Genomic DNA, 288,358 nt, shown 5'->3' on the forward strand with positions numbered 1-288,358 from the left:
CCTCTTACTTGCCGTTCTTTTCAACACAGTTCTTTTGCCGCACAGTCACCCGGGTTCTTCACACTTCTTGTGTGTCGTTCTATGATCCGCTTGCAGGTGTCGAATGGGGGCCTAGTGTGATGACGAAGTCGAGCAGCCTGCTTACTGAACTCGATGGCGACTGGTTGGCGTGCGCCGCATGAGGCCGGTTTTTCTCGCGTGCGTCACGCGCGTCTTGAGAGAAGGAGGAGGGGAAGGAGGCGTGGGAGAGGGTGACTGCCGGACTCGATCGACAACCCCTGGTGGCGTGCGTGCGTGCCGCGACACCGCGTTGTCGCGCAGAATCATGGCCGCTCTAATCGCGGTCCATTCGATGGCAGTAGTTGCGTTGGTTCTTCTGGTTACCTTGTGCTGCGTCCACGGAGCGGAATACCCTGCCCTCAGGTCAGTACCGAAAACTTCCAACCAAGACTCTGGCATGTCAATGCGCGCATGAAAACCACGAATTTTTACTCTCTTGGCATCAGGCAATCACAAAGCTATTCTGATTGTAAATCGTAACGCATTTCCAAGCCGCCCGCAGTTACACGGACTGTACAGTCAATCAACAAGATCGTGTCCTCCGGCTCAGCGTGTCCTAAGACACTCGTGGCTTGTTCGCGCGTCGAGATGTCCTCCTACTTAAATTTGTCCGGAATAGCACATTGTTAACGCGCACATTACCTGGGCGGTTCAACGCGCTGGGAAGGATGTTTTCAAACCGCTGCGTTGCTGCCTAACCTGTCGTACTTCCGCAGTGTGAACAGATGACTATAAAACACGTTGCTTGGCTTCGGACGCAGTGCCAACTACCTTGACTCTTACACAGAATATTAATGGTGCTCTCCAGGAATGTCTGTTGAACCTTATTTCAGTCAGCCTTGTTTTTCTGTACCCTTAGTGACCGCACAATGCAGCCCTTGGTGTTCCTTGACATTTACCAGCACGCGTCAAACTGCACATCGATTTAAAATTTCGATTTTCTGCAATCTCCCTTAGCTGCACTGCCTTCATATGCGCTGTCTTCAAAGGGTGCAAGGTCACCTGAACTGGCTTTTCTTTTAGTCATAACATGGCGTCAGTAAGTTGCAACCGATCGAAACGTACTTATGCGGGCTCGCGCGATTTCAACTTTAATGCTAAATACAAAACGCATGATCTGTCACTATCAGGGTTATAGCCCTAGGCCAATCGTTTCAGTAGCGAGAATCATAGCCACTGCTGCCCGCCTTCTTTTCGTCCTCTACCTATGATTACGGAGTTTTATATCCACGTTTTATAGGTTGCGGAAGTTCAGGATATGAATACATTCTCTAGTGTGTTAGAATTTTTCTGGCCGGAAAGCGGCTATTTTTGTTCATTACCGGGCCAACAATGATCTGCAGTGTTCATCGGGTGACAACTAAAGAAAACTACTCCAGCGTTTGATCAACTGGAAATGGGACATATCGGCATAGGGGATTGACAAAGTGTAGATAGCGCCTGCGCACGTGTTAGGAATTGCCGTTGCCCAGTAAACTCCATGGCGGCCCAGCGTCAGCGTTGCCATAGCGGCGGACCGAGTTGAGCGCCGTCACGTGTGGCCCAGACTTGTTGCTCTTCCCGGCTGTCGCATTGATTTTGTTGCGGCGACGTCGTTCACCTAATTTTCGGCGTTGCGATTGCTTGCTGGTGGCTTGCTACCTCTGCGCCGTAAATTGGTGGACCCGCACATCACCAGCGCCTTTCTCGCTAGATGGCTGAGATACATGTCTGTTCTTGGGTTAACGTAGTCGTCGCTCTGAATGCACCTGTAGAATATATTTGCAACCAACCCCGCTAAACCGCCGGCCTCGTGCTTGTCATGCCCACGGGGTTTTCATAATAGCACTCTTTCTACGAAATTGTTCGGGAGGTTCTAGAAGACGTGTGCGTGCGCCGTTTGGTCCCATGCAAAAGGTTGATACGGCGCAATGCCACGTTAATTCTACAAAATAATCCTCCGATTGAACGATCTCTCTTCGCGGGTTGTACACTCTGGTCGGTTGTAGTCCCAGCAGGTCCTTGGTGCAGCTCTGGCTTATGACATTTACGGAATAATTAGTCTTTGAATAGATTTACATCCACCTATGGTTACACGGCAATCCTAAAATGTCAAATGTGCCAGAACAGTAGTACGAACGAACTAATAAATTCATATCCCATACTGTTTCTGGCGTCCTCGAGGCTGAACTATCCTAATGCGCTGTTTTTTTCTTCTTTTTTTTAATTCACGCAGTTTAGAGGCAGTCGTTTTTCCGCGTAAGAAACCGCTTCAGGTGAACACACTAGCTACCCTTCGTGCCCCACCTATACCTTAATCGGAGCGTTAAAGACAGAAACGTTTCAATGAAACACAAGTACAAGAACGCCCACTCGACAACGTGGGAACACCAAATAAGGTCTCCGAACAATCAGCACATAACTCTGTAGACACACACAAAGCCGGACCTCCAACTAGTCTTCGCACCTTGCTTCCCTATATATCGGTATGCCTAAAGAAAAACACACAAGAGACCCTACTCAGAACGTGGGCCGGTTGAAGGCGATTGCGTCGGCTCGAACGACAGAATCTGCAATGCCTTGGTAGACGAGGGGCAGGAATGCGAATGCCGCAATGACGCCAGAAGCGACCAATCGCCAAAGCTGAGGAAATCCCGGCAGTTGAATTCATTGAATCCATTCCAGATTAGGCCTCCCGCGCGCACGAAGCAAAACGAAAGCCGTGCGATTGTGTGCCTTCAGAGGGAGGTACACCAGGGAATGCGGCCTAGGCAGTAAGCCTTAAGATATTTTCTGTCTTTCTTGTGCCTTATTCGGAATGTAAATTGTTACATCACTAAACTTCATCTCTTTGAGCTCCCTTTTTGTGTTTGACATCAGGTTGAGCCACACTATAGAGGTGAGTGACGTGCATCGAAAAAAATTGCAGCCCTTTTTTGAATTCTGAAGGAGGCCAAAAGAGTAAAATTATCAGTGGGGAATGAAGTGGGTGATAGTGAAACGCGTGCGTTCCCTATAAGCACGCTGACTTACCCTATTTGCACCCGAAGCCGTTTAATAGCGATCAAAGGGCGTACAGTTCATCCAACGTATGCCTGACCGGCTCCAGTCTTGGCGGTCGTTCTTCCTTTCTAGCCGTTGCTTTGGCCTCCCGCGTTGGTTTCTCGGCCTTGCATTTGACGCTTGTGAAACCCTAACGAGCTTGCTCCTGAGCACGATTTACATTTTCTGCGGCCTTCAAGTCGCCTGGCTTACCGTTTGCGCCCCAGGTTATGTGGTACACGCACATAACCTGGGGAGCAACAAACAAACAAACAAGTGCGGCGGACACGTGAGCTCACGCGTTACACAATGGCAGATACGTGGCTTCGAATGAACTTTTCATTTGGTCTTGCACTCGAAGAAAGGCAGAACAATTGCGCGCAGGGAGAACTCTAGTCTTTCGCAGGTTCGCTCGAAGGCACCGTAATCAGAGCAAGCGCCACTAAAATTTTCAAGACAACCGTCTTTCTTGGGCTACTTAAACTCGAAAATTATGGTCTGCTTAGTGTCCGTACCTCCCTTCAGGCGCTCGGCCAAAGGTTCAAAGGATCCTATAGAACGAGACGTTTATACGGGAAAATCAGTTCCAAATTACTAAATCTCGTAGCAAAATACTTCTAAAAATTCTTAAGCAGAAAGGAAGCATTAAGCACGCATTTGCAGCAGAACATAAACGCACGACCAATATTAACACTGTCCTTTTAATAAAAGAATACACACTGACGTAATTTTTTTGCGATAGGAACACGGAAAACGTGTTAGAAACAATATTTTAATAAAAAACAAAACAAAAAGGGTTCGTAATCGAGGCTAGACCTAGTGTCGGCATTCTAAGTCCAACAGTAACGCAAGGTTGCAAGAGATGGCGTGCGAGGCGTACCAACTCGGGAAAATTGAATTCAGCAAACCTCGACCGTGTTTATCGTTGGATGAGCGAGTGGAGAGGGGGAGAGTGTGAGAGGTGGGCAGGGATAGAGGAGAGGCATTTACGTAGCAGAGATGGCAAGTACTATCTCCTTTCAACGACATTTCCAGCGAAGAGAGCAGATATACCCGGCCATTTTTTTCTTTCCATGTAACTAAACATCGATCGAGCGATGTTGACCGGAGATGTGCGGTTTATACCACTGAAACGTGCCTCTTGGCGTCGTTCCAGCCGACAGCGAGAAGCAGCGTCTGTTTCTTTTTTCTTGTTTTGTTTTAGTGCTATTATCTCGCCTCTCCGCGACACCGTTTTCTGTTTTGTATTCATTTTCTCGAAGGGAATGAAATGTCTATTTCTAGCTAAACCAACATTTGTTTTCTATGTTTTGTACTCATAGTTCAACCGTTGTACTGTGCCATGGTGGAGACGCTGTGGTAGCAAAGCTTGCATAGTTATTCTCGCACTTTATGAAGACTCCATCGGGGCCACAGGCTATATGCCTGTGATCGCGAACCTGATTGCAGCACACAAAAAACGCAATGTCACAGTCATTAAAATCACAGGCCCGTAATATTCCTCTCTGTAACCTTCAAGTATTTTCTTACGGGTATTTTTCGTATTTACTCATAGTTTCCATAAAATATGCTGAAGGGTTGCTTTGTGCTAAACAACATTGACATTTACGCGTCCCATGACAAGTTATTCTATTTAATAACGGTCTTGTCAGGATATACTTCGCTTTCATGCACTGTGTTCTGGCACAATGCTGTTTAAAATGGTAAATGGTTGTCCGGAATGTAGAAACGGTTTTTGAAAAGCGATGCCAAATGTGCAACGTCTAAAAGAAGCAAAAAAAAAAACGCACAGGATTCGCCAATACACGTTTGGCACATAAATAAATAAGTTGTTTTTTAACCTGTAGAAGTGTATGGCTGGAGAAGTTGTGAATTGCCAAGCAGCTCGTTCTACAGCCTCCGGGTCCCGTTTCTTCCTCTTGCCGCACTTGTTGCATTGTGCCGACCGACGGTACCCGTGTGATGGGCGGCTGATTGTTCACGATACACCCAACCTCGAGTTGGGCAGGCCCATCACCAAAGCATAAGTGTATGAGGCCATCTCTCACCTCAACACGCGACCTCCACCAGACCCTGACGGTATTACCAATCGCGTAACCACCAACCTTGATGGCTCGTCCGTACAGGTTCTTACCGCCTACATGAACTAGGTGTGGGCCGCGGTAAACCATCTACCCCCGAAGAAAAAACACTAATTAAGCTCATTCCCAAACCTGGGAAGGGTCTAAAGTAAGACAACTTGAGGCATTTTTCAGTGCCCCCTGACCTCGGGAAGCTGATGGAACGCGTGGCTTTGACCCGTCTCAACCGCCACGTGGACACATAAGCTTTTCCCACACATTATGGTGTGTTTCCGGCCCTCATTATCGACGCACGACGTGATGTTACAACTTCAACATCAAGTAATCGACTAGCCGGGCGTGTCCCCACTTGATTCTCAAGTCATAATGGGGCTTGGCTTAACGAAAGCTTTTCACTGTGTGGCACACAGCGAAATCCTCCACAATCTCAGTGACTTAAGTGTGGACAACAAGGCGTATAACTACATCGCTGACTTTCTGTCCCAGAGAACCTCCCGAATATTGGCACAGGGAATCATCTCGCCTTGTCTATCTGGGTAGCCGTGGCACCCCGCAGGGCCCGTCTTATCAGCATGCTATTTACTGCTGTCATGTCATGATTAAATTACGTCTCCTACTCGAACAAATCCCTGGCGATTATCACAACCTCTATGCTGATGATATAACAGTATCGACCACCGGAGGCAGCGACGGAGATACTCAAGACAGTCTGCAAGGGGCTGCCACAATTCAATCGTGGAAAACTACGTCTCCTCACGCGAACTCCCATGTTCACCTCATCAGTCATAGATGCCCTTCAGGCCCCCCACTGTCGGTCGGAGGACGAGAAATGATCCGGATATAAAGGCTCAGCTACACTGCAAACTCATACCTCGAACAGAGTGTAGACAAATTCTCCGTCTGAGCATACAGGCTACGGGGACCAATACGGCCATAATACAGGCCCTGAAAAACACGGCTTCTCCGATTGGCAGGTTAATAGCAAGAATAGCCAACAGGCACCATAGGCTAAAAGAGGGCAACATCCTACGCCTCGCGCGTGCTTTCATTATAAGCAGAATTACCTACGTCACTCTGTGCCTCAATCTCATTACAACAGAGAAAGAAAAGGTAGAGCGTATTATACGCAATCCCATACGGTTGGCAGTGGGCATCCCATGATGATATCTGGATTTTAATGGCGCAAGGCCAGCTAAGGGCAAAGAGCGCCAAACAAAAGTGATTTCATGACAGCGATGTGAAAGTAAAAGTAGAGGGTTTCAGTAAACATACACAAACTAAAACAAGCTAATGAAGATAACTGGTGTAAAGGGCCAGGTTGTCATGATGCATGATAAGAGATGAGATGTAAAAAATTGACATCGGTGAGAAACTTAAAAACAAGCTTGGTGGAAAACATGGGCTCGTCTCCTAGAAAGTACAATGGGTGAAACGGAACGTGTTGTCTGTATAGTTGTGGGAAGTGTTTGCGTCGTGTTGTGTCAAGTGCCTTGCATTGGATGAGTACGTGGATTACGGATAGGCCCTCTCCACACCTGCTGCACATGGGTCTTGGAGATCCAGTGAGCAAGTGCGAGTGTGTTGCATGTGTGTGGCCTATCCGTAACCTTACTAGGGTCACTTCAGTGTGTCTGTTGTGTGAGTCAGTTGTGTATCGTCCCAAGTGTGGCTTTATTACATGTAGCTTGTTGTCTGACTGTTCACTCCAGTGTGTTTGCCATGTTTTACGTAGGTGTTGTCTGATGACTGGCTTCATGTCAGTGTACGGTACTGTTGCTATGTCTAGAGTGTTTCTCAGTGCAGCAGCAGCGGCCATTTCATCAGCAGACTCATTGCCCGCGATGCCAGCGTGGCCTGGAACCCAGCAGATGGTAACATTCAGACCTGACGCATACGCCGACATCAAAGATTTAAAAACCATATTGACAATGTAATTTTTGGAAGACCTTTGGGATGATAATGTACGCACGACGCTTAGTGAATCCGTGAAAATGATGGAGTTAGCGATATTATGTTCATTGATGTGATTTAAAACAAGGAGTATACCATATGCCTCCGCTGTAAAAATGCTAGAATTCACATGCATGGTTTTACAAGAACTAAAATTGGGTCCGTGTGCAGCACAAGACACCGAAATGGATGTTTTTGAAGCATCAGTAAAAAATTCTGTTGCCCCATATTTCGCCTGAAGATACATGAAATGCTGCAAAACGGCAGTTGTGGGCACCGTGTTTTTCTTAAATTGCCTAAACGACAAATCACACAATACAGGACGAAGATGCCATGGGGCTATAGAATCAATGAGAGATGTTGTAAAAGTGTCTAAAAACGACACAGAAAGTTCAGAGGCTTTCTCCCTCGCCCTGAGCGAGAAAGGCACAGAAATAGATGGACGATTTAAAAACAGTTGGGATGTAGATGTATCGTTCATTATAGACTTAATGGGATGGTGAGACATTGATGAAACTTAAAAGCATATAGCAAATCGACATATTCGCGCTGGTACCCCAGACACCATCTGTCACACTCGACGTACAGACTTTGCACGGGGCTAGTCCGGAAAGCACCAGACGCAAGTCGAAAACCCAAGTGCTGCACTGGGTCGAGCATTTTCAAAGCAGTTTCCCTTCCTGAACCATACAAAACACTACCATAGTCTAACCTCGAGCCTACCAGGCTGGTAAACACTCGCAGCAGAAGTTGTTTGTCAGCACCGTACGAGTGATGCGACAAGACCTTTAAACATTCAGTGTTTCAATACATTTTTGTTTTAGCTGTTTGATATGAGGGATAAAGGAAAGTTTTTCATCAAGGACTATACCTAGGAACTTGTGTTCTTTTTTGACCGGTATCGAGACACCATTCAGTTTGATGTCTGGATCTGGCCTGATCTCACGCCTTTTGGAGAACACAACACAAGTGCTCTTGACTGGGATTAGCTTAAAACCGTTCTGATCAGCCCAGCCAGCTAGCTTATTAACACCAAGCTGGACTTGCCGTTCGCAAATTGACATATTACACGACTTAAAAGATATTTGGACATCATCTACATATATTGTACAGGAAATCGTTCGTGGCAACGCCTTTAGAAGTGAGTTCATCTTGACTATGAACAACGTACAACTCAAAACGCCACCTTGAGGTACACCATTTTCCTGCACAAAAACATTTGAAAGGGCAGTACCAACTCTTACACGAAAGGTTCATTCTGCCAGGTAGCTATAAAGAGTGTTAAACATATTGCCCGAAACACCAAATGATTTCAGGTCGCTAAGTATCCCGTATCGCCAAGCGGTGTCGTAGGCTTTCTCAAGATCAAAAAAGACCGTAGCACAAAACTGTTTGTGGACAAAGGCATCCTTTATATACGACTCAAGGGCGACGAGTTGGTCGTTTGTGGATCGCCCCACCCTGAAGCCGGCCTGGCAGCTCTCGAGAAGACCATTGTATTCTAAGAAGTACACGAGTCTCCTGTTAATCATCTTCTCGAGAAGCTTGTACAGGCAGCTGGTGAGGGCGATGGGTCGGTAACTGGCGGGAGAAGACGGGTCCTTACCCTCCTTCAGGAACGCCACTACAATAGCCTCCCTCCAAGATTTCGGAATGTGCCCCGAAAGCCATATGTTGTTGTATAAGTGTAGGAGTGTTTCATGAGTATCTGGGTGTAGGTGTTGTATCATTGTGTATGTAATCTGGTCTGCGCCTGGAGCTGAAGGTTTACATGTGCTCAGGGCAGCCTTCAGCTCATAGAGAGTAAATTTAGAGTTGTAACCAGAATTTGACCTGTTATTATCACGTAAGGACTTCTTTTCACAGGCGGTTTTATGTCTCAGGAAAGTGCTAGTGTAGTGTGCTGAACTGGACACGTGTTGGAAGTGTTGTGCGAGTGTGTTAGCCTGGTCTTCCAGTGTGTCCCCTGTTGTACTAACCAGGGGCAGGCTGTGTGTCTGTTGTCCTTTTAGTTTTCGTATTCGTGTCCAGACTTTGTGTGTATCAGTGTATGAATTGATGGAAGTGAGGAAAGTGCGCCAACTCTCCCTTTTCGCCTCACGACGCACTCGCTTCCCAAAAGCCTTTGCCCGTTTAAAAGAAATGAGGTTATCTGACGTGGGGTACCGGTGAAGGACACCCCACGCCTTGTTCTGGGCCTCCCGCGCCCGCCTGCAGTCCTCGTTCCACCAGGGCCTCCTTGGGCTGCGGGACCCACTGGAGGCCTGGGGAATGGACTTTTCGGCGGCGTCGAGGATGTGCGCCGTGACGAGTTGGGCGGCTTCCTCCACGTGTAGGTGTTTTATGGATGTGTGGTGTAGTTGAGATGTTTGTGTGAATGTGCTCCAGTTTGCTTGTGATTCATTAAACCTTTTATGGGAAGATGGACTGCTCGGGCCTATACCTATATACGTTAATGAAGTGGGGAAATGGTCACTACCATATGGGTCTGTGCCCACACCCCACTCAAGACATGGAAAGAGAACTGCGGAACCAATCGCCAAGTCAAGATGAGAGTATGTATTGTGTCCTAAGTTATGGTATGTAGGCTGTTTTTTGTTGAAGAGGCATGCTCCGGAGGATGTAAGAAACTTCTCTATCAGGCGACCTCGGGCATCCGTTCTGGAGGAGCCCCAAAGAGAGTTGTGCGCATTAAGGTCGCCTGTTAGTATGTATGGTTCGGGCAGCTGGTCGACCAGCGCCTCGAAATCAGAGCTCAGAAGTGCATGATCAGGAGGAATGTAGATGGAGCATACCGTTATCAACCTATTAAATATTATGGTACGGATCGCTACAGCCTCGAGGACAGTGTTTAAAGAGAGAGGGTGGTATGCTAATGATTTCCGGGTCATAATGGCCACACCTCCTGAAGAGTGGGTGCAGCCAACCCTGTCCTTTCTGAATACCATGTACCTATTTGAGAAATTTGTTTGTTTAGAATTGAGGTGGGTTTCCTGCAGACACATGATACTTGGCTGACTGGCATGCAGAATCTCATACACATCGTCAAGATTTTTAAGGAGGCCTCTGCAGTTCCATTGAATGATGTTTTCTGTTCCCATTATTTAAATTTAAGAATGACTGGAGTGTGTGTGTTCGTGTGTGTTCATGTGTCGTCTTTCGGGGCTGTTACTCTTGGATTGGGCTTTTTAGGCCTTTCTACTGGCTTGGCCGTCGGAGGCCGCTCCTTGCGCTGCGTTGCAGGCAGGAACGGCCCGACATCCATTTCGTCGTCGGATGTCCGAGGGTTGCCCGACGGACCGGGCCCCCCGGATTTGGCCCCCCTTCGGGAGCCCTTCGTTTGAGCCGCCACCGCCGCGGGCGTTGGGGACGCCAAAAGTGGCACAGGTGGTGCGGTGGCGGTGGGAGCCGATGCGGGGCCCGTGGTGTCCATCACCTCGGTACCCTCCAACGCATTGGAGGACGGGGAGACAGAGGCGGGAGCGGCACCGGTCCCGACAGAAGTGGTTTGCGCCACAACCGCTGCTGCCTCAGCAAGCGGTGTGGTGCCGGGTTGGGCTGCGTGAGGCAACCCAGGGAGGGGGGGGGCGGGGGCGGGACCAGGTCAGACTCGCTGAACTGGGTCCCTGTGGACACCAGACGCCGCTCCGCCCCCCGGCGAGCCGCGTCGGCGTACCTCCCCAGAGGGAAAGAGGCGAACCTCTTTCTCGCCTCCGGGAAGGTGATGTTCTCAGTTACCTTGATGTTGATTATCTTTTTCTAAAGTTGGAACTTCTCACACTTGCGGGAGTACGCTGCATGCGGCCCGCCGCAGTTCACACAAGACAGGGTATCGGATGGACAATTATCGCTTGGATGATCGTGCGCCGCGCATTTCCCACACGTCGTTCGGCCACGGCAAGAGTTGGTACCATGCCCGAACCGCTGGCACTTAAAACAGCGGCGCGGGTTCGGGATGTACGGACGGATGGAGCAACGGATAAAACCTGCATATATAAGTTGTGGGAGAACGGCGCGGTCAAAGGTCAAGATGATGTGCTTGGTGGGAATCTCCTTGTCGTCTCTACGGATGGTGATGCGTCTCACGGCAGTGACGCCCTGATCCTTCAAGCCGGCAAGGAGATCCGCATCGGTTTCGTTCAGGAGATCTGGCTCTGATATCACACCCTGCGAGCTGTTGAGGCTACGGTGGGGTGTGACCCTGATGTCAAGATCAGCCAGTCTAGTCTGAGCTAGAAGCTTTGTGGACTGCTGCTTGTCATTTACCTCGATGAGGAGTTCACCAGTTCTTGTTTTTTTGGCCTGATATAATTTTCCTATTATGGCTTCAAGATACTTGGCGATCAAGAAGACTGACTGAGATGCAAGAGAGTGGGTTGGATTCAGGGACTCCATGACAAGAAATCCAGAGTAATGATCTGGTTCAGGAAATGTCAAAGATGGCAAGGGGGGAAACGATACTTCGGTGCGGCCCCTTTTAGGGGGCCGATCACGGTTGGGGGGGGGGGGGGGGGGGTTTAGACAATACCATAAAGCATAGTATAAAAGCAGGGAGACGGGGGTACTTTCTCCTTTGACCTTACCCTGGTAGTCAAAGAGGTCCCGGAGCTCCCTGCCTGGTAGACAGGCAGGGAGCCCGTCGGCCGGAGCTTGACCAAGGCTCCGACGGCCACCGTTTACGGCTTCTACCCTTCACCTATAAACACCTCGCCACGGTTGGACACGGCTTATGTTGGGAGCTCGGGGTCCGCGGTGTCGCTGCTCACCGTCACCATGAATACTCAAGGTGCCCCGTGCGGGGAGTGGGCATCCCAGCCTCGACCTCTACCAAACGACTGATAAAGATGGGCATCCACAATGCACTAGATGAACTCTTCGAAGCTGAGCGCACAGCACAGTACAATAGACTAGCCGGAAGCTCCACCCGAAGAGCCATCTTAGATCTTCTGTACATCTACTACGCAGACCAACACGGAACCAAAATTTTGCTCTGCCGCGAGTTACGCGCGCACCTAAGTTTGAAATTTAAAGTTTGAAGTTTATTTATTCAAACAAAAAAGATACATATACAACCTACACAAGAACCCACCAATCTTGTCAAAGAGTCGCAAATAAATAATACTACATTTTTATAACCATCTGGCAGTGTTGTCCCTTTACCAAAAAAAAATCTGCGCCCGGAGCAACATCAAGACAGAAGGCTGGTCCATGGCACTTCAGAAGCAGTACCCCTCCAACTCGGAGGTGCGCCACGTTGACGTGGCGGACTACCCCAGACGACGAGCGGCAATGGCTATTGCAGTAAACCAGGAGGGCAGAATTTCTAGGAAGAATTTCTATAAGTGCAGCCAAGATAATACAAAAGACACCAGTCGTACCCTCACGACACATACGTTTGATATGGACACCAGCGCACTCGTCTCTCCCGGTAAACGAGATGGCACACGAGAGCCCGGGGATGGAGACAGCAGGACGATATGGTAGACAACATGCCTTTATCGATGAGGGTGATGGACTGGCTGGCTTCATATCGAGAAATCACCCAGAATTACAGATTGGGCCGACGCAAAATTCCAGCCGCTCATCGTGCACTTAACAGAAGGCGATCGGTTGGATGGCGTAAAATACAATTGAGCACCTTCCCAGACCCCGCCCTGTGCCGCCGCAACCCTCCAAATACATACACAGATCAGTGCAAGTGGTGCGGCGCCGCAGTCGCCACGCTCTAACACATGGCTTGGTCGTGTCTCAGTAAACCAGAGACACTCCCATCAGGTGTGCGCATTACAAGACGCGAGCAACGGGAAGCAGCGATGCTTAGCTACCGAACCGAAGTCCAAAAAGCAGTCGTCCAGCTGGCGAAAGACGCCGCCTGGGTTCATACGTTCCTGACCGTCCTCTAAAAGAACGAGGACACTGCCGCTCCCAAGCAGTGACTCCGGCTAAGCAGAGACGACAATAAACTTTTTCATCATCAGCAGCAGCAGCTGCACGTGCTCGTGGCGTCGCCTTGACGCTTTCATGTTTCAAATGTTCACGTGGTATTCTTCGGGGAGACCAATGGGGAGGCTTCCACGTTTATGTTGAGCGGCATAAAAATGGGTGTGTCGCGTTCATTCTCTTGGCATGTACGTACTGGTAATGCGCAAGCATTCTTTGCCGAATACACCAAACAGGAAGAGTGTAACGCCTTGTACGTGCCGAAAATTTTATAATTGTAGCGTTAGCAGTTTTAATGGTTTTATTACTGTATGTAGGCATTATTTGTCAAAAAATTGAGTAAATCAAAAGCAACGAAGAAAACACTAGAGATTCACAAAACCGCAGCTGAAACAAACCCGAAAAAATTTGTGAAAACGCACCAACTGTTTATCTGTCCTTGTCGGTCCATTTCGCAAATGCGTAATTAGCAAACTTAACACATTTAATTGTTATAATACGGTATGTATAGTTTTGCTAGAATAAAAAAAATAGGGAGACGCGGCGTAGCAACGTTTACGCATTAGTAGACGATTGTCTGCATTTGTACACTTTTATTTATTTATTTTTTATTCTGGGTCTTGGTGTTTCGACGGGTTCGACCATCTTTGCACTCCCACTTCATCTCTGCACACGGGCACCACAAAAAAATAAAACCGACCAATAAGAGGCAAACAGCATTGCTGCAAAAACAACAACGCGCAGAAAATCACTGCAGAAAAGAGTGATTGCGTCTACTCGCCTGTTCTTTTCTATTTTTTTGCGTTGAGTTGAAGGCACGGATAACAAAATACCCAGTACCTTCAGATTCGATGGCGAAATTCCGTTCCCCTGGGGGTACAAGCGCAGCACTTCCTGTAGGAACCGAGCGCCGCCTACTAATACGTGTGGAACACTCCCTCTACACTTTTGAGCCTTAGTAGCGCAGGGGTAGAATCAGGGGGTTCGAGGCAAACGACCTAGGTTCGACTCGAGCAGTGGGAGATTTTAAATGCAGAGCATTTCTTTAACTCCCGATCTCACCCGGCGTTGTCGGCGTGCCTCGGCGTCCGCAACAGCCGTTCCAGGTGCGCCCTCTCCCCCACTCCTCCTCGCCTGCTCTCCGCTGCTCCTCGCGTGTTCTCTGCATGCTCGGATCGCGTTCAGCAACAGGTGGGGCGAGCATGCGTCGTAGTTTGGCGCGGCAGCAACAACAGTTGTGGCGTGATCGTGACGTAGTCGTGACGTGGTCGTGGCGCGGTCGTGCCGTGATGGGGCGGTTCTCGGCGTTCGCTCTCGCTGTCGATTTCTTTCGAACCAGATAAAATCGGGTATGTTCGGGGCTCCAATCCAGTCATCGCCTGCGCTCTCTTCAGATGCTATCGTCGGAGTCAGCGTTGTACGGGATGGAAAACAACAACCCTACCACCACCATTACAACACCCATCGCCACCGCCACGCGCGTAACGCCGCTAATGCTCTGCATTTACTCGTGCCCCTCTCGCGGGGGCATGTCGGGGTCTTTTTTTTCGTTTGTATAGTGCCGTGATTTTTTTATGTAAAACGTTTTGTTAGCTTAATTCTAAGCATCCTTTTCGTAAATGAGGATCTTTTGTTATCTTTTAAGTTGGTATAGAGGCGTTGGGCGCAGGGACAGACAACCGATCATTGTGAAGTGCATGTCCTCTAGCTCATATGAAAGCGAGCGTATTGCCGCGAACCATACATTGGGTTTGTTTATTTCTGTTTTTCTTTTACCGCCCGGCTGCGCCGGTCTGTGTTATCTCTGCGCCAAGGGAAGCGCGTGTTCCATTCTTTCTTTCTGTGCCGCATGTGTTATCTGTTGTGATAGGGAGAGCATTCCGATCTAACGTGAACAGCCCAGAATAATCTTCTTGGATCTACTATGTTCTCGATGCGAATCGACGTTTCGAGAACCACGCGCGCCAAAAGATAAACAGCCTGCAGTGCGGACGCCGGGGCGCTACCGCAAGAACAACGGAAAAAATTATTGGCTTCGCTGCGTCGCTATAGCGAATGTTTTTCGTCGAGCGCAAAACTACGTCAGACCCCTCTAGCGAAGCACCGAATAATAACCGAAGATGGAGCCCGACCTACCCGACAGTCACCGTACCGCGTCTCTTCACACGAACGGGAAGCCATCCGGACTCAAGTCGACGACATGCTGAGCGATGACATTATACAGCCATCGAAAAGCCCCTGGGCTGCGCCCGTCGTACTCGTAAAGAAAAAAGACGGCACATTAAGGTTTTGCGTTGACTACCGGCGCCTGAACAAAATCACGAAAAAGGACGTGTACCCCCTCCCCCGAATCGACGACGCCCTCGACCACCTCTGCCACGCGAAGTACTTCTCATCGATGGACCTGAAGACCGGCTACTGGCAAATTGAAGTGGACGAGAGAGACCGAGAGAAGACTGCATTTATAACCCCAGACGGCCTATACGAGTTCAAGGTGATGCCGTTTGGGCTGTGCACAGCACCAGCGACGTTTCAAAGAGTCATGGACACTGTGCTAGCTGGCCTTAAGTGGCACACCTGCCTCGTATACCTCGACGACGTAGTGGTATTCGCCCGGACTTTCGACGAACACCTTGCAAGGTTGGAGTCTGTACTCGAGGCCATTCGTACGTCGGGGTTGACGCTGAAGCCTGAAAAGTGCCGTTTCGCATACGGGGAACTCAAGTTCTTGGGCCACGTCGTCAACGCCGCGGGAGTCCTACCTGACCCGGCAAAAACTTCAGCTATCGCGAACTTCCCTAGGCCGAAAGACAAAAAGGGCGTGCGGAGATTTCTCGGGCTGTGCGCATACTACCGGCGCTTCGTCGCAAACTTCGCACGCATTGCAGAGCCACTCACGCGCTTGACGAAAGATAGCACCCCTTTCAGCTGGGAAAACGACCAAGAAAAAGCATTCGGCGAGCTGCAAAAACGCCTGCAAAGCCCGCCCGTGCTCGCTCATTTCGACGGAAATGCCGAAACGGAAATGCATACGGACGCCAGTGATATAGGCTTGGGTGCCGTCCTTGTCCAAAAGCAAAGCGGCTGCGAAAGGGTAATCGCCTATGCTAGCCGTGGTCTGTCGAAGGAGGAGAAAAACTATTCTGCCTCTGAGAAAGAGTGCCTGGCTATTATATGGGCGATTTCAAAATTTCGCCCATACGTGTATGGAAGGCCATTCAAGGTTGTAACAGACCACCATGCGCTGTGTTGGCTCGCCAATTTGAAGGACCCCTCTGGCCGTCTTGGGCGGTGGAGCTTGCGCCTGCAGGAGTTCGACGTTACAGTCGTTTATAAATCCGGCAGGAAACACTCCGACGCCGACTGCCTGTCCCGCGCCCCCGTCGACCCACCACCACAAGACTCTGATGAAGACAGCGCGTTCTTCGGGATCGTGACGGAGAGCGACCTAGCCGCCCAGCAGCGTGCCGACCTCGACTTACGCGTCATAATCGAGTACCTCGAGGGATGCGACGTTGCCGTTCCTAGGACCTTCAAACGCAGCTTACCAGCATTCAGCCTGAGAAACTCCGTCCTTGTGAAGAAGAATTTCAGCCCCGGAACAAGAGCGAATTACCTTCTCGTCATCCCCGCGGACCTTCGTGACGAAATTTTGGAAGCGTGCCACGACGACCCGTCTTCCGGACATCTGGGCACAGCCCGCACTATCGGAAAAATCAAGGCGAGGTACTACTGGCCCGGCCTTACCTCTGACGTCACCCACTACGTCCGGAGCTGCCGTGACTGCCAGCGACGAAAAACGCCGCCGACAAGACCCGCCGGACTTCTGCAACCGATCGCCGTCCCATCGAGACCATTTCAACAGATTGGAATGGACCTTTTAGGCCCGTTCCCTACGTCACGATCACAGAACAAGTGGATTGTCGTAGCGACAGACTACATGACGCGCTACGCAGAGACCGCCGCTCTTCCGAGGGGGACTGCACAAGAAGTGGCGAAGTTCTTTATAAGCCAGGTTGTGCTGCGACATGGAGCCCCGGAAGTCCTAATCACAGACCGCGGAACGGCATTTACTGCGGAGCTGATGCAAGGAGTATTACGCTACAGCAACACGGATCACCGAAGAACGACGGCGTACCACCCCCAAACGAACGGACTAACAGAACGTCTGAACAAGACAATCGCAGATATGCTGTCAATGTACGTTGACGTTGAACATAAGACTTGGGACGAAGTGCTCCCGTATGTCACGTTTGCGTACAACACGGCTATCCAGGAGACGACACAGCTGACGCCGTTCGAGCTTGTCTACGGTAGAAGGCCGACTACGATGCTCGACGCCATGCTTCCGCACGTAGAAGACGACGACCTCAACGCCGACGTCCACGGATATCTTCAACGTGCGGAGGAGGCCCGCCAGCTCGCTCGAGTTCGTATAACGGACCAGCAGCTGGTGGATGCGGGCCGCTACAACCTCCGACGCCGAGACGCCGAGTACCAACCAGGGGATCGTGTGTGGGTTTGGACTCCCATCCGACGACGCGGACTCAGTGAGAAGCTCCTGCGAAGGTATTTCGGACCCTACCAGATTCTACGACGTGTTGGCCAACTTACCTACGAAGTGATCCCCGATGGTGACTCCGGCACATCACGACGACGCACGCGGCCTGAAGTCGTCCACGTGGTTCGCTTAAAACCTTTCTACGGACGATGACGAACTTTTATTTTCATTTGTTCGGACTGTCGCTTATGTTAGCATCGGGTCGATGCACTCTTAGAGGGGGGGGGTAATGCCGCGAACCATACATTGGGTTTGTTTATTTCTGTTTTTCTTTTACCGCCCGGCTGCGCCGGTCTGTGTTATCTCTGCGCCAAGGGAAGCGCGTGTTCCATTCTTTCTTTCTGTGCCGCATGTGTTATCTGTTGTGATAGGGAGAGCATTCCGATCTAACGTGAACAGCCCAGAATAATCTTCTTGGATCTACTATGTTCTCGATGCGAATCGACGTTTCGAGAACCACGCGCGCCAAAAGATAAAAAGCCTGCAGTGCGGACGCCGGGGCATTCGATTCGACGTCACTCGCCTGTGCAAGTCACTTTGTTGACCGCTGCTTCGCCGCCTCTGTATTCTTTTGAGTTGTTAGGGGAGCACAAGTTCGCTCCAATAAACGTGTTTCTCATTCAACACCACTGCATCGTCCTTGTCTTCGTGACAGTATTATATAGTGGGATGACCGTAAGGAATTTCAAATAAACACGCAAAAGCAATTTTAATTTGGCAGTAAACTTTCTGAACTCTGAAAGGTGGCACGATGTAGTGTCCAAACGGGACACTACCATACAAGCCAAAATAACTTCGTTGGCTTGAATGCGTAATTCAAAATCCGCATAAAGGAATAGAAAAGGTTGAACATTATTGTAGGTTTAGCCGGGAATAAGGTTTTAGATACTTCTTTTCATCTCACCAACAGTTAATTGCCAGCGTTTCTGCCAGCATACCAGGCCACGTATGGCTGGTAGATCTGAAAATTCCGATTGCAAAAGTTTTAGGGCATTATTAGAAAAACCGTTTCGGGTTAAAGTGTTCTGGAAAACAAAAATATAAAAAAATAGTCGGTTATCTGTCACTTTACCTGAATTTACGCTCCGTATCACACCGGAAGCGCCGGACTTGTAGCTATCCCGGAACGGTGTATCGCGATTGCGTACAGTGCTCTACAAATCTGTATTGCACAAGGTGCATACTCATTTACGCGACACAGGCTTGTGTAAGGTCCACTAATGCTAAAGGCTCCACGCACCATGCTAGGCATGCGGTGCTCCTCTAGTATGACCCACAAAGAGCAGCGTAAACTGGCCATTCCTTTAGGTTGCAATGTCCAGTGCATTCTAGTGACGCTATGGGGAATTTCATGTAAAATAGGACTTCCGAGGAGCACCACGCCCACGAGGACGGACGAATGGAACAGAAAAGGCTATGTGATCTACGTAATACTCCGCGAAAAGTAACCCGAGAGCAGAGCAGTAGCGTCCACCCACTCTGGATACAGTCGTCGTTGGCTAAGACGTGTATGACCCCAACCAGAAGAGAAGTCGTTCATCCCGCCTATGTTTAAAGTGTTGGGGCTACAGTAATGTAATTTATACCGTCTGGCCACTATCCACAAGTTATAAATAGACGTAACTTTTGCAAAAAATATAAGTTGTAACCGAACCAAGAGAATTCCACACAACGCTGTGAGTTGTCTTTTCTTTCCCCGTTTGTTAGTGCTGTTTGGAATTCCCCGGAATGTGAACCAACCAGCCCAAATAACCTTACAAACTCAGTTTGTGACCGACCCACGCAGTCCATTGTATACCGCACTTACAACAAAACTTTTATCACACGCATTTCAAAATCAACTTGTGGGTTAAATCAGTGCATTTCTGCTTCTCCTTGATCAATCATTTCTGCTGTATGTACAGCCTCAACAGCAGGGATGGTAATATCGCAATGGCAGCTGTGGCTTTAAGGGTCAGTATAAGGTGTTTGGTGCAGCAATGAAAGTAGCTATAACGAGGGCTCACACAAATTTACCTGCCCAAGCCTAGCTTCAAAAAAACAAAAACTGCCGCCATCATTGCCCCACAAATACCACACTCAGGCGCACTTGGAGTGCTGACTTCGATCCATTTGCCTCCCCGGCGTAATCGTGGGATGACGTTTGACAGTGGTGGAACAGAGCCAATCTGCGACTACTCTTGGCCGTGCGCCGACGTCACAGCCACGCAATGAATAGTGCCGATAATGACACCCTTTGTGTAACTCCAATATTTCAGCGCAGCCTCTACAAGAATGTGTTAGGTGCAGAATCGTAAACAATGAAAATTGAGCAATAGAGCTAGAAGGTTACACATTGAGTCTTCGCGTCCATTTCACATACAAAATGTAATACAGTAGAATCTCAATAAACGGAAATCGCTTAAACGGAATGGCCACTTAAACGGAACAGTAGACTGTAAGTTGGTTGTTTTTGTGTTCAGATGACGAAAAAAAAACTCTCGGTAATCGAAACGAAAATTTCCGCGTCACCATGTAAACGGAACCAGAAATGGAACTTTTTGTGAAGCCCATTGGCATAAGAATCAGCTTTTTAGGGTTCGGGCTGTTTTGTTGTTGTTGTTGTTTTTTTCATCGTGTTTTTTTTAGTCTCGTTGGCCTCGTAAACCTCGTATGGTTAGTGGTCAGCCGTGTTAGCGCAACGAATGCAACATTGCAGTTCTTGTTCCAGTCATTCGGTCTCGATTGAAGACGCCGAGGTCACCGGGCTTAGCTCCTGCCACCTCGTTGGTGCCGTCGTGGTGCTATTCGCGCTTCATTACCCCGTTGTCATCTGATAAATTCGGTGGCTCGTAAGTACACGAGAAGTTGAGGCCTCTAGTCTCTGTGAATATGCAGTTGCAAGGACTCAAACAAAAAACTATCTGCTACTTACCTTCTAGTGCTTAGAGCTCCATGAAATGGTATTAAGTGTGAGTACGCACATAAATATGTACTTTCAGTCATCTATCTCAGCAAACGGAACTCCTGTTAAACGGAACTAATTTTTTCGGTCCCTTGAAGTTCCGTTTATCGAGAGTCTCCTGTACTTGTAAAAAGTTCGAGCCTGAGGCTACTTGCTGTATAAGGATGTCGCTTTAACAGCTGGGCTAGTCAGGACGGCTGTCATTCGCGGTGTGAAAGCGAATTTACATATTGAACGGAATAGTTGTTAGTAAAGTATTCCAGCGCAATTTCCACAGTAAGCGCATGTAAGACCTGACATATCATACACTGAAATGCAGGTAGACAGTACCAGAAAATGCGGTGCAGCGGTTTCACTGAAGAAATGATTAGTTTTGCAGAGGATTTAAATCGGGACGACAATATTCCTCTTAATCCAGATGGTCCAGTGACTTTTTTTTCTTTTTCTTTTTCTTCAGTGCATCCTGCTATTTATACGTTTGTGCTTTTCAAAATAAACGCAGTTGTTAGTAGCGCCTGTCACGTTTGCCACCGTCCTCGTCTTTTTTGCGCTAAACCTTCCATTTAAGTATGTACCAACTCGCCCAACAGCACGTTCTGTTAAACTTAACTAAGAGGCTAGGTACTTTTACGGCTAGAAGTGTAGTAAGTTGGGGACCCATTCAACTACGTTAAGGTGTATGGCAAGCGAAGCTAACAGAAACATCCGGGATGATTGATCAAAGAGACACTCGGATACGCTGTACCAATGCAGTCATTCATTTTGAAATGCGGGTGACGACAGGTTTGTGAGTATAGTGGTGTACCCTGAGTGGTTCGGATACAGCTTCAGAAAAACTCTTTGCAAGAGTTAAGACTATACAGGAACTGCGTACGATTGTTGGTTCATGTGAATTATTAGAACTGCAATTCAACGTCTTGTTGCGGGGTTTGGAGGCATATATGTCCTACTCTATTCTCTGGTCGTTTATCCCTCTGCCTTCTGTGTTGTCTTCGTATCGCTTCTAAGGAAGGCTGCTCTTCGGGACTAGAACACAAATGAAGCGCCCCATGCGAGCTGCCTTTCGGTAGTGTTTGTTCTCTTCGTCGCTCTTTATTGGCACGCTGCCCTTCGGGAGTCTTGCCTCTACGCGGCCTTCCAACAGCGTCAGTAATGATCCGCAAAAGGAATGCTCCGTTTGCGTTGCTTTTCGGGGTCATTCAAGCAGAGGGCGGCATCCCTAGCGTGTGTTTCGAGTTTTTAATGATTGTAAGCTAATCTCCCACAAGCGTATGTTGCACCAGGAAGCATATGTGCAGTGCTGTCTTTTATTCTTGGACACAAAAAAATTCAGGGAAGCTTGCTCTAACGTGAAACACTTGAATGGCGAAGCTGTTGTAGGTGAAAATTACCGGGCACATAGTTAAGTTTCAGTATCATTGCTTATTCTAATAGTTGCGGTGCTATTAGTCGTCGTCATATGCATCAAAAGGGTCGTTGTCTTCTTCGCGGCGAGCGTTGGATGCAAAGTCATCCTCACCATTGTAGACTTCCACCAGCTCTTCGTCATCGACTTTAGGCAGCGGGGCGGGATCTTTAAGTCATCACGGGACGAATTGGCACGTTCATAGCCATGTCTGACATTGTCCATAATGGCCTGTAGAGAATGCGGCGGTCGTGGTGACTTTTCCCAAGTAGGGTGTCTTTGCTGTTTTAGGATTTGCGCTGGATTTTTGTTTTGCATGCGCGCTGGTTCTTTTTTTTTTTTTTTGCTACAGCCACTGCGCGAGCCAGAGACTCGGCGGTCGCCGCGAGGCACGCGCTCACGAGCGCTGCGAATTTTATTAGTATTTGTTTCTGCAACACCTAACTTGTGGCTTGTGTAACAGCTCCTCTGCTCAGATGCTGCCATCCTCGCCGTGTACCTTGTCTCTACAAATGTTAAAATAAGAGGAACAAAACGCACTGAAGGTTTGAAATTTTTTTGCAAATGAACATTTAACACTGGTTGACCCTAGTGTAGCCCTAAACCCCGAACTTCGCAGTTTTTGCAAATGAACAATAACGCCGGTTGACCCTAGTGTAGCACTAAACCTCGAACTGCGCAATAAAGATATTCTACCCGGTTCCTTATTCAAACGCTATATAGCAGCTCATGGTGGCGATCGATTGAGTAATTGTTTTCACCATTCAGGCAAAGTGCATCAAATTGCCGCCAATCTGTCCCGATTCTAATTCTACGAAGTCACTAAAATTGAGGGATTTCAGTGCAACATGCTTCAGTGGATTTTTGTTTCGAATGGGAAGAATCCGGCCGTAACAATTTTTCTTTGTTCAGGAAGTTAGGAGGAAGGAAGGCCTAGATCGTGTCAATCGCAGTTTCCTGCACCAAACAGTGAAAACTTGGCCCCTGAATGCGAAGCTTCTGAGTAAGGGATATAACTTTATTGTGTGCACATTGCTTTCTTGGAACATAGCTGTTCTTCACATAGAGTTTCTTCTTAATAAGTCATTCAACTGAATCAGTTGTTATTTTTCGCCTATGTTTTCCTTCGATATGTACAAAAATTAGAATTTTAGCGCCTATTGATAGGTAAAGTGCAATGGTTTTACTTTTTTAGCGTTAGCTACACTGGCCGAGGTTGAGCAGTTTTGCGTTGGCCTTGAACGGCCGTGCTGCGCAAGCGCGAGAAGCATTGGATTGGATTGGATTGAATTGGATTAGATTGGTTTAAATTGGATTGTATTGATTGGATTGAGAATCCAATCCAGTTAGAGTACGGGTGTGTAGAGAACTGGGTCTGCACATTCGCCGGTCTGCGTATTCCAGAGGAGTGACGTCATTACCGCGGCAGACGCACTGGCGCGTGCGCGTGCCCAGCTGTGCGCCTCCGTTGCGCAGTGGCCAAGACTGACGCTGCGGTGGAGCCGCTTGATACCCGCTTCGCGTGGCTCCTGGAGAGCTGTACTGGGCATGCGCGAGGAGTGTGACTGGACTGGGCCGGGATGGACTGGATTGGATTGGATTGGATTGGATTGGTGTGGACTGGACTGGACTGAACTAAACTAGATTGTATTAAGTTGGGTTAGATTGGATTGGACTGGAAATCGTTTTAGCAGCAGTAAGCATGATAATCAGGTAATCCTAGACAACCAGGAAACCTAAGAATAACCAGCTGAACCTTAGCTCACGCTGCGTATATCCTGGCATAGCCGAGCTAAGCCACTGCTAATCTTTTTCTAAGCTTCAATAAATTAGTGAAAAATGTGATGTTTATTGAAAAGGCTGAGTTCAGGGCTACCGCTATGCGAGAACAGGCATCTGTATATTTTGTGCCTTTCCTTCGGTTAGAATTTGAAACCTCTGAGGAAGCGTCGTTGTTGTGGATAGAAAGTGGAAGCACATTTCCAGACCCGCTGTGTGGGTAGTTTCTCCCCGCGTTGGTGCACTATCCGCCTGTCAGCGCGTCAGCGGAAAAAATTCTAATTATCAGAAAGCAAGTCCACACTCCAGTAGAACACTACTCTGCAAATTCGTTTTTGCCAATGAACTAAACTCCGCTTGCTGTGATGCAACATACTTTCTGGGGCTAAAACCAGCTATATCTTTCGAGCGGCTACAAATTGCGGCTGAAGCCTAAAGTTGAGTTCTACGACACTGCGGCAAGAATTATTTTGTCTCAAAATGGCGCGTCAAGGAATTCAGAACAAAGCTTGGTTATTACAGTTTCCATGTGACGTTTAATGTTTTTTTGGAAGTAGAAAGAACATACACGGCTTTTGGAGACGTTTGAAATGAAAAGATAGTGATGATGATGAATAAACTTTGTTGGTCGGATTCGAGGCGTTAATATTAGGGCACCCGCCCGGTGCGAGACATCTTTAGCGCGGGAGGAAAAAATGCAAAACGGAAACATGCAGTCAAAATTGCGCAGCAAGGCCACATCTTCATGGCTGGAGGTAACCCGCCTGCGTTCAGCGATGCACTCATGCATGTACATCTGTTCCCACGAAGAAAATGGCGTTTCTGCTCTCAAAAAGCTAAAAGAATGGCGCAAAGCTTTCAATAAATATAAAGGAAGGCCCTTATATTGCGCATCATTGGACGCTACAGTTGTCGTTTATGCCGATTTATGCCGATCACCTTAGGAACTAGCCATTGTGCGGCTTGAAGTCCTCGTTAGTACGTGTGAGAGGAACTGTTTCTGGAAACGTTTTTGTCAGGTGGAAGCCTAAACTGACGTAACGATTTATTACATTTAGGTCCTTCGTAAGCATACGCCGTAAGCAAAGGCATAAACTCTTCGATAATATGTCACGTAAATTGCAGTCCCGAAAAATTATGGTGAATGCGATGTACAGAGCAAGCGCTACTCGCAGCGCTCTCATGCGCTGTGCTCCTAAGCCCAACGTGACTGGAAAGCAATCACAACCATGGATCTACCGTCTGATCTTGTTTTCGATCCAGCCCATGATGAACCCAATCCAGCAAAAGTGCGTCGTCATTCCCAACAGTCACTTTTCCCTTGCGTGGCCGCTCATGTTGCTACGGGAGACATTTTGGTCCTCTTCAATTATCAGTCCCGGATCGTCTTCGGTCTGTCCAGGACGCAATTCACTGCTCAAATTTCGCATGTATTCCTACAGGACCTCCGGTCCGAAGGCAGGCCTCGTACTGCTCGCCAAGCGTCCGGGACTGGCAAATCGAGGATGCCCACTGTTAGCGCTGCAAGACAGGACACAGGGCAGAATTACACGATCGAGGAAAGCTAGTCCGTTGGAAGAGCTGCGGCTGGCTTTCGCTGAGGTAACAGCAGTCCGCGGCAAGACGGAATATTAGGGGCGAAGCACCTTAAAGACTCGGGCGGTCGGCGTCTCATGTCGTCGTCGTCGTAACCGTCGTCTGATGTCGTCACGGTACAAAAACGCCGTGGCAAGCGTTTACGCCTCAGGCTAAAAGGTAACGCCTACTAAAAAACACCGGGACACTCGTTTAAGCCTCGACTGGAACGCTCCCTAACGCGTACTAAAAAAACACCGGGACACTCGTTTATGCCTCGCGCTAGAACGCTTCGTGCTTTAAAGGCACGAGACTTTGACAGCACAGCTGTATACCTATACTGCTTAACGGTTTCATCACCAGTGGCAAAAATGCCAAGGCGCCAAGAATAAACTTATACACTGCATTTTTCGCCTCTCACGAGGTTTCACGTTAGTGGAGATGGCCCGGGTTTTTTTATTCCACTGTAACTTGCGTGCAAAGAAGAAATGCATTAATAAATACTCGATAGGTATGAATAGGTCTCCGGAACTCGGCGAACATGGTGACCGCAAATTTTTTCTGGATGGCGCCAATATTAAGAACAGACTAGGCCCGTATAACGCTAAAATTGAACACATCAGATTGAAGACATCTGAAGACACCTGGGCTCATGGTCGTGGAAGTCTCTGGCACCGCGTGAAGAAAATATCGCCATTTACTACAACCATTTACACGCCGAAAAAATCGTCATTTACACGGGATTCTATTAACACTCGTCATTAGAGAACAGTATTAAAGTCAATTGTTATGTTCACAAGTACAGACTTCGATACTCTCGGGGTCATTCCCTTAGGAAAAAAAGACACTGAATATACTCACATTTTGGTTGTCGTACGCGCTCTAAACATGTTCGACCACAAAACACTAAAGCATACCCAATAAAATTAGTATAGAAAACAGAATTTCCCATTTCCATCTTCTTTTACAAATCTAATCTTTTTTGTAAGAATCAAGATACCCTGTCAAGGAGTACCATCTTCCCATATGGCGTTCCCGGAGAGTTGGTCATCCATCGTCATTTGTAACATCGTCGTGGCTGAGATACCAGAAATGTTTGCTCTAAATCATCTACTTGTGCATAATATTGTGCATGCTGATGATGTCATAAGGGGTAACAGACTGTGGAGGCCAACAGTAGTTTGCAAATACCGCCGCGCTTGTATGCAGTCGCAGCATTCCAGTGAAGTCCTCATCCCGTCCTCATTCAAAACGCCGTACAATGCCTTGTTCGTACTTTAGTCGACGTGGGAGTTTAAAAGTTCATCCAAGCTCTACTTTTGGGGGGATCGACGAGTGGTGTATTTGGGACTGGCCTGGAGTATATTATCTTAGAATCAACAGTTCTTACTCTGAATGACAAGAATGATTAGAGTTACGAGACAACGTCGGACCTTAGAACTTCCTCACGGCGCATTGATTTCGCACTGCCTGTAAAAATAAAAGTAGCTTCCACGGGGATTTGGTGCTTCACTTATTATACATAACCTTCCATTCGCGCAAATGTATACGGGGAGCACGGCGAACGTTTTTACAATCTGCTAGGTTTTCTAGGAAAGGCTTACAGGTGACCTTTGTAACCGTATGGCTGCATTTCTGATGTATGCCAACGTTTCCGTTCCACACATGTCATGTTGCTTCCCCTAATCTTACACTTGTCCCTCACTTCAATTTGCTTTGTGTGCTAGAATGTACAGCTTGACGATTCGTGTGACGGGTGTACGTCGTGTGTGTATGACGTTCGCCTAAAGGCGGCTGTGGTTGGCGATAAAAGCCAAGAAAAAGTGTTGCTACGGTTCTTAGATTTGTCAAGCCTCTCTATCAAGGTCATGAAGGTAAAGAATGGCGGCCAAGTAAGAAAACGCATCGGCAACACAAAGGATAGTTAATTTGTGGCTTTGGAGTGGAAATCGTTCGAAGCGTGTCATCTGCTACTGCGCACAACGGAGCGACATTTCAACCTACCGAACGCTCTTACTCTCCGTCGCCTTCGTGAAGCGAAATAAGATAAATAATTTGAAAAGCAATGAAATAAACATTTATATATATAAAAAAGTGAATAATGAGACAAACATTGACTGTATGAACGAGCAAAGGGAGCTCATACAAAAAACGGACTCGCGTTGACGAACGATCCTCAATTTTTTTATTTATTGTGTCCTCTATTACTTCGTCTTGTGTTATAAACGGCCAGCCTATCTCGGTTAAATTGGCAGGTAGATCAACTGCTCTAGACCGGCGATGGCACTAGGTTGAATTCAAGACCAACGCAAATTCTGTTTTCAAGTGCGAAACTTTCTGAGAAAGCGGTACAGCTGCCCTTGACGAATGACTTTATTTCAGGTAGACGACAGTTTTCCTCTTTACAGAAACTTACTCCATCTTTTAGCTTCTGTACGTGTCGGCTAACGCTTGTCCGTCGCTTTGAGATGCCGAATAATTCTCTCTCCAACTACAAACGGCCAGCTGCCTCAAAAGCTGAGCATTCAGAGCGACTGCCCTGAACGCGCGGTAGCACCTTGTTGAAACTCCGGACCGGGCCAAATTTTGATAATTTCTCAATTTTTATGACAGCTGCGGAGCTTTCTGCTGTAGCCATATTGCTGCATCTATTTCGTATGATAGCTTTACTTTTGCTTAAAAAAATTCGCAGGTTCAGTAAGCTCGAGCACACGCACACAGAAAGAGATGGGGGAAGAGGGAGCGAGAGAGAGAGAATGAACGTGTGTTGGAGCAAACGGTGGTTCGAACACGAGGAGTATCATAATTCGTTAATAAAAACAGAGCAAAGGACGGGACCCGAGTGAAAACAGACAGAGATGGGCGCTGTCGATGTCTGTTTTCAATCGTGTCCCGTCCTTTGCGCTGTTTTTATTAATGGATTCCTACCGACTCGCCCAGCTTCGCACTCTCGATCATATTTCAATCAAAAGCGTAAACAAATTACGGGTTCACCTGAGCTTCCTCTTACGATGTCGGAATGAGCGAGCACCACTTCTCGTTGAGTCGTGAAAGCATATGTGTGGGCGCACATGTTGAGGTCACCGGCAGTGGGGGTCGGGGAATCGGTCATGAGCCTCTGACGGCTGCTGCCAACACCCTGAATGGTTATGGAGCAGCTTGTCATGTGGACGTCGCAGCCACATCGAGGCTGTGAATCGGCGAGAAATAGGTGAATCGGAAGGACGTGACCTTTCGACGGTTATTGTCTTCGTCAGAGGCCAATCCACCTGAGGGGTACTGTTGGCTTGAAAGGGAATGGATTAAGGATACGGGGCCAACGCTAAGGATGACCGCCGGCACTACCACGAATCTATGCTACACGGTAATGCTGGTCATGCTCATCAGCGCTTGCAGACAACGACAAGGAAGTGAGGTGAACACGGTCGAGAGAGACGAAGGGATCGTATCGCGGTAACGACCGCCGCAATAGACTACTCCTACAATCGACTACTGCTTCATGAACCCACGTTCGTGGGCGCATGTGAATTGTTAAATTGGCCGTAAGTGAACTTCTACCGACGGCTCTCATCGTCAATGGCCAATCTACCTAATTGGGTATAGAGAGGGAGAGGGAGAGAGAGAGAGAGAGAGAGAGAGAGAGAGAGAGAGAGAGAGAGAGAGAGAGAGAGAGAGAGAGAGAGAGAGAAGGAGAGAGAGAAAGAGAGAGAGAGAGCAAAAATTAAAGCCATTTTACTCAATATTAAAGCTCAGGGAAGTTCGGGGCAGTGATTCGCCATAATGGGCTGTAGCGCCGCTATCCGCTCACTGCTACCACCCCATTGCCATTCAAATTTCCCGCCTTCGCAAGTGCTCGCGCGCCCCCTGCCTGAAACTGCGCCAGCGGGAGTTCGGTTTTTTTGTACTTGTTTTTCCTCCCGCACGTGCCAGCGTTGCACTTCCACTTTTTGTCGCTTAGTAAAAACCGACCGAACCAGCGTTCCTAACTACATGAACGCGGGGGCTGCCGGTTAATTACGCATATTTTGCCTCAACTGTACCAGCAGTTTTCTTTGCGCTAAACAACGGGAAGATGTATGACAAGCGCCAGCGGTTCACGCGTTTAGAGTGCTTATGACTATATAAACTACTTGGTTTTCGAAGCCTCTCGGTTACGCCGCGACGACGGAGCGCCGTGTGGCTGGCTCTATTTGGATCAAGTGAACGAGCTCCGACGACAAGGCGAGCGTCTGAAGTGCTCTGCACTTAAAAGACTTTATTTTCGGTTACACTAAAACCTATTTGTATTCTTCCGCCACAAGACCCATAGCCAGCTGGTCAGCGAGGGACGCAGGCGCCAACCTATCTCTTTATCACCCCCTTTCTTCTTTCTCTCTAATCTTATATCCCCCTCCTCCCCCTCCCCACCGCACTGGGTTGTATGCAGGTGGGCCCCCAGTTGGGCTTAATAATATCCTCAGTGCACTTCCTTTCCTTTTCACCCGAACCACCTAGTAGTAGTAGTAGGGAGGAGCAGAGTTAGGGTAATGAGGAGACTGTTGGACGGCGGGACAGGAGAAAAGGCCGTGCTGAGTAGGTTACTAGGCCGTCGCAGCGAATAGAAATTCAGGGAAGGGGTTTCGAGTGGCGTGTTTCCAAGCGGGTTTTTATTATTTTTTATTCTGTTTCTAGTTTTTCACAGAGCATGAACTAAGGGTAACGCAACACAGTGTCCCCCCCCCCCCCCCCTCCCACAGTGACATGTGTGTTGACCATTGCACTGTGCTCCTGCTAAAAAGAGCTCGCCGTTCGAACTCTGTGCCCTTTATGTAGAGTTCTAGATGCTCTAAATGACGGCGTGGCTGTGAGGCCCACTGGGCCCAATTGATTTTCTTTCTTTTCATTTTTTGTTGCAAAACAATTGTGTAAAGATCAATTGTAGGCGTTGTTTTGTTAATAGTGGTGATTTGGTATCCTTTGAGTCGGCTTAGGGTGGAGGTGTAGCCTATAACCACGTTTAATTGATTTTCTGCATCGCCGGAAGTGACATATGTCACGGGGGGAGGGGGGGCTGTGCACCGAAGCGTATAAAAAACATTTCAAGCAACATGCAGCCCGAACGTGATGATTACGCATTGAATGCAGTTATAGTAACCACTTAGGACCACTGCACAACGGCAATGCAACGTCGTTGTTCATGCTGGTACAGCTTGCCGACTGCAGCAAATGTGGAAGCTAGTTCTCTCAGAATGTTCTATGTATACCTGCGCATTCGACAATGCAGTTCTATGTTTATATGTTTTAACAGTGCAAGCAAGCTGCAAGAGTAATTAAAATTACTAAAATTGCGTTTTGTTGCTCAAAATGCTTCTGTGGCCAATCGCAACATAGAATCCAAAGAAATAATTTATGCAAACAGAATAAGTACCCCATAGCGATACTCATAACTGTTGACAAAAAAAAAAAAACACCTCGGAGTAGGCGCTTTTGAATGGTAAAACGTCTCAACATGCATTGCCGGTGCAGGAAATTTTTTGCATACCGAAAGGGATCCAAAAGTATGCCTAGGTTAGGCAAACAAGTAAGGAAGCTCACACTAACACGTAAGAATTGAAGGTAGTGAAGCAGTGCGCAACCTTCATGACCCTCACTATAGTGTAAGACCGCTATTGAAGCCGATCGGCTTGTTTGTTGCGGCGACGGCCTTTGCTTCATCTTTGTTGGTATAAGTGTCAGCTTCCTTTATTTTTGTAAGTTATAATCATTGATCATTAAACGTGTGTGTATTAGCATGTTTCACCACTCACGGTTGAACCGATCGTCGACTTACGTTACCGACGGACGTTCCCGCTGCTGACGAGCGGTATCGGCTGGACGTTGCCGTTACCGCTCACGCGCATTCCCGCGGTTGCGCTGAACGCATTTCGTGTTTTAAGCCCACCGAGGTCTCTTGGTAGCATTCTCTGTGGTCATGTGGTCAGTGTTGGCTCTCTCTACCCGTTTCCGTGCTCGATCCCCAGCGCGAGGAGCCTCAAGGCGAGCGGCATCCTCATCGGCCGCGCGAACGACCCGTAGGCGACCAATTCCTGTGCCTCAGGCAGCGAACTTCTAAGACGCATGCCAATGACGAACGCACAGCCGTGTATCTTGAGCGGAGCCATCGAGTGGCGCGAGCAGGGTGATTGCGACAGTGAAAGTGTTGCTACGATTATGCTGGAGTTTCTTCTTTCTTTTTTTTTTTCTTTTGTTGGGGGGGGGGGAAATTTTGCCCAATCTCTAGCTGGGTATGTCTCGCGCGACACACGTGCGCCGAGGTTTTAACTTTTCGGCGGTCGCCGCGAGGCACGAGCTCACGGACGCGTTTATTGGATTTGTTAGCTGCCGGGCGGTCGCTGCAAGTCCCGCGGTCACGTGCGCGCGCTCGGCAATTTCGTAGTAGTATTTTTAACTGCGTACACAAAAAAAAATTACGATTTCCTTAAGCTTCGCTCCTAAAAAGAAAGGAATGCACATACACGTTCTGAAAACGTATTCGGTAATGTTTTATTGGTTTGTGTTTTATTGCAGGCTTTTGACCTTGTAACCAGCTCCTTTGCATTGAAGCGAGCAACCTTTTAAAGCTTGATTTATTAACTACTTCACATCTGAATATAAACATGACACAAATTCAACGACCAAGTTATTGAACATGTCGTCCCCGGCGTTTCGGCTAGTACTTTGCGCAGACCACTGCGCGAAGTCATTCTGCCATCCCTGTATCCCTGCGTCGTATCCCATGGTTTCGTTCGCCTGTCACTGGAAACTCTTCATGCGTTTGACTATACTTCAAGATCACTCCTTTCGTTCACGGTTCCTCTCCCCGTAGAGCCAGCAAGCCCATGGAAGCAAAAAATGCTGTTATCCGGGCGCGCCTGCATCAGACTAGGCTCATGAAAAAATCTGATGAATTTCTGAAAGGCACATACGAGCGAGCTCTTGACCTTACGGCACGGAAAGAAACGTGTTCTACACAGCAAGCGAACCCGAGTATATAGAACGTGTGCAAGGAGCGGGCTGGCTCTAATGAGGCGAATAGAACATGCGCAAGAAGGCACGAATGAGATTTGTGGCTTGTTAACCTCATTCCTGTTGTGCTTCCGGCTCAGAAAAGCCTACAGCTTGCTTGTAAGAGCCAGGAGTAGACATTGGGCGAGACTGCCAGTCCAATGTGTGCAAGCTGATCTGTTCTGTGAGTTCGATAGAATTTCTCAGGGGATCTTTTAAGGCGGAATGATGTACGCGTTCAAAAAAAAGAAAAAGCACCCGCGTTTCTCTTGCTCGAGGCTCCAGTCGAACTTGGCGTCTTACGCAGTTATCAGCTTGTAAGTATGCCGCCCCAATAGCCCGCCAAAGCACTCTTATAATTGCGAGTACACAAGTTCCGTGAAAAAAGATTCCTTGCCAGAAGCGGCAGCAACGTCCATTAGAAAATGGCAGATTATTCGACCCCTTTTACAGCGCCACATCTCATGTTCATGTCAAGGGACACATCGTGTAGCGGTCCAATGTATTTATGTTTGTGCGTTTTTGGAAATAAGCGCCCATGATCAAAAAGCGCGAAAACTGTGTTAACGATACAAACCCGGAACACCCTTTTCTTAACATCATTTAAGTAAAATACCGTGTTATCGCGCATATAACCCACCCCTGCATTTAATCCGTACCCGAACTTTCAGCCTGCCGGAAAAGAACAAAAAAAAACGTCTCGTATTGCCCGCACATTTGATACGGGAAAGGCTGCACTGAAGCTACTGCTCAAACAACATATCACATACCATGTAGGCAGAAAAAGCGAAAATTTAGCAAGTAGCATACACTGACTTCAAGGCGAAAGTCAGAATTCACTAATAAAATTTAGTTGTAAGAGTGCGCTCGACCTTGTTTTTTCTTCCTTGCCCTTGTATGTTTTGCCCAATCGTTGCCATGGAAGGCATAGTCAGTGTTACTGCGTAGAAGCATCACGCTGCAACACCCTTAGCCGTGAAGCTGCACTAAAGGGAAAGAACACCGTGTATTATCCTCACCCCTTCTTTGCCACTGAACTTTTCGCACTTTTGGTGCGGGTTATACGCGCGAAAACACGGTATGCATCTTGATCCAGCGAATGAACACCCATATGACCACAGCACTGCATCCCATCCTTTCATCTTAAAAGAAAACATGCGCGTTTTCTTTTGAGTAGCTATAGTTATTTCACCGTCTAGTTGCATGCATATAGAGTTTGCGACCGCAGGGTAGCATCCTCCTCTTAATTTTCACGACACGATCGCGTTGCCGCCAGCACCGAATCTCAGACACTTCCCGTAGCACTTGCGGCTCTCCGCCGACCGATCTGCCGGAAATCCCCTCCGTGGCCATCAGTATGCGAAACACGGCGAAGTTCGGCTGACCTGGTCTTGTCGACCGCCCTGCTTACGGAGCTGTTTGTCTGACGTCACCGAAGCGTTCGCGAAACGGCCGTGGCAGGAGGAAAAAACATTCCGGCCTTTCTTATTTTCAATAGCGATGCAAGGAGTTAGAAGATCGGTATAAACAGGGTTTCTTAACTTTCGCGCGGCGCACGCACGCGCTGTTTTCCTTTTATTGTTTCTCGAGCAATAAGGAAAACATAAACAGCTTGCTAGAAGGCCGTCGGGGCTTTGGTAAAGCGAGGACTTGAACGATCAGAAATGTATGCCTGAAGCTACGGATGCCTGTACTCTCTCATTATGGCTGTATCGCCTTGGGCTATGATGACTTTACGTGTATCAACACCTGAAATTACCAAAAAGCTTTCATATTACCACCAAAAGTTTCAAAAAAGCAGCCCAAAATTTGTTTTCTTACTGCTATTGGTATACCCCGATGCGTTCTTTCAAGATGACACTTTATCATCAAATGTTATAAGTGAAAAACCGCTTTAAATCTTGTCTTTTTGTTATCACTGTGGCATTTCATGAATACTGAAGATCATGATTATACGTAATATGAATATTTAGCGTGTTATTAGAAATTCCACTGTCTGAGTCGTGTAGCAGTGTAGCTCTCTCCCTTACATTCCCTCACATGACCCGTATTTTAAAGCCTTGATGGCGTTATGAGACCTACAACCTGACAGCGTATTTAGGACTAAAATGTATTCCTAGCGAAGCGAAAAATAAACGGTGACTTGATCGAATACATCTGGTGTTTTCGAGACGCCTTTGGCGAATGTTATCATTACTCCGAGCTGTTGATCCCAATAATTTTTCGGGGTAAATAGAAACTCCTAAATTTAGAAAAGGGGCATTTGTTTGATTTGACTGCGTGTGCAAAAACTCAGCCCCAAAATTTGATGGAAGATGGTTCGGTTCCACTCAAATGTTTATAAGTATCATCACTTGGACATGCATTTTGAGTGAACTCGTCATCAATAGACGCGCTGTCACGACCAGTAGGCTTTCAGGTAGATGACCAAGGTTTCTCATAAAGTTTCCGCGGTGCGATCCTCGTCCGCCTCGTCTACGTTTGCCCCGCCCTCTTTTTGTATGCGTTTCAAGCGCTGGCCTGTCAAGTTTCCTCCAGATCCTTGGGACGGCATTCCCGTCGTCACAGCCGGGGCGGCATTCCCGTCGTCACAGCTTGCCTTTCTCCCTTATCAATGTCACTTGGCTTCTTCAACGTCTCGTCCTAGCCGGCTTTCAGAAAGGTCCGGTAACGATTCGTCCTGTTAAAGTCTGGAAGGAATATGTACTCGCAAACACACCGTAGAGGCTTGGGGTGACGCTGAATCGCTCTTTTCTGCGACAGGCTTAGAGTTTCATACAATAACAACTAGAGAGGAATCTGGCGCTGCGGTCGTCCGCCGCGGTGGGCGTGATAAGTAGTTCTGGATTCGGATTGGCACTCGATGGCTTGCGCAGGTTATTATGGATTGAGTCGTGCAGCCAGTTTTGTTTTCGTTTTGGACTTGAATGAACGCATTCGCCTTTGTTGCAAGAAGAGTTCAAAAATACATTTCTCCTTGAACTGAATGCCGCACGCGCACTGAATGCCGCACGCGCACCCGCAGTACCGGCGGCTGATAGGAACGCAGCTTGATGAATGTCACTAATTCAGGCTAGAATAGTTTCTCAAAAGATAATCGGTTTCTTTTTTAGGAGCAAAAAACTTTTAATAATATTAAAAACTACAAGCGCTGAAACTTTTACAAGTGATTTTTAAAGAAGTACGCGTCCCGCTGTAGTTGTCGCCAAATGGCAAACCTGCTCTGCAAAGCTCCTCGATTCCGCATCTGCGTTTTATTTAAACGCACCGTTTCATTTCGTACAGAACGCGTTTTTTTTGCCATTTGCTTTTCTTGTTGGCTGTGTAATTTGTAAATAGCGAACGGGGCAATAAGAGTTGTTTTACCAAAAGACACAATTTGCGCAGCCTGCTTCGATCCTACGCAATCCGGTTCCAGAACTACCCACCATTCCCATCGAAGCGTAAGCGCCACTTCGGAGTTCGCATTGACACTAGCGCCAGTTTCCTCTCTAGTTATTTTTGTATGAAACTCTATGGCGACAGGTATATCCTGGTGTTCTTTAAACTTCTCGTCCTTGGTTTGGATTTTCGGTTCTATCTTGTTGCTGGCGTGGTTCGTGTCCCACGTCGCGGTGGACCGAACGGGGTCATGCACCAGCACCCTGGCACAGTTTTACTTTTGGTGGACCTCCTGGTCTCACTTCAATGCTGAGTGGAGGTTGCGGACGTCGTGATACGCATGTGGAAGGCGGTCGAATGCATCTTCACTTCGTTTTGTAGGCTTGACAGACGTGATCGTCAACGTATCTGGCTTCTGCATAGGCGGACTATTGGTTAACAGCCGAGAGAGCTCCGCATGCTTATATATTGCGCCTTGCGTTGGTGGTATAGGAAGGATAAGGTATTTTTCGGCACTGGCGATCCATTCCGGAAGGGCAACTTGCGAGGTTGATGCGCTCGAGCCGACGAGGGGTAGTCTGGATGTGCTATAAGTGCCGTTGGCGGTAACTCGCATGCTGGATGATCGCAGATTTTTCAAGGTCGCGCGCAGCCGACTAGGGCCCCTCGAGAGAGAGAGACAGAGAGAGAGATAGAGAGAGAGAGAGAGAGAGAGAGAGAGAGAGAGAGAGAGAGAGAGAGAGAGAGAGAGAGAGAGAGAGAGAGAGAGAGAGAGAGAGAGAGAGAGAACTATATTCTGGGACCGTTGGGTCAACGACGAGTGGTGACCAGCGCTTGGAGGGCGCCGGTGACCTAGGCTGCTCGTTCAGCGAGTCCTTGCTGGACCCGCGGATCCGAGCTGCCTAGCGCCGCCTCCCAGTGCTCCACACAAGAGATGAGAGGGCATGAGTTTTGAGGGCATTACCAAATAATATGAGCAACTGTCTCGTGGGCTCCACAGTCGGGGCATTGGGGAGAGGGGAATCATTTTCTGGTATTGCAAGGCATCGTAGTAATCGTGTTCCAAATCGCCTTCTTCGAGTACCTCATATCGTTTCGTTCAGGTCGTTGCGTTTCGCTTCCTCCCGTTTGAGCTTGTTGATTTCCACAAGCATGTCGGATGGAGACGGTGAGGGTGCCTGCCGGATCTCCTTCACTGCCTTTAGCAGCCTCGCAACGGCACAGCGGAGAACTTTCAGCAACGAACGCAGAGCGCCCAGCTTTTCGCCAGCTTGGTACTCTTGAGACGTACGTTTGATCCGATGTGCGTGGTGCTCTGGACGTGACGTTGCTTCTTTGGGGTCAGGCTGAAGGTTCGGGCCGGTCGTATGTGTGCGTTCAGGGCCAGCCATGGCGGTATCCGGCTGAGGGGTGGGCTAGTCAGTCGGAACAGCGCTATGAACATGGGGGTTCTGTCAACTTCACGCTGAAGGTGGCGTGGGGGGGTCTGTCTTGTCGCATACGGTCATCTTCCCTGGTTTCACGGCACCGAAATATACCTTCGCAAAAACCGCTCAAGGGAGACCGGATCTTAGGCTGCCCGAAAACGGGGGGACAAATTTAATGACGCGGGTGATGATGATGATATCCGGCGCGTACTTAACGGAAGATTCAACACCCCTACCTCCTATGCCCATTTTCCACTTCGTTTTTCTGGTGTCATCCTTCCCAAACTAAAATTATTTCTCTCTCTTGCTCTCCCTTCCTCTCTCCCTCTCTATCTCTCTCTCTTTTTATCTAATGGGGCGAATTAATTTTTATTCGAAACAGTCAATCCAACGTGCATTGTAATATAACAAACATAAAACCTAACTTATGTACTTTGTCGTGCCTCAAACGGTCTCAAGGTGTCTTCCGCCGTGCCAAGCAATAATGCCATGAATCTACCGTGAAACCAGCCCTTGCAGTTGGGAAAATCTTGTGTCTCACTCGAATGTGATAATCTGATACATCGGTTTTGTGGTAAAAAAAAGCGCGTATAAACACATTCTTTGGTAAAATTTCCGAATAACCGATAGGTCGCTAAATGCGAAAATAGGTTCCCTGATTCAAAAGTGTCCACATGATCATAGAAGGAAAGCTGCGATTCCAACTGCAGGTTGAAGAGCGACATCTCTCAGCCCTTGTAGCAGTAGTCGGCCGACACACGTTCAGTGTTGCGAGGCAGCGTATACTGGCCAACGTTCTGCGTCAATGAAAAGGACGATGATTGTTACGGCCCTTGCATATAATTCTTAGGAATTAGATGCATAAACCGAAACAATCATCGTCCTACACAAGGCCGACGACACGCTTCTGTCGCCTACCTATGCTCCGAATACTAATCCTGCTCTGATGCAGATACACCGACGCTTCATCTTAACCTACGAGCACAGTTCATGTACTGACGGTGGTGGTTGACTGAAAGGGCAGCCTTCTCTCTTCGCTCATTTTCAAGACAGCTAACATCCACGCCGCCAAGAAGACTGCCATTCCCCTGGCCTCCCACACTGACCTCGAATACATCACGATCCTAGATGATTCGCAATCAAAATGTCGCCGCAACCAAATGGGCCGTGTCGCTCTGTTGCCCTCAATTTCCTTACGCAACGACCCATCATGCCCGAAATTCGCGTTGTGTGGACTCCGGGTCACCCATGCCCCCAGGGGATGAGGTAGCTCACGCCTCTGCCCGCGCACTCATATTCCAGGCATATTCCAACAGGGAGGGGCAAAGACGAACTTTGCCCCTCCCTCGTCTCAAGCTATAGGCAAGAATCACAAAACAGTGCTTCGAAAAATTTAGGCAGATACCTTTTTCCCCATGCCATGCGATTTACATATTCCTGTTCTCCTCAACATAGATGTTTTGCCCATCTACCTGCAACTCTTTTCCTTTCCTTTCCCATGTACCCCATCAACAGCAATGATATAAAATAAATTAGGGAAAAACACCCCCTCCAGCGAAGCTATGGCAGGTTTCAAGTCAATAAAAATAAACAGGGGTAATCACCCAAAACGTAGTGTACAGATTTTGATTTAGATTGATTAAAGCCAATTATTTGATGACTTCACCAAATACCGTATACAGTGTACAGTACAGTTTACACCATACCATACCATATGCTGTAGGAGTACTCCCACACCAAATTTGCCTCTAACCAGCTCACTCCCTTCGTCTCCCCCCTCCCCCCCCCCCCCCCCCCGCCACCCCTACCAGGAGGATCAGCTTCCGCTGATCTCCCGGACGTAGCTGGGTGCACGTTCCCAGGACGTCCTAAAGTGAGGACGGCCCCCGCGCGAGTGAATGGGTTCAACATCTTCCATTTTGCTAAAGATAAACGTTCATTTCTCTTTCTTGCTGTTCACGCGTCGGCAAAGACGACGACTGCGACAACGGCGTCGACGATGACGACGACGGCAATGCAATGAACGTTTTGTCTACTGAGTGCCAGGTCGTCGACGAAGAAGCCAATAATGATTATTATTTCGTTTGTAAGCGTTGAGAGAGACAGGCAGCTACACCGTGATCTCACGAAGACTTTGCCTAAAACACCCGCTCTGAGAAAATATTAAAAATACTCTGTAAGGTATGCGAATTTCTGACAGCGTGATGCACAACGGCAGGTTCAGGGCCCAACATGCTGACAAGTGCATGAGGCTAAATCCTCGGTTCGACAACTCCGAAAATTTCTTTTCAGACGCTTAGTAAGGAACCGTCGGGTACCTAAGTAGAAACGATACTTGTTTGACCGCTGGGTCAAGGCCGACTCGGGGAATCCCAGAACGGGTATCTCTTCGAACTACCTTATTCAAGTACAGTCGCAGAGCTTGTGTGGTGTCCTCCCACGTACGGGCTGCCCGCTTGCCGTACTACTTATCCCTTTCTCAATCTTTCACGTCGAACGAACTCTTCGTCCCACACTCCGCCTCTCTCTCATTCGCTGTGCTCTGCTCTCTCTTGTCTGAAGACCACGCTGAATGGTTTCAGTGGAAAGCGCTGCTGGCCCAACGATGTGGATTTCGCTTCTGTCTGTCTGAACCCTCATTTCATTGGGAAAAAAAAAAGAACAGATGGTTTGGCTGCGTCAACCACAAAATACTGCAACAAAGAAGCGTCTACTCTTGCTTATAAATATAAGCATTGTCCTATAAACCGCCACCGATATTTCCAATGTTGTCGATTTCTGCAAATAAACGTTTATACTACTACTACTACTACAATTGTCGGTATGTAACTTTGCTGAGATTCACAGTACGCACACAGGATTTTGAGTACGTGGACAGATTTCTTGTGGTCAGCGTTCCTAGGCCGGTTTATTTAGACAATTGATTGATTGATTGATTGATTGATTGATTGATTGACTGACTGACTGATTGATTGATTGATTGATTGATTGATTGATTGATTGATTGATTGATTGATTGATTGATTGATTGATTGATTGATTGATTGATTGAGTGAGTGAGTGAGTGAGTGAGTGAGTGAGTGAGTGAGTGAGTGAGTGAGTGAGTGAGTGAGTGAACTGGCTATGTTTACTAAGCGTTTTGCAAGCCTCTGAGGGTGTATGCCACGGTCGGCAATCCCATTGCAGAGTACATGAAAGCTTGTGTGGCGTATCTTGTCACCCTTCCCTCTTTGTTTGTTTTCGTTCTCTCCGTTACTTCGACTTGCGAGTCGCCCTTGCGGGCCTTGGTTTGGGGTTAATGTTTGTCAGGCCTACCGTCAAAAGGACCATGACGCCAAAATAATAGTTTGGTTCATTACAGAGGACGCTTGGTCCCTATGAGAGCAGCAGCAATTTTATCGCGAACTTCAAATAGCCTGTATTCAATAGCGAGACACGCATGCAGGCAACCATGTGAGTGCGCCGTCACTGGTTACGTCGGGCTCCGCGGTATGGCGGTACTTGTCCGTACTAAGCACATGATGTGAGTTGGAGTTCCAAACTGTAGCCCGCTGAACGCAAAGTAATGCCTCGACTGCAATGTGAGTGCGATTAACAACAACTCTGTTGACACCACCGTTGAGAATCGGGTTGGAATGGAGCTGACGACGCACGCCGGTGTTATTTTCTTCTTCGGCGTGCGGACGCAGTGGCCCAAGCCGCGCCATGTCTGTAGCGCTTCGGCCATGTCCGTGGCCATTTCAGTGTTGCCAAGCGACCAAATTGACAGCTAAACATTTCAATGAATACCCCCTATAGATATTAGAGATATCAAAGAAAACATGAGAGGCTGTGGCGACTTTTCACCCACTTCCCAGCAAGTTTTCTCTAACGTCAACGAATTCTGTTCGGTCAAAACCACCGTCAAAAAACATCACTGGGAGATTGCCGTGGAGTCGTGTCGGTGTAGTTAACACGCGGCAGTTAACGTGCAGCTAACACACTGATAACTATCTTTTAGTTCTTGCTTATATCACGTCATTCTTGCCCATAGTACACAATTGAGCGCGCCAAATATTAGCATTTTCCAACATTTACTGCGTTTTTAACAGCACACTCTTCAAGCGGGTATTATTTACTGTAACATGATGTGAATGGAGGAAAAATGGTTTTCACCCTCCTGCTACTATGGCAGACTTCTTAGGTTTCATGCTGACGGTGTGACTGCATATAGTTGCGGCCGTTTCGCGTATAATTACAGGCTTGCAGCAACTGGCCTATCTGAAACATTTGAAGGACCAATATCTCACTGTCAATATTTCAAAAAGAACTTACGCGGTGTACTTTTGAGCTTTGGAGGCACAGTCGTCATTGGCTGGCTTTTTTGGGAGCCACCTTAAACTTGCGTTTATTATAGTTTGTGCAACCTACTACGCACAAAATATTATACTACACGGCCCCGGTGTTTTCATTATAGAGTAACAACGTTTCTCATATTATGGCATCACGCTTTCCTGCAGGCGAAGCCGGCAATTCGGAGGGGCGCAAAACCATGGCTCCTCCCGCTCGGCTACCGGAAGGAAGTACGAGCTCGATGATGGACGAAGAAATTGTAAGTACGCTGAAGTAAGCTCGAACGAATGCCCGAGCGCTGAAGTTTACTGCTTCTGACACGAAATTTTGCATCTCATTAGTATTGCTGCGGCCTTTCGAGCATTGTCCTCCATCATAAAGTAGAAGTAGCCATTCGCAAATATCACACCAGAGGCAGTATTCCCGTGTTTTGTCCCTTTTGTGTCCATTTCAAAAGTGTCTCTTTTGAGCGAGCCTTGATTGGCTAAAAGCAAACAACCGGGTGTGACGTAACGCAAGCGCGGCGGGCCTACTGCGTTTGACCGCGGCTTCTTCGAACAGGCGATTTGAATTTCAAACAGACGGTTTCTGGAAGCAGTCATGAATGCGCCGATTATCGCCTTGTTGTTGGCTCGCCGGTGGAACAAGCGGTCGAGAAGCAATGCAGACGCGTTAGATATGCCCCGAAAAGCATTCCGCCACCATTTCCGCCTCTCAAAGAGGACCGTGCGGTGGCTGTGCGACGAGCTCCGGACGAACTTGGTCGGCGGGCACACGGGCTCAGCGCCGAGGAGAAAGTGTTATGCGCCGTTCCTTTCTTCGGTGCCGTTGGCTCTCAATCAGCGAACGGTAACGAAGAAAAATTCCCTCGCACTTCCCCGAGGGGGAGAGTGTGTAAGTGCGAATGCACGAGTTGAATTTGCGCGGGTCGGTAATGTTCGCGAAAGAGAGATCACACACGCACACACAACTACAAAGAAAGAAAGATGCATTTATTCACAGACACCTATTTGTGTTGTCCTTGTACTTGATTGCTAGAGCGGATCTCAGCTTTGAAATTTCGTGTCAGTACTCCTTTAGGCGGGTGCATTAGCCCTTCTCACGCCCGATTCCTGGCCAATCCCCCACGTGGGTATGTGCTGCAAGCACAGACACCTATTTGTGTTGTCGTTGTACTTGATTGCTAGAGCGGATCTGAGCTTTGAAATTTCGTGTCAGTACTCCTTTAAGCGGGTGCATTAGCCCTTCTCACGCCCGATTCCTGGCCAATCCCCCACGTGGGTATGTGCCAAGTAAGTGGTAATGCACGGGTGATGCGAAAGAATTCTTCTTGGCCAATCGCCCTAAGTGGGTATGTGCTAAAGAAATTAGGAACTCTTCTTGGCCAATCGCCCTAAGTGGGTATGTGGTGCGGATGGACGGACGGCGTTTGACGCGTGATTCAGGGTCGCTTAAGAAGTGCATTCGCACTTAAAATGATATCGCAGTCGCAGCCCTCCGTGGGCCTGTTCATCTACGCCACCGCCATCACGCAGTGAAATAAACGATCATCTGGGATCTAGCTAATGGTCAGCAGGTGCAGTGGAATAAACGATCGTCTCCGAGCTTGATATCTATTGAGTAGACGACCAAAATAACACGAGCACTCGGCCTGACATTTATAACCTTTTTATTGGTACTTTACGCGCACACATACCAGCTTAACGTTCGTAGACTTCACGCGCATCAGGTACGTCATTAAGAAACTAAAATCACCCTCCCCTCTACCACAATTTTCACTTGTAGAGCACCACGAAAATGTCAACGACGTAACTCACCATTGAAGCCAGCGTCAGCATGCCGAAAGTGCGGTAATGCCATAATATGTAGCGAGAGGGTTATCTTGATGCATGGGCATTGTCACTGACCTCAAAACGGAGTCCAACCGCGAAAAAATGAGTAGCCGCAGTATTGTTTACACTTCACTGTAACAAGGAAACAGCTGACTGCAGCTGCCATCTTTGGACTTTCCTCCCCTTGCGGTGAAAACTTTCAACGTCGTAACAGAAAAATTTCTTAGTGTTTAGTTTTTCAAAATACGTTCAAATAAACACATAAACGATAGCCTGATATGGTTTTAGTTTTTTTAAATGCGTTGGCGAGAACAGTTACGGTATTTAAATCGCATTTTTGAAGGTGGAATGTTCCCGCAAATTTTAAAAAAGGCAAAAATTATTCCTGTGTTCAAGGTTACTAATTTCCAACTACAGGCCGATCTCTATTCTATCAAGTATCAGTAAGATTATTGAGTGGTTATTTGTGCAGCGTTTGAATGATTTCCTCGCGAAATTTGTCCTCCTTAAGCCCAATCAATTTGGTTTTCGCGCTGGTAGCTCGACTAATCTCGCACTCCTATCCCTAACAGATTATATTAAAAAATCAATAGACTCCGGCATGCTAGTAGGCTCAGTGTTCATAGATTTCACGAAGACTTTCGACACAATTATTCGTAATATTTTATTCCATAAACTTGATATGTACGACATAAGGGGCCCTGCACTTTCTTTTTTGAGGAGCTATTTAATTAATAGGAAGGGCAAGGTTTACAATGGCGAACATTCTTCTGATACCAAAATTATAAATCAAGGGGTCCCTCAAGGGTAAATTATTAGCCCCTTATTGTTTATAATTTATATTAATGATATCGTGGATCATCTTCAATCAGATCATTGCGTTCTTTACGCCGACGACACCACATTATCATGTGCCCACAATTCACTACCGCCCATTGTTTCATTGCTAAATGGTGTTTTAACCAAAGCCATGGATTGGTGTCACAAGAATCACCTAATTATAAACGCCTCAAAAACTAAATTTGTTATTTAGATCGGAACAGAAGCGCGTACCCTTTAAACCGGCGATTATTCTGTGTACCGACACTATCAGTGTGTCTGACCATGCCATTTTTCTTGGCGTTCAAAATTTCGCAATCACTTCAATTACTTAAGACGAAAAACTGCATATGGCCTTAAAGCCCTTATTAAGGCTCGTCAGTTTTTTCCACGTCACGCGCTTCTATCTTTGTATTTTGCCTTTATTCACAGTCATTTGACATATGGAATTGTTGGGTGGGGTAATACGTATAATTCTCACATTTCATAAGTCCAACATGTCCAGAACCTAGCCATCCTCATAATCACAAATAGCTATTCTCTTCCCGCGCTAGCGCACTTCTTGGTCAAAATAACGTGTTGTCAGTTCGCAAACTATTCCAATATAACATTATTACTTTATTGTTCAAACGCTGACTAATCAACTTCTTTTCCACTTTATTCAGTTAAGTTGTCTCACTAATACCAACCCAACCAGATTCGCTGCAAACTACAATTACTTGCTTCCTTCAGTTTCAACAAATTATGGCAAAATGACTTCGAATTTTTCCGCTATTTCGGCTGGAATAGTCTGACGGATGAAATTAAGTCACTTTCTTCTTTATCGCCATTTAAAAAGCATCTTAAAGAGTTTCTTTTGCAGTTTTGATTCGTTCATAGTAGTTGTACGAATGTGTAATTCAGCGGTGTTTTTTTTTGTTATTGTTGCATGGTTGTTTGTTGTCGGTTTTATTGAATATGTGTGTGTTCGTGGTTTTGTACGGCTAGTGGGATACATTTTTTTTCTTCGGTGTCCGCTACATTCCAATTCACTTTGCTCGTTTTATTTTCCAATTTTTTTTCAACGTGCGCAATACGTGCCCCTTGAACTGGGTTCATAAATTCTTTAGAGATTTTGCTAAATGCACTGTTCTGTCTATTCGTTTTTCCTCCACATTCTGAATTGTTGTTTTGCTTAAGATTCTGATTTGACATACAATACAGTGTAGTGTGTCCAGTTTTTCTTATTTTCCTTTCTTCTTTCTTTTTTTTTCTGTCTTTTTTCATTTTTCTTCGTTCCATCCTTCTTTCTTTTTTCTTTTCTTCTCGTTCTTTTCTTTTAATTTAGCCTGTCGGGTAATGTTACGACATGAGTTCTTGGTTTGCATTGCTCTGTTGTTACTTTGGCTCTGTAAGTGTAACTCTGAGACTTGTGACTGTTTAACTTGCCTTTAGCTGCTTCCGTTGTGTTTTTTCTATGTAACTATATATCGAGGGTCCCGGTGCAGTGTGAACTATGGGACCCTCGTCTGGATATATCTTTTACATGTAACCTTCCTTTTTTACAAGAGTCAAAAACTTCTTAAACTTCTTCTTAAGGCCCACTGCTTAACCGGAAGTACGTCACAATGAAAGAGACTGAAAAGGCACGTTTTCAAACGGGGCAGTTACGAGGATACCGCCCCAGTTTTCAATGCATTTCTGCCAAGTCATCAGCGAATTTGTCTTTTTAGGTGCGCAAGCTCGCCTACTTTGGTTTATTTCCGTTACTGAGCCGGCCGAAATGAATATTTAACGTTCGTACATGGCTGTTTTATTACTGCGCCTACTGCATTTCTCTCTATCATCCCGGCGCCTCTTCCATCGCTCGCCCCGTTGCTGATCGCGAAGGCCGTGGTCACACGTACGCACAAACGCCGGCGCACCGAGTCACACACGGGATCGCAGCCGCGCACTCCACTGCGCAGTCGCTGTGTGTGCTGACATCACGAGTCATCTTTCTTCTTAACTCTACTTTCGTTCGTTTTTTCGCGTTCGTTCGCGTTTTGTATGGCTTCTGAGTATATTGAGGCTTCGTAGAACACGCGCAATTCCTTGTTTTCGACTCCTCTAGCGTTTGCGCATTCAAACAATTGATAAAATACATAATCCTATCAACAAGGCGAGCTCTTTTTGTTTCGCTGTCCTTCTTTGGTACCATAAACACGACAAAAAAAAACGTGACCCTCTTGCAGTAAAGGGATTGCTTTGAAATTTAAGTAAAGATTGGTGCCGGGCTAGTTGGTATAGCATCATTCGAGTGTTCCGCTGTAACGTATTACGGAGACAGACGACACAAAAAGAAACGTACACTTTGACCCGAACACGGTGCACCTATAGCTGGTTTTATTTCAAATGAGGCGAACCATATAGTGGAGGAACAAAAATAACAATTAGAGCGAAAAAGGCGAAAAGAAAGAGACAAGGTTACAAGGAATGGTACCGTAAGTCTTGGCAGGGTTGCATGCTGCTGTTACAAAGATTCTTTAAAAAGTTGCACCTCACGCGTAGTGGGAGCATTAGAAGGGGAGCTCCCGCACTCTTCTTCAAGACCCGACGTCATACCAAACGCTTTGGAAATCTCTCGTGAAATTTGTACTCGCGCTTCACGATGAGTTTTTTGACAGTGGTACAAGTTTCCAAACGCTTTCTTTACATGCATTTGACTTCTTGGAGTGCGTGCCACAAATCAGTAACAGTGATTTTGTAGCTGCAGATATTCTTAAACTGTTAAGAGCTGCCCACCTTGGTTTACAGTTTACAATTGAACTGCCTGTCGACGATTGCCTGAAGCTCCTAGACCTCAGCCTAATGAAACGCCATGTGCACACACGTTGTTGTTACGGCGCAAGGTCAGAGAAAGGCTTTTTCCTGTACTATTCCAAGCTAATCAAGCGTATCATTGCGCGTTCATGTATTTCGCAAGTTGTCACGACTTCATGCCCTTATCGCATCTAGGAAAGTCTGCGGAAAGAATGGGAAGGGCTTGAGTAAAGTCGGCACGGTGATGCGTTGCTGGACTCCGTGGCGGCAAAAGCTGCAAAGCTTTCGTCGAAGGAACATATGTCGTGAAATGAAGAAAAAAAGAGGAACGAACCGAAGTGCGCATAGCGGTTCACGGCGTTCCACAGGGATTTATAAAAGTCCACGGCAGGCTTAAAGTGCTGTTGGTTTTAGAGCTCCTTTAAAACTCGGTGGGCTTTGCAAAGCTGTAGAAACGAGGGGGCAAAATGGCGCTCACGAGCCACCATGAAAGGTCAGACACATGCGTAATTTTGTGATTTGCGCACAGCGTATCGTCTACCAGATACCTTTATCCTGCGCTCGTTACTACATCGACCTGTCAGGTCAACGCATCAACGGCAGGCTCAGCTAGACGCGTGCAAACAAGTTACGGCGCCAGGGAATCCCACCGCACACCAAGCACGGTGCTAATGTGAACCTGCCTCTGATAAAACAACAATGTTGTTTCGTTCAGGAGACCTAATTTCACGGGAGAGATTTTGAAAGCGTTGCTATGACGTCGGGGCTTCAAACAGAGTGCGTGAGCTCCCCCTCTATATCCCCGGCTGCGCGGGAGATGCACGTTTTGGAGAAATCTTTTTAGCAGCAGCATGTGTGCCAGCCTAGACATACGCTAGATTTTCTTGTGACCTTGTATCTTTTCCTTTCTGACCTATAGCATTAGAGAAAGAGAGATAGAAAGCTCTTTATTATTGAAGAAAGCCGAGATGTTTGCCAGAGTCTCAACACCGGCATGCTACTCGACGGGGTTAGGGTTTTAGTGCGGATAGAAAAGGCCCTATAGAAAGCAGGGAAGAAGAAAAACGAGAAAAGAAATTTAAAAAGTCATTAGTTGTTGTTTTGATTCCTCCGTTTATATGTTTCGCATCATTTCGAACAAAATCAGTTGTAGTTGCACCGTCTTCACGTCAAAGTGTACGTTTTTTATGTGTATTTTCTGTCTCCGCAAAATGTTCCAGCGCAACCCCCAAACGAAGCAGTGTCCAGAGTGCTGTCCGATGACAGTCCAGTTCAGCGCGACAACCATAGCTGAAGTGTCGTCCGACCACAGTTGAATTTTTCGGTCGCTCGGCTGGCATGTAATATAATGTGACATGATTACACTTGCGCGGAGCAAACAGGGGCGCGGGAAGAAACACACGGATCAGAGCACTCTAACAATTGGTGTTATTGGTTCGGAGAAAGACTTAAAGCGCCCACAGAACTGCGCAACGTGATCACAGATGAACGTTTACGGCGCACACAGCAACCACGTGAAGTACTCTGGAAACTACAGACATGATGAAAATAGCCACGGATGGGTAAGTGACACACTCGTCTTTGTACCCGAATGCATAGAACGCTTTTGCGACATCCCTCGAAGTTGTTTAGATGTGTAAACAAAACAACTGTGTTTTATAATATAGCTGTGCCCCACACGCGTTACAAAGCGTGACTAAATGTATGAAAGGCCGTCTTTTCAAAGTCCGTACACGTTCCCTTAATGTTACATTACATCTTTCGGTATTGTCCAATATACACGTGGTCGCACGGTAAAGGTGTCTGGTACATACCAGATTTTTCTTACATTCAACAAAGTGAAGCTTGTGTCTAACAGCGTAGTCACTGTTAACTTTGTCTTTGCCCTAAAATCTCAATTTAGCCTTAGAACCCACTTCACCTATTTCGCTTTTCTCCGAGAACACCACTTTTACTTCATAGTTCGCTGTCGTCTTTTTTAGTCGGTGGGAGAGACCATGTGGATACTATCCAGGGCGACGACGCCTCATAGCTGCCACTGAGGTAGACGCTTCAGTGTCAATCGCAGTAGAGAAAGAAAATACATGCAGAAACCTGTTCAGCGGTGCCATTGTCCTCTCGTTACAGCCGTAATTATCCTTTTTCCGCCGGTGTCGTGTTCTCTCTAATACTACACCTGAGAAGCTTGGCAAATTGCTTCCTTAGCAAGACGTCTACGATATTAGAGTACAAATGATTTGCTAGGTTCATATTAGCATACTCAAGCCGCTCCTGTACTCCTTCAGTGGTGGGATTTTGTCCTTGTGTTATCAGCCTCATTATCCTTTTCGCATTACGGCGTTTTCTTGTTTCCTCTGTTACAATGGCTTACCCAATCGTCCTGGCTAGCCCTATAACGCTCGTACGCAAGCACGCTTTGCTACTCCCGTAATTGGCATGCTCGAAATACTCTTGTAGGGCTCCAGTGGTGCGACTGTGTCTTCGACTTACTGTCGTCATGGTACTTTCCCCTTTGCATCGTTTTTTTCTCTCTTATGGTCTCCCGGTGGGTAGTGGTCTTGTACATAGTCTAGAGCGGCGAGTGAGCTCCCCAAGCCGGCAAATGTCCTGTGTCGAGCGCCACTCCATTTGAACAACGTCTAAATTAGATTAGTAGGCGTATGTCATACGTCCTCGGAGACATATCTAGTTTGTTGTCTTCAACCACCACAAAGGCCCACTCCCACACCACCATCCCTGTCTCCAAACGAGCCAATAGCCCTCGCTCCTAATAAAAGCATTCGTTCTACTCCTCCATTGGTTCTCTTCTTTCTCTCCTCTTTTGGGGTATGGGGCGTACCGTCAGAAAGCGGCTGGTTCCTTTTTCTCTTCCCCTTGTACGTCGTACGTATTCCCCACTAGATTAACATGCTTTGATAATTCTTCAACTAAGATGCTCAAATCACTTCTGTAGGCTTCAATACATGTTTCTACAACATGTGTCTAAGTCGAAGGCCACAACGCCTTTACTGGGTTTACATTCTTTTTTGCTAAAGTGAGGGCTTGGTGATGAGTGCTGGACTAGCATCCATTTGCTTTTCTTTGTTTTTGTTTGGTTTGCGCAATCGGCCATATTTAGGGCTACGTCGACGCTGGACACTTCATTTTCGCTTAATGAGGCCTTTAGTGCTTTCGCATTTATTGAACCCACGAAATGCCCCGTTCATTACCAACTAAATTGTACTGACGGCAAAGCCTCGCGCCGAAATATTAGCACTACCATCTACTTCAGGCACGTTTCCACACAATAATGAGATGAAGTGAATTAATGAATGGTAAGAAGGCCCTAGCCAGGAAGGCCGATGGGTAGAAAAAAATTTTTTTTTTTAAATGTATAAGAATTAGGTTGAACGTTGTCTTATCAGAATCCCAACGTCCGTCTTTAGCGCTTCAGGCGCTCTTGCGATTTCACCACGGTAGCCGCCTTAGGCCGGGTTCAGACTGTTGCCGCAACTGTCGTAATAACTTTGAAGAACGACGTCATTTAAAACGTCTCGGCCAACCGAACTGCGTGACACGCCGTTTTTTTATGTCCATAGATGACGATATGGCTTTTGCGTCGGTAGTCCAAACATAGCCTTGGCCTTCAGCATTTGTCTCGTTCGTTACGTCCGTCTAATACATCCCGGATGTCAGCGCCGCCGATGTAACCTAGTAAAAGGACCTTTCTTCTCATTCAGCACTATTAGCTCGAAGCAGATTTCGACAGGCGGAAAACCCTCTTAAGCAGCCTTTGGGAAACCAGGAATGTCGAAACCGAAGCTCTTGCTAGGCTTAAGCGAATCCCAAGATAGACGAAGCTGCGTAATCAATTTCAACAAATCCTTCTTCCTGGGAGCATAGCATGACGTGCAACCCCAAATAACGAAATATAATTTCATCTTGGGGTCATGGCTCGAAAACTACAGTACAATGCTTGGGCCCCAGCCTGCAGGCTGGGGCGCAATGCTGTGGCATTTACATGGCGTTACGACTGCCAGATGCGAACGGCTTTGTCGCATTATGGCATACTTTTGCTCGCGTCGTAGCGCTACCTACGACGTCTGTTGGCCTCTGCTCTCTCTACCCGACAACTCGGCGCCTTATTGCTGTTAATACAATCTGATGGCTGATCTCAACCTGCACCGTACAAGAATATGTCCTATACGAAAAGTGATGACAGACTCGCACTTCTACTGAGACTCAGACTCATTCATCCACTGAGATTACGGGAAATTCTTATTGTACTTTAAGGCCTCATTTGCATTTGTTTCTGACATTGGCTAACAAAGATGGCACATTCCTGATGTTAATTGCACACACTTAAAGAGTAAAATTTTACACTGTTGATCATGGATTTGTTCATTTGATTAACAATTTCTGCTAACTCACAGTGTTGTACAAGACGACAGTGGTATACCTAAAAAAAAGCCCACTCCTGTTTGTCTCGTTAATTTCGATCCCCGCAACAAGCTTGTTTGATACGCGGTCTTGATTCCTCTCGGGATAAAAAAAGTCCTTGCGAAATCCCAGGACACGTTAGCATTCCTGGTGAGTTGAGATTTAGAAAGCATTGTCCAATCGAGCGTCGCTGAGGGCTGCAACCAGTTTTGCTTTGCAAGTAACTGTGGCGGTTGCGCCTCTGTACCAGCCCTGCGAGGAAAATTCCTTGATCAGTCAACAGCGGGCTAGGTCAGCAGCTCTGCCCCGTGTCTTACCGGAATAGGATGGCCGCCCTTTCTCGGTTTCTTTAACTTCTTCCCCTCCCCCAAAATTTCAAATATATTTTTTTTGTTTTCTATCTCTCATCGCACTCACGGCCACAGCTGCAACTTCCACTGGGCTCTCCATTTCCAGCAGCGGTGTCTTTAAATTGTGTTTTATAATAATTCGAAGCTCACGCTGTAAAACGCGGTTCGCCTCGTACTTCAAGACAAATAGGAAAAATTAAACAATCAGAAATTTGCAACAGTGAACACAGAAATATGCCCTCCAAATTTCCTCCAAAAACGGAGATTATACAAAAAAGCACGCAAAATAGCGTTGGAAATGCGAACAAAAAAGCGAAAACGGACCAATACTTTATATGCTTTGCATCTGCAAAAAAATGCAGATGCAAATCTTCATCTTGGATAACTATCGTCATTCAGCTAGCGTAACTCTCATGGAAATCACGCTACATCTCCCGTTACTTGCGGCCAGTCGGAAACAACCTCGAATTTGTCGTTTCCATAAAATTCCTTCTTTGCGTTCTCTTAAGGCTTGGTCCTGCACGATTATCATCCCGTCGCCATCATTTAAAAAAGGTCGATGCTTCCCTCTGTAACCAGCAATAACTGGAATGCTCTACCAGCCACCCAAACAAGCAAGCCGACCCTATCATGTTCAAAAATGAATTGTCAAACGTGGTTTAGTTGTTCGTGTGTCATGTACTTTTTTTTTCATCTTACGCTGTCGAGAATTTTTTTCTTTGGATATCTGCTTCCTTGTGTATACTTTTTGCTTTAGCTTTATGGTTTCTTGCCCTTCTTTTTAATGCAGTTCAATGTACCCTGAGGATTATATAAATAAATAAATAAATAAATAAATAAATAAATAAATACCATGCTCACAGATTCCGGACATTTGCCTTGGCGAAAAGTCACGGAATCATTATGTATATGCGATATTGGCCCGCGGCGTATATGCTTTCACGTGGAATAGTGCCAATGTGTTGTTACTGTTATTGATAAACTCTATTAGTATACATTTGCGGTTAGTCTCTGAGTCAATGAAAAGAAGCTTTGCGTGGTTAATTTCCCCATTGTTCCTGCCCATACCGTTAAGTTTGATGGCTTCTATCTTCCTGAAGCATTCACGTGATATTCAACGCAGAACGAGTTATCACCTCCAACGTTAACCGAGTGAGTGACCGCTAACTCTCATGTGCAGTTTACAGAACACTAAAACTGTAGAGCAAGTAACAGATAACTACGACTTATTATGGTAATTCCCATGTTTAAGAAATAGTGCACAGTGTCCTTGCTATGAAGTAGATATTCTTGCAATCCCAGCTATTTACCGTTTCCGCCCTTACCCGTTGCTTCTAGCAAGGTTCTTGAACACATTCTATCATACCCTGATGGTCTATCTAAAATAAATACGGTTTTTAGGTTCATCAACATGTTTTTCATGAGTAATTCCCATGTGGGACTTCTCTAGCGAGTTTTACTTTGACAAACTTCATCGCACGGGCTGTAGGCTATCGCACGGGCGATAGCCTACAACTAGACGGCATGTTATTGTTATCAATGTTGCCATATTATCATTATTGTCATCCTTTACTCAAATAGAATGGCTTCTAATCAACGTCTAATTCTTACACTAATCTAAGTTTAATTTGCATTCAAATATTAGCTGCATGAATTCCTACCCCAGTTTCTAATTGTCTGCTCTCTTTTACTCTCTATCCTATGATGGGCTTGTAAAGTATCCTGAATGAAAAAACATGTTTTATTATATTGTCTTCGTCATATTCTTCTTTTTTTAATTTGAAAGCATGGATGAAATAGCCACGTGAGTCAATAAATCCCCCGTTGACAAAGCGTACTTAAAAACATTTAAACATAAAAAGGGCATGGCCGGGAGAATAATTCAATCAAGAGCGGCGCGATGGAAGGCAAGTGGCATAACCCGTACCTTACGCCGACGCTTTGGGGGACATGGCATTTGCGGCAATTTGAATATAAACGAATCAGTGCGAAAAGAGAAATAATACAGAACTAGCATGCGCCCCTTGTGGCTCCATAGGACGTGCTACAAAAAAAATAACAATCGGGACACTCAAGTCTGGGTACGTGCCTGCTATGTGAATGCATTATGACTTCCCGTGACGATACGTATCAAAGACTTTTTTACTTGCACATCGCTGTGGGCAATGCTGGTTCTATGAAGCTACTTTAACAAACATTCGTAGCTCCTTAGTACGCTGGACCGAATGCGCTGCGGTCTGACAAGCAACGCACACAAAGAAAGGAAAGCGAACAGAGAAGCACACACGATCCAGCAATAAAGCAGCCTTGGATAAGTGCCGCCGCATGAAGCTATTATGCGTTTGCATTCAAAACAGACGTAAGGGTCGAATGAATTTTTTATTGAACTTTCTTGTCTCGGTTTCTTTTTTTCAAGTGTTATCTGAGCTTATGATAGCATCTTTTAACTGGCACGTGCAATTTTCTATGGACGGTAGCAAACACTCCCCAATAGCCAAGGAAGCGTCGGGTTTTCATCACTAGGCGAGATTGTCACCGCTGTCACTTCTCATCGGAATGAAATACTAACGTGCTTATATTAAAAGTCGCCATGTAAAAGACCTGCAGGAGGACCTATATCTCAGTTACGCATCCACTGAAAAATTAATATGCGACTCAGTGTTTCCAAGCGCAAAGCCTTGTAATTCTCGCGTCAATACACTACCACGTCTTGCCCATTTGATGAATAAGATTCAGAATATGAAGTTTTACGTGACGAAGCGACCTGGAGTACAAGGCGTGCCGTATCGGGAGTCATTTAATCCCCCCAAGATCTTTACGAACGCAAAAATCTCAGTACAGGTGCGTTTCATGATTCACAGATGAGTTTCTTTGTTTCTTGCCCCCAATAAAAAAGACCGTCCTGGCCGGTATCGAACCCCCGCCCTCGTACTAAACAGCCCAACGTCTTAGGCACCGAAACCCCAGGGCGGGTCAATGGTATGCGTCACTACGAATGCATATAAATATCTTCGCGTGCCCCTTCGCCATCTTTTGTTATGGGAAGCACGTATTGACCGCATCCATCCCACACAATTGGCTTTTCGCCAAATCGTAAATCTGATTCTAACAAAGCAAACTGCAGCTGAGATTTGCAGACCAGATTATCGAGCACGCTTTCTCCATTTTTAATGCATCTCTCGCAATCAGATCTTTCAGGTCACTTAAAATATGCACAAAGCAGTTAAACCCACTCCGTAACGCTGCATGACCCACAGCACACCAATGATCTCGCTGCCGCTTCACTCCAGCGTTTTTTCAGCTTTTCTAACAGAATACCGCGGAATAATTTTCTTTCCTGTGCTTCCATACCGCATTATTTTATTAACCACATTCCATTCATGAGTTAACTTCATCGTGCCTGAGCCACAGTTGCCGGAGATAACTTCCTCACTTCACTGAACAACTTTCCTTTTTTCTCGCGCCATTTCAACGCGCACCACCCGATAATATAGTCTCATGCATAGACCGAAAGCCACGTAGCGAAACTTTAAGCGGTATTGATGCACTCCACATAGCGCCCCCGTGAAAAAAGAAGTCACTTAAATTCTACGGTAGGTCTTCAACCGTTTAAAGGACGGAAATCGCTAGTTTTACGTATGTTACCATTCTGAAATCGGCTTCTTTATTTGTACTTAATATTTTAGCTTTCCTCCTTAGTTTGTTATTGATGTTTCATTTTTGCATTCCTGTGAGATTATACTATACGTATAGATTGAATACGGTGCATGTAAAAGATAAATTCTGTGGAATGAAATATGATATTTGCGAACTAAAGAGTCGGTGACTGTTTATTTCAAATGAACGCCCGACGTTTCCCATTCATTGCTTTTTTTTTGCTGTCAGGAACGCTATATTGAATTCGCCGTGCCAGGCGCTCAATGTTGTTGTCGGTATGATAATCATTTTTACCGCAATTAATTAAAGCTCACCGTTCCCCACGGTATCGCAGTGAAGTGAGCTGCCACTGGGAATTGCTGATGTTTTGAAGTTAACGCGAACAAAAATTCGCAACAAAATTTGTGGTGTAGTCCAGCCGACCCTGCAACTTAAGTGGAAAAGAATCTGCTTTAGCAATGTGGGGTTCAGGCTCAGAATGTGCCGTATTAAATTAGTTTATCACTCGCCGATACTTTCGTGACTTATCGAAAATTACCCTTTCTCACGAGCGACTTTTGTCCGCATATATGGCTTTCTCTTGACGCTTATATCCATTCGCTGAGTGAGCCCCCAATTCTCTTTATGACAGTATAAAAAATCATTCCCACCAGTTTGCTTTTCCTTGCCATTCAAGAAGTCTGCGTCAATGCAGAAGGATAAAGCAAGGTCTCAATTCCACACTCTACTATAAATTTTAAACTACCTCTCTACCTTTAGGTTGCACCTGGGGATACGGTGCAATACCGCAGGTTCCCGGTTCGAGGAGTCCTGAGAAAACCGAACCTCGACGTTTAATTTTCGTTTACTATCTAGAATTTGTAATCCAGATTTTACTAGCTTAAACGCGTATTGTTTCTCCAACGCTACATACGGCGTTCTTGACAGTTCTATTGCTTTCAACCAGCCCAGCTTTCATTTTCGTGATAGCTGAAGAAAAAAGGGACCAATGAGTTCACAGGTGGCCTCTTTATGAGTGTGGCGCCCATGTCCATCCATTCTAGCGCCCACCCGCTAATTCGAACTCCAATTAATTCAAACAATTTTATGGTCCCCTTCGAGTTCGAATTAAAGAGCTTTTACTGTATATGTTTATGTATTTGAAGTAATGCGGTATATAATAGCGCGCGCATTCCTTTACCTATTCCTCCTCAAGAGGAATCAACCTTACCAGAGAGGCAGAGAATCGGTTTTAGCTAAGAATGCGGAATACTAACCCTCGTGAGAACTACGTCGTACTTCTATAGCACGCGTTGTGTTCGAGCACGCAATGGTTGCCGACCGCGGTAGACATTAACACAGCCGCCTTACTCGAAGCCATCGTCTGGTGGGCGGGCCGGCTTCACGGACAATTTCCCAATCCCACTTTTCCCGAATTCTTCCAACGTCGATGCGACCGCGCTTCACCGCTCGCAGTAACACGCTTCCGGTCGCCGTCCAAGACATTCGGGCGTCCTCAGTCCGGCCGCCCTTGAATGGGGCAATCTTCTCTAAATCGATTTCCAGGGGCCGAACATTGCCCGTTTCCCGGGTCCCTCTTCGGGTCTTCGTCGATTACATTGTGCGCTGGCTGCCGATTGCCGCCAATGAACTCGGTGCAAAGCGCTAGTGGCTTTGTTTTTTCTTAGCCTCGTTAAATGTCGGCGAGTACCGCACTTTCGGTATTCTCGAACCTCATGATGGTTTTCGGCTAGCTTTATCATTGTGAGCCTGGTGTTCCACGGACGTGGCTTTACGGCTCAGCAGCTATAGCTGCTTCCACGGCAAACTATGCTTCTTCTTTTCTGGTTATGGTCGCACCTTTCTTTGTCTGCAGTAAAGTTCCTTTTGCACTGACGTGACTCCGTCTTTCAATTGAGGACGGGGTGCCGGTTTCATCGCGGAAATGGGGACAAAGTTTGTGGGAGTGCGCATCTGAACACCGTCACCCTGGCTAATAAGGGGAGCTGAACTAGCCCTTAGTATCATTCGAGGGAGCCTATAACTGTATTAGAAGAAAATGTCTTGCACAGCATATAGGAAAAATGCGGCGGCCAGGCCGGGCGCTGAACAAAACTCGCGTAAAATACAACTCGCTCCTCCTGAGCTTGCGCGGGGATTTCGCTGTCAAGCGACATATTCGTCAAGATCGAATGGCTTAAGTAATGTACACAGTTGCGGAAACGTGCTGTGGTAATTAAGGCATTGTGGCATCTGTAGGGCAGGGCTTTGCGACCAACTGCAACCTTCTCTATATTGGGGGGGACCCGCTGCTTCGTCTTTCTTCTAACTACGCAGCTTCGCGTTGGCCTCTGCATTGATTTGCGGAGCGTGTGGGTTTCCGTTTAATGCACCGATTACCCTCGGGGATTCTTTTGTAGACCACTGTGTTATCCCTCAGTGCTCCGTCGTGAGTCCATTGGAGCCGATGTTAGAAGTTGCGGATCATAAATAAGGGCAGCCCTGCTGACCTCGCCGCAAAGCCAGCACGCTGGGAAGCGGACATGCTCGCACTGCAGGCTCGTGCATACACCCTCTTTGAAGGAATAACTCCTCCCCAGCAACCGTCAAGTGTAAGTTAGAGCGACAATTTTTATAGAAGTTCTGAATTTCTCTAGAGAAAAATATGAAAATTTTGTCGGCTCATACGCGCGCTACAGCCGAGCGAAGTACAAGCGACTCCTTCTCGGCAGAAAGGACGTCCCAGCGCCTTTCTAATGATATCAGCCTGAGTGACAGGTAGCGCCGTTTTTTTTTTTTTGTGTGTGGTCAGGGTTTGAAGCCTGCTTTATATAATTTTCCGGGAAACGACTGACCGACCGACTAACCCTGCTAGCATCCCAGTTGGCTACTTGCTCCTCCACAATGATGAGCTTACTTTCATCCGAAAAACAAATTTCCAAGTCATGCCGCTTGCCTGCCCCTTCTGTCACGGTGTGCTTTATTAAAGCAAAATTTTTGTGCACTGCTGGCCCTCCCTATACGCATTGTTCGAACTCAACGAACGTACTCACGTCATTCCTGACTTTCATTTCCTTCTTGCCGAGATAAATGTTTTCCCATTACCCTCCTTCCCGTTTTTTTTCTTCTCAAGTATGTCACATCCGTTTTTTACAGCAAGGCTGTATACCTCCACCCCCACGGTTTCGTCACTGCGGGCAAAAACAATCTCCGTGGGCAAAAACACCAAGGCGCGAAGGCCTGAGACACCGAGCGCACGCTTCAGGCTAATCAGGCATAATCAGACAGCATAGAGCTCAGAATTCTTTTAAGGAAAACACAAAACAAGCATCAAACCGCATTATGAAGAATGGTAAGGCGACTGTGAACAACGCCCCCTCCCCCACCACCATGTGTTACTGGTAAAGATTATGTTTGCAGATTATCTTTGAAGGAGGAGCAGGACTAGTGCCACTAAATAGAGCAGTTCTTGTGCAAGACGCCGAGCGCATGCGCCATAGGCAGAACCCGGCCTTTGCCACCAGAGAAGCCGAGCGTGGTGTCAGTAGAAAAGGCATTAGAGTGCCGCCACTGGGGCACGCAAGCAAGCAACAGCGTCCATTTTGTCGTTCATCAGTGTTGAGAGATTGCCGCATCTACGGCGTGGCCGTTAACTTCAACCGGGTCGTTTGTTAACAACACTACCAAAAATGCAGCAAAACGGCATCTTTGGGCCCGTTTCTGCTGCTGAAATGCTGTTACACGCGTTATCTTTGATTCGCATTCGGAACGACGTCAGTCGCGCGCAGCCGCAGAGCAGGCAGGACAAGCTAAGTCTGCCCGTCTAGTTGACCATCTAAAACTGATAAACAACAAAATGGCGGCGCCCATGAACCACCGCAGTGTAAACAAATGCCACGTAATGCGAACTGACCAATGATAATGGCGACGGCACGGAAAAAAAGTTCCCATGCTCTGTACCCTTATCTAGTGACACTAGCCGAGCGCAGGGGACAAGCCCGTTGGGACGACTAGAAGCATTTCATAACCCCTTCCATCACCATTTGTGGTGGTTCACAACAGCTTTGCTGGACATCCACTTTCGCAAACGGGATGGCGACCTTTTTTTGTCACACTACGTGCAAACGCTTGTTTTTTGCCCTGCCGAGCACTTTCGCGATACATGGGACTGACGTTGAACAAACATTACGAAGGACGTTGCCATCGGTGCCTTTAATTATTACGTTTCTAGTTACGTTTTGCGCCTTCGTAAGGTTTCCCTGTGTGCTCTCCAGCACGCTTTCGTTTTGTCGTTATAACTATAAAAATCAGCGCCCCTTTCTTAAGAGAAAGATGGTTAAAATGCGATGATTTCTCCCATCCCTAACTGCTTCGACTGTGGCGGAGTGGTGAGATCGGCTTCATAACGCGAGCAACCCAGTTGTGACTCCGACCACGAGAAGCGTTCTTTTTTTATTTGGGGCGCTTGACGTGCGTTCGCTTATCATTGTCATCGTTTTGTAAAACCCATTGCGTTAAGTTTCTTTTCCAGCAGGTGCTTTACTCAGACCAGGGTGTCGAACCGGAACCGGAACCGAACCGAAAACCGGAACCGAACCCGAATTTTTGCCCGGAACCGGAACTGAACCGGAACCGTATTTTTTCCGCCATTTTGGAACTGAACCCGAACCGGAACGAATTGAAGGAACCGTTCCGAACCGGTTCCGGGGCCTCAAAACTGTGATTTCTAGTTTTCCATCCCGGTACCCTACCTTGCATCCGAAGATATTTTTGCCATTCTCCAGACGGCACCACGCAATATTTTGCATAGTCTGCAGTTCCCAAGGCCCATAAGGTTCTCATTTTATTATTACCCTAAATTTAATGTAGAGTCCGTATACACTACTAGTTTGCTTTAGGTATTTCCCATCTCCCCAAATTATCTTCTTGCATTCACAATAACTTAAGTTAGAACGCATATTCCGTGGCAACATATCATGGGGTGTTCTTTATGGTTTCTATCTGCAGTGTGTTTAAAATCGTGTGAAGTTTTCATGTTGTTAATTCGAATGCATTCGTGACCGCTTGCGAAGGCCTTCAGGGACGCCATCAACAATAAATCCGTATCTTCCACTTATTTTAGTTTGAGTGGGCACTTATATAAAAACAGCACTAAGACACAAACACTCACAGTTCTCTACGTCACCATCACTTTTTCTTGTACAGTGCCGTTGTGTCCTTTGGTTACTGCCCCAGGAGAACATGACAATTGAAAAAAAAAAAAATGGGGCCTTCTCAATTTCACTTTTAAAGTAAATGCGATAGCATTTCGACGCATGGATTTAAGCCGATTAATGCGGATTAGCGGGTAGACTAGGGTGGTTTAGTGAGATGAGTGAATGAACTAATGTAAAGCAGTGGGACTGCGGTGTTGATTAATATGGATTAGAGGAATTAGCGGGTCAGTTAAGGCGGATTAGACGGTTGGACCAAACATGATAGATTTGGGGTCCTTGGCATTTGCAAATTTTGCAGCGTTCTCTTTCTCGACCAATCAGGAAATTTAGTTACTCACAAAATAGCCGGAAAGTTATGTGTCGACCACCTGAATGCTATAAAAGGCCTTTTTTATGCACGTATTACGCTCTTATGTTATTTCTCGCGTAAGATTTACATCTCGCACTGAAGTTAAAAAATAATTGCCTAATGCATGTCTTATATTAACCAAAAGGTTCTGAAAATGTGTATATATATGAGGTAAGACTAGGAAGCAACTAAACTGAAAGAAAACAAAAAGGAACGATCAACAGGTTTGATGCGAAAAACACCTGATAGCATTCTCCGATACCTTCTCTTTCTTCAAAAGTGTCGCGAACTGGGCCAGTTGGTACAGATTCATAGTGGTGAAACAGCGCGCAAAAAACCAGGACAGAAAGAAGAGGACAACAACACAGCGCTCGTGTTGTTGTCCTCTTCTTTCTGTCCTGGTTTTTTTGCGCGCTGTTTCACCACTATGAATTCTCTTTCTTCGTGCTACCGTTCTGCAGCCTTCCACAGGTGTAGCATCTCAACCCCCGAACACAGCCCCTTCCAAGCTGAGGAAGAGGCGATAGCACGTGCGCTTAGCCAAAGGGCCGCCAAAAGTCTCATAACAGACTCTTATCAGGCGTGGCGCAACTTTGCCAACAGTCTATTGCATGTTACAACACTTCGAATGAACACGCAGAGACCACCAACGAGACCAGCCCGGATTGTATGGGCACCAGCTCATACTGGCATCGCCGGCAGACAAGATAACCAACCTCGTGGCTGGACATTTGACCCGCTTAGCCAGCGCTGATGAAGCCGAGCCCGAGCGCATGCATCCTGTATACATACCAGGAAATTAATTAGCACTATAGGCTCTCCCGTAGAACGTATTCCTTCCCGCACAAATCGCTAGCGAATAACCAGGAAAGATTATTCTGTGCACTGCAGATTAACACCTTCCCACACATCACCAGTCTTCACCTCTTTGACGGGACACAATTCTCTCCATTTCGTCGCTTCTGTGGGGAGCCTGGGAATATCATACACACAGTAGGTGGCTGCGACAAGTCCACCCTAGATCCACCCAACCTACACGTTTCCATAGAGATTTGGGAGAAAGCCTTGGCCAGCTCCGGCCTGGAAGGTCAGTTTCTCTTGATGGAAACGACTGTCGACTCTACCCCTTGAATGAGGACGCCTCTCTGAAACTTCTCCTCGATTTATTTAAAGTTCATTTTCTCTCTCGGATTATTACTGCTGCTTGTGACTTCACTCAGCTATTATCTTTCGTAGAGACCAACCGCTCTCAGCTGTCGCTGAAGTGCCATTTAGCAAGTTCCTATCTCCGGTGGTTCCCTATCCAATGCCGTCCTGCACACGGCGTCCAATGAGTCATTAAAGCCGTTTTTTCTTTCTAACTGGTACGTTAGCTTGACAGTCGGAGGTTGACGCCGACGCGGGACTGTTTTCGACTTCTAGCAGTGCTAATGATTTCGTGTAAAAGCTAAAGCGCCGTTGAAACAAGGGTACATGAAAAGCGTAGCAGACCAATCAATTTATTTAAATGCAAAATTATTTGCCTCATTGTGCGAAAACATGGGTGCATGCGCGCGTGCGTGCCTAGACATTTGGTGGAACCAAAAAAGATGTTGGGCGCTCAGGCTCTCCTGCCCTCCAAAAAGACTGCCCGCTCGCCAGTAAACTACCTGCCTGCCTGGTTGCCTGCCAGGCAGGCGATTCTTGCGAGGATGCGTGATTTCGGGACAAGGGGCGGCCCTCCACGAGACGCGCGGGCGGAGGGGGGAGGCAGCGGAGACGCAAAATGCTGTCCATGGCGACACTCCAGGGTACTAAAAAATTTCTGTAGAAATTCAAACAATTATCTACTTATGCGTAGCATTCCTATGCCGCTTGTCCTCAGTGTGAGTTTCTACAGCCAATTTTTTTTGTTTTTATAAATACTGTCCGACCAATTATCCCAATTGACGCTGCTATAATTACAATAGTAATATTCGCGAAATCTCCATTATTGTGGAAATGCAGGCAGTTATACGGTTTCCCATTTTCCTTAATTGCTTAATATTTTTCTTATTTTATAGTTTTTTTAAATTTTGTTCAACCAATTATTTTCATTGACGCTATCATAACGATTACATTTGTAACTCGCGAAATCTGCCTTATTGTAGAAATGCAGGGTGTTACACGGTTCGCCAGTTTCCGCAATTATTTTACTATATTTTTATTTTTTACATTTATAGATTTTGTTCGACTAATTATCTCCATCTACCCTACATAACAATTACAGGTGGAAATTTTCCGAAATCCTCATTATTGTGGAAATGCAGGGTGTCACACGGTTTGCCAGTTTCGGTGGTTACTTTTTGTATTTTTTAGTTTTTCAGAAATTTTGTGCGACCAGTTATCTCCATTTACGCTATTATAGCGATTGCAGGTGGAACTCCCGCGAGATTGGTATTTTTGTGGAAATGAAGGGGGTTGCACGGTCCTTGCTGTGGGCGTACGCATTAAAACTATTGTGGACGGACGGGTCGTCTGCTTAGTAGGACGGGGCAATAGGCAGTCTGCTGGGAGGCTGCCCATTACCAGAAGATTCTGGTGAAGATGCACCGAGGGGGAGGCGTCGGAGGCACCCGTGTGCTGCCCACTGGTCAGGAGGCTACCTGTTTGCCTTCCAGAAGGCAGTGGCGAGAACGCATTATTTGGAGACGATGTGCGGCCCGTCACTTGTCGGCGAAGGGAGTGGATCACATGGCTGCACAGCGGCTACGTAGAGCCATGCGTTAGAACGCAGCCCTTAAGCACCCGCTCCTGTGGTTTCGCGTAGTCCCTCAGCGTTGGACTCATTGTAACCGAGAGAACGAAGACGCCACCGAAGATAGAGCTAGCAGGAAAACGGAGGTTGCAAGTATGGCGAAAGTCTAAGGGGGAGGGCGTAATTCCGTGACCGTGCGAGACGTGCTTCACAGGGGCGGCCCCTTACGAGATAACGACAGGGTATGCCGCACGCCGCCGTGCATTAACTGATGAAGCGATCACTTCCTGAGGCACAGCATCTATGCGCCGTCGCCGAGAAGACTAGAGTTCACGCTGCACTCAAATTTCGCATTAGCGAGTGTCGTAATCGTCCGTCATTTTCTTCCTCAAGAAAACAACTGCGGGGTATAAAACTGCAGTGTTATGAAGCAAGAATAAATTAAATTAAATTATAAAAATGAAAGAAACGAAATCAATAAAAATAAACTTGCGGCCATAAAAAGCAGGGCTTTCAAATTCATACAAATACGGAGTCTTATGTGTACGAGCGAATTTTTCATTTCGCTTCAGTTAATGTTGTAATCGTGGACCTACCTTAGAAAACATTTTGCGGTACATTTTACAGTTAAAGGAACTCTTCAACACTTTAGATCAACGCTTTCACTCTTATCTTCGCATCTGGGAGCACTGCAAAAATTATAGCTATTGCCAGCACAGAGGAGCAGTGCGGGATTTGCTCGTCCCAGCAGATACGCCTTCCGTTTCTGCTTCGCTTTTGTGGTTTCATTTTAATGTCGCAACTTAAGGAAAGCCGGCAAATAGCCGCTACATCGCTGTAATGACGTCATTCCAGCAGTAGAAGAACGCCATGACTGGGGAAGAGAGAAAAATATTTCAAGCAAGTTTGTAAGTTATCTGATGGGGACAGAGCAGCACTTTTTGTCTGAGGTACTTTCCGACTCCCTGATCTAAGTACTGGATGTGTTGGTTGACTACTTTCTGCAAGCATTCAAGATTTAGAACAAAATTGAAAAAAGGGTTGCAGGGTTGCTTATTTTTGGCCAGAACAAAACATTTTCACAAAAAAATTACGCCCACCTCCTCTCGCGGGAACCCTGGTGTGATGCGACGCTGAGGGGGGTTCAAGCGCATTCGGAGACCAACCGTCGACCGAAAGGCCGCCGGAGAGCGGCACACCGGTTATATGCGCAGCGCGCCCGAACGAGAGGAGACCGCGGAGAGAGTGCCGCGGCTATGACGCAACACAATCCAACACAATCCACTTTAATTCAATCCAATCCAAATTCAATCCAATCCAATCCAATGCCCCTCGCGAGAGAGTGTTCGCTATCGGAGAGGAGAGGGGGAGAGTGGCTGCGGACAACAACGGACGCACGCGGACAACAACGGACGCACGCAGGAAGGACAGGGCCGCCGACAAGAGATGCTCTGAGCGTCGCATCTAAAAAACCTACATTATGGCTTCGTTTTTGACAAAGAAACCTGACAAGGAAACGAAAATCGAACACAAAAAAATTAACAGGAAAAAACACGTCTCCTCTTTTTTCTCCGAACCCGTTCGAACCCGTTTGAACCCGTTCGAACCGGTTCGAACCGGAACGGAATGGTGCGCCGTAACTGAACCCGAACCGAACCCGAAAGCCTTGAACCCGAACCCGAACCGAACCCGAAAAAATTTCGGTTCGACACCCTGACTCAGACCAACATCGCCTTTGGTTAGGCATAGAAAGCGTCGCTTTAAAATACCAAAATTTATTGTTTCCGTGGAAGTGCATGCTAATCATCGCGACAGTGTGCCGTAGTGCCTGCTATGAATGGGAGAGAAATCTTCCCAGTGTACATGAAGCCCTCGCTATTGCGAAAGCGATTTATTCAAAGTTTCGCTTTATTCGAAATTTTTCGTGCACCTCACTGCAAAGCATAAAAAGTTATCTTCCCCTTTTAACGAAGCATCGCTTGCGTATAACGACGATATACTGTGCCTTGAAAGTTTACCTTGGTTGCCAAACTTAATATGACAGCCGTTTTCACTTTAACATGGTGCTCTATTGCTGGAGAACAGGTGTCGGCAACCTTTGTGGTGGAAGGCCGAGTTTCCTGGAGCCGACACGGCGGAGAGCAGGATGGAAAATCGGGTGGGGGGAGAGGGTCTTTGCAGGCAAAGACAAAAAAAGCGAATTGGCAATAATATTTCACCATAATTGACAATACCCTGGCTAAGGTTGACGGTGGGGGACAATAATAACTGAAAGCGATCAATTTTGTGTTATTGTTCCCGTCTAACCCCATTTGAGGTCAAAACTGGGGTGTCGGTCTTCAGATGGGAAGCGACAGGGGGAACGGGGGGTTCTGACCAAGTGCTGGGGGCCGAAGGTTGCCGACCCCTGCTGTAGAGAATTCTTTGATATACTTGTAATATCACACATTGCTGTGCTTTGCTTCACTGGACGCCACCGCTGGATCAAAGTCCAGAGGATGCGTTTTTCACGCGGATGCTTTTGAGGGACTTGCAGCTCACTGAGAATTTTCGGTTTCTGTTAGCTTTGATATCAGCTGCTCTGGAGTTTCATCATTCAATATGTGCTAAATTGTCAGAACACCACTGACATTTATACCGAAACAGTGCCTCCTAAACGACTTCATTTTGGTTTAACTGATTCAGTCGTTCTCATGCAGTCATATCAGTATGACGTAAATATGACTAAAAGAATTAGTATCGCCATCCAGCTATCATCTAGGGCAAACACACAGTTTGTAACAAACACAGGGTTATAAAGTCAAACCTCGTTAATTTGAACTCGGCTAACACGAACTTACAAAAATAAAGCGAACACTGACCATGCACAAAAATAAAAATGGTCAGTGTTCGCTTTTCTTATTTATGTTCTCATGCTTGACCAGACGACATTTCGTCGAACCCTTTATTATGTTAACACGAACTTACACTTTGTGCCCATGGACGCCCGGATCCCGGTACAACACTGTGTATTTCAATGGAGGAAAACTGTCGATAGTTTGAACGCGTCGGTATTTACAACAATTAATTCGATTTCACGGGCACCCGTATATACCACGACTGACTGCGGTGACGAGTCCGACAAAGGCAAGGAGCCGTATCGCGCCAAAATGCCTAGAAAGCAGCGTCGGCGCTCGACACTGCAGCGCGTTACCTCGCTGACCGGTGTGCATGCGCTGCGCTGAGTTGCAGCTGCGCTGACACTCTTGCACAAACTTCAGACAATACTCGTGGAATCGCGGCACAAGAAACGCAAGCAAACCAACAGCACCGATCACTTTTCATTTCGATATGCATTAACCTTCCCCTGTAAATAAACGTGTTTTGGAGCATAAATATCGTTTTATCTTTGTGCAATTAAGTCTCGGTCCTCATGTGAATACATTTAGGCAATTGTTTCTGATGTATAAGTTCTTTATCGATTATTATCATTGGCTGTTCGTGCTCCATTATCTTTATTTTCGAGAACGCCCGCCACGTCGCGCGTAATTCGCGGTAACAAGTCAAGATGTTGGTCATCTGTGTTCTGTCTGCGCAGCACGGCGCGATGGCCGCTCAGTCAAGCGCCCGCCCGCCAATTCGAACTTCACTTAATTCGAAGTAATTGATGGTCCCCTTCGAGTTCGAATTATTGAGCTTTTGCTGCACCCTAAGGAATTGTGATGTTTTACTCGACGAGCCGGTGAGGCAAGCCTGGCCAGGAAAGCGTGCCATAGCTGATGACTACAGAATAATCTCGATCACCTGGGAATCTATGTGGCTACCCTGTTCGTTGTTACTATGGCCAGGCTTTCGAACATTTGTCAGTTTTACTACATTTTTCGTGTTCAGTAGTTGCATTCACGTGATGAGATGGACAGAAAGGGGGCGCATCCTAAAACCTCCAGCAAATTCTCTCTTGCCTTTTTTTTTTGCCTGTTAAGAGTAGTCCTGAGCAGTTCCTGGGCAGTGCAAAACTGCTCCCGCCATTGACATTCTACGGACAAAGAAAATACGCAGCTGTTCTGGGGCAGTTCCGGGTAGTCCAAAGGGAAAATAAAGAAGGGTTTTAAACATGGAACGGCTGTCTGCCAAGCAAATATATTTTCAATACAAATATCCCTGTAACTTTATTCTATTCACCAAATATTTTATTCACCAAAGAAAGGCACTAGGCCTGAGATAGCTGGTCGGTAGGTAAGGAGGGGAGAGAAGTTTGGGGTTCTTCACTACTGAGCACCGTGAAGAGAGTCTTAGTTTTTTCGAACGCCCAACAAATACCAGTCCCAACAAATGGCAGGCGTACTGGTTGGGGGCGCGAGCTGAAGCTGCCCATCACTCGCTGAACTCGTTTCCCGCAACAGCAAACAGGCTCCGTGGGCCTCGAGACTACGTCGCCCAGAGGGACGAAGAGGCCTGTTGTGTTGTGTGCTTCCTCGCAGGCGTGTCCCGATGCGAGTCGTCCGTTTCTGAGCTCGGCGTGCATGAGCAGCGCAGCGCCGGGCGCCAGCGGGCGGCGCAGCGGCAGCAGCCGCCGCGGCAGCGCGGTCACGCTCCTTCCTTTCTGGGCGCAGTCGGTACGGCTGCTTCCACAATGCAGCCCTGTCCCGTGGACGCCCGGGACAACGAGGGCACCGTCGAGAGCCCCAACTTCCCGGACACGTACCCGCCCAACACGGACTGCTTCTCCGTGCTGCGCGTGCGACCGGGGGACGTCGTGGCCCTGAGCTTCGAGACGCTCTTCATGGAGAGGAACCCGCGCTGCTCCTCCGACTACGTAGAGGTCCTCGACGGAGCCACACTGGGTGAGACATAGGCCTTGCCGATGTACGTGGCCATAGACTCTTGCCGCAGATTGTTTGAAGCGATAGCCTTATCCGGCATGTAGAAAATGCGCATAGAATATTCCTGCGCCTACGGTCATGCACCGGGAAACGCTGTAATCAAAATCACAGCACTACACATCCGGGTCAAGACCTCTCACAGAGTTCCCCTGCTCGAGTAATTCGTTGGAAAAGATAATTGCGTGATAAAGTTCTTCTCACCAACGTACTCGTCACCGGTTAGGAGAATCGGCAGGGCTCTCCGAAAGGTCAGTTTTCCCGTACTCCTTTAAGTACCACATTTTTCGGTACTCTGCCTAATGCACATAGCAGTGTATGGCGGGCGAGGCAGAAACATTAAGGGCGCTCCTAACATTATGTGTCAACAGACTCGTGCCCTAACTAAAACATATTTTCTTTAATTCAACGCTGGCTCTGCAGCATGATATGGTGGAGTCAAGTGGGGTTCGGTATTTAGGAACAGGGCGCGCACAGCAACAAATTCTACGAAGCTATGGGGATGCGCCCAAAGAGCCAGCGTTTGTAGTGAGGTGGTCGGCTTGGAAAGAGACCCACACTGGTTAGCAGTAGCCTTTCAGAGCGCTGCACACCAGGGCAAGTCCACTGAACATTGAGAATGTCTGTGGACGATGCCGATCTAGAGCAACGCGGGCAAATAGGTTGCAAACGTGGCTGTTGACCCCGTGGCCAGGTGTGAATGATGGCTGCTAAGAGTGCCCCACAGGCACGAATCCTCTATGACGCACCACCCCGAGGCAGGTGAAGCCCGCAGGGAGATTTGATCCACGCGATGTTATAGGCGCACGTGAGAAGAAAATGAGGAAATAAATGTAATGGCTGATCAGGTGTTGACGTCCTTGGGGCCCAAATTATCTGCACGCGGAAGCTGAGTGTTTCGGCGTTCAAGAGGGTAGCCTGTGATCAAGCCGCTTGATGTGGTCACGGGGCGAAGGCAAGGAACGTTTCAGTTACTGTTCATTGCGTTCTCCTAGCTGCTTACCTGTTTCCGCATTTTAAATCTTGCAAATATATCATACCCGCTTCGCTCCACCACGCGACTACGTCATTCATTACGAAAAATTCAGACGGCCTCCATTGATTTCCTGACAATGACAGCTTGTTCTGGCGCGTGTAGTTTTATAGTCGTCAAGGCGATGGAAATCGGCGTCTCTATTGATGGTCGTCAAACGCGTATATCTCAAAAAAGAGTGAGTTAGGGCACAAAGAAACACCATACTTCGGTGAGGCAGGCGTTTGGACGACACGACCTAATACCGACATCCTGGTTGTGTTACAATTTTGCAACGCGCTGGTATATGTTCTGAGCACCTTTGGAGGCGCTCGTGTTCAAAGGGGAGTAAAACATTTTGCATTACGTTTTCATACCTGAGAACATGAACGTGAATCTAAAATCCAGAGACTATGTGGGCTCTTAAAGAACCTGTAAAAAACCAATGGGACGCACTACTTTTACGGTGTAATGGACACGATGGCAGTAGTCTACCCAACCAGGAGGCCTTTGTTAAACTTTTCTTCAAGTAACCGCATGTTTATGTGCGACGGTATGGCCATTCACGAACTCAAGTAAGGATTACACACGGTGAAAAACATGCCTGACGATTACTGTACTCCCTAACGCAAAATTTTCGCGCAGCGCGAGCTGCAGTCTTCTCGGTCACAGGCGCATAGCTGCTGCGTCTCAGAAGTGATCGCGTGATGCGCGAATTCACGGCGGCGCGCAGTACTCCGTCGTTATCTCGCAGCGCGTCGCCGCCGCCGAGCATGTTGCTGCAAATCGTGTTTGAATCTCCCGCGCAAATTCTACGTGGTTCGGATGAGCCACGCAACGAGGAGGACGCCGAAGGACCGATTACTGTTATGAGCAATATGAGATGGAGCACAGGAACGCGTGGCAAACAGCCTCAAAAGAGATTCGGAGCGATACGCGCATGACGCTTTGAAAAACAAAGGGGAAAGGAGGGCGCTCTTCCAATAACTGTTAGCACTCCCACCCCACTGGCATTTCTACAAACCTGCAACTTACGTCATTTAGCCGAAAATACGGTATCGTCCGACAGCCGATAAGACGCACGGCTGGAATGGGAACAGTTGTTAGAACCGCGTTCCCCTTTCCACTTTGTTTCCGACGGCAGCCGCTGCGATCACTCATAGCGGGGTCTGAGCGTGTTTTGTACGCGTTCCTGTGTTCCCTTTCATATTTCTCATAATAGTACGTGCAGCATGCAGCGCGTGGCGCGGCCTCGGCATACCGCCATCCCCCTCACACTTTTCCCACACTATTTTCTCCCCCGTTTTCCTTCTGTTTTTAGATGCAGAGCATCTGATTCACTCGCCTTATTCCTCCGGCGTCGTCGTCGTTGTCGTCGGCGTTGTCCACCCCTTCCCCATTCTCCTCGCCGCACCAGCTGCGCTCTCCGCCGCTCACCCCCACTCCTCTCCGATAGCGAACACTCTCTCGCGAGGGGCATTGGATTTGATTCGATTGGATTGGATTGGATTGGATTGGCTTGACTTGGCTTGGCTTGGCTTGGATTGGATTTAAGTGGATTGTGTTGGATTGTTTTGCGTCATAGCCGCGGCAGACGCGCTGGGGCCGGCGCATGTGCAGTACTCTCTCTTCCGCGGTTTCCTCTCCTTCGGGCGCGCTGCGCATATAACCAGTGTGCCGTTCTCCGGCGAAGCAACATCCACGCTTGGCTCAAACACCTAGAGTCCACGCCGCTTTACAAGTACGCCAACGTCGTCATCGACTGCGACCGGCTTACGCAGTCCCCTCAACGTTATGCGCGCTATAAAACGCGGTCCCATCGCCGCTCCGCCTATGCGTCGCATCTACACAGGGGTTCCCGCGAGGGGAGGTGGGAGTTTTTTGGTGTCGCCTTCGATCGCTCGGTTACAAGGCCGGCGATGCGGTCAAACACAGTTCCGGACGCTTGCACTAACGATTACTATACTCTGTAATACGAAATTTGTGCGCAGCACGAATTAAAGGCTTGTCGGTCACGACGCATACCTGCTGCGTCGCAGGAAGTGACCGCGTGATAAGCGAACGCACGGCGGCCGCGCTACTCTGCCGTTATCTCGCAGCGCCTCGCCGCCGCCAGCGACGATGTTGTTGCAAATCGTGTTTGAATCTCCCGCGCAAATGTCGCGTGGTTTCGAGTCACGCACGGAGTAGTAGCGTCTGCCGAAACCAAAAGTGTGGGGAGGGGATGGGGGAGAGAGATGGCACCATAGCAGCGCGTGTCGCTCTTCCTCTTGCAACTTCGCCAGGCACTCCGACTAGCGGCTGATGTGGTCAGCATACTGCACACTTTCACCGCATTCACCAAAATTTTCGCTAAATTTTTCTACGCCGTTTTCCTCCTGCCTTTGCTAGCTCGGTTTCGACGCCGTCGTCGCCGCCGCCGCCGCCGCCACATTTCAGGTGCGGCCGCCAAAGTGCTTGCGCACAAAAAAAAAAAAATCAGGGAAGCTTGCACTCATACACAAGACTTCAATGACGACGCTGTTGTACGAGAGCATTGCCGTACGATAGCTAAGTTGCAGTATCATTGTTTACCTGCATAGTTGCGGTGCTAGCAATCGTCGTCATGTGGATCGAACAGGTCGTCGTCTTCTTCGCGGCGAGTGGTCAATGCAAAGTCATCCTCAGCATTGCAGACTTCCACCAGCTTTTCGTCATGTACTCGAGGCAGTGGTGGCGAAATCTACAAGTCGCCTCGGGAAGGATTGACACCCTGGTAGCCTTGTCTTCAATTATCCATAATGGTTTCTAGAGAATTCCGTGCCCGCGGTGACCTCTCCCAAGCCGGGTGTTTTTGCATCTCTACCATTGGCGCTGGAGCTTCTTTTAAATGCGGGGCAGCGCCTCGCTAAAGTGTGGGAATTTTTTTTTGCTAAGCCATTGCGTGTGCCGGGGATTCGGCGGTCGCCCCGCGGCACGCGCTCATGAGCGCTCGTCATTTTCTCGCTCCTTGGGGTATTTGCCAGGTTTTTTTTTTTTTTTGCTAGAACTACTGCGCGTACCGGGGACGCTTCGTGGTTGCGGGGGGGGGGGGGGGGCGCTGTCCTGAGCGTTCGCATTTTCTTGGTATTTTTTTTTTCTGCAACGGCGAACTTACGGCCTATACAACAGTTCCGCTGTTAAAAGACACTTTGAGGAAATGTTTGAACGTTGTTCACGCCCATGTCTTCACTCTAAAGTACTTCTCATGTTAATGTCTGTCACATTGGAGGCAAACTCTTACAAAGCGACGCGCCTTGGAAATATTTGAAGAAGATACACCCATGCCTCCTTGCTTATGAATGCCAACGTGTTAGTTAACTCGGAGGACTGAAACTTTGGCGTCGCGTCGGAAAGGTGGTCCACAAAATAAGCGGTGGCTCAAAGAGTAAAAACATTGCCTTATATCTGCTCGCCTCGTTGCAAATGTCGTCGCAAGAAGAGTCTTCGGCCTTCCCTGCCACATGACTCCCTTTCCGCTCACCGCACTGGCACCTCCGCTATACTCCTCCTTTTTCGCTCTTCGCATGAGGAATACAACGGAGGTTCTTCCAATTCAATGGACCTTTTTCCAGTAGCGTAGCCCTCTTGCGGCGGCCACCCGAACCACACTTGGGGGATTATAGAAGAACACGCCCCTTTTTTTTCCGCCTGCCCTGCGCGGTTGTGGCAGCCATCCCAGGCACCATGCATGGTTTTGGTGGCTGAGAAATTTTACGACGGCAGCCGTAGCGCCCATCGTCCGCCGCTTTCAAGGGCTCAAAAGACGGAGCAGCACTTAGCTGGGTTGGCGTTCGCAACTAGATAATCCAATATGACGTCGTTTTGTTTACATTTTGCCCCCCATGAATGGCGGATCGGTCGCTGGGAGCGAGGGCAGCGCATGCGCAGAGCGCAACTGGAAAAAGGTCCGTTCAATTTCCCGGCCTACGAATTCCCCGAGGTTCAGAGCGGGGAAGACTGCTAGGAGGGAGGGGGAATGCAAAGGAGGGACAATCGCGCAGGAGGAAAGGAAAACAGAGAAACAGCTAATGGTAAGATTGCGCCCGGAATAGTGCAGACAGGAAGGGAGAGGAATAGGGGAGGAAATTGGGAGGAGGGGATGAGAAGAGGGAGAGATGAGTCGTTAGTGACAGGGGCTGCCGAAATTCTATTGCCTTTCGATGTAATTTGCAACAAGGCAAGCAGAAACACGGTGATTTTTTTGTTTTGTCCCGTACAACCGTGACAACAAACCTTCATGTGGAATTGGGTGGACTGTTTATTGAATAGCCAGACGCGAAGCGTCGCTACTGTGCGGAGTACGTTTTGTACGTCTTGTTAGTCCACCTAACGACAGTTCTTGAGCACTTGGTGCTAAAGAAGGGACCCTCGATCCACAAACGCCTTGTTGTGGTGCTAAAACCACCCCTGTCTCTCCCGCACTCATGCAGTCATCATTTTCACGGCGTTAACGCAACGTGTGATAAGCCACCCGGGTCAGCAGTCATTTCTTTTCGAAATTTCAGAGAAGTGAGAACAAAAAAGAACATTTGTTGGGGCTTTAATAACGCAATAAAACGAATTCCTCCAAACTATCAACGACCCGCACATGTCTTGCACAGACGGTTCGAATAGTGCTGTTGCCTCTAGTGTGACAGTAGAGGATTCACACCGCTGTGGGCGGTAGACGGCAAGCCCTCTAGCACCAGTGTAGATTTCCGCGTTATAGAAACAGATTGCAGCAGCAGCAGAAGTGGCGCGCGAGTCCTGTCTGTGTGCACTGCGAGCAAGCAGTGTGTCCTTGCCGATGTATAAAGTCAGCCAAACTGACCTTCGCAGGAAGCAAGTCGCTGGGCCGATTTTGCCGCGAGAACCAGAGAAGCTCCCTGGAGCTGCGTTCCTCGGGCAACGTGATGGCCCTCCACTTCCACTCGGATGACATCGTCAACCTACAGGGATTCCGAGCCAGGTACCGCGGCTACAACGAGCTCGGCGAAGTGCAGCCGGCTGAGCCCAGTGAGTTACACGTCGTTCTTCATGAGCGTTGCAACATTGTCTGGAAAGAATTGATTGATTGATTGATTGATTGATTGATTGTTTGATTGATTGATTGATTGATTGATTGTGATTGATTGATTGATTGATTGATTGATTGATTGATTGATTGATTGATTGATTGATTGATTGATTGATTGATTGATTGATTGATTGATTGATACTGAACTGCGTACAGAACAAGCGGCGGGACCAAGGACGAAAGCTGTTTGAAATCTCGGTTTGCCGTTGTCCGCTAAGGGTACAGAACATACGGTGCTCACCATTAAGCATTGGTACTGAGTGCCAACAGCAATGCCAAACAAAATACAATGGTGAGGTATGATGTCTTGTCAGCATAAAATTATCTGGACCTGAGAGAGAGAGAGAGAGAGAGAGAGAGAGAGAGAGAGAGAGAGAGAGAGAGAGAGAGAGAGAGAGAGAGAGAGAGAGAGAGAGAGAGAGAGAGAGAACTTTATTGGAAGATTCATGCCAGGTTTGCAGAAAATGTAGTTCTGGTGGGCCGGGAAAGCTCTTAAACGGGTACTTTGCAGTAGTCAGGGCCCGCACGTGGGCAATGAGCAGGGCGAGGGAGATATCAGAGAATCGGGCAAAGATCCGACGGAGGGGCAGCCCATATCTCCCAGGATTATAGGAGGGATCAGTAATTTTTGTAGGGCAGATGAATGGCCTTGGGCCAAGTTGTGAGCAAACTAACAAATGAATGACTGGTAGAATTAGTAACCTCAAGGTTAGTTTTCATTACTTGGTAAACTAAGTAGGAAGGACAAGTGTCAGTTCCTGTGCGCCATAATTGGTTTTGGGGCGCCCTAGAATTCACTGCTCAGTTGCAGTGTGTAAAAGGTTTTTTACGTTTGGTAAGGTTTCCTAAATGTGAGAAAGCTGCTTTGCTGCTCAGAACGGGACCCACCGCGTAAATCAAGAGTAACCGATATTCACATACGTTATAGTTCAGTTTTTGTGCACATTATGCCAAGGCAATTTTATTGATTGACCTGTTGGACCATTAGGAAGTTTGCCTAGTTACGTTGTAACTTAATAGCGAAGTTGCGGTCACTGACCTGTAGTCAAATTCGCAATTCTTGACGTTTCCAATACCATCCGAGATCCTTGATCGTGAACAACGACGGCAGTTCAGTAGAGGCGAACTGCCGTCGTTGTTGTGTCCCGGCTTTCTTGGATCAATTTAAAACAATAATCCCGTGGGGGATCCGAAACGAAATTGCGAAATTGACTTAATCGGTGATCACAATTTTTCTATGTAGGTCTATTAAAAATCGCTCTGTGCTGACTTCCGCAGCATGAATATGTTTGTTCGTAGTGTGAGCAGCTCTGTCCTACTGACATAAACAATAATTTAAATAACGCAGAAATATGTATTCCTGGATTGATATTACTAGCCCCCTGTCCATATGGTAGCCAGTGGCTGTCTTTAGTTGTAAGATAGAATTGTCATGTGTGCACTTCTTCGCTTTGCGTCACCTTCGCGTTGTCTCCATGGTGTTCCCGAATCGAAAATTAGCAGACCTGGGGCGAGAATTCCCGGCTCAATGAATGCGGCAGGATACTTTAGACATTCAGTGCTTTGTGTGACCATTTAGTCAGCCCCTCAATTCTACCTGAACGGCGGCAAAAATGCCACGCCAAATTTACGTCCGGCTGCGATATATGGGGTAACATACTGGAGGTGTGTTTCAGCTTAAATTCGGCACGTCGTGATGCAGGAAAACAGTAACATAGGTGGCGTTCCCTTTTAACAGGTGCGCCAGAACGCTTCAATGTCACTGCCCTTATTACCGATAATTCCAGGGCTTGAAACACAGACAATAACACGTCGGCTATCGGGATGCGACGCTGTAGGTATGCCTAACTTCGCCTGGCTATGACCTTGAGCGTGCTATATGTGAGCTTTGCACGTGCGGAATGCACTTTTTATTGTTGATTCAAACGTGTGCTGTGGCTGAATGAGCATTGTTCTACTCACGCGCACCCCGCGAAACCTATTTCGTAGTTGGCACTAGAGATCGTGGTTGCCATCCTCATGCTTGTTGTGCTCTGTTTCCAAATACCGCAGGTAACTGACAAAAATAGAAATAGACAAAAACGAACGAGTGTGCGGAGGAAGAGAGCTTGCAGGGACAAGCGACATCTAGGATATTCCGACGTATGCGTCAGAGGTTGCGCAACTCCCGTGCAAGTGACTTTATATGTAACGAGAGTAACCGTGATGACCTCCAGAGGACGTGACAAAGTACTCCTCAAATGTCGGACAGGGTATTGAAGCTCGACTCAGAATCGCTTTTTTTAACGCAACCATGGTTATTTCTGGATTTTTTTTCTGACGGGAGCCTGAATACGGTAATGGTTTGGGCATAACTTCTGTTTTGGTCAGCCTCAACAACCAATAAACTTGTTCCGAATTTATCCCTGATAGAATTTCTGAAACGGTGGTACATTTTGCAGCACATTTGACCTGGGTGTTCATATTTGAATGCTACTGTGGTTGTTTTCGTACCCTAGACTGTGAAGAAGTGTCAAGAAAAAAATGTAACCACGCGGCTGAATATTCCTGCACCGGGGATTGCAGTAGACAAAAATAAACAAAAATAACAGGGAAACAAAATCTCGTTCCTGTAGCAGTACGCTTGGATGCCACACAAATTCGCTTTGTCATGGAATTTGCGCAACATCTCCAGTGCTATTTTCCCCCTCTGCCTGCAGTCAACTGCCGCGTGTGGACGGAGAACTCGCGTGGCTTCATCAGCAGCCCGAACTACCCGGAAGCCTACCCGCCAAACTCGTCGTGTCGCGTCCCGCTAGACGCCGGGCCGCAAAATGTGATCACCCTCTACTTCGCCGACATCCAGCTAGATCCGTACAAGGACTGCCCCTACGACAAGATCGAGGTCCGAGACGGTGGCAACGAAGGTAAGAGACTGCCAGTATAGGGCTGCACGCTCGTTGGTATAATAAGGACCCTGAGTGCTTATCCATGACGCCGGGAAGAGACGCGCTGCCAGTGAATTTAAGAGTGCAGCATACGTGGGACTATTCAAGACAAGTGGAGAAATCGTAATCTTTATTTAAACCAATCCAGCGGGTGTTACATGGGTTTAAGGCTGTCACAAGAGACTTGTTTCCCCTACATGCCTAACTACACAATACCGGAAGCCGTTTCATGAGCTCTGCATCGCAACACGGTGGCCCTAACTGACCGTAAATATGCGAAATGTTACCGCCGTCTTTATTTTTCTAACGCCTGGATGTTTGAACATTCCTAAAGCGGGATTCACACGACGGAGAAACCCTCTCTTTCTGGCCCGCGGGACATGCTCACGTGACCAGTTTCAGGCTCCGCCCCGCGGTGGGGATCGCCCGCGGGTGCTCCGGGATGCCTCCCCATGTTTTCGCTTGGCAGGAACGGCCCTCCGCAGGGAATGGAACCTGTTTTACGCACATAGGCCGGCACTGAGTCTGGCAGCGCGTGGTCATTGCGGTCACGTGGTTTTATGTCGAATTGGGTGGAAGGGCGGCTTTTTCGACGTAGTGTGGTCGACACGTGTTGAAGTGACAGGTGCGGGCACCGCTTGGAATATCGCTATTACTGCAGGAGCTGTTGTCGGGAAAACAGGGAGAAGAGCGCCTTGGCGTTTGGGGGCGCAATGGGCGAACGAAAGCAAGGCAAAAAAAAAAAAAAAACCGGTCCCGCAGGATGCCTCGCCGAGAATGCCCTCGCTTCCTCCGCGCTGTCGTCTGCTAGTCACTCCGCGTACCTCCGCGCGTGTGGATGCGCCGCCAAGCCGGAGAATCCAGTCACGTGCTGTTGACATCACATATCCGTCCGCCTCCGCGCGCCTCCTCCACCGTCGTGTGAATCCCGCTTAACGGGTGTCTTAATCCGCTGAACAATCTTTAAAATCCCGGGATTGGGCACTAGAAGCCGCACGTACCGACCTTGAGCTTCAGCAACAACATTCGCTGCCATTTTATCGCGTATTTACTATGTGGAGGGCCTCTCGGATGCCTGCCTCCACGGCTCTCTTTCGGCCACCATTTCGGTTTCGGTGGTAAGGCTCTCAGGTAGAACCAGACGATCCGGATGGCGAGATGCGAAGGAGGGGTGAGTTGCTCGGGGTCACTGCTGGGTCAGTGCCGACAGCTTTTATTCTGCTTCGGACATAAACTAGCCTTCGCTAACGAGACCTGCGAGTTTATTTAGCTGGCCTGTTGGCGGTAAAAATTTTGGTTTAGCCATACGCGCCTGTTTGATTGTGAGGAAGAGGAATATGTTTATTGTCAGAGGGGGCATGAATGCCCTGGTGGGGAAGGAGAGAGACATGGAGGGAAGGAGGGAATAATCAAAAATATGTCACTGTTCAATGCTCAGGCACTTGAAATGGTGGATAGCATTTTAAAGTGTATGATTCCGGGAAGATAAAGTTCGTAGATTTCATAAAGAGATAAGTGCTACGTTTATCACAGAAGTCGGTCCAGGTTATCTTTAGGCTTCATCGTTGATTGCAAAGCCCATCTACGCTCCATCGTGATTCGCTGTTCGTTGCGGGGGGTATAGATTTACTGCAAAAATGTTTTCAGTATGTTGTGTGTGTTGTGACCAGCTCTAGTTTCATCTTAGAATATAATGTTTACTTGATGCCGAGCATAAATAGTCTCTCCATAGGCACGGTACAACTCATCGTAATTGCTATCATCATAATGCCCTGTTTCACGTTTGTCAGGAGTGTTTCTACGGCTGACTTCACGATGTAAATCCTTGCCACAGACGTTACCTAGGTATAGTGCTACCGTGCGAGAAAGGAACGGAGAATGATAAAGCATTGCCCTTTTTCAGCGCTTTCATCATTACGCCTTCTCTGAACGTGGATAGTACTGTGTTATACAGCAAGCCAAATCCGTTGAAAGGGCTTAATGACCCGCAATACTCTGCTACGAGCAGCGTTCGTCAAGACGGGATTGAGGGGGAAGATTCGTGTGTGTTAGTGTAAAATATTTGACACGCCAACAATCGCTGTGTTTCATCTTGCTGCAAATTTTGTGTCTACTAATAAACTACAGTTTGTCTGCATTACCGATAATTAAAGTCCACTCGGTTTTAATTTATTTTTTGTAGTGCATGAGGGGGCTCCCGAGCACTTAGCCCGCTCACTTTGAAGTTGCATTCTTGAACCAGTCGCTGCTTCCTGCATGCTATAAAGTTGTTTGCACCATGTTCTAGCCCGCTATTTCGTGTCATGCCCTCGTACTTCCTAACCGACGTGCCCGACAGTTCTGTGAAGAGATTCGCTCTCCTGCAAAATGCCTTTCCCTGTGCAGATGCGTACCTGCTGGGCCGCTTCTGCGGGGCCCAGGGCGAGCCGGAGGCGGTCTCTTCAAGTGGTCGCGAGATGTTCCTCTTCTTCAACAGCGACTCCTACCTCAGCGGAAGAGGCTTCAAGGCCGAATTCCGCGTCCACAAGAAACCCACCGGTAAGCATGCTCTGTCTGCAGGAGGCGCAGCTTGCAGAGTGACCCCCATTCCTGGCTTCTTTGCCGGGTTTTTTTCTTCAAAGAAAAATGTTCGTTTCGAGCACAAGTTGGTACGAGTGCACCGTTCCACTGAGTAGAGCACTTGTGAAAGAAACGATGGCCAAAACATTTGCGAGCGTGGTGTTCAGATGCAATTACACACGCACGCACACAGGCAGCAGACTAACTGTCAATGAGAAATTCCGCAAAAAGCGATTGCAGTGCCCGGAACTGACGAATTCGTAAGGAAGAGGGATTTTTAGCGCCGCAATTTATGAAGATGGGTGCATAGCTTGAAACGATAGGGTGCAAAGCGTCTTGTTTTTGTGTTTTTGTTTATAGTTGAGACATAATGAGGCCAGTCATAATTCCCTCAAAACAATGTTAATTGCAGCTGTTAACTAAACAAATGTCCGCCGAGCATTTTCTCAATCCTAAGCAATTAAATTTGAGTGCCCATGTTGAGTGTGCTATAAAATTGAACCAAAGGCTCGTTTATGTTTTGCTTACCGGGAAGATGGCGCAAGTGATACTGCATGGCTGTTGAGGAGCAACATATCTTAAAAACTGATCCAAGGACGACAGCAGGGATAAACAAGAGGTGGAAAGCTGGTTTCTGCTTGCACGCGTTTTTTTTTCGATGTTGGGGCTTGAGCAGTCGCGTCCGTAATTAGTCTGGGATAACCACTCAAGGCAATCTGTGATTAGACAAGAGCCGTGATGCGAAATTTACTGTGTCAAAATGCCCGCTGAACGAACGGATGCTCGATCTAAAGATGTTAATAGAGCTTCTATTGTACGCTCTACACTAATTGACACACATACTGGGGTCAAGACTTTAAAAAACAACGGACTGCAAAGACAATAACATGTATGGGCAGCTTAAATTACTACTTTTGAAAGCACATTCAAGATAATCAGGGCTTTTATGCATTTAGACTCCTTATGGTTCTAGCCACCATTTTTTAGGGGTGTATGATAAAACCACCGATTCTGCTGTAGTGTTTAGCGATTTTCTGCAACCATAGCTGCACGACGAGAGAGCAACGCATATTTATGGATGACTACAGAAGAGTCCATTCTAATATAATTAGGAAAAATACGTGAGGCTAAAGATAAGAACAAGATGAAATTCCCAGAAAACACAAATATAGAATGAGCGCTTTGGTTTCAGGGCGGGGGACACACTGGGAGACGAACACCGATCTCTGAGCGATAACGGCGGACGAGTCACAAAATGCAGCTTGCAGTCTACCGTCAGGGAACAAAATTTCAATAAATAACAGATTCAAGACTTCTTAGTTCGTAACTCTGAATTCCAAAAAAAAAAAAAATACTTCGAGCAATAATACAAGTACGGTGACGAGACGGGTTCAACTGCGCACAAAAAGACACACTTCAGAAGCGAAGAACAGACAGGGTCGCGGCGCAGTGACTACGGATATAACTGCGCCGTGGTCCTGTCTGTTCTTCGCTTTCGTCCAGGGTGTTTTCTTTATCAGTTGAAAGAGTAATGCATAAGCGCCAACTAGCCCGAAAATGCACTTTAAGACGAAACTGGACCGGGCCCGCTCCGTCTGGCCTCCTTGTCTCCATTGCGCTAACCGTTCTTCCGGAATCACTGGTGATGGCGATAACTGTGATTGAAGCGTCGCATGACACCGTATTCCTATAGCTCGAGACGCTCCTGCGCAGGCCCCAAGGAGCAGACGGGCAAGAGCCGGGGCTTTGACGACGAGGACCTGCTGGATGTGCGTGAGTCGCCGAGGGACGCCTCCCTGCGCTACCGCGAGTCGCACATCTTCCGCTGCCAGCCCGCCCACCCGCAGTACGCCACCGTCAGCTGGTGAGCGGGCCGACGATGACCCTCTGACATCCTTCGCGGTGCTTGACGTAAATTTGCCAAAGCAAGGCACCTTCGAAAATGTCGAGTTGTATTTCTTTGTACTGGTTGTTTTGTGTGTGATGAAGCCGCGTTACGCTTCATGTTAATATTCATTAGAAAATTTTAAGGCCAGCAACGAGAATAGGAATAGGAACTCCGATATCTTTGTAGAGAATAGCATATCTGCCGAAGTGTGGCGAGCTGAGCTAGTTGGTGGGAATCAGTGGGGATAAGAGCGCAACACTAGACGAAAAACATACAAGTGATGGGCACAGAGAGGAGCTGACTTCCACCGTATATTTCTGATCTAGCTCTTCGCTGTTATCCCCATGAACAGCATGCCCCTGACCATCACCAGGAGAAGCATCACGCTATTCATTACCGCTCGCGCACATCACAAGGTGAGGAGCTCGGATCCCCTTCCACTTTATCTCATCGATGATCTGTACCGGACTTAAGCGGACGCTGTCCTAGACGCAATCCATGGTTTGGTTTTCGCGTCTATCGCTACAGCGAGGAGAGTCCTCGGACTATCAAAGTACTATCCGAAGTCAGTTCGACACCAGAAAAGCACACTATGTCTACTGAGAAGGAATACAGACATTCAAATCACCGTTAGGGCTTCACGTTCGGGTGATGATGACATTTGTCTGGCGTAACCACCATTAGAATGTGCGGATGGTCTAATTTGCTTTTGAAACTTGGCGTATATCATATAAAATTATAAAATGTCAGGGGCCGAGTTCTGGGTGAGGGGAAGAACAGAAAAAGCGCTGAAGTAAAAACAGCGAACATTTAAACGAAGGGTGAGGGAAACATGTACACAACACAAGCATTCGTGACGGGTGCATATGTCCTTCATCCTTCATCAAAATCCACTAGGCCAAGCTAGTACCTTATCGAAACAGCGGGGCGGAACGTTATGCGAGTAAGCATAAACTTGGTCGTACTCTGGATTCCCTACGGGAGCGCTAAATGCTGTGGATGTTGGTGACATGACAAACTTCAAAACATTTCGCTGCATACTTTTATGCTTAACATATTAAAAATGACCTATGGTGCATTCACATTTACTAGAAGCATTGAAAGAGCAATGGTCGCGTCAGTCACTTTCTATGTAATTTTAGTTGCATAATTTGTTGTTTTGCACGACACGTTCTGCTCACCCTCGCCAGTAAAACTGCAGTGGGATCCCACAAAAGAGTGGTGCAGTGGACATCACAACTGTAATAGAAGCTTGTGATTAGGAGTGGAGAAACTCACACAAGGATCTTGAATGGCGCGTGCAAAAGATGCACGGACATGGTAATCCGTCATAAAAAGAGTGAGAAGTCCCCACACGAAATGGCATCAGGCAAGAAGGACCCATGGACCCCTAAATTATTTGCAGGCTATCAGGGGAGTATATGGAAAGGTTTATTGGGAGAAGTATGTATAAATCAGAAGTCTGAAGGGCGAACTTTTAATATTGTGAAGACTTGTTAAGATGGCTTTTACGAGACCAGGGTCATTATTTTTTGGCGACAGCGTTACTAGCCTCACCGAGCGAGTCTCCGTGGGGAAGGCATCTGCAGCGGCCGTGTTACTCATCACTGTTTACGCTTTTCTGATGGAGACGAAAAGCGAAAACGGCCATGTGTTCAAGATTTCGGCACTCGTTGAAGATCTTGTCGTGGTCAAAATTATCCCGGAGCCCGGCACCACGGCGCGCCTCATCGCCTGTGTAACGTGGGCACGTTAAACCCCACAATCAATCAATCGAGATGTGAATGCTGCAGGTATGTCGTGGCCTGATCTTAGTGGGGCCATCATACGGCTTTCACTAAGAGACTACTATTTTTAAGCGTTTTCCGAGGTTTGATGAAGGGGCATCATCACACGATGATGAGGGAAAATGATCAAAGGCACATGAAAAGGTTGCCTTCATGGATGAAGTAACGAAGGGAACAACGACGGGAGTGTTGTGTCTACGAAGAGAGGTGGTGAGGGACCAGTGCGAACGCGGCGATGTGCAGGCGTGGTGTTAGGCCTACCATGACGCTATACTCTGTTACGTCGTCAACCGCTAACCACAGTTTGACGTGCACAGAGTATGACGTTGCTTGGCGCGTCGTAAGATTCCTGCGGCTGCGAAACTTTAATCCTGGATATAGCGCTAACATGGGTGACTCGTATATGCTCTCTGTCATAGAAACGGAGAGGTGAAAACATTTAAAGCATTCAGACAAGGACTTTCCAACCCTGGTTAAATACATTTGCCTAATACCTCCTAGTGAATTCACAACCACACTATAGGCCTTCAGCCTCCTAGCGGCTGCGTTGCCCCTACCAAAAGAGGCGGGAATGCAATCAATACAGCTGAAGGTGGTAAGAATCTCTCGGTCCTGGTAGGCCGCCAATGGGAATTGTTTGTCACTACATTTATTGCCCGAAATATTTGGAGCGAAGTCAATTTATCGGTTCTTTTACATGAAATATCTGATATACAATAGGACATAATAAGGTTAAGTCGGGTAAGAAGGGTCGGGGAGGAATTTCTGGTGCTCCCTAGTGGAGATATTTTCTGTTATCGGGGGTATTCTGAAACACATCACTTAGGCATAGGGTTCTTGGTTCGAAGGGCTATAGCGGGGAATGTGGTAGAATTTAACAGCATTAATGAGCGTGTAGCATCTCTCGTTATTAGACTCAACAAAAAGATCAAGTTGCGTGTGGCATACCTCGGCAAAACTGGGCGCAACTCACTCACACAGACAAAATATATTTTTCCCCTCGCCCTCACTCACACTCGCGCTCACCAGTCGCCCTCACCACTCGCACTCACTCTCACTCACGCTCACCACGCGCCCTGCACCTCTCGCACCCATTTGCGCTCACACTCACCACTCACCGTGACCACTCGCACTCACTTGAGCTCACAACCACAGCTCGCCGTCACCACTCACACTCACTCGCGCTCACGTTCACCACCGCCATCACCACTCGCACTCACTCATGCTCACCATTCGCCGTCACCACTCGCACTCACTCGCGCTCACGCTCACCACTTGCCCTCAATGGGTCATGAAACCGAATAGTATTAGGAAATTACGGCGTCAGAAGGCCATCAAAATCATATTCCTGAATCAACACGCCACCAGAGAATTAATTCTAGGATGCCCAATAGCAGGAGCTCAGTGACGACATATTTACGGAGCTAAAAGCAATCCCGTCATTAACAACCATCACAGCGAGCGGCTCCTGCGACGTATAGCCAATAGCAAGTTCAAGCGCAATAGTGGCGCTCACCGCGGTAAGCCCCGCAATCAGCGCGAGTAGCGCGAGTGCACTCGCTAGTGGTGAGCGGGGCTCACGGCGAGTGGAACTCGCACTCGCGAGTGGTGAGCGGGGCTCACTGTGCGCGGGGATTGCACTCACACTCGCCAGTCCAAAACGGCGGCGAGACTCACTAACCACTCCCTCATGAGCGGTGAAGAGGGATATGGGAGTGCTCTCGTGAGGGAGCCTGCCGACCTATTGCACGTGGTGCAGGCTTATGCGCCTGCATCCGCTTACGATGATGAGGATGTGGGCGTATTTTGCGGAGACATTGAATTGTCAATGAATAAAGTAAAACCTCGTTACTGTATCATTATAGGCGATTTTCATGCAAAAATTGGGGCATAACAGCCAGTGGAGCATGCGGTAGGGAAATTTGGCTTAGGCTCCAGAAACAGTCGTGGGGAAATGCTGGTTGACTTCGTCGAAAGGAATAGGTTTTGAATAATGAATACATTCTTCCGCAAAAGGAAGAATAAGAAATGGACTTTGAAAGCCCCAAATGGTGAAACCAAAAACGAAATTGGCTTCATTTTAACTGGCACTCCAAGCATGGCACATGACGTACAAGTAATTGGCAGGGTTAAAACAAGTGATCACAGGATGGTCAGTAGTCGTATTTGCCTGGATTTAGGAAAGCAAAGAATAAGGATGCTGAAGCGGAAGACGGGAGGAAAAGTGGAGGAATTCAGATTGTTACTTGAGGACAAATTCTCCGTGTTCAACGAAAGCAATGGTGTGGACACTGCCACTTCTCGTTTCACAAATGCGGTCATAAGTCATCAGTAGGCGTAGGAGGAAAACAGCCCAAGTTATATAAATCCAAGGCTCTCTCACAAAACCAAGAATCTCATTGACAAGCGCGGAAAAATGTTAGCCTGCTGTGCGCGGCACCAAATAGAAATGGCAGAGTTGTCCGAATTGATCAACAAGAGCAAGACTGCCTTCATCCGTGAATTCAATTTTTCAAATGTTTAAGCAACATTGAAACACGGAGGCAGTTTAAAATCAACTAGAAGAGAGCTCACTATTGGCAAAAATAGAATGTACGCACTCCGCGATGCCAATGGCAACATAACAAAGAACATCGATGATATACTGAAAATAGCCGAAGAATTTTACACAAAGCTGTTCTCTTCTACCACTGACTCCGCGCCAATTTTTCCCGTAACTTGTGTCGGTCAGGTTCCGCCGATTACCACAGATTAGGTCGCAACGGCACTGCAAGCAATGAAAAAAGGCACGGCTGCAGGAGACGATGGCATTACGGCTAATATATTATGCCTCGGAGTGCACGTTGTGCTAGCAAAGCTTTCAGCCCTGTTCGTGCAGTGCTTGAGGTCTCACACAGTGCCAAAGGCATGAAAAAATGCGAAATTAATTCTTCTACACAATAAAGGTGATGTCAAAGAGCTTAAAAATTACAGGCCCGTCAGCCAGCTATCCGCTACCTACAAATTATTCCCGGCCGCGGCGGCCGCTTTTCTGATGGAGGCGAAAAGCAAAAACGCCCGTGTGTTCGAGATTTCGGCGCACGTTGAAGATCCCCAGGTGGTCAAAATTAATCCGGAGCCCTCCACTACGGCGCGCCTCATCGCCTGCGTTGCGTCGGCGCGTTAAACCCTACAATCATCATCATCAGCTACCTACAAATTATTTACAAAGGTATTTGTCAATCCCATAAGTGCCACTTTGGACATTCAACAGCCACGAGAGCAGGCGGGTTTCAGGAAATGTTTCTCAACATTACACCATATTCCCGCTATCCACCAGATAATCGAAAAGTGTTCGGAGTATAATGCTGCACTTTATATGGCATTCACAGATTATGAAAATAAAACATTCCTCTAAGTGCCTACAACAGCCGTACTAACGGCGCCCGCCTTAGGTGGAGAAAAACTGGGATGAGAATGAATGGGGAATATCTCAGTCCTCCAAGGTTTGCAGACGACATTGTCCTGTCCAGACAAAGCAGCAGAGATTCGCAACACATGCTCTGCCAATTGTACTCCTAAAGTATGGCAGCAGGCTTAACAATCAACCCAAATAAATCGAATGTAATGTTCAATCAGCATGCAACAACACGAGACTTTAAGGTCGGTAACGAAGTATTGGACACAGTACGCCAGTACGTGTATCTCGGGCAAATCAAATCTGCTGATCCAAACGATGAAACGAAAATTACCCGCAGAATTAGCATGGGATGGGCCGCTTTCGGAAAGAATTCAGATATCCTAGCTAGCGAGCTTCCGCTGTCCGTCAACATGCTGGTATTTAATCAGTGCGTTCTTCCAGTAATGACGTGCGTGGCAGAAACTTGGGGTATCGCTAAACGACGTGAAAGGAAGCTTACATCGCCACAACGGGCTATGGAAAAGAGAATGCTAGGGGTCACGCGAAGAGATAGGAAACCAGCCCCGTGGATTAGGGAACAGACTAGGGTGGAGGACATTCTATCTACTTCAAATTAGGCGAAGGAAATGGGCATGGCCGGGTCACATAATGCGTATGACGGAGAACAGGTGGACAATCCGTTTAACAGAGTGGCTTCCAATAAACCGCAAACGAAACAGGGGTTGGCCGAGGACAAGATGGCGAGATGAGTTGCGAAAATTCGGGGGAAAAGCATAACTCGCATTCGATAGGCGTAGTTGGAGATCTCTGGGAGAGGCTTTCGTCCTGGAGTGGACACAACGAGGCTGATGATTATGATGATGATGATGGTGATGATCATGTTGATTAATCGCTACGCGTAACCGTCGTCTGATAGGTCGCCGAAATCTCCTATGCATTAAAGAAAAAAAATGTGGTGGCGTATGAAATGCGTCCCTTGCGGCTTGTCGGAAGTAAACAGCCGGAAGGATTTATTTCTAAGAAATCCCGACGAATCTTGGCGTAAAGCCCTCCTCCACCTCCTTCTCCTCCTCCCGTATTGCGGGGGCCGTTGGTTCAATTCCCATCCAGGCCTGAATTTACTTCATTTTTGTTTAAACTAAATTACTTATCTTTTAATTTGTGTGGCGTTGGCTGTTTGAAAGGGAAGCTGTGTATGGCTAGGGTTCAGTAATCTTGTCCTTTGCCGTCAAAACCCCGCGAGCAATAACGCCTCGCCGAAAAGCCAACTTCATCACGGAAGGCACAGCAGAAAACGGCTGCAACAGTTGTTTTATCAAAACTCAAAATCATATGACAATTGGCCGCTAAGACTACTCTGTCATTAAGCGGAGTTTAATTTACTAATCCTAGTGAGGTAAATTAACCGGTGAAGTTGTAAACGTTACAGACTTATCGTCTGCTGTCGATACGTGGCTTTCCACGCATAAAGTATGGTTGCGGATAGCGGCTGTAACTCCTTTTTTGTCGTAACTATCCCGTAACAAACTATATGACAATTAGCCGCTAAGACGACTCTGTGGTTACAGACAACATTACATACATAAGTCAATATAATTATCCTTCAATACAGCTTTGCTGGTCCTCAATCTTCACAGTATGAAGAACTGAAAATTTTTTTGCTGTATTCCTTGCCTGTGCAAGACGCCGCGTTTACGAGTCAGCTGTAATGCTCTCGCATTGAAACGGCAAACTTCCATAGTTTAAGTCTCACGATTCTTTTTGGCCCATATACGTTTTGCTGATGTCTGTTCTCTCGGCAGTTGGATGTTCTGAGTCCATGAATCGGTGGGTGCTCTGACTCGGATAGATTGGTTGCGGTATCACGTCACGGGGTGGATATTCTGACTCCTCGTGTAACCCAACCTCAAGTGTTGGTTTATTTTGGCTGATAAGGGCGGCCTTAATGCTGGGTATGTCGTACGGCGACGTTCCTTTAAGAAAAAGGCGAGCGAGGGATTTCCCGACCTTTTCTCTCGAAGCCTCCGGCGTCGTTATCTACAAGTGTGTCATGGTTGCATTGTTCTGGCCTCTCCGTGGAAGGGCGTTCTTGAATGGCAGAACCGTTTTCGGAAGCGAGATCCCCGCCGTCCTTGCGCACTTGTGTTTTGAACGGCGACGGAGGAAACTGGCGCTGTTGAACGGGCACGCAGAAAAAGGTGCGCGGGCACTTCCGCGTTTGCTCGGTTGGCTGCTTGCACTGATCGCGCGCCAGTGGCTGTGTGTATATATATGTATGTCTCCCTGAACGTGCCTGCTCTCATTGAGGTGCAGTTCGTCCAACTGGAGTAAGGCTAGGGGCATCTCCGCCCGGCTTTTATTATTTCCGGGCTCGCACCTTTGGGCAAGCGCCTCCTTCGGATGTTGCTTTACACCTGACGTTTGCGTCATTTCCAAACCTTTCGGTCAGCCGGCTGCTTTGGAATGAAAGGCGTAAGAAGTTAAGGGGGTGGGAAGAGTAAAAACGGTTGAAGACACTTTAGCACTTCTTATGATTTGTGAATGCGAAAGCCTGCAATCAACGCCGCGGAGTGCTCCTTTGAGTGGTTATGAAGACGTCGCAGCCAAATTGGCATTGGTGAATCGGCCGTGAGCCACTGAAGGCAGCTGTCATCGCTAAGGGCCAATTCACCTGAGTGATATGTTGTTAGGCCTATACTCCGTCTTAATGTGTGGTTACCTTTTGTGTGGTTACTAAAATGTGTGGTTACCTAATGTGTGGTTACCTAAAATGTTTAGCGCTGGTGTGTGCGTGCTTCGCGACGACCACCCACAGTTCCCTGCGCACGTTTGTCAAGCCAAGCATACCCACTTGGGGAGATTAGGAAGAGGACTGTGTATTATATTTGATGCGACTGCATCTAATTCACTCGCCTTGTCCCTGCATCCGGCGTCGTCGGCGTTGTCGTCGGCGTCCGCCCCTCCCCTATTCTCCTCGCCGCGCGAGATGCGCTCTCCGCCGCTCACCCCCTCTCCTCTCCGATAGCGAACACTCTCTCGCGAGGGGCATTGGATTGGATTCGATTGGATTGACTTGGCTTGGCTTGGCATGGATTGGATTGGATTGGATTTGGATTGGATTGGATTAAAGTGGATTGTGCTGGATTGTGTTGCGTCATAGCCGCGGCAGACGCACTGGCGCCGGCGCGTCCCCTCACCGTTATGCGCGCTATAAAACGCGGTGCCTGCGCCGCTTCGCTCCATCGTTCCAGCGCCGTTCCCCCGCTGTCCAACGCTGCAACGTGAACCCCCTATGCGTGGCATCTACACAGGGGTTCCCGCGAGGGGAGGTGGGAGTTTTTCTGCACCGCGCTTCAACATGACCTGAATAGGCTATTTGATTGGTGTAAAACTTGGGGAATGCAGAAAAACCTACAGAAATCTGTGTACATGTGCTTCACGAGAAAGAAAACGCCTAATGTTTATTCCTACACCATTAATGGTACATGTCTTAACCAAACGTTCGAACATAAATATCTTGGTGTGTATCTTACCTCGGACCTGTCTTGGCGCCATCATGTAAATTATGTGTGTGCGAAAGCTTGTCGTGTTTTGGTCTTCCTACGTCGCAACGCGAAACGTTGTACAAGACCAATGTTCGCCCCATACTCGAGTTTGCTTGTACGGTATGGGATCCACGTATCAAATCTGATATCGAGAAACTAGAAAGAGTTCAAAACTTGGCTACTCGCTTTGTTCTTAAAGATTACTCCAGGAATTTCAGTGTATCGACAGCTAAGCGCAGCCTAGGTTGGGATTCGCTTCAGCATCGTAGGAGAGTATTCAGACTAAATTTTTTCACAATATATTTCATAACGAAACAGGGATAGACAAAAGGTGTTATTTAATGAGTCCAGACTACGTTTCACTAAGGACAGATCACTCCTGTAAAATAAAAGAAATGAGTTGTAGAACTGAATTGATTAAGCATTCTTTTTTCCCCAAAACTATTAGTCAATGGAATAAGTTACACAAGAATGTTGTGATAATTATGTCTAATGATGTATTTTCGTGTTCTTTGTAGTGTATCTTCATTGAACATACCGGGTTTTGGGTTGTCATTGTGCTTTAAGTGATATTTCTGTTCTGCCTGTATTTTGCATGAATTTCTACTTTTTCTCTCCCCCCCCCCCCTACTGTAATGCCTTGAAAAGGCGCTGTGGGTACTATGACAAATAAATATATAAATAAGCCAAGATTGCCGCGACCGCCCGGAAGTTAAAAAAAAAACAGGAAAATGCCGAGCGCTCGTGTGTGCATGCCTCGCGGTGACCGCCCAGCGTCCCTGGTCGGCACACGTTTGTCAAGACAAACATACCTACTTAGGAAGATTGGACAATATAGGCCAAAAAAAAAAAAAAAAAACTGCAGCGTTCGCCGTTATTGTGACAACATTTGCTCGGAACGAGAAACGCTCCAGCGTTCGTCCCAATCGTGGAAACACTTGCTCGGAACGAGGAAGACACGTTAAGCGTACGCTCCTCCACGGTGGTATCCAGTAATTATCAATTAAAAAAAATTCCCCGCATTTCACCGAGGGGAAGAATGTGAAAGTGCGAATGCACGAGTTGAATTTGCGCGGTTCGGTAATGTTCGCGAAAGAGAGATCACACACACACACACACAACTACAAAGAAAGAAAGATGCAGACACCTATTTGTGTTGTCGTTGTACTTGATTGGTAGAGCGGATCTCAGCTTTGAAATTTCGTGTCAGTACTCTAGCCCTTCTCACGCCCGATTCCTGGCCAATCCCCCACGTGGGTATGTGCCATGTCAGCGGCCAGGCAGCGCGCGCCCATCTCCCCCCGTTGCCAAGGAAGACGAGGAGCGCGCGCACCCGCAGCTGTTGCTATGCGGACGGCGGCGGACGCTTCAGGCTCGCTTAAGAAGTGCCTTCGCACTTAAAAATAAAGGCAGCTCACACTTATAGCAATAATGATGGAGTAAAGGTCGTTACAGCAGCGAAGAAGCAAATCGGTTGCAATAGCGGGACTAAACCTTCGTGATGGTCGTGAAGGTTGCGTACAGCTTCGCTATCTTCATGTGCTACGCGTTAGTGTGAGCTTCCGACATTTTTTTATAGCGAAAGCTCTAATACTTGAGATACAAACCCAGAAAACGCCTGTTTCGGTAAAACTGACCTTCCAGCTCATACAAGGTCAATCTTGTGTGCAACCAACGCCTCTGGCGGTTGCTGAGTGAAAACAAACAGCGGCATCGATCAGTCTTTCGTGCTGCCAGCACTAGAGGTGCTGGCTACATCTAAATTTAGTGTGCCTTCGCGTAGACAGCGCCGACGGGGTCGAGCAGCATCTATTGTAGATGAGGCAGTTGCTGGTATAAAAGCGGTGCCCTTTGCAAAACAATTGCCTCGTCCTTGCATAAACAAAGACATGCAAGAAGGTACAATCTTTTCATACTAATGGCCTGGTCCTTTCCCAAGGAAAGTGATGCCGAGCTGTAGCTCGTTAAACTAAGCTCACCGGGGTTCAACCAGAGGCAGTATTCTCGTGTTTGTTTATTTTGAAAACATTTTTTTTTTGCGTCCGTTTTATTTTTACGCACATCCAGCTGTGGGCGGGCTTTGGGTTGACTTTTGTGCAACTGTTCTTGGAAACCAAATTTTAAACGACTACACCGAATTTTAAACTGTCTTTTATGGGCTATTGTTCCGCCAGCGAACCAACAAAAAGGCAACGCAAAATCGTCTGCTCCAAATCGTCTGCTCCGAAAAGCCGCGGCTCATAGCTCCGCCGTGCTTGCATAACGTCACATCCGGGTGTTCAGTTTTAGCCAATAAGGTCTTCCTCCTAGCGGACACTTTTGAAAAGGACACAAAACGGACAAAACACGAAAATACCACCCCAGAGAATTTTTTTAGTAGCGTGCAATGTACCTTTTGTTGACGACCTGTTGTAAACACGTGAAGCACCTTTCGAAACAGCGAACACTCGCGCATGTGGCGCAAGTGATTAGGCTAAGGAGAATCCAATGTCAGTTATCAGGTTTTTCGGTGTGCATTTGCGCGGTAGAACGAGGACGCTCGCAGCAACTCGCCCTCATGTGCTGCGAATGGTGTCGTGCGCAGGTTCAAGGAGGACGAAGAACTGCGCATCTTCAGCCCTAACCCGAACCTCGAGGGCCTGATACTAGTGGGAAACCATACACTCTGGGTGCGCGAGATGGACGTCTCCCTCCGCGGAAACTACACGTGCCGCCTGTCCAGCGGCACCAGCGTGCGTGACCTGCACTTCAAGATCAGCTACGCGGGACCGGCCATCGTCAAGCCGCCTTGCGACATCGGTGAGTGCATGCACATTGAGACCTCTGGCCAGTTGAAGACACCTTACTTTCTTTAATCTCGTCCTGGCGATCAATAACAAGTGCTTTAAGATGACAGATATCACGAGAGCAAAACGTAACCTTGAAACGAAAGGGAATATATTCAAAGGAGGATAGTACTGCTGTTCCCCTAAACAAAACTGTTGAATTTTCTTCTGGCATAAAGACGGGAAAAGGGAGCATATTCTAGCACTTTATTATCTTTTTTGAATATGTATTAACCAGGGCTCGGGGAGTCATCTCATAAAGTGATTGATTAATTCTTTAAACATGAATAACTTCCGGTACAGTTAGTCGATTTAGCTCACGTCAGTTAAGTGAGCCAAGCGGCGCTTCTTACAAGAAAATTGGTGCAGCTTGCACTAATGGTGCAAGGCTGGAGAGACCAGGGTGTCGAACCGAAATTTTTTCGGGTTCGGTTCGGGTTCGGGTTCAAGGCTTTCGGGTTCGGTTCGGGTTCAGTTACGGCGCACCATTCCGTTCCGGTTCGAACCGGTTCGAACGGGTTCAAACGGGTTCGAACGGGTTCGGAGAAAAAAGAGGAGACGTGTTTTTTCCTGTTAATTTTTTTGTGTTCGATTTTCGTTTCCTTGTCAGGTTTCTTTGTCAAAAACGAAGCCATAATGTAGGTTTTTTAGATGCGACGCTCAGAGCATCTCTTGTCGGCGGCCCTGTCCTTCCTGCGTGCGTCCGTTGTTGTCCGCGTGCGTCCGTTGTTGTCCGCAGCCACTCTCCCCCTCTCCTCTCCGATAGCGAACACTCTCTCGCGAGGGGCATTGGATTGGATTGGATTGAATTTGGATTGGATTGAATTAAAGTGGATTGTGTTGGATTGTGTTGCGTCATAGCCGCGGCACTCTCTCCGCGGTCTCCTCTCGTTCGGGCGCGCTGCGCATATAACCGGTGTGCCGCTCTCCGGCGGCCTTTCGGTCGACGGTTGGTCTCCGAATGCGCTTGAACCCCCCTCAGCGTCGCATCACACCAGGGTTCCCGCGAGAGGAGGTGGGCGTAATTTTTTTGTGAAAATGTTTTGTTCTGGCCAAAAATAAGCAACCCTGCAACCCTTTTTTCAATTTTGTTCTAAATCTTGAATGCTTGCAGAAAGTAGTCAACCAACACATCCAGTACTTAGATCAGGGAGTCGGAAAGTACCTCAGACAAAAAGTGCTGCTCTGTCCCCATCAGATAACTTACAAACTTGCTTGAAATATTTTTCTCTCTTCCCCAGTCATGGCGTTCTTCTACTGCTGGAATGACGTCATTACAGCGATGTAGCGGCTATTTGCCGGCTTTCCTTAAGTTGCGACATTAAAATGAAACCACAAAAGCGAAGCAGAAACGGAAGGCGTATCTGCTGGGACGAGCAAATCCCGCACTGCTCCTCTGTGCTGGCAATAGCTATAATTTTTGCAGTGCTCCCAGATGCGAAGATAAGAGTGAAAGCGTTGATCTAAAGTGTTGAAGAGTTCCTTTAACTGTAAAATGTACCGCAAAATGTTTTCTAAGGTAGGTCCACGATTACAACATTAACTGAAGCGAAATGAAAAATTCGCTCGTACACATAAGACTCCGTATTTGTATGAATTTGAAAGCCCTGCTTTTTATGGCCGCAAGTTTATTTTTATTGATTTCGTTTCTTTCATTTTTATAATTTAATTTAATTTATTCTTGCTTCATAACACTGCAGTTTTATACCCCGCAGTTGTTTTCTTGAGGAAGAAAATGACGGACGATTACGACACTCGCTAATGCGAAATTTGAGTGCAGCGTGAACTCTAGTCTTCTCGGCGACGGCGCATAGATGCTGTGCCTCAGGAAGTGATCGCTTCATCAGTTAATGCACGGCGGCGTGCGGCATACCCTGTCGTTATCTCGTAAGGGGCCGCCCCTGTGAAGCACGTCTCGCACGGTCACGGAATTACGCCCTCCCCCTTAGACTTTCGCCATACTTGCAACCTCCGTTTTCCTGCTAGCTCTATCTTCGGTGGCGTCTTCGTTCTCTCGGTTACAATGAGTCCAACGCTGAGGGACTACGCGAAACCACAGGAGCGGGTGCTTAAGGGCTGCGTTCTAACGCATGGCTCTACGTAGCCGCTGTGCAGCCATGTGATCCACTCCCTTCGCCGACAAGTGACGGGCCGCACATCGTCTCCAAATAATGCGTTCTCGCCACTGCCTTCTGGAAGGCAAACAGGTAGCCTCCTGACCAGTGGGCAGCACACGGGTGCCTCCGACGCCTCCCCCTCGGTGCATCTTCACCAGAATCTTCTGGTAATGGGCAGCCTCCCAGCAGACTGCCTATTGCCCCGTCCTACTAAGCAGACGACCCGTCCGTCCACAATAGTTTTAATGCGTACGCCCACAGCAAGGACCGTGCAACCCCCTTCATTTCCACAAAAATACCAATCTCGCGGGAGTTCCACCTGCAATCGCTATAATAGCGTAAATGGAGATAACTGGTCGCACAAAATTTCTGAAAAACTAAAAAATACAAAAAGTAACCACCGAAACTGGCAAACCGTGTGACACCCTGCATTTCCACAATAATGAGGATTTCGGAAAATTTCCACCTGTAATTGTTATGTAGGGTAGATGGAGATAATTAGTCGAACAAAATCTATAAATGTAAAAAATAAAAATATAGTAAAATAATTGCGGAAACTGGCGAACCGTGTAACACCCTGCATTTCTACAATAAGGCAGATTTCGCGAGTTACAAATGTAATCGTTATGATAGCGTCAATGAAAATAATTGGTTGAACAAAATTTAAAAAAACTATAAAATAAGAAAAATATTAAGCAATTAAGGAAAATGGGAAACCGTATAACTGCCTGCATTTCCACAATAATGGAGATTTCGCGAATATTACTATTGTAATTATAGCAGCGTCAATTGGGATAATTGGTCGGACAGTATTTATAAAAACAAAAAAAATTGGCTGTAGAAACTCACACTGAGGACAAGCGGCATAGGAATGCTACGCATAAGTAGATAATTGTTTGAATTTCTACAGAAATTTTTTAGTACCCTGGAGTGTCGCCATGGACAGCATTTTGCGTCTCCGCTGCCTCCCCCCTCCGCCCGCGCGTCTCGTGGAGGGCCGCCCCTTGTCCCGAAATCACGCATCCTCGCAAGAATCGCCTGCCTGGCAGGCAACCAGGCAGGCAGGTAGTTTACTGGCGAGCGGGCAGTCTTTTTGGAGGGCAGGAGAGCCTGAGCGCCCAACATCTTTTTTGGTTCCACCAAATGTCTAGGCACGCACGCGCGCATGCACCCATGTTTTCGCACAATGAGGCAAATAATTTTGCATTTAAATAAATTGATTGGTCTGCTACGCTTTTCATGTACCCTTGTTTCAACGGCGCTTTAGCTTTTACACGAAATCATTAGCACTGCTAGAAGTCGAAAACAGTCCCGCGTCGGCGTCAACCTCCGACTGTCAAGCTAACGTACCAGTTAGAAAGAAAAAACGGCTTTAATGACTCATTGGACGCCGTGTGCAGGACGGCATTGGATAGGGAACCACCGGAGATAGGAACTTGCTAAATGGCACTTCAGCGACAGCTGAGAGCGGTTGGTCTCTACGAAAGATAATAGCTGAGTGAAGTCACAAGCAGCAGTAATAATCCGAGAGAGAAAATGAACTTTAAATAAATCGAGGAGAAGTTTCAGAGAGGCGTCCTCATTCAAGGGGTAGAGTCGACAGTCGTTTCCATCAAGAGAAACTGACCTTCCAGGCCGGAGCTGGCCAAGGCTTTCTCCCAAATCTCTATGGAAACGTGTAGGTTGGGTGGATCTAGGGTGGACTTGTCGCAGCCACCTACTGTGTGTATGATATTCCCAGGCTCCCCACAGAAGCGACGAAATGGAGAGAATTGTGTCCCGTCAAAGAGGTGAAGACTGGTGATGTGTGGGAAGGTGTTAATCTGCAGTGCACAGAATAATCTTTCCTGGTTATTCGCTAGCGATTTGTGCGGGAAGGAATACGTTCTACGGGAGAGCCTATAGTGCTAATTAATTTCCTGGTATGTATACAGGATGCATGCGCTCGGGCTCGGCTTCATCAGCGCTGGCTAAGCGGGTCAAATGTCCAGCCACGAGGTTGGTTATCTTGTCTGCCGGCGATGCCAGTATGAGCTGGTGCCCATACAATCCGGGCTGGTCTCGTTGGTGGTCTCTGCGTGTTCATTCGAAGTGTTGTAACATGCAATAGACTGTTGGCAAAGTTGCGCCACGCCTGATAAGAGTCTGTTATGAGACTTTTGGCGGCCCTTTGGCTAAGCGCACGTGCTATCGCCTCTTCCTCAGCTTGGAAGGGGCTGTGTTCGGGGGTTGAGATGCTACACCTGTGGAAGGCTGCAGAACGGTAGCACGAAGAAAGAGAATTCATAGTGGTGAAACAGCGCGCAAAAAAACCAGGACAGAAAGAAGAGGACAACAACACGAGCGCTGTGTTGTTGTCCTCTTCTTTCTGTCCTGGTTTTTTGCGCGCTGTTTCACCACTATGAATCTGTACCAACTGGCCCAGTTCGCGACACTTTTGAAGAAAGAGAAGGTATCGGAGAATGCTATCAGGTGTTTTTCGCATCAAACCTGTTGATCGTTCCTTTTTGTTTTCTTTCAGTTTAGTTGCTTCCTAGTCTTACCTCATATATATACACATTTTCAGAACCTTTTGGTTAATATAAGACATGCATTAGGCAATTATTTTTTAACTTCAGTGCGAGATGTAAATCTTACGCGAGAAATAACATAAGAGCGTAATACGTGCATAAAAAAGGCCTTTTATAGCATTCAGGTGGTCGACACATAACTTTCCGGCTATTTTGTGAGTAACTAAATTTCCTGATTGGTCGAGAAAGAGAACGCTGCAAAATTTGCAAATGCCAAGGACCCCAAATCTATCATGTTTGGTCCAACCGTCTAATCCGCCTTAACTGACCCGCTAATTCCTCTAATCCATATTAATCAACACCGCAGTCCCACTGCTTTACATTAGTTCATTCACTCATCTCACTAAACCACCCTAGTCTACCCGCTAATCCGCATTAATCGGCTTAAATCCATGCGTCGAAATGCTATCGCATTTACTTTAAAAGTGAAATTGAGAAGGCCCCATTTTTTTTTTTTCAATTGTCATGTTCTCCTGGGGCAGTAACCAAAGGACACAACGGCACTGTACAAGAAAAAGTGATGGTGACGTAGAGAACTGTGAGTGTTTGTGTCTTAGTGCTGTTTTTATATAAGTGCCCACTCAAACTAAAATAAGTGGAAGATACGGATTTATTGTTGATGGCGTCCCTGAAGGCCTTCGCAAGCGGTCACGAATGCATTCGAATTAACAACATGAAAACTTCACACGATTTTAAACACACTGCAGATAGAAACCATAAAGAACACCCCATGATATGTTGCCACGGAATATGCGTTCTAACTTAAGTTATTGTGAATGCAAGAAGATAATTTGGGGAGATGGGAAATACCTAAAGCAAACTAGTAGTGTATACGGACTCTACATTAAATTTAGGGTAATAATAAAATGAGAACCTTATGGGCCTTGGGAACTGCAGACTATGCAAAATATTGCGTGGTGCCGTCTGGAGAATGGCAAAAATATCTTCGGATGCAAGGTAGGGTACCGGGATGGAAAACTAGAAATCACAGTTTTGAGGCCCCGGAACCGGTTCGGAACGGTTCCTTCAATTCGTTCCGGTTCGGGTTCAGTTCCAAAATGGCGGAAAAAATACGGTTCCGGTTCAGTTCCGGTTCCGGGCAAAAATTCGGGTTCGGTTCCGGTTTTCGGTTCGGTTCCGGTTCCGGTTCGACACCCTGGGAGAGACAGCAGAGCTGGCGGCCACTCTCCCTCCGTCGGAGACCCGGCTGTTGCACCTCACAAGGATTTCCGAACTTGCCGCTGAAAGTTCTCTACGACTGGAAGGCCCGGATCGTTTTTCCAGCAACCTTTCACATCTCTCCCGGAGTGGACCGCATTATACACGCGCTAGAACACGCGGCAACCGGATTCGCGAACTCGGCGTTTGTAGCGCAACCTCGGGGTCTGTGCTCCCCACTACACTCTAAATTTTTTCACGCTTAACAAGCGTTCATGAAGTATCTTGAACAAGTGCACCTAGCGAATCCCATACAATTAAGCCTGTGATGTGCATTCTTTCGGCACCTATGCCCATACTTTGTGAAGAAAATAAAGTGAGGAAGTCTGGCGAATATTGCTGCAAAGGTTGACATTTTGAACTAAAGTTTAGAGTCAAAGAAATTTAAACAGATTTGAAATTTGAGCGAAACTTTTTATTCACAATAACTTACAGGAATGCTTACGAACAGAGAAATCTAAGAAATGAAGACGGGAACTATAAAATAGGCTCCAGATGAATTTTTGATGCCGCTTTAAAGCAGCACGTGAATACTGCTATGAACATAACTTAGGCGAGGTTTAGTTTCATCGACAAATCCCGCAGAATTTTTAGCGCCCATAAAATTTCGCCGATGCCGTCACGTGTAACTACTACTTGGACGAATCCTAGTAACTGCCCGAAAGAAGACAGATCCGTAACGTCCTTTATGTAACACACACACACACACACACAAACACAGCACAAAGGCTATTTTCCAGTGGCGTGTCCAGTTGCAACTTCACGATTTCTCTGTGTTCTGCCACATACCAGCTGCTTCACGTCACCTCATACAGTGCACCGACAAACGATGTCCACGGTAGAAACCTGGCGAAGATAAAAAGCGGCTTTAATCAATGCGTTAGCACTCACATACAATACGCAAACTTTTTCCGCGATGTGCAGCACAAACGAGCACATTTTTAATGCGGTCATAAAGCGGCGGTTCACGATAAGCGGCGGTATAATGGAACACGATTTTCAGCGCTTCGTAATGTGCGCGTCGACTGTGTGAATTTGCGTTAGACAACATTTTTCGTCATTTTCGAAGTGCTCTGCGGAGGACGGGAAGAGAGGGCGGCTCCATCACCCACGGTGTAGCGCCTCCTCGCCCGAGTACGGCCACCAACGCAAACCGCAAGCGCGGTCGCGAAGTTTACCGCCAACAAGCCAAAGATGCCGAACGCCATGCGCCGAGACCGACGGAAAACGGACGGCGAACGAGAGAAACGACTCCCAGCCACAACGACAAACGTACCCCTTCCTTCTTTCTTCTCAACTTTCCCGGTCGACCGCGTGATCCGCGTCCAACAGTAGCTAGACAGAGAACTAGGCCTGACACTAACTATTGCGAAGTTCCGAGTTCAATAGGTAGATCTGCACAATACACTAAAAACGTCGTTATTCAGAAAATAGGTCCATATATTATCAGCAAAGACATTAGGGAATAATTTCGTTAACTGGATATTTCAAGCGACGTGCATGACAGCTGACTGCCCACTGTAAGAACGCCATCCGGCCGGAAAAGTGGAGTGCGTAGTGAACGGCGCCATGTCGCGCGAGAATCCCCGGCAGTCGACACTCGGTGTTCTCTTACACCAACCGCGTGGCACACCACACCGCCCAATCAAGGTCAAATCACCCATCAGACTGTTCCTTCTTCGCCACTTTTTACCACAAAAAGCGAACACTCCGCGCAGTACACACGTGAATGGCGAAAGACACGACGCACAAACCGCCTGCTTCGGCCGATGCCTCAAACGGCTCTACCTCTGTTTTCCCGCCAAAACCGCTGAAGCGAGCGCCACCTTTCAATCCCTTCCCATGACAAAATAAAGAAAAGAGGCGCAAGTCGCAGCAACATGCAGCAGCACGCCCCACGGCTCCGTTATGGATATGAATGAGGATATGCATATGCGTGATTAGGAAAGGCGCGATCGCTGGCGCGAGATTTTTCTTGGCATGATTTTTACGGGTTACACGCATGCAATCTTGCATCACGCGTAAAAGAAAGCGAATGCGGGTTTTCCCGACCCGCTTCACGCTTACATCGAAAAAAAAACCACGCGTATTTAGAGTCACGTGGTGCTCAAAACGAAGTTTACGGTGAAAAGGAGCGTGTTTCACGCTTACTATGCGTGAAAAAATTTAGAGTGTACAGGCAGGAACGCACGTGAACTAGCGAGGATAACAGCACGTGAGAGATACACTACGAAGGCTGGGCCGAGTGTTCTCGAAGGTCGAGCTGGCCCACGCCGGGTGATCCTCACGAAGCGCACACTCACGTGCGCTCGAATTTTTTTTGTATTTTTGTTGCGTGCGGCTCACGTGACGAAAGCCCGCAAGCAAGCCTGGAAGACGGCGGACGCTCCTTACGGCGCACAGGCTCACGTGCCCTCGGCTGGGCTGAGTTTTTTGGTGATGCTCTACGGCGGAAGTAAAAGCTTAAACAGCTGTGCTGTTAAAATCTGCGTGGGCCTAACTGAGGACAATGCTCATGTTTACGTGGCTCGCATTACACCGCATTTGGGTGCTTATAGGGGGAAGAAGCAATCGTACAGTTGGAAAAACGACAGCATAAAGTGTCATTGTTTTTTACAAGTATGAAAATGTCTAAAACTGCCGAGATCTGTAAGCGCAAATCGATACGCGTTGCCGTTCGAGAAATTGATAAGAAGAATTCTGGAAGAGGTATCCACCGACGATGTCCGCGCGTTTCAACAAGGACTAGCCACCAGCTCTCTTCAAAATAAGCTGCCAATTAAACAATCCAGGTACAACCCATTCTATGGAAAACTTAAAATCGGTAGTTGTCGTTAAGAAATGTCTGATTTAGCTTATAATTGGAATACCAATCACGATGCCTGCTCTCGTTGCAATTGAGCGGTTTTCCCGTCAGGCGTTCCAGCAGCACGATATTGGTGGTAGGAGGCGCTCTTTGTGCCCAAGCGAGCCGTGAAGCCGTCGTCTTGCTTGGTCTCATAAAAGCGGTCAGCACGGGATACTTGGGTGGCCCTCCTAAATCATATGCCCCACACTTGGCAAACATATTTGGGAGACACTTGGCAGACACATTTGGGAACGGAGGGAATTCAATTGGTCGGAACAAATATATATTTGTGCCAACCAATTAAATTCTCTTCCTTCGTCCTCTTCCCTCACCCCTCCACCATCCGCGGCACTGTATTCTCCCCCTCCCTCCCATGCTCCTTTTCTCACTTGCTCACCCTTCACCCACTTCACCCTCCCTCCGCTCCTTTTTTCCAACTCTCCCTTATCCACCCTCCTCCCCGCTGTTGTTTTTCATAGTCGGTGCAGCAAAAAATTTCTGAACGGACCCACCCTTAATTCCTTAAAGTAGCTTATTTTCTGCTCCAGCATGATCTCATTTGCATCATTACTTGATGGTGCGGGAAAGCACCACACGTGCAAGTTTGAATGTTCTACTTACTCTGCAAAAATAAGGCATTACGAGTTGTTAAAGACGAGTCTTCTTGGCCCACTTAAGCGCGAAAGTTTGGTCTTTCTGTCTGTCTGTCTGTTTGTCGATCTGTCTGACTGCCTGTCCCTCGATACAGCCATCCGGCCAAAAGTTAAAAAAAATGCTTGAACGATAAATTCATATAGTCAGAGCGACTCATTTAATCTGGGAAATACTTCATACTTGACAACATCTTTCAGCAAAAAGAAAACTAGCATTTTTGAGACAAAACATCAATGCGCATTTGGTACACGCAGCATTCTTTAATTGAAAATGAAGTGTGCTTGATATTTGCAACCATAAATAAAAATGCGCGTTTCAAACAATACCAGGCCCGAAATTACAAAAAGCTCTCGCGATCCTTCATCTCGATGTTCCAAGTTCGACAGTAAGCAATGGTTTCAGTCGATGGTGCGTGACCAGTGGAGCGCGGGAAAATTACACTGACTTTAGTAGACCTCTTTGGGGTTCAACGTGGGAGTATCTAAAGGGAGGAGCAGAACATGAGAGGTGGGTGGGGTAGATAAGGGAGACACTTTGGCGGCATAGTGGGCGAAGGACTATCGTCTTTCGACGACATTTGCAGCGAAGTAAGCAGATACGCGGCCTAGCTTTTTTTTTCTAACGTGGATCACCTAGAAATTCGTGCACAGCGCTGGAACGATTTCGGATTTCGGGATGCTAACCATGACAAATTCCAACCCATAAGCTTGGATTACTTGACCATTAATTACAAACGTAGTCTGGTTCTACAGTAACCCCCATCTCTGTTCTGTAAAAACCTTGCTTCCAGAGTCCTAATAATGGAACCGCAGCATGGCTGTCATTCATGAATAATTTGTAACTTTGCTGAAGTACAACAGGAATAATATTTGTCTGGCGAACAGATGGCCTAATACGTGGTTTAGTTCAAACCGGTCATTAAATTCTTATGTGGTACTTGTTTTTCCGACGCAACTATCCAATAGCGTGTTCTCCATGTTATACTATATGTTTTTATTCGTGAGTATGCGGTACTGGTGCGATTCACTTACATTGCTCCTTTAGCTGCATGATCGTCAAACAGCCCTGCCATCTGCTCAAATTAAATGTCCCGCCACGTAAGAAAGCGTTTTGGTCATACCCTCAGAAGGTCGTGATTTCGGCCTTCAGTTAAGGACGTGGTTTAAACGCGCCAGTACCACGTGGCATCCAGTTGAATGATCTGCAGAACCCAGTGAACATTGTGGTAATTTTCGGGCAGCACTCCGTTTTGAAAATTTAATGTCCGATTTTACAGTGACAGCCTGTTTTCATCTAGTTTACGAGCGTGGATAGCTGAACGGTGTAGAGCTCGTTGTTGCTAATGGCACGACTACGCGAAAGTAAACGCAGGGTCTCAAGCAGCAGCATTTATTACATTTGTTTATGTTCTTAATAGGTAGTTCCTCATGGAGTACAAACGTATAGAGGTGCCCCAACTTACCTGTTTTGATGTAGGGTTCACCACGAAGCGACATCTTATTAGTGGGACTTGACTATCTATTAAAATTCTTAATGGCCACTGGTAAGGTTGTACGTGACTTCGGACAGAGACGTAAACGGAAATGTTGTCCGCCGCGAAAATCCAGGCTTTTGGAAGTCTAAAGGCCCTTCAGTAAACAACGTCTTTTTTATCAGTGCCATACGTGAGGAATGGGTAGCGACCTCAATCTTTTCACTAGTAACCAATTTGCTGGTTTGATTCACGATTTCTATATACAAAGTAAATTTAAATCCCCGTAAGGGAGTTATTCAATATATTCAGAGGCAGAAAACCAGGAAGTGCTGGTGGATGGCTATAAATCATAGGCTCAGTGAAATAAAATGTGCAACAACCGCAATATAAAAGACGTGATCCACAGGGGATAAAACCGAAACTCTCGTGTAAGTGTATGCTTCCCCACCGCAAAACAAGAGCACTAGATGGAGTCCAACGCATGGACGTCGACGTAACAAACCTCCGTCATTACTTTTATATGAAGGGTCTCAACGCCCCACGCAATTTAGTAGCACTCGCTTACTTGAAGCGCCTGAAGTCTATATGATCACTTGAAAAGTCTGACTACGTAGTTCAGTGTCGCACAAACTTTCACTTTATCTTCCATAGGACAAGGAATCGGCTTCTAGCCGAGTTCGTACTGTACGTAGGTCTGATCCGATGTTTCTCCCTCAATCTCTGCGCAGTGCAACGCAAGGTTCCCCAGGACACGAGCTTCACCCGGGGCGAGACGGTGATCCTGCCGTGCGAGGCCGGCGGGGCGCACGTGGCCACCCACTGGTCCCGTAACGGCGCCCAGCTGCGCACGGGCGTCAACAGGGTCACCATCCTGCCCATCGGCTTCCTCACCATCAACGACTCGCGGCCAGAAGACAGCGGCGTCTACGCCTGCGTCGCCACCGACGTCGCCAAGAACTGCTCACGATCCTTCTCGGCGGCGGTGGCCGTGCTGCCCAAGTCGCGCCTGCAAGAAGGTCAGCACCTCATCCTGCCACCATCGCCCGCGAACCACAGCTCCCCCCGTTAGACGCCACTAGCTTGCCTCGCAATAAAGCTTCTTTTCCCCCGCACACCACCTCCACCCAGCCGCACTTAGCGTGTGACTTGCAACAACCACCTGGGCAGTGGCTTGTGCACACGATCGAGGAGACCGGATTCCCTAGAGGAAAAACCGGTGGTGCCAAAGCACACAGACATATGGATGTTGAGCGGCATATGTCAACTTCTTTTTAATACATTTTTCATCTTCTGTAGCCACCCCCTTTTATTGCTCTGACACTCCAGCTTCGTTCTCTTAGTCTTTTTCAATAGAGTTAACACACCGGGCCTACTTTGCCATCTGGTTCTTGATAAGTATTAGCCGTGAGTTTGTCTCAGCCATTTTTAGTGGATGCAATGAGCGTATGTTACACTATTCCTTATAATAGTGGTGTCGAGTAGAACGACTAGCTCCTAAAGTTGGTGCAGGACTACGGCTGCATGTCACGTCTGATTCTACTCGGGAAAGAGTATTGAGTGTCGGGGCAGACTGCGTACAACCAGAAGGCCAATAGCCAGCTTCATGTCGGCCAGTTGGTACGACATGATCAAAGGTCTTAAGGTCTAGTGTCTGCGTTTTTCTTGCGCCTTAATACCTCAAACCAGAAGGGTGCTGACACTTGTGCAGCGTGGGCAGCCGGTGGCCGATCTACAGCACGCGGCCAAACATACAATTCCTCCTTTTTCATTATATAACTTATTATTTGCTCTTATAAGCCCCACATGAAAGTGACGTACGGAGACAGGAGCACGAATCTCCTGTTGCTGGCAACTGGAGTCTTTAGTGGAAATGCACAATTATATACCGGCACAATCTGCTTGTCGCCTAAAAATGTAGCACTCCACATGTGCAAACAGAGCCCCTGGCTGTCAATACTCTAATCAATTACTTCCAAGAAAACACTGCTTGGCTCCAGAAGGAAAAAGCGAAGCAAACAAAACCATGCGCTCAAGTACTATCTAATCTTGTCTAAAACGCGACACGCTGGCGAAAATAAAGCCGCAGCTGAGCAACAAACAAACATTTTTTCTCCTGCATAGGAGTCTCGTTCATCGGGAGGAGGAATGCAAAACCTTAGTAGGCTTAAAAAATAAAACCTCAACAAAAAAACCCTAGCCTTCTGGGCCTTCATATATCTTGCTTTTTTCCACTTGAAGTCATACTAAAGAGGGTTTTTGTGTCCGATCAGGAAATGCTGTTTTATCCTAAAAAACCTCCTTGTATCGTGGTGGGCGTTTCGTCTTCTATTTTACCAGCTGACTGTTGACAGTGTTTACCAGTTATCAGACGAAGTTTCCCCTCGAGTCTCGAGCGAGAGAAGCTTGCTTTTAGAAAGTTAGACGGACAACTGCCTAAAGAAACATGCTTCCTCCCTGCTGTATCCAAAGAAATGAACTTCTAAAAGAAAGAGTACAAGCGTAAGGAATTGGGGAGCTTCTAGTGTTAGCCAGTTGGGATTCGTCGCTACAGAGACAGAGCTGCCTTTCCTAGATTTTCTTAGTGCCTTTTCTTTGGCTAGAAGCTGTCGATTCTTTGAAGTCTCTGTTGGGGCTTTTCGTTCACGGCCCTCAGCAGCCTGTGTTCGAATAAACTGATTTCGCTCGGTTCGCTTGGAAGATTACTTTTGACGCATGGTTTTGTGTGGTCGGTGTTTATCCTGTTCAAGAGCCAAGAAGTGTTTAGTCAGTCGCTTGTGACCACGGGGCAGATGTGATAACCCCGAACGTCTGTGAATACATGTGGAATGCTCGTTTTTTTCACAGCCTCCTGTATATAATTGTGCATTTTGAATAAAAGCTTGCGTTTGAAGTAAGATCGCGTCTCCTTCGTATCTTTTTCCGACGACCGTTTCACTATAGCTCTGTTTATGATAAAAATTTACGCACTTGCTCAGCATTTACGTCATGTCTCACCATTTTCCACCATGAAACAGCTGCCTTGCTCAAAGTTAATCTGGGAAATATCACCACGGAACTACGAAAGGAATGATGTGTTATCATTTATCAATTGCCAACAATGAAAAAGAGATCGAAGTATTTTGCCTTCTTTTACTGTTTCGCTGTCTGCGCACTACTTCACAAATCTGTGTAGTAGTGCACTAAACCACTTGGCTGTTTCCCATCCACCCAGCGGAAACTTTGAGTAACACCCTATTTTCATTGGGTTTGGCATAGTTCCCTTGTATGCTTGAGATGGGTAGTGGCGAAAAAATATCGATGGCAAGGCACGGCCAGAACAAACGCGCGCAAACTTGCAACCATGTTCCTGTAAAAATGCAGTGTAAATGAGAAAAATCCGTGAGGCCAGTGGCGTCATCCTGAAGAGTACAATTAGATTGCCAACTACTAGTGGTAGTGGCGTCGTGCATGCAATGGGCCCTGTCGTGAAGAGTACAGTCAGATTGTCAGCTACTAGTGGTGCGTGGACACGCGTGTCATCCAGCCTCATGATGAAGCAGGCCTTAAGTATTAGTCTGTTACATCTATTTCTAGATTTTATATAGTGCTATTCGGTGCGATATAGGGGCTGAATATACAGGCGCTATACAGCGTGTTAAATAGGACTGCCCTAGCCTTATTTTTTACTACCATATTGTGTTCATGGACTTATCCCTGGATACACTGCCCACTTTTAAAAGAGCAAACCTTCTTTCAACTCCATGGAATTTTATAGGAGGCGTTTTCGGTACATTCCATAAAATGATATCGATGCTTGTGATGGCGCACGGTTCGGGCATTTTGTACCTCCATAAGCTGCCTATCTTATGCTGTTAGCGCAAGGCGCGTGAAAAGCAAACATTAGTCTCGCGAAATCCCTACTACGCCATGTTTTGCAAGGTCATTCATCGCGTCACAATGACCTTGAGCTGCCGGAGCGCAAGTGTGGTGGGTTTGACGTCACGCCACGTGATCCGCTGCATGGAGGCCTCACACCTGCGCTCTCTCGGAGTCACGCCACTGCGGTACCACGTGACTAGACGAGAGTTTTTCGGCTGCTTCGCCTGCGCCCGGTCGCTCGGTTTTTCCATGTATGGCACGCCGGCTGGTCCGTCTGGGCGTGCACTTCAGTGGAAGCGACAGGCTTAATCCAACCATTCAGTAGCCTAGCCTTTATGAAAGACTGTGGGCATAGTCTTTGCAGAGCCGAGCAAAACAGACCCTTCGGTCGTGAGAACAGGGTTTACAAGTGTTAAGCCTGATTCCTATTTACTTGGAATTTATCTGACATTTTTCAATAAACCAGTAACGAGAAGCGATTTCGAAAGTTAAAATTACTTGGACGGGGGCCCTCTGGTTTCTTTACCCTCTTTCGTCCTGCGTGTACTACCGCCACTGCTAAGTCAACAATTTCTTACACCAATCCTCTCTCCTCACGCTTTTACTACTTCGTGTTGTAGCGCATAAAATGAGCGTGAGTGCGCAGTGCTTTTAACAATGACAAGTTACAAGAACAGTTAAAATGCGATTTTTCACTGTGCAAATTGAAGGTATGCTGCCGTAGACTTACGTTTCGGCTGCTGTCGATTTCTAGTTGAGTTGGCAAAGCAGCAGTTCCAACAGAAAAGAGACGCGACATTATTAAGAGACTGATTAGATCGACAAAAATAAAAACGAGCAAAGAGTTCAATAATGGCGTGTCGTATGCAGAAAATCTCCAATGAAGGGGGCCTTCACCCTTTCTTGTTGCACAACGCGCAGAATAAAATTGTGGCGGGGAATGACTGCCAGCGTATAAAATTAAAGGGTTTTTCACAGGTGGGCGGTCATTTGTTCTTGCTTTATTATTCGTTTGTGTAAAAAGTTCCCAGAGAAAAAGAAGTTTTATGGCGCGTCACAAACATTCTTGTGCGTCCTCTGCCATCCTCCTCTCATGTGGCAGAATGGCGATGCTATCCCTTACGTCTTTTAATTTGACGGGGCTCCGTGCAGTCATCCGGATCTTACTCACTTTTCTTACCTTACATTGTCTTTAAGAAACATCCCCATGGGTTCTTTACGGTAAAATAAGCGCTCAGCTCCTTGTCGAGTTTCATGGCCGTATTGATTACATTTTCACTTCAGCGTACGGGACGAGGGCAGAGTTAGACACACGAGAACCAAGTGAATGCAATGAGTCCGTCTTTATTTAAAAATATGTCAGTGAGCAGGTTGTTAAATTCGGAGCTCAGGAAGAAAATTGTGGGTTTCGTTAATTGCGCGCTTAAGACTCGGCGAGAGATTCTTAACACGTGATGGTGTGCGCTTATTTTTCCCGTTAATAGAAGAGCAGGCTTCGGGTCACAGTCGCACTTCTTTGGTAGTGAGCGTCATTGTCTTATGACGTCTATGCGCAGTAGTGGGGAGGGGGGGTTCAGTATTTGCTCAGTATTCACCCAGTAGACCCTGGGGCACAGCGCTGGACCTTCGAGAAAGGCCGGGAGGCATGTCCGCAGATTCTCTTCCGGTGCCGTGCGCTGCCTTTTTTTCGCTAATTCAAGTGGGCGCAACGAACGTCCGTAGTAGCGCTCAGTCGGACTTTCTGGAACTGCGTGTCCAGCTCAGTCTCGTTGTCGCAAATCGGCTTGCAGTTGAATGTGACTTAAGGGTCCCGGCCGCAGTTTATCTGGCTGTTGAAGGATAAATACGTGTTTAAGAGAAAAAGATTTCGCTTTGTGATGGGTTAGTGCCCAAACTATTTTGAGTTCCTAAATCAAGACTATCCGCTGCGAGTAAATCTGTATCCGGTAACACAGCGCTACCATGTCGATAGCAACCTCTGGGTCCATCTTGAGCGGCGACGATTACCACGCCCCGTGGACAGCAACGATAATACTCGCACACGTGACAGCAGGGGCTACTCTCGGACACGCCTTCGGGCAGGAAAAGAATAGGGCTGCGAAAAGCAACATTCCGATGATGTCACTGCACTGGCTAATCCACCACACCACTGCAGGGGCACAAACATTTCCTTCCGAAGCATAGTCAGACAGCCAACGCCGTGACACAACGCGCTCTAGACACAACCGTTACGCGGTAAGGCCCACCCTACCGCCTTTCAAACGACAAGACTTTTTCCTGCTGCCTGTCAATTAAAGCCGAATCCTCTTGGAACAGTCCGGTTTGGAACGGCTATGACAGGACTGGATACTTTTCTGCAATAAAATCAACACGATTTTCTCTCACGATGAATGTGTTATTGGACACTGCCTTGTTCTTTCCTCTGTGCGCAGTTTTGTCAAGTTAACATTATTTAAAACAACCTCCATAGTGGATGGAGATAATATTTCGGCCAGAAGCCGAGTGTATTTCCGGCACGGAAATGGAATGCCTGAAGAAAAGTGATAGTGCTTCATTATGTAAATAGGCGAACCGAGGAAGAAAGTGCAGATAAACGTGTAACGTGCAGAACCTAAACCTTGGTTTTGAAATATATTGTAGGAGGGGTCGCAGATTGATTTAGGTCACGTGGGCATCTTTAACGCGCGCCGAAAACAGCTGCACCTTGGGCGTTTTTGTACTTCGCCCTCATCATACATTCAGCCCCCGCGGTGGAAACGACAATTATAATGTCCGACGTCAGAGCTCGACGCCTGAAGGCTCAACCACATGCACGCATAAAATCGACGTACTCGCGCAACGACGTACGCCTGCGGCGACATACGCCGCTGCCTTTACGCCGACCGAGGACTAGTAACCACATATCGCCGCAACGCGCGCGTAAACCAACGCGCCGCGCACTGTGGCTCGACTACTCCGGACTCAGCTTTGTGGCGACCAGTTCAACTACATTTTAACTCAAATAAAACAAATAGTGCCTATTCTCACAAAAGTACGTATATTTAATACAGAAATAACTAAAACAGTTCTCGGGACATTAAAACGGTAAGGATTAGTATGCATACTTGGCAGGCACAAAACCTTCCGCTACATTTGGCGTAAACTGCCTTACTCTCATAGTTGCTCGTTGCTTCGAGTGTTTTGTCCGGTTGTTTGGTCTCCGTATTTTCAAATTACTTCGTTTTATCGCATAATTAATAGTGAAGTTAGCTTATTTATCAATTCTCTCTCTTGTTTTGCGACCTGACCGCCGATAACATCACCGCCAGAGGTCTACGTCAACACCGTGCGCCTTACGTGCGCCCGAAAGTTTGCGTCGATGTCTGGCGGGCTCTAACTTGGGCGTAACAAGTGCGTACCAATGCATTCGGCGTACCCGGAGTACGCCGGTTCCTTACGCGCTTACGCCGGTTTACGTCGTTGCGCGAGTACGTCGGTTTTACGCGTGCATGTGGTTAGGCCTTTAGCAGTTGTGGAACTTCGTGTGGCACGTTAGGAAAGCAAACTTGCACACAAAGCTTGTCCTCAACTTCTCTTCGTGAGTCACTTTGAAGTGATGACAAATGCATGTTGCTGTTGAATGCACTTTAACGGATTGATTCAACTTCCTCCATTACGACGATAAAGACGGGATGGTTCGTGAGGCACCGATATTCGTTCCAACGTTTTCTTCGGTGTATGTTACTTAACAAGCCTGTGGTCAGTGTGTCTAGAAATATGTGTTTAAAAAAGAAAAACGGTACCAGCGTGTCTGTTTACTTGGGATTAAACAGTTATTGGCTATGTCGTACCTAATGCTCTCGCAATTATTAGTAATCGATGTATCTTTTTTTTTTTGCCATTGGATGGCTGTGCATTTTTTATGAATAATTTCAAATAATTAAAGTTCAAGGCGCTCCTTGGAACGCCGCCGAAAAGTGGATAATTTATATACACATGCTGCCTATTGCAAGACACGTGCAAGTATTGCATTGCGTAAAGGCCTCCTTTAAAGCGACGTTTCGAACGATTTTTCCAGAATGAGGTAATTGTTCGATCACTTTTTGTTGGAGTCCTTCGGCACATCACTGGCTGCCAAATATACAGCGTGCTCATCAGTGGTTGGTGAACGCTTTTTCCTTGGTGCCTTTGTTGATCGCCGATACCAGTTCGGACTCTCTTGCATGCCTTATTCGAGCCACAGTGGTCGAAATATTTGCTGCCCGAAGATATCAACTGAATTGCGAGCGTATCCGTTCGGTGGAGTAGATTACTGCCCTCAAGTACTGTCCTGTCGTTTTGAAAGCGTCGTTTTAGGTCTTTAGGCTAATTATTTAAACAAAGTGCTATAAAAAGTGTTTCATCTAACGCAGACGAGCTCAATTTATTTTATTTACTATAAGGAACTTTTCAATCATTTCCATCGAATTATTTCTGTCTGGTTTTGAAAAAACATGTACATGACCTTCTGCCGACATGTGTAGACGGTGAGGGTTAACTATAGGGCTTTTTCAAGCCACACACATATAGCGTAAGTTTTCGCTTGGTAAAAAATACCACTGTATCTTCCCTCTCTTTCACTTTCTCCCTCTTACAAGCACACACACACACACACACAAACACACACACACACACACACACACACACAAGCACACACACACACACACACAAGCACTCACACACACACACACACACACACACACACACACACACACACACACACACACACACACACACACACACACACACACACACGCACACGCACACACACACGCACCCACGCATGCACGCATAGGAACCAAGAAAACTCACAGAGAGCACGTAAAAGTGAGAAGAGTGAAACATAACGATGTTTGCTGCTTTTGGGAGTTTACTTGCCTTAATCGACTGTTACAAATGTGTCAAAGCAAGTACACTTTTCGAAACGTAAGAACGTAAGTAGTAGACTTCGTAGTTCTTGTTTTTCTGCATCTTGGAAGTCACCTACAAAAATAACATGCTCTGACGACGTTTAGGCTCTTAAGGCAACCTTTCCTCTTGGATGGCGCAATTATCATTGCGTCCGGGTTGTTAAGCCGGACTACACAATCGTATAGGCTGAGGGTCTGCGGCATTGCAAGCCCTGCGTTGATGTTTTCATTCTTCTTACGACGTCGTAGGGTGGCCGTTGCACCAGCTATATACGACGTCGTGCAAACATAGAACATTTGTTGTTGTTTTCTTGCTTTTGGGAGGCGGTGTGGTGATCGGTACTCCTCGGACGTGCATTTCTTGCATACCAGCCAAGGTAACAATTTTGTGGGGTCACTGACGCTCACAGTGGACGTCCGTCAAGAGGAGAACACCTCGTTCAAGGTTGAAATGAATCAACTGCAGGCCGCAAGGTATCTACCACCTCCACCAAGAGGCTTGCGTTCCTTTCAAAAGAGGTTTGACAACTGGAATTATTCAGTGCAGACTTCTTCCATTGCCAGATGTCAGGAGATTATGGTTAGGGCAACTTTTATTCCGTGGTATTTGCTCTCGGTGTGTGTCCATCCTTGTGTTTCTGTAACGGGTATCATGACGCATGCGGTGCCGAACACAAACCTGGAAAACAAAATTTTTTTGCCAGTGTGGTGTCGGGGATTGAACCGAGACCCCTGTGCTTTTGAGGCAGTATCCGTAACTACTCAACTGCGACTACCTGTTTTAATATTCTCTTAAAGCATAAAGAACATATGTGCGGGATTACGCCCACGGGATTGGCACATAACTAGGCAAAATACATCAATGAGGAAATTTGCAACTTCTGAATATTTATTTTGATCGGCATGCACGCTGCCCGCGTGTCCCCGCTGGTAACACGTGTAACGGTGGCTTTAGTGCACAGGTTTTGTGGCTGGTTTGAACGTCCAAGAGATAGAACTGAAAACATCCGGGCTTGTTATTTAGACATGAAAAGAACACCACAAATACATGTCGTTGGCGCCATGCACTCACGCCCCTTCACGCACACATGACAATCGACACATACCGACCCGGCAGAGTGACCAAAAAGTGGCAGAACCACAGCCTTACTAGTAAATTTATAGAATCTTGGGTCCTAGGCAGATCCCTCGGTTGACACATGGCACAAGCATACGCTCTCTTCCTTGTTAGTTTGTAGCCGCGTCATTGTAGCCGCGTCACTGTACATAAATAGCTGTCGCTGAAGGTTGTATCCCTAAGGTGATACAACCTACTTTCGCCAAGTACTGGTGCGCGAAAGTACCTAAATAAACTATCGTCGCCATCTCGACACTGACAAACCACGCCTGCGAATTGTCTTTGCCCCAAGCTAGAAACGACCGTTGCTACGTTACTGAAGTGTTATCCGCTATTGCGAATGTGCGAGCTGCGCCGGTAGAACAAAAACCACCAAAAGTACGCGCTGTTCCCTCCCCATCACTCTCACAAAAACTTGCAAAACCCTGAAAAGCCCGCTAAAGAAATAAATAATGGGGGAGTGGTTAGCCGCAACGACAGCGCGCATATATATATACGGTACCGCATAGTGCTTTCTTGTCTCCTGACCGGTCGCCCCGTAGTACCGAGCTCCGTACTAAGACGTCGTTCGCGCTCTCTTCTCTGGCGCAGTGTGCGGCCGTGTGGATCTGGACAAGGCGAACGCGCCGGCCGAACGCATCTCCGGCGGCCACGACGCGCCCAAGGGAGCCCACCCGTGGCAGGTATGGCTTTTAATGAGCGTGCCCACTCTCCAAACCGGTACGTGGGAAGCCCACTCCACAAAAAACCTTTCTGGGCCGGTGTCAAATGCCCCGAGGGCGCTGACGAGGAAAATGAGCCTTCCTAGAAATCCCCGCCGCACTTGCGGAATCGGGCACCGATCGTAAACAACCGGGTGATTGCTTTTTTAGAAGCCACTTCATCTGTTTATGCTCTTTGTGCCATTCCAGTATCTTTGGGGTGATGTTTTCACTGGGGTGCAAGTGCGTTGGCCCGGCGTAGGTTTCACAGATTTCGTGAGGGCAGTTTCTGGTGGTGACGAAAGCCGCTTAAAACAGAGCACGCCAGATTCTCGGACTTCTTAGGCGCAAACTTCAGCTGAAATTTGTTGTAAATTGCCAAACGAAATCCGAAGCACCAGTATGTATTTACAATCCTTCTGGGCAACAGCGCGAAAGAGTGCGTGTTCTGTAACCCAGTTATCAGCCCGGCAGGGCCCGTTTGTCTCTTCTTCATGAGGGAATGGAAACTGAAAGCGCAAAATAGACACGGACAAAGAAAGGGGACAACAGGACGAGCGCTCGTCCTGTTGTCCCCTTTCTTTGTCCGTGTCTATTTTGCGCTTTCAGTTTCCATTATGCATCACCAACAGGCCGAAACCATGACCCTTTTGTTCTTCATGAGGTTTTGAGTGTTGACTATGTGGGGGTGGGGTACGAGGGAGTGTGTTCGATTTGAATGCTTTGTTCTCGCTCTCTTCTTTTTTGTTGCAAACGTTTATATTCCGCACGAATAGCGTGAATAAATTAGTTGCGAGTCAGCGCTCGTCCTGTCCGTTCCCTTCGTCCACTTCTTTTTTCCCACTTGCCCAGCTCGCCACTCTGTATTTACAAACCTACAGATGTGTTCTCTAAAGATTCACTGTAACGCTGTTTAATCAGATGAACCTACAGTCACTACGCCTAGAAATATATATATTTTGAAAACTGAAAGTAAAATCACAAAAGGTCTTACGTGTAAATAATAATGACAATAACGCATTTTAAGACATTCGCAAGTGTATTTAATTTATACCTTTTTTGTCAGAAATGGAAGAATGTGGCACATATTGGCTGATGAAATATGATATGTTTCCGAAAATTTCAGAACAAATGACCTTGTTGAAAGTAGTCGGAAAGCGAAACATTTATGCGTTTACGCTGGTAGTAGGTGCATATTTAGGGAGTGGGTTGTGTGAACACGTTAAGGGAAGTTAGCGCAACTATAAGTGCGAGTTAAGTTGAAACAACTTTGGGGCTACTTATTCGCGTTTTGAGCAAAGTAACGTATATATGTCCACTCGCTGGGGGTCGATCAAGTAGCAAAAAATGTGTAAAAACAAAAGAACATCAAGGGAAAACATAGAACGGAACACTAAAATCCTGGAAAAAAACCATCGGAGGTCTCGTGGCTCTCATTTCACATGGGTATGCCGGTTTCTGCAGCAAAAACTTGCTTGTCCAATAGACGGATGTTATCCAAAATGCACGATACGCGACCAGGACCTTTAGCGCAACCAAGCAATGTGGCCGAGAATGCAAGCTATAGTTCTAGAGCTATAGCTCTTCTAAGAAGCCTTTTCCCACTTTTTTCTGCTGACCTAGAAGTAAATACCTAAAATCTACCACCTGCGCATACACCACTACAAAAAGGAAACAAAGCAAAACGAAACGTCACTTGCGGCTTATTAACTAGAAGTGAAAATAGACACTGACACCTTCGCTCAGAAGCGCGAACAGATGAAATATTTAACTCTAAGTAAGCTAGGACTACACCGCTAGGACTACATGTACAGTTAGTTTTGTTCACCACGTCATATTGTGGTGGGTGAAATTATTGCGAACGACCCGCCGCGCTGGCTCAGTGGCTAAGGCGTTGTGCTGCTGAGCACGAGGAGGCGGGTTCAATTCCCTGCCGCGCCGGCCACTTTTCTGAAGGAGGCGAATAGCAAAAACGCCAGTGTGTTGGAGATTTCGGCGCACGTTAAAGATTCCCAAGTGGTCAAAATTAATCCGGGGCCCTATACTACGGCATGCCTCATCGCCTGCGTTGCGTCGGTGCGTTAAACCCTACAATCAACCAATCAATCAATCAATCAATCAATCAAATTTATGCGAACCACTTATATCACCAACAAAACATTTGAGTATATAAGTTTGACTGAGTAGAAACCACATCATTATCAAGCCCTTCATCACCCCTCTCTACTATAAACGTAGAAAATAAGCATTACGTATTCTAATATTAGATCAGCGCGTCTTTTTTAGAACGCTGATGAAAAGAGGGGGTGGGGGAGAGTGAATGCACTTATTATCATCCCTGCATAGAACTCTGACTGAAATTCCCGTTGTGTACCGTATTCAACCTTTCCCTTTCCGTCAGCTAACTGGCATTGTTCGTTCCAGTTTTCATGAGCCTCTTTGTAATCTTTTGAGAAATTACCTTCGCACTGTAAAATGCCCAACGAATACAAGGGCCATTCTTGAAACTCGCGTACATTTTGCTTCTCGAACGCGGCATTTGCAACAGAGCGATTTTCTATCATACGCTCCAGTGTCGGTCCCACGATGTGCCTGAGCAACGTGCGTAAAAACCATGCCCACACGACTCTAGGTAAATGAAAACGTTCTAAAAGTAAAAATAATAAATAGAAGATGAATAAACAGAATAATGAATAGATGAATAAATAGAGTAATGAATAGATGAATAAATAGAAGAATAAAATTACCTACTAAAGTACGCCGTTTTAGAATTACAATTAGTGCTTGCACTTTCTCAGCACAGAAAGGGTAGATTTCATTTCATTTCATTTATTTACTCTCAGTGACGTGAGGCGTTACAGAGACGAGGGGTGCAATATTAAATGACAAGAGAAAAGAAAACAGCAGGGTGGTTCCAGAAAGTGATTGCTGACTGCGGATTTGAAGTGCGCAGCGTCACTGATGGAGACGATGGAGGCTGGAAGGTGATTCCACTGCAAGCTGCTCATTGGAACAAACGAGTTCAGGTAGAGGTTTGTTCGGGAGTTTGGCACACCAACTTTTAACGGATGATCAATGCGTGATGACACGTATGGGGGAACTGAAAAAAGGGATTGCTTTAAGGTCTGATTGGTGTAAAATATTTTATGGAAAACACATAGATGTGGCTGATGCGGAGTTCTTTTCCATGGCGACAATTTTTTCCCTGCTTGAGGCGCATTGTAGCCTCGAACGCTGAACAACGGCCTCTTCCACGACCCAAGCCATTAAAATCTCATCGCTTCTCTCGAGCTTGTTCAAAATAATTCCGTTCGCTTTACCCTAGCAAACTATAACGGTACCGCCAGCATATCTTCACTGAAAAGCAGCATTTGCCTTCCATCTTTATCATCACTCAGGAAACATATTTGGTTAACCATGCTGCACAAAATATATCATCATTCCACCCTGCGCAACAAACTCTTACCCCAACCAGTGTACATTTGCCATCGCATTGATGACCGCCACAAGGCGGGTATTAACTATAATCATACAAAATCTGCCACTCAGTCATTCTTGCCACGCTCATCCCGAGAATGGAACCACCCTCCAGCTGAAATTGCGACTATAATTGATAACCAATTGTTCTGGGATGCCCTATCCACTATTGTATATGCAGGAAATATCTTATGTTTCATCTCAGTTTAGTGACCACATCGTCGCGATAATCCTAATTTGTTTTGTTTTGTTTTTTTTTCACGGACACCACGATGTTTTAACCATGCTACTTCATCTTATATGCCTTTTTTGTACCACTCCCCTCTGTAATTCTTTTGGCCCTTGGGGGTATAATAGATAAATAAACGACGGTCGCGCAGGCGCTCCTGCGGTACCGGAACGGCGACGCGTTCTGCAGCGGCAGCCTGGTCAGCGAGCGCTACGTGCTGACGGCGGCCCACTGCGTCGAGAACCTGCGCACGCGCACCACGCAGATCGAGGTGGCGCTGGGCAAGCTCTACGTGGACAAGGAGGAGCCCGACGAGCTGGTCACCGACGTGCGCGACATCCGCATCCACCCGAACTACCGCCTCGTCACCGTCGACAGCGACATCGCGCTCGTAAGCGACGCACCGGCACTGGTTTCGCTCGAGGGCGTTTCGTTTATTTATTTTTTGGTGCCTGGGGGTCCGCGCAGCCTTGACATCTTTGCCGCCGAAGTTGTTTGTTTAACGCTGAACAGCCTTCTCTGCGAAGCTCTCAGATGCTTTGGTCTGTCGAGATGTGCCGCTTTTACGAGCAATCCGGGACACTTTTTAATGCGTAGCATTCTTTGCCGAGTGCCCCCACAGTCAGGACAGCGTAACGCCCTGCATGTCCACAACAATGCAGATTTAGGGGAAGTAACACCTTTATGATAGCGTATTTGGAGATAACTTGTCCGACAGAATTTTGACAAACCAGAAAGTAAGAAAAATAGCAGAAACAAAATTTTCACGAAAAGGATCTAAAAAAATCAAATATGCATGTACACACCAAAAAAACGAAGAATAAGCGAAAAAGTCCGCAGAAAAACATTAGAAATGCGAATAAAAAAGCAGCGGAAAACCATAAATACCGAAGCAAAGGCACTGCATCGCTATAATGGTAAAAATTTACATCAGTAGCGGACACAAACAAAATAAAAAATTAGAAAGAATATAATAATTCCAAGTCTTTTACTACTCATTGCCATATTTTGCTGTAAAGAACTCACAATCTAGACAAGCGGAATAAGAATCCTACGCATTTGTATGAAATTCTCAGAATTTCAGCAGAATTTTATATGGTCGGCGGCAGCACACAGAGCCCACGTGACCCGCCCAATCCCTTTCGCGCAAATGAGCTTTGGGCTAGTTGTTCTGGGCCAAATGAGCGTCTGGCCAGCTCTGCCCTCGACGTCCAGCGCATATTGATAGAGGGCCGAAGCGGCCTGTGCCAATGGACTCCTGGTATGAGGAGACCACATAATGACCTCGTTTGTGTGTGTGTGTGTGTGTGTGTGTGAGAGAGAGAGAGAGAGAGAGAGAGAGAGAGAGAGAGAGAGAGAGAGAGAGAGAGAGATAACGCATATTGACACAACACGGAAGGGTTAGGGGAGAAAAATCTATGGGCAGCGGGTGAGAATTAGACGTTTGCTTCCGTTTGAGAAAATGACTCCGAAATGGTAGGATGATTTAGCAAGATTTTCTGCTGATCGAGTTGGTTTATGAGTTATGTAAAAGAAGGGTACACCGCTTGATCCTTTGGTGTACGCGCATGCACACGTTTTTATGGTGATTTTTTTTTTTTGCAAGGAGCAATGGAATGGCCGGGTTTGGAGCAATATGCATAGTAGTGTGAGTGCTTTGATCATAATCATATGCGACCAACAGCGAGCGGGACTTCATCATCATCACCATGATAACCGTCACCATCATCATCCTTCGAAGAGGGGGCGCAACAGCGTCTGGAAAGGGAAAGGCTCGAGTGCCTCCTTTCCTGCAGATGATAAGCGTCGATCTGGTAGGGAGCTACCGCGCTTCCCGTGGGTCACCGCCTCGGCTACGTGTTGCTGCCATAAAATCCAAGTTACACGGACACCCTTAAACGTGGTTAATCTAACCACAGTCAGACTTAACCGCAGTCCGCCGGAGTTACACGGCAGGGCAAACTGCAGTCAGCCCGCTAACCATGGTCCACGCTAACTTCGGTTACCCACCTTAGTTTGGGCTCTCAATCTACAAACATGGCGTCGATCGCGAATATGGTGATTACAGAATGCAGCGCGGCAACGGAAGCAAAGCATGTGTTGTGGACAACGAAGACCATGAAGGCGTTGATATATGTAATATATATGTATATGGAAAAATAAAGTAAAAAATACGCACTAAACAGTTCACGAGACGCGAATCTTTACCAGCTAACACAAACGATCCGTCGTGGCAAAAGGACGACGACAAATCGCTCTTGGAGCACCGGCTTTGCTAACCTCTCCTGTGGAGTGGCTTGGTGAACAGTGCTGACGGGCTGTTTTTACATTTCGTCTTTTGTGAACAAAAAAACGTAAAGCGGTGCACTGAAATCGATAATGTTCCAACTGTTGTTTTGGATAGTTTGTTACGAACTTGCGATATTTCTTTTTTGTTGTTGTTGTTACTGTAGCTTGGACGTTTTTCATAGGCCACGTGACCGTTTGACACACAACCTCCCTTTGAGTGCAACAGCAGCAATCCATGGCTACTGCTAACTGCGGTGGTTAGCTATAGTTAGGTGGAACCATAGTTAAGTGCACCCGTGTAATTAAAGTATTTAGAGAATTACAGTAATTACAGAACGGAACCTCGCCGTCTAACTCTCGGTCCCGTCGCCCTGCGCGACACCATCGCAGCCGGATGTTACTCCGCGCGGCGCAAGTAGTGCGTCATTGGGAGTATTGTGAATGTGACACAGGTCGTTTCCGTGATTTCTCGTACTTAACCTGGCTATAGATTACTACAGCCACGGCAAACAGGCTAGGTGAGAAAAAGCAAACGATGTCACGCATTAATCGCCATCTCCTTTAAAAGCGCCCCGAGCGTTGACGTCCGGTTCCGTCGCTTCGGCGGATTGATACGCTACATGAGCTCTCGCCCTTCTTAACTTTCCGCAACTATAGTTGTGGGACTATTGTTCTGTGTGGCGGCCTTTTAATCAACTAGGTGCTGGCTGGCGATCTGACAATATAATTCAAGTTGAAGTTTTTTATTTACATCATTATATGTGGGTTGCCTCGAGCGAAAAGTGAAAGGAGTTTCACTTGAATAAGCCCGAGCCCCCCTTGTACAGGGCATCAATGCAACAAGGGCAGATAAAACAGTTCTTCACACCACAGGTTACAGAATCAAAACAGTTCTCTTAATGTTCGTATAACAGTTAGCTGTGACACCACAAAATACACACGATATTTCTATCAGTTCAATAAATAAAGAAACAACAACAAAATTAGCAATATAACACACAATCAAGATACACTGTACATGTGTAAAAATAATATGAAACGAAGTAAACCGTTACACTTTTAATAGTTCACATTCTGGGCTATGAAAGTAATGTGGAGAAAGAAAACTAAAGTTTGGGTTTGGGCTAGTTGGTTCATATTTAAACTGGAAAACAGCGCTCTAAACGAGGACAGCGAAGAAGAAGACACAGACACTAGCGCTGTGTCTGTGTCTTCTTCTTCGCTGTCCTCGTTTAAAGCGCTGTTTCCGAGTTTAAAAGAGAAAGAAAAATTTGACGAAGATTACGCGAAGCATATCGTTCTAAAATTATATTCTGACGCATTAACCTGTTCAATAGGTGAGTAACAGCGTAACAAAGCATTTGGCGGCCATATTCAGTGCGACCAAATGGAATGTGGCAGTACTCTTGGTTCCTTATACTATACATGGGAATGTTTACGTTTAATTGCAATAACTGTATGAAAGAAGATTGATTATTATGAATGGAGGTTTTGTACCGAAGTGCTAGGGAATGGTCATACAGTTTATGAATAGGCATCAAATGAAAACTTATGAACAGTGGTTCCGTATGTGCGAAATATTCTGCATTTGCTACATGACGGATTGCTTTCTTTTGCAGCCGGTGTAATTTGTTAGTATTGGTGTTGGTAGTGGAACCCCACACCAAAAAGCAGTAATTAACATGAGACATAATGAGTGCATTGCAAATTATCAGTTTTATCCGCGCAGGAAAACAATACCGACATTTAGCAAGAATGCCTTTTGACACTGAGGTTATAAGATAATTAACGTGCGTGTCCCAAGACATATTTTTGTGGAAGAAAACGCGTAATGTTTTTATCGTGTCAACGATTTCAATATTCGAGTCACCAATGTGAAGTGATATATATCGGGGGCAGACATGCCCCTTTGGATGAAAAATGATGGCTTTGGTTTTACGTGAATTGATAAGGAGCGAATTTGCTTCCCTCCAAGTTTCCAATGACTGAAGTGCTTTGTTGATGATTGGCTCTAGCAGTCGTACGTCGTTGCCTTGAAAAAATAAACTTGTATCATCTGCGTATATGATGTATTTGGGATTTTTATCAATTGTAACAATGTCATTTATATATATTTATATTTATATTTACATATATTTATATTTATATTTATATTTATATTTATATTTATATTTATATTTATATTTATATTTATATTTATAGCCGCCGCCGTCTTTCCCATCAACGACGGCCAGCCCGCGGCGGCAGGGATGTTCAATTTTATAACACATAAAAGACAAGACAACTGATACCCCCCTCTCTCTCTCACGCGGTTAGCGGAGCTTCATTAATGCAGTCTTTGAAAGGTGACTGGAGCAAAAACAAAGTGAGGAAAGATCGACGCCATGCTTGAACGCTCAAACGCAAAAACATCCGGTCATTTATTCATTGCCCTTGAACTCCCGCGGTGATAATGAAAAAGTGGTTCCTCCCAGGCAAGCACGGTTAGTCTTGCCGGCCGTGCCGACTCGTTCCTATTGTCTTTAGCTTCTCCGTGGAAGTCTGGATAGTCACAGCCTTTCGCAACTGAAAAGCAACTTTAAAAGAATGTACAGTCTTTGTCAAAATTTTCTAGGCCCCCCAAAAATGCATAGGCCCAAAAAATTCGAAGTACAAGCTTACATCTCGACAGAGAATTAAATTTTTATGCCGTGAAGCTGGAGTGAAAACGTTTCTTTCTTACCGCCATGACATATTTTGGCCACAGTTAAACGCTAAGCTTTTGCTTTGAATTCTTTGGTACCTAGAAAATTTTGACAAAAACTGTACATCTGGCCGTGAGACAGGTGCCTACAAATCAGCTGTAACTGCAAGTTATTAGAGTACCATCTCGAACCAGAAGCGATATTTGTCAATTTTCTTCTATTCGCGTGAAACGTTCAACTTTACTAGTATTTTGTAACGCTAAAGTCTCTAAACCTTTGACGCTGATTGGATAACGGCCGCATCGGCTCGAGCTCACCTGGGCTCGCGCCCGGTATCTTCAGAGCTCGTGCAGTTTTTTAACGGGGAGGCCAAGTTCACGCACGGAGCGACGGAGAGAGGTTCAAGGAATAGCTGGAGGGCACGCAGCGACATCAACGTTTGTGTGCGTTGGCCTACGCACTACTATCGTATAGCCGCTTGCTATAATTTTATCTGTATCTTCGACTGTTATTCCCTTCTTATATTAGCACACAAGCGTGAGCACTGAAGCTACCCGTAAGGAAAGGCAAGTAACGGAGTCTTGAGCATTATCTTGCAGTTACCTCTATTTACAGTATGTGGCTTTAATGTCTGCTTTATTTGATATAATGCATCTGCAGGAACGGGCTTTGAATGTCATTCGTAGTTTCCTTGAAAAGGCATACACCCAGTTTAGCATAACGAGCGCACGCGCATACAATTTGTACAAGGTCCTCGCGATCTGTGCACGTTACACTAAATGGCGAAAGGTATTTAGTAGAAGCCACGTTCCGTTTAATGCGATGACGGGTGGCTTCGTCCTTCCTACACGCGGTTCATCCCAAGGAATGCACAATCAAATTAGATGATAATTATTATTGCCAGCGGTATCCCTTTTGTAGCTGGGTAATGACGAGTCATTTTGCAAAAAAACTGCTATATCTATGTTGTATGCGCTTCATCTAATACTACCGTTGAACTTAGGGCAGGCACAAAATACTTAATTTTTCTGTTACGAATGGTAGCTGTCCTAGGCAATATCCCCCTCTCTCCTTTTCGTACACCAGCATTCTAATATTCTTTTCGTCGCCTCGACAGCCTTGAAGCTGTCTTTGAAGCTGTCTTGAACCTTCTGCGCTGCCTTTAAATCCTAAGGCGTCTGGAAGCCGAACATTTGCCTCGTATGGATTCGGATGGATACACATTTCAAGTCGCATTCCAACGCTATGTGTCGCATATTTTTTGTTTCTTTTGTGTAGAATAGTGTAAAATAGAACGAAGGCCCTTCTGTGGTTGGCCGAGAAGGAATGCTGAGTGCTATTCGCAACCGAATAAGGTAGAGCTGTACCGTGTTTCCAAGCCAACGTGTATAAAAAACAGGAGGGGCAGCTGCTCGGGCGCCCTCGAGCTGCCAGTATTGCCGCGGTGAGAAGAACGGCATGGCGGAACAACAACATGATGCTTATTTAAAAAGGCCATGAAGACGAAATAGAAGTTTGTTTTATTTGACAGATTTCGTGTTGTATAGTGCCCTAGTGCTTGTCCGGAAGCGAACGATGCTTTATTCACTGCGGAATTAATCAATGTAAGCTAAAATTTTGATTCTCGCGCCAAAATGTGTGCTTGAACGAAGTTTGCAATAACATCGTAAGACCAGGCTTTTCAGCTAAATTTCGTCTGGTGCGGCGTGGCCTCCGAGATTCCCCCGCGCGCGTTTTGCTCCGGCCGTCCCAATCGCCGCGCGCCCCAGCCAAATTTTGTAAGCGCGCTGGTTCCCCCGCGCACCGCAAGGCGGCAGTGCGCACCTATGCATCGGGGAGGTACTATTGGTAGGGGACATGAACGCCCACATTAAAGATCTAGACGGGTACACCGACTTCAACGGAAATCTAATGCTAGATATGTGTGAGTACCAGAAGCTGATCATAGTAAATAGGGAACAAAAATGCGAGGGTCAAATAACGTGGCAGTGTGGTAGGAGACAGTCGAGTATTGACTACTGCCTTATTTCAGAGGGACTTTATGAATGGTTGGATGGAATGACCATAAATGAGGAAGGGGGCCACAGTCTGGGCAGTGACCACAAGCGCATAAACCTGAGTTTTGGGAAACTGGGGGGTGAAAAAACGGGTCGACCGTGGCAGCGCACAAAGTTAAACAGCAAACAAATTGCGGATATAGCCAAAAGCATAGAGGCTGACATAGAAAGAAATCCTGGAGGAGAGTAGGAATATGACAGGCTCATCAAGACTATGCAGGAAAAAATAGTCAAGGCAGAGGGGGCCAATCGATGGAGAGGAAAAAAAAACACCCAAAAGCTGGTGGAACAAAGAAATAAGAGCGGCGATAGAGAGGCGTAAACAGGCGTCTAGAGAGCACAGGCAGGTCAAGAGGATGGGGAGACATCAGGAGGAGGTGGACCTAAAATGGGAGCAGTATAAGCAAATGAAGCAGGAAGTGCAGCAATTAGTGCAGGCGAAAATAAAGGGGGACAGCAAGCGATGGGTAGCACAAATACGAGGAAGGGGTAGAGACGGGCCGAAAAGGTTTTGGAACCATGTGCAGGCATTAGGGAAACGTACGAGTCCCACAGAAGGCGGTACTATAGAAAACGAGCAGGGGCAGATGCTCAAGGGAGAGGAAGCATTAGCATACCTGCACAAAATCATCACGGAGAAGTTCGGTAAGGTGGATGAAGAGGCCCCGCAGCGACACAGAGATGTCGCGGCTGGTAGGCCGGAATGTCTGAAGATAGATTGGGACAAGCTGAAATGGAAAAGAGCAGAGGCAAAGGTCCCCAAGAATACCGCGGCAGGCACGGATGGGATACCGATGGAGTTGATTAACCAGTTAGGACCAAAGAGCAAGGGAAAGCTACTGCAAGCCATCAGAACAAGGATAGAAGAAAAGGCAGTTCCGGCCACGTGGCAAATGAGCAGGATGAACTTAGTGTACAAGGGCAAAGGACTCAGGACAAACCCAAGCTCGTATAGGCCAGTAACCGTCACGTCAGTGCTGTACAGGTTAGCAATTCAGGCAGTGAAGTTCGAACTAGAGCAGTGGGTGGAAGAAAATAGGATATTAGGGGAGCTTCAAAATGGGTTTCGAAAGGACAGAAGACTAGACGACAACTTATTCGTGGTAAGACAATGCATAGAGGTGGCGAAGACGCAAAACCGACCTTTGTGGTTAGCCTTTCTGGACATTAAAGTGGCGTATGATAATGTAGACAGGGAGCGGCTTTGGAGTATCCTGGAGGACGAGGGAGTTGGGGCAGAATTCATTAGCTTACTCAGGGAGATATACCAGGAGAACCAAGTGCAAATAGTGTGGGAGGGGGTAACATACAGTAGACCTGTATACACCTACAAGGGTTTGAAACAAGGATGTCCTCTCTCTCCGCTGCTGTTCATGATCTACATGACGGGGTTAGAAAGGAAGCTAGAAGTCAGCACGCTGGGGTTCGACTTATCCTACATGAAAAACGGGCACGTGGTGAAACAACGGGTTCCGGGACTAATGTATGCAGACGACATATTGTTGATGGCGGACAACCGGATAAGTATGCAGGTCTTGATGGATATATGCGGTGAAGAAGCGACGCACCTAGGGCTATCCTTTAGCAGAGAAAAATCGGGGATCATGGTCTTTAATGACGGCGAGGAGCACAAAACAGTATCAGTGCAGCAAGTAGAAATACCATTCGTGAAAGAGTATAAATATTTAGGAGTATGGCTGAACAACAGCGAAGATTACACGCAGGCGCATGAGGCTCACCTTAAGACGAAAGGAAGATGGAACGCGGCTATAATGAAGCATAGAGCCCTCTGGGGATACAGCAAATACGAGGTGGTAATAGGAGTCTGGAAAGGGGTCATGGTACCAGGATCAACTTTCGCTAATTCGGTTCTGTGCATGAAGCCAGAGACCCAAGCGGGCCTGGAAGTAAATCAGAGGGCGGTAGGCAGATTGGCCCTAGGGGCCCACAGTAAAAAAACAAATGAAGCGGTACAAGGGGATATGGGCTGGTCGTCTTTCGAGGCGAGGGGTTTACGCAAGATAAAGTTTGAGGAGCGACTTCGTGACATGGAGGACGAAAAATGGGCCGCGAGGGTGTTTAAGTACCTGTATTTGAGGAGCGTGGGCACGCGGTGGAGACGGAGGACCAGACAGCTGACCAAGCGGTACGGAAAGTCGGTAGGGGAAAGCGGGGTTTACACAACAGTTAAAAAGCAGGTAAAGGCAGCAGAGACGACGAAGTGGGCACAGAGAATGGAAGCGAAAAAAACCCTGGAGACTTATAGGGCAGAGAAACGGGAAATTAAGAAGGAGGGATTCTATGGCAATACGAGAGGCAGTGCGTTGCTCTTCGAGGCACGGGCAGGGTGCCTGAGAACCCGGGCATACACAGGTAGCTACAGGTAGCAGGATGAAACGTGTGCATGTTGCGGCAGTGATCGTGAAACTATAGAACATATTGTCAGGAGCTGCACAGAGATACGGCCACCGCGGGGTGAGGGGGAAACGACGCTGGCGGAGGCTTTGGCATTTGGGGCGAGGGGGAACCTCAACTTCAAGGCCATAGAGGTTACGAAGAGGCGACTGGAGTGGTGGTGGAGGAAAAGTAGGGAAGGGATGGGTACGCAGGCGGAGTAATCATGCGGACGAGAATTTAGAACAGCGAGGGGAGAAAAAAGGGGGGTGGGAGCGATGAGTTTAAAACAGAAAAGAGGGAGAGATCGGAGGGAGGAAGCAAATCTATAGGTTAGCTGGGAGTAGGGCAAGTAGACGTAATAAAACAGGCAAGTCGGTTGCTGACAACCGACGCCCCGATTCAAAGGGAAAGCCACAAATGATCATCATCATCATCGAATGCATCATTCAGCCCGTTGGGCCGCTCTTTGTGCGGCATTTAGCGGCATGTCAACGCTGCAGTTTTTCTGGTCTTGGCACGAGTGTATTTGAGAGTTTATTGGCCACATTTCTGCTGAGCTCCTGCCGAAGATTCTTACACAGAACACGTGTAATGGATGTGTCCTTCATTGGAACAGGCGAGAACTCGACACCTTCGAGGCACAGGCCTTCGCCCTTGCAAGTCGAGCCCCTCGATCTTCATTGATTCATAAAGGGACCCCACCACTGCTCCCTCGCGCTCTTCCGCGGAGCGAAAGCCAACATGATATACGTTTTATGCCATGAGGCATACAATCGCATTTAGAAAAAGAGCAACCTATCGTTGTTGGATGATTCCCGAGCCAACGTATAAAAACCGTCGAGTACCCCACGTACGGAACCAAATGTTTAGCCTTGCATTTCCAGAGAAGTGTAAATTGGCGGAGTTAATGTAATTGATCGCTACAAAGCATGGATAAAGATAATTAGTCGAACGTAATTTAGAAGAAAACAGAAATACAGCAAGGAGAAAAATCACAAATATAGAAGTGATATTAAAAAATTCAAAACTATAAATCTTATACAGCTCCTTCACAAAACAAACAAAAATAAAGAGCAGCGAAAATGACAAAACGTGAATAAAGAAACCTCGCGAACAGACTGTTTATCACCTTGTAAAGCCCTGCATTTGCACAGAAATGCATTATAGCGCGAATAGATATAATTTATCGAACGGAATCTTAAAAACGAAAGATACAAAACCTAGAACAAAATTATAAAGTGAACTTACGAATTCAAAAATATGAGTTCTATACATCTCTCGCGCAAAGCGAAGAAAATAATAAAAAGCTCTGACAAAAATTAACGACGGAAGCAAAAATAAAGAATTATGAAAACTGACCAAAGTGCCTTTGCGCAAAAAAGGTATAATTTGTGGAGTTAGCATATGTGATTAATCGTTATAATAGTGTGAATTGAGGCAATTGGTCGTACGGAATCTAAAAAAACCAAAGGCAGAAAATCATTAATCATAAAGGCTAGCTTACAAAATAAAAAAATCCGCATTCATACACTTGCTCAAAAAAAGGCTGACAAAAATAAAAAAAGAGCTGAAAGGAACTACGGAAACACGTACAAAAATATCGTGAGGACGACCAACCGCCGTGTAAACCCCTGCCTTTGCACAGAAGTGCATAATTCGCATAATAGGATGTTTAATATATTAAAAATAGCATAAATAGAGCTAATTAATTGAGTGGAACTTGAAAACAGAAAAGACCAAAAATTTAAAAAATAAATTTTCAAAGGGATCTGACAAAATAAAGAAATAGCGGAGTTAGCACATTTAATTGTTGAATTTATATGGAACCACCAGTCTAGCTGAGCCATCTGCGCGCACAGGTATACGAGCAATTGTAAGCACAGACAAATAACAGGTCGCACATCTGGCGATAATTATGCAGCTTTACATGCTACAATGTAGCATGCAGTTTTTACAGACCATGATTAGCTTTCCTTAACTGCCGCGCGAATGCACTATATTAGTTCAAAAAACGCTTACTAAAACCTCGCAAATACTTACTGGCATTGAATTGCAATGAACGGTGGTGTCTCAATGTATCACCCTTGGTTTGTGTCGGACTTGCATGCTTACGATTTTCTAAGGGTGCCTTAAGAAGCCGCGGCAAGAAATCTACCGTAGCATGCATACCAATCAATTAATATTGCATTTATGCGACATGCTTACGCAAGTCGCCGCTCTTGTAAATACTGTTGGGTGAGGTCGTGAGGGGTTTTTCAAGGGCAGCGCGTGTAAATACTCATACAATCAAAATAGGGACGCGAAGCCGCAGCAGAGAATGCCAGAACCGACTGCGCTTCGCTCGCATGATTACTGCCTAAACTTTGTACTTGGCTCCTCATATTAATAAATGATCCATAATAAGTTTTTTGGTTATTGTCTTGTGCCTGTCATTTTAAAGCTGGCTGCTGGTCTCAATTTGACTGCAAGCTGCGAAAACGCGCGTTTCCTCGCTTGCGCCAAGCTGCAGCGGAATAGTTGATGCATAGGTGGTGAGCGCCGCGGTGCGGTGGAAGACGTGGCCATGCCACCTTTTCAACTTACGCTCTCTCCGGCCCATTGGGACGGCGGGAGCAAACGCGCGCGGGGTGATCGCGGAGGCCATGGCAGCGGAGGCTTGTTTACTGTTGGTCAACCTAGGTGGCGCCACCACACCGCGGCAAGCCGTTTTCAAATATGATATATGGTCACGTAAGACATCGTCGCTTGCGTCAATGTACCAGTGTCGTCTGAGACAGTGCTCTGCATTTAAACCAAGCATACTGCGCGGAGTACCAACAGCAGTACGCATCGGTACTTCGATATGTACGTGTGCTTTCGTAACTTCCTCTGTTCCACCATTCTTACTGGTAGAAATTTAATGTGTCCTATATTTAAGCGCAAAAAGTTCGTTCTGCAAGCTTATAAGCTCGCCTAATTTGCGTTTGCGTTCGCCGGCCTCCGCCAATCGCACAGCGGGCTGGTGTGACATCATAGGTTCTGATGCGGGAAATGAGCAAGTGGGTCGCATGGCCATTACCTTTTTTCCTAATATATAGCTTATCTGAGCGAAGTTTACGTTAAAAGTGGTTTCAGCATGATTCTAACGAGGCAATCTTTTGAATGAACCAAACTCGCATTTTGTCTTCATGGCCCCTTAAAAGCCTATAGTTCTGGGCTTTCCTGGGCTATGCAGTCATGTCTCAATACCATTACGTGCCGACGGCTGCGCCGTGCAGCGAGGATAGTCCGTGCTTCCACCTGCGCAGTTAGAACGTGTTACATTGCAGTGTGCAGAGCAGCCTCTTATGAAACCTTTGCTATGGTCTACTCAAGAGATTCGCAGCGATTGCTGTACGGTTTCACGGAATCGATATACGTATTTAAGCCAGCACTATGTCGTACGCAAGAACGTGGTTATAAAACATTAGCAGGTGGCGATGTGCTCTAAAGTGAAGCAGGCAGGGACGAGTCAACGTATCCATGCTGTCAGAACTGTAACAACAACTGTCTGAGAGAAAACCTTTGCGGGAAAAATGCCACGGGTCCCCTTATCAGAGTCGTCTCATTATCAAGCCCCAGAAGGGATCAGTTTTGCCACTGGTGTTCTGGAAGCACGGGCGAAAGAAGTGAAGGATGCGAGTAAATGCGGATATTTGAGCTACTCGACATCACCTTGTTCATTTAATTTCGGGAGGACCTACAAACAACAGGCCAGAAGCTGCACAGGCCAAGATAAATGTCAAGTCAAGGTAGATATCGAGAAATCTGAAGTAGTGCAGAACAATCGAGCACTGAAACAGACCCTCAGGCTGGCTGAGAGATTAGTGGGTATGTAGGATGGACCCACAGCCGTCTCATTATGCACTCTTCTATGGGCTGAGGGGCCACCAGCAAGTAATCACCCACAACAAAAGATGTGGGGGCGTTATTGCGTGGGTGCGCCACTCAGGACCCTTAACTCTGTGGTTGCATGTATATTTTTGGTTGTTCAAAAAATGCGCCTGAAACACCTCAAGCAAGAGCTTTCTTCCAACGGCGTACCACACATTCATTACATGAAAAGGATATGCCGGGAATCCCAAATACGCAGGGGAATCCCGGCGCCAGGATGCCCGGCGCCATGGTGTCGATTGATATCGTTTAGTCTTGTTGAATGCCACTTTCCTGCATACTCCTCGGGAATCCCCGGTGGTTCTTTTCTTAATCATCTTGTGACCCTGGCGCCGTACAGCACGCCACCGCACCACCACTAAAAAGTAATTAGAATTGCATCGGGTGATCGGGGTTTCTTTAAAGGTTCACAGCACTTGGCAGAAAATATCGCCACCGACCAACGAATCAACACGATGCCGAGAAGACTTCGCATACTGCCCGTCTCCGCATACTGCCCGGGCAGTGCCGTTGTTCTGTCGATATTTGTGAAAATCCGCAAGTTGGATATGAAGCGATTCTTTCTAAATAGACCAATGGTTATACCGTCGACAAGCAAGCGTTAAAAGTAAGCATCTCGCGACCCAAGCGTAAAAACCTTCTAAAGATGAGTTAGAAGAATTGCTACATTTTTCTGCATACTGAAGCACCTAAGAACGCCACTAATGACTATTTTGTGACGTGTTATCGTATCTACACCATTTGGCAGCGGCTTCTTTAATTACCAAGCATATATTACCGGTTCGACTGCGGCACACTGTCTTATATCGATAGTAACATTTCACAACCTATTGTGACTAACAATGATAAATAGGTGATATCTTAACGACCGGTCCCCATTTCCTCATATTGGTAACATTGGTCTCCAAAATTACTTTAACGCAATCTTTGTTAATAGTTCCGGTGTATTGTTCTGTAATGTGGCAATGGCTTAACCTAATAGGATTGTGTATTCCCTGTGCATCCCCCCTTACTCAATGTTGCGTAATACAGCCTGCAAATTATCTTTAAATGACTAAACAAATAATTCGCAGCGGGACTTCCGGCACACTCTTAATGAGAGGCGGTGGTAGATGCGTAGGAGGTGGAGAAGAATCACACGCCTAGGTACTTTTTCAAAGGCGGCGTGTTGATGAGATCATGCAGCAGAATGAAGGCAGAAGTCACGATGCTTCTTCTGAAGTGGGGCGCTGGAGTGCGCCATCTGTACTTGACTAACGCAAGCTGCGATTCGAGGAGCAGTGCGCCTGTGTGCGTGTGTTCGCGCGTGTATGGGTATACCTATCACCGGTAGTCATATTTTGAAAGCCCACTGGTAGAAGATGACAGTGGTAGAAGATGAAAAGACGAGGATATCTTACACAAGGGGCACATGTGCAAGAAAGAAATTGAAATGCTGTGTGCATTGACGTGTGGCCTTTTAGGCGAGAAGTACCTTAGGAGCTCGGGCTGCCGGCGTCTCATGTCGTCGTAGTATTATGTAGTCACGGTTCTAAAACGCAGGGACACTCGTTCTTCAACGCCTCGCGCTAGAACATTTCGTGCTTCAAAGACACGAGACTTTTACAGCAAAGCTGTATATCTCTACCCCCCAATGGTTTCATCTCTATGGGCAAAAACACCAAGGCGGCAGGAATACACTTATACACTTATTTCGCCCATCCCCACGTTTCACGTTACGGTTTCCTCTCCGTGGGCAAAAACGCCGGGGCACCCAGATTATATACACCGCATGCTCCACTCCTCCCGAAATTTCACGTTAGTGGAGATGGCCCGGGTTTTTTTTGCACACACAATACACTTGCCGTAGGCACTGCAACTTTTGAAAACACTCTATGATAGCACAAGTAATAGAGATGTGGCAGAGGAGCTTTTAGCTTCTGCTGGTACTCCCGTATATTGTCCAAAATGTTTTGGACTTTGTTCTTAAAACTCTGGTACCCTTTATCACAGTAGATGAGCCTGACATGAGGCAAATGAGAGTCAACGTAAGGTTCATGGTTGTACTTCTTACCTCTAACGGGTGCGAATAAATCCCAGCGTCCTTAAAGCGTGTACCCGTAAGTGATAATGGTGGTAGTGTTCTCCAGAGTATGAGCCGCGTGCGTTACCACCTTGCTACGCATAACGTTGAAAGCGGTGGAACACGTGAGCATAGTGCGTGCGGCGTTCACGTCATCGTGACAGGTGAACGTGATGGCACGAAAATAAAACTGGTACACCCCAGCCTTGGAAAACTCTGACTCTGGAAATCCGCAGCGTGATATGTCGCCAGTCTGTTGGTCGAAGTAATTCACGCAAAAAAAACGACGACAAGGAACGAAAGCAAAGAAATAGACGCAAAAGCGGTGTTGGCGTGAAGAAGTGTGCAAGCCGAGGTCTGTGAGAAAGCACGTAAGCACAGCCGAGTTCACGAAGACGTCTTATGTTAACCAGATAATATAACAGGTCGCCTTCTGAAGGAACAGGTCTCACGGTATACAAAATAAACTAAAATCAAAGCCCGACTAATTGATACTGTTCATCGCAACAGTGCAAGTATTTGCTTTGGTCTAGTTTTCTTTTGGGGTTCGAGAAACTGAGAGTGTGTATGTATGAAAGAAACTGAGTATGTATGAAAGATTTTAAGCCTCCTTATACCTTCGGCGGTCTTTACACCCCCATTTCCTTCCGCCCTTCTTACACCAGGTTGAATTGACCGAGCACGTGCCGTTCAGCACACTCGTCCTGCCCGTCTGCCTGGGTGACTCGGACCAGGTGGAGAAGCACTTCTTCCTGAGGTCCAAGCAGAAGGCCATCGTGTCGGGCTGGGGGCGCACCATGAACACCAAGACCGCATCGAGCCGGCTCCAGGAGGTCGAGGTGCCCATACACTCACCGGACACCTGCCGTCGCTCAACCAACTTCACGGTATGCGCGTGCATATCAAGTGTGGCCGGCTCGCGTGGGGGGCACTTCATGAGCATGCGATTCTGTGAAGAAAGCCGTGTTACGGCCCTGCACGTGGGCTCTTTGCAGCTTCCAGGCGTCCCTACACTCGCCGAAAATGTCTTTGTGAAAGAACGTGACAGATGCTCGCGTCCACCAACATTTTTCGAACAAGGGCCTGCGTTCGGGCTAGTTGGTATTCTATAACATACATCTTAACGCACAAAAGCACGGACACAGGAGACAAGGACAAATGCTACTTCCAACTGAACTTTACTGAACCAGGGTGAAATATATATCAGTGAAAAGACAAGAGATGGAGAAAAGATTACAAATATACAGAAGATTAGAATAACGGAAGCACTTGGTGCTGTCCCACACGAGTCAGTCCCTACCACGACCAGTTCTTTTTCAAGAACGCTGCCTCCTTTTCCGATCAGGCTGTCGATGTCGTACTGATACATTCGAAATCGCCTAGTTGCATTCCAGCCGCCTCTACTATCTCACGCTTGCGCTAATCAGAATCATGAAACAATATGCCTGAATTTTGAAAGTACGGCTCACACCCGAGGCATTCACCGTAGTGAGTTGGCAGGTTCCCTTTTTTTCTTTTCTGTACGTTATTGTGATGTTCGCATAGCCTAGAGTTGATATGCCCTGCCGTCTGTCCTACATATACCCCTACTGTCTGTCCTACTGTCCTACACATGTCTGTCCTCCACAGGCCAACGGGAGACGGTACATAATGCCGCCATTCCATTCCACGTATTTGTTGTGATGTCGAACACTACAGCCAGAGTTTTCTTTTTTTCTTTTTCTACTGGACATGTGTCGCTGCAAAGCCTCGCGAGCTTCAGTGGTGTGGACATGACAACCCGAACGTCAGCTTTCTGCTCCATTTCCTTTAGCCTATGTGCGATACCATGCACATACGGTATAACAGCCGTCTTACGGCGCTCATTGCCGTCATGCGCACTGCTTTCAGCCCCTTTCACTCCATGCTTACGCCTGCGGACATCCTCACAGACTGCCACAATGACATGCTTAGGATACCCCGACTGTCTTAGCCGAGACACCTGCACCTCCACAGTGCTGTGTACGTGGTGAACACAGGACTTCTTGAGGGCGTTGGGGAAGCACATCGTCGCTACCGAGCGTTTCACCAGTTTGGTGTGGGCAGAGGTAAATGGAAACAGGGGCTTCTGGCTGCGGGGCCGTAACTCCAGCAAAGCTCGTTGACCAAAAATACGAGGCTTATGTCCAAGAACTTGTCTGCGTTACCCTCCGGTATTTCGGGCGTTATCTGAAGCGGATTCAGGCAATCTTCTAACAGTGCCAGTGTTGACCGTACATCGTTCTCGAAGACGCATTCCTCCGAAGTGCAACCAAAAATCTTCAATGAATCTGTACGCTTTGATGAAATTTGTGGACCTCAATCTAACCTCCAGCCACCTGTCGAGATGGCTCAGAAAAAGATCACTCAGCACCAGAGCAACACACGGCCCTTTACAGGCGCCTTCTTTTTGTATGAAAGTTTTGTCGTTCCAGGAGACATAGGTGGACTGCAGATACATTGACAACAGGTCGAGAAACCCTGTCATTCTAGGACATTCTATGACATTCTAATATAATTCCACTCAAACAAAACTTATGCAATATGTCCGTGTTAAACAACTAGTGTTCGGACAGACACTTGGTTTAAATAAACCAACGACGCAGATGGCAAAGCAACAGTGCAACAAACTGGCGTTCCTAGTCGGTCGTCGATGAAGGGCTATACGCAGCTTTTGGATGTCTTATCAAATGGAAGCTCTAAAAAGTCAGGCGAATTGAAATTCCGGGGTTTTTGTCGAAACCACCGCTACAGACACTGGTAAGTGGTAATGATGCATCGGAGCGAGCAAAAGAGTCTTGCTCACAGGAGAGCGCGATCACGCGGCGAGCTAAAGTGTAAAGCACCGCTCAAGGGACAGCGGTGGGCCGGGGCGGGGCGGTGCAGGCGGGGCACCTTTAACGTGGCAGTAAGTGGCAAACAATGACTGCACGTTACAGTTCAGCTAATACTATCAACCCGAAATAAAAGTGAGAACACGGTGCGGAAATGCATAACGGCCGTAATGTGATTGTAACGCGCTGCACTGAGCCCATACTTCGTCATTTTAAACCATACAGCGATAGCAGAAGTCCCAAAGCATATACAAAACACTAACAGAACACATGTGAGCGCCCTTGGCCATTCCAGCGATGAAATATGGTGGAGCTATCCTCACTGCAGGGACTCTGGACTGCTTACTTGTTGTTGTTGTTCCTTTGTAACAATGCTCCCTCTTCATTGTCGTCGTCCTTAGCTGCCGCACCAGCACTTCGTCCTCATCTCTGTAGATACTTAATCATCGTGGTGTGTGCGCGGAGGTTCCTTGTTCGAGTTTCCGAATAAACTGTCCCCCTGAACACTGACCTCGCCAGTGAGCCCCGTCCTCTCACTCTAATTATACCATTAGTGATAGCAACGGTGATTATGCAGGTAAAATATACGAAAGAGCGTTTGTAGCGAATAGCACCAATGAGGAGACATGGCTTTGAGTCTGAACTTTCCTGTTAAGGCGAACAAGGTGGCTGTCTGAGTTGAAAAGTGCTACGTGTGACATACGCAGGTCACCGAGAACATGTTATGTGCCGGCGCCACGACGGGAGGCGTGTCACGCGACGCCTGCGATGGGGACAGTGGCGGACCCCTGGTGGCCGAGACCGAAGGCCGCTGGTACTTGCTGGGAATCGTCAGCTGGGGCGACAGCGTGCTGTGCGGCACCAAGGGCAGCTACGGATTCTACACCAAAGTGAACCGCTTCCACGGATGGCTCAAGAGCATCATCGGATGAGGACGGGGATGATGGCGATGTTGCCCACAACGGCTGCACCCACAGGGCGGCCAATGATTTCTTGAACAAGTGTTGTGAACTCACGTGCGGGTCTCGCGCGAACCTGTTTATGCTCAACTTGAAGTTTTGATCGGGCAAACTGACTCCAATGCAAGTCGGGATGGTGCAGAGTTCGGCGTACTGTACAATCAGTAACGAGGATTACGAGGTTGCCAAAGCTAGTCGGAGGAAGGGACAAGTTGAGGAAGCTCTATGCGCATGCTGCTGAAATGAAAGTCGGAAACATTGAACTTGACACATCGGTATGGGGAGCCGTACAAAAAGCAGCTGTTGCATTAAAAATTGACAACTTGGGGATTCCTAACAGTATCCGTTCTACATTTCAACTGTGAAAAAGCTCCGACTTGATGGGCACCCCAGTGGCCGCTGAAGACAGCTTAGTGAAACTGAAGTGACGGTGCCAGAGTAAACTCGTCCGAACACGTGAGTCTTTTTTTTTCGGGAGCACGATTATGCAATTACGCACACGATTGTACCGGGAACATTAATCCTCTAAATTGGTGACTGCATGGGGATACAAAGGTCAAAAGTTCAAATTCATTCCCTTTCTTGTCATAATTTAAATGAATTTGTTGTGTTACGTATTAACGAGAAATTTCTACAATTACTGAATCTTGAGGTCACTCTCAGTGCAGTTAAAACACGAACTGTCAAACTCTCTTTTAATAAAAAATTTACACCCAGTCAGCCAAGTTTGGGCCTTGAACATAAAAGTTTAGAGTACATCAGAGAACTAGTCCCGACAAAGTACAAGTGGAACAGCGCCGCTGCTAGAGTATCGTGTGCCGTAAACTGGGTGTGCATTCGGAGTAACGGGTGCCGTAACGGGACCGTATTACCCTGCCTGCTGTGACCCTCCACTACCGCGTTTGGCGATAAAAGCAGAATAACTCCTTCCACTGTGGTTTCTGTGTGCGGTAGGAAAGTGTAATTTACTGGAATCATTTTTGTTTTTTGGTTTCATATTCTAGTCCTGCGTGAATACCGGCGTCGTCATTGCTTTTTATTTAATTGCCTCTCTTTTTGCCAGCGTTAATCCCCGGCACTTACTGCAGGAAAAACCCCATTTACGCAGTTAACAACCTTCTTCATAATGTCATTTGTCCACGCAACAAGTTTTATGTGACGTGTGCAGTTATTGCACTTCTTGCTGAGAATCTCGTTTGTCCACACAGCAAGTTTTTCGTGACCTGTGGTGCATTGAACTTTTCGCTGACAGTGTCAGTTGTCCATGGAATAAATTTGATGTGAACTTCTTTCGGAGTTTTCTTTGAACACTTATTTTGGAGTTTCTTCTTAAGGAAATGGGACATGTAAAGGTAAGCAGCGGGCTTTTTATGCTTTAACACGGACAAAGCCATTTTTTCGCGACACTTACAGAATACCTTTTTCGTGGAACACATGGCGGTCGCATTTCTAAGCACCTTTCTTTAACTGCTGCGACTGGCGAGATAAGGTATCGACTGTGCAATGCGTACATGTCAACACCTGCTACGCCACCATCACCTTTTTTGTCCCCCTCGCCCCAGTTGTACCCTGCCCCATATTTTGGTTAATCTCTTCTTGTTTTAAACGATAAGTACGAAAAGTCCCGAATGGTATTTATACATATTTTGTTGCGCTACTAATAGGAGGACGACTGCAAATGTACTGTAACAGTTTGGGGAGGTCTGTAGCGTTTCTTCTAATGTCATCGCAAGGTTGAAAGCGATAATTTGTTATCCATGTTCATGAAGAAAACAACCCCACAGGACCACGCGACCTGTGTTGCCATGCTGCAAAAATCTAGTCCGCCCACCTGCTGCTCCGCATAGAGCGAGCGCACAATTGCAATGACAACAATTGCTCGGTTAATATGCCAACTTTTTTTCAAACATTCACACACTGCACACGCCAAGCACTGGCCCATGGATACTGAATACTGAATCATAACATCATTGACGAGCAATAAACAGGAGTCCACATGACCACTTTGTGCAAAGCGAACAAAGATGCGTGCTGTAGAGGAAATTAAGTAAACAGATTTACACATCCATCTCAACTGTTCGCTATATTCCTTTAGCATGACGTCGAGGCAATGTGGCTTTATGGCGCACTAAAAAACTTAAAAGCATTCGAATTTGTCAAGGTGGATGACCAGCGAAGGTATATTAAATGTGCCTTGCACACATTTTTAAATACTGTACACGTAGTTGTTTTCCCCATAATTTGGTAACGGCGGGGATTAGGTATTTGTGATTGCATAATGAAACTCGGAAAGACCAAGTCGCATCCCAGCAGACAAACATATGGGGCTGTCCATTTCCCTCCCGTAAAAGCCCGTGTACTGACAGCAGACGGTAATTCTGTGACGTTTGCAACTTCACTGTGGACTCCCTAATCGCGAAAAGTAAATAAATCTCGGCGATTGGATTGGGAAAACTTCTTTGGGGCCTGCGAATGAAGTCATATTGCTAGGTCTTCATGACTTGGCCAGAGTCGTCACCGCAGATGTAGCCAACCCGGCTAGGGGTCCTCCGCTCCCCGTCACCGGGTAGCCGGGGTCCTCCTGCCTGGCCAGCGCCACGATGACTCGCTGGACAGCCTGGAGTTGAAGATTTTGGTCTTCAGTCCGCACCGCCTCCTCGAAGGCAGGTGGCATCGTTCTTGTGTTTGATTCGTCCGGGTACGCGAGGCAATCCCAGACGATGTGCTCGAGCCTTGCTGGAGCTTTGCGGCACACCCGACAGGTTGCATCAGGGTATGTCTCCGGGTACATCTTGTGCTTTAGGTAGGGGCTCGGGACCGTCTTTGTTTGGAGTTGCCTATAGATGACCGCCTGCTCCCTGCTCAATCCTTTGCAAGGCGGCGGGAGCTTGCGTCTGGCAAGTCGATAGGCCTGAGTAATTTCTTTGTAGGTAGTCATTCGGTCTCGTGTGCTGTGCCACAAATGCTCTCCGCCACTTTGCCCGGCGCGGTTAGTGAGTTCGCGCGCACGAGCGTGTGCGGTTTCATTGTGGTTCTGAGCACGTGCCGACACCGTACCTGCGTGTGCCGGGAACCACTTGATTCTCGGCGAAATAATAGTCTTTTTAGCGGCCAATTGTCACAGAAGTGTTTTTCTAAAGCAGGCATTGATATCCTAAAACAGGCCGGAATCCAGTCATTAAGGAATGTTCCTAGCGCTCCATTGGACAGCTGGTTTATCAGTTTACACTGACGACTTCAGCTGTTTCAGTGACGAGCTCGTTCTGGAGCTGGGGTCCGGACGACCCCAACGTCTTCATCTACTGGTCAGGGGAACTGGTGGGATAAAATGGATTCTCTGCGCCGGCACAAGTTTTGGGGTTACAACGTTGCCTTTTCGCCCCAGCGGGTACAGAGTTCGCATCTGTAGAGGGAGGGGTGGGTGAGATGCCGGATGGCTCTAAAGGCTAGAAATTTTGTTTAGAGATTAGAGCAGAGGTGTTCTTCCTCCAGAGATGAGTGGGCGGGGAAATCTTGCATCGGGAGAGGCGGTAATGCTCTGTGACGTTTTTTAAGGTTACGAGGCTGCACCTGGTCGATCTGGCTCCATGGAAACACTGGCAAGGCCTGAATGGCTGCTTCTGCGTGCTTCCGGCGTCAGAAGCTGACGCTGAACACCTGTTGTGGACTTGCGCAGCACTCAGAAACGCACTAATGCAACATCTTGAAGGCACAGGGCTCTATCCTGGGAAACCCCCAGATCTTAAGCGCTAAGTATCAGGGCCCCAGTGAAGCGGGTGCAGTTTTGTGCCTTCGAAAGCTTTCTTTTATGCTGCAGGGCGATTTCTCACAAAACAAGACAGCTATAGCGAATGCCTCTTTATGCCGATATTTTTGCGGCATCGACAAAGGGGCTACCCCATGAAGACAGAAGTTTTTGAGCTAACCCTTTAAATCGATGGGTCTGCATTTTGGTATGCAAAGATGGGTCATATATTTTGGCGTGGGTTGGACGAGAATATGGTTTCCTATGGACGATTTGATGCTGCGCACTGACTGAAACCCGTGTGCTGGGCCGATCCCGGGATAGGTACGTAGGAAAGCTTAGGCGAAAACGGTGCCAAAAGTCCTGACGAGTGAGTTGAACTAAGAGCGTTCGTTAAAGTGCAAATAATTGCATGAACGCTACGAAACGGACCCAGAATTTTCGAACAGAGTGATAACAGGGGACGAGATAAAAAAAAAACTATCGGGGTTCATTAAGATGTGCTTCGCGTATATAAAAAATCCCGGGTCATCTTTACTAACGCGAAACCCGGGGAGGGGCGAAGCATGTAGCATGTATAAGTGTAATTAAAGATTGTAAGTCTCTGTTGCCACACAGCGCGCGCTGATTTGGCGCCGGAGAAGCGCCAGAGAGAGGAGCAATGGCGCGCTTGCTGAGGCGGTGGAGCCCCCTCTTGCAACGAACCGAATTTAAGCAATTTGCACGCCCCATATGTCCCAGTTTGCGGTAGTGACCACAAGTCAACCGGAATGCCCGCGCCTCGCCCTGGGGGCTCATCCTCGGTGATCGAAGAGGCGCCGGCCACCCAAGCCAATCAGGCCTAGCGCCGAGAGCTGGTGGGTATTTGAGTGTAACCCAAATTATTTTATAACCCGTCTATACCAACAGCTTCTGCTTGTGCTTGACGATTGCTTAAGCCGACAGGGAGCGTTCCACATATCTTTAAATCATTCTTATTTATCTGGAACTAGTTTTAATCATTACACCCTTTTCTCTTAGTAAGCGTTACGTTGTGTAGCGAGGCGTTGGGAAACGAGTGTCCGGGTGTTTAATACACTGACTATAGATGCCGAAGACGACGATAGGAGACTCCGACAGCCCGATCCCCCAAAGAGCTTCGCCCCTAAAAAATCTCTGAAACGAACTCGGTGTGCGATGCTGTACACGGTAAAAGCAGCTGGGACGACCTCACTGAAAGAGCTTCCTGTTGATGGCTTCCAGGGCGCCTTCAATGATTGGATGATGCATTGGCAATGGTGAGTCCAGCCAAGGGTAGAATACTTTTAAAAAGTTATGAAAAGATTGCAAGCTGATATTGAATACAATATTTTCAAACTAAACATCCCGGGAAGATTTGGAACAGACCCTGTTTTGATCGAATTACAAAGCTGCATGCTCCCCAGCAATTACGGGACAGTACGTTTGCTGCGTACAACGCACCAGCTTTCATAATCATTGCAATACATACGTAAACACTGCCGCTATTATGGAAATTTTGGTGGATATAGTTGGAACAAATAATTTCTTAAGTCCGCAAACACTCCTAGTAGGCTGCGTCGCGCAAAACATAAAAGCTCCGCTACGACAAACTAACCATCGGTAATACCACTTACGTTTTTGATCACGCTTCAGGAAAAGTAATTCCACGCCCCCCATAGCTATCTCTTTCCGCCGGAGCGCAAACTAAAACAAACACCGAACTGCTGTCAATCGTATACACTAACATACGAATCCTCTTACCGAAACACGATTCACTTTGCAGCCTTATCGACATGACCGAATGCAATAACGTTCTGTTAACTGAAACTTGGCTTAACCCTTCCATTTCTGATTCGAATTAGCTCCCTGTTTTCCCGGCTTCACCATTTTTCGGCATGATCGTCATGATAAATGGGATGGTGGAATTCTCATTGCCACTCACGCCAGCTTAAATTGCACTGAGGTAGCTGTGCACTCTCCCCTTGTAATAATGTTCGTCAACTGTAAACATTCATACCCCCCAGTTATCACTGAAGTATGTTATCCCCCTCCCGACGCTGATGCTTCATTTGTTGCTAACTTCCACGATGTACTTTATCTCTTGCATACCTCTTATCCTATCATTCCGGTTATTTTAATACGCGACTTCAACTTTCCCGGAATAACCTGGTCCGACATCTCACTAACACTTTCGAAACAAGATGTTGATAGTGACGTTGCTAACACGTGCTTAATATTTGGTTTGTCCCAGCTTGTTTTCTTTCCAACACAAGTTACGGAGCGCTCCGCAAACATTCTTGACCTTGTCTTGACGTCACAACCCGCAAACCTTGCATCTTCAATTTCCCACTTAGAGATCAGCGATCACGCTGTACTGCGTGCCCCATTTTCAAATCACCTACCATGGCCAAAGCTTTTCAAAAAGACAATTACACTTTACGATAAGGGAAACTACGCTGCTATTAACAATGAACTATCCATATTCAGTGATTGGTATCTAAATAGTTTTTTTTTCAACGCCCCATTGAAACTAACTGGTCCTTGTTCAAGAGTAAAATGCATGAGCTGATTAATAAGTACATTCCCACTACCACAATTACTGAGCAGCCATCATCGCCTTGGTTCAATAGATCCCTCAAGCGATTTAACAACAAAAAAAGTGTTTTTACCGTTCCGCAAAACACTTCAACAGCGCTTGCGCTTGAAATAGATACCGCAACACGGTAAAATTATTCAGTTTACTTGCAATGAACGCTAAGCGTTCCTTTTTTTCTTCCACTTTGCCTTACATGTTACGCAGTAATCCTAAGCATTTTTCTAAAGCCATTAATCCTAACCCACCGTGCTCCTTATCCTTGCTTCACGAAAACGGTACCCCTTTTCCTGAACATGCCGCCCCCCCCCCCCCCTCTCTGCACTAAATTCCGTCTTCTGCTCTGTCTTTACTTCTGATTCAAATGATACGCTTCCAGACTGTCCTCCTTTTGATAATCCAGTTATGTCGGACACTACATTTGATCCTAACGGTATCATAAAATAAATAGATGCGTTGAAGCTTACTTTATCCGCAGGTACCGATGGTATCAATTATAAAATTTAAAAAAAAAACACTGTTGTTAACCAGCGTTATTCTTTCACACCTATTTCAGCAATCACTTTCATGCGGTGTGGTGCCGGAAGACTGGAAGCTCGGGAAGACCAGTCCTGTCCTAAAGAAAGGTCCAGCATCTTTTCCGAGCAATTATTGCCCCACTTCCATCACTAGTGCATGTTTTAAATTAATGGAGCATATCGTATATTCGCATGTCGTAAAATTTCTAAATTCGGTTAATTTCTTTCACCCTACCCAACATGGATTTCCAAAAGGTTTATAATGTGACACTCAACTTGCTCTCTTCATTAACGACCTTAGTTCCAGTATCGCCGTTAACATACCCGTAGATTCAATTTTCCTTGGCTTTGAGAAGGCTTTTGATAAAGTTTCCCATCAAAGGCTATTTCTCAAGCTCTCTCGCCTTAACCTTAATACCCCGGTATTTAACTGGATATGTGAGTTCTTAACTAACCACCAACAGTTCGTTTATGCTAATAACCATCGTTCCTCTATTTCCGCTACGTCTTCAGGCGTACCTCAAGGTACTTTTTTTGGCCCTCTGCTTTTCCTAATCTACAGTAATGACCTTCCTTATAACATATTTTCTAACACTCGCCTTTTCGCCGGCGACTGTGTAATTTACCGTCCTATCCGCAGCACTAACGACTCCGCCACCTTACAACCTAACCTTTTCTGGTTCAGTCATGGTGCAAAAAATGGCTAATGTCTCTTAATATTCAGAAAACATGTGTCCTGTCCATTCACTGTCGCCCGGCTTACTCACCCGCTAAATACTCTATTTTTAACTCTGAAATTGCACCAGGTAATTCATGTAAATACCTTGGCACTACCATAACTTTAGATCTCACCTGGTCATCCCATGTCATGAATATTAGCAATGACGCTCACTGTGTACTTGGCTATCTTCGAATAAACTTGCGCCTCGCTCCGCCTTCCGTTAAACGTCTTACTTATCTAACACTTGTCCGCCCAAAGCTGGAATACGCATGTGCCGTTTGGAATCCCCATCAAATCACTGTTACTAACACACTTGAATCAATCCAGAACCGTGCAGCCAGATTTATTAGGGGCGAAGCTCCTTAAGGCGTGGGTCTGTCCATCCTCGACGTATGTATGTAGCCACCTCTAGTTTAGTTCTTGGATTGTTTACTAGATGGCGTGGCTACCTCTAGTTTAGTTCTTGGATTGTTTACTAGATGGCGGTACTTGTATATGATGAAAACATGAGCTTGGATTGTTTACTAGATGGCGTGGCTACTTCTAGTTTAGTTCTTGGATTGTTTACTAGATGGCGGGGAGCGTTGTAATAAAATCCGTTCGCTGTTGGCGCGCGCTCGGAGTCGCCCGATGTATAAAGGCCGACCTCCATGCAGCGAAATGTAGGCGAAAAGGCGGCGAACGTCGCCCGGCGGCGGCCGCTCCGCCGCCGGCGTCGAAAATACGGCTGTTCGTCGGCGATCTACGCGAGCTAGATGTCGAACGCGCGGCGGTGAACGCGACCGGAAGCGGCAAACTGCATTTTGAGGCCGCAGCCAATCACAGCCTCGTACTTCGTTGTACTTCCTGTCCTGTCTTCCATCGGCGGCGTTCGCCGGGTCACGTTGCATGGAGGTTGGGGTGGACGAAAACTGAGCGGCGCGTCAAACCACGGCGTCCGCCGCGAACAAATAAAAGTTGATTTGTATATATACACACACAGTGTTTCTCACATCTTTCTTGATGATGTAGTGGGCGAACTTTCACTGAAGAGTCACGGTTTTACCGATGATTTCCCCTCAGGAGCTTCGCCCACTCATCATCATTCACCCCATGGATATGCTGTGATTTTTTTTACTCTGATTACCCCTATCTAACCAGCGTAACCGAACTCAAGTCTCGAGCTAATCTTGTTGACCTAGCGTCGCGGCGGAAAATTCACAGGTTATGCCTTTTTCATCGTTTTTATCATTCCATACACCTAAACCAGGCTTTCATTCCTGCCCATCGCCTTTCGTGTCGACTAAGCCAATCAAAAGCTGTTTATCGCGGTCGTGCGCATACTGCCGCCCACCATTCTTCATTTTGTCTTCAAACATCTAGGGACTGGAATGATCTGCCTTCTGACGCCGTGCACCACTCCTGCATCACTCATTTCAAAGAAGCCATCGCACAAATCATCACTCAGTGACTTGTTTACCCCCTCATGTAACGCCCTTAACGCGGCCTTTGAGATATAATAAATAAATAAATAAATAAATAAATAAATAAATAAATAAATAAATAAATAAATAAATAAATAAATAAATAAATAAATAAATAAATAAATAAATAAATAAATAAATAAATAAATAAATAAATAAATAAATAAATAAAAAATATAAATAAATAAATAAATAAATAAATAAATAAATATCCAGGCTATGCTCAAAGCCACAGAAAGATGGTGTTTTGTCGTTTGTCTCCTTCGCTGCACTGTGATTTTTTTTGTTTTCTTCTATATATGATGCGTAGGAGTTGAAAAAAAGCTACAAGCATGAGATGAACACTAGCGCACCAACTCTGCCAGCTAGCGTTACCGCCGATTACGCGAACATGCTGTTTCCACAGAAACCGTGTTGACCAGCAAGCAGCCGGCAAAAGACAAGCGAGATTCGGCTGGCGCCAATTAATCCGGTCGTGTGGCTATCACAAGCGAGTGATAATGGCATGTGTGTTATACTGATAAGCCGCGCCTGCGCGGTACGTGGACTCCATATCAGGTGCCACGAAACCAGGTGGCCCAGCGGTTAGTTTTAGCCACCGCTCCCATGGTTCGCAAACCAAAGCTCACTGCTTTGAACGTAAACTTCGCTTAAATAAGCTATATAATTAGGAATAAATGCAATGGCCATGCGATCCACTAGCTCATTTCGCGCAACAGAACCTATCATCTCATACTAGCCAGTTCTGCGATTGGCGGAGGCAGCCAAAGCAAACGCAAATTAGGCAGAGATTATAAGCTCACCTAACGAGCTATTTGTACTTCAATTTAGGGCACATCCTTTTATATCCGTAAGAATGGTGGGACAAACAGTGAAAGTTACGAAAGCACACGTAAACTTACAAGTACCGATGCGTATAATGCTGTTGGTACTGCGCGCACTATGCTTGGTTTAGGTGCACAGCACTGCGTGGCTTTGGGGTTCTCTCAGACGACACTGACCGACTGACGCAAGTGACGGTGTCTTACGTGACCATATGTATCGAGCGAGTACAATGTTTCACGAAACGATTATCTTCTCTATCAACACAAACAAGCCAGATTTAATTACGGTCACAAACCAAAGGCAGAGAACGGCTTGCCGCAGTGTGGTGGCGCGATCTAGGTTGACTAACACTAAACAAGTCTCCGCTCCACACCAAGTTAAGCTGAAAGACCGGTTCTTATGATGTCACTGCAAACGTTGCTGAAACACACGTTTTGGCGGGAGAAAGTTTTTAGCTTAAATTGATTAATTTCTCAGTGAATAAAAGCATCGTTTGCTTCCGGACAAGCGCTGGGGGCGCTATTCGCCCCGAGATCGAACACAGTCGGCCCCTGGCGGCGGCTGGACGAACCGCTCCTAGTGTGGATGGCACTCTCGCGTCGTCTGCTCGTTCACGTTGGACGCGCCGCAATACGCGTGCTCCTCAGGATAAATAATGAAAATGTGCACTTGTTTCGCACTAAGCAGTGGCATAATTGCCTCTTCTTGCAGATTTTGTCTGGAAACGCAATAATCAGCGGCTGTTGGGGGATAACGCGCTAGTTTTGCTCCACGAAACACCGTCGCCGTTGTCACCACTTGAGCGTGAGACGTGTTATAAACATTGCTTCGACACATTACCCTTTTCTTATTGATGAGTGAATTCGTCTGCCGTTTCGGGAACGTCAAAGGGTGCTTTTTGAAGGTGACTTGGTGGTTATTTAAAGGATAAAAGTTTACTACATGAAACGGGTAAGACGCGACAAGACCCCTGCATACACGTACATTTGCCACACCCTTTTAAAATTGCACTGTGTCCTTTTAGAAAGAAGAAACAAACAAAAACAATTACGCAGCACACGACCAGGGCGCTATCGCCCATACATTACCGGGGACGTATTCCACACATGCAAGCGCCTGTGTGATCGACTTCTTCACCCACTACCTCTTTGAAAATAAATACCATTTTTGGACAGTCGTTCCTTATACTGTATTGGTAATTTTATGTATTATTTAAAATACGTTTCTGTAAATGCGCAAAAGTGTTTCAGGGGGATTTCTCGGTAAAATTAGGCAGTTGTGAGTTTGCGTCTGTCCTCAGCATTTCGTGTGTCATTTTTAAATACCCCATTTTCAAATCAGAACATGAATCACCTTGTCCAAAAAAGTGTTTCACTCAGCATAATCATCAGCCTAATATGGTCATCTCTTAACCCCTTAAGGCGGACCTATGTTTAAAGAAGAACGAAAAATTGCGTTATATAATGCACGTTGTCGCATGCCCCATATGTTGATGGTGTGTGCCATAACTCGCTGGATTTTTTTCCCCACATTGCTCGCTTTAAATACCATTTTGAAAAAGGCGAGCCACAAAATCTGGACAATCTCGGGCCAAAAGGGGGGTTAATCAGTTTTCAAAATACTGGCGTTTACTGGTCGAAGTACTGCTTTTTCACTGCTAGAGAAAAAGCAGCGTCTAGCGTACTTTCAATCGCAAGTGATGCTGGTCGCCAACGTTTGGTTTTTCCCGATACTTGGTTTCTCTCCTCGCTACGTTTGGAAAGTTGGCAGAGCCCCCCCCCCCCCCCATTCTCCCCCCCCCGCCCAAAGAAAAAAATCGACAAGCACACAGCAACTTATCCCTGCCTGTCTAACAAATCCTCAAGAATTAATACGCCCAGACAAAAGCGAGGTTCAGTTTATAGCACAAAGCAGTCACCGGGAACCCGTTGCGCTGTTTCGTAACGAGAATTAAAGAGGAATACTTCACTACATCTGCAACAAAATACATCTGCAACCTACATCTGCAAACTACATCTGCAATAAAATAAAATAAAAACAGGGCAATTTATTTACCATCTTTATTGTTCGTAAGCGACATTACGCAAGAATGCAAACACATCTCGCTGCTATAGGCACCTGTTACATTTTAAAAGGAACGCAAATGGTCAACGGTGCAGCCGTAACAGAAAATGTGTGCTCACTGTGAGGTCCCAGAAGTTTGGTTTGCACACGTACTGTAAACCTGCTTGTCACTTCGCTAAAGTCTAGCTAAACATAAGATGTTGGTTGTACTGCCAGCGTTAGCAATTTAATTCTCAAGTTCAGTTGCGGTAAAAGCCCTAAATAAGTGACCCGACACCGTTATTCATCAAACGTACCTGCCTTCAGAGTCACAAAAATTTCATTTAACTAAACCTTCGCCCAAACTATCCGTTTGAACGGTTGCATTTATATCTCTGCGCTGGTTAAAACTCCGTAACTTTATGTTGCCTTTCACAGCAACAAAAAATATCGTAAGCTCTTAGAAAAAATGTCGGGGTAGTTAAGTGGAGTTACCATTACCATTTCAGGGCATTTCATAAATGCAAAAATGCGTCATGCTACCAATGAATAGCGATTGAAACTGCTGTTGTAAACTAAATTCCAGAAATCGAGGATTCCTGATTTGTTTCTATTTATACTTTCACTGAAGGCTCAAAGTGATAGTCGTGAAAGATCGAACTTGCTACGAGCGACGGCGTACAAGTTCATTTTTATTTCGGCCGTTCTGAGATTCCCGGCGAGTCGCCGCTTTTTCGGTGTAGTAATGAAAACTCATTGCCACTTCCATGCAATAAATTGAAGTTGAGGAACCTAACTGCAGCATGCCACTCTTGTCTGCGCCTTTCATGCTCAAATACGGCGCGAAAAAGGAATGATGCGCGCCCACAGTGTGCATTATCCCGGGCCGCTCAGCGGAGCAGTCACACTAGCAGCCCGACGCTCTCGCCACCTACATGTCGATCTCGCGGCGAATAGAACGCGAAATCTTTCGAATAAAACAAACTTGTATATTATCTTCATGGCCCCTTTAAAGTGCAAGGAATAAACCCTTGTTTCTCCACAAGGTAATGCTTTTGATCTCGGTGGGGCGGTCCGATGCGTGAGCCGCCATGTTGGTGGCCACGCGTTCATGTTGCTAAGGCGACAGACATAATTGCCAGCATGCGCGCCACGCCAGTGAATACAAGCTGTAGTACGCACGCCTGGTTCTTTACGCTCCATCCCTAGTAGTATAGCTGAATTAGATACGTTATCCAGTCTTGGTCAGGTCTAAGGATAGGATTACTTGCTGCTGAGTGCAATTAGGAAGGGTCCTTCAGCAGATCGTAGTACAGTCTCAGGTGGAGACTGTTGGTCACAGCCCTGCCCTGAAGGTATACTTTTTGGCTGACACCAATGCCTGGTCTTCTTTTAGCGTATTTATTCTAGCTAGAAATGATTCGTTCAAGGATTTTTTTTTTTGTACATGAAATAAGAGAAATCGGTCTGAGAGAGTCTAACACAAGCTGCTTGCCCGGCTTGGGGACTAGGGTTATGTTCACATTACCGACTTCTCGAGGAATAGTGTCCTCCATTCTACGCTTGTTAAAGAGCTTGGTCAGGTAAGTAATCGAGCCATAGTCCAGGTTTCTAAGGGTCAGGTGCGAACGCTTCCCACCCCGGGGCTCAGACTTTGAACACTTAACTTCCAACGCAACGTATCAATAGTATACAATTCGATGTCTTCGAAAAACTCGCGAAACAAATGGAAATATTTGCATGCATCAACATTCAAAAAGTTTGAAAATTGGGCTGGTTGGTACATAATTGTGGGAACAAAGTAGCGCGATGGACGTGACATAAAAGAAATAACAAACACAGAGCGCAAGTGTGCACGCGCCTTCTTGTTTCCTCTCCGTCACGCTGTTTACCTAAGATCAACATGCAACGATGAGGTAGGCGGCATCGCGGACGTCCAATCCTATGTTTTACGAGTGAAGGCGTAGTCTGGGAACATTAACGGACGGGGGCATAGACGAGTTGACGGGACAATGTGTGCTTACCTGGCGCAGGTGAAGACGCTGACAGAAATAGAATCCCGTTTAGCCACCATGCACGCTGTTTGAACAGCGCGAGCTACATGTTGCTGTACAATTACCAAACGTAACCACTCAGAAAAACGGAGGCATGACAACTCTATGTGAGCACTACAGCGGAGGCCGACGAAATTGATTTTTTTGTTGCCGAGAAGTTTTTGCACCCAAAAAAGGCAAGGAACAATAGCTGGGTACATTATTGTTGGATCCGGTCTCAGTCTCAAGGATTTCAAAAAAAAAAACACAAAGCACACTGTCCCCAATACTCGTGACCCGATATGCTTTTGAACAAGCAGTGCTTCCTGTCAAATATCAGAGTGTAATAGGAGTACGATGTATTTTTACGACACGCGCGTTAGCATGTGTGTAGCTTAGCGTATAGTATCGAATATTTCATGCTATATTCCATGTTGCTCATCTTTTTTTTCTCACGAAGGTAGAAGTCCAAAACCATCATTCTGAAGAAATTCTTTACGATGGTAAGACAATTGCAGGTCGATTGCGCGTTTAAGCTTCAGCATTAAAAGTTCCAATTCTTTCGTATGTAACGCCGCAAACAGCTGTTATTAGTCATTTATTAGTCATTTTCATGGCTTCTGTTAGCCACTTGCCTAACGACCTAACGACTCCGAGTGTACAGGCACTGTTACAAAGAAATGTGAAAGGCTTGTTTCTTTTCCAACCATGTCTTTATTTTCATTAAAAATAAGCTTAAACCATCATCTTCTCACAAATTAATGACGCTGATTTGAACAGAGCACGATGAAGCGGCAAGAACACAACAGGAGCGTCCCACTCAAGGCTTGCATGGAATCCGACACAAAGTAGTTGGAGGGGTACGTAGCGAATAACGTAAGGCTTCTGCATACTGGCACATATAAGTCGTCTTTCTACTGTCTCAAAATGTCCTTTTTTTACGGTTCCTCTGCCAGTGGAAGAGTTTTTATATGGTCAATTTTTGTAATATTTCCTTATTGCAGTGTCAAGTTTGGGAAATTTACTGTTGCCTCGGCTCTATTGCGTTTATTTCGCACACAATGCTGTTCCAGCCATCATGGTGGACATACGTGCTTGTCATAGGGGAGGTGTAGCCAGAACAAACAATAAAATACGTTTCTCACAGGTGGAATCCAAATACCATCTTTCATTCTGATTCATTCATGCCTGACATAAACATTATACTCGGCACAAAAAAGTCAAGCAGGAGTCATTTTTTTTTAAATCAAGGAAGTCGAAATATACTAGGGTGAACTCTCTTCACTCGCCCAAACAACCAGGGTGGATATCGAAACTTAAGCAAATAAAGATGTTGTGAGTATCAGAAGTTCTTAAACACGACCTAGTCCTATTAGAGGATGACCATGGACTTCGTTATCTTAGACGATCTTTGATGAAACGTTCTTTAGTTCAACACACTTAACTTCGACGCCCAAAATATTTAGCACTTCTTTAACGGAACTCTTACGTAAGCCGTGTAGTAAAAATCTGTGAACAGCATTGCAAAGAGCACTCCTTCGAGGGCGCCGACCAGTGCCAGGATCCTTGGTATTCCGCAGTCTACGAAGGTTGGAATGAGCGCGTGAATGGTAAGCGCGGCGAACTGGACTATCTGGAAGAGCGTCACATACTTCTTCCACCACAGCCGGGGCCGCAGCGCAGGGCCCAGAGCGGCCAGTGCGTAGTAACCGTACATGACCACGTGCACAGCCGAGTTGAGCAGCGGGAAAGAGAACACGTGACCGGTGATTCCCAGTGTGAGCACCAGCCAGACGGACCACAGAGCCAGCGAGTGGTGGAGCAGGTGCAAGAAGCTCAGGTGGTTGGTTTTCTTGCGAAGCACGAAGAACAGCGTGTCCAGCATCTCGCCGGCCTTCATGAGCATGTAGTACCAGGCCTTGTCCAGGAAGAACATGTTGAGAAACGTGGGTCGGGGATCCGTGGGCCAGCAGAGAAGGCTCTGTCCGGGCTTTCTCATGCTCGTGTACTGGAGCGTGAAAACGATGAAGTAGAAGCTTAGGGCCACCATCACCAGGTTGTAGACGAGCACGATGGCGCGAATGTTGTACGGCTCGCGGTTTCGCATCAGCCACGGTCCGAGTCGGGTGGCGAAAAAGAGGTAGAAACAGATTATGGCCACTATGGGAATCGGACTGCCCATTAAGGTCCAGCCGCTGGTACGAGGATCCGCAAGCAGCACATATTGGGCGTGGAGACTCCCGATGGGACTTGAGGCGTTTGCCGAGATCTGCATGGCGGCGGAAGGTGTGACTGAGAAGGTGGCACACGAACGGCTCTGCGAACACAACTCACGCATCTCCGGCGTATTTTATTTTTCGATAGGGGCAAGAGCGCCTTCGCCGTTATGCGTCACCGCTTGTTTCGGCGGTGTTTGTCTTTCCGGTCGCATGCTGAGTACAATTGCCGCACGTCGTTCACATCAGCAGCGGAGGGGGAAATTGGCGATGGCATTCGGGAGCGACGCATTGTTTCCGAATGCCCTTGAAAGGAAGCAACGTCTTTCATCCTAAGGTTGTGCACGGCGATGTTAAGGACAATTGGACACCGTTTTCTGCTGCGCAATGGTGAAGGGCGCACCACGCCGCCACTTACAGTTTTTGCTGCGCATGACCGCGAATTGTAAGTAGAGCTGGGTTAACGTGAACGGCGAAACCCAGTGCCCCAGAAATTTGTGATTGTGATGGTAGCGTGCATGCCGAAATCCACGTCTTGATTGTGTAAAGATGGGAACAGTATGGAATACTCGAATAAAGGATTTTCTAATACTCTTTTCTCACGTGACTCTTATAATAACTGTTTACGGACGTTTTTAAGGCGACAGTTTTGCATAACTCATTCTAAGGTGACCTTGGACGCCCTTGGAGTCGGCGTAAACGGTAAAAAAATCTTGTACTAAAAATATCGCGTGCCTCAACGACGGCCACATGAGAACCGAAGCATGCCAGCCGGATACAAGAGGTAATTAATTATTGCCAAAGTGTAATATGATTGTGTAGTTAGAGTTACTAATGGCTGGTAAGGTGGATTAAGGTGGATAAAACTTAATTACTGTAGAACGGGACGGATTAAGATGTAATAACGTATAGTAAGATCAAATAAGGTGGATAAGTGCCTCATTAAAACTTTGTATTAATGATTAGTAAGCTTGGATTAAGGTGTAATACGAAGGCTTAAGATAGATTACGGTATAATAAGGTAAATTAAGGTGGATAAGGGTACATATAGGATACACAATTCTAGTTAAAGTGGATTAAGACTGAATAACGTAAGTTCAGATGCAATGTGGATTAGGGTGGATTAGGTTGTGAGTGGACGTCGTTAAAGCATTGAAAAAAATTTGTGTCAGTACTGCTTTAAATACATAGTTCTTCGTGGATCAATTGATTCATTTTTTTTTTCAGGGAATCATCCTTCAACTTGGGCTTGGGATTTCCCTTGGGTTAGAGGCAGGATTCCCGCATGATTACTTGATGACACCCTTACAGCCACAAAGGCAGCACACCGCGACTGTGCTGTAAGTTGAAACATTTGAAATATATTAAAGGCGATTGCTTGGCTGCACACAAAACATATTTCATAACGACGAAACATAACGACACAAACTTCCTTTCATAAAACACACAAGCGATTTATCATTCAGACACTAATGTGAATAACAATTATTTTTCAGTACAGAAACTGACACCAATAAGTCAAATCAATAACAGGCAATACAGAAACTAGAGAAGAAAGCACAAGTTAAGCATACTGCACAATTAAAAAAAACTTTCGTTTGAGCTTCGGCAATTTAAAGACCTTATGAACAAAACCCACCTGTTAATAGCGGCACCAAATTTAAAGACACCCTACATCGAGCCGCGACTAACGTGACAGATACCCGAGTTTTTGAAACAGTTCCCCGTGAACTTAGATCGGCTACATAATGGTGTTTCAAAGCAATTCTACAGAAATGATGAAAACATTCTTTCTAGCTGGGTAAATTTTGCAATCCATTTGCGTGAACTTCGGCACACCACAAAGTTCACGTAAATGGATTGCAAAATTTACCCAGCTAGAAAGAATGTTTTCATCATTTCTGTAGAATTGCTTTGAAACACCATTATGTAGCCGATCTAAGTTCACGGGGAACTGTTTCAAAAACTCGGGTATCTGTCACGTTAGTCGCGGCTCGATGTAGGGTGTCTTTAAATTTGGTGCCGCTATTAACAGGTGGGTTTTGTTCATAAGGTCTTTAAATTTTATAATAATCAGTGCCCATTGCTATTTAGTCGCATTGATATTTGCAACCCATTTCTACGGAGAAGCCATATTGAGAAATGGTATATGGGGCATGCAATACACCTCAAAGTATGGCATGGCACCATCCGGAATTTTTATGTTACTTGTAGTTTGTACCGGGTATCTTTTAACAAAAGATGCAATTTCATTTTTTGTCGGTTGTGGTACCAAAACTTACTCGGGAATAGATAAGTATATAATAATTTTACCGATTAATTAAATTCCGGACATAATGACTTCGTCTTTCAAGAGTGACTAGTGCTCGAGGTAGGCCTTTCTCCAAAACATCTATTTGTGTTGTTCAGGCCGAAGTTTCCTCAAACTGAAAACCCAAAAACAAATTCTCTACGAAGGGCCAGTACAGGCACCTTATTGGTTTATTGCCAAAGAAAAATTGGCTGGCGATTACGATACTCCCTAATGCGATATTCGGGTGCAGCACAGTTATATCAACAATGATGTAGTAAAGGTTGTTGCTGCAGCAAAGAAGAAGCACATCGGCTGCAATCGTGGACTTCAACCTTCGTTATGGTCGTGAAGGTTGCGTACAGCTTCGTTACCTTCAAGTCTTACGCGTTATTGTGAGCTTCCTTCTTTTTAAATACACCACTAGCCGTAATCAAGAGACTTTGTGGAAGTTTATGAGGCCTCCTTGCAGGGGCATTGCTAGGCCTTCATTGTACTTCACTCTTTTCCCAGTGCGGTCTAATGCAATCCCATTGAATAAATGCTACTGTCTGGGTATTTTTAAACCACATCATTACCATACTGTTATATTATGATGCCAAGAATTCAATAATGTCATGTTGATTGATTGATTGATTGATTGATTGATTGATTGATTGATTGATTGATTGATTGATTGATTGATTGATTGATTGATTGATTGATTGATTGATTGATTGATTGATTGATTGATTGATTGATTGATTGATTTTGAGGTTTAACACGCCTACGCTACACAGGCGATGAGGCGCACCGTAGTTGAGGTTTCCACATGATCTACACCGCCTGGGGATCTTTAATGTGCAAGCGAAAAAAGGTTTATTTGTGCGTTTATAGGATGAATCTGTACCAACTATCCGGGTTTTCTACGCTACGAAAAAAGTACTCATAATTAAGTGGCGCCATTGCAGTAAGGCCCTAATAATAAATTGCTTGTCAGAAATACGCCCTACCTGTGCCGCAAGGTTCTCCCATTCGACACTGTTGCTTGGCAAGGATGAATCGCAGAATGTGCTTGAGTTTGAATGGCTTGATTGAACCGATTTTATTGAATGGCCATGGCCGACACTGAGTGATATGCACAGCGGTCGCTCTTGGAATGCTCTGTGCAGGGCGGAGTGATAATAAACTATAGGTATGAAACATAAATGCTGCGTTTCGCTTTGTGATGACTGGTTCGATAAAAGCCGTCTAGGCCTCATGCTGGAGACAACCGCACTACAATGCCAGTTACTAAGTGCGCAACGAGTACAGCGGTTAATTAGTTTCTATAGCGGCTGTTAAGATGTCGAGGACCGAGTCCCAGCTTCAGGCTGCCTATTCTAATGTCGCATTGATTATTTTTCGAGCAACTGTAACCACAGAGAATACACATCGAAATAGTTTCCTTAAAGTGATCGATCATAGGGTATGATGGTTAGTTATGTATTTGATGTATTCTTTCCATGAGTGACTAGCGGTAATGCAAATGTCTAAATACTAGACTAAACTTACAGCGGGAGCTGCATAATTCTTAGAATATTAGAGTACATTTTTAGTGCTACGTTTTGTACTCAAACTCAATTGTTACTGCATACAGTCAAACACAAAGTAATTTATTACGATGACAACAGATACCAGCGCACCAAGCTCATAGTTCCAAAGTCCGGAGACTGAAACGGGGCCCTTGATTAGGAATCCTAAAAGGGACTTCGTGAACCCAGCAGATAAGTCAGTATATTTTATGAACTCTTTCTATTACGCTGGGGATCTCGGTGAAATGATTTTCTAGTAGCTCGTTGCCCATCCCATACGATGGTTGTGTATTGCGTAGTAAGATCATATTGCACGATAACTGATTGCATAATTCTGTTTTTAGGGCAGCGCTGTTACCACTAGTCGCTGCGCCCTGATATGTGGGCTATTATAAATTCTCTTTTCATAATGCGGACTTCTGGGCAAGTTGAGGGGAACGAGTCCATTTTTTTCTGGTTCTTTTTTGGTTCTTGTATTGTGTTCTTTGGGTTTTGAGAACCACGTGATATACAGTCGTCGGTTGCTGCCGTTTGTTATCTGTGGGTATGAGGACTGGCAGTAACCACACTGGAGATATTTATATGCGCTGTATAATGTAATTTTGTGAAGCGCTTGCCTCTGTTGTCCTTCTTCGTCCCTTGTGTAATTTTTTACGTTTTACTCGTCAGCAAGACATATAAACCTGATCACATCTAACAAAGCTAGGACAGAAATACAAACAATTGATTGATTGACTCATTACCGAAGCCGCACCGAGGCTCTGAGGTGATCCGTAGTGGAGAGCTCCGGTTTAATTTTGACCACCTTCGTATCATAAAGTGCGCTGAATTTGAAACACAAGTGCGCTTCCGCTCTTCGGCTTCACCAGAAAAGCAGCCACCGAGGCCGGGATCGAACCCACGTGCTTTAGCTCACCAGCACAACGATTTAGCCACTGAACCACCGCGGCAGGTTAGAAACATCAATAACCAAGGCAAAGTTTTAGAAAAAGCAAACATTGCTTTAAACTACAAATTAAATGCAATTCTACAAATATATAATACAAATACCTAACATTGGAACCAATAAAAATACAATAGAATAACAAGCAGCAAAACATAAAAAACAAAAAAGCTATAATAACTACAAAGAAATACGTATCTTAAAAAAGAAATACGTACCGAATATTCTTGTCAAGACTGATTCAAACAACCCTTGGTTTAATAAACATTTGAAATCCCTCCTAAACCGTAAGAAACGTCTGTACAAACGAGCAAACGCAACTGGTCATTCTGAGGCCTGGCACAGGTACCAGTTATGTTCTAAACAGTACATTCAGGAGTTAAGTAAAGCTAAAGCAAAATTCTTCTCTACAGACCTGCTAAATATTCTTCAAACTAACCCCAACAAGTTTTGGCGCATGATTAGCAATAAGCCCGGCTCTAATCTAATAGAACTTACAGACCAAGGCAACGAGCCAATAAATAACGATAAGTGTGCAGATGTCTTAAATGACTATTTTTGTTCCATTTTTTCCCCTAGTAACGCTGCTATTTCTGTCCCCACTTCAACCACTTGCGTGAGCACGATGTCCGCTATCCACGTTAGCTGTGAAGGCATTTTTAATCTCATCAAAGAACTTAAGTTATCATCTTCTGCCGGATGTGATCAAATTAACAGCAAATTATTGAAAAACACTATTGTTCTATCCAGTCAGATACTTTCCTTGATATTTTCGCAATCCTTAGAATCCAGCATCATTCCCGATGACTGGAGGGTTGCGCAGGTTGTGCCGCTTTTTAAATCGGGAAATCGAGCAGACCCCGCTAACTATCGTCCTATTTCGCTCACAAGTGTCCCCTGCAAATTGCTCGAGCATATAATAGCATCTGCCCTCATGAATTACCTGGAAACAATTAACTTCTTCTATCCACATCAACACGGTTTTCGAAAGTCATTTTCCTGCGAAACGCAGTTAGCAGAATTTACATAGGACATCTTTTACTACATGGAAGACAACCTTCAAGTAGACGCAGTATTTTTGGATTTTTCAAAGGCGTTTGACCGGGTTCCCCATAATCTTCTCTTGCTTAAGCTCTCTTCTCTTGGAATTCCCATTAATATACTACGCTGGATCGAACACTTTCTACAAGGCCGCATGCAATATACTACCGCTAACAACCAACGCTCATCGCTCGCCAATGTAACTTCTGAAGTCCCGCAAGGCGCAAGCCTATCACCGTTGTTGTTCCTCATCTACATAAACGATTTACCGACCAATATTACAACAAAATTACGATTATTCGCTGATGACTGCGTCATCTATAACCCCATCCGCTCTCCCTCTGACAACCACTCCTTGCAACACGATCTCAACACAATTTCTACTTGGTGCGATAAATCCCTCATGCCATTAAACCTCAAAAAATGCAAAGTCTTGTCATTCTCCCGAAAACACACTATTGTTCAACACCTGTACACAATTAAATCAGTACCAGTAATCCCGGCCACTACGTACAAATACCTTGGTGTTCATCTGACGTCATCGTTGTCATGGGTGTCCCATATCGAATCCATCTGCTCAGACGCTTCACGCACACTCGGCTACCTCCGTCGCAACCTTAAAACCGCATCCGCCGATGTTAAAAAACTTGCATATCTAACGTTCGTTCGACCAAGGCTAGAATATGCATCATCAATTTGGAACCCCTCGCAATCATATCTTTCTCACGATTTGGAATCGATACAAAACCGTGCCACCCGTTTTATAACATCGCAGTACTCCCACACAGTCAGTGTGACGTCACTCAAACAGTCCATCAACCTCCCCACCCTCGCTACACGCCGCTTTATCGCTCGTTTGTGCCTTCTACACACCTTCTATTTCCCGTCACAATCACGACATGCTTTATTGACGCCCCCACCAAGAGCTTCTGCCCGTCTTAACCACAGTCACCCAATCTCTAGAATCAAGTGCCGTACATTATCAATGAATAGTTCTTTCTTTCCTCACGCAATAGCAATTTGGAATTCCCTACCCAATGACATAGCTTCATGCCCTAACCGAAAATTATTTCGCAAAAAACTTGAAACGGCGAACCTTTCAGCCTTCACGTGATACCCCTGCCGAATCGATTGTGAAAATTATGTTGTCACGTTCTCTCTTTTTTTCTCTCTCTCTCTCTCACTCGAGTAATTATGTTTACAATAGTTTCGCTATTCCTAACTGATGTTGCTTTTATTGTAGTCTTGTTTTTGTTGTTGTTATTTTCGGTGTATATATGTATTCTTATACCTTGGCGCAAGCCCCCCCCTTATGTAATGCCTTCGGGCCTTTAAGGAGCAAATAAATGAAATGAAATGAAATGAAGTGCAATTATTGTAGTTGAGGCAAAACGTTTTATTCAGCAAAAAAAAAAAGAAGAAGGTGGGTGGCGTCCTCAGTTCAGGAAGCCGCGCGCTTCCGCAGCCAGGGTGGCCCGGTTGATCAGGCGTTGCTGGTCCTCCGGGTGCAGGCTGGTCAGTGCGCGTTCCCACCGCTCAAATTATTGTAGTTAAAACAAAAAAAATCCTTCATGGTTTTTTTTTCCTCAACTGCAATTTAATTCAGTGAAGCAACGAGTTTTCTTGTCGTTTTTAATGAGGACAGTTGGCAACAAGTAGTTGTTATTGGTTGTTGCTACCGGGAACGCAAACACGGTGATGGAAACCCGACAAAGCACACGTAAAAACAGACATCCAGAAATTATACCGATATAAATTCATTAATTTAGTCATCAGCGAATTGACGTTCATTGCTTGACGAAGTCCTCTACACCAACATAAAAGGTTTCAACCGAATATTGAACCAGGGTAGCCAAATATTGTTGTGATCAAGGTCTTTTAGAGCTGATATCCAAGCCTTTACATAACCAACTTCTGGCGCTGTAAATGTAAGAAACCTTGTTACCTTGAGCACGTGGGAAGATCGAAATGCGGGAGCGGTTGCTCGGGCACGTACGGAATATCAGGATACGAAACATCGCGAAGCACTAGACTTTTCCGACTGAATTCGATGAACAAACAGGAAAGCCCGCCATAATTGTGAACCGGAAGTTTAAACTAACGACCCAAACAGTTTCGCAGCAGTTCACCTGTCCAAGACCTCTGAAAGTGAGGAATTCTAAGGGGAAGAACCTTCTGTAGACCGTTGTGGTTATCCTGGCAAACAGGGACGCCGTCTCAGTCTTGCCGGTAGCATTTACTGTGTCCTGCGAGTCTCTATTTACCCTCTGAGTAGACGTTAACACCAACCCAGCTGTCCAGACAAATGAGCTTTTTTTCAAATTCAGGGTGGTTTGTATAAGCAGAAATATTAAAAATACGAATCAAAATACCATTTTTGCCACTGCCGATAATTTCCATCCCTAGGGATTCTTGAGCAGTTTCAACGTCTCAACGACGGTAGCAAATAATGACCTGTCCATATAGTGCTCAATGCGCACTCGTACCCCGCGAACTATTGAAAATACAGCTTTCCCAGACAATGCGAAAGGCAACATTTCTTTTATAAAATGATCAGCGTTTGGTACACCTAAAGAGAGCCGAGTTACAGTGACAATTATGTTTCAATTTCGACGCAGCCTCAGAATGAAAGATCTAAACAAACCTCGCCCTCGGAACACGGAAGTTCACGAACCTGAGGTGTTCAACGGTGATCAGCGACTCGTGGTCGGGGATCATGAACTACGCTACGGACAGAGTGTCCCCGTGCGCAGTGGGGGTGTGCGGGGCCCTACAACCACGACAGACGCCGGCGACGCAGAAATGGTTCCCGGCACACGTCGGCCCGGTCAGCACGCCGGGCGAGAACCGCAACGAAGGGGCAGACCGAGCTGCGCGCGCGCTCACCAGTCGCGGCGTAAGCCCGGACTCCCCGCCGATGGAAACGGAAGACGAGGAGGCGACGCCGCTCACCTCGTATATAAGGACACTCTGGAGTGGTACAGGGGCAACAGACAGGTGTTCCCGCCGCCCCACCACAAGCTTACGAGGAGGGAAGCAGTGAAGCTGCGACAACTACAAACGTGCGCGATGTGGACTCGGGTGATAAGCCAATCACGTGTGCCCGGACGTGTATTTGACCGATGTGTGCGCGGTGCGTAGGAAGGACAGGGCCACGATGGCTCATATACTGTGGAACTGCAAAGTGAACGACGGTGCTACAGAGACGTTAGCGCCGCACCTAGCGGATGCGGTGGCAAGGAAGGACTACGACGTGCAATACAGGGCCGTCCAGCAAGTGTTGGAGGCTCTCGAGCGTCAGCGGCCGAAAGCACTGTCCCCTCGGGGGCTGGGTGCGTGTAGGTAGCCGATGCCGAGGGACCGACTGACACGACGTTAGGTAGCGTCAATTTTGCCGGACAATAAAGATGTTTTATCTCTTTCTCTCTCTCTCGCAACAAAAAGCAACAATAATAGCAGTATCGCATAAACATCATCATCATAATTACAGTGGTAAGGAATCAGCCCCTTTCCCACTTCGCCTTTAAGGATACACCACGAAATGTGTGCCTGGATTAGAAGACAACACGCCGGAACTCGAAAAACACACGGATGAGACCGGACCGCATCTAATGAGAATGGACCGCATCTCACGACTCCACTTGTTTTCTGAGTAATCGCACAAAATGGCGCCAGCCTGGACGTCAGGGCTCACGTACGTCAAGGGGCGGCCGAAGGACACAGCCTGAAGACAGGCCGACAGGAAAGTGCGCGACGCCGCGCATCGTGAAGGACGTGCCGGTGGCACCGGGGCGTAAACAATGCGCGCGCGTCCCGTTGTTTCCCGGACGTCGCCGCCACTGCCGCTGACGCACCTGTCCGGTGTACCACGACGCCTTACGCATTTCCACGCAAGCAAGATTGCTATCGCGTCGCCCGCCACCGCGCGCGCGACCTAGAAAAGCCCGAGTGGCATCGATGAGACGCCAACCTTCCGAAACGCGTCCTTCGCAGATCCCAGAGGTTTTCACTGGAAACGAACAAAGGAGATGCTCGGTGTTGACGTGAGCTGTGCGCTGCGGGTGCTAACGACAGAGACCTGGTCTACTCAGTTCCTCCAAATACGAGCGGAAGTACGTGGCTCGTGCTCCCTGTTGCTTCCGTTTGTGCTGCTTCTAACTTTCGGCTCCGCCAAGTAATCTTCGTAGCTTAGTGAAACGGCAATCGAAAACAAAATATATGGCGGTTGGCAAACGGTGATCAAGGCCAAGAAATATGTACGCCATTCATTCATTTCGACCTTCGCGAAGGGGAAAACTTCACTTGAGCACGAGGTCGCGGGTTCGATTCCCGGCCGCGGCGGCCGCTTTTCTGATGGAGGCGAAAAGCAAAAATCCTCCGTCGCATGTCCCCGAGTGAGGGCCACGAGTAAATGCAGAGCATTGGGATCGTTTACGTGGCGTAGGGTTGGTGGTGGTGGTGGTGGTAGTTGACGTGTCGCAGCCGCGTGTCGCGCACGAATCGAAGGGTCCGTAGCCCGACGCTGACGAGCAGACGCTGCTTCTTCCTGACGAAGGCATGGATCCGCTGCTCGACGTTGACGCTTGGCCGCGGCTTCTCGTTCACGAAGGTCGTCGTCGGCGGCACGCTTACGACGCTTGCGTTCGGCGTCGGCAGCGCGCCGCCTCGCCGCCTTGTCTTCTGCCGACGTCGACGAAGACGATGGTACGATGTCTTGTACTGGTTCCGCGACGCTGATGTTGGATTGCGTCGCGGTACTAGTTCAAGGTATTGCTTCCATCGCTTATCAACTGCGACTGCCGACGAACGCAAGAGAAGAGAGCGCAGGAGCTGACTGGAGTGGAGCCCGCGCCAATCCGCTTTATAGGGGGTGGTTGTATTGCGGTAACGTTTAGTGTTTGGGGGGTTGGTGCTATCACGTGTACACCACGCAGCTTTCACGCCGCTAGCACGCCGCTGACGACGTAGTTTGAATGAGTCAAGGATATAAGGCGCGTTCGTAGCCTTTGATTCTGTGTCGTTTTGTGGCGCAGTGGGTAGAGCCCCATGTACCTTGCGTTCCGCCCGCAGGGTCGTGGGATCGAAACCAGGCGCCGGTAACTGTTATTTCTTTTTCTTTTTATAGTGTAGGGGGAGGCTGGCTGCTGCGGACGCCGACGCACGGGTGACATCGTGAGTTATACAAATGCTCTGCATTTAAAACGCCCGTGTGTACGAGATTTCGGCCACGTTAAAGATCCCCAGGTGGTCAAAATTAATCCGGAGCCCTCCACTACGGCGCGCCTCATCGCCTGCGTTGCGTCGGTGCGTTAAACCCCGCAATCAATCAAATCAACCTTCACTTGATACGTGCACAGAGCCCTCTACAGCACGTGTACGTTTTCTCAACGACAAACCGAAGGGATGTTTAGGCATTGTGAGGGGCTTCATTGAGTCCACAAAAGTAGGGGCCCGGCTGGTGCAGGCCCAACACTATCGCTGTTACTGCACCAACATAATCCACTGTGCCAGCAGAGTCAACGCTTCTCGAACGCAACTATCTCGATATGCATATCTTGTAGAGCTTCATACAATACTATCTAGCGAGGAATCTGGCGGTGCGACCACGTACAGCAGCCGCCCCAACTGAGATCTGTCCAAGGAGCGTATTTCTCTAACACAGATACAGCTATCAATTGCTGCGTCGACAGTCAAGGGGATTTCATTGCTGGGCATTTCAGCATTACCCTCGTGGCTCTCCGCCTGATGCGTTGCGGGATGGTGGTGCTCCTAGCCAGAGACCCGCTTCACCGCACGTGACCAACCAGTGACGTCTTATAGCTATGGGAACGCTGAGTGGAGGAAACTCCTGCTGGTTTTCTCTGGAGCTTATCTGCCAGCAGCTATCACAATCGACAGCTCTCTAAACTTCGTATTTCTGTAGCGGAAGTTGGTGATTTTCAATAGTCGTTCATTTTTCCTTGTCGCCGCTGCTGCCAACGTAATTCAACTCACAAATTTGGGTTATTTGGTGATACGAATTCGACATGGTAAAAAAACGCCACAAGACGGGGACACAAGAAGAGACAGTTACACGCTCGTCCCGTGTAACTGTCTCTTGTGTCCCCGTCTTGTCGCACCTTTTACCATGTCGATGCCAAAGTAAGAACGTTGTGCGTGTTGTTTTTTAGATGCCTTTGAAATTGACAAAGCTTCTTGATAATTTCAGACAATAAATGCGGGGAAAGCGTACTGGGGTAGAAAAAATGCTCCGGAGAGAGTTGAAGAGTGTAGGGATAGAAAGAAATGCTCAGGAAAGAGTTGAAGAATGTGGCGTTCATCCCATTTTGGGTCATTTTAACATAATGGCCACACGTTGCTCGAAAGTCGAAGGATAAAACGAGGCGTTGAAGAAACAGAGAAAGAAAGCCCATTTATTGAGCATATTTGGGTGTTCGGAGGGTATACCCGTGGCCGCCGGTATGTGTCTCGCGGCGATAGCTTGAGTGACCGGGTGGCTTGCACGTCTGGGTCCGGGCTTCGCAGTGCCTCCTCGCACTGCTAATCGGCGGTAATTAGGGGAAAGTTATTTTTAGGGCAGGCCGGTCCAGTGTGAGGTAGATTGGCTGGGGCGGCAATCGGGGTTCGGGTATTGTGGTGGGCGAATGCGTGCTAGCTTTGCCCGTTTCGGGAAGTTGTTTGTTTGCGTAAGGCGCTTGACACGGGTTTGGTCATATGCCCATGGGTTTGGTTTGGTGATTTGTTTGGTTTGGGTTTGCTTTAGACATGAGTTTGGTTTGTCGTTTATGGTTTTGGTCATTTGGTTTGTTTCCCGCATGTGGAAAGGCGGGAAAGGCAGTAATGTGATCCGATCTAACTGCAATATAGGAGTCTCCCCTTCGCAGATCTCGCTCCGTGGTGTAGATACAGGCTAGCTCCCGCTTTCTGTGAGCTGCCATTTCGTGAGCTGCCTCGTTTTCTGTCGAGGCCAGAGTGTGCCGGTGACCAGACCATTTCTACCAAAGACGCAGGGGGATTTCTGTTCAAAATATGGAGTACTGCTTCGGATATGCAGCCGACAGCGAAATTCGGCATTGCAGCTTTATAATCTGAGATTACTGTGATTGGAGTGAGTTTCAGTGAGAGTGCTAGCTCTGTGGGTCTTGGTTGTTGCGGCACCTAAACGGGCTGCTCCAGCATTTCCAGTGGCGGTCGCTTATGTCCCGTGATTACAGAATTATCGGGCAATTTCTGCCTAACAAAAAGAGATACCTGGAAAAGCCTCGCCTTGGTGCTTTAACAACCGTTTGGTGAAAGTTTAAACCTAACATCACTACTATCACGATTTTCACGACTGATTTCACTTTGCCCATGGCTTGGCCTTTTCCAGTTGAAAGTAGGCACGTTGAGATCCCCTGTTAATAATCATATTTCTTTCAGGGCACATTCAAATATCATCACACAATTATCAAGAAGGGTTTATGAGCGACCAGCTTCCTACAAATAGTACCAATCAGAAAAGTAATGCCCAAGAAGCAGACATTGAACGGGACCCGCCGCGGTGGCTCAGTGGCTAAGGCGTTGCGCTGCTGAGCACGAGGTCGCGGGTTCGATTCCCGGCCGCGGCGGCCGCTTTTCTGATGGAGGCGAAAAGCAAAAACGCCCGTGTGTACGAGATTTCGGCGCACGGTAAGGATCCCCAGGTGGTCAAAATTAATCCGGAGCCCTACACTACGGCGCGCCTCATCGCCTGCGTTGCGTCGGCGCGTTAAACCCTACAATCAATCAATCAAATCAGACATTGAACGGGAGCTTTCGTGATCTGCTATTTGGTTCCGCACTTGAACCCCTGGTCTTACAAATGCGATAACAGCAACTCCGACAACCGCGATTAGCGGTCTCGACGATGGGTTCGGTTCATTTTTTAACATGGTGGTATTACTGCTTCATCAGAACGCAGCATGTAAAGATGCAAGATTTTTTGCTGGGTGGGCTGCACGCGTCCACCATTGAGAGGATTTGCTGACGTTTTATAGGGGCCCGGGCTGTCAGCGTCTGAAGTAGTCACGGTGACAAAACACCGGCACCCTCGATCGCTTTTCAACTCCCTGCGCTAGACCGTAACGCGTACTAAAGGAACACGCCGGGACACTCGTTTTCCAACGTCTCGTGCTAGAACATTTCACCTCCACGGGAAAAAACGCGTACTAAAAGAACACACTGGGCAACTCGTTTTCCAACGCCTCGTGCTAGAACGCTTCGTGCTGCAAAGAGACGAGACTTTTAGAGCAAAGCTGTATGCCTCTACCCACAACGGTTTCATCTGCGGGGGCAATAGCGCCAAGGCGCCAGGGCCTAAGACGCCGAGCGCTCAGCATCGCAACCGCATTATGGCTGATAAGGTGCCTGTGAACGATGGGACCACCCACCATGTGTTCCTGGTAAAGATCATGTTTGCACATTGTCTTTGAAGGCTACTCAGGATCTAGTGACTCCCACTGGTGCTCCTCCTGCGCCCAACCACCGCGCGCCGTGTGGCAAAAAAGAGATCTTTGAATACACTTCGAGTGTATGCTCCGCCCCTCCCCAGGTTTCACGTTCGTGAAGGTGGCCCGGTTTCTATTCGGAACCTCTTCCGCTGGGGCGCGTCTTTACAGTACGGCCAGAGAGGGAAGAAAATAGGATTAACCTGTGTGTACCGGCAAAGGTACTCACAAGTTGAGACAAAAGTTCCGTTTTGCTAATCGTTCAACTTCTCATATGCCTGGTTTGCAGTCTCTTTGCAGCCGTGTCGGAGGTTCGACCTTTCTTGAGTTTCGATACGCCATTACAACAAGAAATAATGCGAACTTGAAATGAAGCGTAAGGCCTTTACGCCGGAGACGGCTTCACGTCGCAATGGGCGCAAGCTGAAACTGCGTAGTTACATGGTGATCGGATGGAACCATTTGAAGAAAGGGCTATTACGACTGCTTCGCAGAACACACAGGTCTCCAGAAGTGTTACGGGTTACGGGTTACATTCGGTCGCGATGACTTGTCATTCTGGAGTGCTGTGGGCTTCACCACAACACACCAGAAGGACAAGTCATCGCGACCGAATTCCCACAACACTCCACAACGATTAGTCATCGTGACCAAAAGTGCAAATTTGGCGAATGAGGAGGTGCAGCGTGCGATTAGATCAAAACATAGTACATGCGGTGAGACAACAGCACAAGGCGTGCATCTGCGCTGTTGTCACAGCACAGATACTGTATTGCGCTCTAATGGCATGCTGCGTGTAAGGGTTCCAGGCGCCAGCGACGCTGCAGAGTCGAACGCGTAGGAAGCGGCGGTTTCCTGAAGGGCGCATGAAGGGCATTATAGCAGCCAGCTTGCTAGGAGCGAACGGCCTTTGGATCATGCCGCGTGCGTGGAGACGAATTGTCTTGGGCCTCAGCCGGGCTGTGGCGTTGTTTTGAACGGCGTGTTCCAAAGCACAGTACGAGCGTGGGAAGGCGTGGGTCGGATGTTCGAGGCGCTTTCCGCGGACATGGCGGCAGCTGGCTCGAAGCCCACCGCGGTTTCCATTAGCAGGTTGTAAAACCATTTGGTCCGTCGAGCGGCTGGAGACGGGGAGCGTGGAGCTGTCAACTGTGATTAGACAGTGGCCGAGTTATGGCGATAGCTTTCCTTTTGTTCGCCCGTGCGCGCGCGGAGTGGAGGCGTGCGAGGGTGCGCGCGTTGCAGCCCGGGATGGGCGCGGCAGAGGCGATGCCTGAGCCGGCCTCCGTGTCCTTTTGTCCATACGCGCTGTTTCTGGCCCACGGTCCAATTAACGGGGCATCGCCTGTCAAGGGCGGAGAATCTTGGGGACGCGCCGGGTCGTTAAGGCGGATCTTAATGGGTTTCAGCTGGCTTGAGTAGCTGTCCTGTCTCGGACGAGATGCGCGGCAACAGGCGATGCAGACCGCGTTCGTGGAAGCATGTCCCTAGCGCTTGCACGTGTTTTCGTGGGTTTTTGAGTGTTTATCGTGTTTGTTTGGTTTGCTTTTGATCCTTTCCTTTTTTTCTGGAGAGAGAGAGAGTGACCAGTGTTTGAGGGTTACTGGGGGCGTTGCCCACAGTGGTTTAGGCCCGGATTTACTAATCCATCCTATCAGGTGCCCAGGAGATACCGATTGGCCTGTGTATCGGGGGTGCGGCCTACGTAACCCATTAAAACCACGACACATGAGGTCTCGGCGTCGAATCCTCAGGGTTTTAATGTGCTATGCACGGCCGGCGTATTGCCGGGTTAGCCAGGTCAGACTAGGGAGGATCTCACCACTTGGGTAGTTTTAGGTCAGGGTTCCGTCGCTGACGGGGGTGCCGCGGGCACAAAGTCTTAGCTGACCTAGAACCCCACTTTATTTCTTACTTTGTTAACTCTATCTTCTGTCTGTAAATATCCTGTATATGTCTCTCCGTGTAAATATACAGTTTTGAAAACCCCTCCATCAACCATCGTCGTCGTGTCATCAGTGCCGCAACCATCAGGCACCAACGCAGATCATCATCATCTTCAACAACAACGAAAGAAAGAACCAAACATTTACTCTGCGCCTTCTCGTTCCGCCAAATTTGCACTTTTGGCCACGATGACTGGTCGCTGTGGAGTGTTGTGGTGAAGCCCATCGGCGGTAATTTTTAAGAGTTTATATGAGTGCTGATGCACATTTTTGTTCATCTGAACCAAGGCACACGGACGGGTTCTCGTCTGATCACACCCGCACAATGCTTGCGTCTGGCAACTCATCAAGTGCACCTTGTGGTCTCTCTACCTCACAATATGCATAACCCTAGCATTGCACAAGGAAGGCATTCATGCATACTGCGAGGAACCACCGTGGTTCGGGCTAGTTGAGCACGCTCACGATACTGAAACGCCGTCGCGCCAACTTAACACCGCCTCTGTTGGGCAGGTGGAGAAGGGGGTGACAAAGGAATATGCCCAGGGTACGGAGGGAAGACGTTTATTTTATGCGAAAGTTCTAGTCACATATTTTACAGACCCAATTACATAATTTACAGTACAGGTACGTACTTCCCGTTAGGTGAAAGAGGCGATGGGGCGCCACGCGCAAGTGTGAGCGCTTCGTCGGCGCAAAGCCAGTGGGCTCTTCGGAAGAGTCAGGGCAAATTCCGGGGTGCGCGCACGTTGTGCGCGCGCGCATCGCTGTGCTGGCCAGATCGGCTCGCAGCAGCGAGGGAGACGGGGCCCATTCGCTCACAGGCGCGTACCGCACGGCGTGATCGTCGAGTGATAGGTACGGCCTTACTATATGCAAGCGTAGGGGCAACAGGAGCAGCCTTAGGCACGGGCCGCAGCCGGAAGGGCTGGTGGGCTTTCGCCGGCGCAACAGAGTTGCAGCCGTCTGGTAAAGAAAGCGTCACATACCTTCGGCCAACGCCTTCGGCGTCCTGGAAGCGTCTCCTCGAACGGCCCCCCGCGCAGGGCGCGCGTTCGCGTCCCCGGCGAGAGTCGGGTTCGGGCATCGTTTAAACGGACCAATGAGGTGAGGTTAGCTCCGCTACCAGGGTGGAGCGCCCGCTGCGTGACAGTGTTTTATCGCCGCAACGGTCTCTGCAGGCTTCACCTCACGCAAGAGTTTGAGAGACGGCTCGGCTCTACACAGTGGCGCCAAGACGAGCCGGAATTTTGGAGGAGAGAGGGGAAGAGCGCCGCGTAATGACACAAACCCAGTGATCGCGCAATGGCTAGGGCGTCAGGATCCCCACAACCTTGAGTGGGAATTGCTTTTCTTTAGAAATGCACCTATCCGAAAAGAAGGTATCAAAACATCTGCATGCATAAAATACGCCTCCCGAAAGCACCTATAAAGACTTGCCACCACTGTTTCGCCTTCCAAGGAGACCACCAGCGTAAAACGTACTGCTCAGTCACTTTTCATTCGTGATGCCAAAAAGAACTTCGAAGCAACGCCAAAGCTAGACAGGCTGCCCTGGACGTGTGAAAGTCTGCAGAATACATCAAAGGAAACCGCATAATGAAGAAAGAGAGAGAGAGAACAACTTTATTAAGAGAGAACAACTTTATTACTGAAGAAAGAAAGTTAAGTTCCCGATGGCGGGGTAGTAGTACTATTAGTACAGTAAAAGCTCGTTAATTCGAACTCTGTTAATTCGAAATTACAACTAATTCGAACTGACGCCCTGGTCCGGGCACAGCCCTGGATATTTCAATGGGGACATTCTCCCGATAATTCGAACGCGTCGGTACCCAGGACGGCCCATTCAAACTGGGAACCCCTGGTTTCCATCACTCCTCGCAGAAGACGGCACAGAAGTCGGCCCAAAATTAGAGTAATCAAACGATTACTCTTAATTTTGATTGCCTCGACCCTGCCATGCAAATAAACGTGTTTTGGAGCATAAACAGCGTCATTATTATGAAATTACGGCTTGCTGCTCGTATGAGTGTCTGTCGGTGCCTGTTTCTGCCCTATAACTAACTGACAGATCAATTAATTTCGCTCGCTTTTCGAGCTCCATGAACATTATTTACGCCATCACCTGCAAACGTGTAGTAGCCCCTAATTCGCGATAACGAGTCCAGAGGTGGCCTCTTTATGTTCTTCCCGCGCAGTGTGGCGCGATGTCCATTCATTCTAGCGCCCGCCCGCTAATTCGGACTCCGCGTAATTCGAACAATTTCATGGTCCCCTTCGAGTTCGAATTAAAGAGATTTTACTGTAGTAGTATGCATTGTTGGATGAGGCGGACTTCGCCTTGCATAACAGCGGCAATCGCTCCACCTAATCGTCCTCAACATTAAATCAGAGACACGCAATGTCACCACACCTCACTTAGTCCTATTATAACAGAGACGCACGATATTACCACACCTTACTAAGTCCTGTGTTGGCGCAAGGGCTATGAGATCCCTTATCATGATAAAGAAAAACAAAGGCGGCTCCTGGTTTCAAGGACACAGTTACGTCAAAATAAAACGATAACATGGCTGGAGCACGAGAAAGCACATTGTGGCAAAATGTAAAGCTGAGAGCATGCTGGATGAGGCAATGCTTCGTAGCACGGAAAAAGCGTGCCAGCACGCGAAGGTCGGGCACATTCCTTAGCGTGAAGGTTTGCGGCAACCATGGGACTTTCCATTGGTCCTTCGTGATTACAATATGCGCTCAACGCAAAGCTGCGAAGGTAATGTCTGAAGCGCTTCAAGCGGCGTCTTTACTTACTTCGTTTTGTTTCAGTTCAAATATGACCTCATCGGCACAACACTTATGCAACTTTGAACGCTAACTCCAGTCAAATAGCTTATGCACCGGAGAAAACACAGGAGGAAAGACGACTGATCTGCTACTTCCCGTGTTTAGCTTGCCCCGCGATGTGTAAAGCTCGCGCGATGGGCTGCGGCGTATCACATCAAGTGACTATGAAATATTTTTGTATAACTGGAAGTGGAAGTGTTTGAAATAAAAATTGCCTCATTTGGCTAGAAGATTGATTGATTGATTGTTGGGGTTTAACGCGCCGACGCAACGCAGGCGATGAGGCGCGCCGTAGTGGAGGGCTCCGGATTAATTTTGACCACCTGGGGATCTTTATCGTGCGCCGAAATCTCGTACACACGGGCGTTTTTGCTTTTCGCCTCCATCAGAAAAGCGGCCGCCGCGGCCGGGAATCGAACCCGCGACCTCGTGCTCAGTAGCGCCACGCCTTAGCCACTGAGCCACCGCGGCGGGTTGGATAGAAGAATGAGTGACTTCTTTGAGACCGGGGTGTCCTCTGTGGAATAAACTACAAGATATTTATGGAAATGTTCCGCCTTCTCTTTAGCAAGTACTTCGGTGCGGCCCCTTTTGGGAAGCCGATCGTTGGAGGGGGAAGGTTTATAAAATATCATGCGATATTGAAAAATTAAAGCCGTGGCACTCAATGTGAAAGCTGTCGGAAGTGCCGAGTAGTGATTCCCCATAATGGGCTGTAGCGCTGTTATCCGCTCAATCCCGCATTTCAAATTTCCCGCCTTGGAAGTTCTCGCGCGCTCCTTGCCTGAAACTGTGCCAGCGGGAGTTGTGTTCTTTTTGCTCTTGCTTTAATTTCGTATGCTGGAGCTGTTTTGCGTCGTTTAGAACGCGTAATTTTTTGTGGCGTAGGCTACACTGGCCGAGGTTGAGCAATTTCGCGTGGCTCCTGGAGAGCCGTGCTGCGCGTGCGCGAGTAGCAGTAACGTCGCACGACGCACAGAACGTTGCTCGCTGCCCCGCGCCTCTCACACACCCCACGCGCCCAGCGTCTTCGCCGACCTCCGTTCCGCACGCGGCGGCCCGGTCCACTTGATGATCATGCGAGAGGTGGCGCCGGGTGTAAACTGATGCCTCGTGAATCGCAGCAACACCGGCGTGCGCCTGTGGAACCAGCTTAGCTCTGGGGCGATTGGTGACGCTGCGTCGCAGCCGCTTGATAAATATACATGTGTCACATAATGCGTATACCGTGTGTGTGTCATTGAAGCTGCAGTAAGCATGATAATCCAGCTAATCCTAGTCAACCGGGAAAGCTAAAAATACGTATATCCTGGCATAGCCGAGCTCAGTCACTGCTAATTTTTTCTTGCGCGGCTGGAGCCATTCTGCGTCATTTAGAAGGCACGTTTTTTCTTGCGCGGCTGGAGCCTTGCGGCGTAATTTCGAACACGGCATTTCTGCCTTGCGCGGCCGCTTTTTTCGCTTACTATTGTAAAAACCAATCGAACGATTGTTCCTAACTAAAGGAACGCGGCGGCTACCAGTTATATACACAGATTTTGCATGAAATATACCTGCAGTTTTCTTTGCGCTAAATAACGGGGTGATGTATGACAAGCGCCAGCGGTTCACGAGGTTTGAACGGTTATGACTATTTAAACCACGTGGTTTTCGAAGCCTCAGCATGACTTCCTGACGCCGGCATACAGAAGGCTCTACTTGGGTTCATTATCTCGCTGCACCACCTGATTCCAGCAGTCGCATCGACCGTTGAGCTAAGACGGCAAGGCGAGCCCATAAAGTGCTCTGTAATTATAAGCAGGCGACTGGGGTTCTTTCTCCTCTAACCTTACCCCGATAGTCAAAGAGGTCCCCGAGGTCCCTGCCTGGTAAACAGACAGGGAGCCCATCCGCCGGAGCTTGACCACGATTCCGGCGGCCACAGTTTGCGGTTTCTACCCTTCATTTTAAAACTCCTAGCCACGGTAGAAAACAGCGTGGGTATGAAGTCCAGGGTCCTCGCCATTACCGTCACCAAGATTACTCAAGGTGCCCCGTGCGGGGTTAAGACACACTTTAAATAAGATGTGTCCGGCGTTACTTCTCTATAAATCACGTGGTACAAAACCACCGTGGAAAGGATGAAATGCGGCCGCTGTGAACTAAAGCACAAAACAAACAGCGAGGGAGCAAGACGTGTTGCCAGAAGTACCGTATTTTAGCGATTCTAAGCAGCCCCCCCCCCCCTTATTCTCAGCACCTCACCCCCCTACTTTCAGGGAAAAAAATTGGAGAAAAAGTTTGCTTGCGAATCTAAGCACCTCCTTTTCTGCGAGGAAGCGCGCCTACCCCAGGCTAAACAGTTAATGCGGCCGCCAACCACGCTTTCTCGCTCTGTTCTTGAGCCTTTCACTGCACTCGAGGCATTTAAAGGAAATGTTTGATGAAGCAAAAGTTATGTAACCTGCTGTGAGATACTCAGAGTAGCGGCTCAAGCGGTGCCACACACTCGAGTGCTGGTGAGAGTGACCGAGAATCAGACGTAAGCGGTAAGTTTACTGTCTGGGCTTACTTCTTTTAATTTTTTTTTGTACGAAACATTATACTTTTCGCCTTTGTCACCTGACTACTGCAGCGAAAGTGTATCACCCCCCCCCCCCCCCCTGAATTTGGGCACTGCGATCTTGGAAAAATGGAGTACTTAGAATCGCGTAAACACGGTTGATCACCGGACGGTGATCGGCCTGCGGAGCAAGCGTATACTCACTTGTAATGAAAAATATGTGGCTCTTCAGAAACCCGTACTTAGCACATTGCACAAAGGTGTCGTCAAACTAGGACTTTGCGCCGGGCGATTTGATTAGCGGTGATTTGTCTTCCGAAGGCGAAAAGAGCCAAAAACAGTCACGGGCAGGCGTGGTCGAGCTACTCGCCCGAACAAGCTGAAGGAAAGCGCGGCGATCCGAAGCCACTACACGTTCTCGGAAAACACACAGCGCTCTCGAATCGACCCTTCAGCTTCCCAAAGGAACGGTGTTCGGAAGGGATTGATTGGGCAGACGCTGAAAACGCCGTAGAAGCGCGTACCTTGAAAAAAAATAAACATTCAAAACAAGTTTTTAGATGCGACGCATCTCTTGCTCTTAGGCATGTCCCTCCTGCGTCGTCGCGGCGTTGTCCGCACGCTCACTGCCCGTGCGCAACTCTCCTCCGTTCTTCTCTCCGACAGCTGTGCGCAACACTCTCACTCCGTCTCATTGTCATAACAACAGCTGCGCGTGCGCGACTCTCCCCCCCGGCTCCTCTCCTTTCAAAAGCGGGAATATAAGCGGGGGTGCGCACGGCGCCGGATCAGTCCAGCGCTCGCTCTCGCACTTGACTTGACTTTGCTTGACGATACCTCCGTGCAAGATCTTCCGATGAAGACGTGATGGAAGCGACAGTCCCTTCAGCGAGTGGACTGACGCCATCCAATACTAGCGTCAGTCCAAACGCTCCCCCCTGATGCGTCGCATCACATCAGGGTTCCCTCGCGGGAAGATGGACGTAATTTTGTACGAGCGTACAGAAACTCGGCACCATGCTGGGTTGATGAAGTTATTGTTGCAACGGTAAATTTATATAGAGCGGCACACTACACTAGATGAGTAACGAATAACGTCGCAAGGAAGATAATACCGGACAACAAAAACCTATCATGACGGCGCTACGTGCGCCATTCAGTAATCTGAAACTTCTCTTTCGGTGGTTCGTTTCAGGAGCTTTTGCTCGGCAGTTCGAATAGAGGATAGCTACGAAGCTCCATCAGCTGCATTAGTTAATTAATTCTTCCTGCGCGGACAATCGATGGTGCTACTCCTGGGGACAGAGCCGACCAACTTAAAATTGCGGGGATCCGATTTCACCCGCTGGTTTACAATGCTCAATCGTGAAAAATAAACATAGTAAGCGCAAAGCAGGATAACAGCCAGGAATACACGAAAGTGCCGATGCTGATTCGCCATACGTGCGCGCAAAGCAGCTGCGTTCTTATCCAATTCAAAGTAATCGAAGCCGGTACTACGTATCGATCTCACACTGCGCACCACTTTCGCATCGTCATATTCAAGCTGTATATAAACATACCACGCAGTTGTTTTTATAGCAACTGTTGTATTTTTTTAATAAAGGATTGACTTAAAAGGCATTGCATTTATGTCACAAAAACAACTGTAGACCTGTACAACGTGTTGGCTACCATTACTCTGAGAATCATTAGAACTGCATATCTCGGTATTACCGGTATGAGTCACACATTTTATGCACTTTGTACACAGAATTGCACACATTTTGTACACTTTTAGCTCTCGCTGTACTCCCCAACGAGAGCGAGCCAGTGACAACACAACAATCCAGGCTTTTGCGGAGCAACTGCATTCACAAAGCTTAGTAAACCATGAAAGGCTTCCCGTGAATGGTGGGGCGAGTAGCCCACCTGCTATACTAAGAAAATTCCGTGCCCTTCCTCTCCGTGAAGGATGACCAGCTAGGCAGCTTGGCGAAGTCCAAGGAGCGGACGAAACAAAATACGTTTGGTAGTAATTAGCGATTCAGCATCCTTTCTAAAGAATTATCGCAATTAAACTTGCGTGGACCAGGGTTTTATTCAAATGCATAGTTGACAGCAAACTGAAATTCACAATATTTCCAACTTGAATGTTAACTACCGTAATTACCCGGTTCTAACGCGCCCCCGATTCTAACGCTCACCCGATTTTCCTGGCAAAAAAAAAAACGAAAAAACTTGCACCTCTGATTGTAATGCGCACGGAACTTTGTGAGCAAGAAAAACGAATGCGAGAGAAACGGGCGATTTATTTCCCGAAGTAATTTCACTCAAGTCACTTCTCGTCGCTCTCCGCTGACGACAACATCGACATCGCGTACTCGGTGCCGTCAAGCGCGTTCGCGACGCCACACTTCTGAACGAACGTTCAACCATGGTCTATGGGATCGTGACCCACGCCTCGCAAGCCCATCCCGCGAGCTTCTCCAGAGGCGCACGCTTCAGCCGACCGCTCGTTTTGAACGCGAGAGAGCCGCTGCTGCCATTGCTGTTATCAAGCGCGCAAGTGGAACGATTTGACGATTTGTGTGAACGCCGATAGAAAAGCCCGGGCGCCTATACTTCATGCGTCCGAAAAAATGTTGCTAAAAACTTTGGTGCCATCTTGAAATGGCGATGGCGATGGGTGGGACGAAAATTCCGCTGTTGCGGCAATATCGGTTTCGTATCCGATTCTAACGCGCAGGCGATTTTCCGACCTATTTTTCCTGAAAAAAAGGGCGCGCTAGAATCGGGTAAGTACGGTACGTAATTATGACAAGTGAATAAAACTCGACGTAAAAGTAGAGTCGTCTAAGCGGCTATTGTGATATTTCTATTTGGGGGGGGGGGGGATGCGAGGGGAGGGATAGTTTTTGTTAAACAAGAGTTACGGTCGTTTTTTGAGACCGTACTTCTTGCGATGGCGATGTGTTGACTGCAGAGGGGAATTCTGTAACGTTTACAATTGTGTTATAAGCTGACTAATCACGCCAAGTAATTGAAACTCAATGTAATGTTAGTGTCGTCCTAGCGACTAATTTCAGTCATTTTTTTTTTCGAGATGCCTACATTAGATTGTAAGCTACATATATTCACCATAAAGTTGGCTTTGCCGCAAGATTAGAAATCCTTTGTCGGCGCGACTGTGTACGCGCATGAAAATACTGTCAATCACTATCCATAGATGGCTTCGCCATAAAATAGCGGCGCAGAAAAGAAAGCTGGACAATGTTAATTCGGTATGCTTCTAAATACGTTGTGTATATACGTTGCGTCCATGCACTGTTCGTCTCGTCTTAAAGGAGCAGTGACACGAAATTTTTTGCGTTACATTTTTTTTGTGTGTTACACGGCGCATAGGAGCACCGTGTAGCCGCACCGGCGCTAAACGAAAAGAGCAGAACACGCATGCACGCCTGCCGACGATGATAACCCTTCTATACCTCTCAAACCACATCTTTTAACCTGACTTCGAGCATTGTTCGCAGCATACTGGTATCAGCGATGCCGCTGATAGCAATACACATCTAGCAGCGTCTCTCGCACACTTCCACCACAGGCGAGCTGCTTGAGAGGCGGCGCTATCACAGGGATCTGCAGCAACAATTTTTTTGAAATATTTATAGGTGCGTCTGCTATCGGCGCCATCGCCGAGACCATAATGCTGTGAACAATGCTTGAATCCAGGTTTAAGGAAGTAGTTTTTTAGAGATAGATAGGCTATCCCCGTCGGGAGGCGCGCATGCGTGTTCTGCTCTTTTCGTTTTCCGCCGGTGCATAGGGGCCCCAGTGCACGGGGCCCCTATGCGGTTTGTGCACAGCTCCCGACTCCCGTGTTCCAATTACTTCTGACGGAACCTGTACAAATAACTACGTTAGAAGTTCCTTAAACTCCCGTACGGCTGGTGACATCACTTCGGAGGTCATTGAACTACGTCTAATAGGCACCCCCCAGGGAGCAGTCCTCTCCCCGCTGCAATTTAACCCACGCAAATTGAATCAGGTCCCAAACCTGCGATACAGCCTCTACGCCGATGACATATCTTTTGGATGTCGAGAAAGCACCCTACCGAGAGGAGCCCAAATTGTAATCGATGAGGCGAAAGTGCTCCCTAACTAAATCCGAACTTCTCGTGCTTCCAGCCAAGCGAGTTTTCAAGCCACCCTCAAACATAACAATCCATATTGGCGAAACGGATGTGCCGGCTGCACTCATCACAAAGAAATTGTGATTAATTACCCAAAGCAATCGAGCCAACACTCGCTTCATGGCGCAACTAACTACTCAATTCAACCAGCCAACTGGGCTAATACGGTGTGTAGCAGCCCGGAATAAAGGACCTAAAGAAGCCGAAAGAGTCCGACTAATTCAAACATTCGTAATCAACCGTATTACATACTACCTACCATACCTTAATTCATACCAGATCGAACTGAGGAAAGTCAATTTCATTCTGCGTAAAGAAGGCAGCCCTACAAATACTCCATAGCACTTGCACTCCATGATTGGAACAGTTTGGCGTCTACAATAGAGTCGAAGAACAAATAGAAGCCCAGTGGTTCAATCAGCTATAGCGCGACTGTCGGCATCCCCTACCGGTCAACAAATCATGCACAGACTGAATCGGCGAGCCCCGCTGATTACCGAAACCAGATTTCAATCACTTATGTAATTCATGCTCAACTTCTCAATCGCCCTCGTCCGCGAAACTTACCCCCGGTACATAATCAAAAGAGCATGGAACAACGAGCCCGAACTCTATCCGAGAAGTACCCAATAAACCCAAGCATGGTATGCGTGCACGCGGCCGACTATAGGCATCACGAAGCGTATATGCTGTAACGGTCCTATATGACCCGAACATTCCACCCATATTTCCTTGCTGTACGTTCTCGCAATTCAGCAACGGCAGAAGAAGCGGCAAGTGCGCTGGTACTAGCTCACCGGCGGACCCCTGCGATCATAATTTCAGATTCGAAAACGGCCATTAAAAACTTTCCAAAAGGACCACTCCCCCTCAGGCACTGACCTCCTTGTCCGAAAACCTTGAAACTACCACCGAGGGGAATTGATCTGGATTCTTGTCCGTACAAGGTTGGGAGGTAACGAAGCGGTCAACGAAGCGCCTGGAGAGGCCACGACCCGAGCAGGACCAAGCCTCGTCCCCTTGGCCCGAGACAGCTTATTAAGCTATCAATAAACCACCAAACACTACCGTCTCTCCCGCCGAATGTACCCGCCCGTACATCGGGATCTTTCATCTTTCTAACGCCAAGAACGTCCGTGGCGCCTACTGCAGACGAACACACTGCCATGTCACTCCATACTGCCCCATATTCACCCGACTTTATATCCGTCACCTAACTGCCTTGACTGTGGTGCGGAGGACACCGTCACCCGTCTCTTATAGGTATAGCGTGAAGCAGCTCGGACATGCAGGCTCAGAGGAGGCTCGCGGAGCGACCTGCCATGGTCCCCGGCAGGCCGCGGCTGTCAGTCGCCCAATGCACTTAACCAGACGCTTAAGTAAAGTTCTCTTTCTCGGCTCTCTCTCTCTCTCTCTCCGTCTTTCTTAATTTTTATAATATTCAATACGATAATATTTTTGTTTTAACAGGAATAATAACGGCCTTAAATATCAGAGCATTTGCAAATAAGCCTCTGAAGGTACGGTTAAAAAACATATTGAAGAACATATGCTGAACCATGTTTTTAAAACACTCTAATTTCAGCTAGTAAATTTAATAAGATGAATCACCGCACTGCCACAAATGACAAGCCTTCTTTCAGTTTCGATGTTGGTAAAATTTTTGCCTTGCATTAAAAAATTTGCCGTGGCTTAGCTCGGCTATATATATGTCAGGATATACGTAGCGTGAGCTACGGTTCAGGTGGTTGTTCGTAGCTTTCCTGGTTGTCTAGGATTAGCTTGATTGTCATGCTTACTGCTGCTTCAATGACACATACACGGTATACGCATGATGTGACACATGTATATTTACCAAGCGGCTCCGGCGCAGTGTCACCAATCGCCCCAGAGCTAGGCTGGTTCCACAGGCGCACGCCGGTGTTGCTGCGACGCACGCGCCATCGGTTTCACACCCGGCCACCCCTCGCATGATCATCAAGTGGACCGGGCCGCCATGTGCTGAACGGAGGTCGGCGAAGACGCTGGGCGCGTGGGGTGTGTGAGAGGCGCGGGGCAGCGAGCAACGTTCTGTGGGCCGTGCGACGTTACTGCTACTCGCGCACGCGCAGCACGGCTCTCCAGGAGCCACGCGAAACTGCTCAACCTCGGCCAGTGTAGCTCACGCTGCAAAAAAATGAGCGAAGCTTGCACTCAGTCGTGCAAGGCTTGAACCATAGCGAAGCTGCAGGATTTCTTTATCTGTGCGCGCTGAAGGACACATCACCTTGGATTTGTGGAAGTTTGGAATTGTTCATTTACATTTTCTGTGGTCGCTTTGCACTGTATTAGTAGTAGCCATCGTCATATGCATCGATATCGTCGTTTTTTTCCTCATGCCAAGCATAACATGCGTGGTAGCGCTTGACGACAGCTGGGGCGCAGCGGCGGCGCATACGTGCACGACGCATGTGCGGAGTTCCTAGAGGCGGGTCGAGGTTCCGTGGAACAGGTGTTGCGACAGCTGTGGCGTAATTGGTTGATAGGCAACGCGAGGCGCTCCTCCGGTTTTTGCCCTTTTTGTTTTTTTTTTAATGCGGAGCATTTCTTAGGCTCGCGATGTCACTCGTCGATGTTGTCGGCGCCGTCCACACGCTCACTGCGCATGCGCGTCGCGTCGAGGCGCAGGTGGGCGTCTCTCCCCCGTACCCTCCTCGCTCTCAACAACAGGTGCGGCGGTGCGGGAGGAGCGCGTGTACCCCGTGCGCTCCGTCGCTCTCAACAACAGCTGCGGCGGTGCGAGGGGAGCGCGTCTGTGCGCGCATGCGTCCTAGCTACCCGTGCGCTGCGTCGCGCTCAACAGTAACGGCGGCAGAGTGTGTACACGTGATAACGGCGTGGTGGGTGCGTGGAAAATTCGCGCGCTTGTGTACGGAAGTGTGCGCATGCGCGTCTCTCCCCCGTACTCCTCTCCCTCGAACGCGGGCGGTGTGTATATAAGCGGCAGAGCGCGCGTTCGGAATTCAGTCAAGGGCGTCTTTGCTTGGCTTTCGCGTGACTTGACGCTTTGCTTGACGGCACCAAGCAATAAAGACAGACTTTAACTTTACACTCCTTGCCTTCGCTTCTCCTTCATTCAATAAATAAGAATAATAAAGACGAAATAACAATTAAGCATTCCCAAACCATACCCAATTACGCAATATTCACGCGATACCCCCACCCCTCTGCGACGCATTTACTCGAGTTCCCCCCGTGGGAAGATGCGGGCGGGTTTTTTTTGCTCAAACCCGTGCGCGTTCCTGGGATGCTCAGCTGTCGCCGCGAGGCGCGCGCTCACAAGCACTCGGCATTTTCTTTGTATTTTTAACGCGTTACGCGCCACACATTACGGCGAGCTACAACAACTACACTGTTAAAATATGTTGGCAAGCCCCCTACTCCGCAGCTTATTTCCAAACGCCCAGCGCTCCCTACGTGACATGTGTGATGCCACTATGCGCGATGCAGAAGGTTGTCATAGGCTGCGCCCCAACGCTGAACTGACATAAAGGACCTGCACTAACAGAAACAACGAATAGAATTGATCTTCGTAAACGTATTTTATTAAAAATTGAAATAACAGGTACAGCCGCTGTGGCTCGAACCCAAGCCCGCCGTGGCACCAACCACTATATTAACCTACATCGTCGGCGATAGGGTTCTCGGTTCCTTCGTCGCTGACTACCATCTGCGCCTATTGATCCACAAGTCCTCGACTGAGCTGGCTGGACTGCGCGCTGCTTTTCAGTATATACTCAAGCAGCCGGCCAATCAGATGGGCTGTTTTTACAGACTCCAGGTCAGCACTCGAGAGCTTAAAGTCGCTCCCAAAAGAACAGCTGGCCTGGGAAATCAATCTTTTGCACTTACAAGCCATACAAAGGGTACACAGCGTAAATCTGCAGTGGCTTATTCCTGCCCATTGCGGAGTGGGCGGCAACGACGCAGCTGACAAAGCCGCCTCATCTGAACAGTCTCCGCACTCAAGCTCTACCGATCAGTTTAACGAGAAAGGATGCGGCAATACTCGCCTCATCAACCGCATGGAAAGCGCAGATGTCTATCTGGACTGACGCAAGGTAGCAATACGCACCTCTTCAAGCAATTGATCCTACGTGCACAATGCCACTAGGGCTCAGGAAGAGCGAGGAAGCTATTCTGCATAGGCTGCGCTTGAATGTGGTCTACACAGGACATTATTTATACAAAATCCAGCAGGCATCTTCACCTTTTTGTTCCACGTGTGGCTCACGAGAAGACATTCGTTAAGTTATATGCGTGTGCCCAAAGTACACCGTTCACAGACAGAAACTAATATTATCTTTGTGCAGTCAGCTTGGTGCGGGACTTGAACTGAGGGCTGTTTTGGGACCTTGGTCGGGTCATAGTCAGGCTGCACGTGCAATCAAAGCTCTCTTGGAGTTTCTTCGGAGCACATTACTGGACAGAGTTTTGTGATTGAAAACTTTGGGCGCATCAAATGACATCTTTTTATTTTTGTAGTTTTTATTTGTTTTTGCTTTGTTTCTCTTCTTCTATCATCTAGCGCAGCAAGCCAGCGCAACGGCTCGGCTAACCTCGCTCGTCTTCCTTAAAGTTTCTCTCTCTCTCTCTCTCTCTCTCTCTCTCTCTATCTAGCTATCTATCTATCTCGAGGCAAAAACCGGCTGGAGGGCGCTGTCGCTCCCAGACACGTTCTTTAGATTTCAGCGATGAAATTTTTTTTCTTTCACTCTCACTCGCTCGCTCACTTAGTGAAGCCACGGAGGCTGATCGGCGGACTCCTTTCAGCAGCAGTTGCTCAAAAGAATGGCGCGCGAGGTGGCACCACACATGTCACGTCGGGGAGCTGGGCAGCCAGGCGTTTGGAAATCATACTCCGCATGGGCACCGAGACGCATCCACCGAACGCCCCGCGCTGTCGTGAGAAAGCAAAGCTGTACTACTTTTTTCCAGCGGTGTCGCCGCGAGTACGCAAGTTCACCGTTTGACCGCAGACACACCCCCTGCGACCCAACCCTAGAAGCGCATCGTATGATTCTCCTGGCCCGCTTTCAGCGCTGCGCACAAGGCCCCGTTTTCAGTCGCTCTGCTCAACTATCGGCGGCGGGCCCTCAGCTGATCGGCAGCCGACCAACTCCGCCGCCTCCCACGCATGCGCCGCTGGGTCATCCCGGGCTACGTGACTCGTCTTGCGCAGCGTTCGCACTGAATGAAAGCGAGGCCTGGCGTACTCCTTTGAGCGTTGCACGGGACCGAACGGCTTTGAGCCGTGGCCGGCAACACAGCTACATCAAAGGTTAACAAAGCGAAACCAAGACTCAACCAGAATAAGCCAAGCTTTTGCTTTGCATATCCAAGGTTAGCTTAAGCTAACCGCAGCCATTCTTTTTACGGGTGGTTCTTAAAGGAGTAGTAACACGAAATTTCAACGCTGAGGTAACTACGTAAAATGATTCCTTTTTATCAGGAGATGTCTCCAAGCAAATTTCAACAGGGGCTGTTTAGTATAGCATACCTAGTTAAATCCATTTTAATTTCTACCCGCACGAGAAAGCCCAGAGCGGGCCAGCATGACATCATCTGATCCTTGTTCCAAACTGCCGACGTCGGGGCTCCCGTGACGTAGCCGACGCACCGGCTGCGGTTGGCGCGCGCTGCTACACCGTGTGCACACGTCATGGCTTTGAAACTGACGTCATGCTTCCCGGGAGCGTGGGGATGGTGAAGACCTCGGCCGGCCTGGGCGAGTGCGTGCGCGCGTCCAGACCGGCAGCGGTGCGACAAGAATGGGGACGTCAGGTGCTACCTCCTGTCATGGCGGCCGCTCGGCGTTCGTTTTGTCGAAACCGAAACTGGCACGAATAAACGACGCAAATTCACTTCAGTTCCACCACAGCGCTGTCCTCTTTGAACATCAACCAGCGCAGCGTATACTCAAACACCAACGGGCTCTGTTGGATTGTATTTCTGCCAGTCACTGCACCTTCGATTTCAACTATCGTTCATTACCACGGCCCTTATTGTGAGCAAACTGAGAAAAGTAACTTCCCCGAGGCAAGAAAGCACGCACTTCAAATTTCAATGCCCCATTCTAATGCTTGAGGGCCCCACTAACAACCAAGAGGTCACTAAGAGCCAGATTACCTTTACTCGCATCCACAGGTTTTTCGCTCAAAATTCCGAATTCCGAACTCAGGAACCCAGTGGACTACTTTAGGAAAGCGATATTTTGCACGGAGCAGGGAGTCGACTTGGACATGCACGCTGTAAAGATAACGTTTTTGCGTTACTCGCTGCCAAAAGTTAACACCCATACATTTCCATGGGATAGTTTCCTTGGCTCTGGAACGTAGTAGAGTTAGGTTCAAAACCTGAAACTCAGCACAATGTAAGCTTTCACCCTCAGTATTTGCAGTGCCAAAATTCTTTAAATTACGCTAAATACCTCTTCTGAAAGAATTGCTGTGAGCCGGAAAGCTGCACCTGATTACGCAAATGTAATCACGTTAGCCGTGCAGGTTAGCCTTGTAGTGTTACTACAGCGCAATTTTAGTGCTCCTAACGCATTAGCTACGTCGATTCCATATGCTTTTAACCTCATGCTGTCGCTGAACGCAATAGATGTGAAAATGAGTAAATATTTATCTGAATACTTCTTATACACAATTTCATTGCATATAGGCTGAAAACTGAACTTTACAGATTGTGATGTCTCCATTTAAAGACACTCCTCAATTCAACGTGCGAGTATAGGAGAAAATACTGCGAAGTGTTTATTGTTGGAGGGAGTAATTTGCTTTTGCGGTGACGAAGATTTCGTTATGTGCGATCACGACACAGCCTAAACACTTTACATTGTTGAATGCAGAGCTTGTTTTCAGTTCATTGCTGTCGATGTCAATGTTCATGCAATGTCGTTCCCCTGCATGGTTACTGAGCCCCTTAGGATAGTAATGAGGCAAAGAAAAGCTTATCTGACCTCCGAAACACTAAGCGAGTGTCCCGAGGAAGGCAAGAAAGGTCAAAGCAATAACTCTTATTAAAATACCCTGAAGTGTGGGTGAAAGTCCCTTTTACGAAAAAATATTCAAAACACATGCTAATTATTTCTTTCGTTTTCTGCTTTGCTTCATCATAGTATTGAGTAGTGCTTCGTTAGTCCTTATTATTTTGCTGTTGATAGTTAGGTAGCTAAGGCACGCCGCAAGGATCGCTCTTTTCGCCCTTCATTTTCGAAGTTGACATCCTTGGCCTCTCCGGAATACTAGGACACATAAACAGCCTACACCACAGTTTTCCTGCGGACGACGTCCCAGTCTGGGTCGCGGGGTAAGCGACGCACACGCTCAGGACATCCTGCAAAATGTGATGTCCGCGGTGAAAGCATACGTCGGACCGCGAGGTTTGGGTTGCTCCCCTCAAAAATCAGAGCTCCTGCTCAATCACCCGGCCCGGAGGTGACGCAAGGCTGCAACTTCAGAGTCACCAGTCCAACTCTACACCAGCGAGGGGCCGCTCATATAGACAGCTAGCAGAATCTGGGTCTTGTCCTTTATTTTATGATTAAGTATTCGGAACACTCGTATGGACGTTAAGCACTTAGAAATAAAACCGTTGCCGGTGGGTTCCTAATTGAAGTTCATTTATGTGAATTACGAGAAGCGTTTTTCGAGAAGTGTACGCTGAACAGAGTTGTCATTGATGAATCGACTGGCTGTAACGAAGACGCACAAAATGTCTACTTGGCTACCTGCTAAGTGATTTTCCCTCGCGTTCTTTTGTTGGTGTCAGCCTGTGGAAACTGATATTGTTGTCTTGATTTTGTGGCTTATAAAACAATAAATAGAAAAATTTGGCAACCTTCGAAATTCAGATGCGAAGACTGAGAAAACAGCGAAGCTGGTGGTCGTCTCTAGTTTAACCTGGCTTTTCTTAGATCTGACTGTAGATCGGCCACTGATGCCACAGAGCGCACGCCGTCTCTCTCAACTAAGAGAACAGCTGCCCGTCATAGCTTACGTCGTTCCTAGGCACGGCCAATCCCCGACGCACGCCTCCCCACCCTAACATCTGCGCCGAGACGTTCACTCCCCACACCTGTTCGTCGACTCCTTGCCTCCTCGCCACTTTCCCTCACACTTCATTGTCAAGCATCATCCTGCTTTTCCCTTTTCTGCACCGATTTTTGAGTGACGCCAGGCACGAATGGAACTCAAGCTTCAACAGCTCCGCTATTAAAAACATGGTTCGTTCATTTCCGCCTTTCAAGCACTATATTACTTTCATGGGAATAGACCTGCCATTACCTTTATAGAACCTCTAAGTGTTTCGTTAGTGCCCAAAGTAATGAGATATCGTTTTCGAACACTTTCGCCTTCCAAGCACTATATTACTTTCGTCGAATATTTCTGCCATTATCTTTGTAGAACCTCCGTAAGTGATTCGTTAGTGCCCAAAGTAATGAGATGTCGTTTTCAAACACTTTCGCCTTCCAAGCACTACATTACTTTCGTCGAATATTTCTGCCATTATCTTTGTAGAACCTCCGTAAGTGATTCGTTAGTGCCCAAAGTAATGAGATATCGTTTTCAAACACTTTCGCCTTCCAAGCACTATATTATTTTCATGGGAATATATCTGCCATTATCTTTATAGAACCTCTGTAAGTGATTCGTTAGTGCCAAAAGTAAGAAGATATCGTTTTCAAACACTTTCGCCTTCCAAGCTCTTATTACTTTCATGGGAATATATCTGCCATTATCTTTATAGAACCTCTGTAAGTGATTCGTTAGTGCCCAAAGTAATGAGATATCGTTTTCAAACACTTTCGCCTTCCAAGCTCTATATTACTTTCAATGGAATATAACTGCCATTATCTTTATAGAACCTCTGTAAGTGATTCGTTAGTGCCCAAAGTAATGAGATATCGTTTTCAAACACTTTCGCCTTCCAAGCTCTATATTACTTTCATGGGAATATAACTGCCATTATCTTTATAGAACCTCTGTAAGTGATTCGTTAGTGCCCAAAGTAATGAGATATCGTTTTCAAACACTTTCGCCTTCCAAGCTCTATATTACTTTCATGGGAATATAACTGCCATTATCTTTATAGAACCTGCGTAAGTGATTCGTTAGTGCCCAAGGTAAGGAGATATCGTTTTAGAACACTTCCGCCTTCCGAGCACTATATTACTTTCATTGGAATAGATCTGCCATTATCTTTATAGAACCTCTAAGTGTTTCGTTAGTGCCCAAAGTAATGAGATATCGTTTTCGAACACTTTCGCCTTCCAAGAACTATATTACTTTCATGGGAATAGATCTGCCATTATCTTTATAGAACCTCTGTAAGTGATTCGTTAGTGCCCAAAGTAAGGAGATATCGTTTTGAAATACTTTCGCCTTACAAGCACTATATTACTTTCATGGGAATATATCTGCCATTATCTTTATAGAACCTCTGTAAGTGATTCGTTAGTGCCCAAGGTAAGGAGATATCGTTTTAGAACACTTCCGCCTTCCGAGCACTATATTACTTTCATTGGAATAGATCTGCCATTATCTTTATAGAACCTCTAAGTGTTTCGTTAGTGCCCAAAGTAATGAGATATCATTTTCGAACACTTTCGCCTTCCGAGCACTATATTACTTTCATTGGAATAGATCTGCCATTATCTTTATAGAACCTCTAAGTGTTTCGTTAGTGCCCAAAGTAATGAGATATCGTTTTCGAACACTTTCGCCTTCCAAGAACTATATTACTTTCGTGGGAATAGATCTGCCATTATCTTTATAGAACCTCTAAGTGATTCGTTAGTGCCCAAAGTAATTAGATATCATTTTCGAACACTTTCGCCTTCCAAGCACTATATTACTTTCGTCGAATATTTCTGCCATTATCTTTGTAGAACCTCCGTAAGTGATTCGTTAGTGCCCAAAGTAATGAGGTATCGTTTTCAAACACTTTCGCCTTCCAAGCACTATATTACTTTCATGGGAATATATCTGCCATTATCTTTATAGAACCTCTGTAAGTGATTCGTTAGTGCCCAAGGTAAGGAGATATCGTTTTAGAACACTTCCGCCTTCCGAGCACTATATTACTTTCATTGGAATAGATCTGCCATTATCTTTATAGAACCTCTAAGTGTTTCGTTAGTGCCCAAAGTAATGAGATATTGTTTTCGAACACTTTCGCCTTCCAAGAACTATATTACTTTCATGGGAATAGATCTGCCATTATCTTTATAGAACCTCTGTAAGTGATTCGTTAAGTAAGGAGATATCGTTTTCAAATACTGTCGCCTTACAAGCACTATATTACTTTCATGGGAATATATCTGCCATTATCTTTATAGAACCTCTGTAAGTGATTCTTTAGTGCCCAAGGTAAGGAGATATCGTTTTAGAACACTTCCGCCTTCCGAGCACTATATTACTTTCATTGGAATAGATCTGCCATTATTTTTATAGAACCTCTAAGTGTTTCGTTAGTGCCCAAAGTAATGAGATATCATTTTCGAACACTTTCGCCTTCCGAGCACTATATTACTTTCATTGGAATAGATCTGCCATTATCTTTATAGAACCTCTAAGTGTTTCGTTAGTGCCCAAAGTAATGAGATATCGTTTTCGAACACTTTCGCCTTCCAAGCACTATATTACTTTCATGGGAATAGATCTGCCATTATCTTTATAGAACCTCTGTAAGTGATTCGTTAGTGCCCAAGGTAAGGAGATATCGTTTTAGAACACTTCCGCCTTCCGAGCACTATATTACTTTCATTGGAATAGATCTGCCATTATCTTTATAGAACCTCTAAGTGTTTCGTTAGTGCCCAAAGTAATGAGATATTGTTTTCGAACACTTTCGCCTTCCAAGAACTATATTACTTTCATGGGAATAGATCTGCCATTATCTTTATAGAACCTCTGTAAGTGATTCGTTAAGTAAGGAGATATCGTTTTCAAATACTGTCGCCTTACAAGCACTATATTACTTTCATGGGAATATATCTGCCATTATCTTTATAGAACCTCTGTAAGTGATTCGTTAGTGCCCAAGGTAAGGAGATATCGTTTTAGAACACTTCCGCCTTCCGAGCACTATAATACTTTCATTGGAATAGATCTGCCGTTATTTTTATAGAACCTCTAAGTGTTTCGTTAGTGCCCAAAGTAATGAGATATCATTTTCGAACACTTTCGCCTTCCGAGCACTATATTACTTTCATGGGAATAGATCTGCCATTATCTTTATAGAACCTCTGTAAGTGATTCGTTAAATTAAGTAAGGAGATATCGTTTTCAAATACTGTCGCCTTACAAGCACTATATTACTTTCATGGGAATATATCTGCCATTATCTTTATAGAACCTCTGTAAGTGATTCGTTAGTGCCCAAAGTAAGGAGATATCGTTTTCGAACACTTTCGCCTTCCAAGCACTATATTACTTTCATGGGAATAGATCTGCCATTATCTTTATAGAACCTCTGTAAGTGATTCGTTAGTGCCCAAGGTAAGGAGATATCGTTTTAGAACACTTCCGCCTTCCGAGCACTATATTACTTTCATTGGAATAGATCTGCCATTATCTTTATAGAACCTCTAAGTGTTTCGTTAGTGCCCAAAGTAATGAGATATTGTTTTCGAACACTTTCGCCTTCCAAGAACTATATTACTTTCATGGGAATAGATCTGCCATTATCTTTATAGAACCTCTGTAAGTGATTCGTTAAGTAAGGAGATATCGTTTTCAAATACTGTCGCCTTACAAGCACTATATTACTTTCATGGGAATATATCTGCCATTATCTTTATAGAACCTCTGTAAGTGATTCGTTAGTGCCCAAGGTAAGGAGATATCGTTTTAGAACACTTCCGCCTTCCGAGCACTATAATACTTTCATTGGAATAGATCTGCCATTATTTTTATAGAACCTCTAAGTGTTTCGTTAGTGCCCAAAGTAATGAGATATCATTTTCGAACACTTTCGCCTTCCGAGCACTATATTACTTTCATGGGAATAGATCTGCCATTATCTTTATAGAACCTCTGTAAGTGATTCGTTAAGTAAGGAGATATCGTTTTCAAATACTGTCGCCTTACAAGCACTATATTACTTTCATGGGAATATATCTGCCATTATCTTTATAGAACCTCTGTAAGTGATTCGTTAGTGCCCAAAGTAAGGAGATATCGTTTTGAAATACTTTCGCCTTACAAGCACTATATTACTTTCATGGGAATATATCTGCCATTATCTTTATAGAACCTCTGTAAGTGATTCGTTAGTGCCCAAGGTAAGGAGATATCGTTTTAGAACACTTCCGCCTTCCGAGCACTATATTACTTTCATTGGAATAGATCTGCCATTATCTTTATAGAACCTCTAAGTGTTTCGTTAGTGCCCAAAGTAATGAGATATCATTTTCGAACACTTTCGCCTTCCGAGCACTATATTACTTTCATTGGAATAGATCTGCCATTATCTTTATAGAACCTCTAAGTGTTTCGTTAGTGCCCAAAGTAATGAGATATCGTTTTCGAACACTTTCGCCTTCCAAGAACTATATTACTTTCATGGGAATAGATCTGCCATTATCTTTATAGAACCTCTAAGTGATTCGTTAGTGCCCAAAGTAATTAGATATCATTTTCGAACACTTTCGCCTTCCAAGCACTATATTACTTTCATCGAATATTTCTGCCATTATCTTTGTAGAACCTCCGTAAGTGATTCGTTAGTGCCCAAAGTAATGAGGTATCGTTTTCAAACACTTTCGCCTTCCAAGCACTATATTACTTTCATGGGAATATATCTGCCATTATCTTTATAGAACCTCTGTAAGTGATTCGTTAGTGCCCAAGGTAAGGAGATATCGTTTTAGAACACTTCCGCCTTCCGAGCACTATATTACTTTCATTGGAATAAATCTGCCATTATCTTTATAGAACCTCTAAGTGTTTCGTTAGTGCCCAAAGTAATGAGATATTGTTTTCGAACACTTTCGCCTTCCAAGAACTATATTACTTTCATGGGAATAGATCTGCCATTATCTTTATAGAACCTCTGTAAGTGATTCGTTAAGTAAGGAGATATCGTTTTCAAATACTGTCGCCTTACAAGCACTATATTACTTTCATGGGAATATATCTGCCATTATCTTTATAGAACCTCTGTAAGTGATTCGTTAGTGCCCAAGGTAAGGAGATATCGTTTTAGAACACTTCCGCCTTCCGAGCACTATATTACTTTCATTGGAATAGATCTGCCATTATTTTTATAGAACCTCTAAGTGTTTCGTTAGTGCCCAAAGTAATGAGATATCATTTTCGAACACTTTCGCCTTCCGAGCACTATATTACTTTCATTGGAATAGATCTGCCATTATCTTTATAGAACCTCTAAGTGTTTCGTTAGTGCCCAAAGTAATGAGATATCGTTTTCGAACACTTTCGCCTTCCAAGCACTATATTACTTTCATGGGAATAGATCTGCCATTATCTTTATAGAACCTCTGTAAGTGATTCGTTAGTGCCCAAGGTAAGGAGATATCGTTTTAGAACACTTGCGCCTTCCGAGCACTATATTACTTTCATTGGAATAGATCTGCCATTATCTTTATAGAACCTCTAAGTGTTTCGTTAGTGCCCAAAGTAATGAGATATTGTTTTCGAACACTTTCGCCTTCCAAGAACTATATTACTTTCATGGGAATAGATCTGCCATTATCTTTATAGAACCTCTGTAAGTGATTCGTTAAGTAAGGAGATATCGTTTTCAAATACTGTCGCCTTACAAACACTATATTACTTTCATGGGAATATATCTGCCATTATCTTTATAGAACCTCTGTAAGTGATTCGTTAGTGCCCAAGGTAAGGAGATATCGTTTTAGAACACTTCCGCCTTCCGAGCACTATAATACTTTCATTGGAATAGATCTGCCATTATTTTTATAGAACCTCTAAGTGTTTCGTTAGTGCCCAAAGTAATGAGATATCATTTTCGAACACTTTCGCCTTCCGAGCACTATATTACTTTCATTGGAATAGATCTGCCATTATTTTTATAGAACCTCTAAGTGTTTCGTTAGTGCCCAAAGTAATGAGGTGTCGTTTTCAAACACTTTCGCCTTCCAAGCACTATATTACTTTCATGGGAATAGATCTGCCATTATCTTTATAGAACCTCTAAGTGATTCGTTAGTGCCCAAAGTAATTAGATATCGTTTTCGAACACTTTCGCCTTCCAAGCACTATATTACTTTCGTCGAATATTTCTGCCATTATCTTTGTAGAACCTCCGTAAGTGATTCGTTAGTGCCCAAAGTAATGAGGTATCGTTTTCAAACACTTTCGCCTTCCAAGCACTATATTACTTTCATGGGAATATATCTGCCATTATCTTTATAGAACCTCTTTAAGTGATTCGTTAGTGCCCAAAGTAATGAGTTATGGTTTTCGAACATTTCCGCCTTCCAAGCACTATATTACTTTCATGGGAATAGATCTGCCATTATCTTTATAGAACCTCTGTAAGTGATTCGTTAGTGCCCAAAGTAAGGAGATATCGTTTTCAAACACTTTCGCCTTCCAAGCTCTATATTACTTTTATGGGAATATAACTGCCATTATCTTTATAGAACCTCTGTAAGTGATTAGTTAGTGCCCAAAGTAATGAGATATCGTTTTCAAACAGTTTCGCCTTACAAGCACTATATTACTTTCATGGGAATATATCTGCCATTATCTTTATAGAACCTCTGTAAGTGATTCGTTAGTGCCCAAGGTAAGGAGATATCGTTTTAGAACACTTCCGCCTTCCGAGCACTATATTACTTTCATTGGAATAGATCTGCCATTATCTTTATAGAACCTCTAAGTGTTTCGTTAGTGCCCAAAGTAATGAGATATCATTTTCGAACACTTTTGCCTTCCGAGCACTATATTACTTTCATTGGAATAGATCTTCCATTATCTTTATAGAACCTCTAAGTGTTTGGTTAGTGCCCAAAGTAATGAGATATCGTTTTCGAACACTTTCGCCTTCCAAGAACTATATTACTTTCATGGGAATAGATCTGCCATTATCTTTATAGCACCTCTAAGTGATTCGTTAGTGCCCAAAGTAATTAGATATCGTTTTCGAACACTTTCGCCTTCCAAGCACTATATTACTTTCGTCGAATATTTCTGCCATTATCTTTGTAGAACCTCCGTAAGTGATTCGTTAGTGCCCAAAGTAATGAGGTGTCGTTTTCAAACACTTTCGCCTTCCAAGCACTATATTACTTTCATGGGAATATATCTGCCATTATCTTTATAGAACCTCTGTAAGTGATTCGTTAGTGCCCAAAGTAATTAGTTATGGTTTTCGAACATTTCCGCCTTCCAAGCACTATATTACTTTCATGGGAATATATCTGCCATTACCTTTATAGAACCTCTGTAAGTGATTCGTTAGTGCCCAATGTAAGGAGATATCGTTTTCAAACACTTTCGCCTTCCAAGCTCTATATTACTTTTATGGGAATATAACTGCCATTATCTTTATAGAACCTCTGTAAGTGATTAGTTAGTGCCCAAAGTAATCAGATATCGTTTTCAAACACTTTCGCCTTACAAGCACTATATTACTTTCATGGGAATATATCTGCCATTATCTTTATAGAACCTCTGTAAGTGATTCGTTAGTGTCCAAGGTAAGGAGATATCGTTTTAGAACACTTCCGCCTTCCGAGCACTATATTACTCTCATTGGAATAGATCTGTTATTATCTTTATAGAACCTCTAAGTGTTTCGTTAGTGCCCAAAGTAATGAGATATCGTTTTCGAACACTTCCGCCTTCCAAGCACTATATTACTTTCATTGGAATAGATCTGCCATTATATTTATAGAACCTCTAAGTGTTTCGTTAGTGCCCAAAGTAATGAGATATCGTTTTCGAACACTTTCGCCTTCCAAGAACTATATTACTTTCATGGGAATAGATCTGCCATTATCTTTATAGAACCTCTAAGTGATTCGTTAGCGCCCAAAGTAATTAGATATCGTTTTCGAACACTTTCGCCTTCCAAGCACTATATTACTTTCATGGGAATATGTCTGCCATTATCTTTATAGAACCTCTGTAAGTGAATAGTTAGTGCACAAAGTAATGAGATATCGTTTTCGTGCGCACTTTTTGATGCGAAGCTAATGCGTTTATAAGTAGTTTTCGTTTCAAGCACCGACCGTCACCATACGGTTGTATCGCTGGCCATTATAAAAACAATTTGTTACCCTCGATTGCCTTAGAGCTACTGTTGTTGCTTTGCTCCACGGCCTAAGACGATTTAGCGGCCACCGTTCCGCCAGTTCACTTACGTTATTCCGCTGTATCTTTAAGAAGACCCACCGCACCGTTTCTTCCGCTTCAACATCTTTCTATACCTTATATCATGTATGACCGTTTTCGGCAAGGAGAAATAAATTCTTATTATTGATGAAGCGTTGGCCCTCTGAAGTAAATAACGAGGCTCCGCAAGCACCGCTTGGTTTGGAACGCAGCAACGGTCGGGCGGCCTCCAAGGTCGCGACGAGCGCCCGCGTAACATTGTGCCCTGCCGGAGGTATCCAGACGATCTCGCACGCGCGCTTATGCTGTGCCAGAAACGCTGACGCACGACTTGGACAGACAGACCCGGCGGGCGTGGTTGTCAAGGAAGTGTTTGCGAGCCACCCAGTCACGCTTCACTGCTCTTCAGTGCAGCCAATTCTTGTAGAAGGATGCTATAAATACCGAGGTTGAGGCACACGGCCGCAACGATGAACGCCAGCGCGCCTGCCAGTCTTCATGAGCGCTACGTCCTCCTGGCGGACCCCCGCACGCGGACATGGTTCCTAATGGGAAGCCCCGTCCCTGTGGTGACGCTGATCGGCTTCTACCTGCTCCTGGCCACGAGACTGGGGCCTCGGTGGATGCGGGACCGAGAGCCGTTCAACATCCGCGGACTGGTGGTCGCCTACAACGTGCTCATGGTGGCACTAAGCGGCTACTTCATCTACTTCGCCATCGCTTACGCCGGCATGCGGAGACCGGGACAGAGCCTGTTGTGCTGGGCCACCGACCCGAGTCCATCAGCCGAAAACATGTTTTTCCTCACGCGCGCCTGGTACTACATGCTCATGAAGCTCGGCGAGATGCTGGATACGGTGTTCTTCGTGTTGCGCAAGAAAACCAACCACCTGAGCTTCTTGCACCTGCTCCACCACTCGCTCGCCCTGTGGTCAGTCTGGCTGGTGCTCACGCTGGGGATCACCGGTCACGTGTTTTCCTTCCCACTGCTCAACTCGGCTGTTCACGTGGTCATGTACGGTTACTACGCCCTGGCCGCTATGGGCCCAGCGCTCCGGCCCAGCCTCTGGTGGAAAAAGTACGTGACGTTCTTCCAGATCGCCCAGTTCGGTGCGCTTACCCTGCACGCGTTCATACCGGCGGTGGTGGACTGCGGAGTGCCCAAGGTACTGGCACTGGTTGGTACCTTTGAAGGAGTCCTCTTCGCAGCACTGTTTTCGGAATTTTATATCAACGCGTACGTTCACAAAAAGTCTTTCAAGTGACGCTGCTTCTGGGCGCACAGCGGCCGCGTTTCCACATTGAGATGCTTCGCCGGGATGCCAAAACAAGTACAAATGAACTTCTGCAGCGGAGTGCATATTGTGAAACGTAGGCTGCCCCTTCCGGCTCACAGTTATAGGCCTAAAAATAGAGATTGGACATGGCTATTTGTCATGGCAACGCCGGGAAGAAGTATAGACGCAAAGAAAAAATCATGGATGATGATGAAACGGTCGAAGCATTGCCTGCGTCTTTCGTGACATCATACACTCAGCAGCACTGAACTCAAGAGTGAGCGGGAGGGAAAAAACGTGTTAATCAGCGTGTTAGTGGTAGTTTGCCGCCAATCCTACAATTCCCGTGTCGCCCTAGCCGTCTTTGCCCGGGTCACCACAATGGTCTGCTCCTCAAGTCGACAGATGGACACGCGGATAGGGATAGTAGGGCTGGGTTGTGTGTGCATTCCAGAATGGTATTTTCGAGGTCACTAGTTGTGGACAAAGTTTTCATAGAGCAGTGTACCGTGTGGGCGAAAATAAATCCGTTCGGGCTGAGTGTACGAAGTTTCCCGTTTGTAATAGTCGGAGTGTGATTTCTTGAATTTTGCTGAGGGTAGCGTGAAGGCCGGGGAATTTTTCAACACCAGGGGTGGTATTCTCGAGTTTTGTCCCTTTTGCGTCCCTTTCAAAAGTGTCCCTTTTGGCAAGCCCTGATTGGCTAAGAGCAAACAAACGGAAGTGACGTAACGCAAGCGCAACAAACCTACTGATTGATTGATTGCAGGGTTTGACGCGCCGACGCAATGCAGGCGATGAGGCGCGCCGTAGTGGAGGGCTCCGGATTAATTTTGACCACCTGGGGATCTTTAACGTGCGCCGAAATTTCGTACACACGGGCGTTTTTGCTTTTCGCCTCCATCAGAAAAGCGGCCGCCGCGGCCGGGAATCGAACCCGCGACCTTGCGCTCAGCAGCGCAACGCCTTAGCCACTGAGCCACCGCGGCGGGTTACAAACCTACTGCCAACGCTCACTGCTTAACCGGAAGTACGTCACGATGAAAGGGACTCAAAAGGGACGTTTTCAAAAGGGACAGTTACGAGAATACCGCCGAAGAGCTGTTTAAGCTTTCAGTTCGGCCGTATAGTGTTGCCAGAAAAAATACCCAGTGCATGTGAACGTGCGCCCCGTGAGGAGCGCCCGGCGTCGGCCAGGCTTCCGCGTGGGCTTGCGTCACGTGAGGAGCAAGCAAAACATACCAAGAAAATATACCAAGCGCACGGTAGCTTGGCCATCGTGAGGAGCGCCCGGCGTCGGCCAGCTCGACCTTCGAGAACACTCTGCCCGATGTTCGCGGCGAGATCTCTCGTGTGCTCTTTTACTCACCAGTTCACGTGCGTTCGCGCCGGAAATAGGGAGCACAGCCACCGAATTCGTGCTACAGACGCCGACTTCTAGCGTGTTCTAGCGCTAGAACTCGCGGGTCTTAGCGGGTGCTAACGCGGTCAACTTTGGGAGAGATGTGAAAGGCTGCGGACAAAACATTCCGGGCCTGCCAGTCACGGAGAACTTTCAGCGGCAAGCTCGGAAATCCATGGGATGTGCAACAGCCGAGTCTGCGACGGAGGGAGAGGGGCCTTCATCTCTGCTGATTCTCCAGCCTTACATCACTAGTGCAAGCTGGGCTAATCTTTGTCTCGTTCCTAGGCGAAAGTGGGTCGTGTCTTGATATTTGAGAAGTGGTGTGGGGGCGCGGTGGCTTCAGTGGCTCGGTGGGGCAGTTCCTGAGCCTGTTGCTGAGCGAAATTGTTGCCCGTTACACAGGAATGTACAGATCTCCAGACTATGACAACTCGGTGAATAATATGGTAACGTTTAATAATCCGGAGTGTCGTAGGGGCCACCCTCCACGACAGGAAACATCGGCAGGCAGCTTGTGAATGTGTGAGTATGACTTTGCCGGAGGATTTGGTTAGGAATAAGGCAGTGAAAAGTTCTTCGGCGTTTCAAAAGAAGATGGTGCGGATGGACGCCCACGCAGTAAATTGCTCCTGGAGGTAACCCCTACAATCATGTTTCTCCTGACAGCGTACAGCAAACCGCATCGGTGTAGGATACGTCAGAGCGATTGCCGTATATGCGATCGTGGGCTGATAGATGCGAGCGGGCCTTCGATTGGGATGTGAAGGTCCGGGTTCATGATTTTCGGGAGCAGTGTCACTGAGATTTGTTTACGCCATCCTCCGCGAGAGGGGCGGCTTGGGTTTTCTAGGCACAAGCTCAGATGATATATAATTAAATTGAAGCCCTGTTTGAGTTTGTGTGACACTGTGGCGTTGACTCCAGAGATGACCTAATGAGTTCCTCCACACTGTTGTGAAGGGTATCAATGTCGGATTTTGTTATGGCCCATGTGAATGTATTAGGTGAGGCGGGATCTTTTAAAACATCAAATTCATCTGAATTCTTTTTCTTTCATACCGCGGTGTCGGCTAGTGACCTGACTGGTCATGTGCACGTCGTTATCGATCATATTGCGTGATTTGAATAGTATTGCAAAGTGGTTTCTGGCATTGGCTTGAATGATATGGCCCAGAATCCTGAAATAATTGGTTAGGTTGGATCGAGTGTCCGACCAGGGCTATTGCGATGGGCTTGACATGACATCGGGGAGGGTGTTTTTTGACGATGATGAGTTCTGATTTCTGGGGTGAACCATCTAAGCCGCAGGCCTAGTGACTGAACTGTATACCGCGAAACTCGGCGGTATAACTAAGCTAGAAGAGATGCTCACGCACCCTCACATCTTATGAGAAAGCTTTGGTACTAAAATTGTGTTTTTCTTGCTCCTATTGCCTTAGTTTTGTGTAACATTTCTGCGTATGCGTGGACCTGTGCCTTATAGATCAGTGATGGTCTGTTCGTTTTGATGAACTTTGTTGCTCATTTCTATCTCGGTGGTTACGCAGTGTAGCCAACACGGATTTCACATGAGCTGATAAAGCGACGCTACAACTTCAATGTAAAAAAATTAAGAAAGCTCGCACTACCGCGTAAGACTTGAAGGTAGCGAAGCTGTACGTAATTTTCACGACCATCATGACGGTTTAAGTCCACGATTGCAGCCGATTTGCTTCTTCTTCGCTGCCGCAACGACCTTTACTTCATCATTGTTGCTGGAAATGTGAGATTCCTTTATATTTTTTTATGGAAGGGGTAATTGTTAGACATCCCCTTGCAAGGGCGTACGCTATGAGGTGTCTTTGTCGTTCCGAGCAAGTGTTGCCACCATTACGGCAAACGCTGGAGGTTTTTCTTTTGCAAATCTTGGCCAATACCACTAGGTGGGTATGCTTGGCGTGACAAACGGGCGCCGGGGACGCTGGGCGGTTGCCCTGAAGCACGCTCACACGAGTGCTCGGCATTTTCCTGGTTTTTTAAATGGCCGAGCGGTCGACGCGAGGCACGCGCCCAAGTGCGCTCAGCATTTACTTGGTATTTTAACTGGGGACACGCGGGATAACGATTGCTAAACTGTTTCGCTGTTAGTAACGAAATCCCGTAGTAATAACAGCAAGTATTGCAATTTGCGCAGATAACCCCACATTCTTGCCTCACGCTCACCTGGAGCACAAAAAAGCTGCTACGTTTGACTGGACAATGATCAGTATGTGCCGAGCGCTACGTTAAAATCAAGCTCTTAAAAAAATCAAACTCGAGCGCTACGCTAAAATCAAGCCGCGACAGCAAGCAAAACATCGCTTTTTACAATATTTGTCCGAATTAAAAATTAAGGTACGTATTTACAATACGCGTACGGGTTTCACACTGTTCATTCCGAAGACTCGTACAAATTATGACCATCCGATGTTATCTTATCGCCTGCCTGAGTTAAATATTGTGTCTAGAACGACTCCTGTAAATTGTGTGTTGTCTTACTTGAAGTGCAAATTGTCCTTTGTCATTTCTCTTAATTCCGGTTCATAATATCGGGTTGATTATTTTTGTAGCCTTTATTTGTGAGGCCTACTCGTTCTATTTAGTTGTTGTTTCCATTTGTGTTCCTTCACCCCAGGGGGCGCATCTGTTCTTGTGCATACTTGCTTATGTTCTCTAAATAAAGAGTCTTTCGTACAGCGCTACGCCCTGGTGCGTCTCTGTCCTTCGTAAACACCCCATTGGCGACGATAATGCCGGAAAAGTACTCCTAGTGTCGTGTGAATTACCAGGATCCGCTCCAACATGAGCTTCCCTAGGGCACGACCGGCTATATTTTGTACGACATGCTCACGCCGCCGCCTCCAACGGCAGCGCGCGTCCCCAGAAATATTACGTGGGCTCGCTCCGGCGCCAGGCGCCCCCGTCAGGTGGCATTGTAATTGACCCTCAACTTCGCTTGTTTGCGCGCGGCCCGTCGTAATTTCCATGCGGTCTGCGAAATTCCACGTTTACAGACAACGTAAACATAGCGGAACTGGCGCGCGATTTTAGAAGTATATTATTTATGCATCTAATTCTCGTGCAAATGTATTTGTATATATTCGTGCAAATGTATTTTTGCTCTGGTGCGCTGACAATAGCCTCACTCGTAACTGTGGCTAGACTTCTACTCCGTTTTTTTTTATTTCAAGCTTACGAGGGAACATTCAGCTCAATTATAAGGTTACATTCGGCTACTCTATTTACGGAGAAATGTTTCAGACATGAGTGAGCATAATTACATCGTAAGTTTAAGTTACAAAAACGTAGACGGCATTATGCAGTAAATCGTTGCATTCTCCAGAAAGTAGTAAAAAAAAAACGACTCGGAACATTTATATTACAAAGATTAAAATGGTCTTCGGGATAGTGGCCATTATTTGGCTGATAAATTGTTGGTCAACGGGAACTCGTGAATTCCTTTGGCGGAACGGCTGCTAGATTTGCAACACGCAGGGGTCGCGACCTTTTGAGGTGGAGGGCCGAGTTGCATAAATCCGACACGGCGGAGGGCCGCACGGCAAATGGGAGGAGGGAGAGGAGAGGGGGGGGGGGGCTTTGCAGGCAAAGAGAAAAAATCCAGCGAATTGACAATACTTCTCGACAATAATCTGGCTAAATGTGAAGATAGAAGCGATATATTCTCTGTTGTTGTCTCCCGCCTCTCACCCGGGCCATTTCAGGTCAAAACTGGCGCGTCTTCCTTCAGATAAGAACAGGGGGAGGGGCGTACGGTTCTGACGACCGGGACGCATGCGGCCCGAGGACCGCGGGGGCCGACCCCTGGCATAACGGAACGCAGCAGTGCACCAATTTCGACAACAAGCGCGGTGACGTGCTGCGGTTTTTAAAAAAAGCATTCTAAAAAATTCCCCCGCATTTCCCCGAGGGGGAGAATGTGAAAGTGCGAATGCACGGTTGTCGGCCCGCTTGCGGCGCTTGCGCTCGGCCCCCGCAGCCCACCGCCTCGCCGCTTCCATCTCTTCCATCGGGTTTGTAGTATCACGTGTACACCACGCAGTTATGAAGCCGCTATAACGCCGCTGAGTCGCCAACGCACGCCGCTGACGACGTAGTTTGAATGCGTTAAAGATATAAGGCGCGTCACTAACACTGATATCAGCGTCGCGTCCGTGGCTTGGTCGGTAGAGCGTCGCGCTGCGGCCGCAAAGTCCTCGGATCGAAACCTGGCGCCGGATGCTGTTTCTTTTTTTTTTTTAATATAGAGGAGCACTGCGGACGCCGACGCCGCCGACGCCGCCGCCGCCACCGCCGGCGGTGGATGCTTTGGGGTCGCTTATAAAGTGCATTCGCACTTAAAAATATTGCTGTAAAGATGTTGTCAAAAAAGACGAATAACACGACCATGCACAATTCATATCAGTGCACGCATGTTGCAATTGCAATTTCTAGGCTCGGTGCGACTCAGGAGACATGGCCCGAGCCCGACAAATTTATAAAATATGACCCTGGTCTGGCCCGAGCTTGACAGAATGTAATAAAATAAACCTCCCGCCAGTCTGTTTTTACCCAGGCAGCACAGGACTGTTCCGCCTAAAACAGGCCGGTGTACTTTGGCCGGTGATTTTCTGTCCGGCCGTTTTCCGGCAGCCATGTTCGGCCCATGTCCAAATGTGGGCCTTTTGTCCGTATACGGCCGTACTCCCATTGCTGCCCAACGGCCAGTGTCCGTCGGCCAGTCGACCGGCTTACGGTCATACGGCCAGATTCCAGCCGTAGGGCTCCGGCCATTCCAAAGCCACCCGTGTACGGCCGAAATACGGCCTCCGGAGGACAGCCGAGATGCGGTCGTCGGACTCCAGCCGGACTAAAGCTACCGGAAATACGGCCGTGCTACGGGCATTGGAGTTCAGCCACAGTACGTTAACTGTACTGAGGCCGGTCACGGCATGTCGCGCAAGCAGATGACTCATTCGCGCAGTGCAGAAGCAACACAAACCCAGCATTTTGGGTCCAATGCAGCCACATCAAAGTGAGCTCGCGCGCAACCACCAGCCGTCAAGCTTTCAGCGCAGCCTTGCTTAATTACCAGTCTCAGTTGACAGAAAAATTCATTTATTAAACAGTGCTCACAAATTGTCGTTCCTTTAATTGCTGTGCCTCTTTTACTGCCGAACACAGAAAATATTCAGTTCTTTGTAGAGCTTGAATAGATGTATTGTCCAGGTCGTGATATCCTCTGTGGGGCGGCTTACCTGTAATAAACGGGGAAAGAGGTGGGGGGGGGGGGGGGGGCGGTGGAGGGCGCATACTTTAGTGGGTTGAATTTCAGAGAGATAAATTGCCCCGCTTTTAGCCAATTTCTTTTAGGGCAATATTCCGGAACACTTTCATGCTATGACTACATAAACTATTTTTATAACAGTTGCTTGGCCAATTTTGATGTATATAGAACCGGCGTGAATGCCTTTCCGAAGCGTTTTGATCTCAACAAAACACTCAGGAGCATTTAATATAACTCCCTCACAAAAAAGTATCTCCAGTTTTTGCCCATTTTTCTAGCAAACACACTACCTACTCGATCAACTTTTCTGATGATCTTGCGCAGGGCTGATCCTAAGAAGGAGCGAACAGGTACTTTCATTTTCAATCTATTTTAATGTTGTTTTCATGAGTATACGTCCACACCACTTAATAGTCCAAAAGAACTTAATTTTCTTCTAATGTCGCTACGTTCAAAAAATTCTAGACGCGTTGCGAATGACGCCCTGCTTCAGGTGGCTGCAGTTGTATCCCTCTGTGTTCGCGTAAAATTACAGTTACATGATTTGTTTCAAACCAATAACATGGCAATGGTAGCATGCATACAGGAAACCTTGCATACTGCAACGAATAGGGCAATAAATATTTTATTGGTCAAGGTTGAATGCGTAGGTTTCTCAACCCGTCGGAGGCAAACTTGTGCCTCTGGAAGTTTATTTATTTATTTATTTATTTATTTATTTATTTATTTATTTGTTTGTTTATTTATTTATTTATTTATTTATTTATTTATTTATTTATTTATTTATTTATTTGATGCCTGCTTGCCTTTGCATGCATTACAGAAGGGAGATACATAACACTAAGCATTAAATATGAGACAAAATAACAAAATAATTCTACAAAGCGCGCTGAAAATCGCCAATATAAACAGTTAATGCAATCATACGTGGAAGATAATTACACTGCAGTATTGATGTAATATAAAATGAATCGCGCAAAGATGTAGAATGGCGCTTGGACATACTTCTCTCCTTCTACTACTCCAGTTTTCGAAGGATAGATATTACGAAAAAAGTTCAACCTGTGGTTTCGTCTGTGATCTTTCACGTCCTGCCATTTCAGTTTACTTTTACTTTCTCTCATGCTAAGTTGAGCGTGCCAATTACCTAATACGAATCGCACTGACCTATTCTGTATGTTTTCGAGCGTATCAACCAGCGCTTTGGTGTAGGGATCCACGAAAACACATGCGTACTCCAAGATTGAGCGCACATGAGTGAAATACGGTTGTTCTTTTCAGTTAGATGGAGGTTCACTGAAATTTCGTCTCAGAAAGCCAAAAACATATGCAGCCGTAACTTTTATGGTGTGAACCTGCCTATTTAACCTCTAACCACTCCCTAAATAAACTCCTTGGTATTTATATTCCTCGGCCGTTGTCACAGCAGCATAATTTACGGTATACGTATTCAATTGGAATAAAGGTTTTCTTGCAAAGGTGCCGTTAACACACTGTTTAACATCCAAAAACTTTTCTGAATCAGCACACCAGGATGTTATTAAATTCGAATAAGGCTGCAGGTATACGGAATCACGTTCATTCGCTATAGCCCGGTAAACTACACAGTACTTTTGAACAAAGCTATAGGGCCAATAGTAATAACAATGCAAAAACCGATTCATTCAGTTCATAGGATGAAATGTACTACGCAGAAGGTAATATGGAACACCAACATTTCCTTTTTTGCAGTCCAAGAATATAAAGTCAACCACTTTAAGCTTATCTATTGCAAGAGCCAAATCGTGCGTGAACTCAACAACCTGCGTTAAGCAAGAAAATCCTGACAAAATCCGTGTTTGCTAGGATGCTGGCGATTATGTTTAACCAAATGAGTCATATCCCAAGAGTAGCTAAGCTCACCTTCAAACATAGGAACTAAATTAACAGCTAGGCTTCGTCAGTGGCAAGGCTCTCTTGTTATCGCAAATTTAAAATAATTTTTTTTTCTAAATAGGCAGTCGTAAAATCTCATGAAGTAACATAGTGCAGGGCATGAAGTTGATCCTACCAATGCACGAGCGAGTCTCTTCTACGTTTATCACCAACAACATAGTGCAACATTGCTTGTCGCAGTTTAATTGTAAGCAAAATAACTTGCGCTTTTGCTCGCACTTGCCTTTCTTTGGTGGGGAGTTCTTGTCATGGTGGCGGTTTAGCTCCTGCGTGGTGGCCGCTTGCTCGACGCCCTTGAAGGCCAGTTATTTTGGTGAACCATCTCGATCTCAGATCGGACATCTCTGCCGGGTCGATGTCTCCAATGCTCTCCATTTCTTGAGGGGGCGAATAGCCTCGAGCTGATGCGTCGACGAAGCCGGCGGCAGAGGCGTGGTAGCGCGATGACTGGCGAGGCTTAGCTCACCCGTCGGTGTGGCACAGTCTTCTTGTGGCAATAAATGACATTTCGATGGCCTAAAAGGTACCCTGATAATGTCCAGTGAGTCCTTGCACCTTGCGCGTTCACCGAGAACACTCATTACTGTTTGACAAACGATGTTCGTTCATTTAAAACGTAGAAACACGGAGCGGGTGAAAAACGCGTCTCCGTCGTTCGGCTCCCTAACGGCTTTTTCTTCCCCCAGGAAAAAACCGGTCGGTCTCCTTCCAAACACGTCTGTGCATGAATTCTCGGCGCCCAGGCGCACGCCGTTGTTCGGCTGTATGCCGTTTGCCAAAAAAATGACGTATAACCAGATACCTTACGTAGGCCGGTCTCCTCTTGAACACCGGTTGCCAAATATTCTGTGGTCATTCGCTTGCCGTAATTCGGCCGAGGACAGCTAACCGAATAGAAAACGTATATTCTGGGGCCGTACGTCGGCCGGTATCCTTCATAACACTGGTTGCCCGAAGAAAACCCGCCGGACGCGCGGTTCACCGTTGAAACAACAAATGCACGGCAGCCGCGCTCCGGCCGGTCTCCTTTCGAACACCAACTGCCGCAAGAATACGCATATTCTGTGGCCGGTCGCTTGCCGTGCTTCGGCCGATTACCGCTTCCCGAAGAAAAAACGGATGCCCTAAGGCCGTACTTCGGCCGTTCTCTTTCTCAACATCGGCAGCCGTAAGAGAACTGAATACCTGGCAACCCGTTAGCTGCCGTTGTGCGTCCGGACACGGGCGGACGGAAAAATACCGAAGCGCTGGTTGCCGAATGTTGGCCGTTCAACGCATGATCAGTGGCTGCCAGAACCTGGATGCTGGCCGGACATGCCAGAAAGCGGCCATAGACGGGCCGGTCTTGGGGCACACTTTCTGTGCCGCCTGGGTATATATCAGCTCTAGTCGGAAACATGAGCCCGAAAAAAATTTGCGGTCTTCAACCCAGAAACGTAAGCATACTGCAAGTATATTGGATATAAATTTCTATTAAACTTTGACTGAGCTTTGTACAACCAAAATTTCCGGACTGAGAGTATGTATTTTCAAGAATCTGGGCGAATGTGCTTCACTTGCGACGTACAGTCTTCGAACTGAAGGCACACCGGGGATCATTTAAATGATTTCGAGAAAAGGGGATAATCTTCTTTATTCACACATTTATAGAACAGATATTTTACTTTTCGTTGATCCATTCAATTCGCTTCACAGAAAAACTCTCCTTCAATATGCTTCTCTGGAGAAAAAAAAAAGTTGTCCAAAAAGCTCTTTAATTCTTCAGACCAGCCTGTCATGCTTGCATGATGTAGCCCGCCGCGACGAAGTTCCGTTCGCTTTTGTTTTCATACGCTTTTCTTTGTGTTCACTTAACCTAAAGGGTAAATGAGCAAGCTTTTTGTTTAAAATTTGCGGCACGCGACTGTCGGGCCTCAGGCACGCGTCGGCCTGCGCCGGCACGACCAGAAAAAAATTTTGTTCAAGCTCGAGCCCGGCCCGAGCCCGACAAAATGCATGCTACACCGTCCGAACCCGGCATGCGGCCAGAGCCGGGCTCAGGCTTTTGGCAGTCCTGGACCCGCGCAGTTGCCTAGCATAATTTCAATACAAGTCAATGCTACCGTGCCGCGACTTGAGGATCATACGCAGCGCCGTGGCTTGCAGTGGCGCTGCGGCGAACTAAAAAGAACAAGGCAAGCAAAACAAAGTTGTGCGCGCTGGGTAGCGGCGGCGTGCGCACGTCCTACAAAATATAGCCGGTCGTGCCCTAGGGGTGCTTCGATGCCAGCCCCGCCGTACACGGTGGAGACACCCTTTGAACGGTCCGGTGACGCCGCTATTGGGTCAAAGTGCTCAACGCGTTGTTCTTTTTGTTTCCCACAAGACTCAGCAACGCGAAACAGATAATATGATTCAAACTCAAACTCCGCCAATAAACCGCGTTGCGGCGATCATTTGAGCGCAGTTTTGATATAATGACTTGCTGCGGCGGCGACCGAGTGACCCATAATGGCGGCGCCAACATATACGAGACTCCACCCTGTCCGGCGGGCGCGTTGATCGAGGCACGCTCAGCCTGACCGTGCTCCGCCGCCGTCCTTCCTTCTGACACCCGGCCGTCCGTCACTGCCACGGGAGCACTCGGGACAGATGCTTGCGGTTTACAGTCTGGCGTCCGGAGCACCCGATTTTCCACCTGAGCTACGCAAGACCATTCTTATACATTGTTTGGGGGCGGACGGGCAACGCATTACCTGCAGGGTCGAGCGCCGCAGCACTGGTCCCCCCAAGCTCCCCAAAGAGAGATGACAAGTCTGCCGACACCACGCCTGATGCGAACGACACTGCACTCACCGCCTTACGACAGCAGTTATCGACGTCGAGTGTCATCGTTTCCACCACCGCAGCTAACACGCAGGCGCGTCCTTTCGTGACTTTGTTGCTGCTTTACGGGATATCGCTTCCCTTGTATCCTGGACAGAGAGAGGGGGAAATCTTTAAGGCGTTGGAAGTAAAGAAAAAAGGAGGCGGATGTGTTTGTGAGGCTTCGGTTTCACTTCAGGAAAAAGAAATGGTCTGCATATCATGAATATGTATGTTGCGCTGTTTCCTTCGTATAGCATTGTTCGTTCGCTTCACCAGATGATCCTCGTCTAGATCAGTTCGTTGCCGGCGTAGATTCCAACCGCGTGCGCGAGCGGTTACTGCTCGAGGATTCCGCACTTTTGCTTGAGAGCGCAGTGCGAATCGCTCTTCAGTTTGAGCAAGCAGCTGAAGAGCTGAAGTAATTTTCTGCTTCAGTCGAACCGGTTTCATTGCAGCATCGTCACACCCGACCTTCGCATTCTTCGCGAAAGTGCAATTCACGGCCGGCAGCACATTTTCAGTAGAAGTTTCCGAGTAGCCCGAGCGGGTTGCGTGCGCCACAGGGAACCGCCTCCCTCAGAGGAACCGCGACGGGCGTTCCGTTTCGCCGCACTGTTCCCGATGCGGCTCGCAGAACCAACGCACATCAACGTCGCAGTGCCCAGCACAAGGCAAGAGTTGTTCGTTTTGCGCTCGCAAGGGCCGCTTCCAGAATGACGCAACCGCAAGCGCCAAATGCAAGGCAGGGTTCATGAAGTTGGACTCGATGACGATATTCCGTCATGTAGCAGTGCTGAGCATGTTTTGACAGTGCAACGCCCCGCTCGTAGCGGAATTCACATGAAAGTGCAAGTAGCGAATGTAAAGTTGACATTTGCTGTGGATTCTGGGTCTTCGGTGCCATGTTTGGCGAAGCAAGAATTTCGCCGACGTTTCAAGGGTGTTTCGCTTGTGCCTGCACCGCACGTCACCATTCTCGACTATTCTAAGCGTCCAATTTTCGTGCTATAGGTTGTTTCCAGGCAGACGTTAGGCTCAAAGGGCCCACAGCGTCACTCGTTTTCTATATTGTTCACGAAGGAACTTGTGTGATTGGCCTTGATGGCATTAAGGCCCTAAATAGTCTCATTCAGGGTTCCACTCCGAGCGCCTGCACACGTGTTGTTGTGCCACCGCGTGTCAATGACCCAGCACATCCTTCCATCCATTTCAAGCGCCCATTCATTCCATCCTTCCGTTCCATCTATGCAAGCGCCCAGCCCGCTCAAAGACACCTTCCGCCAGCGTTGGTACATGAGTTCACTTCCTTGTCAGTCTCGAGTCAGGCCTTGCTGAGGGTTTCACACATCACATCAAGACGCAGCAAGGCGTGCAGCCTGTATCTTCCAAGATTCGCGTTTTGCCGTATTCTCTCCACCCAGCAGTGTCAAATGAGCTTCACAAAGCCTACATCATCGAGCGCATCGAGATTCTTCTGAATGGGTGTCCCCCATTCTTGTTGTTGACAAGAAAAATGGCAGCATCAGGATATGTGTTTACTTTCAGGAGCGCAACAAGGCTATTGTTGCAGATAGTCTCCCGTTGCCTCGTACGGTGGAACTTCACGCTTTGGTAGACGCTCTCAGTTATCAAAACTCGACGTGGCTGCCGCTTACCACCATGTTACCTTGCACCCTGACAGCAGGGACCTGACAGCCTTTATCACACATGATGGGCTTTTTCGCTTCAAACAAGCTTGTGTGGGTTAGCTTCTTCCCCAACGGAATTTCATATGACGGCGATAATTATTGATGGCTGCCGTGGTGTGTTGTTCTACATTGATGTCGTGATCGTCTTTGCCAAGAGTGCACAAGAGCACATTTTGAACTTGAATTTTGAACTTGAAAACCGTCCTGCCAAAGACCACGGACGCAGGACTAAAACGGAACAAAAATGCCTCTTTGACGTTCCGGAGCTCTCGTTTCTTGGACACAAGGTCACTGCGCAACGCATCTCGCCGCTTCCAAAAAAAGAAAAGTAGACTCCATAGTGAGCACCCCAGTGCCAAAATGTGTTACTGCTTTTCGTTCATTTCTGGGTCCTGTAGAATACTACTCCAACTTTGTTCCACTCCTGGTACAATTGGTCGAACCTATGAGCGTCCTACATCGCCAAAATGAGCCATTCATCTGGTCAGCCGAAGCAGACGACAGTTTTACGAGCTTGAAAGAAATGCTTTCATCAAACAGTCTTCCAGATGTTGGATCCCGCTTTCCCAGCCATTGTGTCGACTGACGCCTCCGACTGCCGGCTGGGAGCAGTCCTGCAAGCAGCAAAATGGCCACAAGCTCCTCACATTCGCTTTTGAATCTCGTACTCTGTCACCAGCGGAATGTACTCTGTCGGCGAACGCGAAGCGCTGGCATACATTTGTGCATGCGAGCGATGGAACATGTACCTCTGGTATCGCCATTTCAAAATTCGAACAACCCACCAGGCATCGACGTGATTGTTGTCGTCGCAAGGACTTGGGAGAAGGCCATTCTGAATTGCACGGTAGAGTGCACAACTTTTTTGTTACAATTTCACTGTCGAGTTCTACAAGGGGTCTGCGAACACAGTAACAGACCCTCTTTCTCGGCTGCCAGCTCCTACGCATGAGGACAGTACTTTTTTAAGGAGCAAAAAACAGTCTCGTTTATGGAGCCAGCTTGCGTAATCGAGTAATTCATGCAAGCCATCATCGACGATGGTTGCCTGCAAATGGTCAAGTCGTTCGTGCTCAGTTTCTGGCCGCCCCACAAGTCCGCACCAGAGGAGGCGAAACCTTTCTAACTTGTTCGTGAAGAACTTTCCGTTCTTGACGAACTCCTACTGCACGCAGAGAGCCTCGCGGTTCCTACTTCCCTCACGGCTCAGATCAACGCCACCGCCCACTTGACGCATTCTGGTACCACGCGCACGAAGGCGGGACTTCGTGAGCTGTTCTGGTAGCCACTAATGGACAAGTGAGTGCAATCAGTCGTGAAAAACTGCCACGTCTGCGTGTAGACAGATAAGTCCACCAAGACATCGCCAGCCCCGTTACAACCTGTTACTTGGCCTGAACGCCGTGGCAGAAGCTTGTCATATAGTTCGTATCAAAAGCTACGTGCAGCACTGTGGAGGCTACATTGTTGTCAACACTCTGCTCACTTAGGGCGCTTAACTCACAGCGAAGGAAGCGAAAGAAGGCGCCGGGGCCTTGCTGTTCAACCGGCCTAGAGGGGAGAGGGAAATGTCCTTTCAGGGCCCCCTCCATGGTGAGACCGGACTGTCTACAACAACGTAACCTCCACGGTGCTGCACGTAGCTTGCGGTATGAACTATAGATATTTTTGGTCCCTTGGAGCACGCTTCTCACAATACATTTGCTGTACCGCTTGTTGATTGCCACTTCAAATGAACAGGGGCATATTTTTGCAGTGAAGAATCCACAAGCGCTGTGAAATTCTTCCTTCCTGACAAACCCGCGAGGGCTATCCGGAAGAAATCGTTTGCGACAATAGGCCGAAATTCACTTCACGTGAACTTATTACCTTTCTGCAAAACCGAGAAATCCACCTGTCACATCCTTCAGTGTACTACCCACAGGCGAATGGGCAAGTAGAGCGATTTAATCGAAGATTGAAGGACTTCATTCAAGTTTCACTCCTCGAAAGGCGACCAATCCGACAAGCAGCCAAGGAGTACCTTGATGTTTGCAGGTGTACTCCGCAGGCACCCCTTGGAGTCATCCCGGCAGTTTTTCTGCATGGGACGATGCCCCGAAGCAGGCTGGCTGTTGTTGGGTTTTCGGCTCCAGCCTTTGCCAAACACCCATCCAAAGAACTGGTGCGACTACGTAGGGGGGTCCGGCGTCAACATCAAAGCAGCAAGACGTATACAGACCGAACGATGGCTGCCAAGGAGCTGCAGATAGCTGCGGATGATTTCTTGTTCGTCAAAAAAACCGCCCGTTCACTTCAAAAGAGACTGCTCCTTTTCCTCGCCAACTGAAGTGCTGGAGAGGAAGGGTCCTGCCTCTTTCAGACTTGGAGACGGCCGTACGTGGAATGCCTCCAAGCTTCCCAGGGTTCCGGAGAGGGGCAGTTATCCACTGGACCAACCTGTGGTAGAACGTACGTCACCACCTTTTCGAATTTTTCGATATTTCCACCGGTAAAGTTTTATTTCACATGGACCTTATAAAGAACAGTCTTTTTTATGAAATTCAAGAGCTAAAAATAGTGAAAATAATATTATTGATGCTTGTTATCGACAAAAAATACCCCTAGCTTGGCAGTTACGGGAACACTCATAACAAATGAATGAATTTCAGGAACTGCAAAATGTTTGGCCCAGAGATAGCCAGCTAACCGTCATGTGCAACTAAATAGGATCTTTCCCATCAGATGTTTTAGTCTCATGTTACAGGGAAAATACAAAAGAAAACAGACAAAGTTGTCATTTTTGTCTGCATTACTTGATATAAATCATGATTACATGAAAACTTATCAACCGTTTTTAGAAATCCTAGTTTATTGCACAGCCTAGTAATAAAGGAACAAGCTTGCAAGGTTTCACTGAAAAATATTTATTCATTTCAAAGTTACAACTGTTCATGCAAAAAGAAAGTGTAAGAAAACAAGGTTTGAGAAAAACAAGAAGAAAGTTTTTCCATCCCTGTACAAACCACATTATCTTGCCCTTAAAAGTCAAAATTCACCGGGTTAACAGCTAGGGTTCCCCTTAGCTGCCAAAAGCTGTTTATCGCTTCTGTAGCAGCCCGTATTTTGGTGCGGAGATGTTTTGTCTCACCCTTTAGTTGGCGCTTACACGCGGTACAGGGCACTGACAACGTACGACAGGAGTGTGGTGGCCAGGTTCGATGCCTGTTTCCGTCCAAATATTTGCTGTACTTCTGCTGCTATCGTTTAAGGGTCATACAGCATAATATATACCAAGAAGTAAGAAGGGGGGCTCATGTGGACGTCTTGGGCAACCCAAGCCAGCTGTGCAAAACAGACAATACGGTCCGCTTACCTATAATCCTATTACCTTGCAATATCACAATGTTCTCCAAGCTCCCAAGCTTTGTAGCACTCTCCGATACCTTCACGTCCATGTGGTCTTCGGTTGGAGCCTTTTTAGCCTTGATATGATTGCGCCTTTCTGTTGAAACGTTCAGCCTATGTTATTACTGTTCCTACTAAGAATAATACCTATAAAATTGACGAGCCTGGTAGCATTCGCAGAGGAAGCATAAAGCGCGCGCAGAGTAAACAACTACGACTACTGTGGGGCCACGCATCCCCCTTACGCAAATTTAAAACCATATTTAGAAACAGGACGTCTTGCAATTTTTTTTTTGCATAGTTTTTTACATATCAGACAAAAAGATACAAAAGTGTCAATATATGCTGCTGATATTGGCTGTGTTGTCAGTTTCTATTCCCGCACCACTTTAGTTTCGGTTTCAGAACCATTCACCAGCTGTTAGAAAACTGGCTATAACTTTTGAACTATGTAAGATAGAAACATGATTCTGCAGAATATTTTTGAATGTGTGGAGGTTCTGAAAATATAACAAAGAAAAAATAGTAATTTAAAAAAAAAACATCTCTTCAAAGGTGGTGACATACCTTAACAAACAAGTATACTGAGGTGCATGCTATTTTTTTAATGGCCGTAGAACACATAACACAAACAAAGACGCAAGTTATATTCACAGACTCCTTCAGCGATATTACGGTGTCACGCTCAGGAAAGTCAAGTGAGAACTTTGTGTTCAAGAGAAGCAGACCATAGTCGTACTTCGGATGCCCGGACACAGCGCCACTCCTCGCAATGAACTCGATGACCAGGGCGCCACTGTGGGGGGAGTTCATGTTCAACAGCTGCTCTATATTGATTTGAAAATTTTCTTTTAACAGACACTTCGACAACGCTGGCAGCAACAGCAACTCAAATCTATTTATTTGCTCACGACTGTGTCATCTCCCATAAAATTACTAACAACTCGAATATTACAAACCTTCAGACCGATCTGAACACTTTATCATCTTGGTGTAGAACTTGACAAGTGGAATTAAACATTAAGAAATGCAAAGTCATGCGAATAAGCCGGAAAGGTGACGTGCCCCCAACATACTACCTAAACAATTTCCTATTAGATCCTGTAACATCGTACCGTTACCTTGGTGTTTACATCACTAACAACCTTTCCTGGAATACTCATATCGAAAGCATCACAGCAAGAGCTAACCAGACACTAGGGTACCTCCGCAGAAATTTCTTCCTTGCTCCCACAGCTCTAAAACCTCTCTGGTAACCGACGTACATCCGCCCTCAACTTGAATATTCGTCTTCAGTGTGTGTTACCCTGGTCACTCCACGTTATTAGACATGCTTGAGCGAGTTCAGGACCGTGCATCCCGCTTCATTCTTGGTAACTATCATCGCACATCTAGTGTAACGCAGATGAAGTTGAACTTGGGCCTTTCCGCACTAGCCACCCGAAGAAAAAACGCACGTCTCTGTCTCTTCCAGAAATCTACTATCATAATCCTGCTTTGCGCGCTATCTTGATAAGGCCTCCATCTTACATCTCATCACGCCAAAACCATCTCCAGAAAGTTTATGGTCCTCATTCAAACACCATCACGCACTTCATCTCATTTTTGCCCAAAACTTGCAATGACTGGAATCGTGTTCCCCGTTCCATAACCAGCATAGTCAATCCGACTCTCTTTAAAAATGCGTTGAACAATTCACTCCCTTTGTAGTGTCATACTTTTGTTTAACTTTTTTCACTCTGGTTTCCGCTATGCTACCTGCAGTGTGATATGCGGCGTGCGGAAATTCAGCTTGATGGAATGGGATTTATATGTCCTTTTCCACTGCTGTTTTTGTTTGTTTTGTATGAGCACGCGTGGGCTCTGTTCAAAATAATTTTAAACTGGAACTCCCAAAATGATTTTGTTCTTTTTTACGCAGTGTGAACGATAACGCTATAGATTATTGGATGTACCGCTTCTTGTTCTCGTGTGCGCATGCGCTGTTGAAATAAGGGCCTCTTTTCTCCTCTGTACCTTTGTCTTTCTTTTTTTTTCTTTTTACCCGCTGTCAGTGAAATATTAGCCGCTGCTTTGTTTTCTCGATACTTGGAAAGTGTTCGCGTTAGTATATGAAGTATAGAGGATTCTACTTGAATGCCAAGTCTTTTTTGTTGTTTACGCGTCAACTGTGGACCAACTTGTAATCTAGGCAAAATAGCTCCTACAAACTTTATGTTCTTCACCAATGTTCTTTTAGAAGTATTTTTGTGCTTGTATAGTTTAATTCTTGATTTTTATTCCCCCTCCCCTCTACAATGTATTTTACCCTGTGGGTACAATAAATAAATAAAGTAAATACACAGTGGGACACAGGCAAACAACAAACCCCACAAATAGGCAGCTACTACACAGAAAAAAATATAGCTATACATGTGCAGATTATGGATAGGTCACACATGCTACACACTCACACCTTTTAATAATTTTGATTAGTGTTTGAAGGTAGACCACCTAAACGCAACAGGGGTGTATCATGTGATTGTAGAGTTCCCGAGAGTGACTCTTTCTCGCTTTGTGAATGTACCCACACTCAACTTAAATGTGTTTCTGAAAGTGATGTCCGCACCTGCCCCATCAGGACAGTGGTGCTCCGTTTAAGCTGTTGTTTGCGCACGCTGTGGATTTTGTTGCCCTTGTGCCACAAAACAAACACACAAAGTAGAAATAGACCTGGTACATAAAAACGTAGTTTGATTTCTTTCCTGTGCACAAGCCACAAAAAATAGGCACAGTACCACCTTCCTGTGCCTGACATTGTGGTCAACTAGTTTAAATTTGCACCGAAATAATGAAAACTGTTGGCACTGCATCTAGTCCAGGGCCGCAACTTATCCTCATCACAAATTTGCGTCAAAACGCAGCAGCCTAAATCAGAATTTTTGAGTCAACCGATGCCTGGCGACTGCACAAACACTTAAGACAGTGCTACAGCACAGAAAAATCACACGATTTTTTTCCTGTGTGTATGTGCTCACCTTATTTCTATGTGTTGCCCATTTAGGTATTAAACATAACACTCTGCCGTTCATAAAATGCCAATATGTTGAAACTTGCTTACAAAAGGGAAAGCCTCAATATTTTTGAAACGGAAGGAACTTGAACTTGTTAAATGCCCGCTCCCACACCAGCTCCCGCCGCAGTGGCTCAGTGGCTAAGACGTTATGCTGCCGAGCCCAAGGATGCGGGTTTGATCCTGACCGCGGTGGCTGCTTTTTTATGGAGGCAGGCGAAAACTCCTGCTGTCTGTCGACATCACCCGGTGTTCAAAATTAATTCGGATACCTTCCCTACAGCGAGCCTAATAATCCAGGTGTAGCTTCGGCGCGTTAAAGCTCACAATCAATTGAAAACAACGACGCAACGAGTTTTTGCCTAGTGACATAGAGGCTACGCGATCCGTGTTACCTAAAGGAGTTCATCGTATTACCTAATTCGTGTTACCTAATGAATGCCCTAAAGAAGTTCACCTGACTGGTGGATGGCCATTTTGAACAGCAGCCATCTCTTGCCAAGAATAATCCTTGGTGGTGGTGGTGAAAACGTTTTATTGAGCTGCAACTGAGTTAGTTGAGCCATTCTTCTCTTGCAGGGGGCGTTCTCAGTCCAGGAGGCCCTGAGCAGTGCAGCCAGTTGCGCCCGAGATATCAGCTCTTGCTGGTCACCCAGGTCGCCGTTAGCCAGCTGTCCCTCCCACAATAATTCTTTGCATTACAATTTTTCGACTGAAACTTTCTACGCAAGGGTTGAGGATCTCCATAGAGTCTTCTTCCCTCTGTACTACCACTAGGTGCCCGGCCCCCTTAACATGGACGTAGAAGTAGCATTGCTTTTTGTTCTTCAAGTGCAAGTAAAGTTGGACTTGAATACGGTAGTAGTAGACATGGGTGACTAAATCTTCGATCGGCTGAAAGGCAAAAGCCAGTCTCTTTTGACCTTCAGCGAGAAGTTGTGAAGGCCTGCAATCTCTTGAACTATACAAGCACTTAACTTCCACCAGAGGAGGGTCATGGCAATCGCACCGAAATATCCCGCCGGGAAGGCAGCCAAGCAGCGGGTACTTTGGGTTTATCATAAGACCGCAGTGTTCAATTGAAGCATTTGAATGCAGGCCTTAAAAGTACCGAACTAGCCTCTCCTTGGCCACAAACGCATTGGCAATACCATACTGCACTAGTATTGCATTGATTTTTTCGAAACGAAAAATCGTCTTTAATAATGTCATCAACCTTGATCGGCGAACATCCTTAAAAATGTATGCTGTTACGCGGCTTTTACGATGAGAAAAAAAATTTGGAGCACTCCTGCTGCCAAAAATGGCCTGTCAGATGGCCTTCCCATCTTGTTCAGTTACAGACATCTTCTCCATCACAACCACAGCAACTCATCTACATTTTCGCACTGGAGTCGTCTCTGGGCTAACAGACGTGCGGTAAACATTGACAACGGTGTTCCGACTGTCACTGCCAGTCTATCATATCTGGGCACGTTCACAGGCGCTACCAGCTGTAGCCTATCTGTTCCTGTCCTGGCGGTTGTAGAGTATGCCCTCTTGCGTTTGGGGCTACCTGGAAACCAACAGGAGCAGTTAATAAACATGCAATGTGAGGCAGCAATACATTTCATGTTGGCTTAAAATGTGCCCGCAGAAGTTTAACCATTACCTTTTGAAGTGTCTGCAAGAACACCTCTTCATTCGGACGCTCTTTGGGTTCCAAGGGCTTCCTCTTTTAGGGCACAGTCCGCTTCGTACCGTATCGATTCCGTGTGTAGGCCAGCTGCTTCGCCCGCTTCAGCTGCACCTACAACAGTTTGTCACCCTGTGTGACTGAAATTCCTCACAATGTACAACAGTGTTTCTGCACGTCATGAGACCAAGTGCATTCTATTAGTGTCATTTTTATATTGCAACTAGTCCTAAAATTGCCATACCTTTTTCAGGCGGCGTTCCACCCATGAACATGGCAGTCCAGTCGAAGCCTGCTATGAGTGTTCACCTGTGTTTACAAGTCTACTGCAAAGCAAACTTCTGCAGAATGACTGCAGACCCGTCCCAACCTGCATACGCCCATGGATAAGTTACATATTGTACCAGAAAGCAGTAAAAAGAGGGAAATAAAGCTCACTTGCCATGCGTGAGCGTCTGGCATCCTGGATGTTGCCCTTCTTCCTGCACTTGAACCCAGCATTCATATGCTGGGCACGTTGATCGCTGCAATGGGCGCACATGGACTTTCAGGATGCAGAGACCTTGTCGTGGCCTAGCGGTCCTGTTGCGGATCTTGCCTGCACAGATTATTTGAGCACTGCCATGTAAAGTTCTAGCCACACATGTTCACAAAACGCAAGGAGGAGCAACTAAACAGGTCATGTTTTTTTTTTCATTTATTAGATGGCATAACTGTCTTGTTTGTTCTACACGGCAAATTTCAATCAACAGTTTAACGCTTACAAGTGCACCTGGTAGATAGCCGACGCGCCACTGAATAGACAATGATTTCCCGACTTCTTTGAACACAATGTCATTTGACTCAAATGCCACCATTGAGGTTGTACATGTTTTCCAAAGCATAAATGTGAAATGCCTTTTGGGTCCAAGGAGCACCACCGCCAATCTTTGAGATTCTCAGATGCCTCTGAAACACGATAAATCAACCTACTGCCCTTTCTGTGGTGTTTTGCGAATTCACCTGTATTTTTAATTACATTTTATTTTATCACATACGATGACAGTTTTTGGCCCAGTTTAACTCTGAAATTAAATTTTACGCGAACGAAAATTGGCAGTAGTAACTACCCCAAAACATGCTGGGTGAAGGCTCCACTTTCAACAGCTTTAGAAAATTGTCCTGTCGATGGGTGAAACTCACGTAACTCAAATGTCGTTTCAAATAATTGTGGAGCAAGTTTATTAGATCGCGCATGTTGTAAATACCTTTCCGGCGCTTCTGTTCTACTCGTGTATCTCGAAACAGTACTGTTTAAATGCCAGAATTTCACCAGGCAACCTTCACTATGATATAATCACACCATATGTAAAACACCAGGAAGACAGGCAGGTAAAATACTGAAGCGTTTCACAGCAGGAAACTGGGAGATGATTGTGTTGGCCAAACGTCGATAGCGCTTTGTGACAAAGAACGCATACTTAACTAGCACATGACGCCAGATTTGATTTCCTACGTTATGTAACCCTGATATCAGCCCGGGAGTGGCCCTTTGTTTATTCTTCGTGAGTTTCAGGCTCTTTGAGTTTTAACTATGTGGGGGAGGGGTACGAGGGAGTGTATTCGATTTCAATGCTTTGTTTTCTTTATTTTTCTGTCGCAAACGTTTATATTCCGCACGCATCCCTGAATAAACTAATTGTTAGTCAGCGCTCGTCCTTTCCGTTCTCTTTTTCCTCGTCACGTTTTGCGCTATTGTTCAGAATGACACCATACCAACTCGCTCAGCTCACCACTCTGTAATAGTGCCACTAGCAGATAGCGAACAGTGTCTGCAACAGCTCACCGATATATGCGAGGAAGAAGCCAAGCACTGAGCTCGGGTTGGAATTTTGCACAGCAAAGTTCGGAGTTCTGGTTTTTAATGACGACCCCCGTAACACATCGGTATTCGTTCAACAAGCAGCAATACCGCGCGTAACGAAACACAAATATCTGGGCATATGCATAAGCGAAGGTCAAGCCTTTAAAGGAGCCATGAAGAGAAAACAAAAGTTTGTTTTATTCGAAAGATTAGGTGTTTCATAGTACCCCAAGCGCTTTCCCGGAAGCAAATGATGCTTTATTCACTGAGAAATAAGGCAATTTAGGCCAAAATTTTAAATCTCCCGCTAAAATTGAACATTCCGTGACGTGTACAATGGCGTCATAGAGCCGGTCCATGAAACAGATACTTAGTATGTCGACTCCATATAGCACCCACACGCGGGGCGGCGGGAGTCGATCGAGACGGCGGCCATTTTAAAAATACTAGTAAAACCTAGTGCACCCGCAGCCCTAGTCATGGAATCGCCTGATCCGGAGAACAAAACTCTCGTCGAGGAGCTCGGGCTTGCATTTAACAACCTCACACCACAAAAACGCTCAATGCTTCTAAGTGCACGAGCGGCAAGAGTTGTGGGATACGCGGTGGACGGGAAAGCGACCATTCCGCGATAGCCACAACAGACGAACGCCCAGCCGTCGGTACCGCTGCCTCGTCAGCCCCGTCACGACGGACGAATACGTATGTGCCGTATTTTGATTACGGTTAATAATAGTTCAATTTCAGTAGCAGTATCACTTATGCCAGTAGGCCGGTGTCGTGTATGGAAAGCCGTTCGCGCGAGCTCTCTGCTTCGACCAGAAAGATACGAGCGTCAATGCGCGGTGTTTACGGCATTTTTTCCCCAGGGTCAGAGCGATTTGACGAAGTCGGCGACGAGCGCCAGCATGTCCCGTGAGTGAGCTAACGTAAGGGTCCCTGCCGTAACTGAACAAACTGAAGTTTTCAGTGGTTGTAAACTGGGAACGAGCTCGTAACGACAGCAGCAAGCCAACACCATTCGAAACTTACGCGACGACTGGCACTATCTCGTCGCTTCTTGCTGTTCCTTACTCCCCTCGTTTCTATTTTTACCTTTGCTGGTTGGCGATATGACGGCCAACCTCCTGTGAAGGAGAGAGAGAGAGAGAGTAAATGTTTATTGAAAAAAGGAGAAGAGGTCGGCCTGAGAAATTGATCTTGGGCCTGCTACTTCCCTCTGGGGGGAGGGTACTGGGGACAGAAAGAGAAAGGAATGAATATGGAAGGTATGGGGAATGACAATGAAAGCGACAAATGAGCTATGTGAAGGGATTACGATACGAAGCAAGGTCGCGGCTGTGCGTGCTGGAACGGTTCGTTGGCCCCGAAGAGCCTCGAACCCGAAAATTCGTCTGCGCGACGGCGAGATGTCGAGCTCGGCCGGCGCTAGTTTCGTATGCATTGGCGCACACGCTTGCGAGTTCGTTCGGACCTTCAACCGTTTACTCCACCGTCCTTTGTCATAAATAGAATGGGCAGTATGTTTCATGGGCATTTAGCTCGCTATGCAAGCTGTAAGCCCTGCCTAACATGCGTTTGCTTTTGCCGGCCTCCGCCAATCGCAGAGCATTCCCAAGTGACATCACAGGTTCTGTTGCGGAAAATGAGCTGGTGGGTCGCATGGTCATTTCCTTTTTTCCTAATTATGTAGCTTATTTGAGCGAAGTTTGCGTTATAAGTGGTGTCGTTATGGTTCTAACGAGGCAATCTTTCGAATGAACCAAACTTGTGTTTTCTCTTCATGGCTCCTTTAAGAATGAAAGCAAGAAGCACTTCTATCATGACGCACAGAGCACTAAGGGATATAACAAGTACGAAATAGAGGAATCTGCAAGGGCGCCATGGTACCGGCACTTGACTTTTCAAACGCAGTAGTGTGTATCAAATTAGAGACTCAATCAGGGCTAGAAGCGAATCAGAGGGCGGTAGGTCGACTGGTATTACGAGCCCAGAGTAAAACTACGAACGAGGCAGTGCAGGGAGACATGGGATGGGCCTCCTTTGAAGGGAGGGAAGCACAGAGCAAAATATGTTTTGAAGAAGGGCCTAGAAATACTAATGAACCGAGAGTGTTGCAGTATTCTAGCATGAAAAGCATGGACACTCAGTGGAGGAAAACAACCAGAAGGCTCAAAACAAAGTATATGTAACCTGGAAGCGTGGGGGAAACGACCAAGACAATAAAAAATTAGGTTAAGGAATCAGAGATGTCCTGGAAAAAGAGCATGGATGCAAAGAAGTCATTAGATATCTACATAATCGGGAAGCGAAAGATCATGAGGGAGAAGTTATTTGATAATACAAAAGAGAGTGCATTGCTTTTTGAAGCCCGGGCGAGCTGCTCTGGGACAAAAACTCTTATCCGCGAGCCGTTACAGGAAGAACTATGCGCAGGTTGCGGCGGGGATTTAGAAACCATGCGGCATATATTGTAACGGAGTGCAAAGGCATCCGTCCAGTCCTCGGTGAGGATGACATCCAGCTTCAGGGAGCCCTTGGCTTAAGGTTAGCAGAAAAGTGAATTGGACAGTTGTAGAGGTTAGTACAAGAACGTTAGAATGTTGGGCGGAAAAGAGCAGAGAAGAATCTGGGGAAACATACGAACAAAGAATAATGGGAGAATAATGGGAGAGGCCTTTGCCCTGCAGTGGGCGTAGACAGGCTGGTGATGATGATGATGATGACGAACAAAGAAATCAGACTAGCACAAAAATGTTATAAAGGTTTTTCTTTTTTTTTGGGGCGAGGTGATTGTACAGTGGCGTTACGACAAGGTCGCTGTGCAACCAACCCCGTTACAAAGGGGAAGCCGCTAAGCATCATCATTAGAGTTTCTCTATATCCGCAGGGAGCTCAGAGTTGCGCGACCGCCCGCTATCTTGTTGTCCGGATTGCTGCGAGAAAGCCGCCCGTCGCGCGTGTGGAGCGGCGTCGTCACCGCTTCCAATGGCGGCCAAAGCGCGGTGGGGGAGCTTCGGTCGGCGGCGTCTTATGGCGCCTACGTTAAAGGGCTACTGAACTACTTTTAAAACCCGGCAAAACTGTACTTTTTACAATTATTACATTGGTCAGTTTATATCTGCAAGGTTTTTTTCGTCATTTTTAGCTTGGGGACAGCGGTATTCGTCCTTAAAGTTGACCCTACGCCCCGCCCACCGCTCCCTGCCGCATCGCCGGAAGAGCGAGAAACTGAGCGGCAGCGACCGGATGTAGCGTCATATTCGGAAGACGGCCAGTGACGTGCGCCGCCGCTTCGCTGTGTGCCAGTTTTCTGGGCGAAGTTCCGAATTAAGCAAGCGTGTAATGTGCCCTTTATTAATCATCATTGTCTAGAGTTGCTTCCGCGTCGATTTTTAACCGTAATGCTACTGCGTGATTCCCTACAGCGACTCCTAGATACCAAAGATTTTCTACCCGAGCGCCCGTGGCTACTACATTGTCCCTGTTCTGTGTACATTGCCTTCACGAATAGTCGCTGGGGCAGGCCGTGTCGTCGGGTGCTTTGTGCTTCGTACGCGAAGCGACGGGCTCAAACAAATACGGAGGTACCCCAAGTTCCTGATCTATTATTACAAGGGAATTAGAAAATTTGTCTGAGATCTGGGCTTTCGTTTTCCCGATCAACGTTGTTGGCTGTGGCGACAGCTTAGCTGAATAGCTAGACTTTAAGAAGAAATCAAGCAAGCTGAAAGCACGAAGCGTTTTCTGCGCGCGGAAGCGCTCCGCACACTCGCCGGTCGTGCGTGCCCGTACTGCGCACGAAATGGCTCGCACCACACACGCCGCGGCAGCGACCGCCTTCGCTGCCGTCCAGAATCAAGGGCGTCGCGAAAAGCAAGTTAAACGTGCAAGCGAGGATGATAGTGTGGTGAAAAATTGTGCTAGGGATTGCCATCCAAGGTGATTTCGAACGAAGTGATCGAATTTGTATCGCTATACGGAGCGCCGACCGGTCGCGGAGGCTCGTCGACGGCAGCAAATGCACCTGCCCGAGCACGAGATGCGGCGAGAGGCCGATGGATGGCGTTACCTGCGCGCAAGAATGAGCACAGCACCGATAGCTAGAATGACTGTCAACGTAGGAATAAGGTTCCACATGCGAGAAAGGGGATGATAGCGTGGTGAAAAACTGTGTTAATGATAGTCATTCGCAATTGTAGAGATAGCGGCGACCAACTACCTCCATTGGTGCTAAGCCTAAAGTTCCCAACGTCAGCGGCGATCCGTGCAACCTGAGCCGACTGGAGCTGTTGGGGAAGGTGTTCTAAAGCTCTTCGGGGACCAGCGTGCTGCGCTTGGGTTCCTCTACCTTTTGGGGGGCGACCAACGTTCGGCTCCCCTATTCTAAAACATGCGTATACGTTCCGCTGACCGGCCGAGCAGCGAAACGGCACCAGCACCTCTGCGCGACGCGGCGACCAGCGGCGGCCGCGCTGCCTGTGCGCATCGCAGGCCGCTGCACAGAGCTTGTTGCCGCCTGTCCAAATGTAAAAACAAAGTTCCACATTCGAGGATGGGGATGATGGTGGGTTGAAAAATTGTGCTAGTAATTAAGACTAGCGCTGGTAGTGAAAGTGGCGAACCGATATCTGCGCAACTTCCCTGCAACCGAGAAACAAGTCGGTCATGAGTCGTCGGGGGTGAACCCCTTTCTAAAGCTCCCCGCGAGCGAACCTGTTGCGTTTATACTTCCCTCAGGCTCTCCTATTCTAAGGAAAGATTGTGTGAGCCCTCCATTCACCAGAGGACCTTCTAGCCCGCATCTGAACGGGAACAGAATGAGATCTTCAGGCCGAGCGGGCCCCGCAGCGCCGGAACTTCCGACTATGACGTCATCTGCCGCCAGCCAATCGCGAAAGGCAGCCAGGGCTCTCGCCGCGCCCGCGGGCAGGGGTCGTTTGTTTTGACGAAAAAAGATGGTTTGCGTGTATTTACACATAAAATAAGCATGTTTCTCGAATTCCCGCCAGGAAAATCATAATGTAATGCCCCCAACAAAATCTTTTTGAAAAGCTCTTCACCAGCCCTTTAAAGCAACCTTACTATGGTGGCTAGAACCTGACCTCCGTTCTTACTACTAGAGTGTACTAGAATAGGGGAAGTGGGTTCAGCGGCCGGCGCGCTACATGCATGCGCAGGCGTGAAGCGGCGAGTGTAGACCGGTTTCGGATGTATGCGGCGGCGCTGCGGTAGCGTGGGCTGTAGGGCCGATCTTCTCGGCTGCTTTGACGGCGTGCTGTGCATCGGCTTGAAATCGCAGTTTGGAGCTGAAAAGTGTTTTATTGTAAGGGAAATGCAATGTCGGGTCGTCGACGTCAGCGTCATCGTTTTGCTTTCGGGTGCAAGACGAGATATCAGTGGACGAAATACAGGCAGCCGTCGTTGTGTGCGGTGCGAAAAAATGCTATTTGCAGTGTGAAAAGAACTTGCACAGAAAGGACAAGGTGTTAGACGAATACTTGTCTTGACGAATACTTGACGAATACTTGAATACTTGACGAATACTAGCACACATAAATGTGTGCTAGTTGGTTCGAACTGTGAAACATGGTTAAGTATGGTACAAGGGGACAACAAAGAGGGCACACAGGACTACTCCCAGGAGACCACCTGCGTGGTCTCTTCGTTGTTGTCCCGTCTATACGCCTCGAGATTCGCGATCGCTGCGCCGCCTGCCGCCGCTTCTCCGCGGCGTTAGCGGGATTAGCGCTGCGTGGCTGATAGGTGGTCATGCAGTGTTTTGGTTCTCTTTCGCTTCTCTTTGCCTTTCCACGCACTAAACAACTTGTTTGGTGACGTCTGTAAGCTAACTGCATGTTTAGGGCACTTAAAAAAACAGCTGCGTCTTGGTAGAGCGCTCTAACGCCAACAAGAGCTACCCGGGGAGGCGGTTCTGCGCGCGTCTCGGCCGCTCTTGCGGGCGTCGGCGACGGCAGCAGCATATCACCGCTGTCACCTTCGAACACGTCAGCACAAGTGAATTCTATTTATTGTCGCCTCGTTTAGTCCTGATATTGGCACTGTAAGAGGTTGGTTCGTTTTGCAGCGCAGACAACAAATGCGGCTTTGCTTCGAATATGCACGTCGTAGAAAAATATGTTTCGGGGATGTGATAACCCAACAGCTGACAAAAACTTGTGCCTTTTATGGGAATATAAGCCACGCGAAAATGTTAAGTACTCTCAAAGGCCGTGCATTGTCAGATATGTGCCCACTCATGCCTTATAGTAAGAACCAAGGTATATGTTAATGAAACCACGGGAAAATGAATGGTCGGCAAGTCAGGAATAAATATAATAGTCGTACGGGAATGAAAAAACAACAACCGAGTGCAGCTTCTGAAATGCTAAAGATGTTTGTTTGAGCAAGGTAGTATTCACCAGACCAACTAGATGCGAAATGCACTGATATTTCGCTAGACATGGGGGGGGGGTGAGGAGGAGGACGCTCAACTATCCTTGTTTACAAATGCGGAGCGAAATCAACGACTGAACGTTTAAGTAATCACACACGCAAGCTGCGTGTTCACTTTTCGTTTGTTTTTTGCCTTCAACGAACGGCTGATTACTCGGCGAACGCATTTTTTGAAGAATACAGGGTAGGCAGTTCACAAGCGATACGAGGTGTCGTTGGAAGAGTGGATCGATTGATTGCAGGGTTTAACGCGCTGACGCAACGGAGACGATGAGGCACGCCGTAGTGGAGGGCTCCGGATTAATTTTGACCACCTGGAGATCCTTAACGTGCGCCGAAATCTCGTACACACGGGCTCGTTGGAAGAGTGTCGTATCTGATAAGGGTCTCTGATTTCGGTTTATGCTAGATTCTGCAGTCTCCCTGTGTCATATGACGATGTTTCGAAGAAGAGTTTGGTCACGCACGCGGATTACTCTATAAGCCCATCTTCGCGCTTCTCGTGGAGGGTAAATGTAACAGATGAATCTTTGCGAGCGCTCACATCGGGACAAGACGACCCATCATTAAATTTGTCGTCGTGTGCTGACTCCGGGGTGTAATTTTGCATTATCCATTGTACTTCTTTGGTACGGTGTTTGTGAAATTTATGCCGCATTGGCTTGTTCATGGTACTGATCAATATCTGATATGTGATATTGGCAGGCGTAACTTACATGCTGTCAGGTGTGAGTGCTCCGCTGGATTTTGTAAGTGCACGAAGTCGATTTACATCATAGTGTGTATACGGCCGCATACGGAGACACTGCCACTAAATTTCAGGGCAGCAGAATTGCAATCAGCTGCATGCAAATGCTGGCTTCGGGACGCTGGCCTGTGACACACGTCCGGCGCTCATATAGATCTCACTAAGATCGCGTCATAAACGTTTATACTCTCGTGAACACACCACGCTTGCAAACAGAGTGCCTGGTCCACGTTATTCGGTATTTCGAACGCGGACAAACGGTAAATCGCTGTATTGAACGAGCCAAAAAGCAACGGCGGCAGGGCGGAACGGGCCGGGGACTCCCGCGCCTGCTTTCGAAACGGGCCGCTAGGGGGATTTCAGTGGCGCCCCTACAGGCCGCGCTCGAGGCGTATACTGCGCTACTTAACCATGTTTCACAGTGTCAGACGAAACCCTTTCTGTATGCGAGTTACATTTTCACCCTTCGCTCATTGTCAAAGAATATGTACATATAATTGATGGCAAATTCCTCATAGTGCGGGGTAGCCCAGAACTGTCGCCCGATGCGGTACTGATTAACTTTGTTTCCCCTTTTTTCAGCAAACAAAACATGTGCAGTAACAGCATGCATAGTTGACATCATGCTGCCGCCTATATCACAGTTTTCCTGCGGAAATGGGGCAGCCAGCACTCTAAAGAGCTAATAGCCCGACATTATGAAGGTTTATGTTTTAGCTAGGCTGCATTTTCACGTCAAGGGCATCAATGAGTCGCGAGAAGAACGCAGAAAAAAGATCCTCATGACAAAATAAGTCAGTGGTCCTAGTTGCTTCCGCATCGTGTACAGCGTGCGGGAAACGTAATACTGTAGATTGTACTTGTAAATGAAAATGTTGTATTGTATACGTATTTAGCTGAGACCAGTATGGCTTGTTCGAATGAAAAAATTCAGGGAGGCTTGCACTTACGAGCAAGACTTAAATAGCAGAGTTGTTGTAGGTGAGCATTGCCGGACATATACCCAGGCGAAAAAACAGTTGGAAACAATTGAACTTACAATGTCGCCCAAATGGAAAGAGTCTATCCATTTGGGCTAAATGGAATTGGCCCAGTTACCCATTTGGAATAACAAATTCATTTGGGATAGAGGAGAAAACCAATTGGCCCATTTGTAGTCTTACCAATTGGAAGACGGCAACCATTTGGTGTAGAATAATACCAAATGTACCATCTGTAATCTTCACCAATTGGGAGAAAGCAACCATTTGAAATGGAATAAAACCAATCCGCCCACTTTGTGCCTTCACGAAGTGGAAGAAAGCAACCAATTTGTACGGAAGAAAACCAACTGGCCCATTTGGAAGGCAGCTACCAATACCAACGGCTAATAAAAAAGACTGATAAGTGCAATATGCAGCTCATCGCACAATATTCCTTATTCCAAAGACATAAAAACTGTCTTTAGTGGTTATCTAGATCAAAATACACAGCCGCTTGCTGTTTTGAGGCATGCTCGATGATAAAAGACCAAAATCAGTTATGGGGAAATCAAAATTCATATTCCAAACCCATTCTGTGCGTAATCATGCGATCAAAAAAGACAAACTACATAAAAACACACCAGCCAGCTCTGTGGCTAAGGCATGTCGTACATCTTAGCATGAAAATACGGGCTCAATCCCAGCCCCGGCGGCCATTTTCCTGATGCGAGGTGAAAAACAACTCTCGTGTGTTGAGATTAAAACACACGTTAACAATTAAAGGGGTCTAAATTTATATGTAGCGCTCCACTTCACCACCCGTCATAACCCAGGTATTGCTTCGGTGCATTAAACACCATGTTTTTACAAAATCGAGTCTCCGTAACAGTAGGTTCGCACACATCCACAAAAGAAACTATATAGCCGATGTTGCCGGCATGTGAAGTGAACAGAAGAATCACTGAACTGGTTTTGTAAACCACATTAAAAATAGCATACAAGTGATATCAGCGCAACCAACTTTATAGAGGCAATGCACACATCTTAAGAGACCCCACATAAATACAGTCTAGTCCACTTATAACAATATCCAAGTGCCAAGGAAATCCCATCGTTATAACCGATAATTGTTATAAGCGGGTTGCGAAATAAAAAGACGGAACAGAGCTCAAAACATTTTATTTGCATGCCAGTAAGGTCGTACTACTGCTAATTTGCGGAAAAGAAGCCACAGTCGGTCACCTTTGCCGCGTGTGAAGCTAGCGCAAAGCTTTTCCTAGAGCATTTATAGGTGCTTCACCTAGCTGAGGTAAATGTCATTTTCCGAAACAAAGTCCCCGAGGGACTGTGTCACGCACTGGGCCTCCTACGAAGACACTACCTGAGTAGGCTGCGCAACCGCGTCATTAAAGTCATCACTGTTGCATGTTTGGTGCACAATATAACCGGATTCAATCGTTATATCCGATATCGTGGTACTGGAGCATTGTAATAAGCGGTTTATTTTACCATAGAAAGAATACAAAAGTTGACGGTGCCATAGCCGTTCATCGTTATATCCGATGTATTGTTATAAACGGTATCGTTATAAGTGGACTCGACTGTATATAAAAATACAAATACACAATGTTTTGGTAGTCAAATTCAAAAATACAGCAACACTAAAATAAAATTTTATACAGGTGATGAAGCGCACCTTAAGAAATGTTTAACAGATCAGAATATCAAACAAATGGTGCCAAATAAGTGAAAAAATTGTTTCGTGCAAAATCATGCAATCACCAAAAAGCAAGATACAAACAAGAAAAGTAAGAAATGAATCTCCATAAAAGTATGTGCAAGATATACGAAAACCAACACAGCTAGTGTTCAATCTCAGGAGACGTGAATTAAATGGATAAAGGGATCAATATACAAGGTTTTTAAAGCTGATTAAAAACACGGTATAATCAGCACAAAACAAACTTTACTCAAGCGAGGCAGCATGCCTAAAGAGATAACAAACAGATACAACAAATGCACAACATTTTAGAAGTTGGTATGACAAAAATAAAATTATGTTAAAATAAAAAACTTTACACAGCACATTCCAAGAGGTGTTAAACAGATAAAAAGTTAAATATTGGGTGCCGAATCGATCCCCATAAGCCACTACTCTAACCATGCATTTATCATTACATTGATGAATGCATTTGCATGCAAGAAACTCACATGGTTTGCAGGCAGGCACCCACAGCAGACACCAATTGCAGCCATTGAAGCCATTGAACTGTGTAGGACCCTGCGTTGGAGCTCTTGCTACGGAGTCTACCACGCAACAAATACAGAATGCTTTCGAGAGCTTCCTCTCCCCTTCATGTTCCGGGCAGCCGGGCAAGAGAGGAAAACGTTGCTTTATTTCCCTGGGCGCACTGGCAGCCCCACAACTGAAGAACGCGCACCCGAGCTGGGTGCGCCAATTTATACACAAAGCGTCGCTGCTGCACACGGGCTGCCAGCCAACCGCTGCGCTGATAACACGGTCGCGACACGACACTCCCTCCCTGCACAATTCTAAAAACTCTTCTAGGTCAAACGATCCGGTGGTCGTCGTTCTCTGTTGCTCCTCCGCAAAGGGACCCTTCTTCGTTGCTGGCCGACGGCGCTACCGTGGCGCGTGTAGCTGGCTCGGCAAGGTGTTCCGTCGTAGGTGCAGCAGAAACCACGTCAGGTGCATGAGAAAGTTCGCATTCAGGATGGTTGGTCGATTCAACGCAGGGTGGTCGCAGGTGGTCAGCGCGCACAAACCTCACTTTGTTCCCGACGCACACCAAATACGTTGACGGAGACTTGACACGCGTCACTCTGCCAAGCCACCATTTCACCACATCACCGCGCACAGAACGTACCAACACACTGTCACCCACGGCAAACACTCGGGGCCGACCTCTTCGCTTGTGAGCCACAGTTTTCATTTTCTCCCTGCTTACAACCATTTCATTTCGAGTGTCTGGCCGCAGTAACGACAACCGGGTCCGCAGTTTCCTTCGCAGGAATAATTCCGCAGGGATCCTTCCCGTAAAAGTGTGAGGAGTTGTGCGGTAAGAAAACAAAAAGTTGTCTAATCCGTGTTGAAGAGACCTCGTAGTGCTCTTTTCAGAATCTTCTAGATTCTGTTTGAGTAGTGCTTTCTTGGTAGGTTGTACCGCGCTCTCCGCTGCTCAATTAGACTGTGGATGATAGGGAGGTGTTAGTGTGTGCCTAACACCATTCGATTCAAGAAAGTCTTCGAACTCTTGCGCACGAAACTGCGGTCCATTGTCAGTTACCACTTCCAAAGGAAGTCCATGCGCGGCAAACCAAGATCGCACAACTTCAATCGTCTTCGCGGCAGTTGTTACACCCATAGGTTTAATTTCCAACCATTTGGAGTAGGAATCTATAGCTACCAGAAACACTTTTCTTTTTTCTTCTGCAAAATCAAGATATACTCTTTCCCATGGGTTTTGGCACACTTGCCATGGTGTCAAAGGTACAGGTTGAGCTGCAGGAAGGACATTGTGACGAATTTTGCTCTTCCGCCACAGTTACTTACAGGGCGCTATCCATGCCTGGCCACCATGGCATTGACCTTGCTACCGCTTTCATTTTGGTTATCCCTAAGTGCTGTGTGTGCAGCAAACCTAAGACAACACTGTGCAAGGACTGCGGCACAACTACGCGATTCAGCCACACAATGCACCCGTTATCTACACTGAGTTCCAATCGGCGCAACCAGAATGGCTTTAACTGCTCGGGTGAGGTGAGGTGAGGTGACTGTGAGAGGGAAAGAGGTTCCCAGCCTGCACCACATATGTATCGCAGGGAGAGAAAGGGAACGGGAGGGGGTAGAAATATGGGTTTAGGTAGTGGTACATAGGTGGTTGGGGCAGGAAAAGGAAGGGGCAATGGGGAAGAGAAGATAGATCTGCGACCACCGCCCGGGAACCGGAAAACTATCAGCGGACTTTCTTTTTTTTTTTTTTTTTTGAACATGAACGGAAAATTCTCTTGTTTGAAACGAAAAATCAGAAAACTCTACAAGTATTAAAAGAAAAATAACAAACACTAAACCTTGAGAACACTTCGTTCTAAAAATTGACCTTCACTGTCGACTTGGATCCTTGGTAGACGTCTTGTCTTGTTTGTTCTTGAACTTTACTTGATTCTTCATTCTTTGATCTTGGTTTGTTGCTCTTGTTCTTCATGATTTGTTCGTGATCTGACTTGACCGGGTATATAGATCTGTTACGCCTGATGGTTTGCGATTATGTGTTGTTGGTGTTCTGCTTAGTTTCCTTGCGTTGTTATGGTGTAAGAAGGGAATGACTGGAGATGTGGGCGGAGGAAGCCTCATCAACATGGCGTTTCTGCTCCATCCCCGTATCATATCCCATCTTTTATATTGTCGTGATTGATCGTGTTGGTGTTCTGTTATGTTTGGTCTATTCTTATGCTTGTAGAATGAATTTGTTAATTTTTAAAACCATCTCTTCTAAAATTAATCTTGTTTCCTCTTTTTTAATTAATTCCGGTTTTCTGTTCTCTAAGTGCTCTCCTAGTTTTTTAACGACTCTTTTCCTTTCATTTATTAGGTGTGGGCATTCTGTTAGATAATAATCAAAGTTCTCTATATCCTTGCTACACTTGCATGTAGATGCCTGTGTTATTCCGAATCCTGAAAAATAAAACGGGAATCTACCATGCCCTGGCAGGGCTTGGGAAGAGTAGAAGTTTGTAGGAAAGTGGTCCGGAATAAGATTTACGTTCTTAATCCACCTTTAAGTACAAATTGTTTTGCCATCTTTATTCCACACCTTATTACACTCCTGGTTTAACTTGGTATATAAATGTTTCGAAATGAATGATTTTGTTAATGGAACAAAAGTTGGTTCTCCGTTTCTTGCGGCTTCTTTTGCCAATTCATCTGCAAAATTGTTATTGCCTATTGAGGAGCTGTGTGCTTTTACATAACTGAGTTTTATACTTACTGCTGCATTCTCTCTAAGGACTAGTTTTAATTCGTTAATTATTGCATTTGTGTTAAGTGGGTTTTTTAGTGCTTGGAGTACCGGCCAACTATCGGTAAATAGTTGATGGCTATTGTTTGCTTTGTTTGTTATTATAAATTCTATTGCCTTTTTAATGGCTATTAGTTCAGCTTCGTAGTTGGAACTGTATTCTGGAAGCTTAAATTTTTCCGTTTTTACTATTTGGTTGTTATTGTTAAATATTACAAACACTGCTCCTACTTCTTTTTCCGTCTTTGAACCATCCGTATATATACGGTAGTCTACTATTTCTTCTGTGGGAGTGATTATAATACCGCTTTTATTTGCTGGGTGATCTGTCTAGAGATCGTATTTTTTCATGATTTGATTACTTGTGTATAGCTTGTCGTCACATGAAAATGTTTTGCCCTCTTTTAGTACTCCATATTGTTCAATTTCTTTTTCAGTTGTTAGATACACTGGCGGGATTTTTGTTATAATGTTTAAGGACAGGTTTGATGTTGTTTTAAAAGATTTCGTTATCATTAGTAACGGTAACCTTTGGATCGCCTGTAGTTTCCTTAAAATAGTTACCTTCCGAGTGTACCACACGTACGGTGCTGCGTAGGTAAGGATTCTTTCAGTGCCTCTCTTACACATAACTCGCCCTAATTCTCTTTTTGAACTCTTATCGTCGTTTAGCGTTCTGTTCAGGTTGTATGCTATCTTAGCTATTTTTTCTTTTAGATATTTTAGATGAGGTAAAAATGTTAACTTATCATCTATTATTACACCGAGTAACTTCATTTCGTTGACTGTTCTTATTCTGCTTCAACCTATTTGGAGTATAGGTGGATGGGTTCCATACTGTTTTCCTATTATCATTGCTTGTGATTTGTCATTATTTATTATTATTTCTTTGCTTACAGCCCAGTCATTAGTTATTTTAATACTCTGTTTTTTCTTCTGCATCTTTTCTTGATTTAACCCCCCGCGGTAGCTCAGTGGCTAAGGCGTTGGGCTGCTGAGCACGAGGTCGCGGGTTCGATTTCCGGCCGCGGCGGCCGCTTTTCTAATGGAGGCGAAAAGCAAAAACACCCGTGTGTACGAGATTTCGGCGCACGTTAAAGATCCCCAGGTGGTCAAAATTAATCCAGAGCCCTCCACTACGGCGCGCCTCATTGCCTGCGTTGCGTCGGCGCGTTAAAACCCAACAATCAATCAATCAATTTTCTTCATTTAAACTGAACGACTCTATCATCTGCGAAAGCTTGGATGTGGGTATCATATGGTAGTTCTTTACCTAGTAAGTCATCTATGGTGATATTCCAGTAAAGTGGGCTTCACCAGTTTATATACGGCCGCAAGATTCTTATCAAGACTGACCACCGGTCATTGATTGCGATTGTAAAAAAAAAATATATTGGCGAGATGCCACCAAGGCTACAGCGTTTCTTTGTGCGCTTGCTCAAGTACAACTACGATTTGCAGTTCGTTCCTGGCAAGGACCTGCTCCTGGCTGAGATGCTCTCCCGCGCGCCTGCCCCCGCGTCGGACCCGGCAACAACCGAATACGTCGAAGTCCATGCAGTTCAGGTCGTCTCCGGAATAGTAAGCACACCAACGAAGCGACGTCTTCAAGTTGAAACTATGGCAGATCCTTATCTAAGTTTGGTGATACAGCAGCTTGTCGAATGTCGATCTATTGAAGGGGAATTACGACCGTTTGCTGCTGAGCTATCCGTCATCAAAGGAATATTACTTAAAGGATGCAAAGTTGTCATACCTCTGTCCACGAGAGCTGAAATGCTAAAGAAAATACATGCTGGGCATCTCGGAATGAACTAGTGCAAAGCAAGAGCGCGTGGATTAGTTTTCTGGCCTGGCCTTGACGGCGGCATAGAATCGATGATTCGTTCATGCAGCGCATGCCAGAAATATGCGTACAAGCAGCAGTCCCAGCCACTTGTTCTTCGGCCAACACCCAGTATGCCGTGGTACAGAGTAGGCATCGATATCTTTTCGTTTGCTGCTGACGCATACTCGGTAGTCTACGACACGCACTGAAACTTTCCTGAGGTGGAAAAGCTAGCTACCATGACAGCACGTGAGGTAGTAGAGAAAACGTCCGCTATCTTCGCGCGTTATGGGATCCCTGGAAAAGTATGCACAGACAATGGTCCTCAATTTGTGTTGAAAGAATTTTCCGACTTTGGAAAACGATATGACTTTGAGCACATCACTTCAAGCCCACGATTCCCTCGGTCCAATGGATTAGCGGGAAAGGGGGTGCGGGTAGTCAAGCGCATCATGAAAAAGACTACTGAGTCGCGTGATGATTTTTGGCTAGGTGTGTTGTCGTATCGGGTATCTGGATTAGAAGATGGCCACTCACCCGCATAACTATTACAGGGACGTCAACTACGCACCAACGTCCGGAATGCAGAGCTGAGCTCGGAAGCGCAGCGGCAAAGCACAAGCAGCAGGACAAAGGCAAGCCACTGCTGCAGCAAGGAGACACGGTGCGCATACGGGACCACGATTGGTCACGCAAGGCGAAAGTACTCCGGGAAGTTGCTCCTCGATCCCACATCGTCGAAACTGAGGATGGACGGCTGCTGAGGCGGAACAGACAGCACCGGCTTCGAACCCAGGAAGACTTCCGCGCCATGCCTGACGACGGGAAGAGCCACGACGCCGAAGGTGACAACGCACAAGTCGTGAGCCAGGACACTCAAGTACAAGGTCCTAATCAGCACTGTCCCGCCGCTCGGAGCCTGCAAGCCAAGGAGCCTGGAGTGCCTGAGTTGCAAATTGAAACGCAGGAGACGGCTGGAACGCCTGGAACCACAACGGAAGTGCAACAGTCAACCGAGCACCGCAGGTCAACCCGTCACCGCAGTGAACCAAAAAGGTTGCGCTATGACGAAAGTTTCCGTCTGATCTCTTGACTTTACTTGTGATTTTTTGTTGTTGTTTACTGCTTTATTTTGGCAAAGAAAGAGATGTATCGTACTTGGCTGTCACGGCGAGCAAGCCGATAACGAGCCCCACTGTCACACCCTCTCCCTTCCCTGGCTACACATGCGGCTGCGCATGCGGCAAGCCCAATAAAGCTGCGGGCGGTCTGCTTTGGCTCAGTCACTTCATGTGTAGTCTTACTGCCACCCCCACATGATTCAATGACCACTCAAAACTGCAGTAAAATTGGCATTTAAAAAGTTCTGCGACCATCTGATGCAGATCCGTTCTTGGTGTTCAAGCACGCATGATTTGAACCACTTCGCCCAGATTAATCTTGCTTGTTCAAATTAACGTGTGTGCATCGTACTCCGCATGAAGGCATAAACTTTTGCCTGTTGACCTGTTCCGGCGCTGTTTCGCGTTCTATCGGGAAATCGGCTATCTTCCCTGGTGCCAAAAAAATTTCTTGGTGTATTTATTTCAGTGGGGGCTGGTTATCTCATGAACACATCAAGTATGTTCAAATAACGAAAATGTTACTGCTATGCGAGCGAAAGCACGCCGTCACACATACTTCGACACCATAGTATGGCGGAGCTTGCCGTTGCGCAACTCCGTCGTCTGCTTCGGCGAAGCTTGGCGTCAATGGCGCCAGTTCATCGTCTGCTACGCGAGCGCCGCCGTGGCTATATCCCATGCTTGTATATATACGGCTGTCAAGCCTTGCCGGAATTCTTGCTTCCCTGCTCTACGGACCTGGAAAACAATGCTTTCGTCCGCGAAAGCCCCTGCGTCGACGTCTCGCAACAAATCCGAGCACTGGCCTGCTTACAAGATGGAGACGCTAATAATCACGGTGTAGGCGTTGCCTTTCTTGTATGACATGAATGACAAAGACTACAAGAACACGAACAAGCGTAACGCGGCGTGGGAAGAACTGAGCCAACTTCTTGGCTATGCAGGTGAGTAACGCGCTCCATTGAGCGTCCGCACTACAGCCGCAGTGATACGATGCTCCAGCCATGTCGAGGCACGCTCTTTTGGAGCACGTGCTGCGATACTGATATAGTAGTGTTTAGCCGTTGTTTAGCTCTTGATATGCAACAGACGTGTGGTGAAAGCACAACTGCAAGCATAATATTAACGGCACGCTCACGTGTTCTGGTAATAGGCCTTTGTGCTCAATACGTTTTTCGTTTTTTTTTTTGCACTTCATATATGGCATCCCTGCGTGGTTAAATAAGAAACTACAACCATGGTGGTCGCAACGCCCATAAAGATAAACAATTTTTGTAAGCATCAACATTCCCTAGCTGCGGCGTGTTAGTGCCGCGAGTGCGCGACTGCCATTTCGTGTGCGCGTGCATGCGCGTAATGTGCAGTTCTTGCGATACATATAGGCAGCAGAATGCGCGATTATACAACTCAACAACCGATCAGTCAATTTCCGAAATCCAGAGCAAGCTTTTGCTTAGGCCTATGTAATTAGGCTTACTGAGATCACCGAGTGGTTCTGAGGCAGGACAGGGTGCAAAAAAAAAAAAAAAACTTGCATCGCAGCATTTTCCAGTGAAGTGAACTCCATTCTTTGATATTGTTACGTGATATTTCCACGTAACAATATCTTCCCTTTCACAGCTCACTTACAACATTTCTTGCCTGCTTTTGTCATTGCAAGCTGATGACTGCAAGATAATTCTGAGAAGAAATCAAAACCAGCGGTGCTCCAGCTTCACAGAAGGAGGACCCGTGGGCATACGTCACCATTATGGGATTTCTGAAGCCCCACATCACCGCTAACCCGTGAGCACACCCTAGGATGAAGTTTATTGTGCATTATTTATAGCTACCCACACGTGTCGCATATCCTAGAGCACCTCCAATTGCGACGTTAGCTAAGTTCAACACAAGGCAATTCCTCATAATTTCAGTTACCTTAGCCCTCGTGTACTCGTAGTATTGGGTGCAGAAAACAGTACTTCAGCCTCAGGCAGTCCCATAATAGGCGCAGCTTTAATTATTCATTCATTGCAAGCAGAGGCTTCGGAAGTGCTTTCAAGTTGGGGGCAAACCAATTGAAGATGATGGTTATTTTTTATTTTGTCGCTATAGAGGCATGTTTGTTTCTTTAGCGCCCTAACTAGATAGGTTTTGCGAAGAGGTCAGCCCTGGCTTTTCCCATTAATATTGACAGTGCCATTTGAAACATCCTGCATAAAATAATCATTACACTTATCGTTCTCGTAAGTTGTGGAGGAGCAATCATTACACCGGTTGCGTGGCACTCAAACTGCACTTGCAATTAGTGCTTCCATATACGATGCAGTCGAAATTGTGAGTATAATTACAAGAAAGAAAATATCTACTTGTCCTTACAAGAGCAGCAAAACTCTAGTGGTAGTAATGTGACAGTAACAAATTTCACGAAGAAAAAAAGGCAAATTGGGAATTCAGCAGATTAAACTTGCCAGACGGGTTGTATTTTCTGGCTAAATTACTCAGTTGTATTAAGCCTCATACTTTGGACCACTCCAGTAAGTCCTTTATTTATTTCTTTTATTTTTGAGCCATGTTTAAAGGGGCCATGAAGACAAAACTTAAGTTTGGTTCATTCAAGATTGCCTCGTTAGAATCATACTGACACTACTAAATGCACACCTCGCTCAAATAAGCTATATAATTAGGAAAAAATGGAATGGCCATGCGACCCACTCGCTCATTTCCCGCAACAGAACCTCTGATATCATACCAGCCGGCCCAAGCGCTGGCGGAGGAGCAGTAAGCCATTCCGGCAACACTGTGCACCGCCATCATAAAGGAAGCGAAAACAGCGAAAAGACAGCAAACGGAGAGAAGCTAACGTCCGCCGCGGCGTAATAATGGCATGCGCTTCTCGTAAAGTTGTTTTTCCCATAACTGGGAAGAAAACATTCTTGCTGCTCTTCCTTTCGTCGAAGAGCAGTATATTCTGGGCTTTTATTCGACGAGGTAGTCGACTGACAGACCCTACGAGATTATACAATTTCAGCGTGGAATACCGCTGTCTGGGATTACGAACCGCAGCAAACGAATGCAGGATTCGCTTCGAATAGCCTTACTGCTGCCTACTCGTTTAGTCGTCGAGTTCTAGTTGTGCTGATTCGATGCGCCCTTGCCCCGTCGTATACTGCGGATGGCCGCTATGAAAGACTATGGGAGGCCCGTTCTCTGCTGAACGCTCATGTTGCGACTGAATTTCTAAACCATTTCCGGAAAGGACGAAAGCATACATAAAGGCACTGCTCTTGCCTCCACGAAATTTTCCGAACTTTCGTTGCCTTGCAGACAATAAAATGTTGTCCCTAATCTCTCTTGATTGCTGCGATTCACCCTTTTTCGTCTGTATGTCAGTTGGAAGGACACATGCAAATACGTTACGCAAGTTGTAAACATGTGATGCATCTTCCACTGGTATCACATAAGTAGTACAATTCGTGCATAGCGTCAGGGGGTTCGTACTTGCATCGAGATTTATGGAAAAGCAGGATTCTAGTTCAGTTCGCGTACGGCGTGGTCGCTGCACGGTATGCGCCGTTAACACCACGAGAGAACGAAATTCACATAATGTAAAGACAAAAAATAAAGTCCTAGGCGGCATTCCCGATCTACTGCCGTTGAAGTGTCAAAACAAGCAGAGCGAAACACGCCTGGAGGCTCGAATTTTTGGCTGCACCGACACAACTGTCCTGCCTGAATGTTCGCATTAGAACTTCGGCAGTCAATATCCGCACGTGAAACTGTAGCACAATACAGTTCTAAAAAAAGGAAGACGAGCGCGTTTGCGGTTCACAGATGTCCAAACATCCATCAGCGCGGGCAGAGCGAAGCACGAATGCAGGCTCAAATTCGCCTGTGCCGAAACAAATGTTCGGCGTGAATACCGGCGGCAGTCGTGACCGGCACGTGAAACGTAGCTCTCAAGATAGTGTACAAAAAAGACGCATTGCGCTGAAGATTCGCAAATTAAAACGGGGGACGCTAAAGGTGCGCGTCGTATGCGTACCTTTCGCCCAGCCTCACTGCACGTAAACAAACCGCTTGCTAGGAGCTACGCAGAAGTGCGCGGGCATTGTGCCTTATAATGCTAAAAGAGCACTAGCAGCGTATACAAAACAACCAAAAATATCTCTATGAGGCTGCATACTGGTGAAGCGATGGGCCAGAACGCGTAACCGCAACGGCGTTCCTGCGCGACGCTCCCTTTATCGTCTCAACCACCAGTGTTGCTACCGCTGAATGTTCAGTGTGGCCCGCCTTTTTGCAAAGCAAAAGCAATCATTAGGCTGAGCTTATGAGCTTGCAGGACGGGCTATCTGTGTTTATAAATTTAGGGCACATTCTTTTTAAAGCAATAAGAATGGTCTGACAAACACTGGAAGTTACGAAAGCACGTGTAAACATAGAAGTACTGATGCGTACTGCTGTTGGTACTGTGTTCACTATGCTTGGTTTAGCTGCACAGCACTGCGGGCTTTGGGGTTGTCTCATACGACACTGGCCGATTGACGCAAGCAACGGTGTCTTACATGATCATATTTTTCGAGTACGCACTATGTTTCACGAAGCGATTATTTTCTCCCAGAACAAAAACAAGCCAGGTTTAAATACGGTCAAAAACAAACCAAAAGCAGAAAATGGCTTGCCACGGTATGGTGGCGCCATCTAGGTTCAGCAACCCAAACGCGCGAACGCCGCCGCTCTAGCCCGGCCGTGCGCCGGGCTGCAGAGCCAGGCAGAGGGGTCGGTTCATGTGATGTTATTGCAGACCACAAAAACAGATGATTTAGCGGGAAAATCAAAATTTTAACTGAAATTGAATAATTTCTCAAGTGAATAAAGTATCGTTTGCATCCAGACAAGCACTGGGGGCACTATAAAACACGAAATCTTTCGAATAAAACAAACTTGTATTTTGTCTTCATGGCTCCCTTGAACGTACCAAGACCAGGGGTCGGCTGAATGTGCACCTTCTGGAGCCCTGATTACAACAGTGAACACATTCACAAAGCTGCTGTTCCTTTCTGAAAAAGTGTGCTTGATTCTCTGTTGCTCTCTGATTTCAAGGAGAAAAAGCTTACGACGAGGTGCGAGCTCCTGGGCAAACTGAGGGTGCTGTTGTATTGGAGACGGTACGAAGCGTGGCTGAAGGTATGTATACAAACGCATCTGCCACGTTCTGACCAACCTTTTATGTGATGCAACTAAAACAGCCCCCCCCCCGCCCCCCCCCCTTCCCCCTCACCACCACCACCATCTCTTTATCTGCTATCACACAGGCGTCATTCTTGATGCTGCGTATTCACAAGGAGAGTCTCAGCAACTGGAGGGCGCCCAGTTCATGGGCCACTGGGACCCAGTTGACGACGAGTCAGACCTGCTATCTAGGACGTTCACTGAGGAGCAGTCCTGACTGTGACGTGGTGAACAGTGCTGGTGAACCTGGGACTCGAGACGTCATTGACGATGACGACAACCTGCAGTCCCAAGTTCTACAAAGTGTATGTAGTAACTTCTAATCATATGAACAATTGGTTGTGATAAGGCAAAAGAGATTGAATGAAGTTCGGCATAGAGGCCACATTCTGGATGTTAGAATCGTGCTTTATGTCACCATGCTCACCCTACATCACAAATGCATTTCAACCACCAAATTTCGCTAATTCGCTGCCCAAGAGGATAGCGTCGGCGCCACCATAACTGAAAGTGAGGACTTTGCAGTTGCTGCCTAAGTAAAGCCTCGTGCTGTTAAGAAATTTACTTTGGCTGTCGCCTGGAATGATGCCTTTGAGGTCAGCCGTGGGCACATTAGCACGAAATGGGGCCACCTACTACCCACAACAAGGTGGCTTCGCCGCACGACACACCAGTCTTCCGAGAAGCCCACTTTTAACGCTGGCTTTTTGAAACGCCCCGGAACAAATTATTTGACGATATTGCTCGCATTTACATAATAGCTAAAAATGGACGACTTTAGGTGCAAGTACAAATTGTCTGACACTGTGACTACGACCCAATCTTCTATGTTCATCTTGGGATACCAATGACGTTTAATTGCTAGCCCAAAATAACTCCCTGCCACACTCATGGTTGCGAGGTGCTATTTTAAAGCGATTGCTCAATTAATTGTACAAACACGCGCAATTGTGCTGTGAGCGATGTAAGTCGCTTTCCGCATGGAGCACATAAATGAAGAGATATACCTTGTATTTCAACTCACATTTTTCGCAGCACTGAACCATTTTAATACTATTGCCAAGTCACCCTGTCAGGGTCGATGACACAGGGTGCCTCAACGCTACTGTTCAAATTCTGAAGCTGTTTGTAATCAATGTCTATATTTATTGGCGCTGCACAGGCAGTCAAGTGGTGTTTCTTTTTATTATTATTTTTACACGAGAAAAAAGGAAACGTTGACGGCAGATATTGTTTGCTTCTTTTTTTTTGCACATACCCACGTGGGGATTAGCCAAGAAAAAGGAGTTTTCAAAGCTAATATGCCCACCCGTACTACAAAATGGTGTGCTTTAAATTCTACAATTTAGTTGCAGGAACAAAATGGTATTCTGCATTATGAAGCAGTTGATGTGAATGTGTGGTTTTGTGTTGGACGGCCTTCCTTGATCCTTTTTGCACAGATTCTGGTACAACATTCTGCAAAGCTGGCAGAGAGGGTCTTCCTCTTTAAAGTGCCCCTTCGCCTGACAGAAGTAAACAGTGAGAAGAGGAGGAGGCTGGGCTTAAACAAAGCTGTCGCCCAGCTGCTGGTGACAACAGCAGAAGTGGTGTGCGTGGGCCTGGAGGTGAGGATATATTCTTCTGCGCTTTGGCAAAATCTTCCAATGTGCAGGCCAACGCATGGGTCAACAGGACCCATACAACAGCCACACCAACATGTACCGAAGACAATACTACTGTATCGAAGTTTCAATGCACATTGCTGGTCCCCAGGTGGTCTAAATTAATCTGTAGCCCTCTGCTACGGCACGCTCATAGACGATGTGTAGACTTGGCATGAAAAAAAAAAGCCCCGCAGCATACCTGTGCCTGGCACATCCCTTCATAAATCGATGCTTCACAACTGAGCAGTCCCCCACAAGCCTTGTTTTGTGTCCTTGCATCAGGAACGGATGTGGTGGCTTGAAATAGCAGATTTTGACTCCGACAGCTCAGCACTGCGTTACGTGACACAAACAGGTTTTGCTATGAAAAACCACTGTTTTTCGACAACAGTGCTTTTGCCATAATTTTGTAGCCGTGCCCATCTCCAGACATAGATGATAGGCTGTGCTTACACTAATGCTACCATAGAATGCGTTGCCCACATCTCTGCTTCATAGAAATTCATTAAAACATTTTGAGGAGAGGCTCAAGGAGTTTGTTTGCTATTGCCAGCTCGCCCTGTTCTGTCTTTTCTGTTTGTATGTAAACTTTGGCTGAAATACTTTGTTTAGGCAGCACTGTTGACGTTTACTCTGTATACTTTGTAACACCTAAAGTCAGAAGTGTTGCTGTTTGTACTGTTGTATAAATTACGTGTGCTAATACTTGACGCCTCTAAAAGCCAACAGTATTCTGAAATAAACAAGTTATGTGAATGCTTAAAGGGACCCTGCAACACTTGCCATCGACTACTAGTAATGTGTTTTGGGATAAAGTTTATTGTCCCAGAAATCTCCTCCCGCAAGAATTATGAAAATCCATTCACAATTAACGAAACTACGCGCGATGAGAAATCGCGCACAATCGTTCCCTCTCAACTCGACCGCGGAACGCGACGAAAGCTGCGCGCTCTCTCCCGGAGAGGGGGGCGGCTCACGGCGTTCTCTTCGGCGGCCGTCGATATATCACATGCCGGGTAGTTTTCTCCTTTTCTCCGCAACGCGGAGGGGCCTATTTCCGGTCTGGTGCCACAAAAAAGCAGGCATCGGTGCCTGCTCGCAAGTGCGCGCTCGGGCTGGTAGGGCGTTTTTGAAGCAATAAACGTTTGTAGTCGAGTGGTCCCGTTGAAAAGGAAGTATTGAGCTCATCACTCAAACTCCGCGCGCACTCCAAACACAAAAGAAACGGCAAAACTGTTCCTACAGGTTCAGGCATAGAAGAGGTTTGTACACAGCGATGACGACGACGGAAACGGGAGAATCTAGCAGCGAAGTTGACCAGTGACAGCCGATCGGGCAGCCATGGCCTATGTGACGTCCCTTAGGCCATGCATAATGAGGACAACTGAAGAGAGAGCGGTTGGTTTTTTCGCGTCTTTCACATCGATTTGCGCGCTCGCCGCTTCACGTGCACGTGTAATATTTGGCTCAGGTATTCCTGGCAGTGTAATCTAAACGTCGCGCAGGTTTACTTGCACTGCTCAAAGAGTGTTGCAGGGTCCCTTTAAGCTATCATGACCACTGCTGCTGAAATTGTTTCCATAGTCCGTGTGATTTCGTTTGTTTCCAACGATTCAGGAGCGGTTCCAAAGGGGGGATCGGGCGGTCTTCTACGAGGCCGACGTGTACCACATGTCCCGGGGCTACGGGATCAAGACGCTTGCAAGGGCACTCTTCCTTGCTGTGAGTGTGGTCTTCACACCACGCTGGAAGCCCCGGCAGTCAGATTGGCGGGGGCAGGTCTGGTGCCTGTGGAGGTGCTTCCGGCGCAGGGCCAAGGGCCGCTGTGAACAGTTTTTTGTAAGTTTGGCTGGCATGCTCAGTATAGCCCACCCATTCTGCCCCCTTTCCCTTCACTTGGGACACAAGCACTCTTATGGCTTGAGAAAGTATAACCAAGTGTACAAGAGATATAGAACGTGCATACGTGAATGGGTAACAAGCAATGTTAGGGACACGACAAATTTAACCCCTTTCTGTCATTTACTGCTTAGCCTCACAATAGTTTCAACGTTTGTTTCCAACCACGCTAGAAAACAGTGGTTGGTTAAAGCATCGGAATCTTCTCCTCATACAAATACACCAATTACTAACACCGCAGGCATTTTACCTTATTAAACAGAAGGCTTTCATCAACCAATAACTGACATTTGCTTGCTATTTCCCCTTCCCATTGCAGGAGGCTTGCCGTATGCAGCACTAGTCAGCAGGGATGACGCGGAACATAATAAAGCGTACTGCCGCCGGGGCCTCTCGGTTCCACCTACTTAAAGGAGAGAGGGAGATGTCCTTTCAGGGCCCCCTTCATTGTGCGTTAGGCACCCTCAGTGGGCGTACCGTTGACAACAATATAGCCTCCACAGTGCTGCACGTAGCTTGTGGTATGAACTACAGTACACTGTACTCGAGGTACTCCGAGGAGCAGGTGGTCCAGTGATGCTTCCCGGGCGATGAAAGATGGCGCAAGCTGGGCAAGATGTCATCCCGGATCACGAGAATTCCCCGGCGGCGGTTCGGGTGGCCATCCTCCCGCGGCAACCCGTTGTGGCGGCCTTTTCGCATCCTCCCTGCACCGAGGAACAATGTGCTCTCTCGCTTCGACGGCTTCCTCCAGCGCCATCACAAGGTGCAGGTGGCCCACGGCAGAACGGCAAAAGGCGACCGGCGGCCACGACGCCCTACTAGGCCGAGCCCCGGCAGGCGTCGAGGGCCCAGCATGACGGCCTGCCGCCGCCGAAGCAACAACGCACTGTGGCGACCTGGGTTTCCCAGGAGAACGAGCCACTCCGCGGCGGCGTGGAGCGCGAGGAGGGCCTGCCGCTGGAATGGGTGCTACTTATGTTCCTGATCTCAGACAGTCGGCTGGGTCAGGACGACCGAAGAGCTGAACTATTGGAGGACCCAATAAAGGCGGGTTTGGCCATTCCACTGTGTCTTGTGTGTTCCTTGCTGTTTGCTGCTGCTGCGCCAGTTGGCGGTCCGTGGCGGAGTTCAGTGGAGCTAGCCTTGTGGCCGTCTCAAGTGTGACCTGGGTTGAACCCTGGTCCCTACAATGTCCTGAAATGACACTGGATATTGCGACCATTTGTGGACGATATCGTATACAGACTTTCGTGGTTTGCAGGGAACTTAAAGCCAGAAATCACGACAGGCTTGCTGGGATTTGTCTTTTAAACATATTAGGCCACTGCGACTTTGACCAGTCACACGTGCACACTGCGTAGTGCTCCTTTTTAGTTTTTTCAGCACAAAAATAGCTCAGCGCATTCTCAAAACCATTATGTAGTGCCGCTATGTTTCTTTCCTTTTACGCATTACAATAAGCATGCTTGGAGTACACAGATTTAGTACACGTACCAGCACAAAAAAAAATTGAGTATTTGCGTGGATTTATCAGAGAGCAACTTTTGTCTCACTCTCCACGCCTTCCCTTTCTCTGCTATGCAACTGTAGCGAGCCCCCCTGATGCCACCCTGGACCCGTATCCTGCTTTAAATGCGAGTTTCGCGTGGGCAAACCGAATAGCTTTTATTTATATCTTTTCTACGAAGAATACATTCTTTGTTATGCATGGGTCCCAAACACCGCAAGAATATTCCAGGCCTAATTAGCGTTGCATAGTGGTATGTTTGTGTTTATTGGCGCAAGGGTATCTACGACCAGAGAGCGCTAAGACTCTATTAGGTGGTCTTTCAATGCCAGGTTTGGGCATAAAATATGTATGAGATGAGCTTAATATTGCCTAAAAAAGTATATGTATAGGGCCTGTAGAGCAAAACATGAAGATGCTCATAATGAGGGGTAAAAGAGGATTGTGATTGAGACTAGACGTCGTCTGGAGCCTGATGCGCTAGCGGGGCTCCCTGGACACACAAAAGAGTCATCAGGACCATCTCAAGGCATACCCTGTACGATACGAGTTTCAAGAAGTTGATATCCGCAAGGTAGGTTAGAACACATTTGTAAGTGAACATTGGTTCATCTCCTAGGAAAAGTGAAGGGTGTATTGGATTTCTGTGCGAGTAGAGTAGAATTGTCGTTTTCTCGCAGCATTGCAGGATGTGCACTCAGTTAATACGTGAAGCATGGAAAGCCATTCCCCGAACTTGTCACAAACCAGTGGGAGTGTGCAATTCAAAAGATATGCGTGCATGGTGCGAGTATGGCCTATTCGAAATCTGCAAATGGGCACTCCTGTGAACCTATCGTGTTTATCAGTGACATATTTACCTATGCATGGTTTTATTGTGTGTAGTTCATTATGTAACTCTTTGTACCATTCCTGCTGCTATCGTTCTTTCTCGGAGTCTTGGCTATGTCTCAAGTTAAAGCGGCCAATACCTTCTGCTTTCGGGGTTGAACCGGCAACTGGCAGCGCGAGAGAAAAACAGCTTGGCCGGTCAAAACCCGTGAGGTGGTGACCCTGAGTGCAAGAAAAACTCGGCACTCAGTCACGGATTCGTGCCAACGTCTAAACAGTGTGCGGTGGCGTTCCTTCATCCATCCCTCCACCAAAGGTCGTCATGCAATCGTCCTGCTTGTTTCAGCCTCTGTACTATAGTGAACTAGAATAATTCTAGTTCACTGTATCTGTACGCTCATCAGTGAGGGCTGTTACGAATCGGCCAGCAACACGTGTTTTCCCGCATCAGCGACCACGTGGGAATCGACCATGTGCGCCCGCGTGTTGGTGAATCATACTTTCGTGTCTCGACATGCCGGGTCAATCACCTCGCTTTGCAACTTGCTTCCGGCAGCTGCCAGCGCCACACCCTTCAGGCACCTGCTTGACCTTCCCGGCTTAGCCGTTTCGCTATCAGCGCGATCAGAGTTGATAGCGCGACCCCGGCACCTTTCAAGGACACTCTCCCCCCTCTCTCGGACGCCACAAGGGGCGAAGATGACTCGCGATCTTGGAAAGACTGTGCGTGTGTGTGTGTCTATGATTTCGTGGCGTGTTACTCTTGGGGGCGTTTTTTGGGTATAAAAGAAGCAGCACAAACGCTGATATTCATTCCTGTCTGAGCAGCGAATCCATGCGGTCGCTCTGCTCCTGTCCTGTATTGTAACCTCGCCCGTCGGGGCATTGTATGTTTTTTTGGCTTCGGCTCACCTCTCGCTATGAAGTAAACAGTTACGTTCGCATATCAGCTCTGGACGTCTTCCCGGCTGCAGTCGTCCTTCACGGTCGCAACAACTGGTGGCAGCGGTGGGATGACAACTTCACCTGGAACCAGCGGTGCGAGACCCAACACCACGGACGTCAAGGCGGCTTCGGACTTCGCAGAATTCACGGCGGTCAAGGGTGAGTGCGGGACTTTTCTTCACTGAGTTTTACCAGGCTTCTGAGGATAGCTGGTAGGGCGTCTGTTTTTGTCGCGTGGGTTATTCGCGCAAAACAATTTTGGGAGCAGTGGGAAAGCAGTACTCTAGACCGGCCATGAATTTGAAGGCGTTGAAAAAACCGCAGTTGTTGGATCTTGCAAAAGAATTACGCTTGGAGGTTACGGACGCGCTGAGAAAGCCAGAGCTGATAGAGGCTATACTCGCTGTCGGGGCTGACGATGAGGAGCTGTCGGGATGCATTGAGCTGATCAATGGCAGGGAGACCGCGAAACGTCAGGCCGCCGAGGCAGAGGCTAAACGTCAGGCCGCCGAGGCAGAAGCCGAGCGCCAGCGTGAGGAGTTCGAGAGGCAGAAACGAGAGCAGGAGCGCGAGGAAAGAAAACGTCAGCACGAGGAAAAGATGCGATGGTATGACCTCGAGCTCGAGCGCCTCGACCGGGAACTAGAGGAGCTCGCGCGAGAGAGACTCCAACGGGAGAACAAGAAAACAGAGCAGGAGATTCAACGCGAGCAGGAAGAAGTGAAGCCTGAATTGCTCGAAAAAGACCTTGTTTGCGAGGAAAGCACCATGCCAGCGCTGACAGTGGCAGACGCTCGGGAGCGCGAGTCGGAAGCGACAGTTGCGGCCCAGCAGCGGGGCGAGGTGGCTAAGAGAGACAGCGGAGGTAGCGCATTTCCGGAGGCTCAGGACAGAGGGCAATGTAAGTCCACTGAGAGCGGAAATGTGTCTGTGTTGGTTTCGGACATCTCGGCGGAATGTTCAGATGGTCCAAATTCGCGGGAGGCCTTAGGAACGGCTACCGGTCTGAACATTTCGCGAGATAGCGAGGTTTCGCTGGAATGCGGAAACCATGAGGCTACCGAAAGGCGACACAAGTCCGCTGAAACGGAGGTTCCTTCGGACGGTAGTGCTGAATCGAGCGACGTGGTGGGAAAGCCTGCAGTCGAGGCAGCAAACGGTTTGCAGGGTTCAGTTGGGAGTCATGACGATCTCGCCACTGAGCAAGCTGATTCCGTCCTGCCACCAGCTCAGGTAGCTGACTTCGAGCAACGGCCAGCCGAGCTCATGCAGATTCAGGTTTCTGGGGCGGCTGAGCCGTCTTTTGAGACAGGGCAGCCTGGCTGTAGTGTAGTTCTGGCAGGAAGGAAGGAGAACGGAAACACGCTCCGGTCTTCGCGTGCCGAGGTTGTCGCTGAAAGCGCGAGGGACGACGAGGTAGTGACTGTTGGGAACTGCAAGGTGTCTAATGGGCTCGTCGTGCCCGTTTCACTCCCAGCTGATGCTCCCGTCGTTAGGACAACATCAGCTGAACTAGTTGAGGTTCCGGTGTCGCCTGTGGCTGAGCCGAAGTCGGGAACCGACCGGCCTAGAGGAGAGAACGCAAATGCGTTCCGGCGTTTGCTTGCCGAACAAGTTCGTAAAAAGGCGAGCAACGAGGAGGTAGCAAAAACTTCAGCGCGTAATTGTGGCGCGGGTTTCAGTGCGAGCAAAGCCGTAAGCTCGCATCGCGTCGAGGGAACGCCGCCTAGAAGCAGTGCGCGCACAACGTATGAACGGGGGAAAATCCCGCTCGCTCGACCTTTGTCGAACAAGACGACCGGTGTCATGTCACGCGGTCACAGCAGCGTTGAGAGAACGGCTGCAACTAAAGTGCGGTACCGAAAGGGAAAGGCTCAAGGCATTGACGAGAGCTCAAATCGCAGCTCTCGGCGCGAGAAGTGGCCTGTAGACGCCTGACTTTCTCAAATTTCTTTGTTTTTCCTGAAGCAGGTTTCGCCTTTATGATTACGTTTTTTTTGTGTGTGTGGGACATTTCCAATCTCGCGAAATGTCACCTTTCAGGTTTGTGCACTTGTCTAAAGTACTGCTGGGCAAAAAAATAACTAGTGTAGATAGTTACGAGCGTATTTTTTTGCAACTAAAAGCCTGGTAGATCTTCAGTGTGGATTTGTCTTCGCACTTGCCGGCGATGCGGTTGTGTCTTCCTGTGTTGTTCTGTTGCTTGCCTGTCCAAGCCAGAGACGTTCTTGGGGAGCCACTGCTCGTCCAGTGATCGGCCCTGTGAAGCTCCAGCACGGTGTCGTACAGCCCCGGCCTGGAGTCGAGCGTCTGCTGAGCACTTCACTGCGAAAGCATCCCTCCGGACAACGGTTGCAGACCCTTATCCATCGGGATCTCGGACCCCCGGCGGAGAAGCTGTTACGAATCGGCCAGCAACACGTGTTTTCCCGCATCAGCGACCACGTGGGAATCGACCATGTGCGCCCGCGTGTTGGTGAATCATACTTTCGTGTCTCGACATGCCGGGTCAATCACCTCGCTTTGCAACTTGCTTCCGGCAGCTGCCAGCGCCACACCCTTCAGGCACCTGCTTGACCTTCCCGGCTTAGCCGTTTCGCTATCAGCGCGATCAGAGTTGATAGCACGACCCCGGCACCTTTCAAGGACACTCTCCCCCCTCTCTCGGACGCCACAAGGGGCGAAGATGACTCGCGATCTTGGAAAGACTGTGCGTGTGTGTGTGTCTATGATTTCGTGGCGTGTTACTCTTGGGGGCGTTTTTTGGGTATAAAAGAAGCAGCACAAACGCTGATATTCATTCCTGTCTGAGCAGCGAATCCATGCGGTCGCTCTGCTCCTGTCCTGTATTGTAACCTCGCCCGTCGGGGCATTGTATGTTTTTTTGGCTTCGGCTCACCTCTCGCTATGAAGTAAACAGTTACGTTACCCTACTGCTCTGGACTTCTTCACGGCTGCAACACCGGCTGCCCGCTCGCTTCCTACACGCTACCCATCGTATGTTGGAGGCCACGGAGAAAAGATCGGGTGCCCCCGCCCGGTCGCAACAGGGCCCGACATATTGTGCCACTAAAGAAGAGCACGCCTATGGCAGCGGTTTCAAAGCATTCAGAGCAGCAAACATCTTTCTGTATGAGCTACCTGAAGGGGGTAGGCCTACCATTGCGGTAGGTTGTTAATGACCACTTTCAGCTAGTGGCATGGATGACTTCTATTCAGATGCAATTATCAGCCCCTTTTCCGCACGCTGAACTACGTTCTCACCAAGAGTTCCATTCTGGCGAGTGTTGACAACTGTGACTGTGGTAACCTGCATCAGTTACCGATTGCTGCCAAGTGCAGTGTCACCGCACGCCGATTTGAGCAGGTGAAGTTACGTAGCTAATTTCTGCTTTATGTGACGAACCCTTGGCTATATCACCTTGTTTTCCTTCATACAAGAGATGGCATGCTGATGCCCATTTGCCGTGTGCTGTTTCCCGAGCGGTTTTGTTGGTGCAATGAATAAATCCCATTAGAGCCCATTCCTAGTGATGCAGCCTGCTCATATTCAACCAGGGTATTCTGGTGAGTAAAGCAAGTCAACAGTATAAACACATACTCCAAAAACTGATGCCAGTAACATACAGTCGAAACCCGCAAGTACGAAATCCCCGCGGCAACGAAATATTTCCGGATCCCCGGCGAACGTCCATAGAAGCCCATGTATTTCATATCTCGCGGCAACGAAATGTTTTTCAACAGCGATACCGCATTAACGAATTTTCTACTGCGGTGCGGGCCTTATTTTATCCGCCCGTCAAAGGTTAACTGTCAAAAATATGCTAGTACGCGTGTTGTGCGCACTCAAAATTCGTAAACGTCTGCTTTTGGCGTGCTAGCGTGGGTACCGCCATTTTTGTTTACATAAATCGGCGATGGGGTCTGTGTCAGGCAACATGCCTGGCCACACTGCAGCAGGCGATGGCAAACAATCATGCTGATACGGTCAGCGGTGCCACCAGACGGCGCCATCGGACGAGCTCAACAGGCCAAAGCAACACCAACAGTTCGAATCAATCAAAACGACGAAGAGAAGACTGGGACTGGTGGCGAAATCGAGACGAAGTTACAATTGTGCCTGAGAAAAGCTTGACGCCGGGAGCGGATTCTCCGTTATCGCGGAGAAAGAAAAGAACGGCAACAATATCATCATCATGTTAAGCAGCCTTGGAGCGACACCCTTAGGGGGCGACACAATCCTATCCTGCGTTGCTTCCGTCATTCCGTCACTTCCGTAGCATCGCACACGCGAGTTCGTGAGTTCGTTGTGTGTGTGGCGACCGGCCCATCGGATCTTGCTAAGATGCCTCCACCAGCCAAAAAGCGGAAGTTTCTGACGCTTCACGATAAAGCTGCCATCATTGCGGAAGTTGATAAGGGCAGAAAAAAGAAAGACATCGCCGACGAGTATGGAATTGCGTGCAGCTCGCTTTCGACCATATTGAAGGGCAAAGATGCCATTCTCGCTGCGCTTGATAATGGCGCACGTGCGCAGAACAAGACGGTGACCGCGGCGGCCTTTCCGGACGTCGATAAGGCGGTGTTCGCGTGGTTTTGCGAACAGCGTGCCAACAGAGTGCCACTTACGGGAAAAATACTACAGCAGAAGGCACTGGACTTTGCCTGCAACCTCGGGCACGACCAGTTCCGAGCAAGCGTTGGATGGTTGGGTCGCTTTAAAGCCCGGCACGACATCGTGGCCAAGGCGATTTCGGGAGAAGCAGCAAGCGTTGACCCTGTAACAACGTCGTCATGGCTGCTGACCAACAGAGAAGTACTCGACCAGTACCAGCCCTGCGACGTGTACAACGCGGACGAGACGGCTTTGTTCTTTCAAATGCTCCCGTCGAAGACCCTGGAATTGAAAGGCCAGAAATGCCATGGGGGCAAGCACAGCAAGCAACGCGTTACCATTTTGTTGTGCTGCAATATGGACGGCACAGACAAGCGGCCACTTCTAGTCATCGGCCGGAGCGAGAAGCCCCGCTGCTTCAAAGGAAACCGCCGCTCGCTGCCCGTGCAGTACGCCGCTAATAAGAAGGCGTGGATGTCTCGCGCTCTTTTCTCCAGCTGGGTTGAGGCGTTCGATGCCGACATGCGCAAGGCGGGCAGGTCGGTGGCCCTTTTTTTAGATAACTGCAGCGCCCACCACATGGACGAGACGGAGCTCACGAACGTGCGCTTGGTTTTTTTTCCACCAAACTGCACTTCCGTTCTGCAGCCGCTCGATCAAGGCGTAATTCGCAGCGTGAAGTGCGCCTACAGGGAGAGGTTGATCCAGCGTCTGCTACTGAACCTCCACCACAAGCGTCCCACCGACGTGAATTTGTGCATGGCCTTCGAGATGGTGGCCGCCGCATGGGTTGCGACATCCCCTTCCCTGATTGAGAACTGCTTCAGGCACGCGGGCTTCACCACCACCGTGCAAGCATCACGCACGGATTGCGCTTCAGCGTCACCAGACGAAGATTTCGACGAAGGTGCACTTGACGGCGAGAGTGCTGGCAGCGCAGTGCCAGCAGTGCCGCTATCGCTGACCAACGCCTGGGGGGCACTTCGAGCCATCGACATCGACATCCCAGATGGGCTCACGGTTGATGCGTTCGTTCGCGCCGATGACGATGTCGTCGTGCATGAAGAAGTGACCGACGAGGCCATTATCGAAAGCGTGCGCGAAGCTGACGACACCGAGGACCAAGAAGACAAGCACGCGGAGAAACCCAACCCGCGGGTTGTTTTGGATGCCCTCGACACTCTTCGGTCCTTCTTCGCCGCACATGACGACGACGTGGCAATGGACCACTTTTTTCAGTGCGAAGGGAGAGCTTTGAAGTTGTTGCATGGCAAGGGTCGGCAAAGTAAGTTGACTGACTTCTGGCAATAAATTTTCGTTCTGCTGGCCATATCACTGTTTTTATGTCTCGTACTCGCGGCAACGAAATCCTCGCGAAAACGAATTTTTCCGGTTTCCCCGGCGATTTCGTTATTGGGGGTTTCGTATTGGCTCTGAGATGACAAATTAGCAGAAATCTATGCAACAGCGAGATGCGGTTTGTAAATTGCTTCCCAATGCCAAACTAAGTGAAGTGACGTAATAAAACATGAAGCACATACATCTACATCTACACAAATACATCCGCCTACCAATGTCAAGTGTAGAGGTGGCAAATAGGGGTGCATTAAGAGCCACCTCGGTGCTTGAGTAGATCGGGGTGGGAAGCAGCAGAGACATGGTGGTCAACAAACTGCTGTGGAGGTGGACGGTGCAGTCGTTCATAGTCGCCAGTGCAGAGCTGCTGTCCGTGAGGCATAGTGCTGTTGTCATCGTCGTGGCGTCATCACAGCGCAGCGCCATTGCTGCGAGCATGCTGGTGTGAGGTGGGATGGCGTCCACAGGAGCGATGCAAGGCTGTGGGGCTGGCAAAGGTGGATTTAGAAACCAACAATTGCAAACAGCAAGAAAAGTTCGAGCCTGTTGAAGGTATAGACTTGTGGTTCTAACAAGGCGGAGGACAAGCTGCATCATACATGCACATGAATTACCATTGTTGTTGTATAGTTCTTGAAGGGACCCAGAAAAGCCTTCTGTAAAAGTTACAAAAGGCCTGTATTGTCGCGTAGCACCAATATAGCGATGCAATGCCGTTGGAATTATTGATCTAAATTCAGTATTAGCTGCACCAGAAGCAATTCAGTGCACCTCTCCCCACTTGCCGATCGACTCCTCCTCCCTTTCTGCTTCCTTCAAAGAAGCTGGAAACACTGGGAATAGTGACATCGTGACGCTCGACTTCCGTTCTGAGCTAGCTACATTCCTGCGCCTAGGCACGCGTCAATCGCTGCGGACCCGCCTTTGCTGCCTTTGCCTCGGGATCGCGCAGGAAGGAGGAAGGGCAGCCGGAAGCCAATGGCAGTGACGCCGCCGGCGGCCAAACTCGCCGGCGAATCAGGGGGCGCCTTCGCCGTTGCGTCAGCCGCGATCGCCGTTGCATCAGCCGCGGTCGGCTCGCTGCGACGTCGCGCTCATCGGCTGAGAAAGGCGATCTTCAAAAATTGTTTACAAATTATCCGTACAACGTATGGGGCTCACACTTGGCTCAAAAATCCCCTGTGTTCTACCAACTGAATGCATTTGATCACCACCTTCACAAAGCTTTTCGGGGTCCCTTTAAATATGTTCGGCACAAAAATGAGGGACGATACACAAGAAAGGAAACAGGACAAGATGGGAGGCAGTTGTTGCCCACTAAACAGGGGTGAGACAGCCCAAAGAGATTTGGGAGCAGTTTTCGGAGCAGCAAAATTTCGATTTTGGAGCAGAAGAAGCTTGATTTGGAGCAGGTAGGAACATTTAATACACCGTCTTGTGAGCTTAAAAAATCACAATTTCAGCAATTTCAAGGGTCAAGTACACATTCCAATCAGTTTTGAATACACGTACACTGAAACAGACTTACGCGAAAGAATTTTTAAAGAGTATCACAAAGTTCTAACTGCACTACCTTTTTCCTGACTGGTGAGATTGTGTTGTGGCTGTTAATTCAACACTGACAACAAAACTGCCGTTAAAGGAGCCATGAAGAGAAAATGCAAGTTGGTTTTATTCGAAAGATTTCGTGTTTTATAGTGCCCCCAGCGCTTGTCCGGATACAAACGGTGCTTTATTCACTGAGAAATTGAACAATTTAGGTTAAAATTTTGATTTTCCCGCTCAATCGTGCGTTTTCGTGGTCCCAAGTGACATCACGGGAACCGACCGCTCTGCAGGCTAGAGTACCTTCATTCACGCATCCGCCGTACAGGGTAGAGACACGTAACGCTGGCGCCGCCATGTTCGGTTGCTCGCTCGCCGCCGAAGCAAGTCATTGTGTCAAAACCGCGCTAAAATTATCACCGCAACGCGGGTTACTGAAGAAGTTTGAATCATATTGTCTGTTTCGCGTTGCTAGGTCTCGTGGGAAACGAAAAGAATAACGCGTTGAGCCCGTTGGCCCAATTGCGGCGGCACGGGACCGTTCAAAGGTTGTCTCCACCCTGTACAGCGGTGTCGGTTTGTTCCCGCGTTTCTTTACGTTCCGTAACCTAGATGGCGCCACCATACCGTCGTGGCAAGCGTTTGGTTTGTTTTTGCCCGCATTTAAACCTGGCTTGTTTTTGTTCTGGGAGAAAATATTCGTTCCCTGAAACAGTACTTGCTCGAGAAATGGGGTCACGTAAGACACCGTTGCTTGCGTCAATCGGCCAGTGTCGTCTGAGACAACCCCAAGCCCCGTAGTGCTGTGCAGCTAAACCAAAGCATGCTGTGCGCAGTACGAACAGCAGAACGCATCAGTACTTCTATGTTTACATGTGCTTTCGCAACTTCCACTGTTTGTCCCATCATTATTATTGCTTTGTAAAGAATGTGCCCTAAATTTAAGCGCAAATCGCTCGTTCGTCTAGTTTGTTAGCTCTACCTAATTTGCGTCTGCTTCTGCCAGCCTCCGCCAATCGCAGAGCTTAGCCCATGTGACATCACAGGTTCTGTTGCGGGAAATGAGCTGGTGGGTCGCATGACCATTCCCGTTTTTCCTAATTATGTAGCTTATTTGAGCAAAGTTTACGTTAAAAGTGGTGTCAGTATGATTCTAACGACACAATCTTTTGAATGAACCAAACTTGTGTTTTCTCTTCATGGCTCCTTTAACATTATCAAATTTAAGGGCTCTGTAATTGTGGCGTGTTTTTTTACCGTTTCAATGCTAAAATAATTATTTTTGTAATCCCAGGCTGCGTTGTACGAACGAGTGTAGTCACGGCAACAGTTGAGCAACTTCGAGCTAACGGTCGCATGCCTACCCGTTGCAGTCCGTGGGGCGCACGTCCACCCGGTGATCATTTGAGTAGCGTTACTGTTTAGCCACCTGGTTTTGGGCATTAAATTTCACTTCGCATAGATCAAGTGTTATTAGTCGCATGCTATGGCAACCATGCAGTCCTGCAGCTATTGGGCGATGCCTGGACAGGTCGCGGCGCCGCAGCGCCGCCCGCAATTTTCGTGCCGACCGTTCCCTTTCGGGCCGAGGCTCGCGATAGCGCTTCGAAGCATAGCAAGACCTCAGCATTTTATAACACCACAACGAGCCAAAAAGTTCAATTCACGAACCCGATTATAGACGCACGCACCGCGTTTCGCACTCAAGGACAAACCACGCCGAAGTCGTAGGCCCCACATTTAAAAACTTTTTTACGAGCCGCGCAACTTCTCGTAATATCGCACCAATCTCAAACCATATCCCCGCGTTAACGTCACTGTTCAGAGCCACAATTGATAGAATGAATAGACTGGAACCCAGCTGATAGCGTAAAATAAACCAGGGAAAATATCGGCGATGCGCAGTGAGCGCGTGAAGTAGGCAGTAGCAGGCAGATCAGGCGGCGGCCATGTTTGTAGCCACAGCGATGCCTAATCGGGAAGGCCGTTTCAGCGAACCCGGACAGAAAGCCAATCGTGTTTTAGAAGCTATCGTTTGCTTCATTTCTTCAGTCTTTCTATTTTTGTCATTTCTGTGTTTGCAATTGACCGCCAGTAAAAGCGGTCACTGGGATGCGGGAGGCTTTCGTCCCCGCCGGAACTGACATGAGCATCAAAATCCGTGCCTTTCAGGCTTTTTTGGAGCAGTTTGGCGCAATTTTCGCAATTTTCATGCTTTTGGAGCAGCTTGGCGCAGGAAAATGGAATTGTATCAAAAAGGCGCAATATGCGCAGCTGTCTCACCCCTGACTAAAGGAAATGGCCACCCCTGTAAAGAGTGAATATATAAACACAAGTGATCCGACGGGATTTAAACCCAGATCAGCGAAGTAGCGCTCTACCAACTGTGCTACCTCCACAAACTTTCAGCGGAGAGTTGGTGTTACCTACCTCATGATCTATACACGCTTTTGAAATTGGCCAGGAATGAAGAGTTGTGAGTGGCAATGTGCCCGCTTCACAAAATTCCCGAAACCTGAAACCTAAAAACGGCAGAATAGTGCATGCTGCATGACCCCTGAAAGTGAGAGCGAGTGAGTAGAACAGGTGCCCACCAGCCATGCAGAACGCCCATTCTAGGGAGGCTGTTGCATGTGCCAGTCTGCTTGCTGACGTAGTCGGATCTCGCTACAGCAAAATTGACGGGACGTGTGAAAAATTTTGCAGGAGCACAAATTTGTCGAGGCAAAATCTGCCCCAACACACCACGGAAGGGCAACAAAAATAGCCCCGTATTATCCGCAACATTTACCACATAATGCAATGTTTAGACAAAGGAGTGTCGCGCAATTACGTCGTGTTTATTCGGATAACAAACGTACCAATGGTTATCTGTTTTCTAACCCGCACGTAAAGAGCGCATTATGGGGGGGAGGAGAAAATGTTGCAAAACAACAGTCCTCTGTACTACAAATTGCATCAACCGAGCTGATGAGTTGCAGATAGCTGCTAGTCCGTCGAAAGCCCGCCGTCCCTCTTGCTTGCGGCAGGAGCGGCGCCTGTTATCATCCTCTGGCTGGACACAGCAGCATGTGACCTTGGCAGGCTAACTGCACGTGCTTGCATTTTATTGTGAGCCCAAGCTCACGATAAGATACGATGACGTGGGTTCAAGACTAAATACGAAGACATTTGTTTTGCTTTTGAGAATGGTAGAAGGAAAACTGCAATGACAGCTGCTCACAACGCACACATGACGGCGCAGCACCAGTGCGGCATATTTGTGCTATTTCGACTGGATACGGATTGGCTGTAGCTCCTGTCTGGGTAAACGCCTGCGCTTCATGTAAAGACAGCCAGACACATCGCTATCACCAGCAAACAATGGCGTCCATCTACGAGTTTGTATTTGTTTATTGGTGATAGTGTGGGCGCACTGCGCATGTTTTCGGTGAAACTAAGTGGCCTGTATGTATAGAAAAATACAGATGGCTAGCGCTATGCTTATTATATCCTAAAATAAATAAATGCTCAAAAGCCAGCCCCAGTGAGCGAAAATTTTGTTGATGTGAAAACAGCCAAACAAATGGTTCGTAGTGGCAAGGACATTGTTGCATTGAGTTCTATTGCTAGCTGATGGGTAATTGGAAATATCTAGCTGAAACGGAGTTTGTTGCAGCCAGATTCGACTGTAGTTCACGCTGCAAGACAAAGAAATGTGACTTAGATGCAAAAACGTAGCAGTAAAGAAGTTGTTAGAAGTTGTATTGTCAGGCCCTTACCTCCAAAGGAAGGAGGAATTTTTATATACACGGTAATGAATTTGGGAATGGGGGGGGGGGCGAGTGCAATAATTCTTTCCTATACAGCTTCGAAACTGAACAGAGAGTGCCTTCCACCTGTCCTCTAAGAAGAGAGAAAGAGAGCGATTGAGATGCACGATTCACATCCAAAAGTTTCGTCCATTAGGCAGCAGGAGTGACTGCGGTCTTCCAGGAATAGGGGCTGTTGAAAAGGAGAGTAAAATATCTGCACCAGCCCTGGTCAGTAGAAATGGATCCCTTGTTATGCTGTTAAAAAAAACGGCCAATTTCTTGGAGTAAAAGCAGATTTATTATGGGCATTCGACTACTCATTGGTCCTGATAAGCAGCAGTTACTCTTCTGCCAGAAGGAAGTTGGCATCCCACCTTTATTCCCATCATGAAAGTTGTCGAAGCAAACAAGAAATATGTTAAGGCTATTATGTAGCGTAAGCTACACTGGCCGAGGTTGAGCAGTTTCACGTGGGCCGTGAAGGGCTTTTCTGCGCAAGGAGCATTGGATTGGTTTGGATCGGCTTGGATTAAATTGGATTGAAGTCCAATCCAATTGGAGTACGGGAATTGAGTCTGCACATTCATCGGTCTGCGCATTCCAGAGGACTGACGTCATAGCTGCGGCAGACGCACTGGCGCCGGCGCGTGCCTAGTTGTGCGCCTTCGTTGCGCAGTAGCCAAGTCTGACGCTGCGCCAGAGCCGCTTGATAGCCGTTTCGCGTGGCTCCTGGAGAGCCGTGCTGCAGGAGGAGCCATGCGCAAGGAGCAGTGACTGGACTGGACTGGACTGGATTGGATTGGCTTGGAAATCGTTTTAGCAACAGTAAGCATGATAATAAACTAATCCTAGACAACCAGGAAGCCTAAGAATAACCAGCTGAACCTTAGCTCACGCTATGTATATCCTGGCACAGCCGAGCTAAGCCACTGCTAATTTTTTTTACATCTAAATGGCCAGGTCCTATTCATGAAAACTGTTTTTTTAGGGGTGAAGCCCATTACGGGCTGGGGCTGTTGGCGTCTCCTGTCGTTGTAATCATGGTCTCGTGTAGTCACGATACTAAAACACCGGGAAACTTGTTTACGCCACGCGGTAGAAAAAGCTTCGTGCTTCAAAGACAAGAGACTTTTACAGCAAAGCTGTATAACTCTACCCTCCAAACGGTTTCATCTTCATTGGCAAAAATGCCAAGGTGCCAAGAATACCCTTATACACTGCATGCTTCGCCCCTCCCCAGGTTTCACGTTAGTGGAGATAGCCCGGGATTTTTTTGCTGTAAGGGACAACAGTTTACAATAAGTTACAAGAGTTTCATAGCTACCCCACGTCATCGACCAGTGTCCCACGCAGTCCAAAAGCAGTGTTGCATGCGGAGTTTTGCAAGAAAATTTTGCACTATCACCTCACCGCAGGGTCTGTTGTAAACTTGTTTATTGCCAACAAGGTAGAAACTGAAGCGCCTTTTTGCACTTCTTGGTAGGCACCCCTCCCTATAAACCCACTGTAGGCTACGTCCTCTCACTGAAAGCCCAAGTGCACATCTGGGCTTGATCAGCTTTGAATACCTCACCAGGTGGGATTCGCCTTCTTCGGGCGTGCTTGCAGCACCGAATCCCTCCCCTGAAAATCTGGACACGCCTAAGGGGCTATAAACAGCAACTTAAACTATTTGTGGCTCCTCCCACATCTAAACTTCTGGAAGAAGAGGCCGGGGCAACAGAGACTGTGATGTCAGAGGATGTCGTTGAGGATGGGCGCCATAGCGATGCGGTGGCCAACCATCATGGATTCCCACAAGTTCCTAAACTGGTGCTCCACCGGAGGCCGCCAGCTGGTCTCCAGGGCACACTTCCGGCACAGGGGACCGCCACGCACGCTCTGCTTGCCCTGCGCACGCACAGCACGCCCTTCGCTCGTGCACGCATCCCCAACAAGGCATTCCTGGGCGCGTGTAGGCGTTTCCTAGTCAGCGCAGCCAAGCGACGCATGGCGCCATCTAGGGGCATGTTTGAAGCTATGTCCACGTGCATGTGGCCCTCCATTTAATCACTCAGAACCGCTTGGTCTCGTAGTGTATACAGTAGAATCTCGATGATACGATTCTGGGTGATACGAATTTCGGGATGATACGAATTTCTGAAAAGTCCCGGCAAAATTGAATTGTTTGCAATGGGAAAAATTTCGGCTGTTACGAACGGACCTGCGCGGCCCGGCGGATGATACGAACGAGCCAGCGAGGCGCCCGACTGCCGAACAAGCAAGTGACGGCTCTCTCTCCCCATTTGTCACTCTTTTTTTTCTCCAGAAACGGCCGGGCTGTTGTTTTCTGCTCAGAAAACGCGCCCCGCACGCCCCATGCGCGCCGCGAAACCTCTCGCACGCTGCGCGCGCCGCGGCCGCGGCGGCAACAAGGCGGCGGCTTCTAGCCGCTCTTTAAAATGCCGCTCAAGGCAGACACGAAGTTTCTTGTGCAGTAAAGAAGCTGATAACGTTGATGAAAACGGTACTATAAAACACCATCCGCGCCGCTAGTGAAAGCGCCCATAAAATATCTGCCGGAGTGCTAAGCCTAAACATCTCTGGCGGAGCCAGCGGGCTGTCTCGAGCGTTTCGCAAGTCGTCAGCGTCTTTTTCTAACCGAGGTAGGAGATACCGCGGGCGCGAAATCGTCAATGCGGCCGTGAAAATACAGCGCGCGCAAACCCGAGGCGTGCGAATCGCGTGCAAAAACGCACCATGCGGTTCACGCTCGACTGTTGCGGCGTGTAGCGAGCTTGAACACCGGGAATGAGGAGACAAGCGCGAAGCTAGGCGAAGCGTTACGCGCTCCAGAAAGGACTGCTTTGTGACGTGGGGGTTTAAAAAAATCAGAAAAAATCACGAATTTGTTCACGCGAACGTAAAAAAAAGAAATAAGAAATAAACGAAAACTTTTTTCAGCGCTCAATTTTTTGGTCTGTGTTGGTTCATACGAATTTCGGATGATACGAATATTTTTCGCGGTCCCGCGAGATTCGTATCATCGAGATTCTACTGTAGTAGTTCCGCTCCTGCGAAGCAAACATCATAACCCGGGTTCAAATCCTGTTACCACTTTTTTTTTTGTTCTAAGGGTTTGTCATATTTGAATATTAACGTTTGTTATCACGCAAATAATCTGTTTATGACATCTTACACATTATAAGTGGGATTTCAGACATTTTCGTTGCCTTTTGGTCAGTTTCAGCTACTGCTTCTTGTACGTTTTTGTGGGTTTTCCCATTTTAGGTCGGTTTCGGCTATTTCTGCTGAATACTATTTTTCTACACCGTGGTTTTCAACCATTGCAGGTCCGTTTTAACAGTTATTTATTTGAGTTCGGGTGGTTTTCTATGCTTTCGGTATGCTTATGCTGTGATATAACCACCAAAAGCAAGCTCAGGAGACAGCTGGCTGTACTGGCTAGGAAATGCATATACATCTCCCGGATGGCGTTCTGAGCACAGGGCTGCGCTGCCGCTTACAACCAAGGGCACTTTAAAACATCATTCCCGTACAGCCAATTGAACAGACTGGAAGTTACAAAATACGACCGCTGAAGTTTGAGTATCCGCGGCGCGAACGACCGCCAAAAATGTAAGGTTTTGAAAGTGAAATTCAGAAGAGCGCGGCCACTATGGTGAGTGAGATTCCAGTTGGCGAGCCAGTGGAATAAGGGTGAGAGAGAGAGAGAGAGAGAGAGAGAGAGAGGAGAGAGAGAGAGAGAGAGAGAGAGAGAGAGAGAGAGAGAGAGAGAGAGAGAGAGAGAGAGAGAGAGAGAGAGAGCATTGTGCGTAAGTGTTTGTAGCTATATCCGAATCCCCGACCACTGTTGATTATAGCTTCGTAACTACAGCCGATCAGGCCATTCAAGATGAACTTCAGCTGCATCAAGGCCCAAAACACGGCATCTTTAAGCTAATGTGCCAGCTTGATTCAAGCAATCACTTTTTCACTTAAAATCTCAGCAATTTCACAGCAAAGCAGCTTCCGTGCATACACCACAGAGCAACTACACAAAGCAACAAATCGGCCAAGTACAATGGGCACCGTGTATACAGCTGGCGGGCACGATGCAGACGCAGTCGTGTAGTCAAGGGTTCAACGAAAGTCTGCCTTGTCAAGAATTATATGGCGTTGAAGACACAACATAGTCATTGACCAAGTTGAAAAATGCTGAAAGACGTTTTGGAACCCATACGGATTCCTTGTTCACCATGCATTTTGAACAAGGAGAAAGGCATGGTGCTCACAACAAATTATGAAAGAGAAACCTGTATAGATTCCGAAGTGTCTTCCAAGACTTTTTGGCTTAGTCGGCGACTGACAACAGAGCGCAAATCGATTCATTCATGTCGTGGACACTGTGCAACGCTTGGTGCCAGGCTAGTTGGTTGAACATCGTTTGTAGGACTGCACTGGGTACGACACAAAGGCAAACTGGGAAGAACACGCACGTACGCTTTACACAGTCTTTGTGCCAAGACTTGGAGTAAGGTCAGTCTTTCGGTACGTTCAGTCCTTATGTCAACTTGGCGCAGCATTTATGCCAAGTGTACATGTTCTTCCCAGTCAGTCTTTGCGCTATACGTTCAGTTTACGTCAAGTTGGCACAGCATTTATGCCAAGTGTACATGTTCTTCCCAGTCAGTCTTTGTGCTATATTTTCAGTCTTTACGTCAACTTGGCGCAGCATTTATGTCAAGTGTATGTGTTCTTCCCGGCTAGTCTTTGAGCTATACCCAGCGCAATCCCACAAACGAGAGGAACTGCCATCTTGCCGATCATAAGCACCACTCACCACATAGAGGGGCGTGCGTGACCAGACGAGACGGCCCTTGGGCTCAAACGCCAGGCCGCACACCACACACGCCAGGAACTCGTCCTTTCGGAGCTGAATCTGCTCGAAGCACTCCTGCAAACCGCAGAGAGGAGGAGGCCACATCGTCACTCACTGGAGGCACCAACCACTCATGACTGAGGGTGTTGGTCACAAGTATAGAGCAAGATAAACAGGAGCGGCAACTTCGCTCTCTCCGGCGGGCCCTTAATGTCCATCACTCGTGGAGCACAGTGTAGATGGCGCAGCGAATGGCTAAGCGGCCGGCGTTCCCCGTGCGCCAGTGGGCGCGTTGGCGGAACGCCTTTTGTCGGCTTTTGTCGTCTGCTTCGGCGACGGTAGTTTTGGGCACGGAGTGCTTTGGGCCTGCTTTGGCGCCGCTTCGCGTTCATTGCGCTCCTCCTTCGCACGGCTTGATTAACTTGTTCGACAGCACCTTCTGGGTAACGAGGACCCGAAGGAATTGAGTGGTCGTATGGCAAATATACGTTAAGGATTGGTTTGCATGGCGGGAAAACAAAATGTAGAGACCACATATAGACATATGGCTGCTATACAAACACTACCTTTTGCGCAGTGCTTGCCGAAAATGTGACTCTGTTTTGGATATTTGTGAATCCCAATTCGGATGTGTTTTAACAGGTTTTACAAAAGGCGAAAGGAGCAACTGACTCTGATCAATAGCGATTATAAAAGTTCCTTCAGCTTTCTCGCAGTTCTCCAACTTAAGTCCAAAACAGAGTGTGCCTAGAACACGGACTGGCACTCACACGCTCATCAGAAAAGAACAGAAACGCGATAACGTCACCCGCGACTGCCCACGACGTAGCAATCTGCTCAAGATCAAGGCCCTGACAGTGCGGTCTTTTCACAAGCCTTCATTTCGCAATATTTGAATTCGTCCGGACCCTATATCTCTGTGGTGATGACTCGCCAAAAGAAAAGGTTTAACGTGCCGGTTGTTTCGGGTTCTATATATTAACACGAAACTGTTTTATGCCGCGATACCCTAAGATTTCACTGACGTCATATTCGTCACGGAAATGACGCCAGTACACCTTTTCCGAAGCGACCCGCCAGCAGGACGTCGCTTGCCAAGCCCACCCACAAGACAGCCGCCGACCCGCAAATCATGCTCAGCTGCAGATTTCGCTGCACATTTCTTTGTCGTGTTTTACCGATCCCTATGACAGAGGAATCAACCCCAGTTTTTTCTGCCCACCTGAGGAACCAACATCTGCAAACAGAAACGATGCCCCCATAGGCACACACAATGCATGAACACTGACAAGGCACGTTACAAGACGTGTGGCTCACAGAGTTGACCCCTATGCCGACATCAGTGGTAGACGCAGCCTACCTGCGCCAGCAGCAGCGAGTAGTAGACGAACGGCGAGAGGCGAAGACATTTTCGGGCACGGGTGATGGCCACGTACAGGATGTTGTATTCCTCCAAGCGTCCTGCACACATCGGGTCCCTTGTCACCATTGCAAACACTCGAGGGGGTGGGTGTTTGAAGCACAGTCCAGCCTAGCCTATGCCTATCCCTGGCACACACAGGGTGCCTCCCACCGGCAGGCACGTTTTCTCTGAATTCCCCATACTTTCTTCGACAATTGAAAAGCAAACTCTGATTTACAGTTAACCTCAAGGATCTGCCTGGCAATGAATGCTCCAAGGTGCGACTCTCATGTTGTGTTGGCCCATGTTTCCGCAGTGACTGACTATGTGCCCGCACTGACAGCTCTACCTCCCATTCTTATCCTCTCCTTATAGCTTTTTCTGTCTCTCTCTCTCTCTACTTTATCCTTTCACTCCCCTCTACTTCCCTTCTCCACACTGGGCTGTATGCAGGTGAGCTCCCTGCTGAGCTCAAAAATATCCCCCGTTTCTTTCCTTTTCTTTCCACACAAACCACAGCCACCACCACCACCACGCTTAAAGGAGTACCGACACGAAAATGTCATGTTCCATTTTTATTGCTTTTATCGCCGCTTAATGGTCTGGTGAAAACGAAACAGCACTTTAAATACTTGAGCGCATGATAATTAATTACAATGAACTGCCTGAAAATCGTTTGTTTCCATTTCCCGCGCTTTCAGCCCAAAAGGCGCATATGACAGAATCCCGGCATGACCTAACCGCTTTGTGCGGACGTGAAAACACTGCGGAGGCCGGTCGGGGCGTTGTTTCGGCCGCGCCGCCGCCGGAGCTGAACGGCTGAGCTGCCTGAAAGTGCTAGGCCTACCATTGTGGTGGAAATTCGATGACCGCTTTCAATAAAAGTCCTGATGATGACTTATATTGCAATTCCGGGCTATATTATCACTTCCTTTCCCATGTGTGGAACTTTATTTTAGGCAATAGTGCCTTTCTGGGCAGCGGTTATGCCTGTAGCTCTGGCTACGTGCACCTGTTTGCGAATGCGCCAGCACCCAGTCGCCGCTCGCGGGGCCTCATGCGTGAAGTGACATCACACGTTTTTGACGAGTGCTGGGCGTGTCACTTCTTTTGGCTACCCAGGGATGATGTCACGCTGATGTCCATTTGCTGAGCGCCGCCACAGTCCTTCAATGCTTTACTGGTCACGAAACTGCTCCGTAACTTAATGGGAGAGCTTCATATGCTGTGCTTGGCCGCCGCGCGGTGGCGCCACCCTCTCACTGAGGTCACTCCTCGGGCGGCGTTGCACTGGCTCGAACGGCGGAGCCACGGCGAGTTGTGTTTGTTTTGTGCGGCAAAAAAAATGTAACGTGCATTTCGCGCTCTTGTGATGCGACCTAAGTAGTGCAACGACGATGCCGAACATGTGTTGCGTCCCGGGATGTCGTTCCTTGTACAATGATACCACAGAAAATGTTTCCTTGTTCTGTTGACCGAGCGACTGGGAGCTGCGTGAGAAATGGAGGCGCGCCATCCCAAAGCAAGCAACGGGAGATTTCAGCTTCGATTATAAGTGTATGACAGTGTGTGGAAATGCACTGTGTGTGAGAATGGAAAAAGCAATGTACCCTTTTGAGAGCATCGTGGACCTACAATTGTAGAAGGCTAACTTAAAGCCGGATTTTTGTCATATCAGTCAGGTTTAGCGGTGCTTTATTGCCTGTTTGCATTCTTGTATTATGTTGGGCTCAGGCTCGCATGTAAAAAAGCTGTGGGACGTCCTTGTGTTTTTACTTTTCATATTTCCACGAATTATCCCTTAGGGTTCGTTTTGTTTGTTTTGTAACCGTGCGTGGCCGATTCCAGTTTTTTATCTGGCGTTTCAACCCGTTTGCTCTTTTTGTCGTACGTCCCGTCGGACAATATTGTTTGATATGGAAAGGGTGCCACCTTGTCGCTAACTTGATTTTTTGTTTCTTCGACAATGTTCTCGATCTTATTTCCATGGATCTGAAATTCACAACGTTTCGAGAGGAATGCATGCATAGCGAATGCCGCACAGCTCACTTTATCGACGTTCATCTGTGCACGTCATACTGCGGACTGCTTCTTCGACGTTTGTGTTTCATTCTAGCCTTTTGTAGAGCAGGAGCTCGCTAGCTCGCTGCGTTCAGAAAAGCTTTGCATCGTTCTTGGCTACGTGCCAATATTCTGTTTCCTCCGTGTGCTGCACATCGCAGCGCGAAAAAATAAATTCAGTTTTATTGTTCAGTTTTAAATAAAATCAGTTTTATTGTTCTTTTTTCGCTTCCTGTTTTTGCAAGGATTGCAAAGCGTGGAAGCGGAAAGACACATGGTGCAACATATATCTCTTCGTGTTTTGATTCTTGGCGTTTCTGCAGCATTTTTAGATGTTCTCAAGTATGTACCCACTCATCGAAACGACAATACTACTGGGCTATCTCTTTTAGCGTTCTGTGCATTCCAGGGCAATCAACGGATTCATTAGCGTAGTCTGAACAACGCGTACTTGGTTTCTTTCAGTTTTTTTTTATTGTATTATCGATAGGCCCGCAGCAGTCCGTGACTACGCAGCTACCGTATGTGTAGTATTTACAACTTTTGATTTAAGAAAAGAAGCAATAGAGATTAAAAAGTTCGTAAACACGGCGGCGCAGCACTTGTGCCAGAGCACGCAGAAGCCGTTGCCGTTCACGGCTGAAGTCTACGGTAATTTACTTCGAAAAATAAAACCCCATTCAAGGCAGGTGATATACACAATGACTGTACTATTCATTGCTAACTACTACGAAAAAAAAGCACACTTCATCAGCGCGCAGACACCAAAAGCAGCGAGCGTTTGCACGCCAAGAGCTGGCCATTACGCCGCACACGGGGTGGCTGGATGCCTTTCGTGCGGCGGTGGCGCCTGTAGTGGCGCGCACGGTCCCTATATGAAACGAGCGCCGAAGTTTCGTGACCAGTAAAGCATTGAAGGACTCTGGCACTGCTCTGCGTGCGGTTCAATTGGCACAATAAATGAGATCAAATTAAAGTATGTTCCTTGCATCGCAGGCCGCTCATATTTCAGCCAGGGTATTTATTGTGTTGAGTAAAGGAAGTGAACTGTGCAATAATATTAACACTGAAAATTCGTGTCAGTACCCCTTAAAAAAAAAAACAGCTGGAAAGCCTACACGGCAAATGACAGCACCTGAAATTGCTCCAGACAGTGGTGCAGTAAACAGCTTCTCTTTTTTATCATTACAGATGTAAGAAAAAAATCCTGGGCCACCACCACTCACGTGAAACCTAGGGAGGGGTGAAGCATGCAGTACATAAATAAGTGTACTCTTGGCACCATGGCCTTTTTGCCCACGGAGATGAAACCATACAGGTACAGGTACAAGTACAGCTGTACAGGTACAGGTGTACCTGTACAGCTTGGGGAGCACATGTATACAGCTTTGCTGTAAAGGTCTCTTGTCTTTGAAGCGCGAAGCACTCTACCGCGAGGTGTAAACGGTGTCCCGGTGTTTTTTTAGTACGTGTTACATTCTAGCACGAGGCATAAACGAGTGCCCCGGTGTTTTAGTGCCATGACTACACGAGACGACGGTTACGACGATGACATGGGATGCCAACAACCCGAGCCCCTAATATTTGTACAGTCGAACCCCGCTACGACGAACTCCGCTTCAACGAAACATTTCCAATTCCCCGTCAGCTAGCCATAGAAGTCGATGCAACAAAGTCGTCGCCACAACGAACCATTTGTCTGGCTTGCTTTCGCTTCAACGAAATTTTCGATGGTTTGCGTTGGGTTTGAACAATTATTGTACAATAAAATAAGCATAGCGCCAGCTATCTGTAACTTTTTCTACATTCAGGACGCTTAGTTTCACCGAAAACATGCGCAGTGCATCCACACCGCCACCCAAAACAAAAAAAGAACTCATAGGCGGACGCCATTGTTTGATGGTGATAACGATGTGGCTGGCCATCTTTATACGAGGCGCAGGCCCGGTTCGCCAAGCCGGAACTACAGCCAATCCATATTTAGTTGAAATCGCATGAATGCGCTCCACTGCTCGCACGGCGCCGTCACGTATGCGTTGCAAGCAGCTGTCCTTTCCGTTTTCCTTCTACCACTCTTATAGACAAGAGCGAAAATCATGTTTGCGTGTTTGGTCTTGAAGCCAAGTCATCCTATCTTAGTCACGAGCGCGCGGTCACGTTCAATGCAAGCGCGCGTCTTGCCTGCCAAGCTGCCGTGCCCTGCCAGAGGATAAGATAACGGCACTGCTCCTGCCACAAGCGAGAGGGCGGCTTCCGATGGCCTAGCAGCTATCTGCAAGTAATCAGCTCGGAGGACATGCCTTTTTGTACAGCAATACGTTTTGCGCCTGCATTTCTTCATTTGCGTGCAGTGAAAGAACAGATAACCATTGGTATGTTTGTTATCCGAATAAACATGACGTTATTGCACGTAACTCCTTTTTCTAAACATTGTATTATGCTGCCAATGATGTGGAAAAATACGGGGCTATTTTTTTGGCCTTTCTGTGGAGTGTTGGGGCAGATTTCGCTTCAACGAAATTTTTCGCCCGTCCCGTCAATTTCGTTGTCGCGGGATTCGACTGTACCAGGTCATTCTAGTTTTCATTTTCTACACTCTGTTTTTATCGTTGTACACCATTCGTGTTCTTGCTAGAGGCTTTGAGATGTCGCAGACACTCCCAAAATGCTTGTGTCACCTTACGCTCCGTGTGACCCAGTGCAGCCTTGGACATTTAAGCCAGGGTTCATTATGGCTGCACGCACCGAGGTTAATGTTCGGAAGGTGCCTGGTTGATTGATGTATTACACAAGTGCACATCAGGGACACACAACCAATTTTTATCAAATCTATGTCCCCTAGCTCACGATGTCATGGGACACATAGACGGGCAATGCCCCATACTGCCATGGCTCAACACTTCTGTCTTGAGTGATGGCATTCTCAATACTTCTGTCTTCAGACTTCTGTCCCTTGAGACAACGAGAACGATGAAGAAATGGCTGCATCCTTGCACATGCCATCTTATTGCCACTACGTAAACACTGCAAACAGATCGTTCACCTGTTTCACGATTCAGAAATCCCCACTCTGGTTACGCATTTTCGAGCATCATCATCATCATCATCAGTCTGTCTATGCCCTCTGCAGGGCAAAGGCCTGTCCCATAGATTTCGCTACACTTATCCTCGTCCTGTGCTAACTTTGAATAAATTTATCCCCGCAAACTTCTTGATCGCATCTATCCACCTAACTTTCCGCCGCCCCCTGTCATGCTTGCCTTCTCTAGGAATCCACTCTGTTGCCCTTAATAGCCAACAGTTATCTTGCCTTCGCATCACATGCCCTGCCCACACCCATTTCTTCTTTTCAATTTCTAGTAATATCTCCTCAACATGTGTTTGTCCCCTGACCCACTCCACTCTCCTCTTGTCCCTTAACGTTACCCCTCTCATCTTCCGTTATATTGCTGGCTGAGTCGTCCGCAATGTGTGTCCCCAAAGTTTACCCTTAGATACACACTGACATTGTACCTCACAGGCCCACCAGAAGGCGTTGTTCTGACCGACCCACCTGATGCCATGGACTCCTCTTGCTCGCTCAAATGGGTCCCAAAGAAGTCGTCCGCTAGGCAGACTGAGTCAAACTCGAGCCCCTTGGCCTTGTGCACTGTGGAGAAGACGATGTCTGCGTGGTGGCGATGGAAAACAGGTTAGAAACAAAATGCTTGGTCCCGACCCATTCCCAGTGAAACCTCCTTCCAAACAAAGCAGCAAGCACCTTTCCTGACTTCCCAGCCAGATCCTCAAAGATTTGCCAAGGCACCCTTCATCGTCAGCAACCTACCATATTTTTGCGCACATAACCTGTCTCCGCCTACAAACTGCATCACCGTGTTTGCACTTGCACAAGAGTAAACAACAAACAATATCCCCGCATACACCCTCCATGATTGGCCAAGTTCTGTGAGTTCTGCAGCGTGCAGAGTACTACATGCCATTACATCACGTTTACTGAGATAAGGAATGTACCGCTAATGTCACCAAACTTATGATTAAAGGGAAAAAAAAGAAGAGATGTAGCCTACAATCATATTGCTGTGTGGCATATTTGCCGCTGTTCGGCTGATTACCTGCCGACAGCTGCTAGGCTGCAAGATGTTCCCCTCTCAGTTCTGCCAGGGGCAACGGCTTTCATCCAATCTTCTCTGATGCTTTCAATTCCACATGGCAACACCAGATCATGGAACAGCAAGCATGCTCGCAATAACAATAGGATAATGCTTTCGTTCGAGACATAACAGAAACATTCCACTTTCATTCCCGCAAGCCTTAGCTCGCGTGAATGAAGCAGAAACGAAACCAAATTGCTAGACATCTGTGATGGTGAGCTAACCCTTCACATGACCAGACAAAGATCATTAAAAATGCAGCAGCTGCCTTGGGGGAACGTCAAGCAGTGATCCAATTTGTTTGGCGAACGGTTTCGGGGAATTCTGCCTCGTTAGAAAGGGATTTAGAAGAAGCTAGTTCTGATGGCCACGACTGATTTTTGTAGATGGTTAATAATTGCTCCTTATATTCTTGCTTCATGTGCCCAGCTTATCATGCGTCTTAACACACTTGACCGCATGCGCAAGGCCTTGTCCAAGTGCTGGTGCTAAGCTTTGGAAACGGTGTTTAGGCGATACTTTGGCCTCGCGCGAACACTGTGCAGAGATTCTGCAGGCATGTGGAAAGAACAAAGTGTCTGTAGTATATATATGCAATATTGGTCAAAGCACCTACTTTTGCACTCATATACCCCCCCCCCCCCTTCCCCTCCCCTCTTCCCTTTCTCCCGGTGTGACACTGCATACTTTGACGGCTACAGCGGATGTTTTTTTCCATATTAAGAGGGTCGTTGTACAGTCTACACCCATTACAACGAACCTCCTTAATCCGGAAAACAATGTCCACTGTAGCCAAAGTATGCAGTATCCACCCAGAAGGGGGAAGGGGGAGGGGAGGGGGGAGGCAAAAGTGGGTAGTTTGACTGGCACTTGGAAAAGGCTTAGCGCATGCGGTCAAGTGTGTAAAGTCGCATGATAAGCTCAGAAAATAAAGCAAGAATATAGCTAGTAGCAATTATCAACCAGCCCTAAAAATCAGTTGTGGCAATCAAAATTAGCTAGGCTTTTTTAAATTCCTTCGTGACGAGGCAGGTTTACCTGAAACCATTCGTCAAATAGGATTACTGCCTGACGTTCCCCCAAGGCAGCTTCCACATATTTTGATTTTAGTTTTGTCATTGAAAGAGCTGATACGAAATCACCTGATGGATAGCTGTGAAGTCGAAAGTTAGACCACACTGCACACGGCCCCCGGCAGATTGTATAGATTATATGAGAAGCAACTCCACTACTTGGGGCATTTCTTACCTTTTTCACCGAAGAAAAAGATTGAACTTTACTGAACCAGAGTTCTTTATTACATAAAAAAAAAACTGTGACGAGGGCAGACTTGACTCCGGGTGGACCACTTCGCGTATTCAATAACACTGTTGGTAATCGTGTTTCGGAGTCGCGTTCATCGGCGGTGGACTTGTTCTTGGTGGCCGAGTGGACCGTCTGCTTAAATAGGCCTGTACTTTTGACGATGTCGGCCTGTTTTACATCATGTTCGACAGCGTTAATTATGTGCTTAGTTTATCCGACAGTGAAATCAGCCACACTGCCGCTCATGTCGATAGTTGCACAAAAAAAAAAGGGAGAGGGGCCACTGACACTGGTTTGGCTGCGTCAACGAACCGGCCGCTAACAATGTTTCCAGACATAACGCTTTTCTTGCCAAACTAAACAAAGAAAAAGCATATCGGGTGACAGCCCCGCAGAAGTCCGCTGTAAACATTCAGTCGAAGTAATTATCGCCTGAAATTTAGTCCGTTGTAGCCAATAGTCTGCTTTAGCCGGGCCAGTAATGAGCTGGGCAGACTCCATTTAAAATGCACGGGGACCAAACAAACCAACAGAAATGGTCTGTTGTAACCGGAAGTTCGTTGTTGCCGGATACGCTGTAACGGGCGTAAACTGTAACGGGCATAGACTGCATCTTGCCCTGACGAAGGCAAGTCTCTTAGCTCAAACGTTGGCAACAATCGTGGTCGCTACCTTGTTCAAAGTTTTCTTATATACCGTATTTCCCGGTGTATAAGTCGTGGTTTTTTTCTGAAATTTTCGTTGGTGCGTCTTATCCACTGGTGTGACTTATGTATGGAATAAATTTGGTACATGGCGGCCGTGTGTGGTCCACGCTCGAAAAGGTGCCTGTGTGCTTCGTGATGTCAGCGCACATTAAGACACAGCTCTATGGTGTAAATGATTTATATGTTATAGTGAGTCGGAGGAAGAAGGCTTCGATGGTTTTGCCTAAACGCCGTCTGTAAGTACTTGCAATCTGTGTGTATCAAAAAACCAATTTTGAGAAGTGTATAGTTCTGTCTAGACTTTAAACGGTAGATGCACGTGTCTAGCACTGCGGGGGACGTGTCCAGAGGCAGCGGCCGCCGCAACCATGGACTTTCGCCGAATTTTCTAATGAACCTGAATAAAAAGTGCGTTTTGTACACTGGTGCATCTTATACACCACTGTATTTTATACACCGGTGCGACTTATATACGTTTTTTCTTGGGAAAAAGTGCCGTTTTGAGGGGGGTGCGACTTATACAAAGGTGCGACTTATAGACTGGAAAATATGGTATATATATATATTTAAGAGAGGAGAAGGGGGCACCCACTGGCCAGCCGCTGGTCGCCGCTGCAGCGCAGCTGCAGGGTGCGCACGTACTGGGGCACCCGCTCGCCGTGGAGATCCACAAAGGCCAGCCTGGAGCACAGGTCCAGGTCGCCGGCCGCCTTGGCGTACGCCTGCAGCCGCTGGAAGCTCGGAAAGCGCTTCACAAAGGGGTCCCGCGCCGCCACCGACTCCACTGCGCCAGTGGTGGGAACGCGCCGCCACGTGTCAGAGAGTTCTCGTCGAACAATTAGATTCACAGTTTCATTCCCAGACAAGAACTTCATCATCACCACCATCATCACCAGCCTATCTGCGCCACTGCAAGGCAAAGGCCTCTCCCACAGATTTCCAATTACCCCGGTCCTGTGCTAACTGCGACCAATTCATCCCCGCAAACTTCTTGATCTCACCTGCCCATCTGCTCCTGCCGACCCCTGCCATGCTTGCCTTCTCTAGGGATCCACTCCTTAATGACCAACGGTTATCTTGCCTTCGCATTACATGCCCTGCCAACGTCCATTTATTCTTCTTAATTTCTACTAGTATGTCCGTAACACGCGTTTGTTCCCTGATCCACTCCGCTATCTTCTTGTCCCTTAACCTGAACTTCAGACGCCAATCATTCACAGTTTTATGGGATATTCAAAGGAAGTTGGGTGCCCCTCACAATCGTTACTGCAGGCACGTGGGCAAGTATGCCGCGTGTCGACTCCCAATTCCCACCCCAGTGACAACTCCAACAAGACTTTCTTGTCAAGTCTAGTATGTGTACGTAATAGCAACGCAATGTGTACGCCAATGTGTTACCAGTGTGTAAGCAATGTGTAATGTGTACGCCAGACAACGCGACCTTGTTGCAGACATTCGCCAGCAAGCAACGGCACTGTTCTCTTCAGAGCAGAGCTATCGTACACACAGAAGGCAGCCACTGAGCAGACTTAGCTGCGCTCACTTATTGCTCCCATAGAGTTTCTTACAATATACACTAGAGAGGAATCTGGCGCTAGCGTCTATGCGGCTCACATCAAGGCCGTCTGTGTCGTCATGGACCGCCATTACACATCGCGCTCGCCTTAGTTTCATCATTGGCTTGGATTGAAACGTTTCAGTGACCGCAAATTTAAACAAAGTGCCACAAAAACGCGAAGAATAGTGTACAATTATCTGAGTGGAAAATAAAAACAGGCTGTTTTAAAGCTAAGGCAAAAAGAGGTATTTTTGCCTTAACGGTTGTGCCTGCTATTCCGCAGGCCAAGGCTGCAGTTACGAACAAGGTTAATATTTGAGGGGGAAACTCATTAGAGACTCTGATTTTATTAATTTTACCATTATTTAAAATATTAGGTTGCTTGAAGAGTTTGGAAAGTTTTTTGAGCGTGCCTAAGAAAACGTTGCCTTCGTGGTGAACCGGTGCACCGACCGCCAACTAGTTTAACAAGAAAAAAGCAAGCGTGGCGTTAAACAGTCGTGCACGATGACAAGATAGGACGCATACAAGCGCCCGTGTTTCTCGTATCCCGTGGTCGTATCTTGTCTTCGTCGAAGTACGTTTTGTTTCTTCTTTTCGTCGGCTACAAATTTCGCAGTGGCATATTACCTGCTCAGTCATGCGTCCTTCGACTGCGGCATGAGCAACGTCAGGTGCGATCACGCACTGCCTGCTGTTTCACCGAACACGGCTACCACAGAACAAGGAGGATTTCGGCTTCCTTGTAGCTCGTAAACGTGTTAATGCATAGTGAAGAAAGCAAATCCCAAAAACCGTTTAAAAATCCAATTGTCACGCCAAGCCCAAAACAAAAAAATTCCCCGCATTTCCCCGAGGGGAAGAATGTGAAAGTGCGAATGCATGAGTTAAATTTGCGCGGTTCGGTAATGTTCGCGAAAGAGAGATCACACACACACACGCACACAACTACAAAGAAAGAAAGATGCATTTATTCACAGACACCTATTTGTGTTGTCGTTGTACTTGATTGCTAGAGCGGATCTCAGCTTTGAAATTTCGTGTCAGTACTCCTTTAAGCGGGTGCATTAGCCCTTCTCACGCCCGATTCCTGGCCAATCCCCCACGTGGGTATGTGCCATGTCAGCGGCCAGGCAGCGCGCGCCCATCTCCCCCCGTTGCCAAGGAAGACGAGGAGATTCCTGGCCAATCCCCCACGTGGGTATGTGCCACGGACATCGCCGGTGGACGCAGGTTCAGGGTCGCTTAAGAAGTGCATTCGCCCTTAAAAGGGAGGTCTTCCCATGAACCCCACGACGAGATGGCTTACAAGGCGCAGTTTCCTCTCTAGTATACCTACTTACTAAGAAACTATGATTGCTCCAACTGCTCTTAAAAAAACTTTTTTAAATTTTAAGTAAACATTGTGAAACTTGTCAGCCTTGCTCCTTGCTAATAAACTTCATTTCAGTTTTGTGGCTGTTGTCATCCATGCCTATTCTCGCCGGCCTACATTTGAGGAAATGTTTCTACCTTTTTCCTCATTTTTCAGTATTCCAGGAATTTGGCCGGCCGACATTCGCGTAAATCCATTTCCTAATTACTGCCAGTTGCCGTAAACGTGAGTTAGTCAGCCAGCGCTCGCGTTTATCTTTTTTCACTGCCCCGTCTGTGTCTGATCACCAGTTCCTGTTCTCGCCCACTGCATTTCCCAAGGTGTGCCCGTGTTAAAGCCCTTCGCAGTGGTGTGCTGGGCTGACTGAGGACTTGAATACCCGCGTCACACATTGCGAGCCCTTACCTGGTCCTGCAGAGTGCTTGAGATGGTAGATGTCCAGAATCTGCTGGATGCCGTAGCCGGACAGACCCTGCGAGCGGAAACCAACCAGAAGCACCGATACAGCCGGTAAGACAAGCGCTGTCGAAGAAAGCGTGGCTCCAGTGCTTTAATCCTCTCTCTCCGTCTCTCAGGAGGCCCACACTGCATTCAAAGCTACCAGACATCCGGCATTTGCCCTCGCAAAAAGGCAGCAGAGGGCAAGTGACAAGTGCATTTGTTCTTAGGACGAAGTCACCTTAAAAGAAAGATATTGCTTCACTAATCAGTCATCATGAACAAATAGAGTGTTTAAAAAAAGTATTGTACTTTTGAGCTTTTCTTTGATATTTTTTTTAGTCCCCAATTTACCGACACAGCACTTTCCCTTTATTTACAAGTACTTGATCTGTGAAGCAAACAAATGTAGCTGTAATGCTCACGTAATTTCAGTTAGCACAATCTCTTCAATTTATCGTGGCCTTAGTTATGAACACGACATCTAATCCTGTCAGGCATATCACCTACTTGCAACGGAAGCCGGCAGAACGCCCTTCAATGCTGAAACTTTATTTACAATGCACAGTGGCAAAAGTGGTTTGATGCTTGCAAGTTGCTTTCGAACATGAATTCAATATTGCGTCAGCTCAACATATGTGCTGGGAGCACCAAAACGGGAGGGAGAAGTTATATGTCAGAGATATTTACCCCCATGAAAATCTAAAGCTGAGACAACATGTTTTTACTAGGGGTGTGCGAATATTCGAAAATTCGAATATTCGATTCGAATTTTTTGGTATTCGATTCGATTCGAACGACACTTTTATTGTTCGACATGGAGGAAGAAAAAGTTAGGAGACGGCTCTACCGGAGAAACGTGAAGCCTATACATAAAAAGTAAAATCGAAGTCGGCCCAGGCGTCACTGCACCACGCGACCCCACCGCGCCGCCGCCGCGAGCTCTTCAATTTCGTCTGCTCGAAACTACTCTGCTGCCCGTTGTCGCGAAGCCTGCTATATGTTGGTTTTTTCCCACGGCTTTTGTCTTTCGCACATACGCAGCACTCCTGCCCGCACGCGGGCATGAGATCACCGAGCAGACAAATGCAGGAAGGACGGGGAAAAGCTACCGCCAACCAAACACGAGAGATGCGCCGGAGTCGGAGACCGCCGCCGCCGCCGGCCCACCCGACCATGGAGGTCACGTGCTGGGCCGACGTCGGCGGCTTGAGAAAGGAAAACGGCGGAGGGAGCGGCGTCAACGGAGCTGGGCTTGCGAAGGCTAGCTGCATGACGTCATGCCGTCTCCTAAGTTTTTCTTCCTCCATGTTGTTCGAAATATTCGAACCACCCAAAACTAAAAAAAAAAAGAAAAAAAATTCAGAGCGTGTCTGTATCGGTGTTTATTTACAGTGGACTCTCGATTATACGATTCTGGGGGTGCGAATTTCGGGATGATACGAATTTCCGAATAGTCCCGGCTAAATTGCATCGTTTGCAATGGGAAAAATTTCGGCTGTTACGAACGGACCTGCGCGGCCTGGCGGAAGATACGAACGAGCCGGCGAGGCACCCGACTGCCGAGCGAGCAAGTGACGGCTCTCGCTCCCCTGTTTGTCACTCTTTCTACAGAAACGGCCGGGCTGTTGTTTTCTGCTCGCGAAAACGCTCTGCGCACGCCCAACGCGCTGACACCGCCGCGAAACCACCCCCACGCTGCGCGCGGCGCGGCCGGCGGCGTCAACATGGCGTCGGCTCGAGCCGCGCAGTGGCGCGGGCGCTCGTGCGACCGCTTCTAACCGCTCTTTAAAATGCGACTCAAGGGAGACACGAAGTTGCTTGTGCGGTAAAGGAGCTGATAATGCATGCGAAAACGGTACTATAAAACATCATCCGCGCTGCTAGTGAAAGCGCCCATAAAATATTTGCCGGGGTGCTAAGCCTAACCATCTCCGGCGGAGCCAAGCCGGCTGTCTCGATCTCATCGCAAGTAGTCAGGCTCCTCCATTCTGCCGCGCGCGTCGTGCGTCATTTTCTGACCGAGGTAGGCACTACCGCAGGCGCGAAATCGTCGATGTGGGCGTGAAAATACAGCGCTCGCAGAGCCGAGGCGAGCGAATCGCGCGCAAAAACGCACCATGCGGTTCACGCTTGGCTATTGCGGCGCGTAGCGAGCTTGGGCACAGCGAGCGAGGAGACGAGCGCGAAGCCAGGCGAAGCTTTACGTGCTCCAGAAAGGAATGCTTTGCGACACGGGGGTTAAAAAAAGCAGAAAAAATCACGAATTTCTTCACGCGAAAGTAGAAAAATAAATAAACGAAAACTTTTTTCAGCGCTAAATTTTTTGGTCTGTGTTGGTTCATACGAATTTCGGATGATACGAATATTTTTCGCAGTCCCGCGAGATTAGTATCATCAAGATTTTACTGTATCAGCGCGCGGCAATGTGCACGGGCTCGAGCATGCCAGCTACTAGTGTCTCAAGTGAGCGGCTGTTTTCGGTATCTGGTAAAGTGGTGACGAGCAGGAGGTTGTCACTGCTCCCCGAACATGTCGAGCAGTTAACCTTTCTCCATGTTAACATTTAAGTGAGTGCAGACCTTAACCTGTTCAGTGCAATGGTATTGTGTATTTCCTAATTTTACTTTGTGTGATTTGTTGTGCAATAAAGTTGCAGTTTTTGTGTCTCTAGATGGTGAAAACATTAATTTTACAAAAAACAATAAGTATTCGTATTCGAAAAATATTCGATTCGATTCGAACCTTGTTTTTATTATTCGAATTCGCTTCGAAATTAAAAAATTGATATTCGCACACCCCTAGTTTTTACCCTTCCCATAGCGTCTGGTGTAGCAGTAAAGGCTCATTTTCGGTACAGAATACATTGATGTTCAAGTTGACGGCCCCTGTTAGAGAGAAGCCATGAGACGGCACACAGGTTTTCCTCACACAGGACATAAAATATTCACCGCTCTGATGATAACTGCTCTAATGAACAATGCACTTGCTACATGTACAAAAAAAAAAAAAAAAGAACATCTAAAACCACGTTTCCAGTGTTGCCGGTGGCCTTTGCCGACGTTCTTTGGTGTTTTCCCCTTAACCGAAGACTATCAGTACAGCCTAACCCACTTATAACATACTAAAGTGCCACAAAAAAGCCATTGTTGTAAGCAGTAATTGTTATAGTAGCAGGGTTGGCCAGAAAAAAGTACTTTTGTAAGCGTTTAGGGATTAGAAGAAGCAAATCCTTGACTCTTTCTTTTTTTTTTTTAATGATTGGCAGATAGCATGTTACTAAAGTGGCGTTATTTTCTGCCTTTTTTAACATCGGTAATCAACACTAGCCTTTACCCCACCGTAGCTTTATTTTAATCTGGACAGTGTAGAAGAGCTGCCACACCTTGCCTCTCTTACTGCCTGGTGGGCCAGCAGACAGCAGGAGATAAAAGGGGCGGGTCAGAAGGTCTGCTTCTACAGGGATAGCAAGGTTACATAAAAGGCACCAAGTTTTTCTCAGTGTTGGAAAGATAGAAGATGCCGCAACTTGTTTCACGCTTTAAAAAAGCCACACTTGGTTACACAATATGCACCCATGATCTCTCACAGATCTCCAAATAGTATACATTACGTAGGCTCATACCGTCAGGCTCAATTGTTATAACCAATAATAAGGAGAATTCCCATTGTTATAAGCGGTTTATTTTACCATATAACCTATAGCAAAGTTAATGGTGCCACGAATGTTCCGTTATATCCAATATATTGTTCAACAGGTATTGTTATAAATGGTTGGAATGTATTACGTACAAAACGCAACAGTGGGTGGTGCGCAGCGTAACCAAGATGACAGTGCCCCCCAAACTGTTGTGCCTTTGTAGCCTGCGTGTCAAGAAGGAGCTTGAAAAAGAAGGACTTGCCCCGACAAAGGCCCCGTTGACGTGGCTGAGGCCATACTCCACGTGGCCGCCGTTGCAGACGATTTCGACGGCCATGTTGAAGAGCGTCAGGTTGGAGCGGGCAATAATGGCCACCTGGCCGGAGGTCGACCCCAGAATTGTCCCTGCAAAGAGGAGGAGAACCCCCAGGATCCAATGACGTCCATCTCGAACGGATTAAAGTAGCTGACGTTCAGGCTCACACAAAGCTCACTAGCATGTGCATTGTATGGGTACAAGTAGCCTCATCAGCTCCCAAGGGATGACAGATGGAGCTGTTTAAGCTTGACCTAAATCCAATGGCGTACGGAGGGGAAAAAAAGAAACAAGCCGTTTGCGGTGCTTTTCGGCAAAGAGAGAGAACGCGCGTGAGCAAAGGGCAAAAAGCACACACTAGCCTCTCAGCCTAGCCTCCCAGAAGGGCTCAACTCTAGTTGGGCCCAGCTTCCAGTAGTGTGGAGAGCTAGCCTCGAAGACATAGCGATGTGATTTTGTTGAGCCATTTTGGAGCAGTTTTTGGAGCAGCCAGAAGCAATATGATTCCGAAAATATTGCTAGAGGGGGGGGGGGGGGGGGGGGGGGGGAAATAAAATATATCAGCGCTCTTCTTGCAAGCCTTCCAAAAGCATTTCATGTCAGTTGGCTACACAACGAGAACAGCCCGGTCGTCCCGTAGTCTCCTGGACTGAGGGACCACTCCCAGATCACCAGGTTCAAAATAAAGTTTTCCTCCTCCTCCTCTTTCAAGGGCCCAATTTTCTAAAGTGGTGGACATCATCTTTCAAATAACGTGGCATTGATGTGAGACGTAGTATGTGTTCCCTGGTTTGGTACGCCTTTGGGTGAGAACTGGAGCAGCCATGCTTGAACATGGCACTAGCATGAGGGTAGCTCCACGGTTCCGCTGACACCTCCCTAACCATAACTGTCGCGAGGTTTAATCAATAGCAACTTGGACAGCTTGGCATGCTCGTAGTACGACGAAGTTCATCCGGTTCGTAGAGCCAAAGAATTCCCGTGCACCCGCCGTGCACTTCATGTGACATGACCAAATGCTGCCCACAAAACAACACGCGTTGTGCAAACGAAGCAAACGGACAAATTTCGTCTTTTTCCCTTTCCTGCTAGCAACCCTTTGCATGCCCTCTCCATCTAGACCCATCGGAGAATGCGAATAACGTACTCATGAATAGAAGGAAATCGTGAGCGGCCGCTTCTGTGAGCCGCCATGTTTGTTTTCATAGCGCACGGTAGTGGCCGCTGCCGGCAGCTTCGATTGTTGTGATCTCGCAGCGAATGTTTTCTCATAATTGGAAGTAAAGTTTCCTGCTCAACCCACAGCATAGTTATTACGCGTGCTTACATAGAAGCTTCTCCTTTATAACATTTACTGCGCGTACCACCACGAGCGAACGGCTCTCAGGGGGCATTGATCATTCATGGAAGAGCCGCCGTAAGGGGGGGTATTGGTAATGGACCTCTCCCTGCATGTAAACACCGTGACGTCACGAAGTGCACGTGTGCTACGGGTGGCGCCTGCTGGCGGCCGCGAAGTGCAGCGGTGGTTGGCAGAACGCGCCTGCGCCGAGGGCCCGGCCTGGCCGCGCGGCGCCTGAAAGGAACGATTTGCCGTTGGTTCGGGCCGTCACTGGCCGCCTACATTGCAGGTGCGGGTCTAGCTATCCTAGCTGCGGTCACCGCCCATCCATGCAGCTTTCTGCATCTACAACTGCAACACTTTTGTATACCGTACGGTCGACTGACAAGTGATGCTTTCGGATAATCAGAGCGCGACAGAACAGCTTAAACGTGGCATTCTGAAGGTTGGTGCTGTTGTGACGCATTCCATGATTGTTTTTTTAAGATTCTTTGTGTTCAGGCACATACCGAGGAAAGCTCATTCATTGTTGCTTTCGAGGTCCACTTAAGCTGAGCGCGGTGTGCCTCAGGCAGCGTATACGCTCCCTGTTCTTGGCCTCTTTGCGTCGCCCGGAGACAATGGCGTACACGCACGATTTCATGTCGGGGGGAAAAGGGAAAGGTAAAGCATGAAATTATTAAAAAGTAAAATAAGCAGTAACGAAACAAAAATATAAACAGCAAAAGCCAAAAATTATTCAAATAAAAATATCGCGATGATGTCGTGCTCTACGTAATCGACCAATTGTTTTGTTACCTTTTCTCCCAGTGAAATCGCGAAAGTGTTCATCGTCATTGGGAGAGTCAGAGCAGCTTGTGAGAGTTAGACAGTGGCACTGAAATAATTATCGGTAGTCATTATTTCATGATAGTTAATTAGTGTCCTTGTACGCCCGCTGCATACTCCAGCGTCGGGAGGCCGCAACAAAATAATGCATTCACCGAGTCCGTTCGCTTAGGGAAAACATTTTTCGAGTTACGTGAGCGGCCCATCTCGCACCGAAGGCACGATGCCACATGTGAGCATGGCAAGCATCTCTGTTTTGTCGCATCCTCAAGGCAAAACATAATTGATGAACGTATAAAAATTTATTGCACTTACAAGCAATGAATTTCGTTCGTCTTGAACAGATCCCCCATACGACTAAACTTGTCGTGGTCGATCTGGCAGCAGGCGGCTATCGCGGATCCCTCGTCGAAATATTTATTTCGCGTCGCCTAAGCAGCGTTAGGTATTCATTGTCTTTTTAATACAATATTCTACCTCGCCAAACATGACAATATTTCGCAGCAAGAAAATTTCCCTCTGCCCCCCACCCCCGGCACTACTTCACTGGACCAAATTTCTGCTGGTGTTGCATGATAGCAGATGGTTGACAAACAACATCATCGTTTCATGGCACGAATCAGCGCGGACTGCCAATGTAGACGGTATGACTGCGCTTTGAAGAACAGCAGAAGTTCGAGAATGGGAAATGTTGCTATGATTAAGAGCAGACCATGTCGCTGTTTTGGCTGTCAGCCTCTTCGGAACATTGCGCGCATCCACAATACACGCCGAATTTACCTCTGTGGGGACTCCAAAAAGTCTGATGCCGCTGATTTTGCTCGCAAAATTTCGGTAGCCGAGAGCACAGCAGCCCACCGGCATCAGAAAAGCCAACACGTAAACAAAAACGCGCGTCTAATGCAGCCTCCCTGCATACATGCGCGCGCCGGTCCGAATGTTTTGCCAACCACCCTCCCGGCCACACCTAGCACGTGCGCTCGCCGTGACGTCCCGGCCGCCGCGTGACGTACCCCGGGAGAGGTCCATTGGACGGAACAGCTTCTCTCTCAGCACTCGTTTACAGCAGCGTTCAAACGGGCTGTTTCTGTGCTCGTAATTTTTTTTTTTGAGAGATGCAATTTCGGGGGGGTCGACCTACATTCGAGTCGACTTACAATCGTGTAAATACGGTAGTTGCGAAAGTACACGTAAACATACAAGTACCGATGCGTTTTGCTGTTGGTACTGCGCGTACTATGCTGTTTTAGCTGCACAGCACTGCGGCGCTTTGGAGTTGTCTCAGACGACACTGGCCGATTGACACAAGCAACGGCGTCTTATGGGACCATATTTGTCGAGCGAGCACCATGTTTCACGAAATTATTATTTTTGCCCTGAACCAAAACAGGCTAGGTACAAATACGGTCAAAAACAAAGCAAGGGCTGAAAACAACCTGCTGCAGTGCGGTGGCACCATCTAGGTTGACTAACAGCAAACAGGTCTCCGCTTCACACCAAGTTTAGCTTGAAGACCCGTTCTTATGATGTCATTGCACATATTGTCAAAACACAGAATTTGGTGGGAGAATCAAAATTTAAAGGAGTACTGACACCAAATTTTGACGCCTAAAAAATGATATAATTGGCTTCAGTAGTTTGTACAGATGCCTCACAGAAATTTTTGCAGCAATCCGAGGCCGGAATCACATCGAAAATCGATTTTGATTGTCCCGGCCGCGAGCTTCCACAAATCGGCAGCACTAGCGAAATCGCTTTCGGCGTGACGAAACATCGGCCCTGTTACGAATCGGCCAGCAACACGTGTTTTCCCGCATCAACGACCATGTGCGCCCGCGTGTCGGTGAATCGTACTTTCGTGTCTCGCTATGCCGGGTCAGTCACCTCGCTTTGCAATGTGCCTCCGGCGGCTGCCAGCGCCACACCCTTCAGGCACCTGCGCGTCGGAGAATCCAGCCTTGACCTTCCCGGCTCAGACGTTTCGCTATCGGCACGATCAGCAGTTGATAGCGCGACCCCGGCACCTTTCAAGGACACTCTCTCCCCCCCCTCTCGGACGCCATGTGGGACGAAGCCATGGGTGACTCACTAACTAGGGACAGAGTGTGTGCGTGTCTGTGATTTCGTGGCGTGTTACTCTTGGGGGCGTTTTTTGGGTATAAAAGAAGCAGCACAAACGCTGATATTCATTCCTGTCTGAGCAGCGAATCCATGCGGTCGCTCTGCTCTAGTCCTGTATTGTAACCTCGCCCGTCAGGGCATTGTACGTTTTTTTTGGCTTCGGCTCACCTCTCGCTATGAAGTAAACAGTTACGTTATCCTACTGCTCTGGACTTCTTCACGGCTGCAACACCGGCTGGCCGCTCGCTTCATACACGCTACCCATCGTATGTTGGAGGCCACGGAGTAAGGATCGGGTGCCCCCGCTCGGTCGCAACAACTGGTTGGCAGCGGTCGGATGACAACTTCGTGACACCTGGAGCCAGCGGTGCGAGACCCAACACCACGGACGTCAAGGCGGCTTCGGACTTCGCAGTATTCACGGCGGTCAAGGGTGAGTGCGGGACTTTTCTTCACTAGGTTTTACCAGGCTTCTGAGAATAGCTGGTAGGGCGTCTGTTTTTGTCGCGTGGGTTATTCGCGCAAAACATTTTTGGAACAGTGGGAAAGCAGTACTCTAGACCGGCCATGAATTTGAAGGCGTTGAAAAAACCGCAGTTGTTGGAGCTTGCAAAAGAGTTGCGCTTGGATGTTACGGACGCGCTGAGAAAGCCAGAGCTGATACAGGCTATACTCGCTGTTGGGGCTGACGATGACGAGCTGTCAGAGTGCATTGAGCTGATCAATGACAGGGAGGCCGCTAAGCGTCAGGCTGCAGAGGCTGAGCGCCAGCGTGAGGAACGCGAGGATAAAAAGCGAGAACAGGAGCGACAGCATGATCTAGAAATGAAACGTCTTGACATCGAGGCATCTCGATCTAGACGTCAGAGTGGCAGCAGCGTGCAGTTTGCGGCGACTGAGCGACCTACGTTGCGAATGTGTGACCTAATGCGACCCTACAAGGTAGGAGAAGACATCGGTCTTTTTTTGGTCAACTTCGAGCGTGCGTGTGAGAGGGCCCAGTTTAGCCGAGACTCATGGCCGCAAAAGCTGCTTACGCTTTTGCCAGGTGAGGCATCCGACGTGATGGCCCGCTTGCCAAAGGAGGAGGCGGAGGACTACCAAAAAGTCAAGTCGAGCCTCCTGCGTAAGTACAGGCTGTCAGCAGAGGCGTTTCGCCAGAAGTTCCGTGAAGCCGAGAAAGCTAGAGGCGAGTCGTACTCGGAGTTCGCCTACAAGCTTAAGGCAAATATGGAAGAGTGGCTCAAAGAGGCAGAAGCTTTCGGAGAGCACGACAAAGTAGTTGAGTGCTTCGGTCTTGAGCAGTTTTACCGCCGACTACCGGAGAACCTGAGACTCTGGGTGCAAGATAGGCCAGGGGTAAAAACTGTGGATCAGGCAGCTCAACTAGCCGACGAGTTCGTCACACGTCGAGGTACGCAGGGCCCGAAAGACGGCCAAAAAGAGTTCAGGCCGAGGCCTGATAAGCCAGGGCCGAAAGGCAGAGCTCCCCGGGAAGGCGGTGGGGCAAGGGAAGTCGTTTTCGTGGATAGAGAAACTGGCCACGATAACGAAGAGAGAGCAGCAGACGCTGCGGAGCAGCGTAGAAAGAAAGCTTTCGAGGCGCGCAGACAGGCTGCATGTTACAACTGCGGCGAGACGGGACATTTTGCTGCCAGTTGTAAGAAGGGAAAACTAGTCTTTCACGTACTAGATCAGAGTGAGGACAGCAGGCAGTTTCTAGAGCCCTACGTACGGGAGCTAGTCGTCAATGGTAAACCGTGCCGAGTTCTTCGTGACTCCGCGGCGACGGTAGACATGGTCCACCCTTCGTACGTTGAACCGGATCAGCTAACAGGGAAGTATGTTTGGGTGAAGCCAGCCGTAGGTGCACGAAACGTTCGTCTGCCGATTGCTAAGGTCAGCATCAAAGGTCCGTTTGGTGAACTTCTGACGCAGGCAGCAGTATCCCCACAACTACTTCCGGAGTACAGTCGAATCCCGCTACAACGAAATTGACGGGACGTGCGAAAAATTTCGTTGAAACGAAAATTCGTTGAGGCGAAATCTGCCCTAACACACCACGGAAAGGCCAGAAAAATAGCCCCGTACGTTTCCGCAACATTGGCAGCATAATACAATGTTTAGA

General features: G+C 47.3%; 3 protein-coding genes and 1 pseudogene across 4 annotated transcripts in view; 2 read left to right on the forward strand and 2 right to left on the reverse strand.

Moving 5' to 3' along the window:
• The first annotated feature begins 255 nt into the window (after positions 1–255).
• On the forward strand, positions 256–139,168 carry LOC144152962 (mannan-binding lectin serine protease 1-like). Of its 2 annotated transcripts, none has more exons than XM_077684562.1 (13): positions 256–423; positions 41,647–41,738; positions 68,058–68,420; positions 74,308–74,484; positions 77,245–77,451; positions 79,858–80,010; positions 81,745–81,895; positions 93,236–93,450; positions 105,086–105,373; positions 114,852–114,943; positions 118,819–119,058; positions 134,734–134,955; positions 137,628–139,168. In XM_077684562.1, exons 1-13 carry the CDS (start codon positions 326–328, stop codon positions 137,850–137,852), a joined length of 2,523 nt encoding a protein of 840 aa, XP_077540688.1. In that variant the 5' UTR covers positions 256–325; the 3' UTR covers positions 137,853–139,168. The 2 variants fall into 2 exon arrangements, with proteins under 2 accessions (XP_077540688.1, XP_077540689.1); XM_077684563.1 differs by having other exon boundaries at positions 260–423; positions 68,190–68,420.
• A 13,359-nt stretch (positions 139,169–152,527) lies between these two features.
• On the reverse strand, positions 152,528–154,232 carry LOC144153634 (very long chain fatty acid elongase AAEL008004-like). Its single transcript, XM_077685285.1, has one exon. It carries the CDS (start codon positions 154,156–154,158, stop codon positions 153,283–153,285), a length of 876 nt encoding a protein of 291 aa, XP_077541411.1. The 5' UTR covers positions 154,159–154,232; the 3' UTR covers positions 152,528–153,282.
• Positions 154,233–196,596: 42,364 nt separating this feature from the next.
• Positions 196,597–201,569, forward strand: LOC144152057 (very long chain fatty acid elongase AAEL008004 pseudogene; annotated as a pseudogene).
• A 59,973-nt stretch (positions 201,570–261,542) lies between these two features.
• Positions 261,543–288,358, reverse strand: part of LOC144153047 (F-box DNA helicase 1-like) — a 94,061-nt gene continuing 67,245 nt past the window's right edge. The window contains exons 14-20 of the mRNA XM_077684682.1: positions 281,886–282,028; positions 277,951–278,017; positions 275,205–275,396; positions 272,003–272,116; positions 266,347–266,447; positions 264,948–265,061; positions 261,543–262,015 (exon numbers count right to left, since the gene is read on the reverse strand). Of these exons, the coding sequence (XP_077540808.1) occupies positions 261,860–262,015; positions 264,948–265,061; positions 266,347–266,447; positions 272,003–272,116; positions 275,205–275,396; positions 277,951–278,017; positions 281,886–282,028 (887 nt within the window). The 3' untranslated portion in view covers positions 261,543–261,859. The remainder of the gene's footprint in view (positions 262,016–264,947; positions 265,062–266,346; positions 266,448–272,002; positions 272,117–275,204; positions 275,397–277,950; positions 278,018–281,885; positions 282,029–288,358) is intronic.

The sequence above is a fragment of the Haemaphysalis longicornis genome, unplaced genomic scaffold (genome assembly GCF_048455015.1).
Source record: "Haemaphysalis longicornis isolate Haplotype H1 unplaced genomic scaffold, Haemaphysalis longicornis Haplotype H1 scaffold_9, whole genome shotgun sequence".
NCBI classification, from domain to species: Eukaryota; Metazoa; Arthropoda; class Arachnida; order Ixodida; family Ixodidae; genus Haemaphysalis; species Haemaphysalis longicornis.

Bases quoted from the DNA above. Each gene is read 5' to 3' on its own strand.
- LOC144153634 (XM_077685285.1), bottom strand. From the start codon at position 154,158: ATGCGTGAGTTGTGTTCGCAGAGCCGTTCGTGTGCCACCTTCTCAGTC.
- LOC144152962 (XM_077684562.1), top strand. From the start codon at position 326: ATGGCCGCTCTAATCGCGGTCCATTCGATGGCAGTAGTTGCGTTGGTT. The intron at 119,059-134,733 runs GTAAGCGACGCA...TTCTTACACCAG, and splicing joins TCGACAGCGACATCGCGCTC to GTTGAATTGACCGAGCACGT. The intron at 134,956-137,627 runs GTATGCGCGTGC...TGACATACGCAG, and splicing joins GTCGCTCAACCAACTTCACG to GTCACCGAGAACATGTTATG.